This window comes from Schistocerca nitens, chromosome 2 (assembly GCF_023898315.1).
Source record: "Schistocerca nitens isolate TAMUIC-IGC-003100 chromosome 2, iqSchNite1.1, whole genome shotgun sequence".
Taxonomy (NCBI): Eukaryota; Metazoa; Arthropoda; class Insecta; order Orthoptera; family Acrididae; genus Schistocerca; species Schistocerca nitens.
Genome location: NC_064615.1, coordinates 261,511,141 through 261,786,088, shown reverse-complemented (window position 1 = coordinate 261,786,088; position 274,948 = coordinate 261,511,141). Strand labels below are relative to the sequence as shown.

The 274,948-nt window shown below is 40.9% G+C and overlaps 1 protein-coding gene across 1 annotated transcript; it reads left to right on the top strand.

Moving 5' to 3' along the window:
* Window positions 1-107,995: 107,995 nt before the first annotated feature.
* LOC126235996 (esterase E4-like) lies at window positions 107,996-258,410 on the top strand. The gene is made up of 10 exons (XM_049944993.1): window positions 107,996-108,262; window positions 155,374-155,502; window positions 162,246-162,405; window positions 162,963-163,148; window positions 176,769-176,953; window positions 179,331-179,505; window positions 206,199-206,374; window positions 218,728-218,875; window positions 219,316-219,448; window positions 256,951-258,410. Exons 1-10 carry the CDS (start codon window positions 108,038-108,040, stop codon window positions 257,198-257,200), a joined length of 1,767 nt encoding a protein of 588 aa, XP_049800950.1. The 5' UTR covers window positions 107,996-108,037; the 3' UTR covers window positions 257,201-258,410.
* Window positions 258,411-274,948: the final 16,538 nt, after the last annotated feature.

Below are 274,948 nucleotides of genomic sequence, written 5' to 3'. Positions count from 1 at the left end.
CAGGATAAGCCATGTTCAAACACAAGACACTGTCTGTCTCGGCTTAGTGACGCCTATAGTTGCAGCTAGCTCCAAAGCACTTTCCAGTTCACCTTCTTCGAAATGCACTCTAGCTTACATGTCCGAAGACTGGCTTTTGAGAGGGACTCTTATGCTAGGTTGATATGGACAAAAAAATAAAGAAAAGAACCCTTGACTTTGACTCAAGAATACTAATGAACCACAGAAGCACGGAAACAAAAAGCAATAAGTGTTGCCACAAGTTCTATAACAGTCATAGAACATACCAGGAACAAGAAGTTACAGACATACAGATAAAACCTACAAAGAAAATGGAAGCCAAGAAGTCATTACGTGGGGAAGGTATATAATGTGAAAGTACACAATCTACAGAAAATTTTCCTTCACAGATTGAACGAATTTTGTGTACACACATTAATACTTGGAAGATTAAAGTAATTACAGCTATTGGTTGAGGCAATACGTCAAATCACTCCCATTAGCTGATCAAATTAATTTTCCGATTCAGAAGTGGTGGACTGAATTCAGTTGACCGTGAATAAATTACAAACAGACACAGGTCAGTTACAAATGTTGCTCCACAAAGTGTTAGAGAGAAGAGAGGAAATATATGGTGCTGACGTGCTGTGCAGACATCTGGTAATGATGTATCGCCATAAAACATTTGGTCCCAGGCTTCCCTGACTGCAATTCTATGTTCACACACAGCACTTGTGATATATTGCGAACATTTGGACTTCAAGCGCAAATAGTAAGTTTGTTCAGTAATGCAACTGTCCAAAGTACCAAGAATGAGAACGATGTCATGATAACGTTGAAGAAATATAGCTTAAAACACTATGCAATGAAGTGCCACACAGTAAATAACGTAGATTTCATTGGTGCCAGTTACAGCTCAAGTAATAACAAAGTGGAATAAGCCAATGGCTGCTATTATCTATTTAGATAAGAGGGTGATAGTGACAAAGATTGGTCAGGTTTTTGATGAATTTTAACTACACACAAAACAGGCAGATATTAGGCTACTACCATAACATTTTAGTACAGTCACGATATACAACCATGCGTTAAAAATCTTTAGAAGATAACAATTATGGAACATAGGGGCAAACTTATGTTCACTCTGGATCCTTACACTAAATCTACACTGTGGTATAATGAAAGACAAAATGAAAGGTAGTGGCTCTCTGCGATGCAGTACAAGAACTAGTGTCATACGTAATTAATAAACCATTCAATTAATCTACAAATCATAACTGAGAACATGCTTCAACAAAACACCATAACTTCGCAGTCTCGTGAGGAGCATGTGGCGGCATATTATATCGTAATGAAGTGTAGCTACAATCTACAGGGTGGAAACTTGGAATTGCAAAACAAGTTCATGATAAGGTCGATTGACAAAGTAGGGCTTGATGTGACAGAAAAGAGGAAGAATCGTTATATCCGATTAAACTGACAATGAGAGGCAAAAATTGGAACCTCAGAACATGTTCTTCAGCACCGTGTGCACTTCAGGGATATCATCGAATATGAAGGAGTTGAAATAGGGGAATACACAAAATTGAACAGAGCGAAACGCGGTGTCACAGGTAAAATAATTTAACAAAGTACCCAGAAGGCAGCTGAAGATTTCCCTTCAAGAAAAAGTGACGACAATGCCTGTGTCGCGATGGAGAACTAACTGTATAAATGACTATAACAGATCATAGTGGAGACCTGTGTTGACCTGCGTGTGATGCGGCGACGGACTCTGGGGACTGCCAGGAGCTGCCGCTTCTGTGAAACCTGAGGCTGTCCTCCCCGGATCAAGGGATACGACAAGAAGATTGATGGGACGTTCGCTATGATGCACAGGGCCTCCTTCCTGGAGGCAACATTCGCGCCAGAGAATCTGCGGCGCAGATGGCGGCTTGAATTGAGATTGTTAAAAAGTAAAACAAGCGTAAAACCATTGCAGGTCACAGAAAACTTTTAAGAAAAGGTTGAAATCAAGAGATTTGGCCTCTCTAGTGTGGTCGATGTGTTTCCTTTTCAAAAACACTGTGCTGTTAGCAACAAACCTGATCGCATCTATTTTGAAGAACATGGGGATACGGAATCGCCTATTCCTGTAATGTTAAATTATGCCTACTATAGCGAAAATTTTCTCAGAAACTACTGGAGCCAGAGAGAGAAAGTTTTTACGGACATGTAACAATACTGAAACAAGTTTTTTTGTAAAAGTAATTACTTACAGAGATATTTTTTATTTATCTTACTTTAAATTTTTTTGAATCACTTTTCTACATCTACATCTACATACATACTCCGCAATCCACCATACGGTGCGTGGCGGAGGGTACCTCGTACCACAACTAGCATCTTCTCTCCCTGTTCCGCTCCCAAACAGAACGAGGGAAAAGTGACTGCCTATATGCCTCTGTACGAGCCCTAATCTCTCTTATCTTATCTTTGTGGTCTTTCCGCGAAATATAAGTTGGCGGCAATAAAATTGTACTGCAGTCAGCCTCAAATGCTGGTTCTCTAAATTTCCTCAGTAGCGATTCACGAAAAGAACGCCTCCTTTCCTCTAGAGACTCCGACCCAAGTTCCTGAAGCATTTCCGTAACACTCGCGTGATGATCAAACCTACCAGTAACAAATCTAGCAGCCCGCCTCTGAATTGCTTCTATGTCCTCCCTCAATCCGACCTGATACGGATCCCGACGCTCGAGCAGTACTCAAGAATAGGTCGTATTAGTGATTTATAAGCGGTCTCCTTTACAGATAAACCACATCTTCCCAAAATTCTACCAATGAACCGAAGACGACTATCCGCCTTCCCCACAACTGCCATTACATGCTTGTCCCGCTTCATATCGCTCTGCAATGTTACGCCCAAATATTTAATCGACGTGACTGTGTCAAGCGATACACTACTAATGGAGTATTAAAAAATTACGGGATTATTTTTCCTATTCATCTGCATTAATTTACATTTATCTATATTTAGAGTTAGCTGCCATTCTTTACACCAATCACAAATCCTGTCTAAGTCATCTTGTATCCTCCTACAGTCACTCAACGACGACACCTTCCCGTACACCACAGCATCATCAGCAAACAGCAGCACAGTGCTATCCACCCTATCCAAAAGATCATTTATATAGAGAGAAAACAACAGCGGACCTACCACACTTCCCTGAGGCACTCCAGATGATACCCTTACCTCCGATGAACACTCACCATCGAGGACAACGTACTGGGTTCTACTACATAGTCACTTCTAAATCTTTTGTAAATCAGATAATTCAAAAAACATTGTTTCAGTATGTACAAGAAACCAAAGTGTCTATGTCATAAAAGTTTCAGACTTCTAGGTTCAACAGTACCTGAGATAATATTCCTAGAAGAAGTAAAAAGTAAACTTACGGCGAACGCAGAAATAAGATTAAAAACATTCCAGATCCATAGTTAACACCCCCATTACGGTCTTCATAATCAACTTCAAGCCTTCTTTTGGTGCTCCTTCGAACCTGCCCTGATTTTTTCACTAATGTCTTGATTATATTGTGTGCATGGCTTAGTCTGTGCCGATCTAAAGTCAACATAGCACGTACTGTGGAGGAACCAACACGCAAACCCAACTTTTCTAGAACCTCGCATTTAGTAACATTTCCAAGACTGGGGGTTGCCACAGCATCGTACACTCCAAAACGCAGTGTATTAATTCCAACAAATATTGTTTTTAGGAGGCATGCCATATTATGCTATTCAAGCGCTCCTGGGGGTTCTGCGTTCTTTCATAAAGACATTTCACCAGGAGACTTCTGTCAGCCAGATCTCTGAAGAAGTGCTTCACTTCTTCCATGATAGTTGCTGGTAGACTATGGTGATGACTGCATTTCTCCCCAGTTATCAGTCCACTATTGTATTTACACCAGCTCTTTTCAACTTTGGAGCAGAAACTATGCTCCATATGCTCAAAATGCCGACGCAGTGTGGAAATACAAAGCCCATATAGCTTTCCTCATTTCTTCAAGATTGTCTGTATTTTTCCTGATTGTTAGGCCACAGCGATTCTGAATGTCGTCAATCGTCGAATCAGTCAACCTTTCTTTCCCATCAAAGGTTTTCTCATCATCTAGTTTTTTCCTTTCATAATTGATTTCAACCTTTTCAGTCCGGCACCCATTCTCCTCTCCACGTGTCCTATGCATTCAAGTTTGCTTAGTTTTACACTGTTCCCACATGGTTAGCTTTCCAAAACTTCTTTGAATGCTTTAGAGTCACCATCTCCCAGATACTGGACATAACGAACATCACACCACTATAAGAGCGATGAAAAATTTTTTTCACCTCAGCAATCTCCATGTCACCAATACCACCATAATAAGTAGCAACAAGGGATCACGATGTTCATTTTTCAGCCTATCTATGCATCTACAGTATTTGGACATTATTGCAAAATCAAGCAACTAGTTGCTACGACAACACCATTTTGTAGGTGTGACCCCTTTTTGCTATGTGCCATCAAAAGCTACTGTGAGGTGACATGCCAACATTTTCTTTATTGCTTCTTCTACAGCTTCCTGCATTGACTTCTATGCTACATCTGTAACTGCAGATCCCAGTACATAGTTGTAAGCATCGAACTTTGAAGGTACATTGGGAAGATTAAAGATAGCATATCACCTGCTGCTCTGCTCTTACCAATCGCCCGCCACCCATAGACAAACCTAATATTTGCACTATAAAATTTAGTTTTGTTGTATCCACTATTTATAGTTACTGAAGCAGAGCATGGAAACTTACAGGTTGTATTTACAAACACTGCATATTAAATTAAACTGGGCAACCAGGCCAACATGGGACTCTACAGAAACGTTTCCTTGGCATTTTTTGCAGCACACGATGTTTTCACGAGCTTCACGCAATGTACTGGTATCAATGAGTTCAAAAACTTCCTTCCCTTTATCAGATAAATCATATTTCTCTTTCAAATCTCTGAGGTTTTTTTATGAGAAGCACTGTTTTCATTTGGAATAAGTCCGTTCTGCAAATCAGAAGTGAGTGGACCCACATTTTAAACACTTGGATCCTAGCTCTAGGCATTTTTACTGAACAAAATGGAGTAATAAATACGAAAAAATTCGACACAACAACAAACAATCCAAACTCAAAAAATCGAAGAGTAACTTCATGAAAGCAGAGATAAATAATTTCGGACAAATAGTGTACAAAGGGTCGCTGGAATGAGGAGTGTTTGAATTCATGTCACAAGAATATACTGCCGAAACGTTTATGGTCAGCTACGACGGAAGTGTATCACAAAAGCACAACACTCGATCTCACAAATCTGTGAAAATAAAATATTTTAAATTCTGGTAGAGCCACGTAAGAGGGAACTTGGAGGAATCTAATAGACCAATAAAACGAAAATTGATTTTTTTTCACCCACAATCCGATTTCGCATATCCTCAAAATAATTATGCAGAAGACAACAGGTGTTATCATAATTGACACATGTCGTTTATAACCTGGGATGTGAAAACAACGGAAGGATGGAGATTTTAGTGAGTAGTTGAGGCATTATATACTTTTACACGTGGTTTTGCCATAGGGGGTCCAGTAATTAGGAAGTTAGGAAACGTTATTCCCCTAAAAAGTATTACTAAATAAATTACAGAACAGTCCGAGTGTGTGCTGAAAAGTAATGTCTCGAAATTTTTCATGTGAAAAATCTTAAAGCTTTTTAAAAAAACAAACGTTATTAACATTCTACATCTTTATTCTTGTCTGCATATTTGCAATCCTCTGCCGCTAGAGGACTCAGAATTGTAGTGTGTAACTTGGCGATGTGTGACGTAACTATGCCGATGCCTGAGAAAAGAGTGTACTGTAGTCGAGTTTCGAATTCTAATCTACAATCCGACGCCTTGGGTTCACTGTCATCGATCATCCTTCGCACAGTCCCAGTTTGACTACATCCGATTTTAATCTGTTTCCAAACGTTAAAGAACACTGTCGAGGACTTCACTTTGATACTGAATAAGGGTCATTCCATGTCAAGTCACCCAGGCCTTAACACCAACCATGTCAGATTTTGATGAAACTTGGTACAATTACTTCTTTTATCATCCTGAAAGCACTTGTTAAATTTTTTGCTGCATCTCTTATAGTTTTTTAAATAAATTTTTAAAGTTTTTAGATTTGGCGTTGTTTCAGCAGTCGGAAATCGTAACTTAAACGTGTCCTCACAACTAAAAAAAATTGTATATTAAAGAATACTCAAGATAACAGTATGAAATTTTGGAATAAGTTTGTGTATTATATCTAAATGTTAAAAAAACTACCATAAAGATGTATTAAAATCTTCCAAACGAAAAAACATTTACAAGTTTTTTATTTTTATTTTTTTAGCTAACGGATGCGTTGTTTTACAAAAACTGCAATATCTAGAGTCTCACACCGGATAGAAAGCTCAAATTTGTTTTAAAATACTCTTAATTGTATAGGCTATTAGATAAAAGTAAAATTATGTTGGCTTTTTAACCTGTTTAATAGTTATCTAATTTTTAAAATAATATTAATTATATTTAAAAAGTAAAAAGTACCAAGTGACTTAGACACCGAAAATAAGTTTTTGTCTTCTGGGAGTAACAATGTACGCTTGGATTTTGTTTTGTTACTCCTGTGTTTTGAAGTAAAAAATTATTACAGTGTTAGATAGTGCTTGGATAGTATTTTATTAAGTTTATTCGAACTTTCAGTAAGTACTGTTACTTCGTTTACAGAGATTCTTTTCCAATATCCTACAAAAGTAACCAGAACAGTAATCAGACCAAAAGTGAAATCAGTATGTCAGATATTCAAACCTGTAGTGTAGGGTTATTTAAAAAATCTGACTGTTTTCAAACAACCTACACACCTTCAAAAAAGTTACAACCGGTATCTGAATTGAGTGAGGAAGAAAAAGATTTGATCCACTTACGATCTGGAATTAATCTGTGTGAATTTAAGAATATATGTTCACACTACAACTACTACTTTTTAAATGTTTTTTAAAAGTATCAAACAACATGTGTAGATCCACTAAAAAAACACAAAAAGCCCATCAAAAAATCGTTGAGAAGTGTAGGCTTGGATCTTTCTAAACAATTACTGACAGAAAATATTAGCATAAAACCTGGACAAAAGCTTTGCTCAACACGCCGTAACTTTTGTGAGGAAAAATTAAGAGTTGAAGTCAATGAAAGCGAAACAGATGATGAAGTCATGGTTGAATTAGAATCATTGGAATCCAGAAATGAATTCCTCGTACAAACAAACATTGCTCTTGATAATTTAGGTTTAACACCGATAAAGCTTCATGGCTTGTCAGAAAAAAGTAAAGGGTCTTATTTTAAAAGGAAGGTTAGCAGTATTGAAAAGACTGCAAAAAAGGCGGTTTCAAAAGCATTAAAATATGATGCACCAAGTTCTGATGATGACGAAGAAGATACAAGTGTGGTTGAGAAAGCAAAGGATTTTGATGTAATGATTTCTCTTATGAAAGAGAAGATTTCATCTGTTGGGAGGTCTAGAAAAATCCAGATTCTGACCTTGGCTCCAGATTCTTGGAGTCGAAATAAAGTGATGAAAGAATTTAATGTAAGTGAGTACATGGTGCGACAAGCTAGAAAGCTAAAATCTGAAAAGGGTATTTTGGAAACTCCTGGTCCAAAAAAAGGTAAAACTCTTTCTGAAAATACAGTAAGACTTGTAACAGATTTTTATGAAAAGGATGAAAGTTCCAGAGTGCTACCTGGAACAAAAGACAAAGTAAGTGTTCAAAAAAATGTGTACATGCAAAAAAGACTCATTTTGTGTAACTTGAGAGAACTCTATTATTCTTTCAAATGGGAGAATCCAGAGGTAGAAGTAGGATTTTCAAAATTTTGTTTCTTGAGACTTAAATGGTGTATCCTTGCTGGTGCTGCAGGCACACACACTGTATGTGTATGCAGTATCCACCAGAATGTTAAACTATTACAGGATGCTGTGAAAATTGAAGAATCTTATAAAGACCTAATTAAGATGCTTGTGTGCAACACGGAAAACCAAAACTGCATGCTACATCACTGTGACAGCTGTCCTGCAAATACTGCAATAACTGAGTACTTAACTGAAAAACTAAGTGAAGATTATGATTTAGAAGAAGAAATTGTAATCAGTCAGTGGGTTAACACAGACAGGGCAGAAATGATCAAACAGTCTATCAGTGTTGAAGACTACATTTCTTTATTGGTTAGGTCATTGGAAAAGCTCACCCCGCACTCGTTTATAGCAAAATCCCAATCAGCAGCCTTTAAAAGATTGAAAGAAGACCCACCACCCAAAACAGCAATTATTGTGATGGATTTCAGTGAAAATTATTCCTTTGTTATACAAAATGAGATCCAAAGTTACCACTGGAATAGAGGTGGTTGTACTGTACACACAGTTGGAGTTTTTCTAAGAAATGAGGAAAACAATGTTTTTGTTTCCAACCACTGTTTTATTAGTGATGACCAAGAACATGACACTGGTTTTGTTAACTTTGTACAAAAAGAAATTACAAAGTGGCTGTCATTACATCATACTGACATTGACTCAGTTCACTACTTTACAGATGGTTGTGCTGGGCAGTACAAAAATAGAAACAGTTTTAAAAATTTGACTGAACACTTGAGAGACTTTAATCTGAAGGCCCAAAACACTTTTTTTTTTTTGCAACAAGTCATGGGAAGTCAATTTGTGATGGCCTAGGAGGAACTATTAAAAGAATTTTAAGGAAAGCCAGTCTACAACTTTCAGACGAAGAACAAATAATGACAGCAATCGATGTGTACAAGTTTTGTGAAAAAAATATTGAAAACATTCATTTTCACTTTATTGACAAAAAAGAAGCTGATTTGCTATGGTTAAAACTAGAAAAACGTTTCTCAGCAACCCGAACCATTCCTGGAACAAGAAGTTTTCATAACTTCAAACCACTTCCAACAAACAACCTTGAAATTAGAAGGACTACAGATAGTGTAAAACCCTCCTTAGTCTTTTCTTTCCATTCTTCTTCTGATTGGGTTCGTGTTGAACCATCCATAAATAGCTATGTGGCTGCAAATTATGATGGTAACTGGTAAAAACAATATTCAATGATGAAGAAGATGCAGAAATTCTATTTCTACATCCCTCAGGACCAGCTGCATCATTTTATTGGCCTGAAAGAGAAGATTCTTGCATAGTGCCTTTGGAGCACATAGTCTGTGTAGTAGACGCACCTCAATCAAGCGGCACTGGAAGAATGTATTACTTCAAAAAAGACTGTATCAAAAGAACTGAAAGCTCTTGGGTGAAGTGGAAAAACAGTTTGAATCAGCATTAATGCTTATTAAAAAGACAAAATTACTCAAAAAATTCAATGTTTCAAGCAATCAGTTGGGTTATACATAAGTGTCGTAAGTACACTATCTTTGTACATAATTCTAATGTAATCTACTATAATTAATAAACATGTTAAAAAGCCATCATTATTTTTGTTTTATCAAGTAGCCTATATGTTTAAGAGTAAATTAAAACAAATTTGAGCATTCTATCAGGTCTGAGACTCTAGATATTGCAATTCTTATAAAACAAAACATCCGTTAAAAAATGCATATATATTTCTTTTCATAGAAAATATTAATATATTTTAATAGTATCATTTTTATCTTCAAATATGTATAATAAATAAACTTGCTGCAAAAATTCATGATGTTATCTAAAAGAGTTTTTAAGACAAGCAATTTTAAAGTTTTGAATACAAATTAAATTTACCATTTCCGAAGGTTCGGAAAATGTAAAACATAAAAACTTTAAAAATTTATTTAAAAAAAACTATAAGAGATACAGCAAAAAAATGCAGGTGTTGTCAGAATGGTATTAGAACCATTTGAGCCAAATTTCATGAAAATCTAAGGAGGTGGGTGTAAAATTTATTTTTTATTGGGTGACTTGATATGGAATGACCCATAAGCGATGGCAGCAGAGGTAAGGTTGTGGTTCTGTCAACAAAGTCAAACATTCTACTGCGAAAACATCAGCAAAGTGGTCTGTCGCTCGGAGAAATGTGTTCGTCAGCACGGTGACTATGCATAGAAATAAATTTGTAGACGTGGAAATGAAGATGAAGAACTTTAATAACGTTTCTTCTATTTAAAAAGTTCTAAGAGTTTTCACATAAAAATTCCGGAGGCATACTGTTCAGCACGCCCTATTACCTATAATATTTAATGAGAAGTCACAGTATGTCATAGTTCCTAGGTAGCAGGCCGATATGTATACCAGCAACAAATAAATGTGTTTTACAATTGTATGAATTTCATTTACGATGAAAAAATCTTAAAATATCACTGGTTGACTGGACTAAATCAGTCCCCAACAACTAACAGTTCAGTATGAGTGTGCCTGTTTCAGAGGATGCTTAATTTATTGACATCACATCGTGAGGTTGGCATCGAGCAATCAAATTAAATTGTTGAAACTAAGTTCGATTATAAAATGAATCGACCATTAACTGAAGAGATCAAATAACTATCAACCATGGCCTTCCTCCAGATCAGTACTACTCAGGTCTGCACAGCCTCGGCCGAATTGTTGGCACCATTTCGCTGCGGCTGAACGCGACATTTCATATGAGCCATACACCGCCAGAATTTTACGGTGAATCCGTGTGCAGTTTCGATGTCTTACCCACAAGAACTGTACTTCAGCTTTGCATTACGTTTCCAGTTGCTGCGCCATTTCACTCGCACACAGCAATGCATCTCTTATCCGTACCGTAGCAGAACTGTATCTCAGGAAACCCGAAACGTGTACTCTTTTCTGACAATGCGACACTGTTATTGTGAAATGGTCTGGGCGTGGGACGACATGTGGAACTTACTTTCTAAAGTCCCTATGTATATACTGATGATGATGATGAGGTCCCATAATCCGAGGAGCGTAGGGGACGATGCGGGAGACCCGCACCTCCATACTAGGCAAGGTCCTAATGGTGGTGGTTTGCCATTGCCTTTAAAATCAACAATTCATCAAGCTTTATTGAAAGAAGCAAACAAGGGCATGGTACAGGTATTAGGCACACGCCCACTGCTCTTAATCTTTCCTCATTTACCTATATATGTGATCTCCACCGACAGTTAAATCATTTGCGATTCCCTGTGATTAAATTGGCGTCAGTTAATAGCCATCATTCATAAGCGACGGGAGGCAGAAGCTTACACACTTTGAGTTGCGTATAAATCAAATGGCAGCCTTTGATTTATATATAGGATACAGCAGTCTGCCTGCAAAAGAGTTTGTTTATAAAAGACTTGTAATTTTCACAGTGGAATACTGCTAATGTGTGTGGGATCTGTATCAACTCGAAAATGTAGAGACGTTGAGAATACGTAAAAAAGTGATGTGCGAATGGTGACAGGCTTGTTAACCAAGGAGGAGAGAAAACAACAATTTCTGGAAAATATCGGATAGCACACACTCTAGAAGAAGAGGAATATAGCGTAAGCTAAAAAGTTTTTCAGGCGCTCGTTATCACTATGGTACAGAAAGCAGAGATAAATAGAACAACAGCACACGTTTAAAAGCTTATTCAACCATTCTCATTATGCTCCAACTGCGAATGGAGGTTACAATTACAGAAGACTACTTTTAGAGATTAATATGGACGCGTGTCTGCACAGATTACCGAAAAACACAGATAATCCAAAAAACCTTTTTTCTTTTTGCCGGAATCTGCTGTTTACAGTTTTAAAAAACATGTTACATGTCACATTTTAAAGTCTATTGCATTACTTAAACATGCTATTATGCGGAGTTGGCATATTTTCGTGGAATGGGGTGGGGCGGGGGTTTGAACTATAATTTCTTAAAATACTGCCAGAGCTCGGCCCTCAACTACCACGTTGACGACACTGTATAATGTTACGGAATAATATGAATAGCCTTGTACACGTTAATCTGTTCCAAGACATCTCCTGACAATGTTAACATATAAGAACGACCGTACTTCTGTTATGAATTACTGCAGCTGTCAAAATACTGTATATTGCCCCACAAAGTAATAGTTTAAAAAAGTAATAGCTCGCAGAATACACCAACACATTATGAACCACGGCTAAAGCAAATTCGGACTGCGACCAACATTTCATCTACTGTATACCTCCTGCATATATCATTATCTGGAATACTTCTACAAGTAATCAACGATTACGTGAGTAAATGTGAGTACAAACTCTGCAAATGTCGAACCTGTGTTACTCGTTTCCAATACACGTTTCGATTATGTACGTAAATGCAACCTTACACAATTTCGCACCTGACTGTCACATACCTAGCACAAAGATCCATATAACGTTGAGATGCTGCGTGTACATATTTGATTTTCTAATAGTAACTCGAGAATTTCCTTCAATATAGACTCAAGTAGTAACTGCCAATACAACTTTTTTTATACGTGTTGTAACTCCTATAGAGCATACACTTACATAAAGTTACTCAAATAACCGCAGTCTTTCGGTAAAATAATTGTGAGAAATTATTTGTAAATTGGTATTTTCTTTTAATACGTATAATAAGCTAGCGGTGTTGTAATTTATTAACTCGTAATTTACGATTACGGGAGCTTAGTAAAACACTATGTCATTAAAGTGTAGATCCTTTTTTTAACTAACAATTAACGATAAAAGGTAAAAAGCGAAGTGCCACACTAACTGATATGTGGTTCTTTACAGTTTAGCTGTAGGCTACACCACGTGGCTGTGTACAGTTGGAGCGCAACTACACCGTTGAGTTGCAGTAATAAAATAATCTAATTATATTATCTATCTCTCCTGACTCTATGGCAAAAATGTTATATATCTGGGAAAATATAACGATTACGTAGTTTACTTTACTTACAGTTGGCGTAATAATTGGTGTAATAACTGCAGACCTTCCTTCTTTTGTCGCTTGATTATGCTAACTTCAAGCAAAGATCTAATTTACCACAGAGTCAGCGATATAATTTTAGTCTCCCCTTCGTTATTTATCAATTTCAAACAGATGGTTTTCTTTGTTTCTTTTTGTATTATAAAATAGACTATCAAGTATTTCTTTTATCTCTATCATCTACACATATTTCTTAGTTTTCACGTACATTTCTTCTCCTCAAATAGAGTTTAATAGATTTTGTCATCTAGACATACATAATACAATATTAGAACAAAACGTTAAAGATAATTATTGTATTCTATTGTATCGTATGTTAACCGAAGGCCTAGAAACGACGGAGAGGCCCCATCCCCGCCACAGCCGCAGTGGTCCACAACCCCATGACGACTACCGCAGTGCACTTCACCCCTCCGCCGCCCCACACCGAATCACTCTTTCAGGGTTGTAGTGCGGTTCGGACCCAGGTGGACCCCCCCCCCCCCTCCCCCCTCAGGGAACATCTCACACCAGACGAGTGTAACCCCTATGTTTGCGTGTTAGAGTAATGATGGTGTACGCGTACGAGGAGAACTTGTTTGCGCAGCAATCGGCGACATAGTGTGGCTGAGGCGCAATAAGGGGACCCAGCCCGCTTTCGCCGAGGCAGATGGATAACCGCCTAAAAACCATCCACAGACTGGCTGGCTCACCGGACCTCGACACAAGTTCGCCGGGCGGATTCGTGCCGGGGATCAGGCGCTCCTTCCCAGTCCGGAAAGCCGGGAAAGCCGTGCGTTAGACCGCACGGCTAACCGGGCGGACAAGATAATTATTAGTTGGTTTTATTAAACTGAACAATAACTGAAGACAACTTATCTCATAATAACAACAGCAAACATGTTTTTTATCTTCGAAGATATTTTAAGTAAATCACAGATATAATCATTGAAATTGCACTCCCAACACTCCTCCTCAGTTCAATGATTTTATATTTAACACTACAGAAATTAAGATAGACCCAACAAGTCTCTCAAAGCGATGAATTTAGGAGCTTGTAAGCTTTTGGTAAAGACGTCCGCAATCTGATCCTCCAAATGTACATGCTCAACGGTGATTATTTAGCGGTGGTGAAGCTGGCGCACAAAGTTATATTTAACGCTAACGTGCCTCAACCGACTAAGTTCCCATTTCATCAGTAACCGTATGTTGTTGTGGTCTTCAGTCCTGAGACTGGTTTGATGCAATTCTCCATGCTACTCTATCCTGTGCAAGTTTCTTCATCTCCCAGTACCTACTGCAACCCACCTCCTTCTGAATCTGTTTAGTGTATTCATCTCTTGGTCTCCCTCTACGGTTTTTACCCTCCACGCTGTCCTCCAATACTAAATTGGCGATCCCGTGATGCCTCAGAAGATGTCCTACCAACCGATCCCTTATTCTAGTCGTCCTTTACTACTTTAAGTGTCTTATTTCCTAATCTAATTCCCTCAGTATCACCCGACTTAATTCGACTACATTCCATTATCCTCGTTTTGCTTTTGTTGATGTTCATCTTATATCGTCCTTTCAAGACACCGTCCATTCCAACCAACTGCTCTTCCAAGTCCTTTTCTGTCTCTGACAGAATTAGAATGTCATCGGCGAACCTCAAAGTTTTTATTTCTTCTCCGTGGATTTTAATACCTACTCCGAATTTTTCTTTTGTTTCCTTTACTGCTGGGTCAGTATATAGATTGAATAACATCGGGGAGAGGCTACAACCCTGTCTCACTCCCTTCCCAACCACTGCTTCCCTTTCATGTCCTTCGACTCTTATAACTGCCATCTAGTTTCTGTACAAATTGTAAATAGCCTTTCGCTCCCTGTAGTTTACCCCTCACACCTTCAGAATTTGAAAGAGAGTATTCCAGTCAACATTGTCAAAAGCTTTCTCTAAGTCTACAAATGCTAGAAATGTAGGTTTGCCTTTCCTTAATCTAGCTTCTAAGATAAGTCATAGGATCAGTATTGCTCAGTTGTTCCAATACTTCTACGAAATCAAAACTGATCTTCCCCGAGGTCGGCTTCTACTAGTTTTTCTATTCTCCTGTACATGTAAACATGACTGATTATCCTCGCGTATATGAACTGACAGTTGGAGTGGAACCTGAATGTTGTCCAGCAAGTACTTCAGCCAGAGCAACTCAGCAGCAGCTGTTGCCCAGAGCTACTTATTCTGCCTCTGCAGAAGACAAAGCAGCACTAGTCTGTCTCTTCGTTGCTCAACAGGCAGTAGTTTGGAAAAGTTGTAACAGATAACCAGAGGTAGATCTTGCGTCTTTCTTTTTGTTCCAGTTTTCATCAACATAGGCCAGAAGAGCTTCTTGATACCCTTTTCGATAATGTACACTGGTACTCAAAATAAAATCATGTAAGAGGTATGCGCTACCTGCAATAGGCAAGACATAGGAGAGTCTCTGACCAGAGAGCAGTATGTTGTTAGTTGTTGCTTGTCGCTAGTCTGCGCGTGTCTGCAGTAGTCTACGCGTGTCTGCGCTTGTCTGCAGTCTGCTCTGGTCGGGACTCTGGAGGATGAGTATTATTGTATAAGGTAAAGAAGCAGCCTTGCGCATATCTAGTAATGCATGTGAACTGTCATCCAATTTTTTTAAAAAATGCCCTAATAATAATTTTTATAATATAAAGTAATTTTTTAAAAAAAAAGCATTCATTTCAATTTAAAGAATTTATCGAATGCATGATCATTCCTTTCACGAATCACAAATGTATAGGCCAGCATTGCACGGAGCTGTGCCGAAAATTTTTTTGGGTAAGAGCAGATATATTCGCCGTTTTTATTGAAGTAAGAATTTTTTACTTTTTTATTCAGAATACAGGGCCGTGGCGCGGCGCTGCTGTCGTCCTAAAATTTACCAGGTTACTGAATTTTTTTTATTTCGGGCTTTAGGAATTTTTCTGTTTCTAACTTAACATTAAATGAGAAAAAGAATTTTGTGGGTACATCAAATGTGAATGCATTTCTGCACGGAGATTATAAATGGAAACCAATTTTGTTCAGAGGTTACATTCAATTATTAATATTTAAAATTCATTTTATTATTTTTGTGGGGAGGTTACACTTGGCGACATCCGGCCAGTATCGTATTTCTTTGTGAATCTCTGTGAAGTAGTCATATATCTGCTCTTATTTACTTAAACGTAGTTTGCATCTGGCGCAACGCATTTACTAATTTGTCACTCTTGCTTTCACAGATCATCGCCAATTTATTGCTCTTTGTTGTAATTGTTTGTTCTATTTCGCTTTATCTTTGTTTCATTTGTGCTTAATTTTGATTTGTGGAAAATGCCGCGAAAAACTGTTAACAGTACATCGCGATGTGTAATGAATGAAATAGCCGATTCGAATATTTTGACTGATAATACTAGCGACACTCAGTGTCTTAATGATAATCCTCCATTTATAGACAATCAGTGCCTACTAGTAATGATTTTGATCCTAATGATGAACAAATAAATTCAATTGTGTCGTCTGTCAATTTAACGACAATTGATGACGCGGCACGTTCTGTTACAATGAACGCTGCCCAGATTAACACACCCGATTTGCAAAATTTGAATTGTGAACAGATAAATTTTTCTAACGAAAATGAAAAGTGTACTCAAAGTACGACAGATTTATTTGATTCCGAGGTAGTGACTAACAGTGCACATCCGATTGGTAAACCTTTTCGAGAATCACAGAATGACCAAATGGTTACACAAAACGTGACAATTGCAGGTACGCCATCAAACAGCACAGAGAATAGAGTAGGTAATATTGGGATGGATCAAGTTATGGCATTATTGCTACAACTTAATGAAAATTCCAAACAACAGAATGAAAGACAAGACAACAATCACAAACAACTTAGTGAAAATCTCAAACAACAAGTTAATGAAATTAATGAAAAACAAGACAACCTTAATGAAAATTTCAAACAATTTAATGAAAAGCAAGACAACCTTAATGAAAATTTCAAACAACTTAGTGAACAGAACAAACAACTTAATGAAAAACTATATAACAATTCCAGACAGCTTAGTGAACAGATTATAGCCGTTGCCGTGCAGTGTCATGATACTAAAGAACAATTACGTGAGAAAATTAAGGCTTGTGCTAGGAACAATAGTGAAGAATTTAGATATGTGGCACAAGACTTAAATAATACACATGCAGCTACAACTAAATTACTTAGAGACGAAATTAGTGCAGTCGCTAAACAGTGCTCTGAAAAAGCAACACAGTTACGCGACGAGTTTAAATTAATGTCAGGAGAACTTTCGCGCACACTGGATGCAAAAGTAGACGCGAAATTCGAACAACAGAACAGCCAAATTGACGAACGTTTTAATCACTACCTACAAAACAATGAAACGCGTTACCGTAAATTTATACAGGAACAGAATAAAGTAAAGCGACAAGTCATGGAAACAATTACCGCACAGAGACAGGAAGATAAGCGTAAATTGTTTACGAAAGCAAAAACATACGTAGACCATAATATTGCTACAGTATCAGACGAAATTAATACTATCAAACAGTTGAACACCGAATTGCGTGATGAAATTTCCGATCTTAAATCAAAAACAGATACACACACATTAGACTTTCAGACAATGACCAACAGATTTGAAAAGTTGTAGCTAATACAGGATCCCGATGCCATCAAAGCAGACTTTAAAAAAGTGAACGAAACCACACGTAAAATACAAAAACAAATTAATGCTTGTGACACTAAAAACGATGATCAGGTAAAAATACTGACTGAAAAAAAAAATGGTTCAAATGGCTCTGAGCACTATGGGACTCAACATCTATGGTCATCAGTCCCCTAGAACTTAGAACTACCTAAACCTAACTAACCTAAGGACATCACACACATCCATGCCCGAGGCAGGATTCGAACCTGCGACCGTAGCAGTCGCGCGGCTCCGGACGGAGCGCCTAGAACCGCTAGACCACCACGGCCGGCTGACTGAAAAATATGATGAATTGACCAGTCGTATTGACTTTATTGAAAGTAATAATGACAGCAAATAAGACAATACTTCACCGATTTCGTTTAATCAAACACCCGAATTCCAAAATTTACAGCAGACAATCAGTGAGATAAGTTCGTCCAATAATACATTACGTAGAAAATTGTCAACTTTACAGGAAGAGGTAACAGAGATGAAAAATGTTTCAGCCTTTAACACATCACAGCAGACGCCACTTTGCGAACTTTTGTCAGACTCACACAGCCAGAATAATTTAGGTAATTTACAGAGAGTACGTGAGTTAGATTCCGAACAGTCACAGACGAACAGATTCTCATACAATCCTGAACCTGTTCAGATGTACAGAGACGATAGTTTTGATTACAAGCATTTTCTATCCGTGAGAAAATTTAAAGTATTTAAAAATGACAGAACACAGATTGACCCATTGGATTGGATACAACAATTTAGCTTTGCTTTTCCACCGACTTGGCCCGTAACACGTAAACTTGAATTTATTTGCAGTTTTTTGGAAGGCGAACCGGCAACTCGTATGAGACCGATCGCGAGACAATGCTATTCGGTAGAAGAATTTCAGAATGCTTTTCTGTCAGCGTATTAGTCGAAGACGACACAGCGCGGAATCAAGGATCAACTAATTAGTTTACCGAATTATGAGAACTCAAATTTTCCCACTGTCACGTAATTTTTTGAACACATGGTCCAACAAAACCAATACTTAAGTGAGCCATACAGTGAATCTGCACATATCCAATTATGTATTTCTAAATTACCACGATCATTAGGAGTATCACTTTTAACGGGTCAGCAGAAAGAAAATACACTCCTTGAAATGGAAAAAAGAACACATTGACACCGGTGTGTCAGACCCACCATACTTGCTCCGGACACTGCGAGAGGGCTGTACAAGCAATGATCACACGCACGGCACAGCGGACACACCAGGAACCGCGGTGTTGGCCGTCGAATGGCGCTAGCTGCGCAGCATTTGTGCACCGCCGCCGTCAGTGTCAGCCAGTTTGCCGTGGCATACGGAGCTCCATCGCAGTCTTTAACACTGGTAGCATGCCGCGACAGCGTGGACGTGAACCGTATGTGCAGTTGACGGACTTGGAGCGAGGGCGTATAGTGGACATGCGGGAGGCCGGGTGGACGTACCGCCGAATTGCTCAACACGTGGGGCGTGAGGTCTCCACAGTACATCGATGTTGTCGCCAGTGGTCGGCGGAAGGTGCACGTGCCCGTCGACCTGGGACCGGACCGCAGCGACGCACGGATGCACGCCAAGACCGTAGGATCCTACGCAGTGCCGTAGGGGACCGCACCGCCACTTCCCAGCAAATTAGGGACACTGTTGCTCCTGGGGTATCGGCGAGGACCATTCGCAACCGTCTCCATGAAGCTGGGCTACGGTCCCGCACACCGTTAGGCCGTCTTCCGCTCACGCCCCAACATCGTGCAGCCCGCCTCCAGTGGTGTCGCGACAGGCGTGAATGGAGGGACGAATGGAGACGTGTCGTCTTCAGCGATGAGAGTCGCTTCTGCCTTGGTGCCAATGATGGTCGTATGCGTGTTTGGCGCCGTGCAGGTGAGCGCCACAATCAGGACTGCATACGACCGAGGCACACAGGGCCAACACCCGGCATCACGGTGTGGGGAGCGATCTCCTACACTGGCCGTACACCACTGGTGATCGTCGAGGGGACACTGAATAGTGCACGGTACATCCAAACCGTCATCGAACCCATCGTTCTACCATTCCTAGACCGGCAAGGGAACTTGCTGTTCCAACAGGACAGTGCACGTCCGCATGTATCCCGTGCCACCCAACGTGCTCTAGAAGGTGTAAGTCAACTACCCTGGCCAGCAAGATCTCCGGATCTGTCCCCCATTGAGCATGTTTGGGACTGGATGAAGCGTCGTCTCACGCGGTCTGCACGTCCAGCACGAACGCTGGTCCAACTGAGGCGCCAGGTGGAAATGGCATGGCAAGCCGTTCCACAGGACTACATCCAGCATCTCTACGATCGTCTCCATGGGAGAATAGCAGCCTGCATTGCTGCGAAAGGTGGATATACGCTGTACTAGTGCCGACATTGTGCATGCTCTGTTGCCTGTGTCTATGTGCCTGTGGTTCTGTCAGTGTGATCATGTGATGTATCTGACCCCAGGAATGTGTCAATAAAGTTTCCCCTTCCTGGGACAATGAATTCACGGTGTTCTTATTTCAATTTCCAGGAGTGTATTTCGGCGTTCAGAGATCTGTTACAGCTTTTGGAAGTTCAGCAATCAGATTATTCCTTCATAAACAAAAACTTTTCATATAATAACCAAGGTCAACAAGCATACAGCAATTACGATCAGCCACGTAATTTCAATAGCAAATGTAATAGACGCTTCAGGAACGACAACCACCAGAACTTTAATAACAGACAAAATTTTAATCATCAGTATCGTCAAAATTATCAGCAACAGGAACCACATTTTGGTAACAATAGAGGTTTTTCACAACAACAGCAACAAAACCAACCGGTTAGCATACCTAACCAACAATGTAATGTACAAGGTCAACCAAGCTTTAATGTTTCGCCGCCTACACGTATGGCGTCAGCTCCAACAAATAATAACGCACAGCAACAAGGGAATCAGTACGTACAGAAAACACACTATTTCAATTCCTATCGCAATGCACCGTTCGCCTGGTGCAAGTCTTTCGAGTTGAAATGATGATGAAAGACACACAACACCCAGTCATCACGATGCAGAGAAAATCCCTGACCCCGCCGGGAATCGAACCCGGGACCCCGTGCGCAGGAAGCGAGAACGCTACCGCAATACCACGAGCTGCGGACAACGCAAGCAATACTTTTGACACGCAGAATCTTGTTCACGAAAATGTTATTACTTTTGACGACATCCGAGACACTCTTTTGCAGGAAAGACCAGTTATTCAAAAAACCATTTCACACCCTGTCATCGAAGTAAAGATTGGATCATCCAAATTTTCAGCAGTAATCGATTCTGGATCACCTATGTCAGTTATAAATGAGGAAACTTTCAACGAATGTAACAAAGAGAATAACTATCCTACGTTACCACTAGGCAAAACTAAAGTAAAAGGAGCAGTGTCCAGTAAAGGAGTAGATGTAAAATTACAGACACATTTATCATTTTGTATTGCAGGTCATACGTTTCACTCAAATTTTTGGATTGTTCCCTTATTGACGACAGACGTTATTTTAGGTTCGAATTTTCTGGTACAACACGACGCAATTATTGACTTTCAAAACTCCTATTTAATGTTAAAGGATGAAAATGTACAACTGGCTTTAGAATTTCAGCACTCTTTATCTGTAGAAGAACAAACAATTAATCGTACAGAGGTCATTTCCGCATCACGTAACATAGACTGTCATTCCACATTGTTCACAGATACGTACGTACACAACTATAATACTCCAGACGAAGCCGACTATGACGTTATACAGATGATTTCTGATAAAGTTAAACAGAGCAGTGCAAATACAGACGACGAACGCACGCAACTACGCAAAATTCTTTTACAGCAAGCTCCAGTTTTTGATAACGTTCCTGGTACTATGTCCGGTTTTATGTATGAATTTCAAGTTAAACAGCACGACACATTTAAAGTCAAACATTATCCCATTCCATTTATTCACAGAGAGCAAGTTAAGAAAGAATTGCAAGCTATACTTGACCAAGGAATTACTGAACCGGCAGTTAGTCCGTACATAAACCCGCTCCATATTGTTAAGAAAAAGGATGGTTCACTTCGCCTCGTACTTGATTCGCGTCACATCAATGACATTATTATTAATGAAACGGATCGCCCTCAAACACTAGAAGAACTTCTACAGAAATTTCATGGTACTGCTATTTATTCCACATTAGATTTGAAATCGGGATTTTGGCAAATTCAACTCCATCCGGACTGCAGAAAGTACACGGCTTTTCTCTGTTTTGGTGACTGTTATCAATTTTGTAAATTACCGTTCGGTTTAACTATTTCTTCAGCAGCATTTATTCGCGGTTTGAATACAATACTTCCGACAGAACTTAAAGACAGAATCACAACGTATATAGACGACATTCTTATTGCAGAAGCTAACTGGTCTGAACACAATCTGATTCTTGAACAACTGTTACGAACTTTTCGTGCACAAGGACTCACAGTTAATCTCAGTAAATCGCACTTTGGCAAAACTTCTATAAAATTTCTTGGACATGTAATTTCAGCAGAGGGCATTGCGCCTGACCCGGAAAAACTTCAAGCTTTACGTGACATTACTGTTCCTACGACGAAGAAACAACTACGCAGCTTTTTGGGTTTAATTAACTTTTTTCGTAAATTTATTCATTACTCTGCTTTAGACACCCCTAGATTATGTCAATTGACAGGTTAAATCACTATTTGGTCCTTGGATAGCCAAGCACATTCTGAATTTGTGAACCTGAAAGAAGCTTTGTTGAATGCAGCACTTTTATCACATCCAGATCTTACTAGAAATTTTTCCATTGCCATCGACACTTCTAACACCGCTTTAGGCGTACACATTTTTCAGGAAATTGAAGGAGATGGTTGTACAGTAATTTAAAACAGCCTTTGCGAGTCGCATTCTGTCACCTGCTGAACGCAATTATTCTGTTACAGAACTTGAAACATTATGTGTTGTATGGGCATTTACGAGATTTCGGCATTTTCTTTATGGAAGACATACGACCGTTTAGACAGATCATAGAGCTAAACAGTTTTTACTTTCCGCTAAATTTACACACGACAGATTAAGCAGATGGAAACTTTATTTGCAGGAATTTAATTTTACAATTGTTCACATTCCCGGTACACAAAATGTTGTAGCAGACGCACTATCCCGTTCTCTCAGCAACAATCAGCAAGACATCGCAACCAACTTCTGCAAAGCAAATTTCAGCGTCATGTACATTCAACAAGTTGCATTTGAGAATTTCATTTTGTCGTCATTACGAGACATAGCACAAGAGCAGAGTAAAGACAACGTATGGAAATAAATTAAACACCTTTGGCAAGATAGGAATAATGTTACCATTAGAAACCATTACACTGTACGCAATAACATTCTGTTTCGCCGCTCTCACCCTGACAGCAACAATTGGTTGTTATGCATTCCTGACGAACTTGTTAAAAAATTAATTTGGTATACTCATTTATGTTACGCACATTACGGAGCCAGAAAATGTTTTCTTATACTGAGACAGAACTGTTATTTTACCAACATGGAGAAACGTATACGACGAGTTTTAGCGTCATGTAAAATCTGCCAGAAAGCTAAGTCAGATGCGACTTCACATATTCCTCCATTACATCCCATTGTACCTGTTAAATTGAGACACATGGCCGCTGTAGACATTTTTGGTCCGATTCCCAGAACTAATAGGGGTTTTTGCTAGATCTTTGTCGCTGTTGAACTCACTTCGAAATTTGTTACCTTCACTCGGTTACGCAAAGCTACTGCTAAAACTGTTTCGAAAGCATTTGTAAAACATTTTCTATTTCATGTAGGGCATGTATTGAAAGTAATTTCCGACAATGGATCACAGTTTCGATCTGCTATATGGACACGTATGTTACGAACTAGAAACATTTCTCCGATCTATATATCCAGGTACCATGCTTCTTCGAACCCTTGTGAACGATTAATGAAAGAAATTGGTAAACTGTGTAGAATGTACTGCCATAAAAAACATATTGATTGGTACACACACATACTCTCATTCCAGGATGTAATTAATTCCATACCAAACGAATCTACTATGCTATCTCCGTCTGTTATACTGAAAAATGTTGAACCACCTAACAAAATTAAAGAATTAGTAACCTTTCCTACATCTCGTCGACTGCGACACCATAAAATAATTGACATTGCGCTGAACAACATCAAACGTGCCGCAGAGCGCCGGAGAAGACAGCAAAAACAGGTTTGTACACGCCGTGACTTTCACATTGGACAGAAGATACTAGTACGTACGCACTATCTATCCAACAGAGGCTTTTCTTGACGTTACACCTCAGACCGTGCACATTTTTCCAGATAAACTTACACATTTTATGACCACTTACGGAATTATATTTATGTGACTACTTACTGATGATTATCGTATTTTTTCTTGGCAAGTGCCCGGCAAGGTAAGGTTAGCAGGTCGCTTTTCTTGTCGTTACACATCAGACCGTTCACATTTTCCATTCTTCATGTATGTATGATTGTTTTACTGTTTTGTTTGTAAGCACTATGAAATATTTAAGATATAACAAACACCAGTTGACTTTGACATTTTTCCTTATGATATCTCAACATCGTGACTATTTTACATTTTTTTTTTTTTTTTTTTGCTGGCTACACTGATTAATACTTCAGGGAAAGGAACTTCAGATTGTCTCACTTGGTGATGTGCTTCTGTAGAAAGAAATGGACTTTCAGTGCAGGTGCGTGCAACCTAATGTGCTACAACCATGATGCAATCCTTCCCTTTCCTATCCTAGTTTTTGTAAAATAGTAAAAAAACTACAGTGCGTGTGCACTTTATGTCATTTGTTAATATGATTTGTATTCATTGCGTATACATTTAGTGATTTCCTGATAAGTTCTGTACTACAGTGCGTGTGCACTTTTGTCATTTGTTAATATGATTTGTACTCATTGCGTATACATTTTGTGATTTCCTGATATGTTCTGTACTATAGGGCATGTGCACTTTTGTCATTTGTTAATATGTTTTGTACTCATTGCGTATACATTTTGTCATTGCTTGATATTTGTGTACTCAGTGCATGTGCACTATATTTTATTTCATGTTCTGCACTTATATATATATATATATATATATATATATATATATATATATATATATATATATTTTCTGTGATTGTAAACTTAGTTAAGTAAGAAAAATTTGTGGCTCATGGCAAGTCAAATTGACTCACCATCGCTGCCAAATTTTTGCCCCCCCCCAGTGGAGGGTTATGTAAGAGGTATGCGCGGCCTGCAATAGGCAAGACATGGGAGAGTCTCTGACCAGAGAGCAGTATGTTGTTAGTTGTTGCTTGTCGCTAGTCTGCGCGTGTCTGCAGTAGTCTGCGCGTGTCTGGGCTTGACTGCAGTCTGCTCTGGTCGGGACTCTGGAGGATGAGTATTATTGTATAAGGTAAAGAAGCAGCCTTGCGCATATATAGTAGTGTATGTGAACTGTCATACATTTTTTTTAAAAAAATGCCCTAATAATAATTTTTATAATATAAAGTAATTTTTTTTAAAAAAAGCATTCATTTCAATTTAAAGAATTTATCGAATGCATGATCATTCCTTTCACGAATCACAAATGTATAGGCCAGCATTGCACGGAGCTGTGCCGAAAATTTTTTTGGGTAAGAGCAGATATATTCGCCGTTTTTATTGAAGTAAGAATTTTTTACTTTTTTATTCAGAATACAGGGCCGTGGCGCAGCGCTGCTGTCGTCCTAAAATTTTCCAGGTTACTGATTTTTTTTTATTTCGGGCTTTAGGAATTTTTCTGTTTCTAACTTAACATTAAATGAGAAAAAGAATTTTGTGGGTACATCAAATGCGAATGCATTTCTGCACGGAGATTATAAATGGGAACCAATTTTGTTCAGAGGTTACATTCAATTATTAATATTTAAAATTCATTTTATTATTTTTGTGGGGAGGTTACAAGCAACAAACCATTATTTCCCCGTCCTGTGTCTAACCCACCATATAATCATCAAAATTGTCAACAGATGTCCATACAATCGTGTTCTGCACGGAAGATGACGTTCCGGTCAATGGACAAGCGCATCAACGATGCCGTTACGGCACTATCAAACGGGATAGTGTTTGTCAGGTAGTCTCACATCCACAACCGCCTTGCATACAATCAGAGACGGTGCAGAATGTCTGCGGTGGAGGGTCATAGGAAGAATTGAAACAGGACAGATGTGGCCCGAGGGCTTAATGTGAATCGTTCTAATGTTTCTCGGATGTGGCAACTTTTTATAGAGACTGAAGCTGTATCCTCAAGACCAGGGCAGGGCCGACCATGTGTGACTTCAGAAAGAGAGGACCGTTATTTGGTTGTAAGGGCGCGAAGATACCGCCTTAGTACTACACGGCAACTCGTATCTGATCTCGCAGCATCCAGTGGACCTATTGTATCGAGGCAAACAGTGTACAGAAGGATTCAGCAATGTGTCCTTTATTGTCAGAGACATGCTTTATGTGTACCACTAACGCCTCTACAAAGAAGGGAACCTCTATAGAGTGGAGTCGTCAACATGCCACCTAGACGGTCGTACAGTGGGCAAATGTTCTTTTCACAGGTGAGTCCCGATTTGGTATGATGAGTGATAATCGACGGATTCGCATCTGAAGGGAATGTGGAAAGAGACCGATATCGAGGAGGACCACTAACGGTGTGGGCAGGGATTATGTTGGCCACTCTAACACTTCTTCATGAAATTGTACGGTTGAATCGGAAAGGTTTAACTGCTTTCAGGTACTGTGACAGGGTCTTAGGACCTCATGTACGGTTGTTGCGAGGTGCTATGTGCCCAGACTTCGTACTGATGGACGATAATGCTTGACCTAATAGAGCACGGTTGGTTGATGTTTTCTTGGAAACGGAAGGTACTGCACGCATGGCATGACTTGCTCGCTCTATCGATTTGAATCCCGTAGAAAACGTCTGGGATGCACTAGAGAGACGTGTTGTATCACGTCAGCATCCACTAACTACTCTCCAAGACTTTCGAACGGCTCTGCAGGAAGAATGGACATTAATGCCTCAATATGAGACTGAAGACCTCATACACAGTATGCCCCGTCGTCGTTACGCCCATATTTGCTACCAGAGGTGATCACACTCCATACTGAGCACATTAACCAGTTGTCGCAATGTGTGCGAAAATCCGTTAAATTGGAAAAAACTAAGAACATTTTTGTCTACTGCATGTTGCAGTTGTTTATATTCTTTACAATGTTTGTAGTTTATTGTCACCTGTCTATACTGCCTGTGGCGAGATAAAGGCACCCGTGCTGAATTTTCGTTTGTTGCTTTAAGTTTGGCCACCAGTGTAGTTTCATATCCATTTTTCCTATGATGTATCTCGAAGCTCTTTTCAAGCATCACCAGAGTTCTTCCGATCGATTGTTTTGGTATCTGCTTCAAAAGGTCTTCTTCCTGTCATTGCATAATCAAGCATCCAATCAACTCTCTGCGTGGCTTATCGATCCTTTCTCCTTCCTTGATTTCCATTTTAACTTCCATAAGTGTTTCGACCGGGTTACGATCTTGCATCTTATATTGCGGTAGCAAACTCTTCAAAGATGACGTTTGGCTCGGATACATTTCTTCTTTTTTCCTTGAAATCGATTCCCAAGTATGATTGTGGTCTCCTATTTCCTTTATTTTAAATTTCTTCTTTAACTTAAATTTCACTCTGTCCATTTCCTCTCTATTATTTCGTGCCATCGAAATGCCACAATATAAATGACAACTTCCTTAAAAATCATGTAGTAAAGACAATTATCTGCTTCTGACTGCGTGAATCGTATAGGGATAAGAAATGTATGAACAGAATGATTCCATGCTAGTTGTGTTTTCTTTAAGCCGTATGAAAACTTCTGTAACCTGCAAACCAAACCAGTTGTGCCTTTCAGTTCTTCAGGAATAGCCACACCTTCAGGAATTACCATGTATATTTCCTCCTTGAGTAATTCATGAAGAAAAGCACTGCCAACGTCAAATTGTTCTAGAACCAGCCCTTGTTGTATTGTAACAATTAGCATCATTCTAACAGTTGCCAGTCGAGACACTGGTGCATATGTTTCCTCCTAGTCAAATCCTTTTGTCTTGTGAACATCCTTTAGCCACAAGTCTTATGATATGTCCACCTTTGTCCTTCTTCAATTTAAACACCCACTTACTGCGAATGGCTTTCCTTCGAGGGGGTAATTTAACAAAGATGCAAGTCTTGTTTTCCTTTATAGATTCAGTTTCGTCCAGTATAGCTTTGTACTAGTATTCCTTACCTTCACGAGTTGCAATTTCCTTGTAGCTTTTCGGTACATGATTCAGCATTCAGTGCAAGAACAGCATAATCATCTAGGATATAGGAGGGTTCCTTTTCCTGGGAGAGCGTCAAATAGCTTCATTTTCAGTTTACTCTTCGTCACTGGTCAGTTCTGGTACGGGAATTCTTTCATGACCTCCACTAGATGATTTAACATCGTCTTCGGTGAGTTCTCCTTCATTATCGTCTTTGTGTTTCTTCTCTGATGATTCCTGGACAGATTCCGGAATCCAGTCGTCGGTGAAAGTAAAATCTTACTTTACAGAATACAATGTTACTGCCTGTGACTGTTTTTCCTTCCTCTGGACACCAAAGTCTGTTGCCATTAGAACAACAGCAGGGAAGTAGCACTTCAAAGATTTGCTGTCAAACTTCCCTGTTTTCAATTCCTTTGGTACCAGTAGATAAGCAATATATCCAAATACTCTCAGCTTACTCAAGGTAGGTTTCTCGTTGTACCACAAAGCTGCAGGAACCTTTCCTTTCAAAGCCGCAATAGCCTTCTGTTTAGCAGGTAAACATCAATACGAATAGCTTATGACCAGAACGTCGTATTTAATTTACATCAAAGCATCAAATAGCGAGCCTTCTGTGTACGAGTTCTGTTCATTTTTGCAAGACACCATTTTGCTGAGGAATATATCTGATTCTAAGCTCATACTGTATTCGTTGTTCTTCAAAAAATTGCTTCAACTCGTTCGACATGTATTCACGACCATTGTCACACCGAAATCTGATGATCTTCAAGTTGAAATGAGCTGTAGCCATGGAGTGAAACATCTTCAGATAGCGAGTTACCTCTGACTTTGATTCTATTGCGTAGGCCACTGTGAAAAGTGTAAAGTCGTCGACGAACGTGAATGCAAACTTCTTACCATCGAATGATTCTCGTGAGATTGGCCAACGTAGATCAGTGTGAATCAACGAAAGGGGTCTGGTGACACGTTCCCTAGTGTGACTGTATGACAGCTGTGATTGTTTTCCTTACACACAATCAGAGCACCGTTCTGTGAGGTTGTTGAAGTGTCCAATTCCATACCATCAACTTGTGACTGAAGGCGTTTAATGGTATCATAGGATTGTATTGGATTGTTAGGGGAAAGAGACCAAACAGCGAGGTCATCGTTCTCATCGGATTAGGGAAGGACGGGGAAGGAAGTCGGCCTTGCCCTTTCAAAGGAACCATCCCGGCATTTGCCTGGAGCGATTTAGGGAAATCATGGAAAACATAAATCAGGTAATGGTATCATAAATCGAATGGCCTAATCTGCGGTGCCACAGTTTCACATTAGTTTCAGTTGAAGCAGCTGACAATGTTTTGTGTTGCAAAAAATTTAAAACATGTACCTGAGATTCAGTCCTATTCGCAGCGGCAATGAATTCTTTTCCCTTTTTAATTGAACCTTGAGTTTTTCAAACTTGATACTAAAACCACTGCGCCGGCCGTTTGGACCAAGCGGTTCTAGGCGCTTCAGTCTGGAACCGCGCGACCGCTACGGTCGCAGGTTCGAATCCTGCCTAGGGCATGGATGTGTGTGATGTCCTTAGGTTAGTTAGGTTTAACTAGTTCTAAGTTCTAGGGGACTGATGACCTGAGATGTTAAGTCCCATAGTGGTCAGAGCCATTTCAACCATTTTTTTGAACTAAAACCACTCATTTCCAATTTTCTAACTGACAGCAAGTTATAAATAAGATCACGCATAGATACAACATCTTTGATAGTTATCTGAATTTCCTTTCCTTGTACAACGCTAGTGGCTTTAATTTCTCCTTTTACTTTAGCCTCAGGAAGTATGCCTGACTTAGCTACTTTACCTTTAATTGGTTGCTCCAGTGTCATTAAATTAGTGAGAGGTATCTTACGGCTAATCAATTGTTCCGTTGCTCCAGTGTCCAAGAACCAATTTATGTTGTTCACTGATTGATCTCCACTTGATGCTGCAAAACAAAAACCACCTTCCTCCTTGACGTTAGCCACGACCACTGAATTGTTCGTTCCTGATTTCTTGTTTGGTAACAGCTCTGAAGTTAATCCTTTTGTGACCAGGCTTTCCACAACGATGACAAGTGAAGCTGAATGGGTTCGCTAAAGTTCCTTGCTGTTTTGTTGTTTCACTGGCATTTGACGAACCTTTTTTCTGAAACCATTGAATCTGAAAAGTTGTAGGAGTCGGCGTATCTTCATTTTTGTTTTTCCCGACGACTCCCTTCCGCTTCGACTCTTCCTCCAGAAGTCTATTTTTCACGAAACTCAGCGTCAAGTCTTTCATTGAGAGCGTTTTGATTGCAGTGACCACTACACTGTATTCTGCAGTCATCGTTAAAAGTAGATAGCATACGATGTCGGTTACTTCGACAGTAACTCCAGTCGAACATAAATCTCTAATCAGCTTACCAAACTTAAGAAAGTGATTAACTAGCATATCATTTTTCGCATTTAATTTCGTAGTTATCAGTTAACAACTGTTTTCTCAACAGAAGTTGACTAGTAATTCCTTTTCTCTCAAACTTAGTGCACAGAGATGTCCATAAATTGAAAGAGGTTACCTTATCTTTCGCATATTCCAAGTGATTGTCGGCGATGCGTTCAATAAGATGATTCATTTCCGATCCTGTTCAGCCAATTCAGCCAGTCGTGTTTCCTTTGCGACACACTGCGTGTCCGCGTCTCCGTCCACAGATTCCATCGTTGTGAGATAATTACCTTGCACAAACGGTAAAAGTTCCAGTTTCTCGAGAAGACCTCCCATCTTTAATTTCCAGTTGTTGAAATTCGTTACATCAAATAAAGGAATATGATGTTCAAATAACTTACGGGTTTGCTGCCGGTCGACGTCGTCGAACACCGCCGATATTTCGACAGGAGCGCACCATGCCACTCTCAAGGCACAAATGCAAGGTAGAAGAAATGTGCAAGGAAATTTAATACCTCGGTTCACAGAGGAGAAACAAGGAAGATACCACACACAGAACAAGTGTCAACACGAACAAAGATAACCAACATCAGAAATATCGATAGTTAATATTAATCAACAGGTGAGGTAGCACTAATTCTGTCCCTCTGTTTTTTGATGAGAGACAGAGCCGGATTCCAAGCACCATTTAAACAAAATCCACCATCTCTGTTTATAAAGTTTCTTGATAGGTTGATTTCAACGGCTTCCTTAATAACACTATCCCAATAGCTGGACGTGCAAGCAAGAATCTCCGTGTTGTTGTATTCCATAGGATGACCGGTGTCAAGGCAATATTCTGCAACAGCGGATTTATTTGCTCGGCTGTTGTAAGCGTTTGTGACGCTTATGTTCAATACAACTGTCTTCCACAGTCCTGATTGTCTGACCAATATATGACATGCCACAACTGCAAGGAATACGATAGACCCCAGCCTTACACAAACCAAGATCATCTTTTACGGACGCCAACAGGGCCTTAATCTTAGAAGGTGGTCGAAAAACGCATTTCACATCATATTTCCGCAATATACGGCCAATCCTGTTGGAAATGCTTCCTGCGTAAGGCAAAAAGGCCGTAGACTTAGGTGCCACTTCGTTGCTATCGTCACTCACCCGATGCAGAGAAGGCTGATAGCGCAATGCAAGTTTGATTTGCCTCTCACTATAACCATTCTGACGAAAGGTGACTTCGAGATTTGATAGCTCACCTGCCAAACTTTCAGGGTCTGAGATAACGTGGGCCCTGTGAACAAAGGTACGAAGTACTCCTTCACGCTGAGGTGGATGGTGACATTTATCAGCTCGCAGATACAAGTCAGTGCGGGTAGGCTTCCTATAAACATAATGTCCCAACGTACCATCAGTCTTCCTTTTGACCAACACATCAAGGAAGGGAAGGCTCCCATTCTTTTCCACCTCCATAGTGAACTGAATATTCGGGTGCATTGAATTCAGGTGTTACAAAAACCGGTTTAAATTCTCACTACCATGAGGCCAAACAACAAAAGTATCGTCTACTTACCTGAAAAAACACGCAGGTTTCAAGGTCGCTGACTCCAATGCACGTTCCTCAAAGTCCTCCATAAACAAATTGGCCACAATAGGTGACAACGGGCTTCCTATTGCAACTCCATCAGTCTGTACGTAGTACTGACCATTGAATAAAAAGTAAGTGGAAGTCAGCATATGTCGAAACAAATTTGTTAACTCGACACCAAACTTAATCTCAATTAGCTGCAACGAATCAGAGAGAGGAACGCGAGTGAAAAGAGAAACCCCATCAAAACTGAATAAAATATCAGTCATTCAAACGCAATCCCTGCAATCGATGTAAGAAATCTGCAGAGTTCTTAATGTTGTGTTCACACCTACCTGCTAGTGGGCTCCACAAACTAGCAAGATGTTTAGCTATACGATATGTCGGAGCACCAATAGGCCTCAAAAGGACAGCCTCTTTATGGACCTTAGGGAGGACATATAGTCTTGGTGGTACAGCAGAGTGAGAATTAAGACTCTTGATAGTCTCCTGTGACAAAGAACTTTTCTTCAGGAGGTTATTTGTCTTTTCCTCAACACTTTTAGTAGGGTCAGCACCGATTTTGCGATACGCCAGATCAGAAAGTAGACACTGCATCTTTTGAATGTAATCGTGCTTGTTCGACAAAACGGTGGCGTTTCCCTTGTCCGCAGGTAAAATAACAATATCAGGATCCATTCTAAGTGTACGTAAAGCAGCCGCCTCAGCTGCTTTAATGTTACACTTGGGTGGACGGGCCCCAGTCAGCACACGACAAGCTTCCCTCCTAACCTCTTCCGCAGCCTCGGAAGGTAGTTTATAAACAGCCTGTTCGATAGAACTAATAAAATCAACGACTGGCAAACTCTTAGGCGTCGGTGCGAAGTTAAAACCTTTCCCCAGCACAGACAAAGCTGCGTCGTCAAACGTTTTCTCCGTGAGATTGATCACAGAACGTCGAGAATTAAAATTAGAACTGAGCCAAGGAAACGTTCAAACTTCGCCGAATGACGAGCAGTTAGAGATTGAAATTCCCAGTCAGACTGCGACCAAGAGGCACCGTCCACCCAATCCCAAGAAAATTCAGAAACATTAGACGCCATCATTAAATGAAGCTGAAATAATTCCTTAGAAACAAAATCTAATTGACGGCGAGTATAGTGGATCCTTTCACGAACAAAAGCTAAACCAGCACGTTGCTTGATGCGATTGGCGGCAGGAGAATTAATATGATGCACAACCTTAGCAAACGTTGGAACCACACTATGATTTCGACACTTCAATAAAAACGATAATGCACATTCCAACATTACTCTACTGCTGCGAAGTTTATCCATCCTCCGCAAGCAACGATACATTTCCTCCCCGTAGAGGTAAACAATGTAAGATCTTAACTTTTCCCGGCGAATTGAATGTTCAAATAACTTACGGGTTTGCTGCCGGGTGACGTCGTCGAACACCGCCGACATTTCGACAGGAGCACACCCTGCCATTCTCGAGGCACAAATGCAAGGAAGAAGAAACGTGCAAGGAAATTTAATACCTCGGTTCACAGAGGAGAAACAAGGAAGATACCACACACAGAACAAGTGTCAACACAAACAAAGATAACAAACATCAGATATATCGATAGTTACTATTAATCAACAGGTGAGGTAACACTAATTGCTAAAAATATGATGTGAAATGTGTTTTTCGACCACCTTCTAAGATTAAGGCCCTGTTGGCGTCCGTAAAAGATGATCTTGGTTTGCATAAGGCTGGGGTCTATCGTATTCCTTGCAGTTGTGGCATGTCATATATTGGTCAGACAATCAGGACTGTGGAAGACCGGTGTATTGAACATAAGCGTCACAAACGCTTACAACAGCCGAAGAAATAAATCCGCTGTTGCAGAATATTGCCTTGACACCGGTCATCCTATGGAATACAACAACACGGAGATTCTTGCTTGCACGTCCAGCTATTGGGATAGTGTTATTAAGGAAGCTGTTGAAATCAAACTATCAAGCAACCTTATTAACAGACGTGGTGGATTTTGTTTAAATGGTGCTTGGAATCCGGCTCTGTCTCTCATCAAAAAAACAGAGGGACGGAATTAGTGCTACCTCACCTGTTGATTAATATTAACTATCGATATTTCTGATGTTGGTTATCTTTGTTTGTGTTGACACTTGTTCTGTGTGTGGTATCTTCCTTGTTTCTCCTCTGTGAACCGAGGTATTAAATTTCTTTGCACATTTCTTCTCCCTTGCATTTGTGCCTTGAGAATGGCAGGGTGTGCTCCTGTCGAAATATCGGCGGTGTTCGACGACGTCACCCGGCAGCAAATCCGTAAGTTATTTGAACATTCAATTCGCCGGGAAAAGTTAAGGTCTCACAAGGAATATGATGTTTTTCCGCTTCAGTTGCCATCTCGAAAAAGCTATACATGAGCGTCCACTCGTGGCCACGTATTTTATTACAGATTCCGTTTTAAAATGGGCCCATATACTCATGATTTTTCAATTTCTCGCCCGTAAATAACACTCACAAAATGTTAAAGATTATTATTAGTTAATTTTACTAAATTTAAATAACTGAAGACAATTGAGGTCAAAATAACGACGGCAACAAACATGCTTTTTATTTTTAAATTTATTTCATGTAAATCACAGATATATTCATTGAAACTGCACTATCAACAAAAAGGAAACACTTTCTTGTGTTCTACGAAAATATATTTATTTGGTCACAAACCGGCCTTTGGCTTCTCACAATCAGGCCATTTTGAGGTGATAACTGCATATTGTAAACACAGATAAAATGACATCCGACTTACACAGATATTATTTGCACTGAATGTACAAAAGATACAAAAATGATGACATGAAAGTTTTTTACATATGGAAGTATTACATTTCTTGTCACACAGAAACAATTACATTCACTAAAAAGGAAAATAATGAACAATAATTTTGAATTTACAATTTCATTTTATTATTTGTAACTAAAGTTTAACTTAAAACAGAATAAAAGGAAACTGAGTTTGATCAAGTAACACTTAGCGGCATTCAGTTTCACATGTTTGTTGTTTTCCGGTATTTTCATACTTTTTTCACAGAATGTAATGCTTCACGTTCTACATCACATGAAGGATTAGATGGTCGTCGAAGCTTGAATCTTTCTTTCTCAATCTCAAGCTTCTCTGATGTTCAGATAACCTAATTGCCATTGCTGTGCCTGACTTATCAATAAATATTTTCCCACAATGCTTGCAACTCTGTGCCAAGGGTTGCATTTGCGTTTACTATAGGATAAAAATTTAGATATGCCGTTAGTATTATAAAGTGCAGGCCTGTAGTTGCCCCATGATCATCTACTTGTGGCTATTACTGCAATAACCTGACACGTTCTACATCCTAGCGATACATTCGCGTCAAGGATCCTCGGAACTCGAAAATAAATAAATAAATTATTGAGGTTATCTGAAATTTTCCTAGCATGTGGGATGATGTAACAATTTCTGTACCTAGCGACTGTTCCTATTGGCCAGCATACGGATGTGGTGTAGTTTTACGCATTTTCTTTTTCTGTAGTATATTGTAACTCAGGGCACAGCTGTAGTCATTACTTGATACCATATGTTTGATGGTGTGTAGTTCTCTTGAAAGGCGTATTCATATAATGGTATGGATATGAAGCAATCTTAAATGTACCACTACATAAGAAACTTTTCACTCTTTACTTAATGTAATTATTACTGTGTGATAGAAAATGTAATATTTTCGTATGTAAACATCCTACAGATCCTCATTTTATATCTTGAGAATCTTCTGTGTTTGCGACATTCATTTGTTACCTGAGGATGATCTGAGAAGCTGAAAGCTGGTTCGTGATCGAATAAATACAATTTTGCAGAACATTAGTAAGTGTTTTCTTCCGAATATTATATTTATGTTCTGCCAAGTGCAGCTGGGAAATTCAGTTAATTTTAAGTATAAGACAAGTAAATTGCATCTCGGAACCTTTCGTCTGTAATGTAAGTAACAGAAAAATACCAATATCTTTGCTCTCTCCTTTCTTTGTACGTTTATATGATATTTTCTCTTTTGCTTTCTTTCTTTGGGACTCCAGATCACTTAAGAGCAAAAAAAAAATTGATTTAAATAAGCTTCCGTGAAAGATCCGTGAATTCTGGCGTGAAGCACATTTATCTTTGATCTGAAGTCTCATACCTACCTGTTAGGTACTTTGTGAACCATTCTCCTAAACCTGAAGCACAGTTCTTCTACACGCACGTTTCCATAGCTAAAGGTTTCAACAGTTCTAGGCGCTTCAGTCTGGAACCACGCGACCGCTACGGTCGCAGGTTCGAAGCCTGCCTCGGACATGGATGTGTGTGATGTCCTTAGGTTAGTTAGGTTTAAGTAGTTCTAAGTTCTAGAGGACTGATGACCTCAGAAGTTAAGTGCTCAGAGCCATTTGAGACATAAAGGTTTCAAGTTCTTCATTGAGATATGACAATACTGCCGCTTTATCTAGTTTTCTGCACATGTAAATCTCTCTACTAGTTTTAGTTGTTTTTTGTACGCTGGTAATCATTTTTGCTACAATTGCTACATGCTCGCTGATACCAGTTCCAGTATGAACATCCTCAAATAGGTCTGATGTTTTTGTTGCCATTAGATCCAATATACTTCCATCATGAGTGGACTTCCGAACACTTTGTTCTAGGTTGTTTTGAGAGATGGCATTTTGTCATGTTTTACATTGTATCTTGTCATGCGCAACACTTATCCCAGTCAATTGTTGGATGATTAAGGCTTCCGTCTCTTACGACAATACGAATGGGGAACTATCGTATTAGGAAATTCAGATTTTCTATAAGGATTTTTCTATCGGTCAGTAGCAAGATGCAATTGTAATATTATGCCCACGATTGACACTAAGGTTTGCCCAACAATTATGCATGCAGTCTCGATATATCCGAGCGTATTGTTTACTGCGACAAATACAATAGTTTCCCATTTGCATATACTTTCGATACACACTTAAATTTTCCCCAAAAATCCAATTGTTATCCATTTTGGATTTTAACCAACTTTCTGCGCTGAGTGCACCGTCTGGAACTGCATCGACAACTAACAGCCGCATTCATTTAAGAATAAACTTGCAACCTGCGATTAGGATTCTGCATCAACTGTAGAATATTTCAAAACAAATGAAAATTTGTGCCGGACTGGGACTCGAGTCCAAATTTCCCGCTTCTTGCAAGCAGTCGCCTTAACAGCTTCAGCTAACCGAGCACACTTCCAGGAGCGGCCCAAATCTCCATTTGCGCTGGCGTCTGCTCCCTCGTGCTCGCACTGTATTATTGCCGTGATTCCTATGTAGGGTGCGAGAATCTTTCCTCACCTCAGTAGAGACCAGGACAAATCGACCGCTCCTGGAAGTGCACTTGGAGAGCCGAACTGGTTACTGTGACCGTTCGTGACAAATCTGGATTTGAGTCCTGCTCTGGCACAAATTTTCATTTTAACTGAAATATTCTAGAGCTTATGCAGAATAATAATCGCTATTTGCGAGTTAATTCTCAATTTTCTGTGCCTATTATTGCGTGAGCTCACTATTTTCAGGGGTGCTTCGAACTCCGGCACTTTGCTGCAAATGTTTACAGTTAGGACTATTTTTCAAAGCCACTTCACAGGCAACTTTACATCTAATAGCAAACAAATAAAATAAATAATTAAATAAATTGTCTCATATAGGGAATGGCATGACACTGATGTGACGGAGGTGGCATTTAAACAACCACGTTCATCATGATGGTTATAGTGGAAAAAGGTTCCTGTGCACAGCTGAATCCACAACATCAAGGTCTGGTTGAAATCACCAGCGAACAACGCACCAGACACTGGCAGAGTTACAGTCAGTTTTCGTATTGGATTGGTTGTAGATTAGCTCCTTTTGTATCTCATACTGATCGAGAATCTCTTGCTTAGCAAACAGTCCCATACGACTGGAATAGAGCCCAAAGCACCCTTGTTTACAAAAAGATTAAAACATAGGATGCACACAATTATGCGAGTAGACAAACAGCGCTGACTTACACATGTTGCAGAATTCCGCAGCATGTTCTAAGCTCAAACTTTACGACGATCCTGGAGAACTACAAGCTTCTCTAAGTATCATCACGCATTCAGGAACAACCGCATGTGTGAAACACAGTTTGCTTTATACATACACGGCATGTTGCAAGTAATAGCTGCAGGTGAGCCGGTAGATTCTGTCTTCTTAGATTTCAGAGAAACGTCCGCAACTGTACTAAATCGTTGACACGATTATGAGAAGAATCTCTGTAATAACGTAATTTGGTATATGAGTATTTGACTAGTATTTTCTGTATGCCAGACAGCGAATTTTCCACAAAAGATATAATACCACAACAGTGCGCACAGTCTAACTAATAATAATAGTATAAACAATTAGGAATAATAATTCAGAAACATTTCTAGTAGGAAGATCCGTGATATGGTGCTGGCTGTTATTGCAATAATAATCGTAAAACATGCTTCACGATTAGAGTATGTGGAGTGGAGATATTTCCATTTAAATTAACAGAGCTTATCATAGTTGACTAAGAGGTGGCTGCAGTGCAGGTGGGCTAGATAGCGTGTCTATGGACAGGCGCGGACGGCAGCCCCCAATGCAGCCAGTCATCATGGTGTGTGCAGAGGCCGGAAAAGGTAGGGGCAAGCGCAAGGCTACAGAGAAGGGACCAACTGTAAAAGATACTACGCAATTCTCAGGGCCAGACATCCTTCGCTTCGGTCCCTGTGGATGAGTCCCTCAGCGGACTCAAATGGAACGAAAAATAGTCCACTGTACATTTTATTGCGGCGGACAGGAGAGACATCACCGTATTTGCACTGAGTATGCGTATTGAAATACAGAGATATGTAAACAGGCAGAATACGGCACTGCGATCAAAAAAAAAAAAAAAATTGCTCCGAGCACTATGGGACTTAACATCTATGGTCATCAGTCCCCTAGAACTTAGAGCTACTTAAACCTAACTAACCTAAGGACATCACACAACACCCAGCCATCACGAGGCAGGCACTGCGATCGGCAGCGCCTAATGTTGTGGTCTTCAGTCCTGAGACTGGTTTGATGCAGCTCTCCATGCTACTCTATCCTGTGCAAGCTTCTTCATCTCCCAGTAACTACTGCAACCTACATCCTTCTGAATCTGCTTAGTGTATTCATCTCTTGGTCTCCCTCTACGATTTTTACCCTACACGCTGCCCTCCAATGCTAAATTTGTGATCCCTTGATGCCTCAAAACATGTCCTACCAACCGATCCCTTCTTCTAGTCAAGTTGTGCCACAAACTTCTCTTCTCCCCAATCCTATTCAATACCTCCTCATTAGTTACGTGATCTACCCACCTTATCTTCAGCATTCTTCTGTAGCACCACATTTCGAAAGCTTCTATTCTCTTCTTGCCCAAACTGGTTATCGTCCATGTTTCACTTCCATACATGCCTACACTCCATACAAATACTTTCAGAAACGACTTCCTGACACTTAAATCTATACTAGATGTTAACGAATTTCTCTTCTTCAGAAACGATTTCCTTGCCATTGCCAGTCTACATTTTATATCCTCTCTACTTCGACCATCATCAGTTATTTTACTCCCTAAATAGCAAAACTCCTTTACTACTTTAAGTGTCTCATTTCCTAATCTAATCCCCTCAGCATCACCCGATTTAATTTGACTACATTCCATTATCCTCGTTTTGCTCTTGTTGATGTTCATCTTATATCCTCCTTTCAAGACACTGTCCATTCCGTTCAACTGCTCTTCCAAGTCCTTTGCTGTCTCTGACAGAATTATAATGTCATCGGCGAACCTCAAAGTTTTTACTTCTTCTCCATGAATTTTAATACCTACTCCGAATTTTTCTTTTGTTTCCTTTACTGCTTGCTCAATATACAGATTGAATAACATCGGGGAGAGGCTACAACCCTGTCTCACTCCTTTCCCAACCACTGCTTCACTTTCATGCCCCTCGACTCTTATAACTGCCATCTGGTTTCTGTACAAATTGTAAATAGCCTTTCGCTCCTTGTATTTTACCCCTGCCACCTTCAGAATTTGAAAGAGGGTATTCCAGTTAATGTTGTCAAAAGCTTTCTCTAAGTCTACAAATGCTAGAAATGTAGGTTTGCCTTTTCTTAATCTTTCTTCTAAGATAAGTCGTAAGGTTAGTATTGCCTCACGTGTTCCAACATTTCTACGGAATCCAAACTGATCTTCCCCGAGGTCCGCTTCTACCAGTTTTTCCATTCGTCTGTAAAGAATTCGTGTTAGTATTTTGCAGCTGTGACTTATTAAACTGATAGTTCGGTAATTTTCACGTCTTTCAACACCTGCTTTCTTGGGATTGGAATTATTATATTCTTCTTGAAGTCTGTGGGTATTTCGCCTGTCTCATACATCTTGCTCACCAGATGGTAGAGTTTTGTCATGACTGGCTCTCCCAAGGCCATCAGTAGTTCTAATGGAATGTTGTCTACTCCCTGGGCCTTGTTTCGACTCAGGTCTTTCAGTGCTCTGTCAAACTCTTCACGCAGTATCGTATCTCCCATTTCGTCTTCATCTACATCCTCTTCCATTTCCATAATATTGTCCTCTAGTACATCGCCCTTGTATAAACCCTCTATATACTCCTTCCACCTTTCTGCCTTCCCTTCTTTGCTTAGAACTGGGTTGCCATCTGAGCTCTTGATATTCATACAAGTGGTTCTCTTTTCTCCAAAGGTCTCTTTAATTTTCCTGTAGGCAGTATCTATCTTACCCCTAGTGAGACAAGCCTCTACATCCTTACATTTGTCCTCTAGCCATCCCTGCTTAGCCATTTTGCACTTCCTGTCGATCTCATTTTTGAGACGTTTGTATTCCTTTTTGCCTGCTTCATTTACTGCATTTTTATATTTTCTCCTTTCATCAATTAAATTCAATATTTCTTCTGTTACCCAAGGATTTTTACTAGCCCTCGTCTTTTTACCTGCTTGATCCTCTGCTGCCTTCACTACTTCATCCCTCAGAGCTACCCATTCTTCTTCTACTGTATTTCTTTCCCCCATTCCTGTCAATTGTTCCCTTATGCTCTCCCTGAAACTCTGTACAACCTCTGGTTCTTTCAGTTTATCCAGGTCCCATATCCTTAAATTCCCACCTTTTTGCAGTTTCTTCAGTTCTTCAGTTTCTTCAGTTTCAATCTAACCTAAGGACATCACACAACACCCAGTCATCACGAGGCAGGCACTGCGATCGGCAGCGCCTATATAAGACAACAAGTGTCTGGCGCAGTTGCTAGATCGGTGCCACAGTGGCAGATTATCAAGTCTGAACGTGGTGTTATAGTCGGCGCACGAGCGAGGGATCAGCATCACCAAGGTAGCGATGAAATGGAGATTTTCCCGTGCGACCCTTTCACGTGTGTACCGTGAATATCAGGAATCCGGTAAAGCATCAAATCTCCGGCATCGCTACGGCCGGCAAAATATCCTGCAACGACTGAAGAGAATCTTTCCACGTGACAGAAGTGCAACCCTTCCGTAAATTGCGACAAATTTAAATGCTGGACCATCAACAAGTGTCAGCGTGCGAGCCATTCAGCGAAACATCATCGATATGGACTTTCGGAGCCGAAGGCCCACTCTTGTACCCTTGATGACTGCACGACACAAAGCTTTACGCCTCGCCTGGGACCGTCAACACTGACAGTGGACTGCTGATGACAGGAAATATGTTGCCTGATCGGACGAGTCTCATTTCAAAATGTATCGAGCGGATGGACGTGTACGGGTATGGAGACAACCTCATGAATCCAAGGACCCTGCATATCAGTAGGGGACTGTTGTGTGGGGCGTGTGCAGTTGGAGTGATATGGGACCCTTGATACGTCTTGATACGACTCTGACAGGTGACAGGTACGTAAGCATCCTATCTGATCACCTGCATCCATTCATGTCTTATGTGCATTCCGACGAATTTGGGCAATTCCAGCAGGACAATGCGACACCCTACATGTCCAGAATTTCTACAGAGCGGTCCCATGAACACCCTTCTGAGTTTAAACACTTCTGCTGGCCACCATATTCCCCAGACATGAACATCATTGAGCGTATCTGGGTCACCTAGCAACGTGCTGTTGAGAAGAGATCTACACCCCCTCGTACTTTTACGGATTTATGGACAGTCCTACATGATTCATACTGTCAGTTCCGTCCAGCACTGCTTCAGACATTACTCGAGCCCATGCCATGTAGTGTTGTGGCAGTTTTGTTTGATCGCGGGAGCCCTACATGATATTATGCAGGTGTAGCAGTTTCTTTGGCTCTTCAATGTATAAAAGCATTGTTTAGAATTTGTCTCCATTGATGTAAATCAGAGAGAATGATGTAATCTGCAGACAGAGATAATATTTAACAATCTGTTGAGTCTGATGATACTGCCACCACGAGTCATGAGCAGTGGTGAATCACGCTATTTTTAAAGGAGACATGGCTTAGGAATTGAACGGGACGGGCGTGCAGCGAGTGTCTGTCCATCTTGATGGCACATCAAGCTTCAGATACAGTGCTGCTAACTTCATCTAAGTAAAGTCGCACAGGCAGTGAACTTTAATGTTTCTGAAGTGTATTTCTGCTGGTGAGAAACTGCTGAGACTTAAACGTTAATGGTTCATGTAAAAAGCATATGGCGTGTGCGACGCATTAGCCCCGTATGTGAAGGTAGGTCAGTGTGACGTACTGGCTTATTACGCTCTAGACCGAAATCATAATTACAGAAATTAGAATGAAACTCATTGGTCTGTACTAGGCACTTACACTCCAGTCACTGCAGTGACAGTCGGCAACATCGTGTCTTCAAAGGACGAGGTTATCCGGTGCCACTCAGCTCAAGAAGCACAGCAGCTGAGGAAAGATAGTCTGCTTGTCGTTGGTCTAATGGAGAACTGGCAACATTGTAGAATATGTGTGGCAACTATGTGATCGTCGGTATACTGCAGGTTTGGTTCAGAATTATCCTGGTACATTCACTCAATATTATCTTCTCATTTTAATTATATATTGTGAATTATGTCCACTTAAGGGATGACACGGAGGTAGCAAATTTATGTTCCAACAGAAACTGCAAATTATTTTGCTATTTACGTTGCGAATCCTTTGCCACAGCCATAACTAGGACAACAAGGGAGGGATATTTGACGCAGTTGTATGCTGGCTTGACGGTAAAATAATAAAATTATCACAAAACATGTAAATGTACAATACACTGAGGTGCACATGTCACTTCTTAGACTATTGTAGCCGTGCATCACCAAAGAGAAAATCAGTTTACAACATTTATTTACAATGATCACATTAATGCACTAAAGATGCGCATATGTCAAATTCCCACAATAATCATATTATTTGATATTATTAATAAGATATAGGGTACAAACCAAAGGGGCGAGTAGAGGGCAATGAGACAAACACCTCATGCTAGTAAACGTAGGTCCGGAAACAAATGGTTTTTCCGATACGACGTATGAACAAGTGCTGTCATGCCAATGTTACAACGAGTCTAATTGGTCCCACACATATTTTAAAGTGAAGAAATGGGTGAAATTCACTTCAAGTATATGGACCGGAAGTAACACGATTGTATGACGAAGTGTATCCTCAGAGAAAACTTGGTCCATCAGTGTCTGCGTGAGCCGGGTTCATTTAAAGCCAACATGCAACATGCAGGTAGAACAAGGACAGTGTTGACACCATGAATGGGTTACAGCAACTGGACACAATTCCGAGAACAAGTACCACAAAGATTCCTGCAGCAGAACGCATTTCCCTATCCGCCACATGGTGAAACACGTATGTATTCATTACCAGCGATGGCGAGGCACGACAGAATCTCTGACCAGAGAGTTATTTATCGTTGCTAGTCTGCGCTTGACCGCGCGAGTCGACAGTTGGGTAGTAGTAGCAGTCTGGTGCAGTTGCGTGTAGCGAGTCGGCAGGAACAGTTGCACTCTGTCTGCAGTAGTGAGTTGTACTCTGTCTGTAGTAGTAGTAGTCATTCGACAGTAGTAGCGAGTGGACGGTTGTACTGAGCGGGCGTCGGCATGCGTCGACGGCGTGCTCTTCTTGTGACTCTGGTCAGGACTGTGGTGGACGATGAGTATTGTTGTAGAAGGTAATGAAGCAGCATTGCGCACATCTAGTAATGTATGTTAATTGTAATTAATTTGTTCAAAAAATGCCCCAATAATAATTTTTTTATAAAGTAACTCTTATAAACAAAAACATTCATTTCAATTTAAAGAATATTTCCTATGCATTTCCTCCAAGAATCAAAATTAAATATACGCCAGCATTGTACGAAGCTGTGTCGATAAATAAGAGCAGATATAGATACAGTTTTTATTGAGGTAAGAGTTTTTGCTTTTTTTATTCAGAATACAGGGCCGAAGGTCAGAGCTGCTGTCCTTATAAAATTTATCAGGTTTAATTGTTTCACAGGGCCGAAGGTCAGCGCTGCTGTCCTTATAAAATTTACCAGATATTATTATTTCTGTTAGGAGGTTACATTTCGTTCATGGTTCATTATTTAATTAATATTATTGTGTGGGTTTATGGTCAATAATCATTCCTTAATTTTGTGGGGAGTTTAAGCTTGGTTCCATTTTTGCATTTTTATTCTTTAATTTCTGCGGGGAGGTTACAATGGCAGATATTAGATGAGGGGCTGTTGGACTCATATTCTGTATGGTGTGTCCAATCCCTGGCCCTTCCATGCTCTGTTACCTTCTGCCAATGAACCTTACAAACCAACGGCCTTGCCGCAGTGGTAACAACGGGTTCCGTCAGATCACCGAAGTTAAGCGCTGTCAGGCTGGACTATCATTTCGATGGGTGACTGTCCTGTCTGCCGAGCGCTGTTGGCAAGCAGGCTGCACTCAGCCCTTGTGAGGAAAATTGAGGAGCTGCTTGATTGAGAAGTAGCAGCTCCAGTCTCGTAAACTGACATACTACTGGGAGAGGGGTGTGCTAACCACATGCACCCTCATATCCACATCCAGTGACGCCTGTGGGCTGAGGATAACACGGTAGCCGGTGAGTACCGTTCGGACAGTGTCTGTTTTTGTTTTTTTTTTGTTTTTTTATTTTGGAAATTATCATAGTTCTCTTCCATATGATATTTTCAGACGAAGTATGCCTACCCGAGATGTTATTACCAACATCCACAACACACGTTTGGGCTAACAAGAACTCAGAATCCACCATTTAGATGGCACATCGGGACAGATTTTCCGTTAACGTGCGGGTAGGTGTCGTCGGCGATCGATTGGTAGGGCGACATGTCTACCTAGCCGACTCACTGGTTATGTGTACCTTAAGTACATGGAACACAAGATAATCGACTATTTGGGTGTTGTCCGTTAGGGTGAAAGGATGCATATCTAGTAATGCATGATAGTGAACCGGCAAATTTTCATGTGGCTGTTTGGTAGTACCTTGTATGAATCTTTGACAAAAAGTATATCGGTAGGTACGCCTATACCTTCCAGGACCCTCAACTTGAACTCGTATTTTTTGCGATGTTTAACAGCTTTCGTATGTTCTAGCCCTGTTGACACCATCGATGAACTCTGGGAACGCGTTGTGGATGGTCGACACTGCATTTGGAACGCCTGAGAATTTTTTTTAACTTGCGTGGGCCCCAGTCACGAAATGTGCTGTAGTCCGCCTTCACATAAATGATGCTCTTGTGAAACACTAGTGATAATGTGTTTGTCGTCAATTGCATATCTGTTGTAAGGTACTTATATACTCAGTCGCAACACGTCATATCGGGAAAACAAATGGTGTCCCCACCTATGTTTATTATGATGATTTGCTCCTTCTCACCCCCTTCGTTTATATGTATCGTGGTCAAAAACCTTGTACACTCATCAGTCGGTTGTACTAAAAAATCCGTCAGTGGTGTAGAAGGAGACGGCCACCAATAAATTCTTTATGTTCCTTTAAAACAATTTTGTTAGTAGTTATACTTTTCATGGTTCCTGATAAGTTACTGAACATGTCTGTTCTTGAATAATATACATCTTTTTGGACCAAATTAATTAACTCTAAAACTTCGTGAACATTAGTCTCATTTTTAGCATTCATTCCATGAGTTGAGATCTTGGTTTGAAAGCGATTTATTGTTTACAGAATATTTCATTAAAAACTCGCTGTATTGCAAATGAGTAGTTAATGTCTCCAATTCCTTGAACAGGCTGGCGCAGGATGTTCTCCAGTTCGCACCACAAGTAATTCGTACTACATGCTTTTGGACTCGGTAAACTTTAGCCTTGCTTGATGAAAAAAATGGTTCAAATGGCTCTTAGCACTAAGGCACTTAACATCTGAGGTCATCAGTCCCCTAGAACTTAGAACTACTTAAACCTAACTAACCTAAGGACATCACACACATCCATGCCCGGCGCAGGATTCGAACATGCGACCTTAGCGATCGCGCGGTTCCAGACTGAAGCGCCTAGAACCGCTCGGCCACAGCGGCCGGCTTGCTCAATGAGTTACCTCAAAAACTGATCCCGTTTATGTTATGGAATGGGAGTAAGTGAAGTATGCTAGCATTTTTATTTTTTTATCATCCATGTCTGGCAACATCCGCATTGCAAATTAAGATTTATTTAGTCGCTTCGGCAGTTCTGTAGTGAGCTGGTCCCAGATGAATTTATTATTAAGTTATAATACTAAAAATTTGACACTGTCTATCTCTTCCATCTGATTCTCGTCATATTTTAGGAATACTAAGAGGGGATCTCCTAAAAACTCTGAACTGCATGTGTTTTACCAAGGTTCGGTAACAAAGAATTGGCTAAAAACGATTTATTAATGGCAATGAAAGTTTGATTAACTGATCTTTCTAAAGCTTTACTTCCTGTGCTACTCATTACAATGTATGTATCATCTGCAAACAACACAAACAAGGGATTTGATAATGATATTGATGAAAAGTTATTGATATACACAATGAAAGTAAATATCTTATGATGGAACCTTATTTGACACCATACATAATTATTTCCCAGTTAGATGATGCCTCGTACCTTAATGCATGTCTTTTCCTATTGTCACTCTTTTTCTGTCAAAGAGATATGATTTGAACCATTTTACACTGTAATATTCTAATTTACATAAAATGATATGGTGATTTGTAGCGAAAAATGTCTCTGACAGATCACAGAATAAACCGGTAGGCTGTTATTTTGTTGTCCTCGAATTAAGTACCTTCTCGCAGCACATGCAAATAGCCTTCTCAGTATCGTAATCTTTTACAAATCCAAACTGTGGTTTTGATATTGTATTATTTATAGTCAGATGGGTCGGAAATTTGACGGTAAATCTTCATTTCCTTTCTAAAGCAAAGACTTCACTTTAGTGTAAGTCATCCAATCGGGAAATGGTCCGCTAATAAACGACCAGTTGCACAAATAACTTAATGTGTTACAAAATTCTAGAGAGAAATGTTTAATATTTGATCATAATAAGTAGAACGTTTTTTGTTTTTTTTTATTTTAATGGTTTTGTGGTGACCCTGCTAGAAAGTATGGAAAGGTTCTGAGAAAATCAATATATCAGTAAAGGAAACCGCACACAAGATGCCAATGCGATCAATTATAGAGTAGTTGTAGCGAAACAAGCGCCGTGTCATTTAAGAGATACAGAGGTGAGCGAGTGTGCCAGGACTTACCCCAGTTCACTGCTAGTAGCGACACGTCACCACAACGCATCTGTGCGTAGCACACAAGTATTGCACCATAATTTAAGACTGAAATTAAAAGTTAAAGTTGCTTTTTTCAGATTTTGTCAGCATGTGCTTTCGTATATTAATGTTGATCTGATGAATATTTTTCCCTAAATACGAATCGTTTTATGAAAAAATAAGTGGCGCAAAATAATGAAGCTCGGAACCCAAAAATTGGTCGTAATGTGCAGATGTATGTCAAAATTAACTGGTACAAGTCTCAACGTGGTTAAAGAAATATTCTGGTCACGTTTTTAAGAAAAATTGAAGGAGCTAAATATTAGACTTAGATATATGAAACTTTGTATGAAGCTTCAGTTTAGTATAAAAGGATTAGTTATGTTACCCCATTGAGCTGCCTCTAATAGCTTTCGAGTAATTTACTGAAAACTACATTTGGAACAAAAAGGTCCTTAATTGTAGTAGGTTAAGTATCTGTTATATAAATGCTAGAAAGTTTTGGTTACAGCACGTGATGAAACCTATTAAATAACAGAGCTACAAGAAGTTTCAAGGCCTGGATGTAAATAATAACAAATACAATGTTTCTTAAAGTTGTAGTTCAAAGGTCATGTTCTACTGTCAGTTCTGTTCTAAAAATTCTAGACGGCTAAGTTCAAACGCCGGCGAGGTAAAACTTTTTCTGTGATTTTATCCAACTTAACTTCATTCATACAAAAATTTAAAAAATTCAAAATTAATACATAACAATGTTATAAAATATTATGGGTCTGAGAAAGCGGCCGTTTAGAGGCTGCTGCCGTGGGCATAGAGCGGATAACAGCAGATGTTCTCTTGGCCGTCCGCTGCGCCCGTATATAAACACAGACCGAGAGGCAAGACTGTTCTTCACTTCACACCCAGCCATGGTACGATCCGTGTCAGTCAAACGCCACAGTACGCGATGCCTCGGATAACGTCACAGCCAGACCGCAACTAAACTCATGTTTTCGATACAAATAAGAAGTGAAATCGTGAGGACTGTACACCGTGCCTGATCGCTTAGATTTCACGGAAGTAACTTTTAGTGTGCTGCCTGTAATGTTAACAAATCTACGTAGTAAGTGGTGACACTTATTTCCCACTGTTGTGGCGAATAATTATTTTTATTATCGGAAGTCAGGGCGAAAGACAATTTAATAGGAACTTACCCGAGGCGTCGCCTCTGAACTACTCATAGGGCTGTTTAGGGTAAATAGACTTATTATTAGTATGAACACAATGAATATTAAATATGTTGTGAATGCGAAACTTCATGAAATATACTATCAATTAGAACTAAAAATCTTCATTTATAATTATAGTCCTGATCCCGCTGAGAAATTGGAGAATAGAAACATTTCTTTCAATGGGCTGGACAAGAATGTGGAGTTGCTGACTGGGATCTATGGTCAGGACGTTCTCCATCGCTTTCTAGCTGACCACAGAAATAGCCGGTCGAGCGGCTCTAGGCGCCACAGCCTGGAACCGCGCGACCGCTACGGTCGCAGGTTCGAATCCTGCCTCGGGCATGGATGTGTGTGATGTCCTAAGTTCGAGGGGACTGATGACCTTAGAAGTTAAGTCCCATAGTGCTCAGAGCCGTTTGAACCATTTTTTGACCACAGAAATTGTTCCCAGGCTCAAGTAAAAGTTGGCGTACACTATTCTACTATGTCCTCCAATTACTTAGGACTGATTATCATTATTATTATTAACGCGCCGCCCCACACAGCCTTCCAGCAGTTAGAGACCTTATCGAGCAGGCACGACAACAGTTACCGAAAAACTTCGGAGACACTAGGATCACAGAAGGTCGGTCAGAGACCACACGAAAGTGAAACAAAAATGCTCAGGGAACTTAAAAACGCAGTTATTGGGAGGGAGATGACGTTGTCCTCGCGAAACGTTTTTGTGTCAAATTAGACAAGATTATTATATGTTGCTACCATAATATGTCTCATATAGGAGTCGTGAGAATAAGAAAAGAGAGATTAGGCCACGTACAGAGGCGTACGGACAATCATTTCTCCCTTGCTCCATGCACGAATAAAAAAGGGCAGAGAATTGATAAATTTTGTATGATGTACTCTCCACCACGCACCGTACAGTGGCCTTTTGAGTATATAATATGTAGATATAGACTGGTGTTACCATGGTACTGTGAGTAGTAGTATAAGGGCGTTTGTAGCACACTTTTGATATCAAATGTATATGCAAGTTAATTAAATTGATCAATTAATCACCCCACCCACTCCCACCCCCGACCACGCCCACGCCCACCCGCGCCCCCAGATGACGTCACTTGTTTTTCTCAGCCTGCACGTGTGCCCCAGCCCCCTCCTTCTCCTCCCCCTCACCCATCCCCCTTCCCCCAACCTACCCTATTGGAGGGAATTTCGAATTTTGGGGGGAATTCCGAATCTTGGCGGGAATTTCGAATTTTGGTGGGAATTCCTTTGTCCCAGGGCTGTAATGACACCCTATCCCAACCCACAACCGGGAATCGGCAGAAAATTAAAATTGGCGGTGGCCTTTCCGGGACTCAGACCCTGATCCTCCTGGGTGGAAAGCCCAATTCCACCCCCCTAACAGTATTAAACCACCAGAGGCGCTTGGAATTGATGGGAAATTAAAAATGGCTGTGCTCTTTCTGGGACTCGGACCCTGATTCTACTGGATGGAAAGCCCGAGTGCACCCCCTAACACAGGGAAACTGTCCAGATGCAGGAGAGGATGGTTGGGTTAGTGTACTTTATTTATAATTGGGCGGGAAACTGACGCAAAGATCCATCCTAATTACGTAATTAATCACAAAGATTGGTCGTAATTACACAACCATATGCATAGCGCTACAGAAGGACGTCATAAAAGCGAAATACTATTCAAAAAATGACGATAACTTACAAGTGTTGTTGTCGAATGTAAAATGATAGTGTTTTTCTTTTTTAATAGTTGCTTTATTATAGAAGTCGAGTTGATGCTAAATAGTCCAGAGCAGAACGACGGGCGAGATCCCTACGAGGCCATGGCTCTCCCTCAGTTGGAACAGCAGTCATTTTTCATGGTTCTGAGGATGCTGGCGTACGTTTGCATTCTCTTTATGTGGGAGGGGCTTCTGTTTCGCAGACAGCCGACTTTTGAAATAGCCATCTGGAGCGTCCTCCAGATTGGTGGGGTTATGCTACTTAATTTCTCTTTTTTGTTGTCTAGGACCGTCGTCTGAAGGCATGCCGCATATCGCGAATGGTGCAAAGGGAGCTGCAGTGGAGGCATATCTGCTGCGAGCGGTCACTGAACACAGCCACTCTCTGTCTAGGGGAGTCAGTGCATGGGAGCTCTATCGATATATTTTGGACAGACAAGTTGCACTTGAGGTGATCGTCCTTTTATCTCTTATTGTTAAGTTGGCTGTACACTCTATTGTGCAGGTGTAGCAGTGTCAGGTAGCAACTTGCCTGCCTGATGTCACTCTGGCCCGGCCCCCGACACATGTGCCACTCTGCCACATGTCTGGCGGTCTACTGGTGACCACGTGTCTGTCTCTGTCAGGGGGGCGGCAGACAGCAGCTGGAATCTGTAAACAATTCTGCTCTCAAGGTACACTTTGTTGGTCATTACCGGTTTCGAAGGTTAGTGTCTTCCGCCACAGCTCTGTCCCAAGGAAAATATTTTTCGAGGGATGCAGCTGGCACTGAGCATGTCAGATTTTCCATCTGTCTCAGACTGAACAAAGAAAGTTTTTCTAAAGCTAGCAGCTGCATCCAATTTGCGTTACACTTGCCGGCACACACAGGATGGGTGTGTCAGACTATCTATCTGCCTTGCCTCAGAATGAACAAAGAGTGTTTTTCTAAAGCTAGCAGCTTCATCCAATATTCCATCCACTTTCAGGTAAACACAGGATACTTGCCTCAGATCTTTCTTCGCCCCCCCCCCCCCTCCCAGATGTAATACTTTCTTCAAAGAGCTGCACAAGCTCGCTTGAAGAAAAAAAGAATACAAGTTATAACTTGCTGGTATGGCACTCTGTGTTCCTATTGATCGTCTACAAAATAGAGGGTGGAGTCAACCCCCACCATAATGATCATCAATCTTTGACAGTGTGATTGCTACACCATGAAACTCTCAGCCAGCAGTGGTGGTGTGAAACGAAAAGACTTGGGTCAAAAATCAAATGGTTCAAATGGCTCTGAGCACTATGGGACTTAACATCTCAGATAATCAGTCCCCAAGAACTTAGAACTACTTAAACCTAACTAACCTAAGGACATCACACACAACCATGCCCGAGGCAGGATTCGAACCTGCGACCGTGGCGGTCGCGCGGTTCCAGACTGAAGCGCCTAGAACTGCTCGTCCACCAGAGGGCAGCAAGACTTGGGTCAATCGCCATGCTATTACAGCATTCATTCCCGAAATGCTGTTGGAATTAGAACTCCAGCTGGAGGCTGAAAGTCTCCAGCAGGCGGAATAAATTGTGCCAGCATCATGTAAGTACATCTCAAAATTCTGTGTGTGATATTTATATGTTCAGAAAGCGTCTCTTAAAGTGTTCAAATTGTAACAAGTGCTTATAACATTTCTACTGTTGTTCTAGCATTAGAGCAGCAGCAACTGAACACTGAAAGTCCCTATCAAGTGGAAGAGCTTGTGCTAGCATCATGTAAACACATCTCCAAATTCTCTGTGATAATTTACATGTTCAGAACACAGCTCTTGATGTATTCAGACCATAACACGTGCTCATAAAACAATTGATCTCGCTGTTGCAGCGTCAGAGCAGCAGCTGATGGACATTGAGCTGCTGCTGCCAGAGTCTGAAATGCAGCAAGAAAGGGAGTACAGTTGTAATATATTGCCATTAGACTTTTTTTATCAAATACATTTGTATTATATTGCCATTAGACTTTTTTTATCAAATACAGTTGTGTGAGGTATATATTGTAACCTCCCCGGAGAATTTTTATAAATGACAATACTTAAATGCTAATGGGAATAGAGCCAAGTGTAACCTTCCCACAAAAATGAAAGAAAATTATTTAAATGTGAATACTCATCGTGCTAAGTGTAACCTCCCCGGAGAATTTTTGTTAGTGACAATAATTAAATGTTGATGGGAATAAAGCCAAGTGTAACCTTCCCACAAAAATATGAAAATGAAAAGAATTGAATATGAATTGCAAATAGTGCCAAATGTTAGCTTCCCACAGTAATAAAACTCAATGATAACAACAATGTGCAAAAATGTTAAGTCCCCACAAAATTTATTCTGGGAGGAAAAGCAAAGGAAATATTGTTTCAATTGTAATGATTATTTTCTTAAAAAGATTGCTTTGAGAACAAAAATTATTATTGGGGCAATTCTTCAACAAATTAATTACAGTTAATATACATTACATTATCAGATGTGCGCAATGCTGCTTCATTACCTTATTTAAAAATATACCTCGTCCTGAACCTTGACCAGAGGCCCATGTCGACGGCCGCCGACTCCTCACACACAACTCCGACTGTCTCTCGCGCGCTACTAGCACAGACGAACTACATGCTCTCGCGACTCGCTGCGTACAACAACTGCCTCGCAACTGAACTACATGCTCTCGCGACTCGCTACGTACAACTACTCTCTCGCAACTGAACTACATGCTCTCGCGACTCGCTACGTACAACTACTCTCTCGCAACTGAACTGAACTCTCGCACGGTCAAGCGCAGACTAGCAACGATAAATAACTCTCTGGTCAGAGATACTGATATGCCTCGCCATCGCTGCTACTGAATACAGACGTGTTTTATCATCATACTTGCATTCCAGACCAAGAGGGAATTTAGCAAATGATTCCACCATATTTGACCACTGTAATTAATACCCGAATTCTATCCGTATGACAATTTACTGCCACAGTGGTGGTGGTGGTGGGGGGGGGGGAGGGGGGGTTGTTTTGAGAGAGGAGACCAGACCAGTGAGGTCATCGGTCTCATCGGCTTAGGGAAGGAAGTCGGCCATGCCCTTTCAGAGGAACGATCCCAGTATTTGCCTGGAGCGATTTAGGGAAATCACGGTAAACCTAAATCAGGATGGGACTGAACCATCATCCTCCCGAAAGCGAGTCCAGTCTGCTAACCACTGCGCCACCTAGCTCAGTAGGCTACAGTGGGATCGGAATGTATACAGTCTTGCATTTGACATGTATACAAGATTCCGTGCTTCTTACTCTGAAGGTGTTGAAGAGGAAGGATGCCTTCTCAGTCCCATGCGGCTCCCCCCGTCAGAGGTTTGAGTCCTCCCTTGGGCATGGGTGTGTGTGTTGCCCATAGCGTAAGTTAGTTTAAGTTAGATTAAGTAGTGCGTAGGCTTAGGGACTGATGACCTCAGAGATTGGTCCCATAATACCTTACCACAAATCTACCTACTCAGTCCACGGAAATTCAAGGAGCTGGCACCAATCATTGTGATAGACTGTTCTCAGCAGAATGAGACAATTAAATCAGGACCGATAGATGTATAAATCGAATTTTAATATTCATAAAATTTCCCAGAACACACTACAGCGTATGCTCTAGTTCTACATGGCCCTGTGATTAACTATTGCCCACTTAATGGTGTTGTGCAGCGTGCTATATAAATGACGAAATGCTGTGGCATGGCCAGAGCATGTCACAATGACAACTTGCAGTGTGAACGTTATTGTCGACATTCAAGGTTTCTATGATAATGAGTGTAGACAATTTGTATTTAAAAATGTTGCATGTCCGAAAGAACAGACACCATATCCATATAAGTATATAGTTCTGGCAACACCGGCCATGACCTTCTTCTTCTGTGTGAATGCACACATATTCCCCGAACTCTTACGGGACTTGGTAAGAACGTCTTCCACGAGTAATGAGTGTGTTGGGGTGGGACACTACGAAGGTAGTGTGTGGACATACGAGGTGAGAATCTGGGTCTCGCGGGAGGTGTGTGCGAGATAGTCACTGCAGTCGCGCTGTCCTCTGTGCCCTCAGTGGCTCGGATGGATAGAGCGTCTGCCATGTAAGCAGGAGATCCCAGTTTCGAGTCCCGGTCGGGGCACACATTTTCACCTGTCCCCGTTGATATATATCAACGCCCGTTACCAGTTGAGGGTATTAATATAATTCTAATTTCGTTCTAAACGGCTGCAGGTCATCAATGGTGTCTGTTCTTTCGGACACCACTGGTACGATCCTGGTATACCTTATAAAGAAATGATGATGTCACTTCGAATATTCGATCATTCTGAGACCATCATCTACATCAAAGGCGATGAGAAGATCGCATGGATGCAGCGAATCTTCAAGTTTGCATCTATTCAAGACTTAGATTTCTATGCGTGCCCTGCTATCCATAAGTTCAAGAAGAAGAAGATGTGTGAAAAAAGTGTTGTGTCTGCTTATGGAAATGTAAAATTACTTTTAAGTTGGATTAATGAAAGTAAATGAACTCTTCACCTCACAATCTGTGTTTTTCTTTCTTTCTACCTAGCTCCTACCTAGATAACATGTAGCTTTGCCCATATCCTATGTCTGTGGCTTTGTTCAAGCACAGGAATATAATTTCAGACATGTTTGCTATAAGTCTTTGGAAGCGGACACGATCACGCGCCACCTGCTTCTAAATTCCTACACGTGCTGCATGATAGGCGAAATTCCATGCAATCATTACATTTTTTTTTCCTCCATCTTAAACGTCACCTCCCTCATGCTTTAAACTAATATCTTGTGCATCTTGCACAGCCTTTATATTCATTTGTAAGGGTAGGGCTAGTGAAATAACAACAAAGACGTATTGTAACGAATAACAATTTTTTATTCAGACATAAATACTCACAGTAGTAATACAGCCACAAGTCTTGTTTCTGAAGTACACGAAGTAATACTGCTTTTAAATTCACTGTTCTTATAATTGTTTGAATTTCTCTTATTTAAAGTTCATAATTTAAAAAATAATATTACTGATTGAAATTTTTTTTTGTGCTTTACATTGCAGTACTGGTTCAGCTATTGAAGAGCTGTAGTTTCTCTTACACTATTATTAGTGAAATTCCACCCAAACAGAAGACTTAATTTATACTTTGAAGTGGGTGACTCTAAACATTTTCCACCTGGAGCTGAAATAATTTAATAATACAGTGAGACGGGATGGCCCTAAAATGTTCATCCGAAACAGCTGCACTAAAATGAACTGGGTGGAACTCACGCTTAAAACTAGTATGACTTGGATAGCTAGCCGTAGGTTAAACTAAAAAACTAATCTTTTTACACATGCACTCATCCACTCACACATGCACAAAAGCGAGAGATAATATGGTAAACTTTTTTTCCCCTTCATTTACAGTTTTTAAACTTTTTTGATGATTTTGGTTCAGTTTCTTAAATCTTTTATACATATTGCACATTGCACATTGCACATTTCTAATTTTTTTATAATTTTTTCCCAGCACATACTGCATATATAGTCCTGCCTAGATATCATGGCACTTATTTACACACACAGATATATATATATATATATATATATATATATATATATATATATATATATATATATATATATTTATACATATTTACACAGACATCCGCATTCAAATGCACTCACAAGCATACAAAGAGACACACATAAGCTCTCACACATTCACGCACGCTATACATCACATACACAATATGTAAACTATGATAAAAGAGCCATACTATTAGGTACAAGCTCTCACTCAGTCACTCATTCACTCACTCTGTCTCATTCACATCGTTGGAGCCCCCACCCTCTCTCCCGCTTCGAGTACGGGAGGGTTTCGATCCCGTCATCACAAATGGCTCTTTTATCGTCATTAAGTGACAATCCGACTTTAGATTGCAGCACAGTGTACACCTGGTGACCTCTGGATCGAATACTAGTTTGCTGTACCAAATGCGATGGTTATGGCGGAGCAGCGCAAATGCCACCGTACAGGCACTGCAAATAGTCTTCTACCATGAGGGCACGTAATGCCGCACGCCGCACACACTTAGCCCGCCTCTTGGTGGCTCCATTTATTGTATGATATGCATACATATTGGATCTTAGACCTACAAACTCCACAATCAGCAATCCATTCGTCTCATCTTTCATTAAGCCGATAACCTTTTTGTTCTGAGGAACAATACCATAAAGATTATCGGTTGTGTATCCCGATGTGTCGAATTCATTACTGTGACACTTATTTACTTCATATGGGTCACAGTTCTTCACACAGTAGATGAACCTATCTGTATCCATATAAAGTAAGTTTAGTTCCACAGAAAGAGTTTTAACAAACTCATAGTGGAAGCGGTACATGTGGAGATTGGAGTTGTCCAGTACACTCATACCCAAATAGATTGGTTTCGTAAACTCTACTGAAACCTTCGACATATCCACAGCAACAAAGTTCTCATTGAAAATAGTGCCTCACTGAAAATTTGGTCTGGCGATGCAGTTTCTTACCCATCCCACTTGGTCCTAATCAAAATATCTCATTCATTCCTTCATTTCTGCAATCACTAGTCATGACTGCTCTCTTTTCGGTATTTAATTCAATATACCCCTTCAACCAGGGGGACTGATTGACGGAAATAGCCCAGATGCTTCTACCTAGCTCCATCCGTAAGCTGAGACTCTGCAGGAGATTACGATAATGAATTACAAACGTCTGCTTGTGCGCAACAGTGGTCATCAGTTTAGGGATAGTGCTTCCTCATGGAACTTGTTTCTCTGGACATAACAGCAAATCGCTTGTCATTTCTTGCAAACTAATAGGGTATATGAGGTCTCTCTCCACCACATGCCGTATATCAGAATCAGCAGCCAGACCCAATATTTTTCCACCTTATCCCTCTAATTCGTTTTCGCGCACCCATTAAAACCCACCTCCTGGTAGTGGCTGCATCAGGTCATGCCCGAATAAGTTATTCACATCCAAATATCGAATATAACTTAAATCGAGAGATGCGTTAAACTCCACACCCATACTTTATGGGAACTATAACTTGGTATGCGGGCCCCCTAGTTCCAGATCGGAAACTATCGGCAGCAGTCGGGAGATTTCATGGCGTGGCGTGATGTGCAATTTGTACCTGTTGCCAACTGTGCGGCGTAGACTGCATTTGTCGTCTGCATTGTTGCCTGCTATGTCGGTCGCTTAGCTGTGCTGTTACTGTCAGTGTATAGTAGCTGCATTTTCACTGCTTCGAAAATGAGTGATGATCCGGTTGCTGTCCCATCGCGGGAATTACCATCGACTCCAGTTCGGAAAAAGAATCCGGTTATAACGAGCGCTTGTCGTAAAATGAAGATGAATGTAGTGAAGTGCTGCAATGATGAAAAAATCGAAAATCACTGTTACACCCAATTTGACAGTCTTACCTCAGAGCTGTGACGTACACTGGGAAGAGCCTGCATAGTATTGCGGGAGTTAGAGAATTTGCAAGAAATCACCCAAACGTATCCCCAGGAACGCCTGGCAAAAAGAGATTAGTTTCTGTTATAATCCTATTAAAGAATATTTCTAAATAGCTCCACATTTGGTTGTAATTAATCTAAAATGTGTACTCTTTTACTGATAGAGCCAGTAGAACGACAGATGCTTACAGTAATGACTAATCGTACACTTTAAACAACTTCTGAAAATATTCAAATGAAATTCGACTCTTTCGGGAATGCAACATTACAGGTGAAATGTCGTCTGAAAATCTGTTGACTCTTGCAAGCGCATGCTTTCAGGCTGTTACTGAGGAAGACTGTAAAGGTTACTGCAAAACGGTACAACAGCTTGAGCAGGAGTACTGGAGGCATGATGGTGTGATGTAAATAGCCATTGACAACCTCATTGTCGACGTCGGCACTTCATATACCAGTGACAAATCAGAGAAAAAGATTATGTGCGAAAGTGAAACTGTTAGTGCATCGGAATTATCAGAAGTTTCAGCAAAATTGCCCTGTTTCATTCTTGTTTTATTATACATTTGTGTTGAATGTTATTATAGCTTTGCTGAAATCTGTGGCATCCAGTAAATTAAAAAATAAACAGTAAGTTAGTATCTTCTAGTCCTACTGTCGTCAATTGTTCTTTTACCTACTTCTAATTCTGCAATTATTTTCATACGGCAGCTGATTGCGTAGGACGTTAATGTCTTTATTTAATATGTCAGTACAAACCGTGATCTCAATTTTGATAGCACGAAGTATTTAACTGACGATTAACTCTGTCCTACTCATAGCTGCTTTCGTGGAAGTTTAAGAGACACGTTTGTACTGCCTGCACTGCGCACTTACAGTACACGGAGGCGGAGCTTGATCCTCTCCTCACCCCACCTCTCCCCTCAGCAGCCACAGTGCTCGCTCCCCGCTCCCCTGCTGGGTGATGCCAAGTAATACTTCACGTTTAGTACGTGGATTATTTGCCTTGGCTTGTTTGTGGACACACTGGCAAAGTCCTCCATGGATCCCGCACTCAAAGAAAAGAAGCATATCAGCACCAGTCAAATGTTCGATGCTGCACTTCGTTTTCTTGAGCACTGCGTCCCAGGACAACCCAGGTATGGGGTAATAAAAGTCGGGGTCCAGAGAGTATGTGGCCAAACATACACTCCAGAAGTTTTCAATAACATCCGCAAGCAAGCGCACGTCGGTGTCCATGTATAGTCTTGCGTATTCACCTAAATTTGGAATGTTGAGTCAGCCGGAGTGGCCGTGCGGTTCTAGGCGCTACAGTTTGGAACCGGGTGACCGCTACGGTCGCAGGTTCGAATCCTGCCTCAGGCATGGATGTGTGTGATGTCCTTAGGTTAGTTAGATTTAAGTAGTTCTAAGTACTAGGTGACTGATGACCTCAGAAGTTAAGTCGCATAGTGCTCAGAGCCATTTGAACCATTTTTTTGGAATGTTGAATTCCCGCCAGATATTCACGGCATGCCCATAATCTGCACTAGTATGGCATTGCCTGAGAGAGTACTGGTAAATGCAGAAATGTCGCCGGCCGTCGTGGCCGTGCGGTTCTAGGCACTTCAGTCTGGAACCGCGTGACCGCTACGGTCGCAGGTTCGAATCCTGCCTCGGGCACGGATGTGTGCGATGTCCTTAGGTTAGTTAGATTTATGTAGTTCTAAGTTTTAGGGGACTGATGACCACAGATGTTAAGTCCCATAGTGCTCAGAGCCATTTGAACCATTTTGCAGAAATGTCAGGTAGCCTGGTTTCGTCGAGTTTCGCCTTACTATCCAGATACTCATAACGGAAAACTCCTTTCCTTGTCACAAGCTGAAACTTTTCCTCGTCAGGGTAAGCAGATGGGGTGATATGCATATCCTCTCGAGGGAGAGTTTCAACGAGTTTCTGGAGTGGCGCCGGCATAAAACGTAGCGTGTCAAGGAAGCGGAGCGTAATTTTTGGCGTCATTCGTTTGGAGAATGAAATGTACTTCTCAACACTCTCAGGAAGGACACTGACCTGATTTTTTTCCCAGCCGAAATTAACCAATTGCTCAACTATAAAGTGAGCGTCATGCCCACTTTAGTTATGGAAGAAAACGGGTATGTGTCGTGGTAACTTGTACTTCAAATTGCATGCGTCATGAGCTGCACCGCGTAACTTCCCCATAAGATAACAATGATCTCTACGCGGAGTTTCAGCTTTCCTATCTAACGGCAGCCCACAAGTATGACAGTTAACCGCATCATTGTATAATTTTTTATCCTCCTCCGATTCTGTCATGGGGATGTTGGTGCTGTAAAGCCTATCAACATCTCATGAGAGTTTTTCAAGCTCAGTGAGCAACCAAACCGCTGGATTATCCCCAACATAGGACTCATAGTGGTTAAGACTTGAATCATATGAACATTCAATTTGGTATGCTGCCACATATGGTATGTGTTTTTGTGTGAAGGTGGTATGTCAGGCTAAGGGTTTCCCTTCACAGCGGGTAATAGGGGGGAAGGAGATATTCGAAGTCTGTGTATACAACGAACGGATATCGTTCCTAATCGTTCCTGGTGGTGAGCATTCTTGAGTTTAATGAACTTGTTTTCTTCTGCAGGCATAACAACACGTACCAGTTCCTTGGATTCACTGTCCTCCAGATGCCTTTTTAAATACTTTTCTTGTGAGAAGTTATTTAGACATCTAAAGCAAATGTGTTTTTTATGTTCATGTTTCGACAGTTGGCTGCAAAGGAGGCGGGACACGTCTTTGATCCACACATAATGCTGATTATCACCTTCAGAGAAGAGCAGCTGAAACGTCCCCTTTGAACAATTATAGCGTTGTGCTACGGAAAAGGCTGTCTCATTGTAGCTATACCACAAAAGTTACTACTAAAACATGTTTTACTTTCCAGAAGAATTCAGAAAAACTGTGCAGATATAAAACAGATACACCCCAAAAGCAACATTGTAAATTGTCACTCATTAGTAGCGTCGTGATGAAATCATGTAGTTGTCACATAAACTAACCACTGTGTCATCTGGTATCTCACAGAAAGTACTTTAAATCCAGAATGTATCTTCAAGTAAACCAAAATGTTGCATTAAAATCTCATTAGCAGTACTGGTAAATGTTCTAAGTATGTAAGCCTGATAGTCGTTACGTAATCGTGCAACAAACAAGCAAGAATGTACAAATAACAACACTGGGTCGTCTGCTCACTATAACAATGCATTCGTAATTTCTGTTTAAAAATATTCCCTAGGTTCTTGATTGGATATTTAACTTCAAACATTGTTGCATGGTAACAGTTTCTAAGTCTGACAATGCACACTAGAAATGTGAAGTGAAAAGTTTTATGGCAAAGACAAAGTGAAAAAAGCAGATTATCTTTCAATAAACGGTTTTACATGTGAAATGTGGTGTAAACCTTTACTCTTCCTAGTACGCAGAGTTTCAACTTCAACGCAATTATCATGTGGTATACGTCGGAAAGGAATCTTTTCTCAAGGTTAGCGTCTGTGTTATTTTTCTCTGAGCCAGCCGGCGCAGGTGGCTGCCTGCGGTGCGAGTCATTGTCTCCCTCTTTGTTGGCGCGCGTCGTTATTGTGATTAGGAGACCTAACTTCTACAAATTCACCTTGTCGAGAGTGCCCTGCTCTGATTGAATCCCGCCAGTTCTGATGGAATTCAGGTCTGTCGTTTTGTCGGTAGTTTACATAGTTTCTTGTTTGTCGGTCATGTGGTGGAGAATTTCTCCCGGAATCGTAACTGCGCGCTGAACTGTTGCGTCTGAAGTTATTCTGTCTCCCTTGATAATAATTGTTTTTGTTCCCATATTGTCTGTTTCTATGGTAATCTCTGTCATATTCATTACTACGGAAATGCGATCTTTCTCTGTAACTATTATTACTCTGCCAGTGGTTGTCATATGGGTGGTGTCTGTTTTGGTCACGATTTGCGTTGTAAGAATAGATTTGTCGTGTCCAGTTATTGTTTCTGTCGTCACGGAATTGTGACGGATGTGACCTGTAGTGATTGTTTTCATGTTTTCGCATCCCGCGACTGTCTGTGTCAATTTCTAATTCTTGTAAGAGTCCCTGAAAAGCTTCAATGTCGTCTTTGCAACGTCCTGCCAAAATAATATTTCTTAAATGTTCAGGCAATTTCATTAAGCAAATGCGGATGAGTTTTGAAGGGCTGTATGGGTTTGAAAGATATTGATTCTTATGCAACATGTCTTCAAAATATTTGACAAGACTGGAAAATTCAGATTGTTCAAAGTGTTTCATCATCATGATGCTATGTTTTACTCAGTCTTGTATAGCTTGAGACCAATACGCTGAGAGGAAGCCATGATAAAATTCTCCTTCACTGTGACAATCATGAATGACCGATCGTATTCTTACAGCTGGTTCATTCTCCAAGTAGCCACACATAAATTCTAACCTGTGCTCCAATGACCAGTTGGGAGGAAAACAATGAGAGAATTGATGAAGCCATGCTTGTGGATGAATGTCGTTGTCAGAATTCTTTAATGTTTTGAATCTACGTGTAGTAATGAACAGCTTATAGTCAAAATCATCGTGTCGGCGAGTCGCACATCGCTCATTGTTACTTCGTTTCGGCGGTTCCATCTCAAAATCCAATGCGCCTTGCCAATTTCTTTCATAATTTCCGAAGTGTCCTGTGTTATTATTTTGTGGTTGTTCCGTATTTCTATGTCCCTCTTCCCGTACTGGAGCGCCAGTGTCCTCTGAAATATGTAATTCTTGTATTACTTGTGCCAACTGATCTTGTACTTCCCGGATTTCTCTTTTGTACTGCGTATTGATTTGATTCTGATTTTGTTTGAATTTCCTAATTTGTTCATGCTCTTCAGTGTCTGTGAAGGCTACAGGTCTTGTGTCGCTCAGATCATCATCTACCTTTGTAGGTAAGTTAGTGAACTGATATGAAAGTTCGGCTACTTTATCCGTTAGTGAAATTATTTCCTCTGTGTGTTTTTCTGAACCAAGTTTCAGAGTGTCCATTTGTGTTGAAATCGTATCTACTGTGTCCTTTAAGTTTTCCTGAGTTTTTGCAAGTTGTGTAACCAAATCGGTGGATGAAACTGAGTCAATTTTAGCTTGCAAGGTGTCGTGATTTTCATGAACAATAGTTTGCAGTTCTTTTATGGCTGCTTCGTGATTCTGTAATGCATTTTCATGACGCGAAAAAATAGGTTGGAAATGCTCACAAATTTGTGTTTTTACGTCGTTACAGACTTTTTCACATTTCGATTCGATGTTATGTAACTCAGTAGTTAAATCTTCACGTGTTTTTTCAAGCGTGGTGTGAAGATTTTGTTCCATTGTGTCTAACTTTTGAAGATTTTGTCCCATTTGTTTCTGATTTTGTTCAAGCGTTGTGTCTAACTTTTGTAGCCTTTGTCCCACTTGTTGCATTAACTGTAATAACAGTGCACTGGTGTCTGAAACATGTTCCTCAGTGCTATTCGGCAGTGCATTTGAACTGGCAATATTCGCATTTTGAAAAGCAGAAAATGTGTTTGATTTATTTGAGAAAACGGTGAGGACGTAAAACCTGAACTACAGTATTTGCAAGATTGTGTCCTGTCATTTCGGAATCCTGAGGCGAGCTGTTGCCGACCGATCGATCGATAACGCTTCCCTGTTCACTAATTGTTTCACTGCCTACACCATTATTTGCAGCTCGCTCCATTTCCCTATGCACAGTTACCAAATTACTACTTTGAACATTAGTTAATTCATTACATGATGGCGCTAACACACTGCTTTCGTCTTCACTGTCATTTCTCAGTTTACTTTGGAGCCTAGTATTACGTTTTTCACACGCCATTATTGTCACAATATTTCACACGATAACACAGAAAAGCACAATTTGAAGAGCAAAAATAAGAGAACACATTAACATAGCACTGAAAAAAATATATAGTTAATTGCAAGCGCATCTGCGAAATACTTGGTGCAAATTTACATGCATGCCACAAGTGTTTTACTGTACAACAATGAAAGCCTGCAACTACAAAGGAGATTCTATCTACAATTACGCGCAAGCAATAAACCAAATCTACACTAATTACACAAACTACAAGAAAAAATCAGAAGAATCCAGTGAGGTATCCTCGGCTAAGGGTCGACATATGAAACGTCCCCTTAGAAAAATTAATTAAGACTGTGCTTAAACTGACACACAATATTTTTAGCGCAACGCAATCTGACTTTCAAAAATCCCTACAAAAGAATGGCCCTGACTAACATTAACCTATACGTTTCACAAATCACTTACCTCACAAAAATCTTGGTTACTCGAACTACTGCAAAACAGCGAGCGCCACTACTGCCAGCTAAATAAAAGATTCAAACTACGGAAGGCACTAACTATTGATAGGCATAGTTAGCAAATGAAAGATTTTAATAGAGAAAAAAAAATGTATTTACCTTATTAGTCATCAAAGGTCATAATATATGTAGCAGTTCATGACATCCAGTCTTACAAATTTCAAGATTCCGCCATTTCTCTCCCCACATCCACCACTGCTGGCGGCTCACCTCCAACTGCGCAACGCTACGCGCTGTTAACAGCCAACTGCCCAACACTACAATGGCAGACAACAATGCAAACTAGCCACAGACTGCAGACAGCACAGCCAGTGATTTTCATACAGAGCGCTACGTAACGTTGCCAATAAGAAAACATAAACAGCCTACTTACACAGCATGTTTTCATGAAGATCATGCTCACCTGCATATTTCGAAAAATGGAGTGGTCCAACTATAGTATGCTTGTCCTGCTCATCTGGCTTGCTTTTCTACTACTTCTTCAGGCCATAAATGTGAACCGATGTTCTGGGATTTTGCGCCTTAAATTTTGGTATGTCCTGAATCTTTACGGGGAACTTGATACTGTCAAAGTTATAACATCCACGAATGTTAAGACCTATTTCGTATCGAGATGTGCGCTGAGGATTTCTTGTGTAATTTCTCTCACAAACCAGGACTGACCATGCAAAGCAAGCATTATCTTTTTCATTTTCAATGTTAACGGAAGCGTGCTTCTTCTTAATATCCTGAGGGAGTCTGATACAGCTGGACCTTCCATTTAACGGATCATAGACATGAATATGGATGTCGAGGTGTGGTATTTGGCTGAGTGCTTTAGCTGACCCTCTTACTTCCATCTCGGAAAACCAAGCCAGTATGGCACCCAAGGTGGATTCAGAATACCACTCGGCGATTGATGTATTCTGAGATATAACGCAATTATCACCCCAGATGTAGTGTAAGGTTTTCTCCTCAGCAGCACCCTGCTGTTTGGGCGGGAGGGTCAACTCGCAGCACCACATTACATTTAATGGCAATATCTCTCGGATCGTCTAGGGCTTTCAGGAGCTTTGCCTCTAACACCGGGAAGCACACTTCTAGAAACCTGGCTGGGTCACGATATCCCCCAGCCAGATTCTCTATTCTATTAAATGAGATATGCCCCTCAAAGACCCTAGCAGCCGCCAAGTATTCTAGAGGGGTCATGACGCCACTAATCTGATGTCCTTCACTATCAGGACAGAATAGAGCACTACCGCTAGCCACAGGTTAATTATCATTAACACTACAGCTGTCCGCCCCCGGTAGCTGAGTGGTCAGCGTGACAGAATGTCAATCCTAAGGGCCCGGGTTCGATTCCCGGCTGGGTCGGAGATTTTCTCCGCTCAGGGACTGGGTGTTGTGTTGTCCTAATCATCATCATTTCATCCCCATCGACGCGCAAGTCGCCGAAGTGGCGTCAAATCGAAAGAATTGTACCAGGCGAACGGTCTACCCGACGGGGGGCCCTAGTCACACGACATAATAACAAATAATAAAACACTACAGCTAGGTGACGACTGCATCCAGCTGGTGGATGATGGCGCTGGGGATGAGCCGCCTTCAGGGTGAAGGCGTAGGCGCCAAGGCATGCATACCTTGCACTGCCGACGAGGGCGAGAAGTCGGAGCATGAGTAGTAGGAGGCGGTGGTGGTGACCTCCTGTGGAGCACCCAGGCTGTGGCGAGGGCGATCCTTGATACTCCGCGCATAGTGGAGCATTCACCATCGGCAGCCTGAGGGGTGGGAGATCGTTGCTCCAACTGAACCACTGCATCAGCCGCGGCTGCCTCCCGCATGGCAACGAGTGGCACTTTGCACGGTGGTGCGAGCCATTTGGGTGTGTGTTTGACACCCGCCCCTACCACAACCGCTCTAGGTGCATGTGCCACAGCCATCCCCTGTCGTGGCAGTGTTGGTGTGACCTCTGTAACATACAAATAATGGGAAAAATTAAGCACAGTGCTCAAGATGTTTTTCATATATATGCTGTAAACAAACAATGACAATTAAGTAAATCACTATTCCTGAATAATAATTACATGCTTATACGATGATGGTCACATTATAAACACCTTTTACATTCTGGGTCCCAGATCTGAGCAGTGCAGTCGATCCTCCTGGCAGTTCTCCCAGCCAGTCAAATATCTCCATCCCCTGCTCTCACGTTCCCACTCAAACATCTCCCCCTCGTCGGAATTGTCGTTGTTGTTGTTGTGGAGCCATCGATCCATCTCACGGAAGTCGCCTGCAACAAGATATTGATTAGATTGATTGATTGATTAGAAACAACAACAAAAACTTTGCACTCAATTTGACTACAGCGAGATATTGATTATAACTATGAAAAAATTTAATAAATACCGTAAGTAAAAAGATCATACCACATGGAAGTGATGACTCCATACCCCTACAGGAATCCCATTTTCCTCTTGAGCAGTAGCAACATCTGCAACAATTAATTTATATTGAAACACGTCTGTATTCAGTAGCAGCGATGGCGAGGCGTGACAGAATCTCTGACCAGAGAGTTATTTATCTTTGCTAGTCTGCACTTAACCGCGCGAGAGTTCAGTGCAGTTGCGAGGCAGTTGTACGTAGCGAGTCGCGAGAGCATGTAGTTCGTCTGTGCTAGTAGCGTGCGAGAGACAGTCGGAGTTGTGTGTGAGGAGTCGGCGGCCGTCGACATGGGCCTCTGGTCAAGGTTCAGGACGAGGTATATTTTTAAATAAGGTAATGAAGCAGCATTGCGCACATCTGATAATGTAATGTATATTAACTGTAATTAATTTGTTGAAGAATTGCCTCAATAATAATTTTTGTTCTCAAAGCAATCTTTTTAGAAAATAATAATTACAATTGAAACAATATTTCCTTTTCTTTTCCTCCCAGAATCAACTTATCAGGTTGATCTTAACGTTAATTTTGTGGGGACTTAACATTTTTGCACATTGTTGTTATCATTGAGTTTTATTACTGTGGGAAGCTAACATTTGGCACTATTTGCAATTCATATTCAATTCTTTTCATTTTCATATTTTTGTGGGAAGGTTACACTTGGCTTTATTCCCATCAACATTTAATTATTGTCATTAACAAAAATTCTCCTGGGAGGTTACACTTAGCATGATGAGTATTCACATTTAAATAATTTTCTTTCATTTTTGTGGGAAGGTTACACTTGGCTCTATTCCCATTAGCATTTAAGTATTGTCATTTATAAAAATTCTCCGGGGAGGTTACAATGAAACTTGGTGTTTCCAGCTGCACTGAGGTTTTAATAGCCCATGTTTGTCTGCCCGCTGTCGGTAGCACCGGGTACACAAAAACCTCCCATGAGCGGAAAGTTAATGACAGATATGTATCGGTATTCAGAACCTTTAAAAGCTTCAAACGCTCCTTGTCTGCCACAGAGATGTGCGGCATTTTCCATATAATTTTATTGATGGTGATCTGATTCTCCTATTGAGCTCTTTCAATGTATGAGTTACTATCCGTTGCGCTCTGTACTAAAATAAGCTCCTGTTTAGCATTCATAATAATTCGCTGCATGCCCTCAAAGTACCCCATAGGCATTTTGAGTGGTATGAATGCAGTAAATCGACGGTACTCTTCTGCTGTTCTGCCCACAGGCTCGTCTATGTACCATCCTGCATTTGCTAAGCCATTCAAATCCGAGGGTGATGATGAGACGTAAGTTTTAAGGGTTGATGCTATGCCGACATTACATGTACAATCAGTCTCTACCTCATTAAGTTCGTAACGTATTTCCTGGAACAGGAATGCCAAAGCATTACGTGTAAGCCTTGATCCCACTGTATGATTACCATCCTTTTTCTTAAAGGATCCATCCAAATATATGAAACTCTTACATGGAGGAGTTAAAGCGTCTTGATGCTGAATAACAATCCTAATTTCATAATTTTTGTTAAATGTCGTTGAAGCATAAGGTTTATGCGAGAAGTATTCCTGGTGTATGATTCGCTCATCATATTCCACTGGGTGAGATATATTGAGCGATGACCTCATTGCGAGGTTTCAAGCCTACTGATTTAAGAAACTTGTAGTTCGCACGTGTTCTTACCGTGCGGCCCTGCTGCGCAGTGCTATGCTGTGCGCTGCGTGTGCTGGTTTTATACCTTACAACCATCTTGTCGTAGATGTAGTCATACAATGATTTCCTCATCACGAAAGTCGACAAGCTGGTTATTCTGATCCACAATACGCAGCTCCAGATTGTCCAATGACTGAACTGTCACTGGAAGGTATATAGCGGTGGTAGGAGTCTCAACAATCTTATACACTGTCCCAACAGATGGGAAGAATCCGTAAACTGAATGAACCAGTCTATCGTTGAGATACGAGTTCGTAGCAATGTTATAGTCAACACGGATTGTAATGACAGGGAGAATATCCACTGTATGATCAGATTTGTAAAACTTATTGGGACCTGTCTTCAAAACCTGCCCCTTTGTGAAACCCAGTAGTGAGCCTATTGAACATTTCTGCTTAAAGTCAATCGAAGCATTCACCATCCTTACTTCAGATTTAAGTGTACTGATGTTCGCACGGAGCTCAATCCCTTTTCCAGACTGTTTTGATACTTCGTTTAAATCGTCAATATCGTATGCACCAGGTTCAATTTCCACGATTTCTTCTTTACCAGTAATTTCCAGATGCAATTTATTGTTTGTCTGTGTGATATTTGGGATGGTGTTGTATGTCTCCAGTCCAATCTTCGCGATGCTCCAATCACCAACGCCTAAATTAATTGGTGGGAAGTAATTCGCACGTAGTACAGACGATCGTTCTTTTAATATCAGAGTGTACAACACTGCATCTAAACGTCGACTGGTGAATGGGTGTTTACTACCCGGCCTTATATAGCATTCGTAAAAGTCAGAAGAAACATGATGCATAGATGACCACAAAGGAATGTATCAACATCTTGGTAGCGTCGGAAATTGTAGAACACGTGTCTTCTGCCTGTGAAATATTGTTGTAATTCTTCTGGGGGCTGCAAGTCGCCGAATGAGTCGAAATAGTAAACGTTATTTGTATTTCTTTTTTTAATATACCTCGTGAGTTCCAGGTCCTCCTGCTACATCCAGATTCACAATTCCTCTTTCTCCTGATTTCCACATAGTCTTCGGTAATATATTGCGCATAAACACACATCGGAATGTTGAATTTCTTCGTAACAAACTTAAGCAGATCAGTATTTCTAAGCGTCCTGTCTGGTAGGACTGCTAGGGGGCTTTTTTTTTTTTGTTTATAAAGAGACCTAATCCTTTCTTGTATGGTTTCAAGTATAGCTCTTTACCGACGGCTGCTGCCTCCATCATGCGGTTATGTCTTCGTGCCTGCTGCAGTTGTTCCTGAGAGCTTTGTGGATTCTTGACTGTCCTGGCTATAGCCACAGCACCCACAGCCAGTGAACCCACCGCTGAGAGGGAATAATTCCACCCGACGTCCTGGGTATTGGTAGAACCCTGGGTGGTTTAATCGATCTTTTTTTCACTCCTTTCTGCTTCAGGGCGCTTTTAGCTGCATACAACGCTGTCAGAATACAGTTTTTCATGCACCCTTTGGTTCTCATCTTCTTCCTTAGCGCCCTAAGTGCAGCGCTCTTGACTTAGCTGAACTTCTTCACACCCAAACCCAACTTAACTTTACCACCCATAGTTTTCTCAACTGCAAAAGCTGCAATGCGTTGACCTATACCAATATCCTTTCTCGCACTCATTGCTTTAGCTTTATCAGCTAAAATTCGATCGGCGGCGTGACGATCTTTATTTGCTGCGTGAGCGATGTCGTGTTCCATGCATGCTTCGTCGAGTAGATTGATTCTCTTATCACCGTGTGCCAATCGATTTAGAAGTTTTGTTCCAGGTCCACAGTAGTTATATCTAGTAATGTGTAATTCGACTGGTAGTTTGTCGAGAATACCGCCTCCTCCTCTAATGTGTCACCTATCACGTATGTTATGCTACTGAGGTGCTTGTGGTCTGCCCTCCCTGTTGTATAACAAATCGTCAGCGTCAATCCAGCTGTTCTGTGATGCGGAAAAACCAAGCCATTTAACCAACGCTCTATTCCCTCGACGCCATATGACCCTCTCTACGAGATACACATCCGGTCCCGAGCTCTTCTTTAACTCTTGTGTGTAAAAGCATCCTGCAATTTCAGTACCACTGCTGTCCTTCAAGAGGTAGGTTCTAGGATTCGTTCCCTGCACTTTGGAAACTGTGAATATCTCGGTTGGCCAGTTTGGCATATAGATTTCTTAAACGTTGTCTTGTGTTTTGAGATACTTACCGAATCACCTACATTAAATTGCTGTTTGCTCGGATCTACCATTTTAATACGATTGTATACTGTGTCTAGAAGTTTATTATCGCGAACATCGATTGGTCTCATTTTTATTGTCCGATGTTTAGTTCGATTATACTGTGCAATTATTTGCGGGAGGATATCGATCCATCTGTGTGAGTCACGTAGGTTGAACTGCATCCCTCATCTGAGTTTTCACTGTTCTGTTCAGACGTTCCACGATACTCGCCTTCAGATGGGTGAACGTCGAGTAGTGATGTATTCCATACCGCTCCATCACAGCCTTGAATATTTACTGTAAAACTCAGCGCCGTGATATGTTTGAAGGGTGTCTGGGCTTCGATTCGTCCCCGTCTGCAGCAATCCATCAAACACATGCACAACTTCCTTCCCTGTTTTCGCTTTCACAGGTGATGCCCAGGCATATTTAGAATAAGTATCAATGACCATTAAAATATATTTGAATCCGTTATTCACATATGAATATTCCCTCATTTCGACAAGATCCGCCTGCCAAAGGTCGTCCAAACCTTTAATCATAACATATCTTCGAGGGTATGTTTTCCGTGCTGGTTTGTGCAGTTCTCGAACTACAGTCTCCATACTTATTCGATCATGCCTCTCTCTCTAAGCTCAGAAATTATTGAAACAGCTTCAATCGAATGAGCTGTATTACCATCGGCAGCTGATGCCATGAGCAGTCGTAGCCGATATATTAGCTCACTGGGGTCGTCCATTGCTCACTCTTTTATGCTGAATGTCGATACCATCATCATTGCTTTTTTCAACATCCAAAATAGGTCTTATAATGGATTTGTATTTCACATTGCTTCGACTTTTTGCATTCTTTGCAAATCAGTTAAGAGCAATATTTTACGATACATTTCCAGATCTTTAGGCGAATAATTTGCAGTTTTTGTGGGCCTTAGGGAAATAAGGTTCAGTAGACCGGGTGTTCTTTGAAATTGTTTATCGCCATCTGTATCGTTTTTTTCATTTAAAGTTATAGGCTTCTTAGGTTACTTATGTTTGAGTAGTTCTAAGTTCTAAGGGACTGATGACCTCAGATGTTAAGTCCCATAGTTCTCAGAGCCATTTGAACCATTTGAACCTTCTCGGTAACAGCTATTTTCCCTTCAGTTAAGTTGCCTATTTTCTTTTCAATTACGTTAACCCGTTCGTACAATGTCCTGTTCTCAAAGACAGCTATTCCCCCTTCATTTAAACCGTTTACTTTCTTCTCTCCCCCCCCATGAACCATGGACCTTGCCGTTGGTGGGGAGGCTTGCGTGCCTCAGCGATACAGATAGCCGTACCGTAGGTGCAACTACAACGGAGGGGTATCTGTTGAGAGGCCAGACAAACGTGTGGTTCCTGAATAGGGGCAGCAGCCTTTTCAGTAGTTGCAAGGGCAACAGTCTGGATGATTGACTGATGTGGCCTTGTAACAATAACCAAAACGGCCTTGCTGTGCTGGTACTGCGAACTGCTGAAAGCAAGGGGAAACTACAGCCGTAATTTTTCCCGAGGGCATGCAGCTTTACTGTACAATTAAATGATGATGGCGTCCTCTTGGGTAAAATATTCCGGAGGTAAAATAGTCCCCCATTTGGATCTCCGGGCGGGGACTACTCAAGAGGATGTCGTTATCAGGAGAAAGAAAACTGGCGTTCTACGGATCGGAGCGTGGAATGTCAGATCCCTTAATCGAGCAGGTAGGTTAGAAAATTTAAAAAGGCAAATGGATAGGTTGAAGTTAGATATAGTGGGAATTAGTGAAGTTCGGTGGCAGGAGGAACAAGACTTCTGGTCAGGTGACTACAGGGTTATAAACACAAAATCAAATAGGGGTAATGCAGGAGTAGGTTTAATAATGAATAGGAAAATAGGAATGCGGGTAAGCTACTACAAACAGCATAGTGAACGCACTATTGTGGCCAAGATAGATACGAAGCCCACACCTACTACAGTATTACAAATTTATATGCCAACTAGCTCTGCAGATGACGAAGAAATTGAAGAAATGTATGATGAAATAAAAGAAATTATTCAGATTGTGAAGGGAGACGAAAATTTAATAGTCATGGGTGACTGCAATTCGAGTGTAGGAAATGGGAGAGAAGGAAACATAGTAGGTGAATATGGATTGGGGCTAAGAAATGAAAGAGGAAGCCGCCTGGTAGAATTTTGCACAGAGCACAACATAATCATAGCTAACACTTGGTTTAAGAATCATGAAAGAAGGTTGTATACATGGAAGAACCCTGGAGATACTAAAAGGTATCAGATAGATTATATAATGGTAAGACAGAGATTTAGGAACTAGGTTTTAAATTGTAAGACATTTCCAGGGGCAGATGTGGACTCTGCCAACAATCTATTGGTTATGACCTGTAGATTAAAACTGAAGAAACTGCAAAAACGTAGGAATTTAAGGTGATGGGACCTGGATAAACTGAAAGAACCAGAGGTTGTACAGAGTTTCAGGGAGAGCATAAGGGAACAATTGAGAGGAATGGGGGAAAGAACTACAGTAGAAGAAGAATGGGTAGCTTTGAGGGATGAAGTAGCGAAGGCAGCAGAGGATCAAGTAGTTAAAAAGACGAGGGCTAGTAGAAATCCTTGGGTAACAGAAGAAATATTGAATTTAATTGATGAAAGGAGAAAATATAAAAATGCAGTAAATGAAGCAGGCAAAAAGGAATACTAACGTCTCAAAAATGAGATCGACAGGAAGTGCAAAATGGCTAAGCAGGGATGGCTAGAGGACAAATGTAAGGATGTAGAGGCCTATCTCACTAGGGGTAAGATAGATACTGCCTACAGGAAAATTAAAGAGACTTTGGAGATAAGAGAACGACTTGTATGAATATCAAGAGCTCAGATGGAAACCCAGTTCTAAGCAAAGAAGGGAAAGCAGAAAGGTGGAAGGAGTATATAGAGGGTCTATACAAGGGCGATGTACTTGAGGACAATTTTATGGAAATGGAAGAGGATGCAGATGAAGATGAAATGGGAGATATAATACTGCGTGTAGAGTTTGACAGAGCACTGAAAGACCTGAGTCGGAACAAGGCCCCGGGAGTAGACAACATTCCATTGGAACTACTGACGGCCTTGGGAGAGCCAGTCATGACAAAACTCTACCATCTGGTGAGCAAGATGTATGAAACAGGCGAAATACCCCCAGACTTCAAGAAGAATATAATAATTCCAATCCCAAAGAAAGCAGGTGTTGACAGATGTGAAAATTACCGAACTATCAGTTTAATAAGTCACAGCTGCAAAATACTAACACGAATTCTTTACAGACGAATGGAAAAACTAGTAGAAGCCAACCTCGGGGAAGATCAGTTTGGATTCCGTAGAAACACTGGAACACGTAAGGCAATACTGACCTTACGACTTATCTTAGAAGAAAGATTAAGGAAAGGCAAACCTACGTTTCTAGCATTTGTAGACTTAGAGAAAGCTTTTGACAATGTTGACTGGAATACTCTCTTTCAAATTCTAAAAGTGGCAGGGGTAAAATACAGGGAGCGAAAGGCTATTTACAATTTGTACAGAAACCAGATGGCAGTTATAAGAGTCGAGGGACATGAAAGGGAAGCAGTGGTTGGGAAGGGAGTAAGACAGGGTTGTAGCCTCTCCCCGATGTTGTTCAATCTGTATATTGAGCAAGCAGTAAAGGAAACAAAAGAAAAATTCGGACTAGGTATTAAAATTCATGGAGAAGAAATAAAAACTTTGAGGTTCGCCGATGACATTCTAATTCTGTCAGAGACAGAAAAGGACTTGGAAGAGCAGTTGAATGAAATGGACAGTGTCTTGAAAGGAGGATATAAGATGAACATCAACAAAAGCAAAACAAGGATAATGGAATGTAGTCTAATTAAGTCGGGTGATGCTGAGGGAATTAGATTAGGAAATGAGACACTTAAAGTAGTAAAGGAGTTTTGCTATTTGGGGAGTAAAATAACTGATGTTGGTCGAAGTAGAGAGGATATAATATGTAGACTGGCAATGGAAAGGAAATCGTTTCTGAAGAAGAGAAATTTGTTAACATCGAGTATAGATTTAAGTGTCAGGAAGTCATTTCTGAAAGTATTTGTATGGAGTGTAGCCATGTATGGAGGTGAAACATGGACGATAAATAGTTTGGACAAGAAGAGAATAGAAGCTTTCGAAATGTGGTGCTACAGAAGAATGCTGAAGATTAGATGGGTAGATCACATAACTAATGAGGAAGTATTGAATAGGATTGGGGAGAAGAGAAGTTTGTGGCACAACTTGACCAGAAGAAGGGATCGGTTGGTAGGACATGTTCTGAGGCATCAAGGGATCACCAATTTAGTATTGGAGGGCAGCGTGGAGGGTAAAAATCGTAGAGGGAGACCAAGAGATGAGTACACTAAGCATATTCAGAAGGATGTAGGTTGCAGTAGGTACTGGGAGATGAAAAAGCTTGCACAGGATAGAGTAGCATGGAGAGCTGCATCAAACCAGTCTCAGGACTGAAGACCACAACAACAACAACTTTCTTCTCGATTGCATTAACCCGATCATTCAGTGTATTGTTCAGTCTCAGAAGGATATAACACTACGTCTCTTGTTCCTTGTGTATACCTCCAACTTTGTGTTCGAGAGTTTGAATTTTCGCGTCCACGTAGAAGCGAATGTTTTGTCTATGTACACCAATCCTATCACACTGAGCTCCCGGCATGCGTGCGAATTTATCCATGGTGATTCGTATACTGATGTACTCACCTCATTGCATTGCTATATATATAGAAACTCCTGGAAGTTCCTTCCGTAACTGCCGCCATTCAGTTTTCTTATTTTATCAATAATGAGAATTACATACTGTGATTGATTCTAGCAATCTGTACATATCTTTACAAAATCATTGAACGACATGTCGCTTCCTACTTGAGCCTGGTAAATGTGTTTTAAATTCAGATTGTCCTGTTTGAATGCTATAATTAAGTTTGCATTATCCCTTACCAGCTGTTTTGGAATTCTGGAATATGTCTGACTAAGATAAAATACATCAACAGCAATTTGGCGATCGAAACAGAAATATCGCCTAATTTGATCTTGGTTTTCCACAGCAACATCGTCAAATATGAACAGTGTGTTCGGCTTCACTTTTTCCGGTGGAGCGATATCACTGCTCTCACTGAATGTCGTGTATGTCGCACCATCTACACCCTGCAATACCTCCCGTGAGAGTTGGTATTTGGGCTGAAACAGTGTTTTTGAAAATACACATACATGGTCAAAGCGGACTCCATCAGGATGTGTCAGCAGCGACATGAGAATATTTGTGCTGCCGCAGTTTGATGGACCTACAATTATTGCGCTGTGTTGTCGGGAAGGAGTGCACCATTCTTCTTCTTCCGGTCTTCTTGCGCACCGTCACAGCTCCAGTCGCTTACAACAAAGTCTTGAAGCTTCATCCACCCTGCCATGATACCTAATACGACAGGCACCGGAGTGCAATGGGTTTTTCTAGAAAATAATGAACACTGTGCCCTTTCCTTGATACTGACCATTTCAGGTGAATTTTGTTAAATGACATAATTTTCTGCTGTTGCATGTTTCCAATGAAAGTACTGGGGCAATAGCTTTAGTACTTGCAATACAATAAGAGGTAGGAAATAAAAAAACACGTACATGGTTACATACTTTTTTTATTCCGTAGTAATACACAAGATGCACTACATCAACTGGTTCTTTCTTTATCTTAGCGCCAGTACAGAATATAAAAAATATAGCCTTCTTGTAAGTACAGAATTCAGCATGTATTTCTCTGAAACTTATTGGCAGTACATTAGTTTTCGCCGGTACCATACTGGCACACTGTTAGAAGTCGTCTACATGCACACTGTTCAAGCTGAGATACCCTGAAATGTCTCTATAATAACTTTAACACAAGGCAACCATCTGTTCAGTCTTTCCAACACAGTGGATAGGGCCATCTGTAGATCGAAAAAGTTCTGAACGGTGGAGTGCTGTAGATAAATGAATGTGTTACCTGATTTCACGCGGAGTGCAGAGTCATTGTACACTGTTGTAATGGATAGAATTAGAGCAGCACAATAAATGTCCGGAGTAGAACGGCTCGGGTGATACTCGGCGGTCAACTGCTGCATGATATACGCTTCTGCACGACTGAGTTCATACCATTCTACCCCCGTAAACCGCACTTTAAGGGGCTCCGGAACGCCCTATACTGGCAATGTAAAAATAACGCTTATAAATTACATCTTTCCTCACAAAGTGTTTGAGGTAGGAAGTTGAACTTTTTACAGATTATTTATTGTAATATGGGCTACAACTTAACACAGGGATTTTACAAAATTTTAGTTCAGTTATTAAAGATGATTTTTTTTTCAATTGTAATGAAAATTCACAACATTTTTTTGCAATTTTTTATTTATATATTCAAAAATATACAGTTTTTTGGAAAAAGGCTGTGTTAAATTATGCAGAAGGTAATGTGTAACATTTACTGAAAGTTTGAAACAAATATGTTTGGAAGATCCTTAGAAAACATGTAATTAGTATGAGAAAATAAAAGTTTTGGGAATCGAGCGACAAAGATTGGATTAACTTTTTAGTGCATTCCAGGTCCATAGGATGGATTATCTTCATCCTCAGCAAACTCCTCCTCCAGCTTCCTCTTGTTCCTCCTCCTGTTTACTCTTGCTTGTATTTCTAGACTCTTTACAGCCCTGTCTGCAGCCCGAAGGCGTTCCTTGTCTAAAGCAAGCATCGCTCGTACCATGTTAGAACCTATCTTCATTCCCATATTTCTAAATACCTTTGGCTTTCCAACATTTCTCCTTTTCTTAAAAGCCTTCAGAGGATTTCTAATAACTTTACTTTTACTCATTATTATACTTCAACAAAACAGAGACTCAAGAAACAGAATTAATTACGAATATTTTCGAGATAACGACAGAGTAAATAAACATGAAACAATCGACAATCACACCAGCGATATATATTGTACCATCACAGGTTAGCCACAACACATACTTTATCTCACATCACTAAAATGTACCTGATGAACACGGACGTTAATAATAACACCATTTGACAGCAGTTTAACAGCGCCACAGTGGGTCACGCCCATGTAGAACACATTTCAAAAAAAAAAAAAATTTAAAAATAGTTGTAGTCTTCGGAATTGAATAAATTATATATCTATTAAAAGGTAATAGTCTGCAGATTCAGAAAACGCAAAAAAGTAAAAATTGAACTTTTCATGATTTTGAGCCTTTCCGGAGCCCCTTAATACTTTTAGCTGCATACTCGATCTCTATCACAGTACGCTACTCTCTGTCTGTGGTTGCTTCTACGTCAATGTGTAAACGTTTCGAACCACTAGCAGTTAAATTATACACTGAAGAGCTGAGTAGTGGTGCACAGGGCTTAATTGGCGTCTTCTCATTCACTACACCCTCACTCTGTCCGTGCAGTATCACTGGAATATTCTGCGATGGCGCGTATGTTGGAGGCCAGTTCCGACCTGCGTCATGCTGATTAGGACCCACAGTGCACTTCAGCGAGTCAGGGGCTGGCTGTGTGTCTTCAACCGACAATAATAGCTGATTGTCCTGCTCCATCGAGGTGAGCAGGTGCGCGGCAGGTGTCCAGGATGCTGCCGCTGCTGCGGGTCCTGGCAGGCTGGGACACGTCGCTGTTGCAGACCCCGACAGGCTGGAGGACGTCGCATCCGCTGGTGAGCAAAGAAGAAAAACCGTTACAAGCGATGATAGATGCACAAAGACCCTCACACGGCAGTAAACACAGACAGTGAGCAAGCGGTACTTACTCTTCGCGGCTTCTTCGTATTCTGTTGCTGCTGTGGCTGGACGGTGGACGATCTCGACTGGCGCCTCTTTCTGGGTGACTGACCGCAACTGAGGCTGCACAGCTGCTGGGCCTGCCTTATATCCTCATTGTGATCAAATGCTGCGTTCCTACTGGATACTACCAGTTTCAAGCACCTCTGGTGATTTAATTGCGTTAGGGGGGGAGCAATATGGCTTGCCGCCTAGGAGGACCAGGGTTCGAGTCCCGGAAGCTATTTTTAATTTCCCGTCAATTCCCGGGTGGGAGGATGGGATAGGGTGGGATGTCAGCACAGCCCTAGGACAAAGAAATTCCCACCAAAATTCGAAATTCCCGCCAATAGGGTAGGTTGGGGATAGGGGGGTGAGAAAGGGGAAGGAGGGGGCTGGGGCACACATGCAGGCTGAGAAAAACACGTGACGTAATCCGGGGGCAGAGGTGGTCGAGGCCGGGGACGGGGGTGGGCGGGGGTGATTAATTGATCAATTTAATTAATTTGTATATCAATTTGATATCAAAAGTGTGCTGCAAACGCCCTTAAACTGTTACTACTACTACTGTGTCTTTACCTTGCCGTCTGCGGGCCTCACAATTCTTTGTACACTTGTTTCTAAGGAGGTGCTTCGTCTTGTGGATAAAGATTACGGACGGTACTAAGTTGTGCTGTTCTCTCTCATCGCAAATGGCTTTCTTCTCAAGACAGTCACGTATTTCATTGCCTGATGTATTATATGTACTTTAACTCTATAGACTACGATGTGATAATCTCTTTTAGTCAACAGACACGCATTGGACTCTACAAGGCAGGCTATCGTCTGGTATCAATGCACGTTAGGCAGGGCTTTAAAAAGATCATAGCAGATTTAGAGCACAATAAAACGATGACATGTGTGTGTCTTAATAAGTGGACATCCTTTGTTGCTTTCAAGATGGTAATAAGTTCTGCAGTCTTGGTAGCGGGGTTCAGTATTCAATTTGTATTTGGCTTCTTACAGTCGCATTTGGTCCCAGAATGCACATGCACTACCACCTGCGTTCCTTGACTCATCCATGTATATTGTTGTAGCTTACAGACGTTTTGTTAGTAATATGTTTGTGTAACATGTAGCAGTATACTGACATAGGAACCAATAACAATTGGTTTTATTAGTAGTTCACAGAGCTCAACTGTGTTTGCTGTTTTTGTAGTAAAAATGACGGTGTCGCAGAATGCTTGCCTCAAATAACAAAATTCGTCGGGCAGATAGAAACCAGTAAGCCCTAGATTCTTTAAAGAATGTAACTTCCATATATAAAACATCTTCAAACGTCTGATTACTTTACAACAAGTAAATGTCTACATCTACATCTAAGTGATTGCTCTGCTATTCACAATAAAGTGCCTGACAGAGGGTTCAGTGAACCACCTTCATGCTGTCTCTCTAACGTTCCACTCCCGAACGGCACGCGGGAAAAACGAGCACTTAATTTTTTCCGTGCGAGCCCTGATTTCTCTTATTTTATCCTGATGATCATTTCTCCCTATGTAGGTGGGTGCCAACAGAATGTTTTCGTAATCGGAGGAGAAAAGTGGTGATTGAAATTTCATGAGAAGATCCCGTCGCAACGAAAAACGCCTTTGTTTTAATGATTGCCACTCCAATTCACGTATCATATCTGTGACACTCTCTCCCCTATTTCGCGATAATACGAGCTGCCCTTCTTTGTACTTTTTTGATGTCATCCGTCAGTCCCACCTGATGCGGATCCCACACCGCACAGGAGTACTTCAGAACAGGGCGGCCAAGCGTAGTGTAAGCAGTCTCTTTGGTAGACCTGTTCCACCTTCTAAGTGTTCTGCCAATAATAGCGGTCTTTGGTTTGCTCTATCCACAATATTATCTATGTGATCGTTCCAATTTAGGTTATTTGTAATTGTAATCCCTAAGTATTTAGTTGGATTTACAGCCCTCAGATTTGTGTGACTTATCGCGTAGTCGAAATTTAGCTGATTTCTTTTAGTACTCATGTGAATAACTTCGCACTTTTCTTTATTCAGGGTCAATTGCCACTTTTGCACCATACAGATATCTTATCTAAATCATTTTGCAAGTCGTTTTGATCATCTGATGACTTTACAAGACGGTAAATGACAGCATCACCTGAAAACCATCTAAGACGGCTACTCAGATTGTCTCCTATGTCGTTAGATCAGGAACAACAGAGGGCCTATAACACTTCCTTGGGGGACGCCGGATATTACTTCTGTTTTACTCAACGACTTTCCGTCTATTACTACGAACTGTGACCTTTCTGACAAGAAATCACGAATCCAGTCGCACAACTGAGGCGATAGTCCGTAGGCACGCAGTTTGATTAGAAGACACTTGTGAGGAGCGGTGTCGAAAGCCTTCTGGAAATCGAAAAATATGGAAGCAATTTCACATCCCCTGTCGATAGCACTTATTACTTCATGAGTATAAAGAGCTAGTTGTGTTTCACAAGAAAGATATTTTCTGAATCCGTGTTGACTATATGTCAATAAATCGTTTTCTTCGAGGTACTTCATAATGTGTTAAATACTTGACTTTAAGCATGTAAGTAAGAAAATGTTGTGGAAAAAAACGGAAATTATGCTTTAATTTTGTTGCAGGTCGCTAAGAGCTCTTGTTATGAAACACTTCCTGAATATAAACAAGGTAATTTGCCCTCCAATGTACACAAAGGCTTGTTTTCCACGCATCTCAATGTTTATGAAGTCATATCTCCTGAACTGTGTGCCATACAATAATATAATATTGCAAACACATTCAGTGGTATACGTGAACTCGGTGGAAGGCAATGGCAAACCACCTCCACTAGGACCTTGCCCAGTCCAGCGGTGCGGGTCTCCCGCATCGTCCCCTACGCTCCACGGAGTATGGGACCTCATCATTGTCATCGGTATATGTGAATGCTGCCAGAATACTATGTTCCGAATAGGATCCGTGGTAAAGAAGTAATAAGTTAAAGAGTCATAGCAGATGCTAAAGTTTAGCTGCATGAACAGGGAAAAAGTGGTAAACGATAAACTTTATTCCTTTCATCATTTTGTGGGGGATTTCAGCTAGAAAAAGTTTCGTAGAGGTATTTGAAATTACCTTTAAAGTCTGCTGTAAGTCTCTGTGCTCTCATTCTCAAATACTGGATGAGCGTAGTACGGGCATTCGCGCCGTGAGTTAAGCTGTCTCCAGACAGGTACATAGTCTCTAACTGTAACATACTGTCTTACTATGTTAAAATTTTAGTCCGCAGCTCGTGGTCGTGCGGTAGCGTTCTCGCTTCCCGCGCCCGGATTCCCGGGTTCGATTCCCGGCGGGGTAAGGGATATTCTCTGCCTCGTGATGACTGGGTGTTGTGTGATGTCCTTAGGTTAGTTAGGTTTAAGTAGTTCAAAGTTCTAGGGGACTGATGACCAAAGTCCCATAGTGCTCAACGCCATTTGGACCATTTTGTTAAAATTTTAAAACAGGATTATACCTGTTAATGAGTAGATTGTGCCAGCTTTTTTTAATTTGTAATTTCGGCCAATAACTATATGAAATACTGAAAACCAATTTTTTTTTTTGCCCCTGCAAGCCGTTAGCAAGGCAACTTGCAAATGGTGTCGGGTTGTGGGGAAGCGGTCTAGTAAAACTGAGGAACGACATATGCCAGGAGCAACGTCCCATTAGTCCCTCCCAACAGACGGTAAGTGTTTCTTAAACCAACACCGACTGCGGCACAAAACACGCACACCCGGTCGGCGCCTCCTTTGCGTTGTTGCCACAGGATGGCTTCATAACTGGTTCTCCTGTACATGACGACATTCCTCGACCTCCAGGAAATACGATGCAGGCGTGTCGTCCAAGCGTAGCTCTTGCGCGCTGCTCCGCAACAGCGTGCATCGACCTTACAGAAAACACAAGAAAAGGAAGTTATTCAGTCAGGCCAAGCGAAGGGGAGGTAGGTGAAGAATCTATATTCAGCGGAAATAAAATCCCCACTGAGGTACGTGGTCCTTTACGAGTACATCATTTCAGGACAGTAATGGATGACTGTTCGTAAAGTAGACACAACCATCTATGTCCAACTTTTCTTGGGCTGTGATCCAAATACTGTGCCTCGCATTAACGGTGCTCTGTAACACACTAAAAAAACAGGGTAGATTTTTTCTTTGTTATAATCAAAATATCTGGCTGTATGTACCAAGAAATACTTTTACATATGTTCGAACATAACGTGACTAGGGAGAAAGCTCGACAATGTCTCGCTTCGTATCTGGAAATAGGAAGCAGCAGGTTGCTGTCTCCAGTGTCAACAAAAGGGAAAAGGTTTGAATCTGACTGCGGTCACGTAAAGTGGCGGCTACCACAGAGTTCTATCCTGAATCTGTTATTTTTCTTGTTACACTTGCAGATGACATGAAGAATTTTCTCCTTGCAGATGACGCTAGTGTGATTGTGAAAGACATGGGATGTACAGTAAATGATGTAGCTAATAGGGCAGGCGGTGGCATTAGCACATGGCTTCCAGGCAACAGAGTATTGCTTAACATCAAAAACACGCAATGCTTACTGTTTCTGACACTGAACTTTTATGTAAGGGAAATTTTACTTTCCCAAGATGGTAATACAGTGCGTGAAGTCGATCATTTTAAATTGTTAGGACAGAAGGTAGATGAAAAGCTTTTTCTGAAGTATCACCACATTCAAGATCTTGTGCAAATACTGAATACTGCTAATTTCACTATTACAACAATGTTCACTGTCCCCGTCACTAACTACTTTGCTTACTTTCATACACTCCTGGAAATGGAAAAAAGAACACATTGACACCGGTGTGTCAGACCCACCATACTTGCTCCGGACACTGCGAGAGGGCTGTACAAGCAATGATCACACGCACGGCACAGCGGACACACCAGGAACCGCGGTGTTGGCCGTCGAATGGCGCTAGCTGCGCAGCATTTGTGCACCGCCGCCGTCAGTGTCAGTCAGTTTGCCGTGGCATACGGAGCTCCATCGCAGTCTTTAACACTGGTAGCATGCCGCGACAGCGTGGACGTGAACCGTATGTGCAGTTGACGGACTTCGAGCGAGGGCGTATAGTGGGCATGCGGGAGGCCGGGTGGACGTACCGCCGAATTGCTCAACACGTGGGGCGGGAGGTCTCCACAGTACATCGATGTTGTCGCCAGTGGTCGGCAGAAGGTGCACGTGCCCGTCGACCTGGGACCGCACCGCAGCGACGCACGGATGCACGCCAAGACCGTAGGATCGTACGCAGTGCCGTAGGGGACCGCACCGCCACTTCCCAGCAAATTAGGGACACTGTTGCTCCTGGGGTATCGGCGAGGAGCATTCGCCACCGTCTCCATGAAGCTGGGCTACGGTCCCGCACACCGTTAGGCCGTCTTCCGCTCACGCCCCAACATCGTGCAGCCCGCCTCCAGTGGTGTCGCGACAGGCGTGAATGGAGGGACGAATGGAGACGTGTCGTCTTCAGCGATGAGAGTCGCTTCTGCCTTGGTGCCAATGATGGTCGTATGCGTGTTTGGCGCCGTGCAGGTGAGCGCCACAATCAGGACTGCATACGACCGAGGCACACAGGGTCAACACCCGGCATCATGGTGTGGGGAGCGATCTCCTACACTGGCCGTACACCACTGGTGATCGTCGAGGGGACACTGAATAGTGCACGGTACATCCAAACCGTCATCGAACCCATCGTTCTACCATTCCTAGACCGGCAAGGGAACTTGCTGTTCCAACAGGACAATGCACGTCCGCATGTATCCCGTGCCACCCAACGTGCTCTAGAAGGTGTAAGTCAACTACCCTGGCCAGCAAGATCTCCGGATCTGTCCCCCATTGAGCATGTTTGGGACTGGATGAAGCGTCGTCTCACGCGGTCTGCACGTCCAGCACGAACGCTGGTCCAACTGAGGCGCCAGGTGGAAATGGCATGGCAAGCCGTTCCACAGGACTACATCCAGCATCTCTACGATCGTCTCCATGGGAGAATAGCAGCCTGCATTGCTGCGAAAGGTGGATATACACTGTACTAGTGCCGACATTGTGCATGCTCTGTTGCCTGTGTCTATGTGCCTGTGGTTCTGTCAGTGTGATCATGTGATGTATCTGACCCCAGGAATGTGTCAATAAAGTTTCCCCTTTCCTGGGACAATGAATTCACGGTGTTCTTATTTCAATTTCCAGGAGTGTATTTTATCTCGTATGGTTTTGTATTTTGAAGGAATTCTGTGTTGTAACTAACGTAAGATTTTCTCAGCCAATATAATGCGTTAAACAAATTCGCAGTTGCGAATGAGACAACCATCAGCTGTAGAATGGAATGACGACAATGAAAATCTGTGCCGGACCGGGACTCGAACCCGAATTTCTCGCTTATTGCGAGCGGTGGCCTTACCATTTGGCTATCCATGCACGACTCAGAGCCAGACCCAAATTTTCATATGTCGTCAACCATGTGTCTACGACCTGTACTAAATGGTGCAAATGGCTCTGAGCACTATGGGACTCAACTGCTGAGGTCATTAGTCCCCTAGAACTTAGAACTAGTTAAACCTAACTAACCTAAGGACATCACAAACATCCATGCCCGAGGCAGGATTCGAACCTACGACCTGTACTCGTACATCCATTGTGTACGAGGGTGAGTCAAATGAAAACCTTAAACTTGTAATAACAAATCGAAATTTTACGCCCTTATTCTGTAAGTTGGTAAGCGTGCTACCAACAGCGTTCAGAATGGCCTGTAGGTGGCAGCATAGTGCAGATGCACACATACCGTCGCAGTATCAGTATAAAGATGGCCGCCCCACTTGCGACTTGCACCAGGGAAGAACAGCGTTCTGTTATTCGGTTTTTGCGTAGTGAAGGTGTGAAATCTATTGATATTCATAGACGAATGAAGGTTCAGTACGGTGATGCATATTTGTCACAGCAGCAAGTCTACGAATGGAGTAGTAAGTTCGCAAATGGTGTGACTTCAGTGGAAGATGCTCCTCGTCCAGGTCAGGCACAACGAGGTGTGACTCCACAGAATATTGCAGCAGTTGAAGCCATAGTGAAGGAAAACTGCCGAGTGACACTGAATGACATTGCAGCATGTTTACAGATTATTCATGGGTCCGCACACCTCATTGTGCATGATGTGCTCCAGTTTCACAAAGTATCTGCAAGATGGGTGCCACGGCAGCTGACTTCTGAAATGAGAGAACGGCGTGTTGATGCTTGTGAAGAACTTCTTCGGCGTTTTGAACGAGAACGTGATGGCTTCCTTGCAAGAATCGTTACTGGGGACGAAACCTGGGTTCACTTCCACCAACCGGAAACGAAGAGAGCGAGCAAGGAATGGCGCCATTCCTCATCACCAAAACCTTAGAAGTTTAGAACAGAACCATCAGCAGGGACGGTTATGGTGACTCTCTTTTGGGACGAAAAAGGCGTCATTTTGGAGCATTACATGCCTAGAGAGACCACTGTCACCAGTGCATCATACACAGATCTTCTAAAAGTCAGCTGCGGCCTGCAATCAAATCAAAGCGACGGTGACTGCTGTCAGCAGGTGTCCTTATGCAACATGACAATGCAAGGCCCCACACTGCCCGTACAACAGTTGCAACAATAACAGACCTGCATTTTGAGTGTCTTCCTCATCCACCATACTCACCAGACCTTGCCCCAAGTGAGTTGCATATGTTTGGACCACTCAAAGACGCAATGGGAGGAAAGAAGTTCCGTTCTGATGAAGAGGTATGCCACGCGGTGCATGAGTGGTTGCGCGGACTACCAAAAGAATTTTTTTCTAAAGGAATTTATGCTCTTTGTAAGCGCTGGAGGACTTGCATTGAGCGTGGGGAGATTATGTTGAAAAGTTATACAGCTTTGTACCATTTCTGCACAATAAATAATATTTTTAGAAATATTTGAGATTTTAGTTTGACTCACTCTTGTATATTCCCGTACAGGTCAGACGTTTAACTTGAAAGTCGCTTGCCCGGTATTTCAGTGCCTGTGTTATTCTGACTACGATGCAAAGTTCCTTTGAACGCGTGATTGATGACGTATGGAAGTTTGGGTCTGACCGTGAGTCTAGCATTTCATAACGGCTGTAGTCGCCGAAGTGCCTGTTCCTTTGGACATGGATGCATGCCCACAGAAACTTTGCATCGTAGTCAGAATAACACAGACACTACAATACTGTATCGAATATAATGCATGGTGAGGTGGATCTGCGTCGTCAGTTCACGAACTTGGTGTAGATCGCTGTTCAGATGTCTCGGTATTCTAAGTCTGCTGTCCCTGTACATATACTCAGTCATGGGATTTGCTGTTGACTGTCTGACTTATTCGAAAGAAACTAAAACGTTCATTCAGTGAACACGGAAAAATGGTTTGCACCTGGATGACGCTTCGTTAAGCATTGTAGAGTAAGGCGTGCACTATACAGCACTCTTCATTTTCTGCAAAAGTCTTCCAGAATAACTGGAAAAGTTGAGTGATAAAACCCCCAGTGATCAGATCCAAACTCAAAAGTTTTCTTATGTCGCTCTCCTGTTCTGTACAAGAGGTCATGGCAGTTGTCGGGAACTTTTCTCTGTAACACGTTATTTATTCGTACACCCTTTGACTCGTTTGATGTATTTTCTTAATTTCTTTGTTTCTTTTGTCTGGGTTTCGTAATCAGCATTTTGTAATCTACTGACACTTTCCAAGTCAAAACAGCTATGGCTTACATATTCTGACTAAACATGTTAAATAAATGAATAAATAAAAATGGGAATTTACAGAATGGTAGTAGAAAATATGATGAGCACCCTGTGAATTCTTTGATTGCACTGCTACGAGAAATTCGATAATCAATCTCAATGTTTATGTTTTTCATTAATGACTTAGTCCATAGCATTAATGAGTATGTAGTTGACAACCGAAAATTTTGTTTCAGGTCAGTAATCGAACCTGAATTTTTCTGTTTATCGTGAAGTCAGCTTACATATGTGTTCTTTCTTAATATAATCATTACGCCCTCTCAGCACGCCTCTCGGCCTTGCTCCTTATTATTTCCGAACCATAGATTTCCCCAAAAGGTATGTGGGAATAGCACAAGGGTTATGTACGAAATCAGTAAAATGCACTAAAATGACATAGGTCGATGAAAATGAAATCACAGTAACACGTTACCGCTTGATAATATATATTATACATACACAGATAACTAGAAAATAAAGTTGTGCTCTTTATAAAATAAAAATCGCGGGAACTTCTGACTGCTCGAGAGAGTCTCAGCTTCAGTCAGTTAAGTCGTACAAACAGCTGGGATCAATAATGTACGGGTGTAAAAAAAAAAAAAAAAAAAAAAAAAAAAAATAGTTCACCTAGAACGGTTCTTAACGCTGTGCCGTGCGCGAAGTAGCGGTCAACGGCCGGCGACACCACAGTGGCTTCGTGAGCATAGTATCTCGCAGAAGCCGGCGGCAGCACTTTTGTATCGTTTGCATTCTGTTGGTGTTTTGTTTAGGTAACAAAAAGCTACATATGTCGACAGGATTTTTTGTTTTTATAAGTACTTGTGCCCTTTCAGCATGGCAGACAAAAGAGACGATACGATTATTTACGATGAATATAGGACGTCTTGTCTGACGTTCCGGACGACTTGGCCGATTGGGAAAAAGACATTGGGTATCAAAAAAATGAATGTGAAGCAGAATCGTCGGAAGATAGTGAAATACGTCCAAGAAGAATTCGGCGAATGCTACAGTTGCCAACTGGTTCGGATGAATAAGACGAAGACAGTGCACAGTGGTCAGACTTTGATTTACCGAGGACCAATAATAAATTTGAAGGACCTCTGGGTCCAAACATATTTCCCAAAGATACAAAGAGCGTATGGATATTGTAGAATTATACACTGGGAACGATGCAACGAAACCAACATGTACTACAGTCAAAATTGCAATAGAACGAAACCGGATAAAAAAATTCCAAATTTGTCGACGTTACAGGACCCGAATTTAGAAAAAGGTTTGGGCTTCCTATCTTTATGAGAACTGTAAAAAAAGCAAGGAGCGATGATTATTGGTCAACGAATCCGTTGGTAGACACACCGATATTTCGCAAAACGATGTCCAGCAACCGATTCGGACAAATATTAGCCGCGCGGGATTAGCCGAGGGTTCTTGGGCGCTGCTGTCGTGGACTGTGCGACTGGTCCCGGCGACGGTTCGAGTCCTCCCTCGGCATGGGTGTGTGTTTTGTCCTTAGGATAATTTAGGTTAAGTAGTGTGTAAGTTTAGGGACTGATGACCTTAGCAGTTAAGTCCCATAAGGTTTTACACACATTTGAACAAATATTATCATTTTTACATTTTTCCGACAACAAAAACAAACCGGATAATGCCGATCGGTTTTTCAAACTGCAATTCGTAATTGATTATTTTTCCAAAAAGTTTAAAGAAATTTTCAATCTACGTCAAAACATCTCAGTTGATGAAGGAATGATACCGTGGCGTGGACTGTTAAATTTTAAAGTTCACAAACCGTTGAAAATTACGAAATATGGCATACTCATTCGGATGTTGTGTGATTCGATTACGGGATACATTTCCTCATTCAAGATATAATCCGGCGCTGGACAGCCTTTAGCAAAAATAGTGATGGAACTATTGACACCTTCTTGTGGAAAGTGGCAATAGCTCTACATGGATAATTATTATAACAGTGTAGAACTAGCACAGAAGTTATTTGAAAATAAAAATTCGAGTTTGTGGAACGATACGGCAAAATAGAAGATTTCCGGAAAAATTAAAGCGCGCAAAAGTCAATGTGTTTGAAGCTTGTCATCAACGGAAAGGTGAAGTACTCGCACAGGTATGGAGAGCTTCGAAAACTAAAACGATATAAATGATCTCTACAATACATAATGCCACTTTGACTGACACTTAAAGAAAAGTAGAAAAACCAAATGCACAGTAAAAAAACCTTAAAGTATATCAGACTACAACAAATACATGAAAGGAGTGGAACTGGCAGACCAATATTTGAGTTATTACCCTATACACAGAAAAACTACAAAATGGTCAAAAAAAAAAGGTTTGCATGTGCCTCTGTAATTGCACATTATTTAATGCATTCGTACATGTCAATATTTCAGTACAGAACACAAAAGTCTCCGATTTCACGGCTTTTTATTGAAAGTGCCTGATTCGTGAATGAAAGACCATATACCTGCTTCTGAGCAAAACTTGGAGGTTGCCACTACGTCGCGTACGTCTCATCATGATCCGGTTGACAGACTCACATAAAGCAACAGCAACTAATACTTATTTCCGAAACGAATAAACGAAAACGAAGAACCTGCCATGTATGTTCCAAAAATAAAAAAGAAGAACAACAAACTTAATGTGCAAGTCTTGTGGAGTCGTGTTACATCTTGGAGACTGTTTTGCTGCATATCATACGAAAGAGAAATACTAAGTACCAAAACAATGTAAATAAACAAATGTATGAAACAAACTAATTTTGTATTTATTTACATATGTATATCTTCGAAATTTCATGAAAGTAGGGGGACAGGGTTGAAAACTTATGAGAACTAACGATGAGATTACTAAAACTTAACAATTTATAATCTCCCGATAATGTCAAGAACGGCCGACGACAACCCAAGTAATCCGAATTAGCGATGCCGGCGCCAAGCGAGTAGATTTGTATGAGACGTGCGGGCGGCAAAGTGTTAATACATTATATAATAAAAATACTCTTTGCTACGCTCTGTGCAGTATTTAGCATACTACAGATGCAACTGTGGACATTTTGAGTTAACTTGTAGGGCGCTTGTCGAAGAGTACTGTAAGCAAAAGGCAAGCACCCAGATTCAGACTCCGCCCTAAGATTCCGTTTTAACTCGCCACAAATCAACGGTCTGCCCTGTTCTGGACGCTGCAACTCACCGTCACATGTGGCTCACAGACTCGCGTTTGAAGTCAGCCTGCTCTATTGCTTGCGGCCAGAACCGCTAGCTCTGCAGTCAAGGACACGCATCAAGCTCGGCTCTAGCAGCTGCGGCATGCGTGACGCGTTAAAGAGAAACAAGTGTAACACAACCTACGCCCAGCTTTCTCCACTGCGGCGATTTTATACACCATATTGTCATTTAGTAACAGCCCTGTGCTTCAGTGCAAATGGGATGGGCTGCTACAGCCTCCCGGAACTACTAACGACCGAGTAGGTAAAGTACACTACTAATAAAATGATGAACTCTCTAAACTAGTGGTCGCACATCAGCGGAGCTTCATCCACATGCAAGGGTCATTCAGTAAAAACCCGGGAATTTTTTGAAGAATGCATTACTAGAATGAAATACAAGACATACTTATCTTTCAACTACACTACTGGTCATTAAAATTGCTACCCCACGAAGATGACGCGCTACAGATGCGAAATTTAAGCGACATGAAGAAGATGCTGTGATATGCAAATGATTAGCTTTTCAGAGCATTCACACAAGGTTGGCGCCGGTGGCGACACCTACAACGTGCTGACATGAGGAAAGTTTCCAACCGATTTCTCATACACAAACAGCAGTTGACCGGCGTTGCCTGGTGAAACGTTGTTGTGATGCCTCGTGTAAGGAGGTGAAACGAATACCACCACGTTTCTGACTTTGATGAAGGTCGGATTGTAGCCTGTCGCGATTGCGGTTTATCAAATGGTTCAAATGGCTCTGAGCACTATGGGACTTAACAGCTGTGGTCATCAGTCCCCTAGAACTTAGAACTACTTAAACCTAACTAACCTAAGGACACCACACACATCCATGCCCGAGGCAGGATTCGAACCTGCGACCGGAGCAGTCGCGCGGTTCCGGACTGCGCGCCTAGAACCGCGAGACCACCGCGGCCGGCTGCGGTTAATCGTATCGCGACACTGCTGCTCGCGTTGGTCGAGATCCAACGACTGTTAGCAGAATATGGAATCGGTGGGTTCGGTGGGTAATACGGAACGCCGTGCTGGATCCCAACGGCCTCGTATCACTAGCAGTCGAGATGAAATGGTTCAAATCAAAGTGGTTCAAATGGCTCTGAGCACTATGGGACTTAACATCTGTGGTCATTAGTCCCCGAGAACTTAGAACTACTTAAACCTAACTAACCTAAGGACATCACACACATCCATGCCCGAGGCAGGATTCGAACCTGCGACCGGAGCGGTCACGCGGTTCCAGACTGAAGCGCCTAGACCGCACGGCCACACCGGTCGGCTGAAATGGTTCAAATGGCTCTGAGCACTATGGGACTTAACATCTTAGGTCATCAGTCCCCCCAAGAACTTAGAACTACTTAAACCTAACTAACCTAAGGACATCACACACATCCATGCCCGAGGCAGGATTCGAACCTGCGACCGTAGCAGTCCCGCGGTTCCGGACTGCAGCGCCTAGAACCGCATGACCACCGCGGCCGGCGTAGTCGAGATGACAGCCGTCTTATCCGCATGGCTGTAACGGATCATGCAGCCACGTCTCGATCCCTGAGTCAACAGATGGGGACGTTTGCAAGACAACAACCATATGCACGAACAGTTCGATGACGTTTGCTGCAGCATGAACTATCAGCTCGGAGACCGTGGCTGCGGTTACCCTTGACGCTGCATCATACACAGGAGCGCCTGCGATGGTGTACTCAACGACGAACGTGGGTGCACGAATGGCAAAACGTCATTATTTCTGATGAATCCAGGTTCTGTTTACAGCAGCATGACGGTCTCATCCGTGTTTGGCGACATCGCGGTGAACGCACATTGGAAGCGTGTATTCGTCATCGCCATACTGGCGTATCACCCGGCGTGATGGTATGGGGTGCATGTGGTTACACGTCTCGGTCACCTCTTGTTCGCATTGACGGCACTTTAACAGTGGACGATACATTTCAGATGTGTTACGACCCGTGGCTCTACCATTCATTCGATCCCTGCGAAACCCTACATTTCAGCAGGATAATACACGACCGCATGTTACAGGTCCTGTACGGGCTTTTCTGGATACAGAAAATGTTCGACTGCTGCCCTGGTCAGCACATTCTCCAGATCTCTCACCAATTGAAAACGTGTGGTCAATGGTGGCCGAGCAACTGGCTCGTCACAATACGCCAGCCACTACTCTTGATGAAATGTGGTATCATGTTGAAGCTGCATGATCAGCTGTACCTGTACACGCCATCCAAGCTATGTTTGACTCAATGCCCAGGCGGATCAAGGCCGTTATTACGGCCAGAGGTGGTTGTTCTGGGTACTGATTTCTCAGGATCTATGCACTCAAATTGCATGAAAATTTAACCACATGTCAGTTCTAGTATAATATATTTCTCCAATGAATACCCGTTTATCATCTGCATTTCTTCTCGGTGTAGCAATTTTAATGGCCAGTAGTGTAAATCTCCCTCAAGTTCTATGCCCTTATTCCAGCACTGGACAGGTTTCTCAATTCCATGTGCAAGGAATTCTTGGGGGCGTGTGCGTAACCAGTTATGCACTGCTGCCTGCACTTCCTCATCATCATCGAATCTTGAGTCACCAAGACATTCGTTCAGCGGATGTGGGCTGACCTGGCACAAATGTTCGTCGCTGCTGCAATATCACTCACTGTAATACGCCCATTTTCCCGTACCATGTCATCAGCTCTCGACATATTGTTCTCCGCGACTCCACAGACAGGGCGTCCATGCTGTGGCGACGTCTTTCGTTCAGGTTCGTAAGAATGCACCCGACATTCATTTCCCGTTTCATTAGGGCGAAGAAACGCGTTCCCGTCAGCCTCGTACTGTGGCAAAAGCTCCCTGAAAAATTCGTGTACATTTCTTCCATTTCTCACGTCACATGTTTTGGAACCCACCTCGCACACACTTTCTTGAACACCAGTACATCACGAACAATGTAGTGGGCTGACCCGGCACAAATGTTCGTCGCTGCTGCAATATCACTCACTGTAATACGCCCATTTTCCCTTACCATGTCATCAGCTCTCGACATATTGCTCTCCGCGACTCCACAGACAGGGCGTCCATGCTGTGGCGAATCTCCAGCACCTTCTGCGCTCCATTTGAGTTTACCTACTGACTCGTACACTTGTGTTCGATTCAAATAACTTCCACCACATTGCACTGCCATCTGACGGTGAACTTCGATTAGTTTCAACCCTTCAGCTAACAGAAATCTAATGACACTTGGCTGTTCCACGTTGGTGTAAACCTGAAATGTACCGCTGTCTTGCTTCACTGATCCCCAGAATCCTATTCGTGATGCAGGTGCGACAACCCCATTTCATAACAGGTCTAGGACACCACCAAAAATAACAAAAAAAGCAAAAACTTTCTCGAAGTTCTGTATTTTTATACAACGTTTCCGGTTGTTTATTAAATGGAGCTTGTATTACACGGTGTATATGGTATCTTAAAACTTTTAGAGTAAAAATTATACAGACTCCAGTATTACATAGGCGGGAATGTTTTCTGATCAGGAACAAACGCCCAGAAATGAATATTGCAGGTGATGAGTAATGCGTATGAAGACCGAGTTTGCAATACTACTTGAGTTTCATGGCGAACAGCTTTGGTTTCGCTACCTCGAAAATCAGTCACTATGGTCTGCTATACGCTGTCTGAAATGGAGGAGGAAACGCAACGAAAGTTCATGGGTTGAGAAGGTATGTGACGTTTTTTTGGTGATTACAACATCGAATCAAATTTACAAAGAACTTAGCTGTAGAAACTCACTTATCAGTATGAGATTGAGCCCCACCTGACCTAGATGCATGCGCTGACACGTTTAGAAAGAGTGTTGGTTGAACGGGCCAAGCAGAGAGGTTATCGGTCCCATCGGATTATGGGAGGATGGAAATCGGCCATGCCCTTTCAAAGGAACCATCCCGACATTTGCCTGAAGCGATTTAGGGAAATAACGGAAAATCTAAATCAGGATGGCCAGACGCTGGTTTGAACCGTCGTCCTCCGGAAAGCGAGTCCACTGAGCTAACCACTGCGCCACCTCACTCGGTAGGAAAGGGTGTCATAAGGCTGTTTCATCGTCACCTGACTGTTGCAGAAAGCTGACCCAGATCTGCTGTAACTAGTCCTTGTTACTGGTACTGGGACGGAGTTGATGTCCGAAATGGTCCCACACATGTTCTATCAGAGGCAGATCTGGAGATCTTGCTGGTCATATAAGTATCCGAACATCACGGAGAAAGCTCATTCAGACACCTACGATGTGTGGAAGAGCATTCCCCTGTAGAAAAACTGCATTACGACACTGCCGTATCATAGGTAACACATGAAAGCGTAGGACGTCCGTGGCACACCGTAGTGAGATCAGAGTTCCCCAATCACTACCAGCCGTGACCTGATGTCTTAGCACACGCCATGATGTCAAAGGTAGCACCACTGTGCCTATCCAACGAAACACTGGAGGAATGGGACGTCGCCACAAAACTGGAAGAATGTGACCTATCCCCACGTCGCCGATGTACTCGCCGACAACTGTCACATCGGAAATATCCAACAAATCTGGGTATTTCACGATTCAACCATCCAGTCAAATGGGGAACTACAATGAGGCCCCTTTCAAACTCTGAAAAGGCTGTCTCACATGAGCATGTGGCGTCTCTGTGAGCTCCACAGTGATCACTCAACATCTGATGCTGTTTACGTCCTTTAAAGCCCTAGCAGGCCTGGTAACAGCTCTAAATACGAACAACACTAAAGCACTGGTGGCCGTTCTACCTGTCACAGAGAGTTACTACTCTAATCATTTACGAACTCGCTAACGGTGTGCACGTGCACGAAGTTACATAGGCACCTGACAATCTCTCATGCGTGCTTGACTCTTTTTGTCAGCCAGTGTATGTCCACGGTGTACTTTTTCCTATGACCTTAAATGAAATTGTTGACCTGTTAATCTGAATTCATATTTGTAATCAGTAGGCTACTGTACACTGTGCAGTGAAGAGTATCTAGATGAAACCCTCATATTGGTTATGGCAAGTTGATGATACTTTTAGTATATGGCCTCATGGAGTCAAATAACGCTCAGAATTTCTAAATTTTCTGATTTATATAAATTCTAATATAAAGTATATACTACTTCAGTCAACATCCAAAGCAGAAAAGAAAATTGATTAAACCGTTGGTGGACCAAACTAAAAGACTCTGTGAACCACAGTAGTTGGAGGAAGAGCTTCGTCATTAAAGAGCTACATTCAGAAGTAACCGTTACTCTGGCAAAGAGATAAACAGGGTACCTCACCCCAAAGGATCTAGAGCTTTCGGTGAAAAAGAACCACCTAAAGCGAAAGTTTTCTTTCCATTTCTGAAAACAGCCACAGATTGCATCCTCAGAGTACTAAGAAGAATGGCAATGAAACAGTGTTTACACTAACAAGAAAGGATGTGAATCTTTGAATGGCTCTGAGCACTATGGGACTTAACTTATGAGGTCATCAGTCCCCTAGAACATAGAACTACTTAAACTTAACTAACCTAAGGACATCCTGCCCGAGGCAGGATTCGAACCTGCGACCGTAGCGGTCGCGCGGTTCCAGACTGTAGCGCCTAGAACCGCTCGGCCACCTCGGCCGGCGAACCTTTGAAAATTACAAAGGATCTATAACCGCCGCTTGCCATAGCAGATCCATGTCCCTTGACAAAATCCCTTGCACATGCGATCAAATCTGTGGAGGAACTACAACAAAAAATATTAAGAAACACAACAGTTTTAGCCTACGAAACGTGAAGAAGTCGACAGTAGTATATCATGTCCTGGGTCTGTGAAGTGCCAAATTCGTTTCTCCGATACTGTGGTTTTATCAAGAATTAATAATTACTATGCTAAGATGTACCCGCCGCTTGCCACACAGTAAGTGTATACAAAATCCCTTACACATGCGGTCAAGTCTACATAGGAACTACAAAAAGAAAAGAAATTCAAAAGCACAAAATTAAATTTCACAGCAGAGAAGAAGGTTTCAGTTTAGATAAATTGCGGACCTTAGTGCTACATAAAGCAAACAACGCAAAATCTTCTCCAGTACAGGCTCCATAAGACGTTTGAGTGCGGCTCTGCGATCTTAGGCAGTGGTCCGATGCTGAAGCCGTCGGCACACGGACCGTGCTGTCGAACGTCAGTGTTGAGCGTGCCGAGTTCAACGTGCTGATGAACGTTCAGAAACGATGCGACTTGTGCATACGGTACGTGGGCCCCAACGTGGTATACGCGATCACAGCGCACTCCAGCGACAGTTTCTGGATGTTTCTAGTTCGTAAATCATACTGTTTACTAAACGGCGCACGTAAAGTCCCACGTTAGCTCTATTAAAACGCACATTTCCTCCACAGTCCATATGCTAGTCACATTGTTCTATATGTAATATACACAAATAAAAACGTCAATATCCATGTACATATTTTAAGACGAAAAGGAAAGTACCATGTCCAATCAATAAGGGCACGGCCTTATAAACGTTCCATTACAAACAGTGCGATACAAATTTGCAGTAGTTCTCCACATAAGACAAACATTATTTCATCATTTCCACATTTTAGTGAAACCCCAAGATCATTGTTGCTTGATCACTGTTCCTACCTAGCAGCAGAATCTCTGCAGCATGTGAATTACGAAACGTCAAAGAAAAAGGAGCAAAATATCTTTATACAAGTAGCACAAGCTGTCCTGAAGATTAAGCCAATTGAACAAACTCACTCCTCAAAAAAATGTCAACTTATATTTACATAATATCAAATATTACAGTATATACTTATGTTAAACTAATAATAAAGCATCAGAACCTATTAAAACGTGAATGTTAGGGGAAAAAACAATTAAACGAGGGTAGACGCGAACCACGGCCCATCTCTTTCAGGAATCAGTAACGCTATCACTACGTGGAACCGCCGACGCATATATGGTAGCCAATCTTAGCATGTTGCCACTTGCTAAAAGCTTTAATCGTAGCTATGTTACTCATTGAAATTTAATTACAACAAACTGTACCAAGAAAAATGCGTTTTAGGTGGATCCTCAGTGTGTCGTTGTCTTCAAATGGCCTAGTCTCATAATAAGCAAGTTACAATAATTCTTTTGCCACGAATATGATGTTACTCATTATTTTATTGCAACGAATCACACAGTTAACGTGTTTTCGAGTGATTCTCAATTTGCTGGTGCTCAGAAACGGCATATATACGTATTGGATTGAAATTAATATCAGTATGGTGCCTCACAACTCTGTGCTGAAGGGAGATGGCGTGCGTGTGACGTATGTGGCGTTGTGCCCTCTCATTGGTCAACGCTCCGACGCATGCTCAGAAAATCTGACATGCTAGATATTACAAAATTGTTAAGGCTTTCGTGGCCACTTGTTGACAAACTGCCTATTGGCTTCTGTCTCGGGTTCTTCGGCCGACGTTCATCTAATGATTTTTCTGACGTTTCGCCAGCACGAGTGGCTGGCATTGTCAAAGCTTCACCCTCCATTGCCGGTGGTGAACTGGAGGCGAGCTCGCGGCCGCAGACTATATGTACCTGGCGCGCCAACGTCCGAGGGCCTCTCCGCGGGCATTTCCGGTGCGGTTCTCCTCTTGCTACCTGCGACGGTCGTTCACTGCAGTACGGGAAGCCAGGATCCGTTTACCTTAAGGCTTTCCTCTTTCTTGTTGAAACTGTTCGCGTGTTTTTGGATTTCTACAGCTTCTCTGAACAAGCGCGTGTGATAGTGCTTCTCTACAGCCAGAACTTCCGTGTCGGTGAATTTTATTGCGTGGTTGGTCTCATTCAGTGCGTGCTCTGCCACGGCCGATTTCTCCACCTGCCCCAACCTGCAATGTCGCTTATGCTCTTTGATCCTGGTGTTAATGGATCGTCCAGTCATTCCGACATAAACTTTTCCGCATGTGCAAGGTATACGGTATATTCCCGACATTGCAAGTGGGTCTCTTTTCTCCTTCGCCGATCTAAGACACTCTTTGATCTTCCTTGTCGGTTTGAAAATCGTCTTTACGCCGTGTTTGCGCAATATACGGCCGATTCTATCCGTCACTCTGGGAATGTATGGCAGAAAGGCCGTACCCGACATTTCTTTTTCTGGTTCCTTACTTCGCCGAGTGTTTGGCTCTGTTACACTTCTAATGTAATTTGTGGAGTACCCATTGCTCCTCAGAACAGTTTCCAGGTGTTGCATTTCTCGTTTGAGGTGCTGAGGCTCACATATTCGTCCTGCTCTCGTTACGAGCGTACTAATCATGCCTCTTTTCTGGCTCGGGTGGTGGTTTGACAGTTTGTGCAGGTATCGGTCCGTGTGTGTCGGTTTTCGATACACGCTGTGTCCCAGGTTTTCGCCGTCCCTTGTGACCAGCACATCTAGAAATGGCAGTTTCTTGTCCTTTTCTACTTCCATGGTAAATGTTATGTTGGCATGGAGGCTGTTCAAGTGTCTCAGGAATTCACCGAGCTGTTCTTCACCATGGCTCCACACCACGAAAGTATCATCGACGTACCTGTACCACACCTTAGGTTTGCAAGTCGCCGAGTCCAGTGCCTGTGCTTCGAATTGTTCCATGAAGAAGTTGGCCACCATTGGACTGAGAGGACTACCCATGGCGACGCCTTCCAGCTGTTCGTAGAAATCGCCATTCCACGTGGATGGTGCTGGTCACAAGGGACGGCGAAAACCTGGGACACAGCGTGTATCGAAAACCGACACACACGGACCGATACCTGCACAAACTGTCAAACCACCACCCGAGCCAGAAAAGAGGCATGATTAGTACGCTCGTAACGAGAGCAGGACGAATATGTGAGCCTCAGCACCTCAAACGAGAAATGCAACACCTGGAAACTGTTCTGAGGAGCAATGGGTACTCCACAAATTACATTAGAAGTGTAACAGAGCCAAACACTCGGCGAAGTAAGGAACCAGAAAAAGAAATGTCGGGTACGGCCTTTCTGCCATACATTCCCAGAGTGACGGATAGAATCGGCCGTATATTGCGCAAACACGGCGTAAAGACGATTTTCAAACCGACAAGGAAGATCAAAGAGTGTCTTAGATCGGCGAAGGAGAAAAGAGACCCACTTGCAATGTCGGGAATATACCGTATACCTTGCACATGCGGAAAAGTTTATGTCGGAATGACTGGACGATCCATTAACACCAGGATCAAAGAGCATAAGCGACATTGCAGGTTGGGGCAGGTGGAGAAATCGGCCGTGGCAGAGCACGCACTGAATGAGACCGACCACGCAATAAAATTCACCGACACGGAAGTTCTGGCTGTAGAGAAGCACTATCACACGCGCTTGTTCAGAGAAGCTGTAGAAATCCAAAAACACGCGAACAGTTTCAACAAGAAAGAGGAAAGCCTTAAGGTAAACGGATCCTGGCTTCCCGTACTGCAGCGAACGACCGTCGCAGGTAGCAAGAGGAGAACCGCACCGGAAATGCCCGCGGAGAGGCCCTCGGACGTTGGCGCGCCAGGTACATATAGTCTGCGGCCGCGAGCTCGCCTCCAGTTCACCACCGGCAATGGAGGGTGAAGCTTTGACAATGCCAGCCACTCGTGCTGGCGAAACGTCAGAAAAATCATTAGATGAACGTCGGCCGAAGAACCCAAGACAGAAGCCAATAGGCAGTTTGTCATGCTAGATATTGCTGTGCACGTTCGGAAAGACTCCTCAACGTGCTATTCCACGCTATGACGTCACAAACTCGGCACGCTCAACGCTCAACGTTCGGATGCACGGTCCGTGTGCCGACGGTTTAAGACTGGACTGATGGGTGGATACATACAAACAGTTTGGCTTACTGAACTTGTTTAAGTGTGAAACTGCTATCTGAGACTTTATACCCTGTGATGACGCCTACAGTACTATGAGATGAATCGTTAGGCACAAAAATATCCCTTGGACCACAGCCTAATGACTATAAAACAAAATTCGCTTAGGACGTATTATGTCGGGGTATTTGAATCCCACACCTATAGAGAAAACTTATTCCATTATAGGAATTATTCTATCTGATACAAGGAGAGTCGTCACAGCAGAAATCGAGTGGAAGAAACAAACTACTGATCTAACACCCGCTGCACGACCCATCAGATCTCACTGTCCGGACTTAAACCAAGGAAGAGATTTTTAAGAACAACTGGTAACGTAGAAACTCACAGAATGGAACTGGGGCCACAGCAAGTACAAAACGGCCCTCTGCAGGCTTCCTCGTCCCAGAATTCACTTGGAATCCATTACAGGACAGAAGACGGAAGTTTCCAGGTATGACACCAGTCTCGTTAGACAGGATACTTGAATGGGGATGAAACATGTGACCACAAACTGAAGAAGACCCTCTGGTCTGACAGAATCAGAACACAGCCGGCACCAGTCCAAAACTCTATAACATGCGGTGAGAAAAGCATCTTTGTCGCTTAGTACGCGCAAAACCAAATTTGAAATTTGTTTCTCCTACAAATATTGATGTATTATTATAATATTATTTCTGGGATATTATTATCCATATCTTGATGAATTATCTAGTCAGATACAGAAAATAAAAATAATTCCACTAGGATGCAAATAACTGTGATAACTCAATCGAACTTGTCTGCTAATACCGCATTCAGTCACAAAATAATTTTCTTTGTATCATGCACTATAGCATTTCGGAAACGCTAGATTTATCGTCAGGAGTTTCTTTTCTTAGAATGATAACACATACCTTTTTATACAAGTATTTATACATTTATTTGACATGATCAGTTAGGGCTATGGAGCAGGATTTGGGTGGAATGGGGTTCGGGCTGGGGGGTTGTGCAGATATGGGGCTTAATTTAACAATTAATTTACTAAACATAAAATACTTCTGAATAACACAATAATAATGCAATAACAACGAAACAGAATATAATTATGTACACCATACAATTCCTTAAACAGGGCTCAAAAAATAAAGTACAGCTAAAATAATTTCCATTCGCTGAACAGAATTAAAATCTAACGTTTCCCCTGGGTACAAAAATGGCTCTGAGCACTATGCGACTTAACTTCTGAGGTCATCAGTCCCCTAGAACTTAGAACTACTTAAACCTAACTAACCTAAGGACATCACACACATCCATGCCCGAGGCGGGATTCGAACCTGCGACCGTAGCGGTCACGCGGTTCCAAACTGAAGCGCCTAGAACCGCACGGCCACCACGGCCGGTCCCTGGGTACATAACCGGCCAACTACGGCAACAATTACAACGTAAGACCCTCGAACATAGAGAGGAGTCATATCAGATACAGCTTCTGCAATTAAGCGTAAGATACCAAAACACCTCTCAGACTTAATTAAGATCTAAATAGCATGCACTTACATATTGGTCTACTACCACTGTCATCACCAAGTAGCTACTACAGCAGGCTACCGTGGACGCTCTAGAAACTGCATACGTAAATATGTCCATGAAAGTGTATAGAATAACATGTAGAAACAAATGACTCAATTAGAACGAATGACAAGGTGACTTTCTTAATACAAATTGCATCAAAAAATCAGATAGACTCACAGTGTAGTTCTAAAAACACACTTTCTGTGTAATACAATTAATCATGTTCACAGCGAGTAATGTAACAAATAAAATGGATCTCATGCACAGAGAATACATGTGCATATCCAGTGTGCAATCAATCAATAACCACGAGTTATTACACGATAGCTACAGAATTCCGTGTGTACTGTTGTTTACTAACCCGCACATCCACTGTACTGCTCGTACACAACGCAGTTCACTGTATCGAAGCACTAAAGCATTAGAGTGCAACGATCAGCAGTTTTAAATCACTACAGTAGCGATCCTCTTGACATACAGAAGCCCCTTTCTCCGCCTCCACTGGAATCGCTGTCTTCCCAGCTGAGTAAAAAGACACCAACCGCTCGAAAACGCTCCACGTCCTGCATTGAACGCTAGTGACGTCCGCACGACAGCACCATATTACAAGAGCTTGTCGAGGATCCTGTTATCGGTTCTGCCAAAATAGGCTCCTTCCTCTCCATTGAACCGCTGACCCCACCGTCTATCACTGCTCCTTCTGGCTCGTGATGACTGGTCTAACACTGTCCGCCTCCAAGCGCAAACTGAGCTGCTAACAATGGCCACTGCTCCAGCTCCGCGCACTTTACACAGACTGTTGATGATGCGCCACAGGCTGTACGACCACAGTAATGGTGCAGGCTTCCGGGAGGTGTAACACGTTTGAAGAGAAGGTGGATCTACTCTCGTCCTGCACTGTTCCACGGTACCAGCAGCGCCGTAAACTCTGTCGACCACACCCCTAATAGGGTGCTAACGCTATAGCAATTCCAGAGCTGCCCTTGGTGTGTGTGTGTGTGTGTGTGTGTGTGTGTGTGTGTGTGTGTGTGGGAAGTAGGGGGGGGGGCAGGAAACTGGACGTGCCGTGAATTATAAATGAGGACTCAAAATGGTTCAAATGGCTCTGAGCACTATGGGACTTAACATCTGAGGTCATCAGTCCCCTAGAACTTATAACTACTTCAACCTAACTAATCTAAGGACATAACACACATCCATGCCCGAGGCAGGATTCGAACCTGCGACCGAAGCAGTCGCGCGGTTCCAGACTGAAGCGCCTAGAACCTCTCGGCCACTACGGCCCGCAAATGAGAACTGTAATATGCTCTGTCCACTTAACTGTCCGCTTTGACTACGTTTAACTAGGAAGATTCGAGATGGCGATGACGTATAGGGGGAGTTGGGTGTGAGGCGGCGGGGTTGTGCTGACTTGCATTCCAAGGCAGCAAGGGGGCGCTGATCTGAAAAACGCTGAGGAATACCGCAGTGCGCGATGTTAGGGTGCGGTCACAATGGCCCCGATATTCGTGGATTCCAACGACGACTGACATCGGCCGGAAACAGCCGATCGTTTCAGGTCAGTACGCCACTACGTGTGCGGTCCCCCTGTAGCCGATCACACCTCGGACAACAACCAGTCGAATTCAGATCGGTTTGCTTTCGTTGGCCAAATCGACAGACGTTGTCACATACTAAATGTGGACTGTGAGAAACTGATAAGTTTAGTCCAAGAGAGAATGAGATTGTGGCATCCTAAGGATGGAAAGTATCCTAATCGGCATACAGTCCGGAATCCATGGGCGGAAATCGCTGATTTACGGGAAACAACAAATAGGCAAATTCTTTATAGGGAATTTTAGCTGTAAATTACAATCTCAAAAAACAATGTGTTCAAGTGAGAGAGGTATCGAATCTTATGCTTATACTTAATATAGCGGGTCTTAGTTTTGGGTTGTGGTATGCGGGCATTAGCCGTCTATAAATTATTATTACTGGTTACTGGTTTATTTCTTATATGAAGTGGTTTGCAAATGTGATTTGAGTATTTCCATTTTTCAGTGCGTTTGCTGTGCAGAGCATCTTATTTTAAACTTTATGCTTGACTTTCAAACGTATGATGAATGACGGTAATTGAAGGTTAATTGACGTATGTCTGCACAACATCAAATAAATACACGAAAATAGAGTTTTTGTAACCTAGCTTTTCAAGGTCACCACGAATCATCTCGAGTATGTAAGCGAACGTTTCTCTCTTCATTTTGTACATTCGTAGAACTTGCCTGGCTACTCTGATAAATGAGGACAGAGTAGAGAATACTCGCCATGTTCTTCTCGAGACTGATGTAGCTCATTCACATGCTGAAGATACTGTAAAACCGCTTCAACAACTGTAAGTACTTCATTTGTAAGTACCATCGATTTCGCAGCATTACAGCTGCATCATCACGCACAATAAAATCAAGTCATATTCTGATCAAAAAAGAGAATTGGATGATCTAGCGTTCATAGTCAAAAATTTTTTTCTATGTAGCGGACGTCAATTATAAGGTACCGTACACCGAAGAGCCAAAGAAATTGGCACACCCGCCTAATATCGTACCGCGAGCACGAAGAAGCGCCTTAACACGATGTGGCATGGACTTCACTAATGTCTGAAGTAGTGCTGGAGGAAACTGACTGCATGAATCCTGCTGGGCTGTCCATAAATCCGTAAGAGTACGAATGGGTGGAGATCTCTTCCGGACAGCACGTTGCAAGGCGTCTCAGATATGCTCAATAAAGCTCATGTCTGGGGAGTTTGGTGGCCGGCGGAAGTGTTTACACTCAGAAGAGTGTTCCAGGAGCCACTCTATAGCAAATCTGGGCGTGTGGGGTGTTGCATTGTCCTGCTGGAATCGCCTAAGTCCGTCGGAATGTACAATGGACATGAATATATGCAGGGGATCACACAGGATGCGTATGTACGTGTTACACGTCAGAGTCGTATCTAGACGTATCAGGGGTCCCATATTACTCCAACTACACACACCCCACACAACTGCAGCGCCTACACCGGCTTGAACAGCTCCCTGTTGACATGCAGGGTCTATGGATTCATGAGGTTGCCTCCATACCCGTACACGTCCATCCGCTCGATATAATTTGCAACACGTGAAGGGTAGTAAAAAGGTTCAAATGTGGTATTTCGGCCGGTTTTTGACCACTTTTTCGCTATATGGGGAATCGTTAGCTCACCAGATACTGGTATCACGGGAGCGTATCACGGGAGCGTATCACGGGAGCGTTCTATGTTGGTTTATGCTATGTTATAACTGAAGTCCGTTACACAGCGAAAAATTGCTGACTCTGAACGCTGGTTTGTCCCATTCTGTTTTTTGGCCAGAACATGATTTTATTGCTTCTGACAATGCAGCTATAATGCTGCAAAACCGGCCGTGCTTATAAATAGGCACTAGCATCTGAAGCGGTATTATCTTCAAAATGATAGATCCACGCTGTGGCTGCCCTGAATATAAAGTCTTATTCGCATGCATTTGGCGTCTTTGTAAGAGCAAAATCCACAATGCATCACGCGTCTCCAGGCACAGAGACGTCATGGTATCCGTCCCACCCTAGGAGGATAAAATCTAACCTACTTCATACCTAGAACAGATTCTAACATAGTCCAACATAACTCAACCTCCTTGACCCCTCCAAAAACCGGCAGAGCAGATCGGACGCAGTGTGACTAAGCTGTCGGCTCTCATCGGCCGACGCAGCCGATGATATGGGGCGACCTCTGGCAACAGTATCTGTCGACCGTCGTCAGTGCAACTACCAACGCAGCCTAAGACTGCTTTCACAGTGGCACCGACAACGGTCGTCAGACTGCGCCGCCAGACGTCGCCCGGTAACATCAGCCGACAGCGTGGTCATGGTGTGTCCGATCTCCTTCGTCAGTTTTTGGCATTGTCAATGATGTTAGGTTAGAATCTGTTGTATGTATGAAGTAGGTTAGATTTTAACCTCTTAGGGTGGGGTGAATACCACGAGGCCTGTGTGCTTGGATACGATTGCTGCGTAGCGGCTCCTGCTGTTAAAGAGAAGCCTGATGCATGTGAATGAGCTTTTCTGTCCCGCAAAGAACGTGGCGAATACTATACTCTCTGTCCTCAGTTATCGGAATAAGCAGACAAGTTTTACAAATATATGAGATGACGGGAGAAACGCTCCGTCACATATTTTAGATAATGCGTGGTGGCCTTGAACAGCAAGTTATAAACACTCTATTTCGGTGTACCTATGTACTTGTGCTGTCGTATATCAATTGACCTTCAGTGATCGTCAGCACACGAGTGAAAGACAAGCGTAAAGTGTAGCATAAGGTACTCTGAAAACCTAAAGCACTTAAAAGTGAAAATATGTACTGTACACCACATTTGCAAACCACTTCATCTTAACAGTGTCACTACCCTACTGCCATAAAACGCCAGTAAGCAGTAATAATAATTTGTAGACAACTAATTGTAGTGGACTGTTAAGGCAGCCAGTCCACAGTGACGGGTAGCCGAAAGGGCACGCGTCAACTCACGCCGTCTGGCGTTAAGTCTGGAACAGGATACGTGATGAATGTGATAAAGAAAAGAACGTAGCTACTAGAACACTTAACTTTTATATCGTCCTTTGGTCTTGATGATACAAATGAGACTCTTTAGATTCATGAAGTAACTAATGGCGCCTTGCTAGTAGTAGCCATTAACTTAGCTGAAGGCTATTCTATCTGCTCGGCAAATGAGCGAAAGGCTTCGTCAGTGTAGTCGCTAGCAACGTCGTCGTACAACTGGGGCGAGTGCTAGTACGTATCTCGAGACCTGCCTTGTGGTGGCGCTCGGTCTGCGATCCTGACAGTGGCGACACGCGGGTCCGACATGTACTAATGGACCGCGGCCGATTTAAGCTACCACCTAGCAAGTGTGGTGTCTAGCGGTGACACACACTAATCACAACCTACCATAAAGAGGATCCAGTACAGTAGCTATAAGCATATAAGAACGTCAACCTCTTCACTTCAAGAAATTAATTTTTGATGTAATAATCTATGTCTAAAATTTCCATTGATGATTTTGCCTTTTTGAGGTTTCGAATAAACCTGCGATTTCAGTCAACAGATTCCGAACTATATCCCGATTATGAAAATTTCATACTCAGGATGCCACAAACTCACTCTTTCTCGGACTAAACTTATCAGTCTCTCGCGCTCCATATTTCGTGTGAGAGAACGCCGGTCGATTTGACCGAAGAAAAAAAAACAAATTTTAATTTCACCTATAGTCGTCCGTAGTCTGTACGTTCGAGCGACAGGATCGGGTATAGTGTGACCGCGCACGTAGTGGCGAACTGACTTGGAAGATCGGCCGGAGACGATCGGTCGTCGGCGGAATCCACCGATATCGGAGCCACTGTGACTGCAGCCCAACAAGAAGACGAGAAGCGCTTGATTGGAGCGGATTCGGTACAAGTGGTTGCGGAAGGCACCGCACCGCGCAGCACTGTCTAGGAAGAACCGGCTGGACACGAAGCAGCGTGGTCTCGCCAGATTACGTAGCAGCAGCGGCGGAGGCGGACGAGCGGCAGTGTCTCAGCAAACATGCTTGGGGTCGGACGAGCGGTGGCGGCCGCCGTGTTGCTGTGTATTGTCGGCTTGGCAGAGGAAGACGCCGATGACGCCACCTCGACGCCAGCGTTCCCGGAGGTGCAGACGCCCTTAGGCCAAGTGCGGGGCAGCATCCTATGGTCCTTGGACGGACGGCAGATATTCTCCTTCCGAGGAGTGCCTTACGCACGGCCACCTGTTGGCGAGCGACGTTTCAAGGTACGCAGCTTCTGCGCTACGTGCATCACATAAGCGAGCTATTCTGCCTACCGAGGTTTCCTCGGCGTGGTTGATCGGTGGCGTACTTTCAAGAGGCGTTCCACCATGCGTCACCTCATTTCATGGATTCTGCGGAAGTACGTTTTGACGTCGAGGGGAAGGTGGCGTCACGTAACCTGTTCTAGTATAGTCTGTTTGTTGGCTGTCAAGAACTCTTCTCGCTCCGCTTTCTTACGCTGGTGGATTGTGCGCTTTTGCTACTTGTAAATCGTTGCTCCATTGCTCACCTCTCCTGACGGTATTCCCCCGTAAAAGCGACGCAACGTCTGAAAAATAAATAGTGTTAAGATTTCATGCATGGACAACGAGTCTGCACTTTGCGTAGTTAGAAATATAAGAAAAAAACTCTGTAAAGTTCTGTTGTACGGAAATGGTCTCGACACTGATGTTGTAACCATCAGTATTTGGATGGAAGGGAGGGGCGAACATTTTTCCTTTATTTCTCAATTAATGTCTAGTGTGAACTGCCTTCTAAAATCAGTTTTTCTCTCTTTTTGTAAACTCTGGTTAGAGCAAATGAACGCCATAAATTGTTTGTACAGTGCTATTCTATTTCTCTTCCGTGTGTATAATTTATAGTCTTCATCGCCGGCCGCTGTGGCCGAGCGGTTCTACGCGCTTCAGTCCGGACCGCGTGACTGCTACGGTCGCAGGTTCGAATCCTGCCTCGGGCATGGATGTGTGTGATGTCCGTAGGTTAGTTAGGGTTAAGTAGTTCTAAGTTCTAGGGACTGATGACCTCAGAAGTTAAGTCCCATAGTGCTCAGAGCTATTTGAACCATTTTGAACCTCATCTACTTTTTCATTGCTTCCCATTTCTCCTATTCCTTTTCCTACTCTTTCTTTTCCTCTTTATTCTATCATTCTGTCTCCTCATTTCTTTCATCCTCACTTTCATCCTCATTCTCCTCCTCATCCATCGTTCCACTTTCTCTCTATCCTCCTATTCCTGCACCTCCTTCCTTTTCTTCCTGTAGAACGTCTCCTTTTCCTCCTCACACTTAACCTTAACATCCTCTCCATTGTCCTCTTCTTTTTTGTCTTTCTCATACCTGTTCATAAACTTCTTTATTATGCCATTTACCGCTTGTCATAGTACTCTGTTTTCTTGATTAACCAACATATTTTTACTCTTTTAGTACGATTTTTTAAAATTGCATTGGCAGTCTGTCAGGCTGCATTCTCAGTAGATGCTCATTCCATATTCTTCTGTCTTATTTTCTTTTTATAGACTGCCTGGCTGGCACTGCCTTGTAGTAGGTAGCTACAGTACTCTGAAGAAGCTGTGAGCTATAGCAGCAGTAGTATGGTAACTGTCATGGTTTTAACGAGTGGACAAGCTGTAGCAGAGAATGTGGAAACATGAGTCAACCAACTTAAGGAAGGGGTTAGAGGGAGCCTCTAATTGCAAAGTGATGCTAGCTATCACAGATAAACAAACACTGATGACAAACCCAGGACATCCTGATTAGGAATTAAGAAAATGACAAATAATCATCTGCTGGAACAATAATAATTGTTCTCAGTCCACAAATTTGCACTGTAAAACACATAAAGAAAAAGAAATAAATGCAGAAACTCAAGCAAGAATACAAAACAAGTTTTAATGGATTTCTGGCAAAAATTAGATTCCCAACACGAAATTTCAGAAGTATTGCTGACAGATAGCAAGAAATCCCAAACAAATTAATTCGTCAAAGAACACATTTTGCAGAAATTATTGAAACTAGGAAAAAATTAATGCTACTAAATATGTATGTGATCTATCATGCTATATAGTGAGGTAGAACGAAATATGAATGCAGATAAAGCAGTAACGTCCTTTAGAATTAAGAAAGCGAGAACGTCTATAAAACAATGTACACATCAATTAAATATGTGTGGCAGCACACAAGGGTTAGAATGATAGATTCATAATCTGTTACAAATGCCTTCCACAAACAATAATACATAATCCCTAAGGGATCTGTAACTCTAAATTACATAAAAACGATAAATTCAAGATAAAGAAAGCTGTATGCAAATATAATTGCCCGATGTGTGAGTATTAATCAATAATACATTTTGTTTTAGTAAGTTCGAAATTACACGGACAATTAAGTGACTTGAACGTATACAGAAGCTACGACACAGCATCAGACCATTTCCTCAACATCTTACAGGTACATACCGACACTGAACTTTACAGGGCAAAACTACCATAACCATAGAATGGCCAAGAAGTTTGTAAAGAGTATTGATTATAAGAAGTAGCGAGATGTTATAGCAAAAAAGGTTACTAAAAGACTGATAGAATGATAGTATTCAAGACAATACTGAAGATGAATCGTGAAATACGTCAAATGCAGTAGCAAAGCAGCTAATGGAGCATTAAGATAGAAAAATAAATATCATACGAAACCGGATTTAAATATTTGGTTGCCATAACTTGAAGACACGATGACAGAGAAGCAAAGGGCATACTAGAAGTACAATACAAACATTGGTGCAACAACCACGGTCTTTCATCAAAGGAAAAAATATGCAAAAGGACTGCTTAGAACTGCTACCAACAAGATCGGGAGCACAGCATCAGAAGGATACAAGACAAGACTATGGAAAATGATAGCGTATAAATTCCCAAAAGCCCACAACAAAACTGAACGCGACGTAGTCCATTTAAATAACATCAGAGAACCACAGTGGATTACTGATTGTAAAAACAAAACAAAAAATATTTCCACAGGGGCTAGTTAGGATAAATGTTTTTATTTCATTCTGCAGAATAGATATCGTCTCTAATGATCTCACTGTCGATGGGACATTAAACACTAATCGTCCTTTATTTATTTGATTGTTTTTTGAAGAAGCAATCGGATTCTGTTTTCAGAAGTTTGATGATAACTAGGTCCACACAGCCTTTGTGAAATTTGTAAATGAAATGATTTCCGCTTTTGAATGTTGAAACATTACCTATTGCGACTGTAATTTCGACATGTTGTCGTTTTAGAACTGCAATCGCAATAAATAATGTTTTCACAGCCAGAAGTGGAAATCATTTCATTTAAGTATTCGGTATTGTTTTTTGTCGTTATTATGGCCTGACATGCAGAAATGATTTTGTCTTTCTTGGAATTTATTGAAGCAGTAGTGTCCGACTGAAAGAAATAAATCATTATAAAGACCTCTGGTACGAAGTGAGTATTAAGCAGAATGAAAAATAAGTTACTCCTTTCTTGTAAATGGATAAATAATGGCAGTGGGAAATTCGTACACCGGTAGGATTCGAACTGCATAAAACCACATGACACCACACCTCAGTTGCGGAAGCAGGTAGTCAATCATCGAAAACAACCCAAATTATTGAAAAACTAGCTGAGAAAACAGCAGTATTTTATTAGATCCCAAAAGAACGCATGAGGTCTGTTCAGAAAAGTCAACAACATTCGGGATTTCACGTCAGTGGTGTGTTGGAGCGAAATGTGGTTGGCATCCCTGCTCACGCCTATGTTTGATGTGTAACTGCGAGAAGTTTCACTCTTTTTTGTCTGTTAGTTATTGTTGTGTGCTGTATTGAGTAGAACGTTGTCGCAGAGTTTGCGAATTTCGAGATGGCAGAGTTAGAGGACCAATGCGTTTGTATTATATGTTTCGTGAAACTCAAGAACACCTTTACAGAGACGCATAAAATGAAGCAGGAAGCCTACAGTGATGAGTGCTTAAACCGTACCGGGTGTTACGAACGATTCATGAGGTTTGAAAATGGCCAGACGAAAGTTAAAGATGACCATCGTTCAGGAAGCCTCTCGACGTCTACCGACGATACTCATGTCAGGAACGTCAACGAAATTGTGCGTGCCAATCGAAGACTGACTGTCCGAGAGATTGCAAAAGAACGTAACATTTCAGTTGGATCATTTCATGAAATCCTGACACAGCATCTTGGAACGCGGAGATGTTCCCTAAGAGAATCATAACTGGTGATGAGGCGTGGGCTACGATTGTGATGTAGAGACCATGGTTGAATCTTCAGAATGGGTCGGGTAAGGTTCTCCAAGACCAAAAAACGCTCATCAGGTCATGTCAAAGCCATGCTGATAGTTTTCTTTCACTTTGAAGGATAAGTTCGCCATGAATTGGTGTCACATGGAACACTGTTAAGCGATGGTGCTATTGGGTCGTGTTGCAACGCGTGGGAGAAAATATGAGAAGGAAACGGCCTGAAATGTGGCGAGACTCTTGATGAGTTTTACATCACGATAACGCACCGGCACATTCATCCCTGTTAGTGCGTGACTATTGCACAAAAAGCGAAACCACTGTGCTGCCACGTCCACCGTACTCTCCAGACCTGGCCCCTGCGGACTTTTCTTTTATTTACGCAGCTGAAAAGCCCATTGAAAGGACAAAGATTTGCAACGGGAGACGAGGTACAAGGAAGTTCGTAGACAGCGCTTAGCACTATCCAGCGAGAGGTGTACCAAGACTGCTTCCTGAAGTGGAAACGGTGTTGGCAGTGGCGTATCAATTGTGGAGGAGAGTATTCCGAAGGAAACCATGCACAATAAGTAGAAGGTAAAAGTAGAAAAATTCTGTGGACAAGCTTCCGGAGCCGGCCGGGGTGGCCGAGCGGTTCTAGGCGCTACCGTCTGGAACCGCGCGACCGCTACGGTCGCAGGTTCGAATCCCGCCTCGGGCATGGATGTGTGTGACGTCCTTAGATTAGTTAGGTTTAAGTAGCTCTAAGTTCTAGGGGACTGATGACCTCAGCAGTTAAGTCCCATAGCGCTCAGAGCCACTTCAAAGTTCCGGAATTTTTTGAACAGACCACGTAAAAGCAGCTGTATTTGTATTAATGACTAGGAATGACTTTTTAGTTGCGTCACACGGTTTTTCTATTAATTCCAGATTGACACCTTTTATTCCTCATCTCTGTCACGAGTTGAAGGTTGAAGATATGTTCTTCTCCTGTCTGCATGCGCATCGTTTACAGAGGCGACGGACAGAACGTGAACAGATGAGTATGTTTTCTGCGTAATGACTGCGTGCTGCGTTCTGAGTATCAGCCAGAAAGTAGTAAACCTTGTAGCATTTCACTTGAGGAAGGGTAAAACTGTACTTGTCCTCGTCCCTAAGGTCGAGTTGAACACCACCTTGCCACACTAGGCCCGGTGACTATGCCCGCGTCATTCTCTTAAAATGCTCCGGCCATGCGTCGGGGCTTCCCTAGCACCGCGGGAAGTCACACTCGCCAATTCCACTGTCAGAATCCACACGAATACTGGCAGTGCGCGGCGCGAGAGGCGCACTACGCCATGTACTGTTCGACCGGTTTAATCGGAAACGCTTATTAATTCTCTGCTCTGCTACACTATGAAATCGGTCTGTATAAGGATCGCCATCTATCTCTGATCCGCGAGACAAGGTTAAACTGCTCACAATTTCTGAGTCAGTGATTAAAAGCTCTGTAGCTAGCTAGCTATCGTGTTGGTGTACAAGTTCGTAGTGCTTTTCCATGCGTTTAATCAACACAACAGATGCAGATAACAGGGATTTCAGCCATGAATAATATATTCTCCTTCACAATTTACAACAATCTGCCAACGCTGGTGTAATTTTTCGATTCACCATTGTAGAAATCACGTGGTGTTGGTGCGAAGAACTCGTCGCGCCATGTTCGGACCACACTTTTAACAGGGAAGGAAGTTGCTTGAAGGTTGTTCGATACAAAACGGAAAATGTGGAAGTCTAACGGCACAAGGTCAGGTGATTAATGTGGGTGCGGAATGACTTCCCAACCCAACTCCTGTATGGCGTTGTTTGCTAGTCTAGCAGAAAGCGGGCGGGCGCAAAGGTGGAGTAGCATCACTTCACTCAGTCTTCCTGCTCGTTGTTCTTGGGCTGCGTCTGTAAAACGCCTCAGTTGTACACCACACAAAGACTGTTTCAGCAGATGGGTAACATTATCTTTTGTGAATGCGCGCTGGTCTTTGTACGAGGAACTGCTGGTTTGTTTGGGCTCAACCATTCCTTTCTCTTCCTTATGTTAGCACATTTCTCGACGCCAGTAACGAAACAGTATAGGAATGGTCGGTGTTGTTTACGAGCCGGTTGATGACGAGCAAGCAGAAATGCACATATGACCAACCACCGATTTATATGATTTTAGCACAGAACATGCGGTACCAATACATCCGATTTTTTAACCTTCCCCATTGTATACAAATGTCACACAATGGTAGAATGATCACACTTCGTGACATTTGTCATTTCTCGAGTACACTGACGCCGACCATTGAGGATTAACGTATTTAAATGATCTTCATCGAACCCCGACGCACTTCATGGACATGGCGAGTCGCTAGTATTCAGACCGATTCTCCTTAAAACGAGAAAATCATTTTCTTGCCGGGCTCTGCCCAAAGGCGTTATCCCCGTATATGGCGCAAATGTTTCTGGCTGTTTTCGCTGATGTCACTTCTCTATTGAATTCAAACAGAAGAATGCGTTGAAAATGATTCGATTTGTCCACTTGGCATTCCAATTTCTAGCGTCCACAGCTCCACTCACTATCCCCAACAAAGTGATAACATATAAAGTCAAATAGCGACAGTGACTACAAATAAAAATTGACAATACTTCTGCAGGGGACTTTCAACGACTTGTTGAGCCCATGGACCGTCTAAGTGCTGCACTGGACCGGGCAAAATGTGGTTCGACATGATTTTAGGAGGTATTCCATGACTTGGGTCGCCTCAGTGTAATGTCCTCATGCTCTTCTCTGAGACCTCCGATCAACTCCACACTCATTAATCCACAACATTTGCAGAAAAGAACAGGAAAATACTTAAGTAGAAGTCGATGCCCGCGTATGGGACTGCACTTTCCAATGATTCGTAGGCTTTCCATACCATTCGTTCATCACGAAAAGATGAAAAATTCCAGACTTTCGAAATGATAACCACTTTAAAACGCTAACAGCGCTCAGGGGGCTCACGACTTGTCACCTCAACAGCACGAGGGCTGATGGCCGATTGGTCGATTTAAACAGCTACAAAAGTTAATCATTAAGTTATTCAACATATAGGTCATTCAGCCAATTAGTAGCAGGTGCAGAACGCAGAAATTCTCGTTGCACTTTTCATGCTTATGCTTACAGCGCTTACGTAAGGCGCTACCTTCTGAAAAGACTTAACGTATTTTTCTGCCGCAGGTGTTGGAAACACTGGCCGTCATGGGGGAAATTACTCCTCCTGAAAGCCAGCCAAGTAGTCTCCATCCACAACTCATTTAGGAGGATTAGAGGAAGACTGGCGCATGTGCTGCAGCCCGAAAAAAGCCTACTTCGCCAGTACCCGACCCCGAAGTAGACAATAGCCAAGGGAATAGCACATAGGCTCTGCCAGGAATTAGATGTTAGTCTCTTCCCCTTGACCAAACACACGTAGCCAGTTATAGATGGATCTACAGCTTGCCGTGGACTGCGAACGACGGTATAAATTGGCATTTTTACTTTAAGCAATCATTACCAGAGGTGAAGGTCGCGGTAAACGACCGAAAATATGCTAGGACGGCTGCGGATCGACTCCCAGACTCTTCGTTTCACAGTCTGGTACTCAGCCACTGGCCATCAAGCGACATCCGACATTATAGACTGAGAAAGCAAGAGACAGTGTGTCGTAGCTTTCTTTAAGTTTTAAAAGAAGCCGTGAAAGTACTAGGGTCATCCCAAAAGAAATGCCCAACATTTTTCTGTTATTTATTTAATTTTTTTTTCAAAGCCCCAATATTTGTTCTAAATCTCTGCCATTCACGGACGTCATAGAAACATTATTGCTGCTTGAATTCAAATGTAATGCAATTTGTTTCCTCCAGCCATGCTGTAGCGGTACTCCGTCAAGATAACAGATGCCCTTAATGTTCGTTTGAAGCAGCATGCTGTTATATAGTTTCTGTGTTGTGGTAACGAGACAGCGACATATATTCCCCAAGGGATTGAAGAAGACGTATAAGGACGACGCTCGATCGCAGTACAGTTAGTCGTTGTGCCAGCAGGTTATCTGGCGAAAGAGACAGTTTCAATGTGGTGTCTGAATGTCTGTGGAGGAATAGTAGAACATTCTGCCTCAAGGGCCGGAGCCAGAAAAGATAGTGATATTGGACGAACGATCTGAAGCAAACTCGACGTTCTATCTTGTCGCAAAGGTGTTCCATGGGCTCTAGGCGGGACTCTAGGCAGTCCAGTCTATTTCAGGAATGTTGTTCTCCAGGAACCATAGCCTCAGAGATGCTGCTATGTGAGAGGGATGATACAATCAGTCTTCCTATCCGAAGTGTAGCCAGTACAGAATGCTATAAAATGTGTACAATTCCTTCTGCTTTTAGCGTTTTCTTAAGCATCATAAGGAAACCACACCCTAATTACGAAAAACACCCCCAGAATGCAATACCACCTCCTCTGTACTTTATTGTTGGTACCGCACATGATGGCAGGTAACGTTCTCCGCGCATTTACCAAACCCAAACCCTAGCGTAGGGTTTCCACAGGGTACAGCGCCATTCAACACTCTAACTCACTCGTTTGAGTCATCCACGTCGTTCTTCCCACCCCCTCAAGCATCATTTAGTACTGATTACAGAAATGTGTCGCTTATGAGAAGCTGCTCGCCCATTGTACCCTATTCTTTTTAACTCCCTGCGCATAGTCACTGTGCTAGCTAGACTACTGCTACCGCTTCGGAATCGACTGATTCCTTTCGCTCGTGTCATGCGATTTTTTACGACAACTCTCCGCAGTGCACGACTATACTGTTACTCTCCGTCAGTACATGAGGCCCGTCTGATCTTGGTGTACCTGTGGTTATTCCTTCTCATTTCCACTCCGCAGTCACCTCACCAACAGTCGATTTGAGCAGCTTTAGGGTGGTTGAAATGTCCCTGCTGGATATGTGCTCAGGTGTCAACCAGTGAACAGTCCACGGTCGAAATCACTGGGCTCTCCTGATCTACTCATTCGGCCGTTACTGCTCCTCTACTGACAACAAAATGACTCTGAGAACTATGGGACTTAACATCTGAGGTCATCAGTCCCCTAGAACTTAGAACTACCTAAACCTAACAAACCTAAGAACATCACACACATCCATGCCCCAGGCAGGATTCGAACCTGCGACCGTAGCTGTCGCGCGGTTCCGGACTGAAGCGCCTAGAACCGCTCGGCCACAGCGGCCAGCCTACTGACAACACAGCATTTGCCACCTCCTGTTGTGTGGGGGGTCCGCTTCACGTAACATCCGGTGGTCACTTATGTAGGGCCCCTTGGATACTTTTGATCAGATAGCGTATTGTCCTGGACTTAAATTACACGTAAATCGTTTCTATCCGCAGTTCTGACCTACGTTTTCGGGAGGTTTCCCTTGGTTTTGAGGCAAACGCCGTAACTGGTACTCCTCTTCCAATATTCCCAATTGGGCCTCCCTCTGCAGCACTACCAAGTCGAATGGTATCTGGCTGCGAAATCACTAACTCTCCAGGGGCTCTTTACTCGAAGACACCGCTCTAACTATCGGGAGAAAAAATGAAAAGTAGCCAAAAAGCTCAGTTACAAATAACATACAACGCTCGTTAACTCACCTTGTCACCTGCGCTTTTGTAGACGTAGATGGACTAAAAATAGTGCTATGAAGGACAAAAAAGTTCTCGGTTCACCTGCCGCATCATATTCTGATAAAATTCCAAGCTTTCGATGATAGACTTATTCCTCGAACATATCCGCATACTCTACACTTCCCACCACCTTGAAACCCTTCATCCCTGGATGCTCCTCTCCTCTCCAACCCCCGCCCTCTGCCGCACCTTCTCCTTTGTGTCCCCCCTACCCTCCACCTCTACACCCTTCATCTCCTTTCCCAAGGTGGCTTACGTCAACTCCCCCTCCCAGATGATGCCCTCTCTCCCTCCATTTATCCCTCCTATCAACTCTGATCCTCACCTCCCTCTCCCTTCCTCTGTCCTTTTCCCGGGCTCCCTCCCCCGCTTTTCCATCCTGTATTTTCCCTGACTAGCCTCTCTCTGCCTCCCTTCTCTCCCCTGAGTCCTTTTGCATTTCCCTCCTCTGCCTTTCCCCATTCCCTCCCGCGTCTGCCCTGCCCCCCCGCCCCCCCTTATGAGTCCTCTCCCTCCATCGCCCCCCCCCCCCTCCTTTCGTTTTTCTTCTCGCCCCCCCTTTTTTTCCCCCTCATCTGTCCAGGTCCCCCGCCCCTCATCTGCCCTTGGCTGTGGTGTGTCATCTTCGTGCCGACTTTTTAGTGCAGTGTTTCCAGTGATTGTTAAGTGTTGAGCGTCTTTTCCGAAGTGTTGCGAACGGGCATCATACTGTCGCTGGGTGAGATTTTTACATCTCTTGTGAACAGAAAACAGACTGTCGCCGTGTTTTTTAATTGTCTGTCTACTATTTTACTTGTCTGCTTCCTGTGTATTTTATTAGCATCGACCGAGCGAGGTGGCGCAGTGGTAAGACACTGGACTCGCATTCGGGAGGACGACGGTTCAATCCCGCGTCCGGCCATCCTGATTTAGGTTTTCCGTGATTTCCCTAAATCACTCCAGGCAAATGCCGGGATGGTTCCTCTGAAAGGGCACGGCCAACTTCCTTCCCCATCCTTCCCTAATCCGATGAGACCGATGACCACGCTGTCTGGTCTCCTTCCCCAAAACCAACCAACCTATTAGCATCGACCACCTTTTCTTTTTCAACTTTCCACAATTTTCCGCCGTTTTAAACTTTAAGTCACCGTTTTATCGCCTGCTTTTATTGTTTCTTATCTTCTAATGTTTTAAAAATTCTGTAGGCTGAAGAGCAGCATAGGCCTACTAAGCTGCTGCCAGCCCAGCCCGCCCCCTTCGGGGGAATCGAAATTAAATAAAGGAAAAAAAAATGATAGACTTCATCATCGTCGTCAGGGTCTAAAACTGACTGTCGTGAACTGGCAAGGTTCCCTCTTTTACTCCCACAGGACGGCATCCGACTGGCTGGACTACGTGGCGCCCTCTATGTCCATAGATTTACTTCCGCTCTCTGTCTAGATTTACGGAAGGGGTGGAGATGGACGGGAAGATACCTTTCTTAGATGTGCTGATCGAACGGAAGTCAGATGGACGATTCGGCCATTCTGTCTACAGAAAACTGACTTATACAGATCTGTATCTCAAGGGGCGTAGCTTTCGATTAGATTAGATTAGTTTTTCGTTCCATAGATCTAAGCTGGGGAGATCCTCGTGGATGTGAAACATGTCTTTTTTTTTAGCTGAAATAACAATGCTAATAGTATGAATATATACAATACATCATTTGTTTCTATTAAAAAATTCGTCAATGGAGTAGAAGGAGTTGGCCACTAGTAAGTCTTTCAGGCTCCTTTTAAATTGATCTTTATTTGTAACTAAAATTTTTGTGTTTGCTGGCAGATTATTGAAGATGAGTGTTCCTGAGTAGTGGACCCCTTTTTGAACTCAAGTAAGTGCTTTTAAGTCTTTGTGCAGATCATTTTTGTTCCTGGTATTATATGTATGAACTGAGCTGTTTGTTGGAAAAAGAGATATATTATTTAGGACAAATTTCATTAAGGAGTAAATATACTGAGAGGCAGTGGTTAGTATACCCAGTTCTTTGAAGAGGTTTCTACATGACGTCCGTGAATTTACTCCACAAATAATACATATTACACGCTTTTGGACTCTGAAAACTTTTGTTTGACTTGAAGAGTTACCCCAAAAAATTATACCATATGACATTATGGAATGAAAGTAGGCAAAGTATGCAAGCTTTTTCATTTTTATGTCGCCTGTGTCTGCTAATACTCAAATTGCAAATACAGATTTGTTAAGGCGTTTCTGTGGTGTGCTCCTCCCAACTGAATTTATTATCAAGTTGTAATCCCAGGAATTTAAGACTGTCAACCTCTTCTATTTGCTCTTCTTCATACTTTATGCATATGCTGGGTGGAAACCTCTTACAGGTTCTGAATTGCATGTAGTGAGTCTTTTTAAAGTATAATGTCAATGAGTTGGCTTTAAACCCTTTATTGATATCCATGAAAAACACTGCGCAACACTGCGCCGACGCGGACTCTTCGAGTATTTGCTGCATTAAATAATTATAAAAAACGTTGTTATTAAGCTGTTTTTAAACGTTTACAGTTGTTATAAATATAATCTAAGTGTTGTTAAATTAGTAGGAGTGTTAGTGAAGTATAAAATAAGATTAAACTGGGTAAGAAGCGTATTTTTCTTCTCGCGCCTGTAGCACGAATCCTAGGCCTAATTTCACGCGTGCGAATCGTAAGTAAGCAGTGAATTAAACTTATAGGTAAACGTTTCCTGAGGGTATAAATATAGTATAAGTTTGTTACATTAGTGGAAGTGTTAGTGAAGTGTTCAAGAAGATTAAACGGGGTAAGAAGTTTATTTTCCTTCTCGCGCCTATAGCACGGATTTTAGGCTTAATTTCAAGCGCGCTATCGTAAGTAAACAGTGACTTAAACTTATATGTAATCACCAGTTTTTTTATTCAGTAATCTTTCAATTTATTTTTATCTGCTTGAATAGTTTCTTGGGTCCTTTGTATACGTTTTAGTCAGTACTTAAATCAGTTTATACGATTTCTGTTTTTACCATGAGTGAGAAGTGTGTGACATGCCGTAGGATCATTAGTTCCGGGGTGTGGTGTGATCGGTGCTGTAGTTTCTTTCATTGGGGCGAATGTAGTGGCGTGGGAAATGGGGACATAAATGAGGCTCACCAGTGGTATTGAAGGATCTGCAGTAGAGACAGGAAAATACTGGAACAGGAAGGGAAAATTGCAACTCTTCAAGCTGACTTAGACAAGGCAAGGGAGGAACTGGACAGGTTAAAGAGGGAGAAGGGTGAACAGAGGTGGGAAGTGGCAACAGGTAAAAGGGGGAACAGGGAAAGGAGAGCATCAGACAGCTTTGTCATAAATCTTGAAAATAGATTTGACCTGTTGCCTCAGTCAGAATCGGATGAGCCTCATGTAGCTGAAGCTGTAGAAAGGGCACAACAAGCTTTCAAGGACTTGAAAAAGGTTGGGAAATTTGTAAATAAAAAGAAAGTTCTGTTGTTAGGTAGCTCCCATAGTAGAGGTGTTGGTCAACTACTGCCGGAAAATCTAGGTCCAGAGAACCAGGTCACAAACTTTTTCAAGCCTAGTGCAGATCTGGATAAGGTAACGGAGGATGTAGGTTCTTTATGCAAAGATTTCACGAAGGAGGATGCCGTGGTTATAGTGGGTGGCCCGGGAAATAGCATTGACAGAGACTCTGAATATTCCATAGAGAGTGACCTGGTGAAGATAGCATCAGCAACGAATCATACGAGTGTGGGATTTGTGTCTGTGTTGAGACGACATGATCGGCCTCATTTCAACTCTTCCGTCAGGAGGGTGAACTTGGAGTTGGAGTGGCTGCTTAGGACGGATATAGGGTCCCATATTGGTTTGATTCCTGTGGATGCTGTCGATAGGTGGGACTACACTAGGCATGGCCTTCACCTCTATAGGAAAGGGCAGGGAAAACTATCTGGGTTGATTGCAGAAAACGTAAGGGAGGGGGGGGGGGGGGGGGGGGCACTGTCACAAGTGGTAAAATACCAGCGGTCACAGGTGTCAGAGGAATGCCTTTTTTAGGATAGGGCAGGGGGAAAGAAAACGAGTTTTAAGAGAGATTGGCAGACACACTCAGTTTGAGAAAACAGATGAACAGGAGTCAGATTTTAGAATACAGATTCCATTTAAACAATGTTTAACAGAAAGTAATCAGAAACTGCCAGTTCATCTTCGCCAAAGCAGTTATAATCCCATTAGTGCGCAGTATCAATTATCTTTATTACACCAGAACATTCCGGGACTCAGAAATAAAATTGATGAACTATTCATTTGTATTGATGAAATGAATTCATCTAACCAAATTGACATAATCTGCCTCTCTGAACATCAAGTGACCACTGGCATAGATATGTTAGACATTTCAGGATTTAAGCTAGCTTACTACTTCTGCAGAGTAGATATGGATGGAGGATGAGTTGCCACATTTATTAAAAACTGCCATAAATTCAAGAACATTGACATTAATAAATTCTGTTTAGACCAGCATCTAGAAGCATGTGCAACAGAAGTAGAGTTCCATAACAGATCCTACATAATAGTAACTATTTACTGAGCACCTGCAGGAAATTATAATCTATTCATAAATCATCTAGAAGCTCTTTTGGGTTATCTAACAGGAAGAGACAAAGAAATTTTGATTGCTGGTGACTTTAATACAGATTTTCTAATGCAATCTTCCAGTAAACATTTACTGCATTTAGTAATGTTGTCTTTCAATCTAACTCACACTGTAAACTTTCCAACTAGGATCACTAAATCCTCAAGGACAGCCATTGATAACATTTTTATAGACAAATCAAAGGAACAAAATCATATCATAAAACCTGTAATAAATGGACTATCAGATCATGACATGCAGCTCCTTGTTTTAGATGTAAATTCTGAGCAGATTATCAAGACTGCTACGTCTGAGTACAGGAGAGTAGTCAGTCAACCAAAAATTGAGTGTTTTAGAAAACTGCTCAAAGATATGAACTGGAAAGATGTTTATAGTGCGCATGACATGAATGAAAAATATAATACATTCATGAACAATGTCAGTACCATGTTTGAAAACTGTTTTCCTCTAAAAGTTACTCAAATTAAACAGAAGTCTATAATAAAACCATGGATTACACAAGGAATAAAGATTTCCTGTAAGACGAAAAGGAAAATGTATCTGTCGACCAATAATAGCTCCAATACTGATGATTTAGCTAAATACAAGGAATACTGTAAAATATTAAAAAAAGTAATTCAGACATCTAAGCAAATGCACTACGAGAAGAAGATAGCAATGTCAGGGAACAAAATAAAAACAATATGGGATATAGTGAAAGAGGAGACTGGTAGAACCAGAAAGGAACAGGAGCAAATAGCATTAAGGGTAGATGACACATTAGTAACCGATGGGCATAGTGTGGCAAATCTATTTAACAAGTACTTTATATCCGTTACTGATAGAATGGGATTGTCAAGATCAGTAAATAATGCCCTTGAATATCTGAAACTAGCCTTTACACATAGCTTCAGCTACATGAATATGTCACTCACTTTACCAAAAGAAATAACTTCCATAATAAAATCTTTGAAAACAAAGCATTCTAGTGGTTACGATAAAATAACAACAAAGTTAATTAAGGCATGTTCTTGTGAGTTTAGTACAATTCTAAGTTACTTGTGTAACCAGTCAATTATAACTGGGACATTTCCTGACTGGCTAAAATATGCAGATGTTAAGCCTCTATTCAAGAAAGGGGATAAAGAGATACCATCAAACTACAGACCGATTTCACTTTTGCCAGCATTCTCAAAAAGTAATGTACAGGCAGCTTCTCAACCATCTGACCACAAATAACATATTATCAAGAACACAGTTTGGATTTCTGAAGGGTTCTGATATCGAGCCTACAGTGAAAATGTACTTAATTCATTAAATAACAAATTACAAGCAGCAGGTATTTTCTGTGATTTGTGAAAGGCATTTGATTGTGTGAACCACAACATCCTTTTAAATAAATTAGAATTCTATGGTGTCACGGGCAGTGTTGCAAAATGGTTCAAGTCATACCTAGCTAACAGGAAACAAAGGGTATCAGTACAAGGGACTAGTGAAATAAGTCATCAGTCATCATCAGAATGGGAAGAAATTACGTGTGGTGTCCTACAAGGCTCCATCTTAGGGCCATTGCTTTTTCTTGTGTACATTAATGATCTCTCATCAGTTACACTGCCAGAAGCAGAGTTCGTTTTGTTTACAGATGACACAAGCATTGCAATAAATAGTATGTCGAGTGTAGTTCTAGAAAGATCTGCTAATGCTATTTTCATGGATATTAATAAATTTCGCAACCCAGTTCAGAAGACAGCTGTGCAGAACACATTAGCACACGGAGCCAGAACTATTTCGGACACGGACCACCTCGGTTCCGGTTCTGAATACGGTGTTCAGAAGGAAATGGTATTCTGCCCATGACATTATATCAACGCTATTGAGAAAACCAAGACGCGACGCCATTCAAACAAGTCGAGAGGACCAAAACACAGCGCACGTTCTATTCTGCGATGCAACAACTAGCAAGACAGGTAGAGTCCTAAACAGGCAAGGAGTCGGCCAAGAGATTCTAGGCACTTCAGTCCGGAACCGCGCTGCTGCTACGGTCGCACGTTCGAATCCTGCCTCGGGCATGGATGTGTGTGATGTCCTTAGGTTAGTTAGGTTTAAGTAGTTCTAAGTCCAGGGGACTGATGACCTCAGATGTTAAGTCCCATAGTGCTTAGAGCCATTTGAACCAGGCAAGGAATCAGACCACTCTCCCGGCCACCCAGAAAAATTAAAGAGATGTTGCAATCGGTTAAAGATAATATCGAACTAGGAGTGCCGGGATTTTTAACACTCCATGGCAGTGTGGCAAGAGTTACGTGGGCCAGTCTACACGGACGCCTACCGATCGTTGCGTCGAGCATCAGCGTCACCTAACATACAGACTTTTGGCTAAATCGGTGGTGGCAGCGTAAAGCCTGTTAAATGAGCACTTGATTTTGTTTGAACAAACGAGAATACATGCTCACGCATCGACCTATTGAAATAAGGTTTCGTGTAAACAAATTCAATAGAGACACCGGCCATGCACTTAGCAACGCATGAAAGCGTGCACTTGACAAGGAGAAAACTCAGAGGAATACTTCTCGCAGTTCACCCCTGCTGCGATGGGTGGCACTGCAAGCAACGCTAGATAAAGTACGCACGCAGCGTCTATGGAAGTAGAGCGCGCCACCTCTGTAGGCGTCATCATCATGTAATCCAGCCAATCAGATGCCGTTCTGTGGGTATAAAAGAGGGAACTTTGCCATTTTACGACAGTCACTTTTAGTCCCTGAGGATAACGATGGATTCTATCATCGAAAGCTTCGAGTTTTATCCGAATCTGACGTGGCAAGTGAACCGAAAAGTTTTTAGACAAATATAGTTGGTTGGTTGGTTGTTTAGGGAGAGGGAACCAAACAGCGAGGTCATCGGCCCCACCGGATTAGGGAGCGATGGGGAAGCAAGTCGGCCGTGCCATTTCTAAGGAGCCATCCAAGCATTTGCCTGAAGCGATTTAGGGAAATCACGGAAAACCTTGTTCAGAATGGCCGGACGCGGGTTTGAACCGTCGGTCTCCCGAATGCGAGTCCAGTGAGCTAACCACTGCGCCACCTCGCTCGGTGGCAAACATAGTACGATTTGGTAACTGATGTTGGCAGCAACCAGAAAACAATCAATAGCAATCGATGTCAGCCTGTTTCTATTGATTTACTTAAACCCACAAGCCAGATTGGCGAGTTTCTTCTTGGAGTGCTCCTATAGAACTGTGGCCGCGCAGAAGACTTCGCCGATGGCGCCACGATCAGGCTGACCACTGCAGGGGGCCACCTCCAGTTGCGCAGCTGGCGACCCGCACGCAGGAAACCATCTTCCCCTCTCCCTCTCACTCTGCTTCCTGTCGCACTTCCTACTTACGACACGGCGCTTGCACTGAATTCGGTCTGTCACCCGCCACTCTTCACCTGTTGTGTTAAGTCCAGGAACGTTTCCCCGTGTGAGTCTTTATGTGCATGCAAGCCACACTGAACACGGTCCAAGCAGACGATTATACTCAGCTGATGAGCGTAGATAAAACAATTAACAACACTGTCACAACTGGAATCAGTCAACTACAGTATTAGAGGAAGAACAAAATGGTTCAAATGGCTCTGAGCACTATGGGGCTTGACATCTATGGTCATCAGTCCTCTAGAACTTAGAACTACTTAAACCTAACTAACCTAAGGACATCACACAACACCCAGCCATCACGAGGCAGAGAAAATCCCTGACCCCGCCAGGAATCGAACCCGGGAACCCGGGCGTGGGAAGCGAGAACGCTACCGCACGACCACGAGATGCGGGCAGAGGAAGAACACTCTGCCATGCATTCCAGAGTGGTTTTCAGAGTGTAGATGCAGGCTTTTCAAGGTCACATTTAATGGAACGTATCCTCTACCATTTGACAGGTGCTTTTAAAACACACTAGCGTACACTCAATGTGGGTGACTTTCTGCGTTTATTGGGCTATGTTCGTCCACCTCCTTCTATAGTTCCAATCTCTGCAAAATGACTATGTATGTATAAAAGCCGGCCATGGTGGCCGAGCGGTTCTAGGCGCTTCATTATGGAACCGCACGACCGCTACGGTCGCAGGTTCAAATCCTGCCTCGGGCAGGGATGTGTGTGATGTCCTTAGGTTAGTTAGGTTTAAGTAATTCTAAGTTCTAGGGGACTGATGACCTCAAATGTTAAGTCCCATAGTGCTCAGAACCATTTTTTGTATAAAAACATAACAATATCATTTCATAGAAAAAAATGTTCAAATGTGTGTGAAATCTTATGGGACTTAACTGCTAAGGTCATCAGTCCCTAAGCTTACACACTACTTAACCTAAATTACCCTAAGGCAAACACACACACATGCCCGAGGGAGGACTCGAACCTCCGCCGGGACCAGTCGCACAGTCCATGACTGCCGCGACTTAGACCGCTCAGCTAATCCCACGCGGCTTATTTCATAGAATAATTTTCACTTTGTACTGTGAATACAAAGTCTTTTGCATTCAAAATAGCCACATAATGACTTCCCACCGAGGGATGTGGCGCAGTGGTTAGCTCACTGGACTCGCATTCGGGAGGACGACGGTTCAAACCCGCGTCCGGCCATTCTGAACAAGGTTTTTCGTGATTTCCCTAAATCTCTTCAGGCAAATGCCAGGATGGTTCCTCTGAATGGGCACGGCCGACTTCCTTCCTCATCCTTCCCTAATCCGATGGGGCCGTTTGGTCCCAACTCCCAACCAATGACTTCCCGAAACATAACTCGTAGTAGTGTGGCTTGGCAACACAAGGAACTCCGTATAACGTGCCACAGCCTCTATATGTATTCTCTGCCTCTCCGTCACAAACAAATACATGTGTCTGGAACACTCACTGTGCAGGCTGTCTCCCTACCGACGTTTACTGCTCGTTTCTTATTACTTGCGTTTTTCTCCGTACTTACACTTTTGACCGTCATGCTGTTGTCGCTTATTGCACTTACAGCTATCTCCTATACCAGCAATTCCGTTCATAGTGTTTTGACCTGAACTCACTGTCCCAATCCGTCCGATTGACACCCCTGTTCACACCAACAATTCCCTCCATCCAACTCCCAGTGCTGAAGACATTATCAAAGTCATGACGATTGTCCTCCAAAACAACCATCCATTCCAACATCCACACACCCTCCAACAAATCTCACTTGCTGCCCACTCCATCTTCCATCTCAACACTCAACCTACCTGCTTCCGCAACCAAGTCCATTTCATCTCTACACACCTTGAAAATCTTGTCTAAACCTCCTCCAGTCCTCATCTGCACGAACCACTCTTATCCCTTATAACAGATCGACAGCACTACCAAATCCTTTTACAGCAATATCCGATCCCTACCTACCAATAAACACCTTTTAAGGCATACCCTGCCCCAACACAATGTCCCACCTTTATCCTTAATGAAACATTTCTCCAAACCTATCACACCATCTGAATCTGTCTTTGTATCCTACATTGTACACATAAACCCTCTCCCCTGGAGAGATGCGGAGCTAAAATGCACCACTGCAAGAACATCCCTGTTCAGTCACAACCATTATACAAAACTCCCAGTGAACACCTTATCCTTACCCTCATATTCTAAACCCTAACCACTACCTGCACCACCATCTACATCTGATCTAATCATCCCACTCACTATGCCTTCCTCACACAAAAAGACCATACCTTTTCCAGCTATATTATTGCCGCTGACCTCAGCATCCATAGTAGATCCCTCACAGAACTTCAGGGCGTCAGTTTACCGATTCCCTGCAAGGTGACATTGTTTCCATCCCACTCTACACCCATCCTGAAAGCAACACCGCCCCAACTTCCTTGGACACCTCACTGCAGAAGTCCTCGATCTGAATGGAAGTGACCACCCACCTGTACATCTCCTACAAATAACCTCGCTCCCTTGCACGCCATCCCAGTCTCTATCGAAGAATTATGCAATATTACTCCCACACCAACTAAAATGCCTACTGGGAATCGATAGAAACCTAGATAGGAAGGCGCCCCTTGACCTTTTAGAAGCTTATGATGTCCCTCATACCACACCCTTCCTACAGTGGACCTTCTCAGACGCTATATCTACCCTCATTCCTACCAAGACAATACATGCTCACCATTGCACCCTCTCCCCAAAAGCACTACTCCTCCTCTGATAATCCCATGGCATGTACTGCTCCTTTCTGCAAACTCGTCACTGGGATACACTCACAGGCCACTAACACATGCAGACTAACAGCAATTTATTAAATGCACAAAAACGCAGCATCCGGCGCCTGACTGGCAGTAACCCCATAGCTCACTACCCACTCCTCCACAACAGTCCCTTAACTGAGAATCTGAGCAAAGGTGACCACTTTGCATCCTATCTCTCCAACATCTCCATCCCTGATGACCCTCGTTTTCATTACCCTCTGTTCCTTACCATCCACAAATCTACAAACACTGCTATCTAACGCCTGGCTCCTAGCTTCCAGTGCTTGGACAACATACCACAAACGGAATTAAATACACCAATTATAAAATAAGTACTTCACAGAAAATGCAACAAATCCCCTGGTCACGACAGCATAATTTATTGACAGCTTAAAGAATGGCCCCTCTCTTTTCTAGTCTCCCTTGTAATCCCTTATACCATTGTCCCTCTCCACAGTTTATTCTCCTGAGTTGTGGAAAATCTCCAAAATACTACTATTCCTCAAACTGCCCAAACCCCCTATTGATACCTCCTCCTATCACCCCATCTGCCTCACCTCAGTGTTCAGCAGGGTCTTCAAATCCCTCTTCTCCTGACACATCCATCAACAACTGAACCAACACCACCGCCTTCCCATAACCAGTCTGGCTTCCATTCCAATTTATCCTCTGATGACCAGCTTCTGCACCTCACCCATCATGTGTCCCAACAAATCAACTCCTGTAAATTTGCTGTTTTTGTCTCTCTCGACCTAGACAATTCCTACAGCCTTGATGGCAATCCAGACTCCTTTTCAAACTCCATACCTATGCACTTCCAATTAACTAAGTCTATCTAATTGCATCCTTCGCCGGCCGCTGTAGCCGAGCACTTCTAGGTGTGTCCGTTCGGAACTGCGCTGCTGCTATGGTCGCAGTTTCGAATCCTGCGTCGGGCATAGATGTGTGTGATGTCCTTAGGTTGGTTAGGTTTAAGTAGTTCTAGGGGACTGATGACCTCAGATGTTAAGTCCCATAGTGCTTAGAGCCATTTGAATCATTTTTTCTTTTTTTTCCATCCTTACTATGTAATCGCCAATTCTTTGCTATTACTAACAGCACCAGTACGTTTACATTCCATCCCATTGCCCGAGTGCCCCAAGACTGTGTCCTCTCTCCTCTCCTTTATCTTCTATCAATGGTGATACGTCCAAACCACCCTCACCAGTCCACCTCCTTCAGTATGCTGACGACACCGTTTTCCTCACCCTCTACCCTACACTTCAGACATCCAAATGATCCATCCAAATCTACATCTTCCATCTCTATGACTTTTACCCTACCATTTACGACCGTCCTATCCAGTCAAGTAACACATTAAAATATCTTGGACTAGCCTTCGACTGTAACTAATGTGGAATCCTCACCTACTAACCATCCAACAGAAAGTGTACAATAGACTAAAATTACTAACAGGCAGGACTTGAGGATTACATTCCTCCACTATTCTCCACACTTACAAAACCTTGATCTGACCCATCCTCTGTTATGTAAATGTTGCAATGATCCCCATCCCACCAAATGTTGCTCAGATCTCTGCCCCATCAAAGTCCCTCCAAATCCTCGAAAACCATGTACTCGATCTCGCTTTTTGCGTCCCTTGACCTTCCCGCTCATGACTTCCCTACCATAGTAGATAGTTTCCCCACCTATTTCCACTTCACATTAGGGCTCCCCGTCTCTCCTCCCTACATCTAGATCTACATAGTTACCCCGCAATAGATCTGAGCAGTCGGTGGAAGATGGTTGAAGTGATCGCTATAGCAAGCAGAAATCTACAGATGACCTCAAATGTTAAGTCCCATGGTCCTCAGAGCCATTTGAACCATTTGGTATATGCTTCGATGTCTTCCTTTAATCCCATGTGATGGGGATCCCACTCACTCAAGCAGTACTCAAGCTTGGGGTGCACTCATGTTCTACACGCGGTCTCCTTTATAAATGACCTACACTTTCCAACATTCTCCCAATGAACTGAAGTTGGTCACTCTCGTTCCAAACTGACATGCTCGTTCTATTTCATGCCTTCCCTACTACTGTCCTTACATGTTCGTTCCATTTCAAATCTCCCCGCAACGTTAAGGCCAGGTACTTAACCGATGTGACTGTGTCAAGCAGCACACTGCTAATACCATATTCGAACGCTACGGGATTGTTTTTCATACCAGTCTGCACTAACTTACTTTTTCTACATATAGAGCAAGCTCCTATTCATCACACTAATTAGAAATTCTGTCCAAGTCCTCTTGTATTCTCCAACAATCACTCAACGACGACACTTTCCCGTATGCCACAGCGTCATCAGTTAACAGCCGCAAATTGTGTTCATTTATGTAGATAAAGAGTAATAGCGGTTCTATTGTGGTTCCTCTGTGGCACTTCTTGCTATACCCTTGCCTCCGATGAACACTTGCCGCACGTAAGAAGTCTTCGAGCCACTTACATATCCGGAAACCTATTCTGTAAGCTCTGACCTTCGTTAACAGTGTCACACGCTGTCCACAAATACACGAATATGGAATCTACCTGTTGCCCTCTTTCCTTGGTTTGCGGTATATCGTGTTAGAAAAGAGCAATTTGAGTTTCGAATGATCAACGATTTCTAAACCCGTGCTGATTTATGGACATAAACTTTTCTGTCTTAAGGAAGTTAATTATACTCAAACGCAGAATATGTCCAAAAATTCTGTAGGAAACCGATGTTAGGAAGATTAGTCTGTATTTGTGCCAGTATTTTCTTTTGGCCTTCTTACGAGGTGTGGCTAGAAAAAAACCGTACTAGTACTGGTGAAACAATAAAACGAATGCAGTAAGGCTGAAAGTCGCGTGGCCTGTCACGTGACTCTCGCTCCGCCTACTGCTCGAGTTTCATCTGCCTCCTGCACTCAGTCTGCCCGTGGCGTCTGTTTTAAGTAGTTGACGTTTTGTCTGTGCGTCGGAAAATGTTGAGTGTACAGAAAGAACAGCGTGTTAACATCAAATTTTGTTTCAAACTAGGAAAAGCTGCAAGTGAAATTTTTGTAATGTTACAACAAGTGTACGGCGATGATTGTTTATCGCGAACACAAGTGTTTGAGTGGTTTAAACGATTTAAAGATGGCCGCGAAGACACCAGTGATGACACTCGCACTGGCAGACCATTGTCAGCAAAAACTGATGCAAACATTGAAAAAATCGGTAAACTTGTTCGACAAGATCGCCGTTTAACAATCGGAGCAGTGCCTGAGTTAACAAGAGTTGACAAGGAAAGTGTTAGGCAGATTCTTCATGAAAGTTTCAACATGAACAAAGTGTGTTCAAAAATGGTTCCAAAGTGTCTCACAATTGAACAGAAGGAACGCCGAAGAATGATTTGTTCTGACATCCTGGAAACTCCTGTTAACTCAGACACTGCTCTGATTGTTAAACGGCGATCTTGTCGAACAAGTTTACCGATTTTTTCAATGTTTGCATCAGTTTTTGCTGACAATGGTCTGCCAGTGCGAGTGTCATCACTGGTGTCTTCGCGGCCATCTTTAAATCGTTTAAAACACTCAAACACTTGTGTTCGCGATAAACAATCATCGCCGTACACTTGTTGTAACATTACAAACGTTTCATTTGCAGATTTTCCTAGTTTGAAACAAAATTTGATGTTAACACGCTGTTCTTTCTGTACACTCAACATTTTCCGACGCACAGACAAAACGTCAACTACTTAAAACAGACGCCACGGGCAGACTGAGTGCAGGAGGCAGATGAAACTCGAGCAGTAGGCGGAGCGAGAGTCACGTGACAGGCCACGCGACTTTCAGCCTTATTGCATTCGTTTTATTGTTTCACCAGTACTAGTCCGGTTTTTTTCTAGTCACACCTCGTATACACGGCAACCAACTGTGCTTTTCTCCAGTCGCTTGGGACTTTGTGCTCGGCGAGAGATTAGCGATAAATACAAGCCAAGCATTGTGCTAATGTCGTTCCTTGTAGTTTCCACTCACTAGGCTTACATAGTAGTCTTATCAGAACTTTTACCACCTACACGTAGCGGAACAGCAGGTTTTGCTGTATACAAGTAACCTGCTGCTGCTAGAGCTGGTATGCGGATCCGATTAACTGGTGAGTAAACAGGGGTGTTCGAGTACTGTTCGAGAGGATGAACAAACGAATGGGGTGGTCATTTCACGAAAGACACCGCACATACATTGACACTGTGTGTTCTAATACACTGGGTGTTTATAAATGAATATCGGGGTATTAACGCTTTATAATATTTATTACATTAAACTTATAGTTATAGCCGGCCGGTGTGGCCATGCGGTTCTAGGCGCTTCAGTCTGGAACCGCGTGACCGGTACAGTCGCAGGTTCGAATCCTGCCTCGGGCATGGATGTGTGTGATGTCTTTAGGTTAGTTGGGTTTAAGTAGTTCTAAGTTCTAGGGGACTGATGACCACAGATGTTAAGTCCCATAGTGCTCAGAGCCATTTGAACCATCTTACAGTTATAAACGATATGGCAAATGAAAGAGCAACTCAAACATTTGTGTTTGGCACCAACGCGCATGCGCAGCGCGCAATGTTTCCGCCGCAATCCGCTAGACACTGGTAGTAGCGTACATGGCGACTAGTGGACAGAAAGCGTTTTGCAGTTTGCAAAGACCGAATCTGTAGTTACTGTGCAACGTGCGTTCCGGCTGAAGTTCGGTTGTGATCCTCCAAGTGATAATAACATTCGTAGATGGTATCATCAATTTGAAGATACTGGCTGCCTTTGTAAAGGGAAGAACACAGGACGACCAAGAGTTAGTGAAGAGACTGTTGAGCAAGAGAGAGAGTCGTTCACTCATAGCCCAAAGAACTGGCACTTCTTACCTTGATACACTAGAGCAATGGCTCTTCCCTCAGTTGGAAGAAGACGGACCAGAAAACTTCATTTTCCAGCAAGATGGTGCGCCACCTCACTGGCATAGCAGGATAGGCCGCAAGGGGCCCAATTACAGGGCTTGATTTGCATGGCCTCCACAGTCACCCGACGTAACGCCATGCGATTTTTTTCCTTTGGGGCTTCATCAAGGATCGTGTGGACGTGCCTCCACTACCAGCAGCCCTCCCTGAATTAAGAAACTGGATTGAAGCAGCTGTTGCAACAATCACTGAAGACACATTTATCAACATTTGGGAAGAACTTGGCTATAGACTTGATGTCTGCCATGTGACAGATGGTGCTCACATTGAACGTTTATAAGGTTCCTGGTAAAACTGTTTGAGTTGCTCTTTCATTTGACATATCATTTATAACTGTAAGTTTAATATAATAAATATTGTAAAGAGTTAAAACCCCAATATTCATTTATAAACACCCTGTACATTACATGTCATATGAGGAAGAATGTGGACTGAGGTTTATACATGGGGTCGTGCTGAAAAGTAATGCCTAAGAATATTTTATGTGAAAACTCTTAAAGCTTTTTAAATGAAACAAACTTTACTAACATTCTACATCTTTATGCTTCATGTCTACACATTTTTTCTCCACATTCACCCTGGCGATGAACACGTTTCTTCCAACGAGAGACCAGTTTGGTGATGCCGTCACTGTAGAATGTCTGAATTTGTCGATGAAGCCACAGATTCACCTCTGGTTGCACCGCTTCATCATTGCTAACGTGAATTTCTCGATGGTGTTCTTTAAGTTTTGGAAACAAATTAATATCGGGTGGGGCCAAGTCGGGACTGCGTGGACCCAAGCCGTCGGATTGTTGTAGAAGTTGCAGCGCTCATTTGTGATCTGACATTGTCATGGTGGAGGACAGGTTTGTCTTGGAAGTCGTGCTTTCAGTTTTCTGAAGGGCTCTCGTGCAGTCACGTAGTTACGTCACATACCGCCACGTCACAACTACAGTTTGGTGCCCTCTAGCGGCAGAGGCTTGCAACTTGGGTCAGCGAAGCGGGAAAGTCGACCGAGTACTGTGTATGACATGTAATACCTCATGCGATGGTTGAGAACAGAATAAAAAATCCGGAGGCATTATTTTTCAGCACAAACTCGTAGATTCGCGAATTCTTTTGGTAAAAGTGCTACATATGAGAGTACTGTTACAATTATTATTCAAAAACAAATATATACTGATGTGATAAAAGTCATGGTTCAAAATGGTTCAAATGGCTCTGAGCACTATGCGACTTAACTTCTGAGGTCATCAGTCGCCTAGAACTTAGAAGTAATTAAACCTAACTAACCTAAGGACATCACACACATCCATGCCCGAGGCAGGATTCGAACCTGCGACTGTAGCGGTCGCTCGGTTCCAGACTGTAGCGCCTAGAACCGTAAGGCCACTTCGGCCGGCTAAAAGTCATGGTATAGAGATATACATATATATAAAAGACAGTAGTATCGCGTACACAAGGTATAAAATGGCAGTGCATTGGCAGAGCCATCATTTGCACTCAGGTGATTGATATAAAAAAGTTTTCGACGGGAATTAACATGCTTTGAACGTGGAATGGTAATTGGAGCTAGACGCTTGGGACAATCCATTTCGGGAGTCTTTACGGAATTCAAAATTCCGAAATCCACAGTGTCAAGAATGTGTCGAGAATGCCAAATTTCAGGTATTACCTCTCACAACGGACAACTCAGTGGTTGACAACCTCAATTTAACTACCGAAAGCATCGGCGTTTGCATAGAGTTGTCAGTGCTAACAGACAAGCGACACTGCGTGAAATAACAGCAGAAATCAATGTGGGACGCACGACGAACGAATCCGTTATTACAGTGCGACGGAATCTGGCTTTAGTGGGCTATGGCAGGAGACGACCGACGTGAGTGCCTTTGCCAACAGCACGACGTCGTCTGCAGCGCCTCTCCTAGGCTCCTGACCAAATCGACTGGGCCCTAGACAACTGGAAAACTGTATCCTGGTCAGATCCAGATTTCAGATGATAATACAGTTCGAATGTGATGCAGACCCACGAAGCCATGGTCTCAAGTTGTCAAGAAGGCACTGTACTGATGGTGGTGGCTCCATAGTGGTGTGTTCTGTGTTCAAGTACAACGGAATAGGTCATTGACTGGAAATGTTTTGTTCGGCTACTTGGAGATCATTTGCAGCCATTTGACTGACGACCACAGATGTTAAGTCCCATAGTGCTCAGAGCAGCCATTTATAGATGTCATTTTCCCAAGAACGATGGAATTTTTGTGGATGACAATGCGCCATTTCACTGGGCTACAGCTGTTCGCGACTAGTTTGAAGAACATTCTGGACAGTTAGAGCGAATCGTTTAGACATCTAGGCCGCCTGACATGAATTCATCGAACATTTCCGGGACATAATCGTGCACAAAATCCTGCACTGGCAATACTTCTGCAATTACGGACGGTGATAGGGGCAGCATGGCTAAAAATTTCTGCAGGGAACTTCCAACGGCTTGTTCAGTCCATTCCACGTCGAGATGCTGCATTACACCGGGCAAAAGGAGGTCCGAGACGATATTAGGAGGTATCCTGTAACTTACCAGACCAGTGTATTTTAGATATATCAAATAGGTGATCGCATGCGGCAATTTTTTAAAACACAGGAGTAACAAAGACAAGCTGTAGTGACGTATGTCAGTGGTTCTCTGTAACATCTAGCCTCGACAATCATTTAAAATGATGTTACGACGATTACTGTAATGATGAAGGCAAAGAATTAAGAAGGTTTCAAGTACGAAAACGAAAAGATATACATGTATATTTCTCAAGATAATTGCTTGTAAATTTATAGAAAACTTGTAATAGGACTAGAGCATATACAGAATGTTCCAGCTAAGCCGTTTATCTCAAATATTTCTTATATATTCCTGACAACGAGGATAATGGAATGTAGTCGAATTAAATCGGGTGATGCTGAGGGAATTAGATTAGGACATGAGACGCTTAAAGTAGTAAATGAGTTTTGCTAGTTGGGGAGCAAAATAATTGATGATGGTCGAAGTAGAGAGGATATGAAATGGCAAGGAAAGCGTTTCTTAAGGAGGGAAATTTGCTAACATCGAGTATAGATTTAAGTGTCAGGAAGTGGTTTCTGAAAGTATTTGCATGGAGTGTAGCCATGTATGGAAGTGAAACGTGGACGATAAATCGTTTAGACAAGAAGGGAATAGAAGCTTTCGAAATGTGGTGCTACAGAAAATGCTGAAGATTAGATGGGTAGATCACATAACTAATGACGAGATATTGAATAGAATTGGGGAGAAGAGAAATTTGTGGCACAACTTGACTAGAAGGAGGGATTGGTTGGTAGGACATGTTCTGAGGCATCAAGCGATCACCAATTTAGTACAGGAGGGCAGCGCGGAGGGTAAAAATCGTAGAGGGAGACCAAGAGATGAATACACTAAACAGATTCAGATGGATGTAGATTGCAGTAGGTACTGGGAGATGAAGAAGCTTGCACAGGATAGAGTAGCATGGAGAGCTGCATCGAACTAGTCTCTGGACTGAAGACCACAACATCAACAACAATATACCTGACACTGTATCAGCGTGGGGGCGATCTGCAGTAGTATGGACTCTGAAGAAGTTTCCAAATGCCAAGATCGCTAATAAATCATAAATGCTTTACTAGCGGTTTTGGCGGTTTAAAGTTTCTTCAGACTTCATTAAATATTTCTGGTATCATTTAAGTTAATTCCATTTTCACCCAAATTAATTGTGAGAACGTTTAACCGAACGATATATAATCTCTTTTCATAGCTATATTAATTGCCGATACACCGGTATCAAGTTCGCTTTTTCAGATGTGATGTAATAATTCGCCGCTGGGCACTGAGGTCAAGAGGAATGCTTATGTAGCAACTGGTGCACGATACTTGCTCAAAAGTCGTTCAGGGATGGTTTAACTCAAGTATTTGCCTTGCTCAGGAATTTGTTGCCCACGGAAAGTGTGACGGACAGCAAGAGAAATTCTGCAAAGTCATAAGCACCTGGGGATACATGAGCGAAGCACAAGCATTCACATTACGAAGAAGCGGTGTTGTTGTAGTGTGTTTGCTTTCTTGACAACTCAGGAATATAGACAAACACTTGAAGCAATGCCTAGCGTGCACTGGGGAGATTGTAGCCAGGACTGGCAACTGCCATAAGAAGAAACAACATGGGAATGAGACGGGAGTTCTCGGGTCACAAGCTAACCGCTGCAAAATCGGAAATTTTCGCCATGTATGAATGCTGGGAGGCGTGGTTACACAATGTTGATCATTAGTTGAGTGGGATTACAAACTGGGCCCACCAATGACAAAGACGCTGCAGTGGAAAACTGTGCACCGTGGAAGACCTTGTGGAAGAGAGGTAACAAAAACTGCCAAGCAGAAGTGCCAGGGATCAGATAATCAGACATTCATGAGAGAATGAAGAGACAGTGGGTAAGTAATCAGCAAGTGGTCGCAGGTGGTGACCAGACCGCCAGAGGAATCACAAAAGTCAGTGAGCTTGCCTGCCAGAAGCGTACCAATCCATTGGTGTCTCTGTTTTCCTAATGCCTACTCCCAGATAATTCACGGAATTAACTGCTTCCATTTGCTGACCTGCTATATTGTAGCTAAATGATAAAGGATCTTTCTTTCTATGCATTCGCAGTACATTACACTTGTCTACATTGAGATTCAATTGCCATTCCCTGCACCATGCGTCAATTCGTTGCAGAGTCTCCTGCATTTCAGTACAATTTTCCATCGTTACAACCTCTCGATATACCACAGCATCATCCGCAAAAGCCTCAGTGAACTTCCGATGTTATCCACAAGGTCATTTATGTATATTCTGAGTAGCAACGGTCCTACGACACTCCCCTGCGGCACACCTGAAATCACTCGTACTTCGGAAGACTTCTCTCCATTGAGAATGACATGCTGCGTTCTGTTATCTAGGAACTCTTCAATCCAATCACACAATTGGTCTGATAGTCCATATGCTCTTACTTTGTTCATTAAACGACTGTGGGGAACTGTATCAAACGCCTTGCGGAAGTCAAGAAACACAGCATCTACCTGTGAACCCGTGTCAATGGCCCTCTGAGTCTCGTGGACGAATAGCGCGAGCTGGGTTTCACATGATCGTCTTTTTCGAAACCTATGCTGTTTCCTGCAGAGTAGATTTCTAGTCTCCAGAAAAGTCATTATACTCGAACATAATACGTGTTCCAAAATTCTACAACTGATCGACGTTGCACATCTGTTCGACGTCCCTTTTGAAAACGGGGATGACCTGTGCCCTTTTCCAATCCTTTGGAACGCTACGCTCTTCTAGAGACCTGCGGTACACCGCTGCAAGAAGGTGAGCAAGTTCCTTCGCGTACTCTGTACATAATCGAACTGGTATCCCATCAGGTCCAGCGGCCTCTCCTCTTTTTAGCGATTTTAGTTGTTCCTCTATCCCTCCATCGTCTATTTCGATATCTACCATTTTGTAATCTGTGCGGCAATCTAGAAAGGGAACTACAGTGCAGTCTTCCCCTGTGAAACAGCTTTGGAAAATGACGTTTAATATTTCGGCCTTTAGTCTGTCATCCTCTGTTTCAGTAACACAACATTATTGCGTCAAATTTTGTTTTAAACTGGGCGATTCTCAAGTTGAAACATACCGCAAGATTCGACAAGTGTTTAGGGAAGAAGCAATGAGTACTACACAGATGAAGAAGTGGTACAACCGCTTCAAAAGATGGCAGCTCATCCGTGAAGAGTGAAGCACGTTCAGGCGGGCCCTCAACATTCGCAACTGAGGTTCTTATTGATCACGTAAGGATCTAGGTGGCACAGGATAGACGAATCATGATCATAGAACTTGCAGACGAAGTTAAAATTAGTAGTGGATTCTTTCATTCCATTTTAACTAATCATATGGACCACAGGAGTATCTCAGAAAAATTTGTGTCTAAGATGCTAACGGCTGAGTGGAAGCAACTTCGTTCAGATATCGCACAGGGCATGTTGGAAACCCAAATTTCCTTAACGCAGTGATCGCTGGTGATGAGTCCCGGGTGATGGGTTCAACCAGAAACAAAGTTCCAATCATCGCAGTGGAAGCATCCATCATCCTCGAGAGCCAGAAAAGCGAGGTGGATCCGCAACAACTTGAAAGCCATGCTGACCGTCTTTTTTTACTCCAGTGGCGTGGTCCATCATGAGTGCACCCCTCAAGGTAATAATGTCAATAGGGATTACTACCAAGAGGTTCCGCTTCGCCTTCGTGGAGCAGTGAGACACAAACGGGTCAACTTGTGGGCAGAGGCAAGTGGCACCTTCAGCACAATAAGGCACATGCTCATCGTTCTGAATAAACTCATAGTTTTTTGGCCAAACACAACACGGCCTCGGTTTGCCAACCTCCCTATTCCTCTGACCAAGCACCGAGTGACTTCAGGCTTTTCCCTAAACTGAAAAAGACTCTGAGAGGGGCCAGATTTCAGGACAAGGAAGACATTATACAGAATTCGATGGAGCAGCTGCACGCCGTATCAAAAGAGGCTTTCCAGCGGTGCTTCCAGCAGTGGCAACAGCGCTGGGAGGGGTATGTAGAAGCCAAAGGGGAGAGCTTTGTATGGGACTTGAGTCAAGAAATTGAACCTGAGTAAAGATTGATTTTATAAGTAAAAGTCAGAAACTTTTTGGTAAGCCCTCAAGTGATAACAGTCATTGAAGCCTGAAGTTCCAAGCTTGAGAAGGGAAAGTACAACTGACAGAAGAGTAACCAAATGGTATGGTGAAGACGTACAGGTCCGAGAATAGCCCAGTTGAATGAAATACATAGTAAATAGTATGCAATTTCTGAAGAAGGCAGCAATCTAAAAAACAGTAACATGCATTCTGGATATCATTCATGTAGTCTTGAATCACTTATATACAGCGTAGTGGCAGTCTGTTTATTTAATTAAAGAGTAAAATTTAAAACATATACACTTCCATTCTACCACTATTCACGTTACCCAGATAGCAATAGGGGAATATAAGACATTCACAAGAGACAGTTTTGGCGCTAACATGAACGTAAACAGCTGACTAGCAGAGAAAGAGGAATAATCATCAAGAAGAATAAAACTTTGTAGGAGCTTTAGCCGGTGTCGTAACACTGGCAGGAGCAAATTCGACCACAACAAAGGAAAAACGGTAGTCGCAGAGGAAATAAATCATCGCTGCACCTCGAAACAGGGCTCTTCCTGTCGATACGCTGGGACATACAGCATTCATAAACTCACTATCGGTTACAACACTGAAAACAACTTTTGAAAAGTTCCAAGGACAAAAGAAGTAAATAAATGATCTATTATTGCTCGCACTCTTTGCAATTAATTACAACAAGATGGCTATCCACTACCAAATTCCACAAAAATTGGAAAACGAAAGGTTATTATTGTACCACTTTGTCAACAAGAGGATGAAGTGCAACCTGTGCACATACTGCCTTTGAACAAGAAATACGGTGTGTTGCATGTAATTCACATAAATGATGCGTCAGTGGAAAAGCGCTTAAGGTGCAGCAGGGTTACCTGAGCCGACGCACGTCTTATCACGGCTCGGAGTGTGATAACCAGCGAGAAACCAGTTGTGTGCCAGGCACTGAGCCTTAACACAGCCTTCTACCGACCGACTTTTATGCAGTAAAACAACTCTCTCAACTGTTTTGAAAATATGTACATTGCGAAACACAAAGGGTTACTTTTTTAAAATCCCGTCATTACCTCCCATCGCTACGAAGAAATTTGAAATTTGGCTTGAAGGTGCCTACAACCTTCCTCTGTAATGATGTGAAAGCATGGCGCCCTGCGACGACACCCTCGGACTCAGCGACACTTCAAACAGCAAGGTGTCGGTTACGTGAGGAAAAAAATTAAGAAGAAGAAAAAAGGCCAGAACTCAGAAGTTCATGTGAGGTGTGAGGTGGGTTAATGGTGTCACATTCTCACTAAATATCAGCACAATTCTGCCCAAGGCCACCATGGACATGTCAGACTATGGGAAAATCTTCACATCCCCCTTTGACTCAAATGTCACCCCTTCTTTGTTGCCTCTCCGTTGGGGGTCAGGACGGCGGTTCAATTGGTTCAAATGGCTCTAAGCACTATGGGACTTAACACCTGAGGTCATCAGTCCTCTAGAACTTAGACCTACTTAAACCCAACTAACCTAAGGACATCACACACTTTCATGCCCGAGGCAGGATTCGAACCTGGAACCGTAGCGGTCTCGCGGCTCCAAACTGAAGCGCCTAGAACTGCTCGGCCACGCTGGCCGGCCAGGACCGCGGTGCCCAACGTTGAAACCACACGTATTTCTTAATAGGTGGCTGAGGAAAACATTTCAGACACACTGACGCTCATAATCGGCAAGAAAAGGCCTCAGGAGATGGCGTAAAGGGCGCCAATGAAACCACCACTTCCCTTGGGGCGTTGATTCACACACATTTCGCGGTCTGAAATTGGCAGTTCTCAGTGTGATGAGCAACAGATTAAATTATTGACAATGTTCGACAGTGCTGACACCCCCCGGACGATTCAGTCCTTCTGTATGGACGTTGGGCTGCAACCCCATTGGATGGACGCCTTTGGAGTGTAGAACGACAGAAATTGTTGTTCTGGTATATACAGCGGAACCACTAGGGACTGTTCAAAACCATTCGACCAAATTTGAAAGTCATCTGAAACAGCAATGGATGTTTTAGCTTTTTCAGCTCTCCTCTTTCGCACCCTTGGTGCTTGGCCTTCATGGGATCAGTGGATTGCGTGGAGTATGACACGGCATTGGCAGTAGTCGAAGACAGGTTGCTAAGGTCTGAGTGGCGTGAATTTACTGTTGCTGTGCCCAGTTTAGCTGTGTGAGGGTGCTGCCTTTAGTCACATAGGTGATCAGGGCAGTGCAGGGTTGTACCAAGGCCTGTGGAAATTTATTAATGTAAACAACATTGTCCGTGGAGTGCAGCGATCTCGTGCTAACTTTAATTTAAAAACAGTTGAGAGCGCAATAGCAAGTTAGCGTAAGGAGGGCTATGCGTGAAGCGTTCAGTCAATTCGAAAGTAAAATTCTATGTACCGACTTGACAGAAAATCCTAGGAAGTTCTGGTCTTACGTTAAATCAGTAAGTGGATAGAAACAGCATATCCAGACACTCTGGGATGATAAAATGGCATTGAAACAGAGGATGACACGCGTAAAGTTGAAATACTAAACACTTTTCTCCAAAGCTGTTTCACAGAGGAAGACCGCACTGCAGTTCCTTCTCTAAATCCTCGCACGAACGAAAAAATGGCTGACATCGAAACAAATGTCCAATGAATAGAAAAGCAACTGAAATCACTCAACAGAGGAAAGTCCACTGGACCTGACGGGATACGGGTCGTCGCGCAGATGCACAAAACTATAGGCCTATATCTCTAACATCGATCTGTTGTAGAATTTTAGAACATGATTTTTGCTCGCGTATCATGTCATTTCTAAAAACCCAGAATGTACTCTGTAGGAATCAAAATGGATTCCGGAAACAGCGATCGTGTGAGACCCAACTCGCGTTATTTGTTCATGAGACCCAGAAAATACTAATACAGGCTCCCATGTAGATGCCATTTTCCTTGACTTCCGGAAGGCGTTCGATACAGTTCCGCACTCTCGCCTGGTAAACAAAGTAAGAGCCTAAGGAATATCAGCTGTGTGGCTGGATTGAAGAGTTTTTAGCAAGCAGAACACATCATGTTGTTCTCAATGGACAGACGTCTACAGACGTTAAAGTAACCTCTGGCGTGCCACAGGGGAGTGTTGTGGGACCATTGCTTTTCACAATATATACAAATGACCTAGTAGATAGTGAAGAGCGGCGCGTTTCGTCGCAGGGCTATTTGGTAAGCGTGATAGCGTTACGGAGATGTTTAGCAAACTCAAGTGGCAGACTCTGCAAGAGAGGCGCTCTGCATCCCGGTGTAGCTTGCTGTCCAGGTTTCGAGAGGGTGCGTTCTGGTTGAGGTATCAAATATATTGCTTCCCCTACTTATACCTCCCGAGGAGACCACGAATGTAAAATTAGAGAGATTCGAGCGCGCACGGAGGCTTTCTGGCGGTCGTTCTTCCCGCGAACCATACGCGACTGGAACAGGAAAGGGAGGTAATGACAGTGGCACGTAAAGTGCCCTCCGCCACACACCATTGGGTGGCTTGCGGATTATAAATGTAAATGTAGATTTGTTTATTATGACCAGTTTCGGCTTATGTTAAAGCCATCCTCAGATTTTTTGGAGCTCCCTCTGGCTGGTGCCGGCGGCTCCTCGGCTTTTCGTGATACCACACTGCACGATCTGTGTGGCAAGGCCAAAGTGCCTGTTCGTCAAAGTGAAAATAAATTATTAATATCTTCAGCATAACAAAAGTATCAGAAGTGAAATTTACTCCTCGCTCGTTACGCAGGAATCGAGGAAGCGACGTTACCCCGCCACCACCGACTCTCTGGATTTCCTTCGATGCCTGTTCAACTGAGGCAACTCTGAGGCTCCGACTGGAATAATACGACAGTTTCGTCTCCGGAGAAGACCGCTCCATGGCTACCTCTGACAGCGAGTGTAAACAGCACCGTACCTAGCTGGCACGTGTTCCAGCGCTGGAGCCTAGCCAACAAGATGGCTGCCTTTCACTTGGCGTGAGGTCAGAACCCTGCCCGGGGTCGCCTGCTCGTTTCTGTCAGGTGCGTCGCTATTATCACCGTAATCAGATAGTAGGCTGCACTAAAAGGCGACACCCTGCACCAAACACACCAGAGTAAAGAAGAGTCGCTGGGCCGTCAGGTTACTATACGCTTTGCAAAACGGTACTTCATTCGGACGAAGTGATTTTGTGCGGAGTGAATGAAAAGAAGCATTCGACTGAACAGGTTACTCGCGTCCCTTATTTAGTTGAAGAGAAACGTATTTTATCTCTTCCTCTCCTGCATCTGGACAGATTCCATGTGTCTCTGACGTGTTTTCACAAAAGGAAACGTCTAGAATGGAGTCATCAACATGCCATATGCACAGTCGAACAGTGGGCCAATTTTCTTTTCACAGATGAGTCCCGATCTGGTCTGGAGAGGAGTTTTCGACGGATTTGCATCTGGAGGGAATGAGGCACACGATTTCGAGACCCGAATATTGCGGAATTAAACTGATATCGAGGAGGATCGCTAATGGTGTGGGCAGGGATTATGTTGATCATTCGAACATCTATTCATGGAATTGTATGGTTGAATGGAAAAGGTTTAACTAAAATGGTTCAAATGGCTCTAAGCGCTATGGGACTTAACATCTGAGGTCATCAGTCCGCTAGACTTAGAACTACTTAAACCTAACTAACATAAGGACATCACACACGTCCATGCCCGAGGCAGGATTCGAACCTGCGACCGTAGCAGCAGCGCGGTTCCGGACTGAAGCGCCTAGAACCGCTCGGCCACAACGGCCGGCAAAGGTTTAACTGCTATCAGGTATGGTAACGACATCTTCGCACCTCACGTGCGGTTGTTTCCAAGGTGCTGTGCGCCCAGACTTCGTACTGATGGACAACAATGCTCGACGTCATAGAGAACGAGTGGTTGATGTTTTCTTGGAAACGGAAGATACTGCACGTATGGCGTGACCTGCTCGCTCTCCCGATTTGATTCCCATAGAGCAAGTCTGGATGCACTAGGGAGTCGGATTGCATCACGTCAGCATCCACCAGCCATCCACCAAACCTTATGATCAGCTCCGCAAGTGAATGGACGTTATTGCCTCAACATGACATTGATGACGTTATTCACAGTATGCTCCGTCGTTGTCAGGCCTGAATTGCTGCCAGAGGTGGTCACACCCCACACTGAGCACATTAACCAGTTGTCGGAATGTGTGTGCAAATCTGTTAAGTTGGAAAAAACGAAAAACATTTTCGTCTACTGTTATGCATGTTGCATCTGTTTACGTTCTTTGTTCTTTACATTGTTTTTCGTTTACTATCACCTGTTTGCACTGTTTTATGGCAAAATAGACGCAACCTTGCAAAATTTCCGTTTGTTGCTTTAATTTTGGACCCCAGTGTATATGAATCTGTACGGCGAATATGTAAAGAAGTCAACATGTAAATACAGACTGCATGTAAAATAATCTATTTTTTTTTCTTTTTGGTAATAGATTCCAGAAGGTTAATTTGTCAGTAGCCCTCGTACACGATATCGAAAATCAGTTCTCGAAACTCGGTTTTCATCTTCCACAAGTTCTGTCGCAAGTGTGTGTTGGCCGTTTTCAAACAGTGCTCGAGATGTCGATGAGGCAGAATGTGCTCGACGACGAAATGAAGGATGTGCGCAGAGCAGGGGGAGCTCCCATGGGCCACTCCTCCCCGTCCCCCGCCATGCGGTGAGGCCACCAAAAGAAACCGAACTAATTTCTGGTGGGCAGAGGGTGTGTAGTATTCCATTTTTCCACTAGGGGTGCACAGAGAGAACATTCCAGAGTATGTAAGCCGAGTGCCGTCGCTGAAGAAGGTCAGGAATAGCTTCGACAGGGTTTATAGTGACAGCTGTTTATTGTGATTCTCGTTTTAGCAACGGCTGATTATCGTGAACAGCGTGCGGTCGTGGTATTCTGCTTTTCGCTCGGAAAACGTGGAACTGAATCTCTGAAAATGTCTAAAATGGCGTACAAGGAAGTTGCTACGGAGAAAACTCAAATGTCTGAACGGTTTACGCGTTTAAAAAATGATGAAACGTCAGTTGATGACAAACCTCGTTCTGGTAGTCCTTCCACGAATCGAAAACACGAAAGTGTTGAAAACATTCGTGCAATCATCTACGAAGATCGACGACGGACTATTGAAGAAATTATGGAGCTGTCGGGTATGACTTGTAGTTTAGCACAACGAATTGTGACAGAAAAATTAGGAATGAAAAGAGTGGCTGCCAAATTCGTGCCACGACTGCTGACTGACGAACAAAAACAAGATCGCTTGGAAGCATGCTGTGCTTTGAAAGAAGGGTCTCGGAATGATTGAAACCTTTTTTCAGAACTTATCGCAGGTGACGCAACTTGGTACTATGCTTGCGATCTAAGACTTCAAGCTCGTCTCGCCCCAGGAAAGCCCATCAGGTGAAATCAAACACTAAGTCAATACTGATTTGTTTTTTCGATGTGAGAGGAGTCATCCATTCAGAGTTCATTCCGCAGGGTCAGACAGGTAACTAGGCTTACTACTTGGAAGTTTTGAAAAGGCGCAACAGTTTGCGGTGGAAGCGACTTGATTTGTGGTAGTCGGGTGACTTTTCCATCATAACAATGCCCCTGCTCACACAGCCCTGTCTATATGACAAATCTTGACGAAAAATGGTATGGCCCATGTTCCTAACCTTCTATACTCACCCAACCTTGCCCAGTGCAATTTTTTTTTTCCTAGAATGAAAACAGATGCGAAAGGAAAGCATTTGGCTGGTGCTGCTGAGGTGAACAAAAAGAAACGATGAATTTAAACAATGTTTTGAGAAATGGAGTAAAAGAGTAGGCAAGTGTTTTAGTCCAAGTGGAGAGTACTTTGAAGGGGGCTGAAGGTTTGTGCTTAAAGTGTGAATAAATAAGTTACTTCGAGATAATAAAAGCATTCACTGAAATTTGTTACAAGAGCTGCAAGTAGAGAACTTCAGGGCTGATATATAAAAAGCTAAACTCCGTCCGAATAGACCATGAAGGCACTACGGTACCGACCGGCCGTCGTGTCATCCTCAGCCCACAGGCGTCACTGGATGCGAATATGGAGAGGCATGTGATCAGCAGACAGCTCTCATGCCCATATGCCAGTTTACGAGACCGGAAAGTCTTATACAAATTACTTACGAATGGATGAGAGTGTATTTCAGTATTTGCTCAGTAAAGTGGCTTCTCAAATTACAAACCAGAATACTCACTTGAGAAATGCTATATGTGCAGAAGAGAAGCTCTAGTAGCACTCGAATACCACAGTGTGAAGCGATTTATAAAGCACTGAAGGTGGAATATCTGAAGGCAAATAAATGCTTAGTACGCTATATGGGCAATAAGAACTATTTTTATTTTTGAATAATTTAATTAATAGAATTAATGTTCCAAAAACCACAAAATTAAAAAAAAAGTACGAAGCAGCCGAACTTGTTGCAGCCAGAGTTAAAAAATAGCAAAGTAAAATGGAGATCTAAGATTTTTTTATTTTAGAGAGTGACAACCTCCATTATTCCGGCTTACTAAAAGCTGCCTGGATGTTTCCAAATGCAGAGGTGACTGGCTGTAGCTATGGTTGTAGATAGGAAGATGCCTGTAGCATATTCTACCTGCCCATCAGCACACGATTGGTGGCATGCATTGTGCCCCCACTCCCATCGAATTAAGGTCACTGAAAAGAGTTCCACCCATCGCTGGTCCCAACTTTGAAGCCATGTTTACAAACACGCTTATAGAGGTCAAATAGCTGGCACGATGCCAGCGCTCCAAGCGGTTAAATTTCACATTGCAGTGAACACAAGAGGAACGACTTTTATGATCAGATCTACGATGAGGTTCTAGATTTGAATATATCTCTTTGACAAAAGGCGATATTTGACAAAGTTCCCTATTACACTGTTAAATCTCTTTGACATCAATATTTGACATTTCAGCTTTGACAAAGAAATATGATAGTGTTCTACCGGCCTAATCGTGTGACAGGACAATCACTAGAAGTGTAACGCCCTGCAGCCCATTTTCCCTACCGCTGTCATTACGAGAGCGGACAACATAGTGTGTGATCATCAAGGACAGCGCTTGACGACCTGATTTCTGTGGAAGGAGGAGTGTGAACACTGCGGTTATTCACAGGCGACTGGTGGCAGTGTGTGGAGAGTGTGCCCAGTCACGGAAGTGTTTTCGCAACACCACAACGCCCGTCCCCACACACGTCGGAAAACCACGGCTGCCATCGCTGAAATGGAGTTCCAGGTACTGCCACGCCCACCTAATTCTCCTCACTCGGCCCTCTCGGATTACCACCATTCTCGGGCTATGAAGAAACCGTTGTGCGGGCATCATTTCGCAGCCTTCCCGGAAATGCGAGCAGCTGTCCTGCGGCTGACGCGGGAAACTCCAAAAACGTGATTTGAGGAGGGCCTACAGAAGTCAAAGGAGAGAGAGTGGACAATACTCATGCGACCGCCACATTTTCCCCGAACAGTGCTCCGAATCTACAAATAGGTAGTTTCGCAGCATGAAATGCAGTCACCTGTCGGCTGTAACAAGATATCGATGTAACAAATAAAGCCAAAGCAGCACTTCTAGCTCTTCATTTGGCATGTGCCTAAAGTGAATACCAGTTCTCCATGGTTATTCTTTAACCATAGAATACTATAACAATTTTGAACCCTTCTATACCTATACCTTCGTCTATTCGACTACCACACCTAGGTTTGGCCAGCAAAATTACTAAAAGAGACGCAACAGTAGACTTATGAACCATCGCGCCCTTCCCGTTCACAAAAATAGGGGGGTGGGGGGTATTGAAGAGAAATGTGTTCGTTGAGTCGATTACCAACAATATTCTATTTGGAATATGCTGACCAGTCTGGTGTGAAGTACTGCATACATCGGACGAACGACAAAAATAGTGAAATATTAGCGATATATTACAGCTGGCTTGACGTTCTGGAGCCGGCCGAAGTGGCCGTGCGGTTAAAGGCGCTGCAGTCTGGAACCGCAAGACCGCTACGGTCGCAGGTTCGAATCCTGCCTCGGGCATGGATGTTTGTGATGTCCTTAGGTTAGGTAGGTTTAACTAGTTCTAAGTTCTAGGGGACTAATGACCTCAGCAGTTGAGTCCCATAGTGCTCAGAGCCATTTTTTTTTTTTTTTTTTTGACGTTCTGGAAATAGCAGGAATCTACCAGTTAAGGTTTCATTAGTTTTGAGTCATATGTACTGAAGCCATTTCTGTTTTACCTGCTGGGATATTCATCATTGAAGATAGTAGGCTCTAAGCTTTGAATGTCGTTTCTTTCGTGCCCGCACAATAAATTTTCAATGAGTCACTGAGGGTCCAAAAGCTTGCATTACTCTGGCGAAGGCCATTAAACTTATTTCTACATTGACATTTACAAAAGCTATTACACAGCTCATGTGAATCAAATCAGCATTCACTTCTCAAACCCCGCACTTCCTCGCGTCAGATTCCCAGTGGCGCCCAGTCAGAAGCGTGATGTTTCAGTTAGTAAAACTGCTAAGACCGCTAAAGGACGTTTAACAGAACGTTAGGAGTTCGAAGTGAGTTTTAATTCTTCCATATCTCATTACACACAAACTAAGACACTTTTTTTATTTCCTGTTTCAAGACACGGATTCCTGAGCTCTTAAATCTGGGAAAAGCCATATTCGGATAACTATATTCGTTAACGAAATACTGCGAGAAACGTAGATTAAGAAGAAAGAGGTGTTGTTCTGGAAAGGAGGGGAAGTAGCCCTACAGCGCCCCACACATCTCCCCCTTGGATTCGCTTCTGTTTGTTCATTGATGTTGATTGCTGATTATTATGTTACTATTATGTACAAGAAATGTTATTATTATTCGATTATGCAAAAGATCTATTTGCTTGCTAAGCAAACTTAGTCACATTTTCACAAGTAATTTCAAACAAAAGTAAAAACACTACGGTACGGTACATAAATCTGTACAATTTTAAATTACGCCGCAACTGTTAACAATTAAAATAACGCAAGTGTAACCCATAACTATTCGCATGTAATTGTTTGAAAAATTTGTTTTACTAATATTCAAGTTGAAAATACTCTTCCGAAAATTGTAATTACATCAAACATATTTGCGAAATTTGGGCAGTATGATAACGTATCAGAACTATTTTTGAGTTCGTAAATTTTAACTGTTAGTTCATTCACGTACGGTAATCAGTTTAATAATGCCACGTAAAACTTCCATTGTTACACTTTCATCTACCGGTATAGACCTACTATGCTGCTGTGTTCGCAAAATCAGTCAGATTGTGATTGTTTGGACTGAAAGTTGAAAGTTAATCTCAGTTATCTGAATGTAAACGTTTTGTGATAAAGTATTTGGATCTCATAAAACTGTAATCAGGGTTGGAAATGCTGCTCACGTCATTTTTATTAGAACGCCGAATTTATGTTCCACTGATTTACACAAAGGACGATGGAAGATGCAGCAAACAGACTGCACACACACTAACGAATATAGGGCTACGAGCTCAGCAAAATGCCACTACTATGTAACATTGTCCACCGCTTTCACTAAATTTTGTCGTACGCTTCGTTTTTCTATAAATAAGCAGTACACAAATAAGAATGAAAACTGTGATTTATACAGTTCTGTTGGTAGGGTGGTCAGTGTGTGCAGTACCCTCTGTATCCTAAGTCTATAACGTATGTAGCCTATCCGCTGTGGCTGCCACGGCTTGAGATGTATCAGCTAGGACGTAGTAGTTTTCAGCTGCAGAGTATGTCCCTGTATGGCTAATTTACCTATTTTCTTCCTTCGACATCTGCTTTTATGCTCCTGAATTATTTTTTCTCCAATGTTCTCATTGTAGTTTCTCTATGTCATTTCTTTCAGAAACATCTAAGGTCAGTTGTGGATCATCACCAAATATTAGAAGAAACATAGGAATATACACACATCAAAAAAAGTTTTGGATCACTCCGGTTCCAAGAACTCCTGAAGATCGACGTTGACTGTAGATATTGTATCACAGACACAGTCTTTTGACTGTTCAGAGATGACGCTAAACCCGCCCAAAGGTGCAAACAACCTTGCATGAGCAGCGCCTATTAGACGGAGGGGGTCCGACAGCCGATCAGTTGCAGTCATTCCACCAGGAAAGAGGTACACGGCTCGTGTTGTCTGTAGTTCAACCATGCCTAGACGGTCAATACCGCGCTTCGATCGCGTCCGCATTGTTACTTGTGCCAGGAAGGGCTCTCAACAAGGGAAGTGTCCAGGCGTCTCGCAGTGAACCAAAGCGATGTTATTCGAACATGGAGGAGATACAGAGAGACAGGAACTATCGATGACATGCTTTGCACAGGCCACCCAAGGACTACTACTACAGTGGATGACTGCTACGTACGGATTATGGCTCGGAGAAACCCTGACAGCAACGCCACCATGTTGAATAATGCTTTTCGTGCAGCCACAGGACGTCATGTTATGACTCAAACTGTGCGCAATAGGCTGCATGATGCGCAACTTCACTCCTGACATCCATGGCGAGGTCCATCTTTGCAACGATGACACCATGCACTGTGATACAGATGGGCCCAACAACATGCCGAATGGACCGCTCAGGATTGGCATCACATTCTCGTCACCGATGAGTGTCGCATATGCCTTGAACCAGACAATTGTCGGAGACGTGGTTGGAGGCTCAACGCCTTAGACACACTGTCCAGCGAGTGCAGCAAGGTGGAGGTTCCTGCTGTTTTGGGGTGGCATTATGTGGGGCCGTCGTATGCCGCTGGTGGTCAAGGAAGGCGCCGTAACGGCTGTACGATATGTGAATGTCATCCTCCGACCGATAATACAACCATATCGGCAGCATATCGGCAAGGCATTCGCCTTCATGGGCGACAATTTGCGCCCCCATCGTCCACATCTTGTGAATGACTTCCTTCAGGATAACGCCATCGCTCGAGTAAAGTGGCCAGCGTGTTCTCCAGACATGAACCTTATCGAACATGCATGGGATGGATTGAAAAGGGCAGACGACGTGATCCACCAACCACTCTGAGGGATCTACGCCGAATCGCGGTTGAGAAGTGGGACAATCTGGACCATCAATGACTTGATGAACTTGTGGATAGTATTCCACGACGAATACAGGCAAGCTTCAGTGCAAGAGGACGTGCTACTGGGTATTAGAGGTACCGGCGTGTACAGTAATCTGGACCACCACCTCTGACGGTCTCGCTGTATGGTGGTACAACATGCAATGTGTGGTTTTCATGAGCAATAAAAAGGGTGGAAATGATGTTTATGTTGATCTCTATTCCAATTTTCTGTACAGGTTCCGTAACTCTCGGAACCGAGGTGATGCAAAACTTTTTTTAATATGTATAAAATACTTAAAAGTTTGTAGGCTACTATGAAGAGAAAAAGTGAAAAACTAATCTTACTTTTTCCTCATTTCTTCCGTTACTTTCCTTTGTGTGCCAATGGGCTCCTTGTCCGCAGGGACCCGCCTAGTTGCACCCTTGTTTATGCAACCACCCTGAGCGTTTTCGTGGGCAATTAAAAAGTCAAATGAGCAAAATGTAATGAATTTTGTAAAGAAAGAAATTCATGATTGTATACTTACGCTATATATTTTATATCTTAGTAATTATATTACTAGCATTTGGAGACAACTCAAAAAATTTGTCAGCATCCATGTAACAGCGTTATGATGGGAGCAGCAATTACAAGCATTGCAGCTTCATTAATATGAAGAATGGTTCCAAACCAATTAGACGACAAGATTATCTGGAACTTCCATTTAGTTCTGCGTAGGGAATGTGTTGAACTGAATTAAATATAAGTAAAATTTTACCTGAGTGTTCCTTGTCGCACGCTTCTATTTGACCCCTATATGATCGGTCGCAGTCGGGTGACTTCGTGCCACTCCGGAAAGCATACGCTCATTGCCAGCCTTAGCTATGTAACAGTATTGTGCTCCGTAACAGTAAGTAGTAAGTACTAAGTAGCCGTTGTGTATATAATGTTGATCCGTGTGCGCTGTTACGCCTAGTGATTGTTAGTATTTTCAAAATTAAAAAAAGGGGAAGAGGGTGTCCTTCTAGCGGCATGCTATCAACTTTTGCGTCACTTCTGCGATGCATGAATCCATTACATGATCGTTTCTTTTATAAGCTATAATCTGCCTGCTCCGGGAGCGGGGCTTGTCTCAACAGTCAATGTGTTGCGAACCGATCGCAAGTTTTCGCTCCCATCATCCTCCCCTCAGAGGCCAAGTAAAAGTGTGCCTTTAGTACATTCCATTTGTTATCTTGTATGTGCATAACGTTTATTTATAGTTGATAATATGTTATTTTGAAACTGAAATACTAAATATTGCTTGGACATGAATCTTATTTTTCTTAATGTACGTAATTGTCCATAGCATGTTAGTAAATTGTGTTGCATAACTTAATAATTTCAGTTCTTTTCTTCGTTTCATCAGTTCGTCAAATCAGAAATCTTGTGAAGTTAAAAAATAAAATTTAAATACCACATTTAAGGCTTTTAATTACTAAGTTGCTATAAATGCTGTTTTTGATGGTTACCTATGATATCATAAAATTTCTCCTGTTGGGGCCCAAATCATAGGTTCAGCCTTTGGGTCGACAGAGCCTAAATACAACCGGTCCAGGCGTGAAAGACACAAAAAGTGAAAAAAAATTGTCACGTAAACCAGTAACTCTGTAACTAATTAGCTAAACATTCAGCTGACATTATACAGATAGTCTCTCCTATGGGTCGTCACGAGCTTTTTCTGTGATGTTTCGGCAGATATTTACAGTTTAGTTTTGCACTGTGTAACTAGAGTCAGCCCAAACAAATACTGCTCATCAAGTCTTTCACGCGACACCCAGTGCCGACAGAAGCAGAATAATTTTCAAAGCGGAATTTTATGTTGCCATTCGATTGAGCGGTCCAAAATTAGCCTAGTGCAACATTCGTTTTATCGATCTGTGTTAACAGGGACAAAAAATGGTTCAAATGGCTCTGAGCACTATGGGACTCAACTGCTGAGGTCATTAGTCCCCTAGAACTTAGAACTAGTTAAACCTAACTAACCTAAGGACATCACAAACATCCATGCCCGAGGCAGGATTCGAACGTGCGACCGTAGCGGTCTTGCGGTTCCAGACTGCAGCGCCTTTAACCGCACGGCCACTTCGGCCGGCTAACAGGGACAGAATAACACGAACAACAACCAGTAGTCCAAGCAGACTGCAGAGGCAGCTCTACCCTGGTCCATGCTGCTACCGCCACACAGTCACTGCCGGAGAACTTGTTATTCTTCGCATTTTATTCCTCTTATCAATAAAGATCGATAAAACGAATATCGCACTAGATTACTTTGGGGCCATTCAATCGAATGGTCACACAAAATTCCGCTTTGAGAGTCATTTTTCTCGTAATTGGAAACTAACCGATTCTTTCTCACGGCAATAGGCGTCGCCTGAAAGATCAGATGAGCAGCTTTCGTTTGGGTTGGCGCATAAACCTTGTACTGATATTGTGCAGTATATGCCACAACTTACAAGTTATTATGTTCAAATTGTGTGATCCATTCTTTATTTTCCATTGACAACTGTGCAGTTGTGTCTACCTGGACTAAATAGATTAAACGAGAGTAAACATTTTATGACCAGATAAAACATCTTTCAAAGATCAAGTTCAGTGTGTTGAACGTGACGACGTAAACCAGAACTATCAAATGTTGGTCTCTATGTTATTACATATGCACGTAAATACATAATTCTTTGTTCTCACCAGAGACCAATTTTACAGCCACCAGAACCAGTAGATCCATGGGAAGGCGTTATGGATGCCACAGAGGATGGAGCAAGGTGTCCAGAGGTAGAAAACACTGACAAAACGTCTGAAGACTGTTTGCTACTTAATGTGTATACAACCAACGTAAGTAAAGTTTATTCAATAATAATAGAATCCCTCTAAATGCATAAAAAGTCGCTAAATTTAAGAAGTCAGTGGAAACATTTCTTTCATATAATAATCTGTTATTTCCAGTATGTCCCCTGACATTTCAGCTATTGTTCAATGGGTGCTTAAGAAAGTGTGGTACCTGGAAATATTAGCTCAAATACCGGAGCAGATATTAAAAGGTTTGAAAAACATGGAGTAACTTTGGCAAATGTGGTTTGATCAGGAAACAGTTAAACTCTGGAACAAATCCATTAAACCCCTGAACTGAAAACTTGCATGTAGTATACTGTAACTGCTACAACAGAGGATCCAGGAATAATATTCACCTGATGCTAGAGTACAGTTTCTCAAATGGATCTCATAAATGATAGAAATATTTTCAGGTATAAGAAAATCGTCCTTAGCTTTGTAAACACCCTTTCTGCGTGGCAATTTGCTGGCGAATAAAGCAACATGACTGCCTGGACAGCATTAGTGTGTACATATATCTAAACATACATTCCTTCTTTGCAAGCCACCGTAAAGCGTAAAGAGAAGTGTACATCGTGAATCAAAATCGTTTTACCACCTTCCTATTCCATTCATGGATAAAATCCAGGCATAACTCCCTTATAGGACGAAATTTCATTTACAGTTTTGGACATTATTCCAGAGATTAGAGGAAGTGAATGCCTCTGTTACAGTTATAGACTCTAGGAAAACTTGTCTGGATGGATACACCCTATTGCTTGTTACTTTTGACTGGAGACCAAGAATGTACTCTAATTGTATTTGATCATGAATTATATACTTAATGTTCAAAAAAGCCTGTTCAGTTGCATAAGCCACTAGCACATCCTTAATTTTTTAAGCAACAGCTTGGAAATATTTTGAAGGGTTTCTTGAAATGATTCCACTCTCTACAAGCAGCCTATTGGATCTCATGAATCATTGATTCTCACAGAGAAGTTGTTAGGTTCCCAAAAGAGTCATCTTACTGCAGTATAAAATTATCTTGGTACTCATGTAAGCAGGTTTCCAAATGATTCTTTGTACTGTTCTGAGTTGTGATGCTGCATTATGTGGTAATAGCAGGGTATGTGGGAAAATGTATGCACTAACATCTGTAAAATAATGAATGAGAATGGTCCAGCATTACTGAGAAACTTTAGTTAAAATATTTTGTATTTTGACAGACTGGCTGAAAGCTGTGCAGACCAGATTTAGCAAAGATTACTGAGAGAATAATGCAGTTTGTGAGTCACAAATGGTTTTGCTCTTGGGATTGATATTGTTTACAGCAAATAAGTGTGAAAGGTACATTTCAGTCATGGCAGACACTGAGTATACATTAACATGGTTTGTTTGTATGAAATATCATTTAATACATAAAATATAGTCAATCTTCAGCAGACAAAATGGCTGCTTACCTCTCTTATTCTCATTTATTTCATGGAGTCAAGAAATTTAATTATGAAGTACTATTCCATCGTTTCCACAATACCATTTTCTCATCCATATCCCACCTTCGACACAAGGTCTGGTTTTTGTCTCTACAATACTCATGAGATTTCGGTTTTCCAAAACTTTACTTTTTCCTCAATAAACATCTATATACTGCATTTTATGATCCAATATTACTTGAAACTCTCATTAGGTATAATGTTTTGTGAATATTTCTTTAATATAAAAGAATTTGACCTGCAAAGTCCTACTGTCACTCATAAATGTCACTGCTAAATGATTGTGTTCTATTAAAAACCTAAGTCCGAGATGTTGTAGATATGTAAAAAAAAAAAAAAATAAATAAATAAATAAATAAATAAATAATTCTGGTTTATTATTTCATTCTGCTTGTTTTATGAGAAATATGCATATGAAAACATGGTAGTTGTTTAATGCAGTACTTCTGGTATGCTTCCATGGTGTTTTCATTTTTGAACAATATGTCAACAACAGACCCAGCCATCTTCTTGTGCTGCTGCAAAATTTGTTGGTGTGTATACTTGCTACCTGAACTCCAATCAGACTGTGAATTATTGTTGGTCTCTCCTCCCTATTTACAGGCTGGTTTGATTTCTGATGCCAAGCATGTTCTTTTGTTTTTTAGGGCTCGCTCTGACATTCCGTGAAATGCAAATTCTGTCAGTGTTTTCTAACTGTGGTGGATGTGACGGCTGATGACTTTTTAATGAATTGAGTGCCACACTGTCATTATTATTTAAACTGAAACATCCATCCCTGTTTATTATTTTTTCTGACATCTTTATTTCAATAGGATCCTTAATTATGCTGTCTCAGAACCTTGGCATCTGCACCATGATACTGGTTGCAACATATTTCATTTCATGATTCTATTCAAGGCAGTCCTCAATGACAGCTGGGTGTGTTTGGAATTCCATGGGAATGAGGCATGTGTTACGTGCGGCAGACTGTCAGAACAGTTGAGGATAAATGCAAGGAATATCAGTGACCAATCCAACAAAAATTACCAAGTAAGTCAGCTGTCCCCAAGCGCTGTCTCATATGAAAAACGAAATGAAATACAATGAGACCAGTATTGTGGTGCAAAAGCCAAGTTTCAGGGATGCATAATTAAGGAGTAAATAGAAATAAAGGTCAGAAAACCTAAATAAAAACAGGGGTGGAGATGTCAATTTAAATAAACCTTTGGATCCAGCACTCTATTTATTAAGATCTCACTGGCCACCACACCATCCAGATTTGGAAGACACTGACAGAATTTGCATTTCATGGAATATTAGTGCAAGCTCTGGAAAACAAAAGAGCATCATAGTTGGCATTGGGAATCAAGCACGGTTATAAGCAACAAGATGAGACCAACAATAGTCCTCACTCTGATTGGAGTCCAGACTACAGTGTACATAACAACAGAACTCGCAGCACCTGAAGAAGTCTGTTGGGCCAGTTGTTGAAAATTTTGCATAAAATGGAAACAAGAACTCTGCAAAGCACCCGGGAATAGATACAACACTAGTCAGTCAAGCTGAGATAACGTGAGGGATTACAAAGTAGTTCGACCTGAGTTTCTCCTCATATATACAATGGTACAGGTAACTTACAAGAATGCAGTCAGGTTACATTGTCGAAAACTGCCACTTCAGTTGTCGATGACATCTCCCAGCTGCATTCCCACAGATTATTTGTACATGGTAGTTGTTTGGTTTTAGAAACTATTTTATAAAGCATATAAATGTTCTGACAAGATGCTCTGATCCAACATAAAGAAAAAAAGTGGAATCTTTACCAGTTCAGAGAAAATTAAAAACATGCCTCATTAGGCACCCTTCATATGAATTAACTGAATATCTAGATTAAGAGGATGGAAATTTCTGTTGACTACGTGACAATGTTCATTGTAAAAACACAGGACAATTAGTAATGAACTCTAAGTAGGACTCAGTATTTATCATACTTATGCAGATACATATTTACAAAAATAAAAAAAATTAAAAAACATTCTTATCATGTAAATATTAAGGTACTAATAGTAGATAACCAGCAGCTCTACAGTACAGCTCAGGGGCAAGCAGCCTTTTACAGAGGTTCAGTTTTCTTTACTTGATTAAATTTAAATTGTGTTAGTGTTAGTAACATTAAGTAGCATAATGATAGTTTATTGTTGGTACAGAGTACAGAGTTCCTACAATTTCGTTGTCTTTTGTTAATGTGTGCCTTGACTTTTTCCACCTTTCTGAAGGTTTTCCTTCTTGATGGGGCCTGTGAAACATGATACATGAATGAATGAAAGAACGAATGTTGAATTTTTTTTTTTTTTTTTTTCAAGTGGCAGGCCACTGCACAGTGCCTCGTCTGAATGATGAGTTAGTGATGTTTTTATATGCATAATTAACACAGTAATATACTGATTAAATATGCAAAATGTTTATAATATTTTTACTTCTCCAAATGTGATTGAGCAGCACAGTCAATTTCTTAATGAAACCCACTTCACTTTGGATATATAGGATTTGATGGTACTTTTGATCAGGTGGAAAGAAATAGCCAGTGACAAAGGAATATCTCATCATTCGATATAGAACATCTAAACCCTATACAGTTATACAAATATAACACTACAAATAGAAAAAGAAACAACTACAGGCAAAACAGATGTACTGGTATAAATTTTTGATGATGACAGTCTATTTTCTCTCTATTAAATTTATTGATCACTTAATATGTGAGACAGGAAGCGAAAAGGGATCTCTTGTCAAACACTTTGGATTTAAGTTACTATAATTTTTTACATTCAGCATTAAATTCTGTACAGTATGTAAAAAAAAGAAATAAATTTCTGCCTCTAAATCTGAGTGAGTAATGAGAGGTTGAATATTTATGATGGGAAAGAGGTGTTTTGAGATAATGTGTTTTAAAATTTAACTTTATTACCATTGTTTATTTTGAAGTATTTTAGAAACCAGTTCTGCGTATATATTACCCTTATGATGTCATTTGTCAAATGGTGTAGCATTTTTTAAAGTTAACATTACACATCATGTTGTTAATTCCTTTAGACCTATAGCATATTGCAGTGTACATAAATTTAAAACCAAGTAAACTGGCCCCTAATTGAGAGCGGTTGCTGAACCGAGTGCTGCTGTTTTGTCAGAATGTTGGCATTTTTATTCTTTGTTATGGTCAACTGCAAATTGGCAATGTTAGTAGGAATTTATAACTATTGTACAAAAAGGGACCACTTATCTAGTTTGGCATTACTGGAATCACAAAATGTTCTTCTTTTGTACAAAGCTACTCTGAGCACCTCAAAATGCCTCTAAAATTTAGGAGATATATTATTTTGTGAAGCATTACATACACAGCTGCGAGATTTTGAAAAGTGGGCTCTTGTCAGGCCAATGTTATTTCCCCATAACAACAAGATGTCCATTTTCAGAAGACTGACATCAATTGCTTTCAATAGCATTATTGACTTCATTGGATTCAAACAACTTTGAAACGTATATAAGCATGCACAGTATGAAGTAAATTATTATAATACATACAAAAAATAAAAATGGATATATTAGATGTTATCAAACGTTTTTTCTTATACTGAAAATTTTACTTCTCTAACAAGAGGATCCTTTTTGCTTCCTGTCTTACAGATATTATTGACAGTTAAACAAACAAAGAAGAAATCTGTGTCACAAGAGATTGCAACAGTAGCCTGTTTTGCACAGAAAATAATTTTTGTTCCATGCTGATGCAAAATATCTTGCCAATATTTTTGTCTGATTTTGAAACTCTGCATAAAGCCATGTCTACATATACACTGAAGAACCAAAGAAACTGGCCCACCTGCCTTATATTATGTAGGATCTCCGTGAGCATGCAGAAGTGTCACAACACAATGTGCCATGGATGCAGCTAATGTCTGAATTAGTGCTGGGAGGAATTGACACCATGAATCCTGCAGGGCTGTTCACAAATCTGTAAGATCACATTTAAAGGCACCCCAGATATGCTCAATAATGTTCATGTCTAGGGAGTTTGGTGGCCAGTGGAAGTTTTAAACTCAGAAGAGTGTTACTGGAGCCACTCCGTAGCAATTCTGGATGTGTAGGGTGTTGCATTGTCCTGTTGGAATTGCCCAAGTCTGTTGGAATGCGCAATGGACATGAATGGATGCAAGTGATCAGACAGGATGCTTATGTACATATCACCAGTCAAGAGTTGTATCTAGACATATCAGGGGTCCCATATAACGCCAATTGCACGTGCCCCACACCTTTACAGAGCCTCCACCAGCTTGAACAGTCTCTTGCTGACAGGCAGGGTCCATGGATTCATGAGGTTGTCTCCATCCACTTGATGCAATTTGAAATGAGACTTGTCTGACCAAGCAACATGTTTCCATCCATCAACAGTGCAATGTTGATGTTGACAGGTCCAGGTGAGGTATAGAGCTTTGTGTCATGCAGTTATCAGGGGTACACAAGTGGGCCTTCAGCTCCAAAAACCCATTATTGATAAGGTTTCGTTGAGTGGTTCGCATGCTGACACTTTTTGATGGCCCATCATTGAAATCTGCAGCAATTTGTGAAAGGGTTGTGCTTCTGTCATGTTGGATGATTCTCTTCAGTCATCATCAGTCCTGTTCTTGCAGGATCTTTTTCCAGCCACAGCGATGTCGGATATTTGATGTTTTACCGGATTTCTAATATTTGTGGTTCACCCTTGAAATGTTCATACAGGAAAATCCCCACTTCATCGCTGGCTCGGAGATATTGTGTCCTGTCGCTTGCGTGCTGATTATAACACCATGTTCAAACTCACTTAAATCTTGATAAGTTGTCATTGTAGCAGCTGTAACCATTCTAACGACTGCACCAGACACTTGTTGTTTTATTTAGGTGTTGCTGACCACAGTGCCGTATTCTGCCTGTTTGCATATCTCTGTATTTGAATACGCATGCCTACACCAGTTTCTTTGGTGCTTCAGTGTATAACTTATTTCATATTTTTGTTGTATAAGTATATTGTGTGTTGTAAACTGTCATCATTGTTACAATCAGAAATTATGTACGTAATGCTGCAAACCAACAGTTCTTAAAATATTTGTTCAAATATTTGCAGAATCTAGTAACCAAATACATAAACCAAATAAGTTATCACATTTCTCTATCTTGTGATAATTACATTACACTGTTATTCATTAAAAAGAATTTCCATTTAGCTCTTTGTCAAATTTCATGTATGAATCATTATACCAGTTGTCAGATAGAACAGGCAATCCTAAGAGACCAGTGATGATTTTCCTTCACCCTGGTGGTTTTTACGTCTACAGAGGCACCAGTGACTTGTTTGGTCCACAGTACCTAATGGATGAAGACATAGTTCTGGTGACACTCAACTACAGGCTTGGAGCTTTGGGTATGTAAATGAAATGAATGCATTAACTCCTAACACTGTAGAAAAATGTGCTAGGCAATGCTTCAAACTATATACCTGTTCTTTATAGATTGAAATACCTAATTTTCGGAAACCAGTGATTTAATAGGGAAACATGTGCATAAAATAAAGATTATTGAAATAAGTATAAGTCAGATCTTGACTGGCTGGAAGGATTAAGGAGGTGATGAATTTGATGTCCCATGACAGCAAAACCATTATAGTGCTGGATGTTGGTCCGTATGCATGCGCAACATCAACAGTAGCAAACCAGGAGTCTGGTGGGAATGGAACAGATGTTGTCTAAAGGCAATGGAGAAAATTAGTAGTGTTTTGGTTACAGGAACAGAGGCTATGGGATGTTTTGGAATTATGTTGAAGAGACTACTGTTTATTTCATTCATACTTGTAAGATCAGATAGTATTATGAAAAATAATTTTACTATTCCTTAGTTCAGATTGTATCCCATAAGACAATAATGTAGACTCTACAAAATACACTTCTTAAATGATTTCATAAATTAATGATTATGCTGCAGGATTCCTGAGCACCGGAGACTCAGTTCTTCCTGGAAATAATGGATTTAAGGATCAAGTGATGGCTCTCAGATGGGTGCAGCAGAACATTGCTGCATTTGGTGGGGATCCAGATAGCGTGACACTTGCTGGTTATAGTGCTGGTGCTGTCAGTGTATGTTTGCACATGTTGTCCCCAATGTCTAAAGGTATGCGCTACATATTCTCAAAAAAAGTGTGTGTGTGTGTGTGTGTGTGTGTGTGTGTGTGTGTGTGTGTGTGTGTGTGTGTGTGTGTGCATAACAGTACACGCATCCACTCAAGTAGATTATACACATATATTTTTCTGGCTCAAACAAAGCAGAAATAAAGTGGTTGACAGACCGAAAAAGAAACTTGAGTAGCTGATTCTGTAAGCTGAATCTGACCAAGAATCTGCTGAATGGCAAATGCAGTGCAGAGTAATTATTTCACTTTCTATGATCTGAGGATACCTCAGGCTCTCAAATACTGTTTGCTGCTGGTCTTACATTTTTAGTTTCTCTGCTATCACACCTAGCAGTGTCTCCTTGAATCTGAAGACTTTACTAGTTATCATAATTACAAGGCCATAGTATTGTATTACTAAAATTTGCAAAGACTTTCAATTTTTTATAAACACTTGTCTTTTATTAATGCCTATCAGAAGTTGGAGGAAAAAAGAAAAATCAGTCCTTGTATTTTGTAAATAGCCTCATTTTCCTAGCCTTTTCCTCTGTTTTATCAAATGAAGAAATCTGTAACCTGAAAACTTCCAATTATGTGTAGCTGTTGTTTCATAATGCTTTTCCTGTAGGTTGCTAGTAGAAATGCGTTTTGAATTTTTGAGATGTAATAGGTACCAATAAGATCAAGTGAAACAAAATTTCAATGCAAACACACTAGTTATCTATAACTCATAATTAAAGAGAACTTCAGAAATGTAGAACAACTCAAGACAAGTGTTAATGGAGAGCAGCAGCCATAAGAAAATAATTCTGCTGACTGTGTTAATAATTGATTATTATGATTCTTCTATTTTTTTGTGTAACTGAGACCAATAAAATTAGTAATTAATCTTTAATAAAAATGACAATAAAAATAATCTTTATTTGCCCATAATGCTGTACAGTCTTGAACATCATAATTTTTTGTACTTTTACAACAGTGATATATTTCCATAAATATAACAATTAGCACTTTAGGAACTGTTACATAAACATTTGCCACCGAGCCTAGAAGAATTTGAGTGAATATAAACATCGATGATAATCACATCTGGTACATGTTCAGGTACTTTGTTGTATTTCTGGGAGGCGCAAGCGATGTCTACAGAAATGAAATGGAGAGTGTCATGCGCGATCTTAAACAGTGCCTGAGAAACCTCACTCACGCGAACATAGTAATGGTCAATGTTCCACATCGCTATGATCTTGTAAGATGGTCATGTGTTAATATGGAAATAAAAAGTGCCAACAATCAGTTTGAAAAAATTTGCAGACATTTTAAAAAAGTTAAATGTGTTGATAGAAGCAATTTTGGATGTAGATTCCACATACAACACAGGCTTCACCTGAATGGCTTGGGGAAAGAATATTTGGCAAACCTGGTAACCCAGGAAATATAAAACCTCCAAAAGAAATTCAAAACCAGAATGATAATTGCATAAACATCACCAGACTCCATAACAGAAGCACTGAAAAAAGAAGTAAAAGTATTAAAACCATCAACAGCACCAGCAAAGCATTTAAAAAAAGATAAAGTGCTGACAGAAAGAACAGTGGACAGCAATTTGAACGACAAGAGAACTACAGTTCCTCACCATCCAAATATTATTTTAGATGAAAACAAGAAAAACGAGAAGACTCCAAGTTCACAAGAAAGCACAGCAATAGTGGCAAAACCAGCATTGGAAGTGTCAGAAACAGCATCACCATCTGGCAGTATTAAGTGCGTTAGCAGCAGCACCAATAGCAGCGACAAGCAACTCTCCGCAGTCCAGTGTACAGGTACGTCCCAAGAGGTGCAGGAAACCTGTCATTCTCAAGGAGTTTTGGTATCTCACCAGGACACAGGAACAAATATGACAGCACAAAACATAAATAAAACTGTAACCAGTTTTCACCCTAGTCACCTGCAGATTTTAAGCCTAACATTCAGTGCCTTAGAAATAAGTCACTGGAACTTCAGGTAGCAAGGAATGGTGCAAACATTGACTGAATGTGCATCATGGAACATTGGTGCAGAAGTTTTGAACTAAGTATCATTAATATTCATCCATATAAGTTGGCAAGTCAGTACTGTACAAAAAACGCCAAAAACAGAGATGTATGTATCTTTACTAAACCAAGTATAAGGTGCAAAAGAAGGTGTGAAGCTGAATCATTGAGTGTGAAAGTCATCCATACAGTTGTATGAAATACAGGGAAAAGTCATAGTCATAGCAATATACAGACCACCTACTGGGATGCAGACATATTCATTAACCAATTAGAAACACTGCTTAACATTCTTTTTACTGAAGGGGCCATTGTAGTTGTGTATGGGAATTTCAACATAAATCTTATGAATGAAAGTAGGCTAAATAATTTATTCCTAAATCTATTATGTAGTTTCAATCTGTATCCACACATACACGAACCCACAAGAATAACATTTAATACAAAAAGCCTTGTAGATAATATATTTTCAAATATACAATCCACGGGAGGACAACGGTTCAATCCCATGTCCGGCCATCCTGTTTTAGGTTTTCTGTGATTTCCCTAAATCTCTCCAGGCAAATGCCGGGATGGGTCCTTTGAAAGGGCACGGCCGATTTCCTTCCCCGTCTTTCCCTACTCCGATGAGACCAATGACCTCGCTGTTTGGTCTCTTCCCCCACACAATCCAATCCAATCCAAATATGCAATCCACAGAAGTAGAAGTAACAAATACTGATTTGGGATTATCAGACCATAATGCTCTTATCCTCAAATTTCCTTCAATGTCACTGCAAGGAAAAAAAGTGTACTTCAGGTATAACAGAAAATTTTCCACTGAAAACTGTGTAGAATTTACAAATATCCTAACTAGTGAGTCCTTGGCAGACGTACTGTCCCTAACAAATACAAATGATGCATAAAACACTTTTTCTTCAATTTTCATGGGATATTTCAAAATGTGCTTTCCAAAGAAGCTGTCAAGAATCACATCAGTTCACAATACAAAGCCAAGTTCTTGGATCACAGCTGGCATCAAAACTTCTTGTGGAACTCTAAAGAGATTAAATTCAAAATTGAATACATCTACAGATCCACAGTTCATAGAATATGTTAAGAATTACAAGAGGGTACATCGAAAAGTTATTGCCAAGGCAAAATTTATGAGTAATGACAAGTTAATAAGACAGCCTGGTAACAAATCAAAAGCCATATGGTGTATTGCGAAGACTGAAAAAGGAAAGAGATGCCAAGATCAGGACATCATTCTCAAAAACACAGAAAGTATCAATATTAAAAAACAAGATTTGCCAAATACATCAACAATTATTTCATAAATGCAACAACTTCATTAAGCTCAAAATTTACAAACCAAGAAAAACCTGAATTTCCAAAATCTGCTTTTAGCATGAGGATAGAACCAACAAATGAACATGAAAACATGAAGTGTTCAAAGTAATAAAGTGCTTGAAACCTAAAATGTCAACAGGATTAGATGAGGTGCCTGTTTATATTATAACAATGACAGCTGCACAAATCGCAAGGCCCCTGGCATACATAGTCAAAGTATCATTTAGTGAAGGAGTGTTTCCAGAAAGGATGAAAATGTCAAAAGTGAAGCCCCATTATTCAAAAATGGCAACAAGCATAAGGTAGAAAACTATTGGCCAATATCGCTCCTTCCAGTATTTTCCAAAATAAAAGAAAAATTAAGGAAGCACAGAATCAACAAATATTTAAATGACCATAAGTTACTAAATAGAAATCAGCATGGCTTCCAGGCAGGTAAAAATACAGAAACAGCACTAATGTGCTACACTGAACAAATAATCAAAAATCTAGAAAAAGGCAACAGCATAGTAGGAATAAATTTAGATCTCTCCAAAGCATTTGACACTGTCAATCATGGCATTCTTTTAGAAAAACTGGAAGCATTAGGTATTCATGGGACAGGGAAAAAGTGGTTTGAATCATACCTACAGAACAGAACACAGATTGTAGGACTGATGTCAGATTATTCCAACCACAAAATATATTTAGTGTCAGATGCAAAAAAAGTAGAAATAGGAGTGCCGCAAGGCAGTATTCTAGGTCCCTTATTGTTCCTTGTCTACATAAATGACTTTCAGACCTCAGATGGAGCAGCAGAGGCCATACAGATGACACTAGTGTGATAATAGGTGCACAAAAGCAAATGCTGCAAACAACTACTGATCAAGTAATAAAGAATGTTCACACTTGGCTCAATGCAAACCTGTTGACATTAAATGCAAATAACAAATTATATGCAGTTTGGGAAAATATGTTAAAATGTAAAACTTGATCTGTTGTTGGGTAACAAGGCCATAGACAGAGTGGCATCAACAAAATTGCTGGGGATTCATGTAGATGATAATCTTAATTTTAATGACCATGTAATGAAACTTGTGCACAAATTTAACTCAGCCTGTTTTGCTCTTAGAATTATTACAGATGTCTGTACTGCAGAGGGTGCCAGGATGGCATACATTGGCTATGGCATATTTTGGCTATTTTCAGTCTCTAGCAACATACGGAATAATATTTTGGGGTTCCACCACTTGCCGTCTAAAACAAATATTTCTGTCAGAGAAGAGGGTTATCCAAATAATAACACACAACCATCCACAGACACAATGCAAACCCTTATTCAACAGGCTTAAAGTTCTAACAATACCTCCCTTATATATATACAAATGTGTTTTATAAGTTAGGGCCCGCCTTGCAGATTTTCAAACAAATGCCGACTTGGGTAACTACAATGCTTGAAACAGCACAGCATTCCATACTCAGTGAACAAAAAGAACACAAACACAAAGGCATGTGAGCCTTATTGGTACAAAACTCTTAGAACATACTGCCAGATAACATCAAAAAGTTAGAAGATGCAAACAGATTTAAAGTAGAATTTAATCAGTTTCTACTTGAACAATGTTTTTACGCAGTAAATGACTATTTAGGCCAATAAACAATTCTGATAATGTTTATATTAAGGCAAAACTGAAAACACTTGGCTTTCATCCCCTAAAGTTTCTGTTAATTTTGTATATCTGATGGACAGCTGCTGAGTGTGGTAAAATCTTTACTGAATTATTGTAGTGAATATAAGGTCTTCCTGTTTAGGGAAGACAAAAGTGAAGCCTTAGGGCAGACAGACTATGCAGTTACAATACTAATCATAGCGTCTAAGCTTTCACGGCCGGTGTCTTCATTAATTGAAACTTCCAGGCTGAATTACCGTGGTCCATATATAAAACTTCTTCTCCTTCCTGACATTTTGTTGCCGGCTGTGGGCAACATCTTCTGAAGTGATCTTCTGAGAAGATGTTGCCCGCAGCCGGCAACGAAATGTCAGGAAGGAGAAGAAGCTTTATATATGAACCACGGCAATTCAGCCCAGAAGTTTTAATTAATGAATTACAATACTGTTAGTATACAAGTATAAAAAGTTGTATTACTGTGTTTAGTATGACCAAGTATTATTCTTTGTACATTTTTTTGTACATTTTTGTATGTATTATTCTTTGTACTACTTAATGTAAAAATTTTTATGTTCCTTTGGCACAAATTGTTTCCCATAAACTTACATGTACATTGGACAACATCCGTACAATATTTATTGTCCATGGATGGATAAATAAAAATAAATACAATTCATTATGCTCAATGTTTCATTCTTTTTTACAAACGTAATTGTCTTAAGCACATATGATGCATACACAATCAGTATGCGAGGTCTGTTCAAAAAATTCCGGAACTTTGTCCACAAAATTTTTCTTCACTTACCTATTATTTATTGTGCATCATCTCCTTCAAAATACTCTCCTCCACAATTGGTACACCACTCCCAATGTCATTTCCACTTCAAGAAGCAGTCTTGGTACACCATTTGTTGGTTCATGCGAAGCGCCATCTGCGATTTTCTTTTAGCTTGTGTATCGTTGCGAATCTTCATCCTTGCAAGGGGCTTTTCAGCTTTGGAAATGAAAAAAAGTCTGCAGGGGGCATGTCCGGAGAGTACAGAGGATGAGGCAGCATAGTGATTTCGTTTTTTGTGCTCTAGTCCCACACCAACAGGGATGAAGATCTGGGTGCATTATTGTGATGCAAGAGCCGTGAATTGTCTCACCACATTTAGGCCATTTCCTTCTCACATTTTCTTGCAGGCATCACAACATGTCCTGATAGAATCATTGATTAACAGTTGTCCCTGTGGAATGAATTCATTATGAACTAATCCTTCAAAGCCAAAGAAAACTATCAGTATGGCTTTTACATTTGACCTGACCTGACATTTTAGAGAGCCTTTCCTCACCCTTTGTGAAGATTGAACCTTGGTCTCAACATCATAACTGTAGACCACAGCTCATTACCAGTTATGATTCTCTTAAGTAATATCTTGTTCTCATTTACACAATCCAAAATGTCTTCACAGATAGCGAGGTGATGGTCTTTCTGGTCTTGACTCATGAGCTGTGGGGCAAAAGTGGTGGCAACTTGATGCACTCCATGCTGCTGTGTCAGGATTTCATGACACGATCCAACTGCAATCTGCAATCTCTTGGACGGTCAGTGATCGACTGGCCACATGATTCTGTTGACAACCCTGACATGAACATCGTCAGTAGACATCAAAGGGTGTCCTGAAAGAGGTTCATCTTTAACTTCCATCCAGCAATTTGTAAACTGTTTGAGCCATTTGTAACACTGAGTATGGCTTAAGCACTCATTACTGTATGCTTGGTGCATCATTTTTCTGTGTCTCTGTAAAGATTTTCTTGAATTCCACACAAGATTTAATGCAGACATGTTGCTCCCTAATTCTGCCATCTTGAAATTCACAAAGTGTGTGACACAGTGTTTTACTCAATACAGTACTGAACAGAAACTAACAGACATGTAGCAATGAAGCGTCTGGCAGTTACACATTAAACACAGGTGTGTGCAGGGATGCCAACCTCATTTTGCTCCAACACATCGCTGGCATGAAATTACGAATCTTCTGAAATTTTTTGAGTGAACCTCATATTATAGCTGACAAAGTGGTCCCTACAGGACTGATTTTATTTATATTAGGAATTATCCTAATTTCTCTTGCCTGAAGCCTGGATATTCTATCCATTTATGAGGGTATCTCAAAAAGTAAGTTACATATGTCATCCCATGCTAAGACCAATGTGCAGCAAGAATGATGCATTGTCAGAAGAGAGTGCATGTTCAGGGTTTCCTGCAGACTCAGTTATACTGTGGTATAGACAACAGGTGTATCACAGTGTGGGAGTGAATAATGCAGCAACTTGAAACATACTCCAAAGTTGAAATATGCAGAACAGTGTCATCCTTGTGGGCAAAACATCTGAATTGTACACAGATTCACCATGAAATTCTTGGCGATACATGGATCAAACGCAATGTCACACCCATCCATAGTGAAATGTGCCAGCAGTTTGACCTAGGCCACACAAATGTGGGTGATACCAAGTGAGAAGAAGACCATCAACATCAACCATAGATGACAATGCCCATAAAACAGAGGAACCAGTTACCATGAACTGCAGGTTTTATGATAATGAGGGTATTCACACATTGGTTATCGAATGGCTTTGTGACCAGTGGCAGATTTCTATCATTGATTAACTGAATATTGGTAGAACATTCCAACTATTGTTTACTGAGACTTGGAGACTATGTTGAAAAATAGTGTCAGATATCTCTATCACCCCCAGTAACTGAGTGGTCAGCACAACAGACTGTCAATCCTAAGGGCCCGGGTTCGGTTCCCAGTTGGGTCAGAGATTTTCTCCGCTCAGGGACTGGGTGTTGTGTTGTCCTCATCATCATCATTTCATCCCCATTGATGCGCAAGTCACCGAAGTGGCGTCAAATCGAAAGACTTGCACCAGGCGAGTGGTCTACCCAACGGGAGGCCCTCGTCACATGCCATTATTATTATTATTATCACTATGAAGTATAGTGAAGCATTCAATAAAAGTTACGTGGCCTGCATTATAATGTGTAACTTACTTTTTGCAGTCCCCTTGTAGACAGTGTGTGCTTCACCACAAATTTTAGCCCCAGATTACAAATGAAAGTGGATTAATCCATATTATATTTATTTAAGAACAGCATAAGTTATTATGTTTGTGACACTTTTAGTAAATAAATATTGTAGCTAATATTTTTACATGTATAGCAATATGCACTTTCCATGTAAGATATTCATCCATCAAAATGCCTAAAAATTTATGTTTATCATATTTTTCAGCTGTAGACAGTGATTCATTATTTATGTCTGCTTGAGATTGCTTATAATTTAGTAAAAACTTCATGACAACAGTCTAGTCCTTACTCTATGTTGGTTTATTGTTGATCAGACATTCTACTATCAGTTCAAAGTTATCTTCATTGTTTTGGAATGCTAGCCATTCGGTACAGCCCCAGCTACTAAATGATTTATCATAGAATATTTGTAGAGCACTTTAATAATTTTCATAGAATGAGATCTATCCACAAACTGCAAGACTAGAGATCTGTTTGCGTTTGCAAGATCTCTGACCTAAAATGCAGTGCCTGACCCATAACCTACAGAAGTAGCCAAAGTATAAATTTGACCACAACGTCACACTAACTTTTGGGCTTTTGTTTTTTTCTACTAAAAGATCACACATTCACGCACATACAACCACACAGATTCACAAATGCACACTCCTGTGACCATGACAAGACTGATTATCATTATTGAAAGCAGTTGCCTGCACTGATGGAAGTGGGGAGGAGGTAAGGAAGGAAGCAAGTGGGGAGGAGGGAACGACATAAAGTAGTTAGAAAAAGGCAGGTCTTTTGGTAGATGACTCAGTGGCTGTACAACAAGACAAAAGGATTACAGACAGTAGAGAATTAAAGAGATATAGAAAGGGGGAGAGGTGAGAAGGGAGGTGGAGAAGGAGAGGAAGTTGAAAATGAAGGACAGGCAAAAGGGGAGAGGGGAGAGAGAGAAAATATTCACTTAGGAGGAAGAAGTGTGGTGGGGCAGGCAGTACATGATTTGGATGGGGAAGAAGTGGTGTGGGCAGAAAAGAAAAGGGAAAGGGTAAGTTGAGGTAGTGGGAAACAGGTTAGTGGAGGTTTAGGCCAAGGGGATTGCAAGAATGCAGGATTTGCTGGAGAGACAAATCCCACCTTTGTATTTCAGAAAATATGTGCTGTATGAAAGTATCCAAATGGCATGCACAGTGAAGCACCTGTAAAAGTCAGTTTTGTTGTAATGACCAGGACATTTGGCAACTGGATGGTCTAATTTTTGGTTTGTCAGAGTTTAGCAGTTCCATTCATGTGAGTAAACAGTCAGTTACCTGTTGGGCCCACATAGAGTGCTACACAGTACTTGAGGAAACTGACTGATCAATGTGTCTGACTGCTGTGCAGAGGACCCATCTTCAATTCCCTATACTGCCAAGAATGTTTCCTTGGTGAGAGGATTGGAATGGGGTGCACTCAGCCTCATGATGCCAACTGAGGAGCTACTTGGCCAAGTGGTAGCAGTCATGGAGGATGGCATGGCAGTCAGTTGGTACCAGGATACATTTATGGATGTGCTGGATATGATTTTCTCTATCAGTAAAAGTTCTGGCAGGATTATTGGCAATTTTGACAACTTCTGCTTCTCACTGCAGTTGTGACATCAACAGCTGGTGTGGCATGTAAAGAAAGAGACTTATAGGTATAGAATGGGTGGCAGCTGCTAAAGTGAAATTACTGATGCTGTTTGGCATGCTAGATATATAAGGACATATTTATGGAGTGATCCGAGAGGTGGAGGTCAACATCTAGGAAGGTGGCTCATTGTGTTGAAAATGACCAGGTGAATTGGTTTTGGGGGCAGGTGTTGAAGTTACTGAGGCAAGAGTGAAGGTTGTCCTTGCCATGAGCCTGAATCATGAAAATATCATCAGTAAATGTGAATCAGACAAGCAGTTAAGGTGTTGGCTGGAGAGAAAAGATTCCTTCAGATGGCCCATAGATAAGTTAGCATAGATGGTGCCTTGGAATGCCACCTACCCCATGTCCTCGTGATACCACACTCACCATCTCTTTTCTAATACTCCTGGTCAACCACGTTGTGACCTACAGTTATTTCACTTTTGAAGGCCATATGTATGAACAAATCCATGGTACTGCCATAGGTAAACTTATGGCACCATCATATGCTAACTATTTATGGGCCAGCTGGAGGATTCCTTCATCTCTAGTCAATGCCTAAAACCCCTCATCTGGTTTAGATTCATTGATGGCATTCTCATGATCTGCACTCATGGCAAGGACAATCTTCACTCTTTCCTCAGGAACCTTATACTGCCAACTCCTAAAAACCATTTCATCTTGTCCTTCTCAACTCAATGAGCCACCTTCCTAGATGTCAATCTCCAACTCTCAGGTGATCCCATAAATATATCTGTTCATATCAAGGCCAGAAACCACCAGCGATTCATCTACTTTAACAGCTGTCACCAATTACATGCTAAAAAATCTCTTCCTTACAGCCTCACCACCCATGGATGCTGCATCTGCATTGGAAAACAGGAGTTGTCAAAATATGTCAATAATGCTGCCAGAGCCTTTATTGATAGACAATGTCCTATCCAGTTCATCCATAAACAGAGCTGCCATGCCTTGTCCTCCTCTGACAGCAATAAATTTGTTAGCAAGCAGCCAATCCACACACCACTAATCACCAAATATTATGCTGAACTTGAGAAGCTCAACTGCATGCAACGCCAGGTCTTCAACTGTCTATTGTTGTCCTGGGATGAGGGTAATCATACCAAAAATCTTAACCATAACACCCAAAGTAATGTTCTGCTGCCCAGCCAACCTATATAATCCTGTCCATTCCTTTTCCAATCTTCTCTGTTCCAATCCTAGATCCAGTGAGTCACTTCCTTGTGAATGACCCAGGTGCAAGACTTGTACTACACACTTGCCCACCACCACCATCCAGTAACAGGTATTCTGTACCCAATAAAAAGCAGTTCCATGTGCAGAAGCAGCCCTATCATAAATCAGTTATACTACAGTTGCTGTGCAGCATTCTGAGTCAGTATGACAGTATGAATGTCTGCTCGCATGAGTGGTGATTGCTGAACTGAGGTAATTCGCAAACTTTACCATCCATTTGCCGAATGTACTGTGCACTACAACACAAAAGATGTTAACAACTATTTCACTGCACATACGACTTGGAGACTTCCATCAAGAACAAGTTTATCTGAACTAATTGGAATTGTCTCTCCAGCTTATCTTGTGCTCTCTCAATCCTCCTGGCCTAAACCTCTACTAAAGTGTTTCCCACTGTCTCACCTTGCCATTTTGCTTTTCTCTTCTGTCATTGTCTGCACAACTCCTTTCCTGCCCAGGCCATGTACTACCTTCTCCCACCACTCCTCCCTCTCCTCCCCCCACACCCCACACCCCTGCAAAAAAATCATGTGGTCATTTCCTCTCTCTCTGTCTCTCTCTTTCTCTCTTCCCTTCCTTCCCCCCCCCCCCCTTTTCCACCCCTCACCCCTTCTCTCTCCCTTCCATAACTCCATCTCCAAATTACTCTCTTCCTACCCACTCTCCCCCTCTCCATCTACATATATCTCTTATCCCTCCTTCCCTCCCCCCCCCCCCCCACCTCCCCAAACTGTTTCTTCCATCATATATTGTGCATCCGCTCAGTCATCAGTGTTCCTCGCTACTGCCTTGTGCTATTCCGCAACCTCTCCTTACCATTTGCATCCTTCGCTACCTTCTCCCCACATCTATCAACCCCGTCAACTGCTCTGTTATAATAATTGTTACCACAGCTTCTACTTCAGATTAAATATTTATGTAACTTAAACAATGGAAAGTCCTGGATGGAATAACAACAATATGGCAAGGATAGATTACTATTCGCCATATAGAGAAGGAACTAATCCACAATGGAACAGAATTCTAGAAATATTTCAGCTTTTGGTCAAAATCCTTTTTCAGAAGTTGAAAACTCACACACATTCACACAAGCACAACTGACACAAAAAGTAGCTGCCTCCTGGCACTAAGGCCTGACTTAGCTCCTGGAAACAATAGCCGTATGTGTGTATGAATTTTCTATTTCTAAAGAAGGATTTTGACCAAAATCTGAAATATTTTTAGAATTATTTTCTAAGTGATAAGTAGCAATCTGTCCTTGCCATATTGTTATTTGTGTAACTTCATTTATTTCACCTGTATGGTGAGTAGGAATGGAAATACGAGAAATAATCTTTCAGTTCTGTCTGTGATGATGGCTCCATTTAAGATAGTTATCTAGCTAGATACCAAGAAATTTTGTTGAAAGAAATTCGGTTATTGAATTATGTTAATGTAAATTTATGGACTAGCATGATTTTTTCATTTTTTATTTTTTTGAAATAGTTAAACAAGAATTTGTGTTTGCTTGAATTCAGATCCCTGAAAGTTGTCCTTCATGATGATATGTTTATAACATACTGACTTAGTGGATGTGTGTATTTTTTTTGCTGTAATTAGTTTATCAATTCTAGTTACATATCACAAAAACTTAAAGCAATACAAGGTAACTGGATAGATAAAAAATCTACTCATCAAGTGGCAGCAGGAGAAAACATATAAAAAGGTATTGAAATTTGCATGCTTTCAGATCCAGTGGATTGTTCTTTTGGCAGAAGTGTTAAAGGGGATGCAAGAGAGGTGAATCAAAAGGATTAGTAAGGTTTAGGAAATGGAGAGAGTTTGGAAAAGGCACACAGAACCCCAGATCAGAGGATGCTTACCAGACAGGATAAGAAGGAAAGACTGATAGTTTGGGACTGCATCGGACAAGATTTGAAAACCTGAGAGCTTAAGGATGGAAGATGGGATAATACACAATACAGATATTACTGACAAAACACTGTGCACAAGTTAATAACAGCAGGTAGAGGTGGTGGTGGGGAGGAGGCCAAGGGAGTTAGACAGGTCAGAAAATAAAAGAAAAAGAAAAAGAAAATTTATCTTCTGATCTGTCTGTCCCCTGACCTCCATCCCCCACCTCACCCATCTCTACCACATAGGATGCATTTAACTTCCTGCTCTTTTAATTCATGTGCGACGTTTTATCACTAATCTCTGTCTTGCATCTTACCCTATCTTCCCCCTTTAAACTCTAAGGTTTTTAAATCTTATCTGGTGCAGTCCCAACAGGCATCTTTCCTTCTCATCCTGTCCTGTAAGTCACCACTGATCCAGGGTTCTGGGTGACTTTCCCAAACTCTCCTCATTTCCTAAACCTCAGCAGTCCTTTTCCTACACCCCTCTTCCTTCCCCTTCAACCATTCTGCCAGAACAAGGAGCCACTGGCTCTGAAAGGGTGTAAATTTCAATAAAAGCAATACAAAGTTCTACATCAGTAAAGAACACAAACAAAAATCGAAGAATTATTATGCTATAGAAATCTTAGTCCCGATTTTGAAGCCCTATTGAAAATTGTACAAATATCACACCATAAATCAACAAGATTATAATAGACATTTGTTATCAATTGTAATAAGAAATAATTTGTTTCTTCAGGTTTGTTTCATAAGGGCATTGTAATGAGTGGAGCTGACCTGACAAGTACTGATCCTGATCCAATGCAGAAAGCCAGAAAGCAAGCAAGACTACTGAACTGCCCAGATACATCATCGGAAGAGATAATTAGTTGCTTGAGAGAAAAGGATGCTTTGGAAATTGCAAAATCAGTAACACAGTTTTATGTAAGCATCATATTTTTAGTTGTAATATGTTACATGTGTCCTGTAATTACTTCTCTGCTGTGTAAATTAATTCACCTCCCAGTATCTGTTGCCTTCTCATTAATCTGTAATACTTGTTCTAGTTGTTCTCATCTCCTACTATGTTTTCCCCCAATTTACTACTCCATTAACGACCTGATGCATTTGTCCTGATGCTTCATTATATGTCCCACCATAGTGTTTTTTCCCTTGGTCTGAGAGCTTCGTACTAGTTGTGTAGTAACAGTTGTATTGTGGAAGTCACAATTGAAGTATGTAACACTGATGGTTCTGAGTCTTTGTTTTATTTCAGAAGCTTCTCTAAAAGTTTTTAAAGCAGGAGTAGATGGAGCATGAGTCATGCCTGTATAGCTCTACTGGTAAGAGCAAAAGGCAAGGTTCTGGGTTCCAGTGGTAATCAGACGGGGCATGATAACAACCAGTGCACCTGGCTCTATAGGAAATAGTTATCCTGTCAGACTATTTCAAAAGCACATGTACAGAGTCATGGACACTCAGTCTTTTAATGATGTCATTAATATTTGTGATTTATTTAGGAACTGGATTCAAACAGAATTGAAATCCATCACAAATGCAAACATGTTAGTGACCACAACAGAAACATTCAGATGCCTATATTCTGATTTGTGTACCAAAATTGTTGATAAAAGCATAACTGCAGACAAAATTAAATCAACTGTACAATGAATTGTACCTGTTGTTAATATCAGATGATTTACAAAGACATTGGTGCAAGAGAAACAAAGCTGTTTGATTGATCTTCAGAATACGCATACTGATTTTCAGTTTTCAAGAATTACCAACATATTTTGTTATTTATGGAAGAAGATGCCAGTTTTTCCCATATATCCTGCTCTAAGGCAGCACTTAAATTACCTACAATTTGGTCAAATCACTCCTTTTATGCCCCTTGTGATAAATATGCTACCTGCTTTGGTGAGCATTTTGACACACAGGTGATGCATACAGTTTTATAAATAAATGGATGGCTCATTTTTCACAAAATAACTTTACAAAGAGGTCTATCTATGGCAGATTCTTATTTATATGCTAAGGCATTTATTAATGATAGCAGTACTTACCTGCTCTAAGTGCCATGATCAGCTGTCAGATCCCAGCTGTTGCATCAGACATACAATGTCAACAACAGTTGTTGGCAGTACAAGAATGCTTACAAACTATGCTACAGGCTAACCATATCCTTCAAGTTAGGTCATATAATAGAAAGAAGAGTAGGAAGAAATACTAAGGAAGTCAGTACTATAACTGCAACCTGACCCTTCTAAATCAACAAAATTTATGGACTGGACTTGCAGTACAGCATGTAACACTCATCACAAGGATGCGCTTCTATCATGGAAACTTCCCAAGTCATCAACACTGTGTTGGATATCAGACACCTCCCAGCCTACTCATGTGACTCAATATCAGAAAGTGATTTCAATTCAATAATTATTGGTTTTTCCTTCTTCAGAATACTGCTGTTAAAATTACCTATTCTCTTCAAGTTGGAACACCAATTTTCCACTATTATAACCACTATCCTCACATCAAGAAACATAAAAACTTGCAAATCATCAAGGACTTCTTAAGAGATTGTAACCTACAGACATAACTGAGCGGATTCCCTCATGCAGTTCTGTAGTATCTTGTGGACTATCAGGCACCAGAGTTATAACTATATGTTGCTTACTTGGTACCTTTTAGAAACCACAGTGCATCCAAAAGATAATGCCACGACATCATTTGAGAATAAATTAGTCTCTTTACTTTTTTCCATTATATCATAGACAGATTTTACCTAAAATACTGTATGTCTACAGATGTCTACAGCTCCCATGCCCTTCAATTCATTGTTTTTTTTTTTTCATTTTTTTTTCCTTTCATGGACAAATACCTATTCTTTTGTTTGTTAATGTGATCTACTTTTGCCTTTAACACTCTGTAACCTTCTGTGATTGGGACACAGCAGTTATTATGGTGTGTACTAGTAACTAAAATTTGCATAATATTTATTGGTGTGCAATTATGATGCAGTTCTCTTCATTTTCAGTGTTTTAAATGTTGTCTTCTGTCTGATTTTATTTCACTTAATGTGGATCATGTATACATAAAAGCATTCACATAATCATCAGTGTGATAATCATTAGCTATCTCCTATGAGCCAGTACCTAAAGAAATAACAATAAAAAATAACAAAAATAAACTGCGTCTTTCACTTATTCTTCTTTGGACAGAGATTCATGTATTTGTCATGGAAGCTGATGAATATAGTGCTGAATAGATTTGAAAGATTAATCACTGTTTCACAATTGTGTCTGATGCATTATTTTTACAGGAATGGGGCTTTGATCCAATGGTTGCATTTGGATCTGTCACTGAGAAAGATTTTGGAGATGGAGCTGAAAGATTCTTGACAGCTGATGTCACAGAACTGTTTCTTTCAGGGAATTTCACTCATATTCCATTGATAATAGGAACAACTAAAGATGAAATCTCTTGGAAAGGCTTGGGTTTGTCATTTGTTTTGGACACAAATTATTATTATTATTTTCAGTGATATACAAACTTAAGGTTGAAAGTCAGAGTAATATTAATACAGGAAGATCTGTTCAATTAATAATGTATTTTAAATGGTAGAATTCTCAGTAAAAGTTGAGCTCTTAAAACCATATTTTATACTTTTGTAAGTTTACATTGGCATCAATATCTGTACTGAGAAGACTACTGCAAAGTGCATGCCAAAGAGTAGTTGTATTATGTATTTTATGCGAAACGTCATTCTTACCTATTCATGGCTGGAGTTGAGAAGAATGATAACTCATTTACCACTGGATACATTTTTGTTTTCATCTTAATGCTCATTTAGTTACTTATTAGTGTTCGTGTGTGATGTTATTGAGCAAATTTTACTTAAATGATTCATACAATAATAATAACAACTTAGGGCTGAAGAATATTTATAGCTTTTGCATTGGATGCACATCTTGGAATTTTTTAAGCACATTATCAAGAGGTACTGGGCAATTGTCTTCCAATTTAGGCCACTTATGGTTATTCAGTATTGAAGTTATACTGGTTTGGCAACCAAACACTATGTGAAAATTTGTACCACCATCTGTGAACAAGAATGTGTCCTGAAAAGGACAACCCTCTTCAACAGTTTTTAAGTATAGGGCATACAGTACAAGTGGTTTATAAGCAATTTCTTTTGTAGATCATCTGTAATTTCTACGAACAAACTGAAAACCTGCTACTTGTTTTACTTAAAATTTGATTTACCTGACCATCCTGTTTCATTTTCACACACATATTGTTGTTTTCATTATTCATATGATGTGACTGACTCCAATTTTTACTGAAAAATATTTTAGTCTGAAGTTACTACGTTTGTACAAGAGCATAACTTTACATTTCACTCTATTATGAGTGTTACACAATTTTGATATTTTGTACACTTTCAATTGGATATTGCTATAATATTTGTCAGACATTCCTTCTTCACAGATAGCCACATCATCTGCACCTTGTCTGGTACTACCACTCCTCCTTGTGGTATGTCTGAAATTATTTCTATCTGTGAAGGACACTATGTATAATGGTAAATGTACTGTATTGTGTCTGTTGTAATGTTATCACTCTGTTCATAAGCATGGATTAATATTCTAAATGAATGCATTTTCTTTGATATACTGTGTAATCAAAAGTATCCGGATACCTGGCTGAAAATGACTTACAACTTCATGGTGTCATCCATCGGTGATGCTGGAAGTCAATACGGTGTTGGCCCTGCCTTAGCCATAATGGCAGGTTCCACTTTTACAGGCATATGTTCAGTCAGGTGCTGGAGGGTTTCTTGGGGAATGGCAGCCCATTCCTCACGGAGTGCTGCACTGAGGAGAGGCATCAATGTCAGTCGGTGAGGCCTGGCATAAAATCAGCTTTCCATAACAAGCCAAAGGTGTTCTATAGGATTCAGGTCGGGACCCTATGCAGGCTAGTCCATTACAGGGATGTTATTGTCATGTAACCACTCTGCCACAGGCCGTGCATTATGAACAGGTGCTCGATTGTGTTGAAAGATGCAATCGCCATCCCCGAATTGCTCTTCAACAGTGGGAAGCAAGGAGGTGCTTAAAACATCAATGTAGACCTGTGCTGTGATAGTGCTATGCAAAACAACAAAGGGTGCAAGCCCCCTCCATGAAAAACACAACCACAGCATAACACAACCGCCTCCGAATTTTATTGTTGGCACTACACAAGCTGGCAGACGACATTAACTGGGCATTCGCCACACCCACACCCTGCCATCAGATCGACACATTGTGTACAGTGATTCGTCACTCCACACAAAATTTTTCCACTCATCAATCCTCCAATGTTTATGCTTCTTACACCAAGAGAGGCGTCGTTTGGCATTTTCTGGTATGATGTGTGGCCGATGAGCAGCCGCTTGACCATGAAATTTAAGTTCTCTCACCTCCCACCTAACTGTCATAGTACTTGCAGTGGATCCTGATACAGTTTGGAATTCCTGTGCGATGGTCTGGATAGATGTCTGGCTATTACACATTATGACCCTTTTCAACTGTCAGTGGTCTCTGTCAGTCAACAGACAAGGACGGCCTGTACGCTTCTGTGTTGTATGTGTCCCTTCATATTTCCACTTCACTATCACATTGGAAACATTGGACCCAGGGATGTTTAGTAGTGTGGAAATCTTGTGTAAAGACATATTACACAAGTGACACCCAATCACCTGACCACGTTCGTAGTCTGTGAGTTCTGCAGAGCACCCATTCTGCTCTCTTACGATGTCTAATGACTACTGAGGTTGCTGGTATGGAGTACCTGGCATTAGGTGGCAGCACAATGCATCTAGTATGAAACACGTATGTTTTTGGGGGTGTCTGGATACTTTTTATCACATAGTGTAGATGATTATGTGGTAATTGGCTCTGAGCACTATGGGACTTAACATCTGTGGTCATCAGTCCCCTAGAACTTAGAACTACTTAAACCTAACTAACCTAAGGACATCACACACATCCATGCCCGAGACAGGGTTCGAACCTGCGACCGTAGCAGTCGCGCGGTTCCGGACTGAGCGCCTGAACCGCTAGACCACTGCGGCCGGCGATTATGTGGTAATGATCTGGTAGTATGTCAGAGGTCTAAGAACACTAAAACTTTTTGGTAACCTCTATTCATGCCACTTAGGGTATCGTATGTGGAGAGTGGAAGTTGTGTTTTTCATGATCAGTATTTTTGCACACCGTGTTAGTTGCCAAATAATAGTTCATTTTGTCTATGTAGTTCATTATACTGAATTCAGAGCATGTATTAGAATTCTTTGACAAATGGAGGAAAATCATTTATAATCATAGTTGTGTAGACTATTTTACTATTATTTTTGTAGATGAATGTAACCTGTGTGCTCTAATGCAATCATCAGGAATAATTTTCTGCCACTGTAGTCTATCATAAATTATGGAACTAATTCACTTGCATATTCTACGTAGAATCTAACAAGTACACATTGGGTCTTGGGTCCTTTATATTTTCCAATTTCAATCCTGGTTTGCTTCAGGCAATTGTAGTGATGTGTTGACATAGTGGTAAAGATGGCAGATGGTGGTGGTCAAGATAGATACCACTTAACCTTACCTCATTCCCATTTGCACCTGTTCCCATCCTCTTCCTCTTTATCTCATTTTAGCCTGCTCACTTAAATTAGTCATCTGGCATCCACTGTGGTCATTTAAAATCAGCTGCCCTCCTGCTCATGCATTGTATTTATAATGGAATGGATTTGTTTTTAGAGGCTTGGCTTACATAAGTAAGAAGTACAATTTAAAATTTTTTTTTATGTTTAAAAAACTGCAACATAATAATTATTTTTTCTGTCATTTTCAAAAATTTTCAAAACTTAATTTAAAGTAAAATGTGATCTAATCAGCTCATTATGAAATTTTCAAATCATTTGATTTGATGTGCAGAATACATGTCAAGTTTTACAATAAGAACATTTAAGAAGAAATACAAATGTGATACAGTATTTTACACACATTCCTGAAATATAGATACACAAATATTTGTTATAGTTTTCAGTACACAGAAGTAAGATAACATACATGTAACTCCCTTGTTCAAACTTCCAAGGGAACATATAAAACTATATCACTATCCTAGTTTTTGGACTTAATAGGCCTTCCTCAGGTCCTCACCACCCTTAGGAGGCAACTGTTGTTGTTGTTATGGTCTTCAGTCCTGAGACTGGTTTGATGCAGCTCTCCATGCTACCCTATCCTGTACAAGTTTCTTCATCTCCCAGTACCTACTGCAACCTACATCCTTCTGAATCTGCTTAGTGTATTCATATCTTGGTCTCCCTCTATGATTTTTACCCTTTACGCCGCCCTCCAATGCTAAATTTGTGATCCCTTGATGCCTCAGAACATGTCCTACCAACCAGTCCCTTCTTCTCGTCAAGTTGTGCCACAAACTCCTCTTCTCCCCAATTCTATTCAATACCTCCTCATTAGTTATGTGATCTACCCATCTAATCTATTAGGTCCAAAAGTTTTGATAGTGTATGTAGTTCTCTATGAACCTATTGGCACTCAGGTACTCTTCTTCTTCTTCCATTGGCACTACATCCCGGGATGGGACTTGTCATTCTCAATTATTTTCTGCCATTCCTCTCTGGTCTTTGCCGTTGACCTCCAGTTATGGCAACCGACTCTAGCAGTGTCCTCCCCAACCTGATCGCTCCATCTCAACCTAGGTCGTCCTCTTGCACTTCTTCCTCCAGGTTCACTGCAGCAGGCTTTCCTTGCAGGATCTGACTCATCAAGTCACATCACATGTCCAGCCCATCCAAGTCTACACAGCTTTATGAATTTGACCACATATCCTCCTTATAGCAATCACAAAGTTCATCATTTCTTTGTCTTCTTCAGGTCCCATTTTCATATACAGGTCCAAAAATCCTTTTCAATATACTTCTTTCATGTGATCTCAGTTTGTTTTCTCCCTGATTCATAATTGCCCATGTTTCCGAGGGATAAGTAAGTACTGGGCATTATCAGTGTTTTGTAAAGTCAGCACTTATCCCTCATGATATAAGCTTGGATTTAAAATGTCGCAAAATTCCAAAGTAGCATAGGTTAGAAGCGCTTATGCGAGCCATAATTTCAGTAAAGGTGGTGCCATTTGCTTGTATCTTTGAGCTCAGATAGGTAAAACATTCCACTCGCTCAAATGTCATTCCATCAAGGGTTATTGTGGGCTGTAAGGGTTGATTAGTGTCATTATATGGGGTGTTCAGAAAGTCTCTCCGCAGTGGCGTATGATTGTTAGCTGCTCGTGCTGTATGATTAGATGAATTGAATTGTGTATTCAACAACAGGGGGGACACTTTCAATATTTAATGTGAAAATTTGTAAGTAAAAATGAATATTCAATAAATTAATAACTTGTATTTCAATAAGTTTCATTTCGGTATATTCACTGCAGCATACGGCACACATGCCTAACAATCATGCAGCACTGTGGAGAGACTTTTTGAACACCCTGTTCATATACTTCATCTTTCCTTAATTAATTCTCAGGCCCATCTTCTCTGCACTCAGTTTTGGAGCTGAAAATGCACTTTGTAGATCTCTAAGTGTTCTGCTCATTAAATCCAAGTCATCTGCATACCCCAGCATTTATACAGACTTATAGTAGATAGTTCCTCTTGTCTGAATACCCGATTCATGTACCACTTTTTGAAGTGACAGGTTTAAAAGTAGGCAGGAAAGCCCATCTCCTTGCCTTAGCCCAGTTTGAATGGGAAACTGAGGCGATAGCCTTGACTGTACTTGACTGTACTCACACAGTACACTAGGGATACTTTATGGTGATCTCTATTAAACGCACCAATTTTCCATGCACTCAAAATTTCCGCATTGCCTCATAAAGTTTGGCCTGGTTTATTGTGTCATATGCAGATTTAAAGTCAATGAAAAGATGGTGCACACCAACATTGAATTCATTGGTCTTTTCTACTATTTGTTGGAGAGTAAATATCCGGTTTAAGTTGACTTTCCTGGTCTGAACCTGCATTGATAGCTTCCAGTAATATCTTCTGCTATAGGTGAAAGTCTACTAAACAGGATATTTGATAGTACTTTATATGTAATATTTAAAAATGTTATGCCTCTGTAGTAGCTGCATTCAAATAGATCTCCTTTCTGATGCACCAGACACATTATCCCTACATTCCATTCTTCTGGTAACTCTTCCTTTTCCCAGATGAGGCACGCAGTCTTGTAGAGCCTATGATTTAGCTCAACTCCTCCAGTTTTCAATAGTTCAGATGTTATATTGTCTGTCCATGGTGCTTTATTGTTCTTCAATTGAACAATTGCTTTGTTCACTTCTCCTTGGGAAGGGGGAGGTACCATGGCATCATCTTCTGAAGCGACTGGGATATCTTCAATAGAGGACTCTGAAGCATCCCATAGTTCACTGACATACTCTACCCAATGCTCCAATACCTCTTGATCACTGGTTATTAGCGTCCCTTTTTTACTTTTACAGCTTAAATGCTCTTCTTCCACCATTAATTTTCTGATAAAATTTGCTAGCATCATTTGTCTCCAGTTCTTCAATCTGCTTTCTTTCCCATTCCCTTTTCTTTCTCTGACACAGTTTCTTCTCTTCTTTCCTTTTATCTTAATAATTTCTTACTGTAAACGAGTATATTATTTCTCAAGCATTTTTCTGTATGCCAGATTTTTCTCCTGGCTTATTCTCTAACATTCTTCATCAAGCCAGGAATTCCTCAGTTGTTTTTCTTCTTTCCCTAGCACTTCTTCTTCTGCCTTAATGACTGCATCCCTGAAAGCATTCCATTGCTGATCCAGGTTATCACTTATACTAGGGGTGTGTAATGCAAGATTCTCAGCAAGCTTCTCAGAGTACGTTTTAGAGATGTCTTCATTTTTTTAACTTCGATACCATATACTTACTTTGAGGTGTTCCTTTGACTTTTCTTGTGTCGGATATTCAAGCTCTTAGTTTCGCAATCACAAGGTAGTGTTCTGAATCTACATTAACTCCTCAGTAAGTTCGTATATCTAGTAAGTGTGAAGAATGCCTGTCATCAATAATTACAAGATCAATTTGGTTGAAGGTATGCTAATCAGGGCTACACCATCTTGCTTTATGAACCCTTTTGTGTGGAAATGTAGTGCTACCTACAGCCATATTATGTGACAGTGCAAACTGAATGACTCTGTAGCCATTGTCATTTGTGTATTTATGGAGTCTGTGCTTCCCTATTGCTGGGAGATAATGTTCGTTACCAATCTATGCATTTAGGTCTCCAATAATTATTTTAGTGTCATACACAGGGCATCTGTCATGAGTTCTCTCGAGGTTCTCAAAGAAGGTGTCTTTATCCTGGTCATCGGATACTTCTGTGGGTTCATGTACATTGATCAGTGAGTGGTTTGAGAATTGGGTCTTCAGTCTCATATGTGAGATCCTAGATGTTATTCCAGTGAATAAATTTTTGTCTTACCACAAACCCTGTAACGAATTGATGGTGGCTCTCTGGATCATGGTAGAAAATTATCCACCTTCCCATATCAAGCACTCCACGTCCAGTCCATCATATTTCCTTTAGGGCAATTATGCCTTCCTTGGTTTTATCAAGTTGATCTAGCAGTGACCTCAGGGGCCCCACCCTGTACAGTGATTGTACGTTCCAGGTTCCAATAAACACATCATTTTTTGAAACTTCCTGGCAGATTAAAACTGTGTGCCCAACTGAGACTCGAACTCGGGACCTTTGCCTTTCGCGGGCAAGTGCTCTACCATCTGAGCTACCGAAGCACGACTCACGCCTCAGTGCACACTCCGCTGCAGAGTGAAAATCTCATTCTGGAAACATCCACCAGGCTGTGGCTAAGCCATGTCTCCGCAATATCCTTTCTTTCAGGAGTGCGAGTTCTGCAAGGTTCGCAGGAGAGCTTCTGTAAAGTTTGGAAGTTAGGAGACGAGGTACTGGTGGAATTAAAGATGCGAGGACGGGTCGTGAGTCGTGCTTGGGTAGCTCAGATCGTAGAGCACTTGCCCGCGAAAGGCAAAGGTCCCGAGTTCGAGTCTCGGTCCGGCACACAGTTTTAATCTGCCAGGAAGTTTCATATCTGCGCACACTCCGCTGCAGGGTGAAAATTTCATTCTGGAAACATCTCTCAGGCTGTGGCAAAGCCATGCCTTCTTCCAGAAGTGCTAGTTCTGCAAGGTTCGCAGGAGAGCCTCTGTGAAGTTTGAAAGGTAGGAGACGAGGTACTGGCGGAATTAAAGATGCGAGGACGGGTCGTGAGTCGTGCTTCGGTAGCTCAGATGGTAGAGCACTTGCCCGCGAAAGGCAAAGGTCCCGATTTCGAGTCTCGGTCCGGCACACAGTTTTAATCTGCCAGGAAGTTTCATATCTGCGCACACTCCGCTGCAGGGTGAAAATTTCATTCTGGAAACATCTCTCAGGCTGTGGCAAAGCCATGCCTTCTTCCAGAAGTGCTAGTTCTGCAAGGTTCGCAGGAGAGCCTCTGTGAAGTTTGAAAGGTAGGAGACGAGGTACTGGCGGAATTAAAGATGCGAGGACGGGTCGTGAGTCGTGCTAGGGTAGCTCAGATGGTAGAGCACTTGCCCGCGAAAGGCAAAGGTCCTGAGTTCGAGTCTCGGTCGGGCACACAGTTTTAATCTGCCAGGAAGTTTCATATCAGCGCACACTCCGCTGCAGAGTGAAAATCTCATTCTGGAAACATCATTTTTTCATTTTCGTTTGCCTTTAACAGTGCCATGTCATCGTCCATAAATCCGTCCAGCTTCTTTACTCTGAGATTTCTAAACAAGATTTTTTTTACAAGAAAGGGTTGTTAGCCACTTGTCCAACCCCCAACTTGGAGGACCAGGATTTGTATGAGGTTTACTCCTATAGGGCAGCTGGCTTCACTATGCCTATAGAGCCCTCCCTGCCCTATGTTGTGGGACACACTTTGTCTGGTTCCTTTGTCAAGACCACTCCAGCTTGGGTGACCCTGCCAGTAGCTACACTACTGCTGATACAGCTCTTGACTTCATTGGAGCACGCAAACCCTCCTGACCAGCACTGAAGGTACCTTCGATAAGGCAATGTCCCCTGGGAAGGACTCAAGTACTCTACTGACATGAAAACCTGCAGGAACCCCTATTGGTAGTACTGTCATTTCTACTACATGCAATTTCTGGCCAGCAATTCTGTCTCCTAATTTTATGGCATTTAAACAAAATTAGATAATTGAAGACCACTCATCTAACAAAATGAAACATATGTGTCTGTTCACTACTTTATTTAGGGAGCATATAAAATTATAAAAAGCAAAGAAATCATCCGTAAGTAAAAGTATCATTGATATAGGCAAACAATTTTGTCAGAAAAGGACCATAAAATGAAAAAGTAGAATTGATTGACAGTTGTTCAATGTAGCCACTGTGGTTCATAACCTGCAAGTGAGCTGTTGTTTTATTGTTATTGCTTTCTGCTGGAATTGTATGACAACAGCTTATAAATGAGTAAGAAGCAACAGCTCCACTACGTTCTGCATGCCTGTGGAACATTTGGACAAGTGGTCCACTAAGATGTCAGGTCCTGTGCACCATTGAAAGCACACAACAATGACTATCTTGTTAAGAGGCACTACATCAGATTATCCATTGAAAAAACCAGGTGCAAAATATCATCAGGAAATCAACTTTTTGAAAATATTAAAACAAAACTTTTGGTTAAATTCACTTTGTTCATTTAATATCTGGTCAATATGTTGTTTGTTAGTATAAAAACCTCTAGTTCCTCTAACATGCTGGGAGACATACCACACAGAATGGAAGGAAAGATTGATTATTGGGGACTGCATTGGATGAGATTTGAAAACGCGAGAGCTTAAAGGTGGAAGATAGGGTAATATGCAAACAAGAGATTGCTGCTTTAACATCATGCTAAAGTTAATAAGAGTGAAAAGTGAAATGCATTGTATGTAACAGAGGTGGGAGGGGGGTGGTGAAAAATAGATGGGTAAGACAATGAAAGATGTAGAAAACTAAAACAGAGTGAAGAAAAGAGTAGTTACTGTGAAGGAATGCTGAAAACGAAGAAATTAACATAAAATATGGCCAGGTGGGTGACGAGAACCAAGGACATGTAGTGCTAGTTCCCACCTGTAGAGTTCTGAGAAACTGGTGTCAGGGGGAAGAATCCAGATGGCAGGTGTGGTCAAACAGGCACCGAGGTCACAATTGTCATGTTGTAGAGCATGCCCTGCAGCAGGATATTGTGTGTTGTCTGCATACACCCTCTGACTATGCCCATTCATCCTAACTGATAATTTGGTGGTAGTCATGCCAATGTAAAAGGCTAACAGTGTTTACATAACAGTTGGTATATGTAAATGCTTGCATGTGAACACTGTTTGGCCTTTTGCATTGGCATGACTACTCCCCCTCCCCATGAACCATGGACCTTGCCATTGGTGGGGAGGCTTCAGGGCCTCAGTGATACAGATAGCCGTACCGTAGGTGCAACCACAACGGAAGGGTATCCGTTGAGAGGCCAGACAAACGTGTGGTTCCTGAAGAGGGGCAGCAGCATTTTCAGTAGTTGCAGGGGCAACAGTCTGGATGATTGACTGATCTGGCCTTGTAACACTAACCAAAATGGCCTTGCTGTGCTGGTACTGCGAACGGCTGAAAGCAAGGGGAAACTACAGCTGTAATTTTTCCTGAGGGCATGCAGCTTTACTATATGGTTAAATGATGATGGCGTCCTCTTGGGTAAAATATTCTGGAGGTAAAATAGTCCCCCATTTGGATCTCCGGGCGGGGACTACTCAGGAGGACGTTGTTATCAGGAGAAAGAAAACTGGCGTTCTACGAATCGGAGCATGGAATGTCAGATACCTTAATCGGGCAGGTAGGTTAGAAAATTTCAAAAAGGAAATGGATAGGTTAAAGTTAGATATAGTAGGAATTAGTGAAGTTCAGTGGCAGGAGGAACAAGGCTTCTGGTCAGGTGAATACAGGGTTATAAATACAAAATCAAATAGGGGTAATGCAGGAGTGGGTTTAATAATGAATAGGAAAATAGGAATGCGGGTAAGCTACTACAAACAGCATAGTGAATGCATTATTGTGGCCAAGATAGATACGAAGCCCACACCTACCACAGTGGTACAAGTTTATATGTCAACTAGCTCCGCAGATGACGAAGAGATTGATGAAATGTATGATGAGATAAAAGAAATTATTCAGATAGTGAAGCAAGACGAAAATTTAATAGTCATGGGTGACTGGAATTTGATAGTAGGAAAAGGGAGAGAAGGAAATGTAGTAGGTGAATATGGATTGGGGGTAAGAGATGAAAGAGGAAGCCACCTGGAAGAATTTTGCACAGAGCATAACTTAATCATAGCTAACACTTGGTTTAAGAATCATAAAAGACGGTTGTATATATGGAAGAAGCCTGGAGGTAAAAAGACGAGGACTAATAGAAATCTTTGGGTAACAGAAGAGATATTGAATTTAATTGATAAAAGGAGAAAATATAAAAATGCAGTAAATAAAGCAGGCAAAAAGGAATACAAACGTCTCAAAAATGAGATCGACAGGAAGTGCTAAATGGCTAAGCAGGGATGGGTAGAGGACAAATTAAAGGATTTAGAGGCACATATCACTAGGGGTAAGATAGAAACTGCCTACATGAAAATTAAAGAGACCATTGGAGAAAAGAGAACCACTTGCATGAATATCAAGAGCTCAGATGTAAACCCAATTCTAAGCAAAGAAGGGAAAGCAGAAAGATGGAAGGAGTATATAGAGGGTCTATACAAGGACTATGTCTTGAGGACAATATTATAGAAATGGAAGAGAATGTAGATGAAGATGAAATAGGAGATATGATACTACATGAAGAGTTTGACAGAGCACTGAAAGACCTAAATCGAAACAAGGCCCCTGGGAGTAGACAACATTCCATTAGAACTACTGACAGCCTTGGGGGAGCCAGGCCTAACAAAACTCTACCATCTGGTGAGCAAGATGTATGAGACAGGCGAAATACCATCAGACTTCAAGAAGAATAATTCCAATCCCAAAGAAAGCAGGTGTTGACAGATGTGAAAATTACTGAACTATTAGTTTAATAAGCCACTGCTGCAAAACACTAACACGAATTCTTTACAGACGAATGGTAAAACAGGTCGGATCTGACCTCAGGGAAGATCAGTTTGGATTCCATAGAAATGTTGGAACACGTGAGGCAATACTGACCCTACGACTTATCTTAGAAAATAGATTAAGGAAAGGCAAACCTATGTTTTTAGCATTTGTCAACTTAGAGAAAGCTTTTGACAATGTTGACTGGAATACTCTCTTTCAAATTCTGAAGGTGGCAGGGGTAAAATACAGGGAGCGAAAGGCTCTTTACAATTTGTACAGAACCAGGTCGCAGTTATAAGAGTCGAGGGGCATGAAAGGGAAGTAGTGGTTGGGAAGGGAGTGAGACAGGGTTGTAGCCTCTCCCTGATGTTATTCAATCTGTATATTGAGCAAGCAGTAAAGGAAACAAAAGAAAAATTTGGAGTAGATGGTTGAAGTAGAGAGGATATAAAATGTAGACTGGCAATGGCGTGAAAGCATTTCTGAAGAAGAGAAATTTGTTAACATCAAGTGTAGATTTAAGTGTCAGGAAGTCGTTTCTGAAAGTATTTGTGTGGAGTGTAGCCATGTATGGAAGTGAAACCTGGGTGATAAATAGTTTAGACAAGAAGAGAATAGAAGCTTTTGAAATGTGGTGCTACAGAAGAATGCTGAAGATTATATGGGTAGATCACATAACTAATGAGGAGATACTGAATAGAATTGGAGAGAAGAGAAATTTGTGGCACAACTTGACTAGAAGGAGGGATTGGTTGGTAGGGCATATTCTGAGGCATCAAGGGATCACAAATTTAGTACTGGAGGGCAGTGTGGAGGGTAAAAATCATGGAGGGAGACCAAGAGATGAATACACTAAACAGGTTCAGAAGGATGTAGCTTGCAGTAGGTACTTGGAGATGAAGAATCTTGCACAGGATAGAGTATCATGGAGAGCTGCATCAAAACAGTCTCTGGACTGAAGACCACAACAACAACAACAACAACAACACCAAATTATCAGTCAGGATGAATGGACGTAGGCAGATGGTGTATACTGGCAACAGACAATATCCTGTTGCTGGGCATGCTCTACAACATTAGAATTGTGACCTCGGTGCCTGTTTCACCACACCCACCATCTGGATTCTTCCCCCAGACACCAGTTTCTCTGAACCCTACAGGTGGGAACTAGAGCTACAAAACATCCTTTGTTCTTGCCACCTTAATTTACACTAATTTCTTCTGTTTCAGCATTTCTTCACAGTAACTACTCTTTTCTTCACTCTATTTTACTTTTCTACATCTTTCATCGTCTTACCCGTCTATATTTCATGGCCCCCTCCAACCTCGGTTACATACAATCCACTCACTTTTCACTCTTATTAACTCATGCATGATGTTTAAGCAGTAATCTCTGTCTTGTGTATTAACCTCTCTTCCACCATTAAGCTCTCAGGTTTTCAAATCTGGACCACTGCATTCCCCAACAATCAATCTTTCCATCTCATCCCATGCAAATTGCCTCCCCCTGACCCACAGTTGTGGGTGACATTCCCAAAATCTACCCCTTTCCCTAGACCTCTCCAGTCCTTTTCCTTCACCTGTCTTCTTTCCCCTTTAGCTCTTCTGCCTGAAGAAGGAGCCACTGGCTCTGAAAGCACGCCTAATTACAGCCACCTTTTATGTGTGTGTTCTGCTGCTGCTTGGTGAGTAGATTTTTTATCTAAACAATTTAAGAAAAGGTAGATTGCTTCTTACTGTAAAGAATGCATGTTAAGTTGCAGACAGGCACAATTAAAAGAAACTTACATAAAGCTTTAGGCTGCAGCCTGCATCAGCAAAAGAGAAACACACACTGTGCATCCATACAAGCAAGCATATCTCATGCACATATGACCACCAACTCCAGCATCTCGGGCCAGGATGTAACTACCACATGGGATGCAAGCAACAATCTGGAGCGGGTGTAGTAGGAGAAAGGATAGTTGTGTACAGGTGGTGAGAGAGACAAATGTTGTCTGGTGGAATGTGCAGGGACTAGAGTGCCAACAGGCACAATATCAGGAGGTTGTGGGGCAGGGAGGCGGGGAAAAAGATGGGCAGGTGAGCTGGCAGAGAGTGGCAAATAAACAGAGTGGGAGAAAAGAAAGGAGAGGAGGTGATAGGACAGGGGGGGTGGAAACTGTTGGGTGGAGGGTGTGGTGACAGTATGTTACCACAGGTTACCACAGGTTACCACACTGGAGCGGAGAATGTACTGTAAGGATAACTCCCATACGCGCAGTTCAGAAAATCTGGTGTTGGAGGGAAGGCTCCAGATGGCTCGGGTAGTGAAGCAGCCATTGAAATTGAGTACGTTGTGTTCAGCTGCAGTCTACTTTGCTCTTGGCCACAGTGTGGTGGCGACCATTCATCCTGGTGGACAGCTGGTTGGTAGTCATGCCAATATAAAAAGCTGTGTAATGATTTCCGCAGAGCTGGTAAATGACGTGGCTGCTTTCACTGGTGGCATAATCCCTGATGTGGTAGGATAAACCTGTGACAGGACTGGAATAGGAAGTGTTGGGTGCATGTGTTGGGCAGGTCTTGCACCTGGGTCTTCCACATGGATATGATCCTTGTGGCAAGGGGTTGGCACTGGGAGTGGCATAGGGATGAACTAGGTTGTTATGGAGATTGGTTAGGGAAAGGAACATCCCTTTAGGAGGGGTGGGAAGGATCTCACATAGGATGTCCCTCATTTCAGGGCATGATGATAGGTAATCAAAGCCCTAGTGAAGAATGTGGTTCAGTTGCTCCAGTCCTGTGTGGCACTGGGTGACAAAGGGGATACTCCTTTGGGCTGGTTCTTGGGGGCTGGTGGGGGGATTGGGGGCATGAGGGGAAATGGCATAGAAAACCTGTTTGCGGACTAGGTTCGGGGAATATTGCCTCTCTGTGAAGTCCTTCATGAGGCTCTCAGCATACTGAACAAGGGACTTCTTGTCGTTGCAGATATGCCATCCCCACGTGGCCAGTCTGTATGGGAAAGATTTTTTGCCATGAAATGGATGAGAGCTGTCAAAATGTAGGTACTGTTGGTGGTTGGTGGGTTGATAGAGCCATAATAGAGAAGGAGGTCAACATCTAGGAAGGTGGTACACTTGTTTTAGGACGACAATGCGAAGTGGATGAGAGAGAAGGTGTTGAGGTTGTGAAGGAACAAAGATAGGGTGTCTTGGCCCAGAGTGCAGATCATGAAGATATTATCAATGAACCAGAGTGCAAGTGTGTCTGAACACACAGTGCACCAAACACTCCTAACAATGGGCCTCTGCAGCCGACAACCCATGCATGCCAACATTAACACGATGACTTTGGCAACTATGACTAAAATTGGCATGTGACCATTGGCACTGGATGTTGGCACAGTTGTAGAGCTTTGCGTTGTCTGATGAATGTCAATACCTTCTTCATCATGCTGATGGGAGGGCAAGAATCCGTTGTCTTCCAGGATAACAGCTCCTTGACACCTGTACTGCTGGACAGAGACAATCTGGCAGTGGCTCCATATGCTATGGGGAATATTCACATGGGCATCGATGGCTCCAATAGAGCTCAAGTAAGGCACTGTGATGGCCAATGAGTATCATACACTGGTTGCAGACCATGTACACCCTTCATGATGGACATGTTTCCTGATGGAGGTAGTATTTTTCAGCAAGATAATGCCCCATTTCACAAGGCCAGGAGTGTGATGGAATTGTTCAAGGAACACAGCGGCAAGTTCCAATCTTGCCAGATCTGACGCCGATCGAAGACATCTGGAATGTAATTGAACATGGCATCAGTGCTCATTGCCTCCTTCCCAGAATTTATGGGAATTAGGTGACTTGTGTGTGCAGATATGGCGCCAGCAACCTATAAAGTCCTCATTGCTTCCATGCCATGGGGTGTTGCTGCTGTTATCTATGCCAGAGGTGGACATACTGCTATTAGGTTTGGTCATAATGTTCTGGATGATCAGTGTACAACAGCTGTCACAATCAGTACAGTTTCTCAACCCTCTGATCTATTTTATTATATAATCATATTTTAAGTGTTTGAGTTGGAAAGCCAATTTTGACATTATATTTCTAACCCACCTTTTAATTTTCTGTGAAATTTTACCACTTAAAATCATAGAGACACGTCTAGTTTTTTTTTTTTTTTCTTTTCTTTCTTTATTGTGGTTACGGAGTGGTTTATTTTCATTTAGAGGCTTCAATACTTTTGTTTTATAATCTTATTATATGAGCATTCTAATGAAGGATACAAACTCAGCCCTAGCAGACATGGCTCAGATGACAAGTGAACAGGCCTACACGTGGGTCACATGTAACAGCTGAAGTCTTAACCTCACAAAGACTAACATTGCACCATTTCAAACAAGCAATAAATAATGCTGTCTTAACACCAGAAGTAGACATTAACAGTCATACACTGAATGAACTTCCTTGAGGCCCAGCTGGTCGGGAATCTCAGTTCAGTGTGTTATGCCCATAGAAACATCTCTCATTGTGTCAGTCTAAAGTAAGTGTTGGTTTATTTTGCATATTTTGAGGAGGTAATTTCTTGTGGAATTATCTTCTAGTGCAGTGTACCTAAAGCAAGTAAAGAATTTGTTCGACAGAAACAAGCAATAAGAATATTTTGTAAAGTAGATAACTGTACATCTTGCAAAAGACATTTTTAAGGGATCTAAGTACTCATACACTGATTTTGCAATATATTTATTCCTTCAAGTTTTTTGTCATAGATAGTAGAAATTAGTTTCAGATGACCATACAGAATAAATGTGGTAGCATATTCAATAAGAAACAAGTTGGGGAACACTACCAGTTCAAAATAAGGTTAAAAACGAATCTCATCAACCACTCTTTTTACAAATTATCAGAATATCTAGATTAAGGGTTTGAAAGGTTCTGTTAGCTGCATAGGAAGTTTCAATCTTTGTCATAAAGCTGTGTGAGAAGTAATAATGTACTACAAATAGGACTCAGTATTCACAGGTGTAAAAAACATTTTCTTTGAAAAATGCCATTGTAATCAAGTAAACAGTAAGCTGCTAATAGCAGATGAACAGCAACTATACAGTAAAACTGGTGAAGTGGTAACTTTTTTTCAAAGTTTCAACTTCCTTAATAATTTACTCGATTAAATTTAGTGGCGTAAACATGAAGAGCACTAAATCATAATTTATTGCTTATACAGTATACAGATTAAATTTCTGTGACATCTTGTGTTAACCTATACCTTAACTCATTCCACATCCCTGAAAGTTCTTCTTCTTGATGAAACCTATAGAAAACAAAGAATGAAAGCATTAAAAGTTTGGACTTCTGTGCTCTTATGGCTGTTAGCAACCACCATCTGTTGTAAGAGCTAAGGCTTTTTCTTTATTTTCTCTAGTTGTAAGGTATATCTTATTAAGTGTTGTATCATAGAGTAAAAGAAAACTTTTTTGTTGCATTGTGGATGAAATGACTGCATATGTATTATAGTTTTTGCATTAGTCAGCTTCTGACCATGCACCATAGATGACATTGCAGTTTGTAGTTGCCTCCAAATTCTGTAGGCATGCAGGACATGGCAGAGCCATCCTTCATGGCCCATCTATAAGGTGTCTTCACACAACTCCAACTGTATGTTTTCATTTTATTGTCTCTTTCTGGTAAAATTCTTTGTCTTTAAGAATTACATTTTACATATCCTTGGTTTCCTTGCTTTTGATAATTTTGTGTGCTCATAATTATAGTAGAGAAAAAACATATTTATTTCATTTTATTGGATGAATGGTACCCAATTTGTTTAAGTTTCTTTAATATTCTAAATTGCGATTAATGTAAAAATTAATGATTATGGTAAAGTTTTTTAAATGTAATTATTATTTTTTAAATTGTACTTCCTGCACATGTAAGTCAAGCATACTCATTCATCCTCTAAAAACAAAACTGTTTCATTTGTGTAAGTAAAATGTGTGAGCAGGCACAACTGTCAATTTCAAGTGACCACAATGGGCCTAGATGACTATTTGAATGTTACTTAAATATGGAGATACTGGGTATATTTTTATTTTTGCTCTTTACCTTGCACTTTTTAATATTTTTGTAACTTTTCATATTTAACAGCAGTTTTGCTGTTTGGTGTTTTGTGGAGCTTCAGTTATGATTATGAATGGTAACAGCTGAAACCAGTACACTGTCACAAATGAATCAAATACTATCAAGACAATTATAAATGAAAAAGTATCTTTCAAAATAGATCATCTACTCCAATTTGACAATGTCAGATTTCATTTCTGTAGAAGATTTCCCTTAGGGAAATGGCACCAAGAGACAGGAAAGGACATCATCTGTACTCAGAGTGTATGTCTGGGGGCCTCATTCAACATGTTGAAGAGGCTATTCCAGCAGCCATTGAGGGAACAGGGTGCAACCAATTGCAGACTGTGTGCATGCTGAAACAAATGATGTTGGTCATCTGGGCTCTGAGTTCATACTTGGGTCATTTCAGTGACAGCCAGAGAAGGATGAGATGACCAGCCTGGTGCATGTTGCTTCAATGAAGCTCACAATTTGCACCATTGTGCACAGAACTGATCATGGGCCTTTGGTTCTGAGTAGAGTGGAAGGACTGAACCAGAGACTTTGAAGGTTCTTGTGTCAAGCTAGACTGTGACTTCCTGGATTTTTACCATAGGGTTGAGAACTGTAGGGTCCCCTAATTGGGTCAGATATGCACTGCACATCAGAGGCTGCTTTGCAGGTAGCTGTTGTGTGTGGGATGCACACAAGAGCTTTCTAGATTAGGCAACTCTCCATCCAATACAGATGATGATAGCTGTAAGAAACACAGAAGTATCAATGTGAGATCAAAATAAATGACTCCCACAGACGAGAGTATTAAAATCCTAATGATTAACTGCTGAAGCATTCACAACAAAGTGCCAGAGTTTGAAGTGCTCCTGAAAAGCAGTGAAGCTCATATAATACTAGGTACAGAAGGCTGGTAGAAACCTGAAATTGATAGCAATGAGATTTTTGGGGAAAACTGGGTCTATATCAAAAGGGTAGGCAAACAGGAAATGTAGATGGTATATTTGTTGCAGAAGACAAGAAACTCAGATCCACCGAGATAGAAACTGAATTGGATCCTTCTATCACCCATCAGATTCATCTCCTGATGCAATTGAAAACTTTAGAGAAAACCTCAGTTCACTTGTACGGAAGTTCCATAGTCATATCGTAATTACTGGCAAACACTTTAATCATCCAACAAACAATTGGGAAAATTACAATTTTGTTAGTCTTGGACTTGATAAGACATCCTGTGAAACATTACTAAATGCCTGCTCTAAAACAATGATTACCAGAGTACAAAGGATGATTAAAACAAGCAGAAAAACATATATGATCAGTAAACTAGATAAAGATTCAGTAGTGCCATAGAGACTGAAGAAATGTATGATGCACCATGGGGGACTGGAATTTGATAGTAGGAAAAGGAAGAGAAGGAAAAGTAGTAGCTGAATATGGACATGGGGTTAAGGAATGAAAGAGGAAGCTGCCTGGTAGAATTTTGCAAAGAGCACAGTTTAATCATAGCTAACACTTGGTTTAAGAATCATGAAAGAAGGTTGATATGTGGAAGAGGCCTGGAGACACAGGAAGGTTTCAGATAGATTACATAATGGTAAGACAGAGATTTAGGAAACAGGTTTTAAATTGTAAGACATTTCCAGGAGCAGATGTGTACTCTGACCATAATTTATTGGCTATAAATTGAAGGGCTTATTTCAATAGTGGTACAAGTCCATTTTTGCTCATTCTGAGATACAGAGCCCTAAAGTAAATTGAGCACTGCAAAATCTGCAGTTGAGATACCAAAAATACTCAAGTATATGAACAAAAATGGACTTGTACCACTATTGAAATAAGCCCTTCAATTGTAGATTAAAACTCAAGAAAGTGCAAAAAGGTAGGAATTTAAGAAGATGCGACCTGGATAAACTGACTAAACCAGAGGTTTTACAGAGTTTCAGTGAGGGCATTAGGGAATGATTGACAAGAATGGGAGAAAGAAATACAATAGAAAAAGAATGGGTAGCTTTGAGAAATGAAATAGCGAAGGCAGCAGAGGATCAAGCAGGTAAAAAGACAAGGGCCAGTAGCAACTCTTGGGTAACAGAAGAGATATTGAATTTAATTGATGAAAAGAGAAAATATAAAATGCAGTAAATGAAGTAGGTGAAAAGGAATAGAAACGTCTCAAAAATGAAATCGACAAGAAGTGCAAAATGGCTCAGCAGGGATGGCTAGAGGACAAATGAAAGGATGTAGAAGCATGTATCAGTAGGGGAAAGACATACTGCCTATGGGAAATTCAAAGAGATCTTTGGAGAAAAGAGAACCACCTGTATGAATATCAAGAGCTCAGATGAAAACCAGTCCTAAGCAAAGAAGAGAAAGCAAAAAGGTGGAAGGAGTATATAGAGGGCTATAAAAGGGCGGTGTACTTGAGGGCAATATTATGGAAATGAAAGAGGATGTAGATGAAGATGAAATAGGAAATATGTACTGCATGAAGAATTTGACAGAGCACTGAAAGACCTAAGCTGAAACAAGGCCCAGAATTAGACAATATTCCATTAGAACAACTGATAGCCTTGGGTGAGCCAGCCATGACAAAACTCTTCCATTTAGTGAGCAAGATGTATGAGACAGGGAAAATACCCTCAGACTTCAAGACGAATATAATAATTCCAATCCCAAAGAAAGCAGGTGTCAACAGGTGTGAAAATCACTGAACTATCAGTCTAATAATTCACAGTTGCAAAATACTAATACGAATTCTTTACAGATAAATGGAAAAATTGGTAGAAGCCAACCTCATGCAAGATCAGTTCGGATCCCATAAAAATGTTGGAACATGTGAGGCAATACTCACACTATGACTTATCTTAGAAGATAAATTAAGGAAAGGCAAACCTGCATTTCTAGCATTTGTAGACTTAGAGAAAGCTTTTGACAATCTTTACTGGAACACTCTCTTTCAAATTTTGAAGGTGGCAGGGGTAAAATATGGGGAGTGAAAGGCTATTTACAATTTGTACAGAAACCAAATGATGGCTGTAAGAGTTGAGGGGCATGAAAAAGTAGCAGTGGTTGAGAAGGGAGTGACACAGGGTTGTAGCCTAGCCCCAATGTTATTGAATCTATATATTAAGCAAGCAGGAAAAGAAACAAAAGAAAAATTTAGAGTAGAAATTAAAATCCATGGAGCAGAAATGAAAATGAGGTTTGCTGCTGACATTGTAATTCTGTCAGAGGAGACAGCAAAGGACTTCGAAGAGCAGTTGAGTGGAATGGACAGTGTCTTGAGTAAAATGGGGATAATGGAATGTAGTCTAATTAAATCAGGTGATTCTGAGGGAATTAGACTAGGAAATGAGACACTTAAAGTAGTAGATGAGTTTTGCTACCTGGGAAGCAAAATAACTGGTGACAGTCAAAGTAGAGAGGATATAAAATGTAGACTGGTTATGGCAAGGAAAGTGTTTCTGAAGAAGAGAAATTACTTAACATTGAGTATAGATTTAAATTTCAGTCCTTTCTGAGAATATTTGTATGGAGTGTAGCTATGTATGGAAGTGAAATATGGACAATAAATAGTTTAGATAAGAAGATGTGGTGCTACAGAAGAATGCTGAAGATTAGATTGATAGATCACATATCTATTGAGGAGGTACTGAATAGAATTGGGGAGGGGAGGAATTTGTGGCACAACTTGACTAGAAGAAAGGATCAGTTGGTGAGACATATACTGAGGTGTCAAGGGAATACCAATTTAGTACTGGAGGGAAGTGTGGAGGGTAAAAACCACAGAGGGAGACCAAGACACTAGGCAGATTCAGAAGGATGTAGGTTGCAATAGCTACTCAGAGATGAAGAGGCTTGCACAGGATAGAGTAGAATAGAGAGCTGCATCAAACCAGTCTCTGGACTGAAGACCACATTAGCAACAGTGCCATATGTCAGTGAGGAAACTGAAACTTTCAGCACAGGGAAGGAGCTTGTAGAGGAACTATGGCTTGAGTTTAAGAGAATAATTGACCATCCACTGGATATATCTTCCCAGTAAAATAGTTTTTAAAGAGAGGGAACCTTCATGGTTTAAAGCCCCTCGAAAGAAACTTCTACAGGAACAGAGATTACTGCAATATAAGTATAAAACCATGCATAGGCATATAGATAGAGAAATTCTCAGTGAAACACATTTGACTGTCAAGAGAGCAATGTGTGAAACCTTCTGTTACTACTGTAGCAGAATATTGTCAACTCATCTTTCACAAAACCCAGAGAAATTCTGGTCATATGTAAATTCTAGTGGCACAAAAGTTAGTGTCCAGTCCCCAGCAAATGAGACAGGAACTGAAATTAAGTGTAGCAAAGCAAAAGCTGAAATGCTTGACTCCCTTTTCAAACGTCTATTTCCCTAATTTAATCTTCATACCATTGAAAAGATGAATGAAATAAGTTTTAGTGTCAGTAGTGTTGAGAAACAGCTGAAATCATTCAAATTGAACAAAGCTCCAGGGCTCAGTTGAGTCCCTGTCAGATTCTGTAATGAATTTGCAGCTGAGCTATAATTCATCATAGATCCCTCAAATAAATAATTGTGCCCATTTCTTGGAAAAAACACAGATCACACCTGTCTACAAGAAGTGTAGTAGAAGTGATCCACAAAACTACCATACAATATCCTTGACAACAATTTGCTGTAGAATCTTAGAATGTATTCTGTACTAAAAAACAATGAGGTATCTCAAAGGAAATGACCTCCTCCATGCTAACCAGTATGGATTCTGAAAACATCAATCTTGTGAAACTCAACTTGGATTTTTTCTCAAATGACATAATGAAAGCTCTGGATCAAAGCAGTCAGGTACATGCAGTATTTATTGATTTCCAAAAAGCATTTGACTCAATACCACACCTACACTTATTGACAACAGTATGATCATATGGGTATAAAGTGAAATTTGTGACTTAATTGAGGACTTTTTGGTAGGGAGGATGCAGCATGTTGTCTTGGCTGGAGAGTCTCCTTCAGATGTGGAAGTAACTTTGGGTGTGCCCCAGAGAAGTGTGTTGGGACCCTTGCTGTTCATGTTGTATATTAATGATCTTGCACACAATATTAATATTAGCCTCAGACTTTTTGCAGATGATGAAGTTCTGTCTAAAAGAACCTGCATAAATATTCATTCAGATCTTGATAAGATTGCAGAGTGGTGCAACTTGCTTCAAATGCTCAAAAACATAAAATTATGCACTTCACAAAATGAAAAAAATGTAGTATCGTGTGACTATAACTTCATGAGTCGTTGTTGGAATTGGCCAACTCATACAAATACCTGTGTGTAACACTTTATAGGGATATGAAATGGAATTATTTGATAAGCTCAGTCATTTGTAAAGCAGGTGGCAGACTAAGTTTATTGGTAGAATTCTGGGGAAGTGCAATCAGTCTACATATGATATTGCGTACAAAGCAATCATGTGACCAGTTCTAGAATATTGCTCAAGTGTGTGGGACCCGTACCAAATAGGACTAACAGGGGATATTGACCGTATACACAGAAGGGCAGTGAAAGTGATCACAAATTTGTTTGGTCCATGTGAGAGTGTCACAGAGATACTGAGAAACTGAACTAGCAGACATTTGAAGATAGATGTAAACTATCCAAAGAAAGCCTACTAATAAAGTTTCAAGAACCGGAATTAACTGATGACTCTAAGAATATCATATAACCCCCTTCGTATTGCTCATATAGTGAGGATAAGGTTAGAATCATTACGGCATGCACAGAGGCATTCAAACAATAATTATTTCCGCACTCCATAAGTGAATGGAATGAGAAGAAACCCTAGTAACTGGTACAGTGGGACATATCCTCAGCCATGTGCTTCACGATGATATGCAGAGTATAGACATAGATATACGTGTAGATGGTGTGACACTCACCTTTTACAATACTGATGAACAGTCCTTGCCAGTTTTCAAATTTGTGGAGGGTGCAGCCATAGATTCATAATTTTGTTCCAGCATTCCTGCAAATTTCAACTTCCACATGTGCCACTCAACATAATTACTTTACTGTGTCAATTAATTGTGTAAGATACACAAATGTCATTGAGACTGAAACTTCCTGGCAGATTAAAACTGTGTGCCCGACCGAGACTCGAACTCGGGACCTTTGCCTTTCGCAGGCAAGTGCTCTACCAACTGAGCTACCGAAGCACGACTCACACCCGGTACTCACAGCTTTACTTCTGCCAGTACCTCGTCTCCTACCTTCCAAACTTTACAGAAGCTCTCCTGCGAAACTTGCAGTTTCGCAGGAGAGCTTCTGTAAAGTTTGGAAGGTAGGAGATGAGGTACTGGCAGAAGTAAAGCTGTGAGTACCGGGTGTGAGTCGTGCTTCGGTAGCTCAGTTGGTAGAGCACTTGCCCGCGAAAGGCAAAGGTCCTGAGTTCGAGTCTCGGTCGGGCACACAGTTTTAATCTGCCAGAAAGTTTCATATCAGCGCACACTCCGCTGCAGAGTGAAAATCTCATTCTGTCATTGAGACTGTTTGGATTTGACACACCAAAACTAATCTTTTTTTTTATAATTTTTTAAGTGATTTGCAATAATAGTGCTGTAAGGAGGAACCAAAACTACAATGAAGGGAATATACATCCTGCCAGAAAAATGCTTTATGTCACTTAATTCTTCAGTGTACTGGACCGTGACCTAGAAGTAGAAATAATGCCAGTTATTCTCATGTTTATCCATCACACTGTGAGGGTCCCTTTACAAAGGAGAATCTCCAGAGATTTAAAGTCAGTCAAGATGTTCATTAACAAAGTGAAGCTGCTGTTAAAAGTTGTGCCAATAATTGACTGCCATTAAATTTCAGTAAACAATTCTTACTTCTTCACTTTAAATTTAGTGTAGCAAAGCTAACAGGCCTCCCTCCACTTATAAAAAGCTGCTGCTTTCTCTACTTTATGAAATAAAAACAAAGGTTCTTTCTGTGGCACTCAGCTGGAGCATCTCGTATAGAGTGCTGCAGTTTGCTTGGATATCTGTCACTAGGGCTGTAAGTGTTTCAATAGAACCCTCTATCTTCATACACTCAGTGTCACCTGTGATGGCATAAATTTCCAAAAATTCATTCACCCATTCATTCAACATGTTTTATGAAGAAGAAGACCTTCAGGTATGTGGAATGACTCAAGGTATAAGACAAAGAAATCATAGAAACTTAATTTGTGTATTGTGTTAACAATAAACTGTCACAATATGTACCCCTTCCAGCACAAGTTTCTCTGAACAATGCAGGTGAGCATTGCTTCTCAAACATTCTTGCAGTCCTCCTGGCCTAACCCTCCACTAATCTGTTCCCACTACTTCACCTTGCCTTTTTCCTTCTGTCTTCTGCCCACATCACTCCTTTCCCATGCAGATCATGTTCTGCCTTCTCCTGCTAATCTTCCCCCCCCCCCCCCCCCTTCTTTGCTCATGCAGGCACACTCTACGAAAACTAGGCTGCGGGCAGTGTATGAAGACCATGCACCTCTTGATGTACTTTATCTAAAATCATTCAGTGATGTTTCCTTTGTATTTCTCTCCATTTTTCTTCCTTTAAGCACCCACTTTTCTTAGGTTATTTTGTGGCTAACTGATGTAACATCCCTATTTTCATTTTGACTAACCCAACCGTATCAATCTCATATTTATAATTGGAGAGTGGATCCCACTATTATTATACCTAAAAAGTATTGTCTTACATAGTCTCTTATTATAGCTTTTTCACTTTCCCTTTTGCAGACTTTTGTACCTGATGATGGGCTTCTAATTGTCCCAAATCTGTAATGATTTTGAACCAATAAAACTATTTGCAACTGAAACAGTTAATTACCTGACACCTCTGTTTTCTGTTGTGAATGTGAGCTTTCATCCACTGGATAGGAATGCCATAATGCCGTACTGCTTTAGTATGCTAAGGTATATTTTATGATCTACACAATCAAAGGCTCTCAACGAGCGAGGTGGCGCAGTGGTTAGACACTGGACTCGCATTCGGAAGGACGACGGTTCAATCCCGCGTCCGGCCATCCTGATTTAGGTTTTCCGTGATTTCCCTAAAATCGCTCCAGGCAAATGCCGGGATGGTTCCTTTCAAAGGGCACGGCCGACTTCCTTCCCCGTCCTTCCCTAATCCGATGAGACCGATGACCTCGCTGTCTGGTCTCCTTCCCCAAAAACAACCAACAATCAAAGGCTCTGCCAAGGTCACAAACTTATCAACAAGATAAATTTTCTTGTGCTGCTCACTTCATTTGTGAGGTATTGCATTGCTTTCTGCATAGTGAACCCTTTACAAAATTCAAATTCAGACTTGCTTAGCAAGTTCTGCTCAGTTAATAGAATCAGTTTTCTTTCATAGACCATTTTTAAACACTTTTGATCAGACTGAGAGGAGTGGCATAGGTCTGAAATTAGAGGTGGTTTGCTTAGCTCCAGTTTTGTAGAGTGATGTTACTATAGCATATTGAAGTCTGTCAGAATATCTCTCAAGTACTATGGCTATAGTGGTAGCAACAGTGCATAACACCTATAGCACTGCATTTCCACATAAGCAGTTTTGTTCAAGTATCTGACTATTTTGTGCATCAAGCAGATGAGCTCTTGCAAGAAACTCCTAACTTTTTATTTGACTATTTGGCATTATTTTCCAATGTTAATGGTTTTGAACAAATGTATGGATGTAAAAACAGTGCTATGATAACAAATGATGGTTTATGGAGATTAAAGGAGAGTGGGGAACAGTATTGTAAGATAATAAATAAGATCTGACACATATAATATATCAAACTATCAGTTGTAATTAATTTCTTTTATTTTTCAGATGTCATTCATGATAATTTGGCAGAAAATATGTCAAAAAATTATGAGACTGTATTCCCAATAGCCTTTTTCTATGAACGTAATACTCCACGTTCACGAGAAATTAGTAGAGAGATCCGGAAATTTTATTTTCATGATAAACCAATAACAAATGATTCCATGATTAGTCTTGGACAAGTAAGTAAATTTTTCTTCTTTAAATGACACTGAATAAAGTTTGTGGTGAAATGTGTTTTCCACATTTTATTTTTAAGATGTTCAGTAATAAAGGTCAATTAATTTTATGAATAAATTGGGCAGTTATAAATCTGTTAATAGTTTACACTCATTTGCAAAGTTAAATCAATAATTTGTCCATTTGTAGCGAACTGTTTATCGGGAAGGAAAATGCCTCTAGTTCTAGAGTATTTTATTTTAAAAAATTAATGAAGAAAGTAAAATATGAAGTCCAGAACAACAATACCGTCATAAGGCTTTTCAGCTAGCATTACTAGAGTTGGATCTGATGTCCTCTGTCAACAGTTTCTTAAATGAAAGGAAAACAGGAGACACATTTTAGAAAATTGAAAAAGAAGTAAGTGAATGCTTATGTCTGTCAGAGTCATCTCTAAGATGCATACCTGAAATGGAAGACAGAAATAAGGAATAATAACAAACTGTGATGGCTCAAGTTCCAGTCTTCAGTTCAAGTCATGGAGCAGCTGAGCCATTCGAGTAGCAAACACTGATTCATTCATCCATAGTGTTTCATAGGTTACATTGTAATGTATTACTCCTCCAAGATGTAAAATGAGTAACAGAAGAAAATCAGCTGATAAAAACTTATTATAACCTGCATTGCAGTAAGCAGTGCTTGTAATCTCAGTCCATCCAAAGCCACAGAGCCCAGCACACATGCCAGCAGCAGTTCCTGTTTGCACATTAGGTTTAGTGTATTTTTTGTTCTCATGCGCTTCTGTAAAAAAATGAGCTGCATCTGTGCATGTTACCACATTGACTAGTGTAACCTACATATTCTAAAATTTTGCATTGAGTGAGCTCGTTTTCTTGTGAAATGTGAAATGTGTTTTCTTCATCTCATAATGTACACAACTTCAGTACAAATGTCTGATGTACAGGAGACATGTCAAGGTTACAATTTGCTCATTTAAAATTTTGTCACACTTACAATAATACTTTGTGGAGAATGTACTTACTTGAAATTTGTCAAACTTACAATATTTACATCTACTGTGACTATCATAAATTTTTATTCAATTTCATGAGATCTTCCACAGAGTAATTGTTCAATTAGAAAATCATGCAACTTGTTTTTTAAAACATTGATCTTCATATTCATTATGTCACACCCTTTTATTGTGTTGTCAATTTTCATGGCTACATACTGAGGAGTCTGAGCATGCAGTTTTAAGCAATGAGAGGTAAGCATAAAGTTTTTTTTATGTCTTATGTCGTATGAGTGTTCAAAATTATTATTATTATTATTTTAATAGATCAGTTCTGCTGCATAGGAAAAGAACCACCTCAAAGATGCATAAAGAGGGGACAGTAATATTTTTAGGTCTTTAAATAATGGTCGACATGCAGAGCACATATTGCGAATGATTCTTTTTTGCAACTTTAAAATTTGTGTAACTTTGTGCCACCATAAGTGCTGCTGTTGCCTGATTCAATCTGAATCTCATGACCAATGAATACATCTCTCGCATAGTCAATGTGTCTCATAACTAAACCTACCTGTTGTATTATAAGTCTTCAGTAGCTGCATAGTTTTTCTGGATCACCACCTGAAATTGCTTTTGTAATACTTATCCTTAAAATGAGTAGCCAGAAGCTTCTTTTTCAAGCTCAAAATTGGAAGTTCACCAATCTTTAGTCATGTCCTTTGAACCTACCAGTGGTGACTAGGTCCCTTAAAAGTCTCTGATAATGCTTACAGACAGGTAGTTAGTGTGGACATATGTGGAGACTAATAGTTTGTATCTCTTCAGAAAGTAAAGTGCATGCAGTATGGATGAAGTGATTATTAGTTGCTTCACATTCATTTAAGTAAAAAAGTCACTTAACTGTTACTGAACTCACAAATATCATTCAACTGAAGAAAAACACACACATTTTGATGTCTACTGCTCATAACTATAAAATGTGTTCTCTCAGCCTGATTTAACTGAATTGAGAGGCAATGCAAATGGGTCCCGAGGCTGGGCTAAACTGCAGACTAGCTGGAATGAAGCTATAATAAATGAAGGCTAAGTGCAGAATGACGGAAATGGTGCAAGAGTCAACTTTAAGTTTATAAATTTTACAGATCTAAAAGTTTGTCCTTTATTGGATATCGAGTCAATCATTATATTCTGATTGTATATTATTTATCTGTTAAAATTACTGTAATAATTTATGCCTGTGCATTGGGAATCCCAGCTTTATGCCTATGGGATCTATCTTTTGTGTTTAACATCAGTTATTGAAAATTCAGTAATTTTTAATTTTGACTCCTGCTCATTAATGTGGGTGTCAACAAATGTATAAATATCAAGCACTCAAATGTATGTCAACAGCTCCTGTAAATTCATAGTGGTTAGGCTATAATTGGCACTGAAAGTTTGAATCAAGTGAAATTTGTAATTATCATTATTTTTTAAATGAATTAATTTTGGGCTAATGCAAATACATCACTGAAAAGAGAAAAACTAGCTCTTTAATCTGAAAGTGGTCTTTCCTGACAAATCTATCTATTAGCTCATAACACTTTCCTGATATGTGAAATTTTGTTGTTGTACTAACTCTTGATTGCCATCATTTGTGAAGAAATTAATTAGCACATTGCAGCCAGAACAAAGAATTGAATGATCTGAAATAAATTTTTGTGGGGGGGGGGATTTGTTTCTATGATTTTAATAATTTGCATGACAAGTGCTTAATGTGCTCATTGTAGGAACTTTAACATCAGAATCTTGAAAAGAAAATTAGCAAAATTTTTATGGACTTAAAACATCATTTAGGAGTCTAGTCAAATTAGAATGTTTGGAGGTAACCTGCTTTATCACAAATGTATCCACAGCTCTGGAGCCCAGCAGACATGCCAGCAGCAAAATCAGTTTTTGTTTTCTGTTTGTATATAGAATTAAGCTTAGTTTTTGTTCTCATGTCCTTCTGCGAGAAGTATCCATTATCATACTGTGTTGACTACTGTATACTAACTTTGTCCAAATTTTTGCACAAATTTCAATTTACATTGTGTGAGCTGACTTTGGAGTGTAGTTAAACTGGAAGTAGGGTACCAGCAGAATTTAGATAGCACTCAGTGACTTCTTAGGTTAGTATTAATGTTACTAGTGGTGTAAAAAAAATTGATTAAAGATCAATGGGCACTGCACCTGCTCTTTACAGGAGCAGGGAAATTTGCTATTGTCCATAAACTGTGGAAGCTTGCCAAGGTTGGCAGGCTTCTGGCTGCTACCCTGGGCCGTGATGTCACTGAGGCATGTGAGACAAATGATTTGGCACCTTTGAAGCTTACAATGTCACATGGGATCCCTGATATCATAGAGTCCACCTATTTGCTTGTAGTAGTTGGTCAACTCTTATCTGATGGTGATGGGATCATGAATGTGGCCACACAACTGTCCTCCTACATCTCAAAAACAGTTTTGAGGTATTGCCCTCTCCTGAAAATATGTCTGAGCCAGCACAGGACATGTCTGTTGGAACTTGGGTTGACTTTCCTGAAAGGTCCAAACAAGTGCACAAGGTAGGATTTCTTGTCATTGGGAGATGCAAAAGTAGGCAGGTGATGGAGTCCCTTGGGAAAATAGAGCAAGACTGAGAAAGAAGACCTTTGTCTGCTCTGCTTGCTTTCCAAGGATTCTCTTTTCACATGTGGAGTAGACTCTGCCATCAGCAATTACATGCAACATGTGCAAATCATTGCTCATAACAGTGTTATATATAAAACAGTGGAAAATCTGGGATGGAATGTAATAATATAATGAAAATAATAAATGAAAAGCACCAGTTTGCTTTTGTTCTACAATATTATTTTTATTGCTAACTGGTTTTCGGCTTACAAGGCCATCTTCAGACATTTACTGAGTATTATCACCAAAGAAGTTACATGTTAGCAGACAACATTGGAAGAGAAGTAACACATCTAGAGTGAAGTAGAAACATACAGTGAGTAACATCTTTGCAATGAAATAGTAAAAACTGAACAGTACATAAATAACAATGGAGTTGACAGGAAAACCTTTAGCACAAAATAGGAATAGCATGCCTACATAACAGTTTCTATTAATAAACAAAACTAATGAAATAAGATAAAATTAGTACTAGACAAGGCTGCATCTAGAGGTATGAAACATGGAGAGTGATACACAACCAATTAAAAAAGAAGAGACAGTTGTCAATGTAAATACAGAGTACACGAGGAACTTAAACAATATCAATAAGATAAACAGAAATTAGTAAATGCAGGAAAATTGAGGTGTTTGAGGGAACCTACAGTTTGAGAGTGTGGTGGTACTGCATTTTAACATTAACACTATAATCAAAGCAGTGGCTGTATACCAGTTTACATTAAATAAATGAGCAAAGTAAAATATGAACAGTATTTGATGAGACAACTACAAGGGGAGTTAAACATGGACAGTAATACAAGTACAAGTTAAAAGCAAACCCTTAAATATTGAAACTACAGCATATGTGGAATACAAAGACAACTGCAGCAAATAAAACAACTTAATGACTACAGGAAAATGGGAATATGTAGGAAGAGGGAGTGTGGGAAGTAATGAACAACAAAGATGATTATATGAAGTTTAGGAGAGGGGAAGTGTTGAGTTGTGTCTGGTCATTTAGGATGAGATCTGGACTGTGAGCAAGATGTTTGTTAATTTCCAGGGCTTCCAGCAGGTTGAGTTTATGGCCTTTGTTTGTTAAGTGAAGTACATGGGACACTGGCTGATAGTTGTGACCCTCACTCAGTACATGCTCAGCAAATGCAGAGTCTGAATTCTGCAACCTCCAGCTGTGTTCATGTTCAGCCAGCCTAGTTGATATGTCTCTGCCTGACTGACCAATGTAAAATTTGTCACGCGGTCTATTGACTTTCACACCCTCAAGTCCTTAAAACAGAAATTACAACAACAAGGTATCGTTGCCACAAAATCTGATAAAGGCAACAGTATTGTGCTTTTGAACAAATGTGATTATGTGGATAAAGTTAATGATTTTCTGAATACCACAGGCTTCCAAGTCCTTCTGAAAGACCCTACTAAATTGTTCAAAGAGGATGTTAAATATGCAATCATTTCATGCAAAAGCATATTCTCTGAATTTGAAGTAAAACTGTTAACTAATATGAACCCAGTGCCTCGTAGAATGTACGGGCTTCCTAAACTGCATAAACAAGATGTGCCTATTCGTCCAGTTGTATCATCATTCACTGCTCCATCTTACAAACTAGCCAGTAAACTTGATGTCCTAATTAAGAGCAAGACTAAATTCAAACCAAAGCATGGTATTTCAAACTCTGTGGACCTGGTAAACAAGTTAAAAGGTATATCTGTCTCACACAGTGATAAATTAGTATCCTTTGATGTCAGCAGTTTGTTTTCTAACATACCAGTAGTAGAATGTATTGACATTCTGACAGAGCTGATGCACAAGTCTAATGTCAATCCTGTGGAATTGAATGACTTGAGACTGGCCACACAGACCTGCCTTGTACAGAACTATTTCCAGTTCCAAGGCACTCTTTATAAACAATTAGATGGCTTAACTATGGGTTCCCCTCTTAGTCCACTGTTGGCTGAAATATTTATGGACCATTTTGAACAAAATTTTCTTAAAACAGAACCTTTGAGTGCAAACATCAAATACTGGTTTAGATATGTAGATGATGTCCTGTGTATGTGGACTGGTACTACAAGACAACTCAACACATTCTTGAAAAACCTAAACAGTCAACATAAAAATATCCAGTTCACTATGGAAATTGGCAACAAATGCATAAACCTCTTAGATCTCACCATTGACATCAGTACACACATAAATTGTTTCAAAATTTACATAAAAACAACAACTACAGACACAGTAATACCTTCTTGCTGACAACACCCCATAGCTCACAAACATGCAGCTTTCCACTCAATGGTACACCATCTCATATCTATCCCCATGTCCAGAGATGATTTTAAAGCAGAGTTAGATACAATAAAATTTATTGCCTCAGCCAATGGCTACAATCCAGTTCTTATTGACCACATCTTGCACAGGAAACAAAAACAGAAAATTATACCCCTCCTCTATGCCCCACCTGCTTCCCCATCCACTGTCTGCAAAAAATGGTGTACTCTACCATTTCTAGGTCAGGTATCACAGACTGTAGCCAAAGCACTGAAATCCTGCAAGTATAGGGTTTCCTACTATGTCAGGAACACTATAGCCCAGTGTGTTTTTAATAGCAAAGACAAGATCCAGTTATTAGCCAACAGTGGGGTATACAAAATCACCTGTTCTGATTGTGACAAATTTGACATTGGTCAGTCAGGCAGAGACATATCAACTAGGCTGGCTGAACATGAATGCAGCTGGAGGTTGCAGAATTCAGACTCTGCATTTGCTGAGCATGTACTGAGTGAGGGTCACAACTATCAGCCAGTGTCCCATGTACTTCACTTAACAAACAAAGGCCATAAACTCAACCTGCTGGAAGCCCTGGAAATTAACAAACATCTTGCTCACAGTCCAGATCTCATCCTAAATGACCAGACACAACTCAACACTTCCCCTCTCCTAAACTTCATATAATCATCTTTGTTGTTCATTACTTCCCACACTCCCTCTTCCTACATATTCCCATTTTCCTGTAGTCATTAAGTTGTTTTATTTGTTGCAGTTGTCTTTGTATTCCACATATGCTGTAGTTTCAATATTTAAGGGTTTGCTTTTAACTTGTACTTGTATTACTGTCCATGTTTAACTCCCCTTGTAGTTGTCTCATCAAATACTGTTCATATTTTACTTTGCTCATTTATTTAATGTAAACTGGTATACAGCCACTGCTTTGATTATAGTGTTAATGTTAAAATGCAGTACCACCACACTCTCAAACTGTAGGTTCCCTCAAACACCTCAATTTTCCTGCATTTACTAATTTCTGTTTATCTTATTGATATTGTTTAAGTTCCTCGTGTACTCTGTATTTACATTGACAACTGTCTCTTCTTTTTTAATTGGTTGTGTATCACTCTCCATGTTTCATACCTCTAAATGCAGCCTTGTCTAGTACTAATTTTATCTTATTTCATTAGTTTTGTTTATTAATAGAAACTGTTATGTAGGCATGCTATTCCTATTTTGTGCTAAAGGTTTTCCTGTCAACTCCATTGTTATTTATGTACTGTTCAGTTTTTACTATTTCATTGCAAAGATGTTACTCACTGTATGTTTCTACTTCACTCTAGATGTGTTACTTCTCTTCCAATGTTGTCTGCTAACATGTAACTTCTTTGGTGATAATACTCAGTAAATGTCTGAAGATGGCCTTGTAAGCCAAAAACCAGTTAGCAATAAAAATAATATTGTAGAACAAAAGCAAACTGGTGCTTTTCATTTATTATTATAATGTTGTTCTACCAAGAACCGACGGAAGATTCTGTTAATATAATATAATGAAAAGGATGGTTGCTACTCACCATGTAGCAGAGATGCTGAGTCACAGAAAGGTACAACAAAAAGACTGTTGGAAAGTTAGCTTTCGGCCAACAAGGCCTTTGTCAAAAACAGAAGCATTCATACGTGCACACACTCATGCAAATGCAGCTCACACACACATGACCACAGTCTCTGGCAGCTGGAGCCAGACCAAGTGTTATATATGCTTGACATTATCAAGTTAGTTCTACTATAAACAGCCTAGATCACTGCTGTACACCATAAATGATGTTTGAACGTGTATTTCTGTTTCTTAATAACAATATCTACATAGTGCTAGTGACAGAAACCTGGCTGAAATCAGATGTTAATAGCAATGAAATTCTAAATTTCAGCTGAAATATATATTACAAAGATATGTTGAATGCTAGTGGAGGATGCATGTTTATAGCTGCAAAAAAATATGATAATATCTAATGAGGTTAGTACAGAATGTGAATGCGAAGTAATTTGGCTGAATATAAGTGCTAAAAATTGATCAGACATTGTCATCAGATGCTTTTATAGACCCCCTGCCACAGAATCAGTAGTGGCAGAACATTTGAAGGGAATCCTGGAGAAAATTTTGCAAAAATTTGCTGATCATGTTATAGTATTAGGTGGCGATTTCAACTTACGAACCATGGACTGAGAGTTGCAAGTTATTAAGACAGGAAGTATGAATCATGTAAAATTGTTATAAATGGCTTATCTGAAAATTACCTTGAGCATGTTATCAGAAAATCCACTCATGAAAACAACATATAAGCTCTTGTGGTCACCAACTGGCCTGAACTTCTTGACTTAGTATAGAACAGGGAATTGGTGATCTTGAGCCATTACAGCATCAGTGAATATGGCTGTAAATAAGAAATAAAGAAAGATAGTAAGATATTTATGCTTAGAAAGAGTGACAAGAAACAAATTTGAGATTACTTGAGTGGCCAACATGAAAATTTCATCTCTATCACTGAAAAAGTTGAGCACAGATGGACGGTTTTCAGAAATATTGTACAAAATGCCTTAGACAGGCATGTTTTGAGCAAACTTGTTAGGGATGGGAGAGACCCACCCTGGTTGGAAAGTAGTGTTAGAAAGCTACTACAAAAGCAAAGAGTGCTGCAGTGCAAATTTAAACATAGCCAAAGCCTCACCGACAAACAAAAATTGAACAAAGCCAAACCTATAATAAAGGGTCGTGCGGTAGCGTTCTCGCTTCCCACGCCCGGGTTCCCGGGTTCGATTCCCGGCGGGGTCAGGGATTTTCTCTGCCTCGTGATGGCTGGGTGTTGTGTGCTGTCCTTAGGTTAGTTAGGTTTAAGTAGTTCTAAGTTCTAGGGGACTTATGACCACAGCAGTTGAGTCCCATAGTGCTCAGAGCCATTTGAACCATTTTTGAACCTATAATAAAGAGAGCCATAAGGGACGCAGTCAATAAATTCAAAAGTAAAAATCTAACAAAAAATCCTAATAAGTTTTGGTTTTATGATCAATCAGTAAATGACTCAAAGCCATCTGTTCAGACACTCCATAGTCATTATAGCATAAAAACATAGGATGACAGAGAGGAGTTCTAAATGTCTTTTTTCAAAATTGTGTCACTGAGGAATAGTACAGTGTAGTTCCTCCTTTAAATCATCAGATGAACATCAAAATGACAAATATCAAAGTAAGTGACCGTGGGATAGAAGATTAACAGAAATCACCCAACAGAGGAAAGGTCACTGGGCCTGATGGGATACCACTGCAACTGTATGTAGAGTGTGCGAAAGAAATAGCTCCTCTTCTAGCAACAGTGTACCATAGGTCTCTGCAGGAGGGAAGCATTCCTAATGACTGGAGAAATACTAAGTCATATCAGTTTTCAGCAAGGGTCATAGAACAGATGCACATAACTATAGGCCTATACCTCTGATGTCGATCTGTGAACTATTTTGGAACATAATTTGTGCTTTCATATTATGAAATATCTGGAGACTGATAATCTGCTCTATGGGGATCATGGGTTCCAAAAGCAAAATCATGTGAAACCTAACTTGCTCTCTTTTCATCTTTGAGACCCGGAAAGTAGTAGATACTGGCTCCCAGATTGATGCCGTGTTCCTTGACTTCTTTAAGGCATTCAATATGGTTCTACATTGCTACCTAATGAACAGAATATGGATGTATCATACAATGGAAAATCCGAGATGGAATGTAACAATATTATGAAAGGAAAGTTGCTACTCACCATATAGCAGAGATGCTGATCACAAATAGGCACAACCAAAAGACTGTCACAGAATAAGCTTTCGGCCAACAAGGCCTTTGTCAAAAACAGATCACACACACACACACACACACACACACATATGACAAATGCCTTGTTGGCCAGAAGCATGTTCTGTGACAGTCTTTTTGTTGTGCCTATCTGTGAGTCAGCATCTCCCCTATATGGTGAATATGAATGTACAGAATATTGGACCATCTGTGTGACTGGAGTGAAGAGTTTGTAGCAAACAAAACATAGCATGTCATTTGCATGGAGAAAAATCCTCTACATAAAAGTAATGTTGGGTGTATCCCCAAGCGAGTGTTATAGCAACATACATATGTAAATGACCTAGTGGATAATGTTGGAAGTCCCATGAGGCTTTTCAAGGATGATGCTGTTGCATACAAAGTCACAACGCTTTATTGTAGCAAAATGCAAGAAGACCTGCAGACGACTGACAGTTGATCTGGGGACCGGCATTAACCCTTAACATACAGAAATGTAATGTATTCTGTATAAATAGACAGAAATACCCATTATTGCATGAATATACAACTGCAGAATAACCACTGGAAGCAGCCACATCCATATAGTAGCCCTGAAAGCATCATGGAAATGTGCTCAGTCAACTCCAGTGGCAGATGCATAAGAGAGCCAGTCTGCATCATGGTGTAAAATCCTGAGAGCATGTGTTCCTGGAAGAGTCAAATTATGTATTGCTTCTTTCTACATGTTTCTTGCAACAAGACTGCGGAACTAAAATCAGAAAGATTTGAGATTACAGAGGCTTATCAACAACTGTAACCCCATGAACTATTCATGATGGAAACAGGAAAAGGGGAGAAACAGCAGTGATACACAAAGATGCTCCACCAAGCACCATCAAGTGGCTTGCAGAGTATAGATGTAGATGTAAATTCTCACAATATGGTTGTCCTCTGTTTGTACTTACAAAGGTAAATGTATCATAGTGGATTCAAGAGGAATGATGCAGATTTGAACAAGATATTCCTGTCATTAAATAGCTGCTGCTTATCTATTGCTGCAACAAGACCATGTTGAAATTTGCTTAACAGTGACAATTACCTAAATTTACAACAACAGACACTCCCTCATACGTGCCATATGAGTAAAAAGAGACTTCAGTCCTTAAATTTAGCAGATAATTTGCAGGAGGAATAGATATTATGAAATATTATGTAAACTTATTCATTTTTAGGGATTCCCATTTCTTGGTTTATGACTAATGGGAACTTATTGCAGAATTTTGCTTCAAAATGCAGATCCTTACTCTGAACCCTAGGAGAGGAAGTTAAGTCTACCAGAATGAACTTTCACCCAGCAGCAAAGTGTGCACTGAAATGAAATCTCCTGGCAGACCATGACTTGAAACTTGGACATTTCCCTTTTGTGGATAAGTTGGTAAAGCACTTTCCCACAAAAGGCTTAGGTCCAAGATTCGAGTCCTGGTCTGGCATACAGTTTTAATCTGCCAGGGAGTTTCATGTCAGTGCACACACAGCAGCATAATGAAAATTCAGTCTGGGCACAATTCCCCAGGTGCTGGCTATGTCATATCTCTGAAATATCCTTTCTTCCAGTAATGCTAGTCCTACAACTTATATAGAAGAACGTCTGTGAAGTAAAGCTGAGAGGGCAGATCAGGAGTCATGTTTGGGTATGGTAAAGCACTTGTCCGCAAAATGCAAAGGTCCCAAATTCGAGTCCTGGACTGGTGCACACTTCTAATCTGCAGGAAGTTTCAAGCTAAGTCTGCATGAAACTTATACATCCTTCTTGCATTGTAGTTGTTACACTATTATTTAGCTGAATATTTTTCATTGATGTGCAGTTGTCTACTTTGTGAAGTATTCTTTTTGCTCATTTCTGCCTAGTGAATGGTTTCATTACATTATAATAATTGTACTCTATGAATGCCACATTGTGGGTATGTATACATTAAGGTTCCACTGGAGAAAAATGGCAGCAGTGTCACAACTAAGGGAAAGCAGTATTTTTAAAATTTGCAATATTTAATTTAACTTAACTAGTAACAAATAGTGTTTCAACAGTTTCTAACAGTGGCTTCATTTTCTTGAAACATTTCCTCATTCACTCCCTTTTCTCATGATTTCACTTTTGTGTTGAGATGTACAGAACATGATTAAAGAATCAATGAAAAGAAGAGGCCTGATATTGAATCAATTTGACCCTTATCACAGACATTATTCTCAGTTTCTTCTCATATTAACAGAATTTAATTATTGCAACAAAAATGCTATATTCAGGGCCAGTTTACAGTCCAAGCAACATAAGCAAGCTGCTATTTGCTATTTCACTTGTGTGAGAAGATGGTTCTTGAACCGTCTGTAGTCTATTAACACATAAAATCAGGTGCATGTTTCTATGAATATTTTAAATTACTATAAACAAGTCTTATGATTGGTAACAATACTACTAATTTATCTTTTTCCAGTCTTTGTGCTACAGGAGCTGCAATTACAAAAGATTAATCTTTATTTGATTGTATTAAAATTAGTGTGTTCTTTGAATTTCATGTACTTTCAGCTTCTCTTTATAGGTCTATTCCGACATTGCTGTAATATTCCCAGTGGAGCGTGTAGCCAAGCTAGTATCTCAGCAGAACACTGAGCCTGTTTATTATTACCAGTTCACTTACCAAGGCAGGTACAGCTGGGCATACAAACCAGGAACCTTGACACCTCTTGGTAAGTCCACACTCATTGTTTCTAACTTTACTTTCTTTCAGTACATGGCAATTCATATAAAGAGCAGTTTTAAAAAGGATGTTAAAATTAAAAGAAAGAAGTTGCAAGGATAGACGCATGATGACAGATGTCTGCAATGACCAAGCAGAAATTTAATAGTAAGAAATAGCTACTATGAGGAAAATTGAACCTACAGTTGAGAAGTGCAATGGTCTGATGTCTGTGTCAGATATGGTTTTGGTGAGCAGAGGCATGGTCTACAAGGGAATGTTACTAAATTTCCATGTCAATGGAGACAACCATTTTCAAGATATAGTTATTATTTGCATAAATTTCTGTGTAATATCTTGACATCTTAATTGTTTAATTATATTCTCAGCTTACATAATATTCATGTGTTATTTATAGCTGGTTATATTAATTTTTATTCATTTTCACAGGTGTTTTGCACCAGGATGACCTGATTTATTTATTCTTCATCTCAGCAATGTTTCCAAATTTTTTAAAGACTGATCCTGAATATCAAACAGTCAAAAAATTGACAAAAATGTGGGCAAATTTTGTTAAAAATGGGTAAGTTCATGTGGATTCATCTGCAGTGTATATTAAATACTACTAATAATTACTAATTTCAAATAATGGTTACCTGCCGTAGGTGTATAGAACCTAACAGAAACAACACACACACACACACACACACACACACACACACACACATACATACAAAGAGAGAGAGAGACAGAGAGAGAGAGAGAGAGAGAGAGAGAGAGAGAGAGAGAGAGAGAGGGAGACAGGAGACAGAGAGAGAGAAGTTTAGCACCTGGAAGGAATGGTCCAATAAAGTCCTAATTTCATACACATAGATATCATCAAATATGTGTGTATCATGAGAGTTGCAACAGTTCGCGATCTTCAGAATGCTTACCAGATGGTATTACTGTTGTCATAACATGGACATGTTATCAGACGTTACAAAGTATGTGATGGGTGTGCTCTATGGCAAACAGTTGGTGAACATTGTGAGGGACCATGGAGAAATCTGTGCTTGTGTGACAACATTACTCACATTTGATAGCATTTGAAAGGGCATCATTGTAGCTCTGCATATCGCCAGCTGGTGTATGTGTGGTGTCCGGATGTGACAGTGGCACGATGTTGGGCTGAATGGGAAAACTTGAACGAAACCACATGTGACATCAAGGTTTCGGTTGATCAAATTTGAACACATTAATGGAGGATCAGTGCATGGTGCACAAAGTACTTCATGCTGCCATAACCTCTGTGCCTATTATTTAAGTCCAAGTAATGCACTCACTGCAGTACTCCATGATGTGCCACACCTTTGATCAGACACTAGCTAAAGCCAGGTTACCAGATCACCATCCCATGCATGGGCTATTCCTTTACAGCACAGACAGCTGCATTTTAAGTGGTGCCATACCCCATGAAACACAGACTGCTGACAAATGGCAATGCATCATTTTCAGTGATAGATCATGGTCTGTCTTCTAAATTTTTGGAGTGACATACCAGTGTTAACTCTTCAGGCATGGTGTGGAGACATCATGCATGAGAAAAAAAATTTATCTTGCTGTACAAGTTGATGATGGGATTCTGTTTAGAGAAGGCATCTGTCAATTGAAAAATCTTCTGCACAAACTGAAGAACAATTTGAGACTACAGCTGATGAAGAACCAACAACGTGTCTTGGACTTGAAATCAAAAGAATAGAAGATGATGTCTTTATTCATCAAGAAAAATATGCTAAAAAGTGGTGAAAAGATGCAGAATGGAAAAATCAAAAAGTGTAACAACTCTAGTTTCATCACAAGGAGAAGTTGAAGCAATCAATAGAGAGATGTCGGACTTTTTGTATCATTAATTGATAGGCAGTTTATTGTATTTGACATGCAAAAGAAATTGGACTTGGCATGTGCAGTGAACTATGAAAGAAGATCACTGGGTGATTCAAATCATTCAGACATCCAAAATCCTAGCAGAACTTTAGATACCTGCAATCAGTGACATGGAGTAGCACATTCTACTCATCATAAAAACAAGAACAAGAAATAGTGACTCACTATGATGCACATTTTTTAGGCGATGGGAAATATATGAGAAGGAATGGTGGAGGTAGAGGTGGACAAAAATATAGAAAAATAATGCAACACAGCACAACATCAGCCATCTGGAGTATGGGAACCGAGTAAACACATCTCCAGAACAACACACATGGACTGACGACATTGGAAATCACCAGGGAGGGTGTTTCATCAATAAAAGAAGCAAAATATGTATGAAAAAAAAGATGCCTTTCATTTAACTGCAAAGATAGAACACAGCTCCATGAATCAGCAACCAGTTGCAAAAAAGAAAAATTATTTCTTTACTAGTTTCAGGCATCTAGTGCCCTTCTTCAGAAGACTGTACAGAAAAATGTACCACAAATAAATACAAATTAGAGAAGAATATTAATATTCGAGAAAGAAAAGTTTAAAATTTAAAGATAAAAATATGGTACATACAATTATTGCATTATTAGTAAGCATCAAAAGTAGACAGGTGTATGCAACATGCTACTGTAGTCCTAAAAATACAAGAACTGTACGTAATACAATAAAAAAGGCATTAATGCAAAAAGAGCTCATAAATGCTTGCAAGTGGCTCATAGTGCCTGTACAAATATAGTATAAGGAAATTAAACAGCAAGTCCAGACATCATGCCAGAACTGGAGCTTGTTAGCTAGGGACATGCATACCCTGAGTTAGATCTCAGGATGGGGTAAAAGTATAACAAAATAATACAACCAAAACGTATGCAACTAAGGAATAAATTAAAATGTAAGTGCACATAACCACAAGATTAAGTAGCATATAAGAACCTAATGATAAATGAAATAAATTGCTTTATTTAGATGAATCTAATATGCATAGTGCCTTTATGCTGTATCCAAAACTGGAATGTGCATAAGACTCTGTGGTGCATTACATTCACATATAAACTTGAATTATTTGTTTACTGGGAACATAATTTAATTTAGATGTTGGCCCTTACTTCCCAATGAAATCTCAAGTGTTTTTAGAATATTTTGATCATGCAGATTTTATTGTATTATTATTACTTTTTCTTTTTTTGCAAAAACACATTTTTACATTTGAATGAATATTTTGGACAGTTTGTTACTTTTTCAGTATTTTTCATGGCATTCCTGATTATGAAGACAATATTCAATTCATCTGCCAAAACTCTATGCGAGCACTGCTGTCTCCTCAAGAGTGACTGAGTTCCATTTCTCCAGAACACATGAAATAATTTGGCCCCTGCTATGTGGATGAGGTTCTTTGAAGGCTGCATCCTGTAGTCTGACCCATAGGTGCTATATAGAGTTTAGGTCTGGACTGTTTCCAGACCAATCATCCCACACAATAGGAAACATTCTCTTAAGAAACACTACTGCTTATTTAGCTGTGTGAACTGTTACTCCCTCTAGCATAAGAACAGTATTGTGTGGATTTGGGAAAAGACCATTCTGGACTGCTTGACCACTGACAGGAACAATACTTTCCCAATAATAATCACCACTGGTGGTGCAGTTCAGTTTTTCCACAACTACAAATGTCACCATTATCTTCAGTCGCTTGTTTTGTTGGTTTTCCAACCCTGTTGCTGTCACTAACGTTACAGTCACCTCTATTAACCCAAACTCTAACAATTTTTCAATCAACACCCAATGTCTGAATAATTTTGGTGTTAGACATCCCATTGGCATGGAAGCCTTGTATCTCAGCATGAGCTTGTATGTGATTAATGTCAGTTTTTTAAAGATGGCCTTAAAAAAGATGAAAAGATAAATAAGCACAGATCTATGTATAAACAAAGGTAAAAATTAATATACTGTATGAATCCATTAAATTGAAAAAAAAAATCATTGCATCACTGTCTTTTTTATGTCCCTGATTAAAATTTGGAGATTACATTATTTTCTTTTTGTTCTTTCATTAGGTGAGAACATAAGAAAACATAAAAAAATATTTAATGACAAATTTTCATCAACTTACATATTACAGGAATGTTAAATTTGTGAGAATGATCTGCTTAGAAGTGCACCACCACAACAAAAGTTACCACCAGCTGACAAATGGCTGTAGTGATATGTTCACTATGATTCATTAAGTAATTTAGACTAACATGAAGTTCATACAGCCAGCACCATCTGTTGGTGTAAAGTGGTACTGTATCCACAGAGCATCTCTTCATAAGAAATGGAGAATCTTCCCATCCACTTTGTACATTACAATACACTAAATGTCCACTCCAGTGAAGGGGATAGAAATTGTTTCATACTAGCTTGTACATTTGCTCAAAGCACATATTAACTTTATGAATCAAAGTCAAATGTCAGTAAAATGTTCAAAGTATGATGTAGTATTTCCCAAAATTACTATCTTACTAATGTTAAATTCTGTCAGAATATTCATGACACTATTCACTTATTGCAAGATCATCAGCATCAAAACTATAAATATCAAATTTGCACTGCATGAAAAACTAGGTATGCTACTATGTATATTCAATAATTTATTGATGTATTAATATTTCAGTTCATGCTTTCTTGGAAGTGTCATACACAAAACTAGATGTTACTTCAGTCAATATACACTCCTGGAAATTGAAATAAGAACACCATGAATTCATTGTCCCAGGAAGGGGAAACTTTATTGACACATTCCTGGGGACAGATACATCACATGATCACACTGACAGAACCACAGGCACATAGACACAGGCAACAGAGCATGCACAATGTCGGCACTAGTACAGTGTATATCCACCTTTCGCAGCAATGCAGGCTGCTATTCTCCCATGGAGACGATCGTAAAGATGCTGGATGTAGTCCTGTGGAACGGCTTGCCATGCCATTTCCACCTGGCGCCTCAGTTGGACCAGCGTTCGTGCTGGACGTGCAGACCGCGTGAGACGACGCTTCATCCAGTCCCAAACATGCTCAATGGGGGACAGATCCGGAGATCTTGCTGGCCAGGGTAGTTGACTTACACCTTCTAGAGCACGTTGGGTGGCACGGGATACATGCGGACGTGCATTGTCCTGTTGGAACAGCAAGTTCCCTTGCCGGTCTAGGAATGGTAGAACGATGGGTTCGATGACGGTTTGGATGTACCGTGCACTATTCAGTGTCCCCTCGATGATCACCAGTGGTGTACGGCCAGTGTAGGAGATCACTCCCCACACCATGATGCCGGGTGTTGGCCCTGTGTGCCTCGGTCGTATGCAGTCCTGATTGTGGCGCTCACCTGCACGGCGCCAAACACGCATACGACCATCATTGGCACCAAGGCAGAAGCGACTCTCATCGCTGAAGACGACACGTCTCCATTCGTCCCTCCATTCACGCCTGTCGCGACACCACTCCACTGGAGGCGGGCTGCACGATGTTGGGGCGTGAGCGGAAGACGGCCTAACGGTGCGCGGGACCGTAGCCCAGCTTCATGGAGATGGTTGCGAATGGTCCTCGCCGATACCCCAGGAGCAACAGTGTCCCTAATTTGCTGGGAAGTAGCGGTGCGGCCCCCTACGGCACTGCGTAGGATCCTACGGTCTTGGCGTGCATCCGTGCGTCGCTGCGGTCCGGTCCCAGGTCGACGGGCACGTGCACCTTCCGCCGACCACTGGCGACAACATCGATGTACTGTGGAGACCTCACGCCCCACGTGTTGAGCAATTCGGCAGTACGTCCACCCGGCCTCCCGCATGCCCACTATACGCCCTCGCTCAAAGTCCGTCAACTGCACATACGGTTCACTTCCACGCTGTCGCGGCATGCTACCAGTGTTAAAGACTGCGATGGAGCTCCGTATGCCATGGCAAACTGGCTGACACTGACGGCGGCAGTGCACAAATGCTGCGCAGCTAGCGCCATTCGACGGCCAACACCGCGGTTCCTGGTGTGTCCGCTGTGCCATGCGTGTGATCATTGCTTGTACAGCCCTCTCGCAGTGTCCGGAGCAAGTATGGTGGGTCTGACACACCGGTGTCAATGTGTTCTTTTTTCCATTTCCAGGAGTGTAGATGTTTCAACAGAACAAAAACTGTATTTGTTGGTCGATTGGTTGATTTGGGGGAGGGGACCAAACGGCAAGGCTATTGGTCCCAACGGATAAGGAAGGGATGAGAATGAAGTCAGCCATGCCCTTTCAAAGGAACCATCTCAGCATTTGCCTGAAGTGATTTAGGAAAATCACAGAAAACCTAAATCAGGATGGCCGGACATGGGTTTGAACCGTCATCCTCCTGAATGTGAGTCCAATGTGCTAACCACTGTGCCACCTCACTCAGTCTGTATTTGTCTGTACACAGTTAATTTTATATAATTTACTCAAGCCTGTTACTCCCATGAAATTCTTTCTTTACCAAACTTTTTAACTAGAGGAGTGCATTTGGAAAAAATTAAGCTACAGCAAAGTCAGGTGACTACTACATATAATAATTTTCATTAATACTTCCTCATTATCTGTACTTCACATAGTCCATTATACTTCATTATATCATCACCTCACTTTTACGTCATTACTTCATTAAACAACAAATGAACACTTGCACTGCTTAATGTACTAAAAATGATTCTAGAGCACTACACCCCACAGTAACCAAACATAATATTATAGATAAAATGTCTGCCCCTGGTAGCTGAGTGGTCAGTGCGACGGAATGTCATACCTAATGGCCCAGGTTCAATTCCCAGCTGGGTTGGAGGTTTTCTCCGCTCAGGGACTGAGTGTTGTGTTGTCCTTATCATCATCATTTCATCCCCATTGACACGTAAGTTGCCGAAGTGGCGTCAACTCGAAAGACTTGTACCAGGTGAATGGTCTACCCGACGGGAGGCCCTAGCCATACGGCATTTCCATTTATAGATAAAATTCCACTTTTCAAAACACAAAAAACATCAATTAGTGAAATGAATACTTCGCTTTATGTCAAAGCAATATTCTGCATTTAGGCAACACAGACACAAATGTTTTCTTTATTCTACAGACTTTACTATATGCAACAATATTCACTTTTTCCTTACTAATGCCTGAAGGACTCAAATATGCCACATTTCAACTAAAGATGAACTTTTTCCATAAGCAGTCGCATTCAGTTTCACTTTAGACTAAACGAAAGACTTTAATATGTTTACAGAAACAGTACTGGCACATGTATATAAAATGTTCTGTCTTTCAGCTGCTATATAAACATTTATTGACTCACATATTTGCTGGTTACATTGGATTTTCAGTATTATCTCCAGATGTTAAACTGAGCAAGGTAATGCAGTGGTTAGCGCATGGGACTCATGTTCGGGAGTATGACGGTTCAATCCAATGCGTGGCCATCCTGATTTAGGTTTTCCATGATTTTCCTAGATCACTTAAGGCAAATGCTGGGATGGTTCCTTCGAAAGGGCACAGTCACTTTCCTTCTCTATCTTTCTCCGATCCGAGCCTGTACTCCATCTATAATGACCTAATTGTTGATGGGGTGTTAAAATCTCCTCCTCATCCTCACCCAATGCTTAAACATTCTCTTACATTCTTACACATTTTATATTTTACATTTGTAAGTTACCTTTTGGCTAAAAGAAAGTGATTATTACAAAAACAATAAACTCATCATTATTATATTTTTAAAAATCAAAACAATACATCATAAAGTGTATCACAGTTTTATATATTGTACAGGCTTCCATCCTGTTGTGTTGCTGCAGTTCATCACTACACAAATTTTATGCCCAACACCCTGCAGATTTTAATCATTCAACACATTATATCCCCTTATACCTAAAACTGTGCAAAGTACATGGTGATTACTATCCACTTACAAGCTACTGACGGGATAGTAAAAGAGTTTCAGGGATACAGGAAAGAGGAACAATGAAATCATCTAGCTCTGAGAAAGGGCACAGCCACTAGTATTTACTAAAGGGCAGTGAACCGCATCCCACAGGTGGATTCACATTTAAACTTACCCCATGACCTTCCATCTAGTTTTACATTACTGATTGCAGAACAACTTCTATCTTTCAGAACATTTGATACAGTAACACTGCACATTACTTTTTGGCAACTGCTGACTTTACTGTCAGTTCCAAAAAATTATTTCTTCCACCAGTAAAATTTTTACTTTATCATTAGCTTCTAATAACTTAAGGGTGGCTACCATTGGCAATTTAACATATTTCTTCCTTTTGGCAATATTTCTCTTTGCAGCAGGACTACACTGCATCACAATAACATTTACATTAATGCTTACTAATTGTCCTTCATTTACTTCATTATCTATCAGTATCTTCATACATTCTTCCAACAAGACCAACACTGTCATCATCACATTGCTTAACATCTCACTAAAAAATTCATTAACTTTGACAATAATTTCTGTCACTGCTTGTACACAGTCTTTTTTTTCAATATCACTTACATTTAAAGATACAACCTTTTGTACAAATTCCAGACCCCAATTATGAACAATATTTAGACACATCAAAAAAAGTTTTGCATCACCTCGGTTCCGAGAGTTCTGGAACCTGTACAGAAAATTGGAATAGAGATCAACATAAACATCATTTCTGCCCATTTATTGCTCATGAAAGTCACACATTGCATGTTTTACCACCATACAGTGAGACCTTCAGAGGTGGTGGTCCAAATTGCTGTACACACTGGTACATTTAATATCCAGTAGCACATCCTCTTGCCTTGATGCATGCCTGTATTCATCATGGCATACTATCCATGAGTTCATCAAGGCACTGTTGTTCCAGATTGTCCCACTGCTCAATGGCGATTCGGCGTAGATCCCTCAGAGTGTTGGTGGGTCACGTCGTCCATAAACAGCCCTTAAATCTATCTGAGGCATGTTCAATAGGGTTCATGTTTGGAGAACATGCTGGCGACTCTAGTCGAGCAATGTTATTATTCTGAAGGAAGTCATTCACAAGATATGCATGATGGGAGCGCAAATTGTCATCCATGAAGACAAATGCCTTGCCAATATGCTGACAATATGGGCAGCTTTGAGGGATGAATAGTGAAGGCAGCAGAGGATCAAGTAGGTAAAAAGAGAAGGGCTAAAAGAAATCCTTGGGGAAAAGAAGATATATTGAATTTAATTGATGAAACGAGAAAATATAAAAGTGCAGTAAATGAAGCAGGCAAAAAGGAATACAAATGTCTCAGAATGAGATCGACAGGAAGTTCAAAATGGCTAAGCAGGGATGGCTAGAGGACAAATGTAAGGATGTAGGGGCATATATCACTAGGGGTAAGATAGATACTGCCTACAGGAAAATTAATGAGGCCTTTGGAGAAAAGAGAACCACTTGTATGAATATCAAGAGCTCAGATGGAAACCCAGTTCTAAGCAAAGAAGGAAAAGCAGAAAGGTTGAAGGAGTATATGGAGGGACTATACAAGGGCGATGTACTTAAGGACAATATTATGGAAATGGAAGAGGATGTAGATGAAAATGAAATGGGAGATATGATACTGCGTGAAGAGTTTGACAGAGCACTGAAAGACTTAAGCCGAAACAAGGCCTCGGGAGTAGACAATGTTCCATTAGAATTACTGACAGCCTTGGTAGAGCCAGCCCTGACAATAGTCTTCTATTTGGTGAGCAAGACATATGAGACAGACGAAATACCCTCAGACTTCAAGAAGAATATAATAATTCCAATCTCAAAGAAAGCAGGTGATGACACATGTGAAAATTACTGAACTATTAGTTTAATAAGTCATGGCTGCAAAACACTAACGCAAATTCTTTATAGACAAATGGAAATACTGGTAGAAACTGACCTTGGAAAAGATCGGTTTGGATTCCATAGAAATGTTGGAACATGTGAGGCAATACTGACCCTACAACTTATCTTAGAAGATAGATTATGGAAAGGCAAACCTGCATTTGTAGCATTTGTAGACTTAGAGAAAGCTTTTGACAATTTTGACTGGAATACTCTTTCAAATTCTGAAGGTGGCAGGGGTACAACACAGGGACAAAAAGGCTATTTACAATTTGTACAGAAACCAGATGGCAGTTATAAGAGTTGAGGGGCATGAAAGGGAAGCAGTAGTTTGGAAGGGAGTGAGACAGGGTTGTAGCCTATCCCCAATGTTGTTTAATCCATATAGTGAGCAAGCAGTAAAGGAAACAAAATAAAAATTTGGAGTAGGTATTAAAATCCATGGATAAGAAATAAAAACTTTGAGGTTCACCGATGACATTGTAATTCTGTCAGAGACAGCAAAGGACCTGGAATGGCAGTTGAACAGAATGGACAGTGTCTTGAAAGGAGGATGTAAGATGAACATCAACAAAAGTAAAACAAGGATAATGGAATGTAGTTGAATTAAGCTGGGTGATGCTGAGGGAACTAGATTAGGAAAGGAAACACTTAAAGTAGTAAAGGAGTTTTGCTATTTGTGGAGCAAAATAACTGCTGATGGTGAAAGTAGAGAGGATACAAAATGTAGACTGGTGATGGCAAGGAAAGTGTTTCTGAAGAAAAGAAATTTGTTAACATCAAATATAGATTTAAGTGTCAGGAAGTCGTTTCTGAAAGTATTTTTATGGAGTGTAGCCATGTATGGAAGTGAAACACGGGCGATAATCAGCTTGGACAAGAAGAGAATAGAAGCTTTTGAAATGTGGTGCTACAGAAGAATGCTGAAGATTAGATGGGTATATCATCTAACTAATGAAGAGGTACTAAATAGAATTAGTGAGAAAAGGAGTTTGTGGCACAACTTGACTAGAAGGAGGGATCGGTTGGTAGGACATATTCTGAGGCATCAAGGGAACACAAGTTTAGTATTGGAGGGCAGTGTGGAGGGTAAAAATTGTAGAGGGAGACCAAGAGATGAATATACTAAGCAGATACAGAAGGATGTAGGTTGCAGTAGGTACTGGGAGATGAAGAAGTTTGCACAGGATAGAGTAGCGTGAGACCTGCATCAAACCAGTCTCTGGACTGAAGACCACAGCAACAAAAACATGGTTGTACTATTGCTCAGAGGATGGCATTCACATATCATACAGCTGTTATGGCACCTTCCATGACCACCAGCAGTGTATGTTGGTGGCCCCACATAATTCTACCCCAAAACAGCAGGGAACCTCCAGCTTGCTGCACTCACTGGACAGTGTGTCTAAGGTTTTCGGCCTGATGGGGTTGCCTCCAAATACGTCTCCAATGATTGTCTGGTTGAAGGCATATGCGACACACATCGGTGAAGAGAACGTGATGCCAACCCTGAGCAGTCCATTCGGCATCTTGTTGGCCTCATGTGTACTGTGCTGCATGTTTTGAGAGTGAAGTTTCACATCATGCAGCCGAGTGCGCACAGTCTGAGTCATAACATGACGTCCTGTGTCTCCACAAAAAGCATTACTGAACATGGTGGCATTGCTATCAGGGTTTCTCCAAGCCATAATCTGTAGGTAGCAGTCTTCCATAGCCACAGTAGCCCTTGGGCGGCCTGAGCGAGGCATGTTGTCAACAGTTCCCATCTCTCTCTACCTCCTCCATGTCTGAACAACATTGCTTTGGGTCACTCCGAGATGCCTGGACACTTCCCTTGTTGAGAGCCCTTCCTGGCACAAAGTAACAATGCAGACATGAATGAACTGCAGTATTGACTGTCTAGACATGGTTGAACTGCAGACAGCACAAGCCGTGTACCTCCTTCCTGGTGGAATGACTGGAACTGATTGGCTGATGGACCCTCTCCGTCTAATACGCGCTGCTCATGCATGGTTGTTTACATCTTTGCGTGGGTTTAATGACATCTCTGAACTGTCAAATGGACTGTGTCTGTGATACAATATCCATAGTCAATGTCTAACTTCAGGAGTTCTGGGAACTGGGGTGGTGCAAAACTTTTTTTGATGTATGTACTTATTTTTTACCAAGAAAAATTCCATCATCTTCCCTATCAACCCATTTCTTCTCTGGTTTTGTTCATTCATCCTGACAAGGATTGACAACAGCAACTTCCATACCCTCATTGCACCTGTTTTCAATTACATTTTCACTGGGTCACATTTTCTGAATTCAGGTATCTTATTTATTTTCAGAACAAACTTTTATAGATTATAATTTGAAATCAAATTGTCAGTATCATTTTGTAGTTTCAATTTGAAGCTATCAAAGTCTTCTTTAATGTCACTACTATTTTATCATTTTTGAATCTAAAATACCAATGTCTTTTTTAAATTTCTTTTAGAAGTCGCTAGTATTGTTGTTCATTTTTATCATTATCTTGTCTGCAAACTGCCGCAGTATTGACCTAATACCATCACCTCCGTACTTTTCCTATTCACTTTGTTTTTCTTCACAAAATTTGTATTTAACAACAACTTGTCCCATCAACTCTGAATTACACTCTCTTCCTCCTTCACATTTCAGCAATCAGTGGGTCAAGCCCTTGACGTGTCATTTATTATCTGATTTCATTGCTTTCATCATAATGATAACATTCCTCTGATTTTACCCCACTGTCATCTTCAGGTCCACTCTTACTGTTTACTACTTGTCCCTCACTGTCAAATGTACTGTCTCCTTCTCCCTTATTCACTCTTACTGTTTACTACTTATCCCTCACTGTCAAACACCCTGTCTCCCCCCTTGTCACTAATTTTGGCAAACAGTTACTCAGACTTAAACGACAAAAATACTTTAAGTCCAAACTTTTCAATGTCAGGTGCTGCTGCTATTGAAATCTTTTGCTGTTGCAGTTCGTAACTGCCATCTGCTTACTGCTTCCACTCATAACTTCCATGCCAGTTACATCTACTTTCACACCAAACTGATTTGTTGATAATTGGGTTCTGCACAGATTGCCTGCTGTTCAAAATGGTGTTGATGACAATGTTGACGTCACCAAAGTCTTCTCCATAATGGCATCAAATGTGACAATGAAGTCTTCAGTTCACATATAACAGGTGTAGGTGGATTTTTTACCAGCCACGCGATTCTGATGTGACAGTTCTACATTCATTTGAAGAAAGTCTACAGTCAATAGTGCATCAATACCCAGATCATGCAATACTGGTTGGAGGCAATTTTAACCTGCTGAGTATAGACTGGGATATCTATGGATTCAAGCAGCTAACTCGGTAGATCACATGCAATTGACATATCTTGGACCGTATAGCTACAAATAAGCCAGACCTTACCAACAATGTCAGTAAATAGAAATAGGGATTAGTGATCATAATGTCATTATAGCAAATATGATTATGAAACTTAATAAATCACTCAAGAATGGTAGGAGACAGTTTCTGATAGGTAGGACAGATAAGCAATTATTAACATCTCACTTAGACAGTGAATTGGCATCACTTAGTTTCAGTAAGGTGGATGTAGCGGATTATGGGCAAAGTTTAAGCAGATGGTAACTCATGCTCTGGAGAGTTACATGCCTAATAACTGGATAAAGAATGGAAAAGACCTACCATGGTTTAATAATGAAATTCAGTGGATGCTGAGGAAGCAGAGACTGTTGCACTCAGTTCAAAAATGAATGCATAAATAATGACAAGTGAAGGTTAGTAGAGATTTGTGCATCTGTGAGAAGATCTATGCATGAAGCATACAACAACTACTACTGTCACACCTTAGCAACAGATCTGACAGAGAACCAAAGAAAATTCTGGTCATACATTAAACCACTAAGTGGGTCTAAGGTTTTCATTCAGTCCGTTGTTGACCTGGCTGGTGTGTCAGTTGAAAATAGGAAAACGAAAGCTGAAGTTTTAAATTTCACCATCAAGAAATTGTTTACACTAAAGAATCATACAAACATACCATCATTTGACCATTGGACACACTCCCATATGAATGACATAGTAATAAACATACCTGGCATAGAGAAACAACTGAAGAATTTGAAAGCAAATAAATCACCAGGTCTCTCAACCAGTGCAAAGTCCCAAGCAAATGGAAAAAATTGCAAGTAACTTCAGTATAAAGAAAGGTAAAAGGATAGACCTGCAAAGTTACAAAGTTGGAGCATATGGAATAAGTTCACAGATATGTGAGTGACTCAAAGACTTCTTGAATAATAGACCCCAGTATGTTGTCCTCGACAGCAGTGTGTTCATCAGAGAGAAGGGTACCATCAGGAGTGCCCCAGGGAAGAGTGACAGGACCACTGTTGTTATCTATATACAAAAATGATTTGGCTGACAGGCCAGGCAGCAATCCATGGTTGTTTGCTGATGATGCTATGGTTTACAGTAAGGTGTTGAAGTTGAGTGACTGTACGAAGATACAAGACGACTTAGACAAAATTTCCAGTTGGTTTGATAAATAGCAGCTAGCCTTAAATGTGGAAAAATGTAAGTTAATGGAGATGAGTAGGAAGATGAAACCTGTAAGATTTAGATACAGTATTACTAGTGTCCTGCTTGACACAGTCAAGTTGTATCAATATTTGGGCATAACGTTGCAAAGTGATATGAGATGGAACAAGCATGTGAGAACTGTGGTAGGGAAGACAAACAGTTGGCTTTGGTTAATTGGGAGAATTTAAGGAAAGAGTCGTTCATCTGTAAAGGAGACTGCATATAGGATGCTGGTGTAACCTATTCTTGAGTACTTTTTGAGTATTTGGGATCCATACCAGGTCAGATTGGTGAAAGACGTCGAAGCAATTCAGAGACAGGCTACTAGATTTGTTACCAGTAGGATCAAACAACATGTAAGTGTTATGGAGTTGCTTTGGGAACTCAAATGGGAATCCCTGAAGGGAAGGCAACAGTCTTTTCAAGAAATGCTATTGAGAAAATTTAGAGAACCAGCATTTGAAGCTGACTGCTGAGCGATTGTACTGCCACCAACATACATTGCGTGTAAGAACCATGAAGATATGAGAAATTGGGGCTCACATGGAGGCATACAGACAGTTGTTTTCCCCTTGCTCAATTTGTGAGTGAGACAGGAAAGGAAATGAGAAGTAGTGGTAAAGGATAGGCTCCGCCACGCACCGTACGATGGCTTGCAGAGCGTCTATGTAGATGTGGGTGTAGATATGCTTGATGTTGTGTTTCACATAACATAATTTGCAGTGTCCAACTACTTTTCATGCACTGGCCTATTTGCTGTCTAAACATAGTCTTAGCTTGTTTATACCCCACAAAAATATAGTTCACTGTCCAATAGCTTTTTACCACTGTACATAAACCTGGATTCTCCATTGTTTCACTGTCCTTTTTAATTGTTTAGGGCGGAACAAGCCTCAACACATCCAAGTTGTAATTATACCATGGTGGGGCAGTTCCTCACCTGGTACAGCACCATATGTAGCTATACTGATGTAATTCTTATAATCTTTCCTCCATAGCATAGTTTTGCCTTGGTAGCAACAATCTCAAGCACTGCAAAGCTGAAAGTCTAAATGAGTGTCGGATGATGTTTGCTCAAATATGTACATGACATCTTAATTTAGTTTGCCCTGACACACACATTTAATCTTCACTAAGATTGATTACTGTTGTGACTCGCCGATCATTCAAAGCGCCGCCGTGCAGTTACACGCGTCCTCTACGTGCGGCACTGTCTGCCAGCCATGCAGCAGCTGCGCCACCTAAGCGGCCAGCCGAGCAGCGGCCGCTAGACTGGGACTCAGTGTTCATTCGAATGCTAACGTGTACACATGTCTTGCGATATCGTCGCGGCGTCAAATGCGGGGCGTTTCTCGTCGTTGGCTGTACCTTCTTTTCCTCCCTACGACGAGATGGCAGAAGACTGGTCTGATTATGAAAAACATCTTCGACAGCACTTCTTGGCATTTCATGTCATGGACGAACAACCATGTAAGTCTCTGTTCCTTTCCTGAATTTCACCTCAAATGTATCGGTTGTTGTCGCAATTGGCTCCTTTGAAGGATCCTGCATCTTTGTACTTTGCTGAAATGTGCTCACTTCTGTCTGTCTATTTTCAAAAGCAAACACATGTGGTAGCCTCTCGTGTTGCCTTTTATCGTTGTCAAAAACAGCCACATCAATCCTATCACGCTTGGGCTGCTGAACTTCACGGCCTCAGTCGAAAGTGTCAATTTGTTACTGATGTTCACAAAGAATCCTATGCCGATTCCATGGTATGGGATGCTATTATCCGGTCAGCGCCCAACAAAGAAGTTTGGCAACATGCCCTTCAGTTGGCGAATCCGACTCTAGATGAAGTTCTCTCCATTGCGCAGTCTTTTGAAATTTCTCGCGCCGCTCTGGCGCAAATACAGGCGTGGGGTGATGTCGGGGAAATACAACCTCTGTGCGCTGTTGACGACGCGTGCGGCATGTCCCTGCCAGCCGACGTGGCCACAGTGCGCTCCCAAGCACAGCCTCGGCCTAGCCGTAAACAACCCGCTAAGAAACTGCAGCAAAACCCCCGGCAACTTCCTTCATGTCCGCGGTGTTTTACGAAACATTCACGCGAGGATTGTCCCCAACGTTGGGCTGTGTGTCACAATTGCAAAAAGAAAGGTCATGTGTCTTCCGTTTCCAAATCTGACCACATACATGATGTTCATGAACATCACGCTGATTCTGATTCTGTGTTGTCTGTCAATTGCACTTCTTCCCTTTCAGGGAAGTTATTCCTCACTGTCCAAATCCTTGGTCGAGATGTTCGCATGCAAGTGGATACCGGTTCTGCTGCCACCATAATTAATTCTCAGACGTATCTTCAGTTGGGTTCTCCACTTCTGTCACCTGTCACTCGGCAATTACGGACATACAATAAACAGAAGATTTCTCTCTTGGGACAGTTTAATGCTGAGGTATCTTACAAATCCGTCATTCGCACTGTTCCCATATTTGTGGTTGACCAGAGCAACGCAGAAAATCTTTTTGGTTTCAATGCCTTTCGCGTTTTTGGATTCTCCATAGATGACTCTGTCAATATTGTCTCTGATGCTATTCCTTATGCTCAACTGGATTCCTTGTCAACGACATTTTCGTCCCTTTATTCTCCTGGGTTAGGACGTGCAAACGACTCTGAAGCTCATATCACGCTCAAACCCACTGCTCGGCCTAAGTTTTTTCGGGCTCGGCGCATTCCTGTGGCCCTTCGTGATCGGGTAAAATGGGAGTTGGATCGTCTCACTACTTCAGGGGTCTTGCTTCCTGTCACTTCCAGTGAGTGGTCCTCTCCTGTCATTGTCGTTGCTAAGCCAAATGGTGATATTCGTCTCTGTGGCGATTTCAAAGCCACTGTAAATGCTCAATGCCTCATCGACACTTACCCAATGCCCCGTCCTGAAGAACTGTTCACTAAACTTGCTGGAGGCCAGTATTTTTCTAAAATTGACCTGTCAGAAGCTTATCATCAACGTCCTCTCGATGCTGCTTCCCGGCAGTTTCTGGTCCTTAACACACCTTTCGGCCTCTATCAATACCAACACTTGCCATTCGGGGTTGCTAGCACCTCTGCTCTCTTTCAGCGATTCTTGGAACAATTATTGCACCCTGTCCCTGGGTGTATCAATTACATGGATGACATTGTTGTCACTGGCTCCACCACTGAAGAACATCTTCAAAATCTCCGCACACTTTTTCATGTCTTACAGACTGCCGGTCTTAAGTGTAATCTTCAGAAATCACAATTTTTTTCAGGCATCTATCACGTACTTGGGGTTTCAACTCTCTCGGGATGGTATTCGTCTGCTTCAGGAAACTGTCGCTGCGATCGATGCCCTTCCTCGCCCTACATCTGTTAAGGAACTGCAGGCCTTCTTGGGGAAAATAGCATACTATCACAAGTTTTTACTGTCTGCGGCTTCGGTGGCTCAGCTGTTGCATCGCCTGTTGCATAAAAACGTGCCTTTTCACTGGTCTGCATCATGCGATGCGGCTTTCCAGAAATTGAAGACTATGCTGAAACAGGCCCCATGCCTGGCTACTTATTGACCTGGCCAACATCTTGTTCTTGCCACAGATGCCTCTCAATATGGGGTCGGTGCAGTCCTTGCGCACCGTTTTTCTGACGGTTCGGAACAACCCATTGCTTATGCCTCCAAAACGCTCACGGATGCCCAACAAAAGTATTCTCAAATTGAAAAAGAAGCTTTGGCCATTATTTATGCTCTTCATAAGTTTTGTGTTTTTCTCTATGGCTCAAAATTTCATCTTGTTACGGATCACAAACCACTTGTTTCCTTGTTTCATCCATCAACGTCACTTGCCGACAAGGCTGCACACCGCCTCCAGCGTTGGGCTCTTTACTTGTCTCGTTTCAATTATGAGATCATTTCTGGCCAACGGCTCAACATACAAATGCTGATGCTCTGTCTCGCCTTCCCATGGGTCCTGATCAGTCATTCGATAGGGACGAACTTTTGTGTTTCCACCTGGATGTTGCCGAGCAGCGGGTTGTGGACGGATTCCCCATCACTGGGGACAGGCTGGCGGCTGCTACGAGTTCTGACTCTACCTTCTCCCAGGTTTTACGCTGTATTCAGAAGGGTTGGCCAGATCACCCGTCCGCTAAGACTTCTGATCCATTGCGGAACTACTACGCTTTGCGCTACCGCCTCACGGCTAGGGATGGTGTTATCCTCCTCTCCACTGACAATGCTTCGCCGCGTGTCGTGGTACCTGCATCTTTGCGTGCTTCAGTCTTGCGCCTCCTTCACCAAGTGCACTGGGGTGTGTCTCGCACAAAATCTCTGGCGTGCCGTCATGTGTACTTGCCTGGCATCGACTCTGAAATAGCACACATGGTCGCTGCCTGCGGCCCTTGTGCGTCACAGGCCGCTGCCCCGAAGTCATCTTTGTCACTGTGGCCTTCGCCTGAGAAGCCCTGGGAGCACATTCGTGCTGACTTTGTGGTACCCTTTTTAGGTACTTATTGGCTCCTTGTAATTGACGCCTACTCTAACTTTCCTTTCATTGTCCATTGCACGTCGCCTACCACCGCGGCAACCACCAGTGCTCTCGCCCGCATTTTTTCTTTGGAAGGCCTCCCCTCTACTCTTGTTACTGATAATGGTCCGCAATTTGCCTCTTCCGAATTTGCGGATTTTTGTGCTCGTCACTGTGTTATGCATGTCACGGCCCTGCCGTTCCATCCACAATCCAACGGTGAGGCTGAATGACTGGTCCGCACATTTAAGGATCAGACGCGGAAACTTCTGACTTCTTCTGCTGCTGATGATGCACTTCTCCAGTTTCTGGCGTCTTAACGTTTCACCCCCATGGGCGACCACAGCCCGGCTGAGCTCTTACATGGCCGACAGCCCCGCATGCTACTTCATCTTCTGCGGCCTCCCACCTCACGGCCGCGGGTGCCTTCCCTTGGCCGGTTCACCGCCGACGACCTCATCTGGGTACGGGGATATGGCAGGCGGCCAAAATGGAGCCAGGGCTGCATCTTAAGACACCGTGGCAGATGCCTGTATGAAATCCAGACGGACACGGGTGTTGCAGTGCATCATTCGGACCAGCTTCGGCCTCGTGTGCCAGCAACGCCTGTTCTGAATGCCGCTACACCACTTTTGGCCCTATCTGACGCTCAGGATCTTGGCATCTCTCAATACTCACAACGCAGCCCTCTCACCGTCATCACGATGCAAGCACAAGAACGGACGCCACCAGGAGACGTGCCCATGCAGGAACCGGATGACCATCCTCTGTCAGAGCAAATCTACTCGCCTCCTCCTCCAATGGACACCGACACATCTCCCATGTCTCCTGTCATATCAACTGGACTTGCCGCAACGGGCAGATTGGTGCAGGGGGCCCCAGCAGATTCGACCCCTACGTCTCCTGTCATCTCGACCCGTTATCATCGGGGACACTTCCGTCTGTACGGAAAGCCTCCTCCTCGAGACTTTACGGCGAGTCAAACAATGCCTATGGACGTTAGCCATCTCCAGGACACCTCCATCAAGACCAGTGCAACAATTTCAAAGGGGGGAAAAATATTGTGACTCGCTGATCATTCAAAGTGCCGCCACGCAATTACGCACGTCCTCTATGTGCGGCACTGTCTGTTAGCCATGCAGCAGCTGCGCCACAAGCGGCCAGCCGAGCAGTGGCCACTAGACTGGGACTCAGTGCTCATTTGAATGCTAATGTGTACACATGTCTTGCTTGTCAACTTACTCTGTGACTTATATGTGTTGTGTCGTTCTGAAATATATTTGTTAAACTTGACGTTATAACAATTACCCTACATTACACACCAAGCATGGTAGCGCAGTGTTTAGCACACTGGACTTGCATTTGGGAGGATGATGATTCAAACCGGTGTCCAGTCATCCTGATTTAGGTTTTCCGTGATTTCAAATCACTTCAGGCAAATGCCAGGCTGGTTCCTATGAGAGGGCATGGCCTATTTCCTTCCTCATCCTTCCCTAATTTGATAGGACTGATGACCTTGCTGTTTGGTCCCCTCCCAAAACCTACCAACCAACCTACATAGCAAAAAATAGTTTATGTTTGTTTCTCTGTGTTTACTGTATAAAGCCAATGTGCTGAGCACAAATATTCCATTAGTTTATTCTTCTTCTTCCCCCTCCCTGACATAAATACTTTCTGGTATTATAACTCTGTGTCCTGTTTGTATGTAATTTATATTCTTACACTCATGCTGTGGGTGTTCAAAGCCCTTGGGTCTCTGTAGACTTCCAGTAAGATGTTGCACTTCAGGTGGAGCATTTGTATTCCAGATTTCATGCCATTTGCTGTCAATAGTGAAACTGCTATCAGTAAGCTGCTGGGCCAGTCACAGGGTTGGATTTCTGGAATAAAGTCAGTTTGTTGTCAACCCTGGAATATCTTCATGGATGGGAATTTGAATATTATTCATTATTATGAAATATTCTTCCAACGGGACTTCTTGTCTTTAAGACAGGAGGGACTAAGTGGCTGAGTGTTGGAAGCCAGTGTAGTGGAGTAGTTTTTACATGTCCAGAAATGTTTGTATTGGGCCGAGTGTCTGTCTTATGTATGTGAGGTCTGTTGAGCCACACCAGAGCCCAATATCCAGCCATATAAAAAACTAAGCTGTGCACAGAGGTTTGAATTGTATCTGCTGATGCTCCCCAGTTAGTAATGTAGAGTTTCGGCTTAAGGTTGTTTGGTCTACTTAATTTCTGAGAAGCCTTTTTGGGATGCTTCTAGAAAAATAGTGTACTATCAAGAGTCATTCCTATATAATGTGAGTGATTCTGATTGGAAAGCACTGTGTCTTTCACGGACCTCCAGTTTGTAGTCTGCTGCTCTGTTATTAAGTAGAAACTGCTGACTTCAGTTTTATAAAGTCTGTGTCTGAGTCTCCACATGATGAAACTGGTTTGTTGAAATCATAAGTTGGAATGTTTGAAAAACTTTTTAACTCCCTTTGCTGAAACACAAGTGTTAGATTTTAGTACCATATATCCAAAATTTCTTTCCACTTGTTTCAGGTATGTCAGAAGGTTGAAAAGTTGGAGGGATAATACTGACCCCAAGATGTAGTCCACTATGTAATTTCCTTTCTTTGATTGTGATATTACCCTGAACTACACTCAAGTGCCAGTTTGAGAGCACATTATTAATTAATCTCAATGTGTTTTGGCAGAGGGTGACTCTGATTGGCTTACGAACAAGCCCTTCCTTCCACAATGTATAATAAGCACCAGGTCAAGTTGACAAAGACTACAGATATCTTCAGTTGTTTCTGAAATCCATCTTTGATGTGGGTATGCATTTAGTTAGGCTTAGAACCTAGTCCGTGCAGCTGTTTTTTGGTCTGAAATCTGCTTGCTGTACAGGGGTGTTTTCCCGGATTCCTGTGCTTATCCTGTTTAATAGAAGTCAATAAAAGTTTGTATCAACAGCTGAGAAATGCTGTTGGATGACACCTTTTTACTTTATCTAAAGGTTTTCTTGGATTGAGTACAATAATAAGTTTAGCAGTTTTGAAAGCTTTTGGTATACATCCTGATTTTATTATTGATGTAAAAAATTTGATCAGCCATACCTCAGTCCTCTTCTTCCCACAGAGAGTTTGAAATTCAGAATGTATCCCAGCAAAATCTGTCCTATCCTTACATCCTGGAGAGCTGTTTTTAGTTCTTCTAGTGTGAAGTCCTGAGATAATTGTGTTTTGACAAGTGTTTCTGCCAAATGTTACTAAGCTACTTTTTTTTATTTTTTGAGTACACTTTTTATTTCGTGGGAGTTTTGAGATTTAAGTAGTTATGGTGTGATTGAGTAATGTATTTGAGATGGTGATCTCCTTCCACTGAACTTCTTCAACAAGTTTCAGAGTGGTGGCTTGACTTTTTAAAATCCAACTCAGTTGTTGTCTTGATCCATTTCTCTCTTCTTGATTCATTCAGTCTTTGCATCTCCTCATGGTAACCCCTTGGTACACATTATTTTTGCAGTCGAGATATAACACCATCAAATCTGTCATAATTTGCATGTGAAACTCATATCCTTCTGATTATTATATCAAGTTCTTAAGATAATGTTCCCTAGTTTGCCCTTTGAAAGTTCTATCATGGTCTACAAATGGTTTGAATAACTGGAATCTGGCACCCTATTTTGTACCTGCCTGGTCAGTGTGAGCTGTTTGAAAAATCAACTAGAAATATTCTGGATACATTTAGGGGCTGGTTTTGATAGTTTTGTGTTAAGAAGCAGAGGTGTGGGTTGTAGTCTCTGTTACAGCCACAGATCTGAATGGACCCTGTCACATAACTAAACCTACCCATTGTGGAACAAGTCTAGTAGCTGCACAGTTTTGCCAGATCACCACCAGAAAACATTGATGTAGGATCTGTCCTTAAAATGGATAGCCATAAGTTTATATTTAAGTACACAGTTGAAAGTTTACCAATTTTTAATCATGTCTTTAATATTCTACCATTGATGACCAAGTCTCTTACAGCCTCTAATGTTTATAGGTAGTTAGTATAGACATATGTGGAGCATAATAGTTCTTACCTCATCAGAAAGTAAAAGAGCACAAAGTAAAGATGAAGTGATCAAAGGTCGCTTCACATACAGTTTAGTAAATATGGTACACATCTACATCTACATCTACATCTACATGGATACTCTGCAAATCATATTTATGTGCCTGGCAGAGGGTTCATTGAACCATCTTCACAATTCTCTATTATCCCAATCTTGTATAGCGTGCAGAAATAACAAACACCTAAATCTTTCCGTACGAGTTCTGATTTCCCTTATTTTATCATGGTGATCATTTCTCCCTAAGTAGGTTGGTGTCAACAAAATATTTTCGCATTCAGAGGAGAAAACTGGTTTATGGAATTTCATGAGAAGCTTCCGTCGCAGCGAAAAACACCTTTTTTTAATGGCGTCAAATCCAAATCCTGTATCATTTCAGTGACACTCTCTCCCATATTTTTCAGTAGTACAAAACGTGCTTCCCTTCTTTGAACTTTTTTGATATCCTATCTGGTAAGGATCCCACTCCGCACAGCAGTATTCTAAAAGAGGACGGACAAGCGTAGTGTAGGCAGCCTCATTAGTAGATCTGTTACATTTTTGAAGTGTCCTACCAATAAAACGCAGTCTTTGATTAGCCTTCCCTGCAACATTTTCTATGTGTTCCTTCAAATTTAAGTTGTTCATAATTGTATTTCCTAGGTACGTGTTTAGTTGAATTTACAGCCTTTATATTTGACTTATTTATTGTGTAACTGAAGTTTAACGGATTCCTTTCTCACATGGATGACCTCACACTTTTCATTATTTAGGGTCAACTGCCAATTTTTGCACCATTCAGGTATCTTTCCTAAATCATTCTGCAGTTTGTTTTGATTTTCTGATGACTTTATTAGTCGATAAACGACAGCGTCATCTGCAAACAACATAAGACAGCTGCTCAGATTGTCTCCCAAATTGTTTATATAGACAAGGAACAGGAAAGGGCATATAACACTACCTTGGGGAACACCTGAAATCACTTCTGTTTTACTTGATGACTTCCATCAATTACTATGAACAGTAACCTCTCTGACAGGAAGTCACAAATACAGTCACACAACTGAGACATTATCCCATAAGCACGCAATGTCAGTATAAGCCGCTTGTGTGATACAGTGTCAAAAGCCTTCTGGAAATCCATAAATATGGAATCAATCTGAAATCCCTTGTCAATAGCATGCAAATAAAGAGCTAATTGTCTTTCACTAGAACAATGTTTTTTAAACCCATGTTGACTGTGTGTCAATAGACCATTTTCTTTGAGGTAATTCATAATGTTCAAACATAATATATGTTCCAGAATCCTGCTGGATATTGACGTTAATGATATGGGCTTGTCATTAAGTGGATTACTCCTACTACCTTTCTTGAATATTGGTGTGACCTGTGCAGCTTTCCAGTCTTTGGGTAAGGATCTTTCGTTGAGCAAATGATTGTATATGATTTCAAGTATGGAGCTAATGCATCAGCATACTCTGAAAGGAACCTAATTGGTATACAGTCTGGACCAGAAGATGTGCTTTTATTAAGTGATTTAAGTTGCTTCACTACTCCAAGGATATTTACTTCTACATTACTCATGTTGGCAGTTGTTCTTGATTCGAATTCTGGAATACTTACTTTGTCTTCTTTTGTGAAGGCATTTTGGAAGGCTGTGTTTAGTAATTCTGCTTTGGTAGCACTGTCTTCAATAGTATCTCCATTGCTATTGCACAGAGAAGGCATTGATTATTTCTTGCCGCTAACATACTTCACATAAAACCAGAATCTATTTGAATTTTCTGCCAGGCTTCAAGAAAAAGTTTCATTGTGGAAACTGTTATAAGTATCTCGCATTGAAATCCACGCTAAATTTCAAGCTCCTGTAAAAAATTGCCAATCTTGGGGATTTTGCATTTGTTTAAATTTGGCATTTTTGTTTCGTTGTTTCTGCAACAGTGTTCTGACTGGTTTTGTGTACCAAGGAGGATCAGCTCCAGCGTTTGTTAATTTATTTGGTATAAATCTCTCAATTGCTGCCAATACTATTTCTCTGAATTCAAGCCACATCTGGTCTACACTTATATCATTAATTTGGAAGGAGTGGAGATTGTCTGTCAGGAAGGTGTCAAGTGAATTTTTATTTGCTTTTTTGAAGAGGTATATTTTTTATTTATTTTTGGAGGATTTGAGGATTACAATATTGTCTCACTAGAACAACCCTGTGTTCACTAATCCCTGTATCCGTTTTGATGCTCATTATTAACTCAGGATTATTTGTTGCTAAGAGGTCATGTGTGTTTTCAAAACTGTTTACTATCCACGTAGGATCATGAACTAACTGCTCGAAATACTTTTCAGAGAATGCGTTTAGCACAATTGCAGATGATGTTTTATGCGTACCTCTGGAATTGAACATGTATTTTTGCCAACATATTGAGGGTAAATTAAAGTCAAGGCCAACTATAATTGTATGAGTCGGGTACATGTTTGAAATCAAACTCAAGTTTTCTTTGAACCTTTCAGCAACCGTATCACCTGAATTGGGAGGTTGGTAAAAGGATCCAATTATTATTTTATTCCGGTTGCCAACAATGACCTCTGCCCATACTAACTCACAGGAACTATCTACTTCAATTTCACGACAAGATAAATTACTTCTAACAGCAACAAACATGCCACCACCAACTATGTTTAGCCTGTCCTTTGTCAATGGCATTAGGTTCTTTGCAAAAATTTCGGCTGAGCTTATCTCCAGCTTTACACGATACCATTTCTCAGCTAAATCAAAACCATGCATTTTAATGGATACAGATTTTGTCTATAAAGTATACCCGCTCAGTCTTGATTAAGTAAATCTGAATTTTTTAGAACTACATCCTGAAGCTAAACTGAGGCGAGATTGGCACTGTATGCATCTGGTAACAAGCCTGAGCAAAAACTAAAGTAATACTGATTGAAATGGTGCAAGCCTTAGCCTTATAAAGGCTCACTCTAATATTGTTCAACTTCTTTAATTTGTAATGATTTATAAATTTTATAGGTAGGAAAGTTCATCTTCCATTGGCATTGACTATGTCATGTTTCATTTGTATATTATTTCTCTTGAGCAGCATCAATGCAGTATTAATTTATGCTCATGTTGTTGGGGATCCCAGGTTTCTGACCATGGAATCCATCTTGCACATTAAAATTTAGTTACTTAAAATATAGTAATTTTTAATCAAGGTCACTTGCTCATTAATATTAACATCAATTGACCCAGAAAAATTAGGTATACCAACAGACATCAGAACTTTGCAGTAGTTTGGCTATAACTGGCACAGAAATTTTGGATCAGGTGAAATCTGTAACTAACAAAAGCTTTTAAGCTAATTAAGTTTGTGGTAATGTAAAAACATTTTTGAAAAGGGGAAGATTAGTTCTTTAATTTTAAAGTAGCATAAAGGTGGTTTGATGAACCCTCTGCCATACACTTAATTGAGAACTGAAGAGTAATCATGTAATGTAAATGGATAGAAAAAAGATCTGCTCACCAAGCAGTGGTGTGCACACACACACACACACACACACACACAAAAGGATTTGACTTTTACAAGCTTTTGGAGCCAGTGACTCCTTCTTCTGGCTGAAGAGTTGAAGGGGAAGGAAAAGGGGTGAATGAAAAGAACTGGAGAGGTTTAGGATAAGGGGCTCAGTTTAGAAAAGTCACCCAGGTCAGGGGAGACTTACCGGACAGGATGAGAAGGAAAGACTGATTGTTGGGGAATGCACAAGACGAGATTTGAAAACCTGAGAGCTTAAACGTGGAAGACAGGCTAATATGCAAGACAGAGATTACCACTATAATATTGTGCATGAGAGAATAAGAATGAAAAACTAGGTGCAGTGTATGTAGCAGATGTGGGAGGGGGAACAGCGAAAAATAGACAAGTCAGAAAATGAAAGATGTAGAAGACTAAAATATAGTGAAGAAAGGAGTATTTACTGAGAATAAATGCTGAGACAGAAGGATTAATGTAAATTAAGGCCAGGAGAGTGGCGAGAACCAAGGGCATGTTGTAGTAATCATGTAGATGTAAATGTAAAGTGGTCTTTCCTTCTGAATATACCTATTATCTCACAAGATGTCTGCCTCCATAGCGCAGCAGTAGCGTTACTGCCTACCATGCAAGGGGGCCCAGGTTTGATTCCCAAGAGACTGGGTGTTGTGTGTCCTTCATCGCCATTTTCGTCATCAGCTAAAGAGACTTGCAATACGGCGGCCAAACCCAGAAAGGGATATCCTGACCAATAAATGCCATATGATCATTTCATTTTTCACCTCACAAGATTTTTCCTATGGTAGTAAAAATGAATTTTTATAATTGCAATAACTTTTAATTGCCATCATTTTGGACAAAACCAATTATCTCACAGCAGTCAGAATATCTAACTGAATGATTTGAATAATAGAGTTTTGTGGGGGGATCTGTTACTATCAGTTTGATAATATGCATACTATGTATACTATGTACTTAATGTAGCAACTTTTACATCAGAATCTTTTTTAGAAAGAAAGTTAAGGAAAATTTTATGTAGACCTCAATACATGAAATAAGAGTGCATACACATTAAGATAGTGGGTGTCAACCTGCTTTGTTACAAGCCTTATCTTTTGCATAAAAAATGAGCCTTAGACTATTTTCTTCAGCCCATTCTGCAAGTGCAATACCATTCTGATCAATGGTATTCTATTTCCACTTTGCAAGCTGTTATAATTGCTTATATAGATAGCTGGGTGAGGGAGTGAAGGTAAACTTCAGGTGGTTGCTGGACTTGTGGTGGCAGGTATACCTTTGCTACTGTTATCTCATTAACTTTTATAGTTATATGCTGGATGTCATTTTCAATATTTACACTCAATAAACAGATTTTTATATATTACTGTGAATATAAGTAGCACAGCCATAGGTATGATGGTATGTTGCACCGCGTGTGCCATGATCAGCTATTCTGCCTCTCTATAGAAGAATATTTACACTGTTTATATGATTTTCTTGTCTAACGGCAATGTCCAAAGTCTTTTCTCTCAAGATCTCAGAGAGAATCTCACCTTATGATCTGCTGGATCTTTTTGAATTGAGCTGTCATATTCAGAGACTAGGCCCAATATTCCTTGTCTTGTGTCTCTGAGAAAAGCTGTTTAGATGTAAATTTGATTTCATATGTATTACTGTCAAGATATCTTACTGTCACGGTAGTTCTGATTGCCAGATCACTGTTGCTTATGTAGCTACAACCAAAGGTCATGTGAAGAGTATTTTAAGCTTCACGTATGCAAGCAAAGTTTGACCCTCACTTTCATAGACGTATTGCTGAATAAAAATATGAAAATGACACTGTGTGGATAACCAAAGTGCAATAGCAATGATAAAATCATGTCAAACATCAAGAAGAAGCAGGCATATTGATATGAAGTATCATTTCATCAGTGATGAATTGAATCATGGTTCGTTCAACATACAGTACTGTCCAACTCAAGAGCAACTTGCTGACATTATAACTAAATCTCTTCAAAGTGTTGCTTTTAAAAGACTGGAAGAAAAGCTGATGTTTAATTGAAATCTAAGCCTTTTGCTTGTTTAATAGGTATATTTTCAGAGACTGTGATTTTAAATCTTAAACAACACAATATGTTATTATCTCACTAAATAGCGAGATAATAACATATTATTTTCTTTAAGATATAAAAAGATCATAAGGCGGCTGGAGTGGCCGTGCGGTTCTAGGCACTACAGTTTGGAACCGAGCGACAGCTACGGTCGCAGGTTCGAATCCTGCCTCGAGCATGGATGTGTGTGATGTCCTTAGGTTAGTTAGGTTTAATTAGTTCTAAGTTCTAGGCGACTGATGACCTCAGAAGTTAAGTCGCATAGTGCTCAGAGCCATTTGAACCAAAAAGGTCATAGTAAACAGAAACAATATGTAACTGATAATGTAAGAGCACAGTTGGTATCCATGCATTGTTTCTCTAATAAGTTGGCAATGTGGGTTGGTTGTTTTGTGAATAAGTAAAAGAAGACAGAGCTCATATGGAAAAATATAGGCGTTCATTCTTTCCGCACGCTATATGAGATTGGAATAGTAGAGAATCGTGAAGGTGGTTCGATGAACCCTCTGCCAGGCACTTAAATGTGATTTGCAGAGTATCCATGTAGATGTAGATGTAGATGTATGTTCTTCAGTGTATTCCATGAACAAAGAGGTCCCATGTAGTGTCTCCAAAACTAAAACTTTGGTAAATATCCCAATTCAGATCCCAACACCCATACACCACCAAAACACTCAAGTAGAGCTCTAGTCAAAGGTACAGAAGCTTCTAATCAAGCCACAAACTGCTAGCTCCATCCAGCAGTTCCTTTTAAATTAGTCTCTTCTGTTCCCTGGGATCAGATCAGGCAGTATGAGTGCTGTATTGTGTGGTAATTCCATAGCAGCTCAATTTCTTCTTAGTATCAATAACTGATCCCCCTGGCTCAATTCCTCCTGCCAGAAGTATTGTTAACTTATGTCATTTTGGAGTCAGTGTCTGAAGAACTATCTCCTTGGGATACAAGAGGTATAGTCCTCCAGAATGTGTAGTGGTAAGAAAAATGAAAGTGACTGGTTGTGTTAGATTAGATTAGATTAGATTAGATTAGATTAGATTAATACTAGTTCCATGGATCATGAATACGATATTTCGTAATGATGTGGAACGAGTCAAATTTTCCAATAGATGACATAATTAAGTTAATTTAACAACATACTTAAGTTAATATAACAACTTTTTTTATTTTTTTAAATTTTTTATTTAATAATTTTTTCCCCTTAATTTATATCTAAAAATTCCTCTGTGGAGTAGAAGGAGTTGTCATTCAGAAATTCTTTTAATTTCTTCTTAAATACTTGTTGGTTATCTGCCAGACTTTTGATACTATTTGGTAAGTGACCAAAGACTTTAGTGGCAGTATAATTCACCCCTTTCTGTGCCAAAGTTAGATTTAATCTTGAATAGTGAAGATCATCCTTTCTCCTAGTATTGTAGTTATGCACACTGCTATTACTTTTGAATTGGGTTTGGTTGTTAATAACAAATTTCATAAGAGAGTATATATACTGAGAAGCTACTGTGAATATCCCTAGATCCTTAAATAAATGTCTGCAGGATGATCTTGGGTGGACTCCAGCTATTATTCTGATTACACGCTTTTGTGCAATAAATACTTTATTCCTCGGTGATGAATTACCCCAAAATATGATACCATATGAAAGCAATGAGTGAAAATAGGAGTAGTAAGCTAATTTACTAAGATGTTTATCACCAAAATTTGCAATGACCCTTATTGCATAAGTAGCTGAACTCAAACGTTTCAGCAGATCATCAACGTGTTTCTTCTAATTTAATCTCTCATCAATGGACACACCTAAAAATTTGGAATATTCTACCTTAGCTATATGCTTCTGATTAAGGTCTATATTTATTAATGGCATCATACCATTCACTGTACGGAACTGTATGTACTGTGTCTTATCAAAATTCAGTGAGAGTCCGTTTACAAGGAACCACTTAGTAATTTTCTGAAAGACAGTATTGATAATTGCATCAGTTAATTCTTGTTTGTCAGGTGTGATTACTATACTTGTATCATCAGCAAAGAGAACTAACTTTGCCTCTTCATGAATATAGAATGGCAAGTCATTAATATATATTAAGAACAACAAAGGACCCACGACTGACCCTTGTGGAACCCCATTCTTGATAGTTCCCCAGTTTGAGGAATGTGCTGATCTTTGCATGTTATGAGACCTGCTTATTTCAACTTTCTGCACTCGTCCAGTTAGGTACGAATTAAACCATTTGTGCACTGTCCCACTCATGCCACAATACTTGAGCTTGTCTAGCAGAATTTCATGATTTACACAATCAAAAGCCTTTGAGAGATCACAAAAAATCCCAATGGGTGGTGTTTGGTTAATCAGATGATTCAAAATTTGATTGGTGAAAGCATATATGGCATTTTCTGTTGAAAAACCTTTCTGGAAACCAAACTGACATTTTGTTAGTACTTCATTTTTACAGATATGTGAAGCTACTCTTGAATACATTACTTTCTCAAAAATTTTGGATAAAGCTGTTAGAAGGGAGATTGGACAGTAATTGTTGACATCAGATCTATCCCCCTTTTTATGCAAAGGTATAACAATAGCATATTTCAGTCTATCAGGGAAAATGCCCTGTTCCAGAGAGCTATTACACAGGTGGCTAAGAATCTTACTTATCTGTTGAGAACAAGCTTTTAGTATTTTGCTGGAAATGCCATCAATTCCATGTGAGTTTTTGCTTTTAAGGAAGTTTATTATTTTCCTAATTTCAGAGGGAGAAGTGGGTGAGATTTCAATTGTACCAAATTGCATAGGTATGGCCTCTTCCATTAACAGCCTAGCATCTTCTAATGAACACCTGGATCCTACTATATCCACAACATTTAGAAAATGATTATTAAAAATATTTTCAACTTCTGACTTTTTGTTCGTAAAGTTTTCATTCAATTTGATGGTAATACTGTCTTCCTGTGCTCTTGGTTGACCTGTTTCTCTTTTAATAATATTCCAAATTGTTTTAATTTTATTATCAGAGTTGCTGATTTCAGACATGATACACATACTTCTGGATTTTTTAATAACTTTTCTTAATATAACACAGTAGTTTTTATAATGTTTGATAGTTTCTGGGTCACTACTCTTTCTTGCTGTCAGATATGTTTCCCTTTTCCAGTTATAAGATATTTTTATACCCTTAGTAAGCCATGGTTTGTTACAAGGTTTCTTATGAGTATATTTAACTATTTTCTTGGGGAAGCAGTTTTCAAATGCATTTACAAAAATGTCATTAAATAAATTATATTTTAAATTGGCATCAGGTTAACGGCACACCTCATCCCAGTCTAACTGCTGTAGGCTTTCCCTGAAATTTGCAATTGTTAAATCATTGACTGAACATACTCCTTTGAGGACTGTTTAGTATTGCTGAATGGAGCTATGTCATATATTGTAACTAGCTGTGCACCATGATCAGAAAGACCATTCTCAACAGGCTGAGCATTTATCTGGTTAAACTTACCTTGGTCTATAAAGTAGTTATCTGTCAGTGAGCTGCTATCCTTTACCACCCGAGTAGGAAAATCAATAACGGGTGTCAAATTGAAAGAACCGAGTAATACTTCAAGGTCATTTTTCCTTTTACCCTCTTTCAGAGAATCTACATTGAAGTCGCCATAAATAATAATTTGCTTCCCCCTGTCTGACAGATAGCACAACAAGGAGTCCAAATTTTTCAGAAATAGATGAAAATTTCCTGATGGGGACCTATATACAGTTACAATTATAAATGTGCCTTTATTTAATTTAAGCTCACAGGCACATGCATCTATATGTTTCTCTACACAAAACTTTTTTGTTTCTATTCTTTTTGCACAATGATAACTTTTGTCATATATGGCAAAGAAGCTCATCTATTTTATTCTTTAAACTCCCAATATTTTGATGAAATATACTTACATTATTTTTAATTATTTTTAATTATACTTTTGTGAGAACCTTTCCTTATTCTAAAATTTGCAGTACTCTCCTGTCTGAGTTTCTCATTGTGCTTAGGCCTAGTTCTTATACCAGTGGTCACATGGTGTTGAGAGAGGCAGATTATGTCAACTGGGTTGGGTGAGTTTAATTCATCAATGCAATTACCTAGGACTGAGATACAACTTGGTGGAGATAAAATTTCTGGTGATTGGTGAAAATTTATAACTGACAGCTGTGATTGGTGATCCAATGTGCTAGAATTGTGCTGTTTAATTCCTTTCCTAAACTGAAGATTTATTTCAATCCTGACCTCTCGTAGAACTTGACATCTTTCTGTCTTACCTATCCTAAAAATGGTGCTGCTCCAACACCTGCAACCACTGGTATTTTACCATTCATTGCAGTGCCTCCCCCCCTTAAATTGCCTGCTATTACCCCAGCCAGTTTCCCCTTCCCTTTCCTGTTGAGATGTAGGCCGTGCCTGGTATGGTCCCACCTACTGAGAGAATCAACAGGAACCGCACCAATATGAGCCCCCGCACCCGACCCAAGCAGCCATTCCAACTCCAAATTAAATCTCCCAACAGAAGAGTTCAAATGAGGCCGGTCATGGCGTCTCAGGACAGATACAAATTCAACATTGGTGTGTCTCGATGCCGACGCAATCTTTACCAGGTCACACTCTATACTGTACCCAGGATCTCTGTCGATGCTGTTCCCTGGCCCTCCCACAATAACCACAGTGTCTTCCCTGGTAAATCCTTTACAGAGTGAACCTAAATCCTCTGTCACCTGATCCAGACTAGCACTTGGTTTGAAAAAATTTGTGACCTGGTATTCTGGTCCTAATTCCTCCTGCAGAAGTTGGCCTACACCTCTGGCATGAGAACTGCCTAACAACAAAACTTTCTTCCTTTTCGATGACTTTCCTACATTCTTTTTCAATTTCCTATTGAAAGTTTGTTGTGTCCTGTCTACACCTACCAATGCTTGAGGCTCATCAGTTTCTAACTGAAGCAACAGGTCAAACTTATTTTTGACATTCACCACAAAACTGTCAGACTTAGTTCTAGGCCTGTTCCTTCTGTCACCTGTTGCCACTTCCCACCTCTCTTTCCCCTTCTCCCTCCTTAACCTGTCCAGATCTTCCCTACCCTGATCTAGCTCAGCCTGAAGGGCAGCAATTTTCCCCTCCTGTTCCACTATCTTCCTATCTCTGCTGCAAATCCTACATAACCACTGATGAGCCTGATCCACTTCGCCGACACCCACGCAACTGCAGTCCCCCCAGTGAAAAAAACTACTGCATCCATCACACCAAACCCCGGAACTAACAATTCTACGGCAAGTCAGGCACTTCTCACTCATGGCAAAAATAATACTTTAGCTAGAATTAATCAATTAAATTATCGAAAATAAAAAAAGACGTTACAAGAATTAAGCCTATTCACAAATGTATATAAGGAAGTTTCTGATTTAAAATTCCGCTGTTTTTCTGCGATCTGTATTAAAACAATGAAGGTATACGTTATTTATTATATATTTCACTCGATGGAATGAAAAAAGGACAATTAAACGAGATACTTTAAGTTTGAGTCTCCAAAAACGTTACGAGAATTAAGCCTATAAACAAATGTATATAAGCAAGTTTCTGATATAAAGTTACGCTGTTTTTCTGAAATCTGTTTCAAAACAATGAAGTTATACGCTATTTACGGTAGTTTACTTATTTGTTACCGAGAAACTAGTTAAATTACCGTGAAACAATAAACAAACACGTTTACAAAATTTAAGCCTAAGCGCGACTTCGCGAAGTTACGATCTTTTCATGTTTTCCGAAAAAATACGCAAAGAAAAGTCAAACCTTCAACGGCAAGACTAAACGATACACTAATGCACGTATTTCATTTGTTATCGGCGTTAAACTAAATTATATTCCTGTCTAAATCACTTAACTTTCTGGAAATAGTTTCTGACGTCACTTACTCGGCGGCCATCTTTGTGTATTTCAGTTGATTATTATCCCCCACCACTAAACACTTTGTATGTGTTAGTGGCATCAATATATGAAAAATTTGGGTGATAAAACAAATAAACTTACCCATGCAGTAAGTCTCCCCTGACCCACAGTTCTGGGTGACTTTCCTGAAATCTACCCCTTTTCCTAGACCTCTATAGTTCTTCTCCTTCACCCTTCTTCCTTTCCCTTCAAACCTTTTGCCTGAGGAAGGAGCCACTGGCTCCGAAAGCTTGCCATTTACAAACGTCTTTTACGTGTGTGTTGTGCCACTGCCTGGTGAGTAGATTTTTTATCCATCCAGGTAAATTATTTTGTAAATAAATTACGAGACAGAAGTGCTGGAAAGTGTTTTCCGATGCTTTATGTCTTTTAATGTCATCACAACACATGGAAAATTCAAATAATGGAAAATCCACAATGGAATATGACAATACTACTACTACTAGTCCAGAGACAATGTACATTGCATGGATTTCGTCCAAAAATACATAGTATATATATACACACATATAGGGTTAACAATACTATACAAAATACAGATGTGCATAACATCAGACCACATTGAAATAGCATGTACAACTTTGATTATTTACATTGATGTATGAGAAAGACTTTTTACATGGAATACACAGTTGATATTTAGATATAACACATACAATTCTAGCACTTTTGTACATATTATTTATTTAGATCATAGCAACAGTCAGATAGAAATTACTATTGGTACAGAGTACATAAATATAATTGTTTAGTATGAAGCTATTCCAGGTATTGTTTTACAAATAGCAGTTGGTCATTAAAAATTTGAATACTGCTTCTTTAAATGAAGACAAATTTTTTATTTCTTTTATCTTTACTGGTAGTTTGTTATACAATCTGCTTCCTTGTATGTTTGTTTGTTTCTGCGCCAAAGCCTTGTTAACTCTTTTTATATGAATGTCGTTGCACTTTCTTGTATTGTAAGTATGTAGATCCGAGTTGGATTGGAAATTGTTAATATTTCTTTTTACATTAATTACGCTTTTCTGCCTATAGAGGCACGGTAGGGGTAGAATATTCAGCTGTTTAAATAATTGCTTTGAAGGAGTTAGCCTTGAACTGTTGGTAATTATTCTAACAGCTCGTTTTTGTAGAGTGAAGATGGTTTTGAGATTTTTCTTACTATGACCCCAGAAGGTGAGGCCATAGGTAATAACAGAATGTATATAAGCAAAGTAAACAGCTCTGATACATTCCCTACTACATACAAAGCTAATAACACGTAAGGCAAAGCAAGCAGAGCTTAACTTATGCGAGAGATACAGAATATGGGATTTCCAGTCTAAATTTTCGTCTATATGTACACCTAAGAATTTTGTGGTAGCAACTCTCACGATTTCTTTATTTTGTATTCTGAGATCTAGATCAGAGTGTGACTTTGCTTTCCTGTAATGGATATAATTAGTTTTAGATATATTTATGGTTAATTTGTTCACTTCAAACCAATTTTGCAAATATTCTATAACTCTGGTTGCAGATGTTGGCAATACCCGGTTTATGTCAGTTACTACAATGTTTGTGTCATCCGCAAACAGGGTTATATGAGTACCATTTATTGGAATCTTGATATCATTTATGTAAAGAAGAAATAGGAGAGGTCCTAGAACACTCCCCTGCGGTACCCCAATTGGCACAGTCTGAATATCCGATCTGTAAACAATACTTTGGTTTTTACTGTTTGTTGTTGCAATTTCTACTACCTGTTTCCTATTATGGAGATATGACTGAAACCACTTTTTAGCTACTCCTCATATACCGACATATTCTAATTTGTCTAGCAGGATATTATGTTGGACAGTATCAAATGCCTTTGAGATGTCCAAATTTATTCCTATTCTACTGTTGTTCTTATCTAGCCCCGTTACAATATTTTCAATGAATTGGGTGATGGCTGACTGTGTACTCATTCCTTTGCGAAAGCCGTGTTGGTTTACAGACAATAGATTGAATTTCTCGAGGTAATTTGTAATTCTATTTTTCATGACTGTCTCTATTACTTTTCAAAATACCGATAATAAAGCTATTGGTCTATAGTTTCCCACTTCATGTATATTGCCCTTTTTATACAATGGTTTTACTTTTGCAACTTTTAATCATTGTGGAAAGACACCTTTTGTAAATGATATGTTTATGATGTGTGAGAGTGGGTCTGATATGACACTAGCACATCTCATCATGACTGAGGAAGGTATCTCGTCAATCCCTGAGGACATTTTATTCTTCATTGTTTTTATTATTCGATTAACTTCCAATTTGTTTGTGGGAGGTAGCAATAATGAATTAACACTTTGTTCTTCTGGGATTGATGTTCTACTAATCTTAGAACAATTTTTACTCAGATTGATTGGACTATTTATGAAGTAGTCATTAATGTAATTTGCTAAAGTAAGATTTCTGACTAGCACACCTTGATCATCCTTTAAAACAAAGTCATCTGGATTTCTAACATTTTTTCTTGGGCCTATTTCTTTTTTTACTACATTCCATATAGCTTTCGATTTGTTTGCTGACCCAGCAATTACACTGTCATTGTGCATTGTCTTGGCTTTTTTGATCACCTTCCTGTAAATTTTCTTGTATGTCTTAACATAATCTGTAATGTGTACATCTTTGTTATCTTTTTTGAGCTGACTGATATGTTTTAGTGTTTGACTAGATACTCTAATAGCAGGTGTTATCCATTGGCTTGTGTTACTAGGCATGACATTGATCTTTGTGAGCTTTTTTAGGAAACACATCTCAAATAGGGACTATGAAAAGCATAGTTGCTAGTGCAGATGCTGTGTCACAGACAGGCACAACAAAAAGACTATCAGAAAGTAAGCTTTAGACCAACAGGCCATCTTCAGAAATAGACAACATACACACATACACTCAAGCAAATGCAACTCACACACACATGACCACAGTCTCTGGGTGATGAGCAGAGTGTAAAAAGTGTAATACTACCAATAAATGCATAGAAAAGTAAAAATGGTACAGTCTCTAGCTTTCAGAACATACAGTTCCTTCCAAAATTAGATCAGAGGGAGAGGTCAGGGAAGCATAAAAATGAAGCAGTATTACCCACACACCAGGATGAGAGGCACCCACCACTAATGATGACAAATAAGGTGAAGATGAAAATTTTGGGGAGAGTACTGCAGGTCCAATTCTCTCCTGTGCCTCGCTTTCCCTTGTATTTCCCTATGTGCCTGTTAGCAGTACTGCATGTTTCACCTACAGAAGGTAAGTAGTGGCCAGCAGTTTTGTCTCATAATTCATTAGTCACTAATAAGATGTGATACTTATTGCTCGTAAATGTTCATACCTGATATTTTTGTGCTAATCTGAGATTTCATTGTAGTTTCATTTGTGAGTATACACGAAACAAAGAATAGATTTCATATTACAAAGGGTCATCTGTTTAATTTGTTGCAGAAATCCAACATCAGAGAAGAATGACCTGATTAACATTGAGTGGCAGCCACTAAACCTTTCAAGCCCAGCATACCTGGAGATAGGCTCAGACCTGATGATGAAACAAGGCTTTTACTACAAAGACAGGATGCAGCTGTGGGACAGATTGTTCCCACTCTATCAAAATACCACCTCTGGCACCACAAAAGAAACAGGACTAACAGTGCAACATGTTCTTTTAGTTTTAGTTCTTTGCTGTTTCATTAAATAGCTCACTTCCTTAAATTTGCAGCAAGTCGTACAATACAGTTCTATTGAAAGTGGATTGTTAATGAGATGTTTTACATTTTTAAATGATGTTTGAGAAAGTTCATGCTGTCTTCTCTGTCAGACTGTAACAATAACTGTAGAAAATCTCAGATAATTTGTGAAGTTTTATAAGTACTGATACTAAATGGAAGGAAGTCCAGTTTGAAAGCATGTCATACTAATTTTGGTAATGGGAAATTGTGATGTTTGTTGCTGCATTAAGAGAGCACTTACTGTGTGGTGACACAAGGGGAAGCAGAATCGAATGTATTGACTTGAAATGACCATAAAAACTGAAATTGTGTGCCAACTGCAAGGTGACACTGTACATGTGTGTATGGTCTGCAGTAATAAAATGGTGATTATACTGTTAAAAATGTGTCTCTCATTAGAAATTATTTCAGCACACATCTCTTTCAGAATTCAGTGTAGTTTTCTATTAAATTTAGAAAGTAAATAATAGCTAAGAGCTAAACTGTGAAGATGGCCTGCAACTTTTATATGATACTTATAATGAGCAAAAAATATGTCAGGATGAGGTTTATACTTTTTTTAATTGGATTCATTTACCTAATGTCTTTACATTGTCAGTTCCTATATACCTAGTGTAATCACTGACTTACTATCAGTTACACTCTTAATTTGTTTTATCATTTTTTGTTAAGTTAACTTAATTGCCACCTATTTCTGGACACTGACTCTGGGTAGAAGTGTGCAGAAGTCACAGGGAGTTCAGAGCATCTGACATTTCTTTAATTTCTGTTTTCATTGCCCTGCGGCAAGATAGTTGACTTGTTATGATAACATTCAAGTATTAATATGTATGTGGAACAGGACAAATTTAAATATTCTGTATTTTTCTTGCTGAATCTAGTCTCTCAATATTGAGAGATCTATTATACAATGCTTGAAATTAAATATTTGTGACTAATTTTTTCAGTAAAATCAATTTCTTCACAATTTTTCTACATTCAATGCTCATAATTTTTAAGAAGAATATCAGAGGACTCCAGGAGAGTGTCTGTGATGGTGAAGCCAAAGAAAAAGAATCAATGCCCACTGCTTATATTAAAGAAAAAAGAAAATGTTGTGAAACAGGCTTGCTGATTTTGTGAACATTATATGCAAAAGTAACAGGCAGTATAAACAGTAAGCTATCATAAATGAGTTTACTGTTACCATTTAGTTATAGCTAAATGTAATAAATTTACTGAATATAAAATTCTGAAAATTAATGTGTCATTCTGCAGGTTTTCTTTTTTCTCTCTGTGTATATTACAATGTTCCCTACACATTACCTTGATCTTCAGGTAAAAGATTGTAGTTCCATTGAGGCTCTTAGGACATCAGAGCACCTGATTTTTCACATTACCTGTATTTGCACTCATTCTAGGAAGATTTTTATTCTGTCACTGTCTCAGACTGTTGCACTAACTAGACTGTGGTTTGTAAGAACCCTTTTGTTTTTATACATCTTAGGCCTGTTCCCAAAACCTTTGCCACTTTCCATTATCTCACTTGTATGAGTGGGAAGTGTAATGTCAGATACTGCAGCAACAGTTACAATTTCCCAAGGTTGTTGTGTTATTGGTGTCTTGAAAAGAAAGTAGTACAGTTGCCTAGCAAGTTGTGTCCAATATGTTTTCATTTTCGCATGTTTGCGAAGTGTTATCTGAATTTTGCACTATGAAAATTCATGTAGTGACAGCTACATTAGAATTCAACCAGCATAAGATGAGACCTGATCAACCATATCAATAATTTATTATCAGTCTTCAAAACTATAGTTGTCATTGCAAATTTCAATCTGAAAATCCTCAGTGTCAGCAGTCCTATCCATAGGCCCTTGTCTGAGATATTGTGATTAGATTAGCCTCCAATAATAGGATAAGATCACAAATGCTAAGGCAACAGGACCTGTCATTAGCAGATGTGTTAAGGATAGCACAGAGGAACTGGTAATGTTCACATTGCATGCAGTGTCCCACTAGGTAGGTACACAGGCAGGAGGAAGGAAAAGTCTCCACATATTATGAGGCACCTCTAGTCAAGGGACCTATGAAATGATCAGCAAGCAAAAATATTGTTTACATGCCACCAGCATTTGGTGAGAAGAAAGTCATCTGTTACTTGCCCCCTCAATTCAAGAAGTATTAAGACTCCCTTTGTGTACTCGGTGTTATATCAAGCATTCATGTTTTATAGTGCATTTAAAGATGCAGTTTGCTTTTGATGTGGAGTACAGGTACACATCAAAAGCATTTGCAAAGCTAAAAAATGCAAAGGCATAGATGGTTCAGAACGTACATGAGATTAGAAATTAGTGGAATATAATTACAGGTTCCCAACAAAGGCCAATAACAGAACTACTATGGGATCAAAACAAGATGAATTGTCAAGTGCACATAAGCCACTCAGTCTCAGTGCTGAACTGGAACATGTGTCTGTTATTATGATTTTTATTTATTTAATTTTTATTTATTTATTCATTCATGTTCCATTTATCCATTATGCAAGAGAACTGCATGGATACGGAATGAGTCATAATTATACATGGGGACAGTACTTACAGAGGCTCACAGATATAAATTTTAGCATTGTGTAGGTACAAAATATGCTAAAAATGCTTAGGAATTTCCTACAGTGAGAAGAGGTATAAAACAATCAAATAATAAATTACAATTTCTACACTGTCCAGAAACAATCCTTGAAAGATATTAGAAGAGTGAAAAGGACACATGACAAAAATAGACTAAATGAAATTGAGGAAGACTTCAACATAAATAACAAGAGAAATTTCTACAGAATTTTCAGGGAAAATATAAAGGGTTATCAGCCTCCAAATATCTGCTTCAAAAGAACAGATGGATATCTGGAAACAAATATTACAGAAGACTGCAAAATAATTAAGAATTGTTTTGATAAATTTTTCAATTGCAAGAATCCTAAAGAAAAATTACTCTACATGAAAATAGTACCAAACCCAGATACAAAGCCACCTTCAGTAAAAGAGGTAGAAGAGATTATAAAACATCTAAAAACACAACAGAGCCCCAGGGCATTATTTCCAAGTTCTGTAAACTCAAATACCAAATCACACAAAGAAAATCCATGAAATCCTTATAGAAATATGGAATACAGAGAAAATTCCACAGGAATGGCACTGTGCACTGATTCACCCACTCATAAAAAAGGGTGATAAGACAGACCATCATGATTACATAGGTATCTCATTATTACCGGTCACCCACAAAATTCTCTCCATGGCATTACTCAACAGAATATAACCAAAAGCTGATAAAAGATAGGCAAATATCAAGCAAGCTTGAGGAAATGAAGGTCCTGTATTGAACAAATATGGAACCGGCAAATGCTCCTCAAGATCAGACAGACAAACAACACTGTAGTCATATTCATGGACTTTAAGAAGGCCTATGACTCCATAGACCTGGCAGATTCTCTTTGACATATTGAAAGGATATGGAACAGACAGAAAAACTAAGACACTCATACAACAGATATCACACCCAAAATAAAATCTGTGGGAGAAATCTCAGGCCCATTTGAGATACATACAGGGGTCAGACAAGAACATAGTCTCTCACTGCTTTTATTCAACAATGTCATGGACAAAATTATGAAACAATGGGAAGAAAAAGTAAAAGGAAATCAACTAGGAAGAATGTGTGCAAACAAGAAAATCATAAAATGCCTGGCATTTGCAGATCACCAACCTTTGTAGCAAATAACTGAACAATTTTCTCAAGAAGTTTGCACATCACACATAGCAGAGAGATAGGTCTGTAGCTCTTGGGATCTCTCTTGTCCTCTCCAGGCTTCAAGATAACTATTATCTTCGACTCCTTCCATTTGTTTGGAATATTTCCAGTCGTAAGTATGGAGGTGAAAAATTTGCAAAACCATGTGCATGCTCTTGGACCTATGTTCTTTAGAAACTCTGGTAGGATTCCATCAGGTCCGGCAACATTCCTTGATTTGATGTCATTTATTGCAGTTATCAACTCTTCTTCAGAGACAGAGCTCACAATGTCTGACTGTTCTGCACATTTCTTCAGTGCTTTGCATGGCGAGTCATTCAAACAATTGGAATCAGGCCTAAATTTGACTTGGTGCAGCTTCATAACTACTACATGACCTGGCATCTGTACCTTAATGCATCAAAAACAGTAAGCACAGTGATGCACCTGAATAACAAATAATCAGATAGGAAGTTGTGCTTGAATATTGTAGGCCAGAATATAATACATGAAAGAGCACCAAAATACCTGGGTGTTAAACTAGACCGCAACCTAAAATTCAAAGAATACCTGCAGGATTTCAGCCAAAAACTCAGAGGCAGAGTCAATATCATCCAGAAACTCATAGGCTCTACCTGGGGAAGTAATGCTACAACACTTCGCACTTCCTCCTTGGCTCTAGTCTACAGTGTTGCAGAATACTGTGCACCTATATGGGCCAACAGTTTGCATGTCTATAAAGTAGATGTTCACCTAAATGACACCTTGAGAACAATAACTGGAACAGTGAGACCTACCCCAACACTATGGCAAACATTGAACCTCCCTCACTCTGCAGACAACACACAATCCAAAGAGAAATGCAAACAATTGCTGCTGACACCACACTCCCAGTACATGTTGATCTGCATGGCTTGACATGGTTAAAGTCAAGAAATCCCTTATGACATCACTCCTCAAACAATCGGGACACCATAGCATAATGGAAACACCTATTACAACAAGCAAGTGTTAACACTGGTCACGTCATTAGAATCCGGCTGATCATGTTCCTGTCCTCAACATCCCGAAAAACCTGGGTGGCACTAAACAGAATGAGAACTGGTGTTGGACGGTGCAATGAGCTGATGGCCAAGTGGGGCTATGTGAACGATCCTCACTGTGACTGTGGCGAAATACAGACAATGCAACCGAGTGAGGTGGTGCAGTGGCTAGCACACTGGACTCGCATTCGGGAGGATGACGGTTCAATCCTGCATCTGGCCATCCTGACTTAGGTTTTCCATGATTTCCCTAAATCGCTTCAGGCCAATGCCGGGATGGTTCCTTTGAAAGGGCATGGCCGACTTCCTTCCCTGTCCTTCCCCAGTCTGATGAGACTGATGACCTTGCTGTCTGGTCTCCTTTCCCAAACAACCTAACCTAACAGACAATGCAGCACATAATTGAGTGTGAAACTCACGGTTTTCAGGATGGTTCACTAGAGGATCTGCATAGACTCACAGACTGTGCCATTTCTTGGCTTTGTAATGTAAGTGTTTCTGTTTAACTGTTAATTTTTTTGACAGATTACAACATGTATGCCCTATAGGTTTATAAGTACTATAATATGTATAACTAAATTTATAATGAATAATGTTTTGTTACATTTGCATGTAAGTTTCCAATGCTGAATGTGTATAGTACTATAAGGCATCTGGCATATCAAACAAAAAATAAAATAAAGTAACTGAACAATGATACCCAGTCAAAGAATGGGAAGTCCAGGTAGCAGCATGACAATATTATGAAAAAGATTGATTGCTACTCACCATAAAGATGACATGCTGAGTTGTAGACAAGCACAATAAAAGATCATTACACATTGAGCTTTCAGTGAAAGCCTGTATTGTATTTCAATGATTCACAGCACTGTATCATGTGCTTGCATTATTTATGTAATTGAATCAGTGTTAACTGTTGTGTAATATGTATTTAAAATTATGTACTAATGTACAAAGTCAGCTGTATCCCACATCAAATATTTAGTGAATGGATGCTTCACCAATAAAAAATACAAAGAAAGGCATTGACAGATGTAGAAGTGACTTCATGTGTGCCATAGTGACCATTGCTGTTGATGATATATATTAATGACATTGCAAACAATATTAATAGTGATGTCAAACTGTCTGCTGGTACTACAGTTATCTGTAATGAAGTAGTGTCTGAAAGAAGTTGCACAAATATTTAGGCAGATGTTGATAAGATTTCAAAATGGTGCAAAGATTGGCAACTCACTTTAAATCATCTTAAATGTAATATTGTGCAGCACATTAAACAAAAAAATGTAGTATCCTGTAATATTGTGCAGCACATTAAACAAAAAAATGTAGTATCCTATGTCTATAATATTAATGATTAACTGTAGGAATCAGTCAACTCGTACAAATACTTAGGTGTAACAGTTTGCAGGAGTGCAAAATGGAAGGATTACATAATCTCAGTTGTTGGTAGAGCAGGTAGCAGACTGGTGTTTATTGGTACAATGTTAGGGAAATGCAATCAGTCTACAAAAGACACCGCATACAAAACACACTGCGGCCCATCCTAGAAATTTGTAACATGTGTTGCACTCATACCAAATAGGACTGACAGGAGATACTGAACAGTCTGGTTTGTTTGACCAGTGGTAGTGTCACAAAGATGGTGAAAGACCTAAACTGGCAGATGCTTGAAAACAGACACAAACTACCTGTGAAAATCAACTTAGTAAGCTTATAGAGCGAAGATTAAGTGGTGTATCTAGGAATATATCACAACCACTTACGTGCAGCTGCCATAGAGGTCCTGAAGAGAAGGTTAGCCTACCTGTAGCACTCACAGAGGCATTTAAGCAATCATTCTTCCTGTATTCCATACTGAATGGAATAGGAAAAGCCTTAATAACTGTTACAATGGGATGTACCCTCTGCCATGCACTTCACAGTAGTATGAAGAGTATGGATGTAACTGTAGAGAATTTAATTATAAAAGATGACAATAGGAACCTTCAAAATGTGTGTAGCTCTAGGGAGCCTGTATAAATGTGCTGAAAGAAAAAAAAAATCACAACACCAAAAAATAATTAATGTACAGTAATGAAATTTCAGAAATGCATTTGTGTAGGTAACATATTTAAGTGATAAATATTAAAAGATCACATGTTAATGTAAATGTGAGATAAGCCTTTGCAAATGTGAAATGCTGGTACATTAATCACCAGTGTAACTGCCACAATGATGAATGCAAGCATGCAAACATGCATGCATTGTGTTGTACCGGTGCCGGATGTCACTTTGCTGGATGGAGTTCCATGCCTATTGCACCTGGTCGGTCAATATGGGGACAGTTAATGTTGGTTGTGGATGACACTGGAGTAGTCCACAAAGATGTCCCATCTGTGCTTGACTGGAGACAGAACTAGTGATTGAGCAAGCCAATGCAACTTGTCGACACTGTGTAGAGCATGCTGGGTTTTTTGGCAAAAAAACAAATATGTTGCCTCAGCCACCGCAGTTGTCTGGTCTCAGAGGTCATACTTGGTTCAATCCAGCAACTGGCAGAGAAAGTTGAGAAGACCAGTCTTGCGCATGGAATATCAATGAAGCTCACAGTTTGCAGCATTGTCCACAGAAGCGATCATGGCCCTTAGTTCTGAGTCAATCAGAAGTAGTGAACCAGAGATTTCAAAAGTTCTGTGATGAGCTAGGCTGAGGCTTCCTGGACTTGCGCCATAGAGTTAAGAACTTAAGGGTGTGCCTAAATAGTTTGTGTGAGCACTACACATCAGAGGCTGCTACCCGGGTAGCTGACTGTGTATGGGGTGCACACAGAGAGTTTTTTAGATTAGGCAACTCTCCATCCAATCCAGATAACTATAGCTGTACAAAACCCAGAAGCATCTGTGGAAGATTGAAACAAGTGCCACAGGTGACAATATTAAAATCCTAGTGGTTAACTACTGAGGAATTTGCAACAAAGTGCCAGAGTTCAAAGCACTCCTGAAAAGTAGTGAAGCTCACACAATATCGGGTACAGAAAGCTGGTTGAAGCCCGAAATTGATAGCAATGAGATGTTGGGGAAAATTTAAGTGTATATTGAAAGGATAGGCTAAAGGGAAATGGAGGTGGAGTATTTGTTGCATCTACATCTACATCTACATCTATACTCCGCGAGCCACCTTACGGTGTGTGGCGGAGGGTACTTATTGTACCACTATCTGATCCCCCCTTCCCTGTTCCATTCACGAATTGTGCGTGGGAAGAACGACTGCTTGTAAGTCTCCGTATTTGCTCTAATTTCTCGGATCTTTTCGTTGTGATCATTACGCGAGATATATGTGGGCGGTAGTAATATGTTGCCCATCTCTTCCCGGAATGTGCTCTCTCGTAATTTCGATAATAAACCTCTCCGTATTGCGTAACGCCTTTCTTGAAGTGTCCGCCACTGGAGCTTGTTCAGCATCTCCGTAACGCTCTCGCGCTGACTAAATGTCCCCATGACGAATCGCGCTGCTTTTCGCTGGATCATGTCTATCTCTTCTATTAATCCAACCTGGTAAGGGTCCCATACTGATGAGCAATACTCAAGAATCGGACGAACAAGCGTTTTGTAAGCTACTTCTTTCGTCGATGAGTCACATTTTCTTAGAATTCTTCCTATGAATCTCAACCTGGCGCCTGCTTTTCCCACTATTTGTTTTATGTGATCATTCCACTTCAGATCGCTCCGGATAGTAACTCCTAAGTATTTTACGGTCGTTACCGCTTCCAATGATTTACCACCTATGGCATAATCGTACTGGAATGGATTTCTGCCCCTATGTATGCGCATTATATTACATTTATCTACGTTTAGGGAAAGCTGCCAGCTGTCGCACCATTCATTAATTCTCTGCAGGTCTTCCTGGAGTACGTATGAGTCTTCTGATGTTGCTACTTTCTTGTAGACAACCGTGTCATCTGCAAATAGCCTCACGGAGCTACCGATGTTGTCAACTAAGTCATTTATGTATATTGTAAACAATAAAGGTCCTATCACGCTTCCTTGCGGTACTCCCGAAATTACCTCTACATCTGCAGATTTTGAACCGTTAAGAATGACATGTTGTGTTCTTTCTTCTAGGAAATCCTGAATCCAATCACAAACCTGGTCCGATATTCCGTAAGCTCGTATTTTTTTCACTAAACGTAAGTGCGGAACCGTATCAAATGCCTTCCTGAAGTCCAGGAATACGGCATCAATCTGCTCGCCAGTGTCTACGGCACTGTGAATTTCTTGGACAAATAGGGCGAGCTGAGTTTCACATGATCTCTGTTTGCGGAATCCATGTTGGTTATGATGAAGGAGATTTGTATTATCTAAGAACGTCATAATACGAGAACATAAAACATGTTCCATTATTCTACAACAGATTGACGTAAGCGAAATAGGCCTATAATTATTCGCATCTGATTTATGACCCTTCTTGAAAATGGGAACGACCTGCGCTTTCTTCCAGTCGCTAGGTACTTTACGTTCTTCCAGAGATCTACGATAAATTGCTGATAGAAAGGGGGCAAGTTCTTTAGCATAATCACTGTAGAATCTTACGGGTATCTCGTCTGGTCCGGATGCTTTTCCGCTACTAAGTGATAGCAGTTGTTTTTCAATTCCGATATCGTTTATTTCAATATTTTCCATTTTGGCGTCCGTGCGACGGCTGAAGTCAGGGACCGTGTTACGATTTTCCGCAGTGAAACAGTTTCGGAACACTGAATTCAGTATTTCTGCCTTTCTTCGGTCGTCCTCTGTTTCGGTGCCATCGTGGTCAACGAGTGACTGAATAGGGGATTTAGATCCGCTTACCGATTTTACATATGACCAAAACTTTTTAGGGTTCTTGTTTAGATTGTTTGCCAATGTTTTATGTTCGAATTCGTTGAATGCTTCTCTCATTGCTCTCTTTACGCTCTTTTTCGCTTCGTTCAGCTTTTCCTTATCAGCTATGATTCGACTACTCTTAAACCTATGATGAAGCTTTCTTTGTTTCCGTAGTACCTTTCGTACATGATTGTTATACCACGGTGGATCTTTCCCCTCGCTTTGGACCTTAGTCGGTACGAACTTATCTAAGGCGTACTGGACGATGTTTCTGAATTTTTTCCATTTTTGTTCCACATCCTCTTCCTCAGAAATGAACGTTTGATGGTGGTCACTCAGATATTCTGCGATTTGTGCCCTATCACTCTTGTTAAGCAAATATATTTTCCTTCCTTTCTTGGCATTTCTTATTACACTTGTAGTCATTGATGCAACCACTGACTTATGATCACTGATACCCTCTTCTACATTCACGGAGTCGAAAAGTTCCGGTCTATTTGTTGCTATGAGGTCTAAAACGTTAGCTTCACGAGTTGGTTCTCTAACTATCTGCTCGAAGTAATTCTCGGACAAGGCAGTCAGGATAATGTCACAAGAGTCTCTGTCCCTGGCTCCAGTTCTGATTGTGTGACTATCCCATTCTATACCTGGTAGATTGAAGTCTCCCCCTATTACAATAGTATGATCACGAAACTTCTTCACGACGTTCTGCAGGTTCTCTCTGAGGCGCTCAACTACTACGGTTGCTGATGCAGGTGGTCTATAGAAGCATCCGACTATCATATCTGACCCACCTTTGATACTTAACTTAACCCAGATTATTTCACATTCGCATTCGCTAATAACTTCACTGGATATTATTGAATTCTTTACTGCTATAAATACTCCTCCACCATTGGCGTTTATCCTATCCTTGCGGTATATATTCCATTCTGTGTCTAGGATTTCGTTACTGTTCACTTCCGGTTTTAACCAACTTTCCGTTCCTAATACTATATGCGCACTATTTCCTTCAATAAGCGATACTAATTCAGGAACCTTGCCCTGGATACTCCTGCAGTTTACCAATATTACGTTAACTTTTCCTGTTTTTGGTCTCTGAGGACGGACGTTCTTTATCAACGATGCTGATGTTCTCTCTGGTAAGCCGTCAGGTATTTTATCGTTTCGCCCAAGGGGGGGTCCCTCTAACCTAAAAAACCCCCGTGTGCACGCCATACGTACTCTGCTACCCTAGTAGCTGCTTCCGGTGTGTAGTGCACGCCTGACCTGTCTAGGGGGGCCCTACAGTTCTCCACCCAATAACGGAGGTCGATGAATTTGCAACCATTATAGTCGCAGAGTCGTCTGAGCCTCTGGTTTAGACCCTCCACACGGCTCCAAACCAGAGGACCGCGATCGACTCTGGGCACTATGCTGCAGATATTAAGCTCAGCTTGCACTCCGAGTGCGATGCTGGTTGTCTTCACCAAATCAGCCAGCCGCCGGAAGGAACCAAGGATGGCCTCAGAACCCAAGCGGCAGGCGTCATTCGTTCCGACATGTTGCAGTAGCCAAAAAACTCAACTCCACCAAGACAGAAATTGAAGCAGCTTGTGACATTGTTTGGGCATGACTCATTATCAAGGGTGGGCATAAAATGTTAATTAGATCCTTCTGTTGCCTGCCAGACTGTAAACTTTAAAGAAAACCTCAGTTCACTTATATGTACATTCCCCAGTCACTGTAATCATTGGAGGAGACTTTAATCATCCAACCAACTATTGGGAAAATGACAGTCTTGGTAGTGGTGGGTGTGATAAGACATTCTGTGAAACATTACTAAATGCCTTCTCTGAAGAAAGATATATATGCTCAGTAATCTGGATTTAAAAAATCAGTAATGTCATACATCAATGAGGAACTTGAAACTTACAGATCAGGGCAGAAGTTTGTACAGGAATTACAGCTCAAGTTTAAAAGAATAATTGACCATACACTGAACAGCCCCCCATGAACCATGGACCTTGCCGTTGGTGGGGAGGCTTGCGTGCCTCAGCGATACAGATGGCCGTACCGTAGGTGCAACCACAACGGAGGGGTATCTGTTGAGAGGCCAGACAAACATGTGGTTCCTGAAGAGGGGCAGCAGCCTTTTCAGTAGTTGCAGGGGCAACAGTCTGGATGATTGACTGATCTGGCCTTGTAACATTAACCAAAACGGCCTTGCTGTGCTGGTACTGCGAACGGCTGAAAGCAAGGGGAAACTACAGCCGTAATTTTTCCCGAGGACATGCAGCTCTACTGTATGATTAAATGATGATGGCGTCCTCTTGGGTAAAATATTCCGGAGGTAAAATAGTCCCCCATTCGGATCTCCGGGCGGGGACTACTCTAGAGGACGTCGTTATCAGGAGAAAGAAAACTGGCGTTCTACGGATCGGAGCGTGGAATGTCAGATCACTTAATCGGGCAGGTAGGTTAGAAAATTTGAAAAGGGAAATGGATAGGTTAAAGTTAGATATAGTGGGAATTAGTGAAGTTCGGTGGCAGGAGGAACAAGACTTTTGGTCAGGTGATTACAGGGTTATAAATACAAAATCAAATAGGGGTAATGCAGGAGTAGGTTTAATAATGAATAAAAAAATAGGAGTGCGGGTTAGCTACTACAAACAGCATAGTGAACGCATTATTGTGGCCAAGATAGACACAAAGCCCATGCCTACTACAGTAGTACAAGTTTATATGCCAACTAGCTCTGCAGATGATGAAGAAATAGATGAAATGTATGACGAGATAAAAGAAATTATTCAGGTAGTGAAGGGAGGCGAAAATTTAATAGTCATGGGTGACTGGAATTCGTCAGTAGGAAAAGGGAGAGAAGGAAACATAGTAGGTGAATATGGATTGGGGGGAAGGAATGAAAGAGGAAGCCGCCTTGTAGAATTTTGCACAGAGCATAACTTAATCATAGCTAACACTTGGTTCAAGAATCATGAAAGGAGGCTGTATACATGGAAGAAGCCAGGAGATACTGACAGGTTTCAGATAGATTATATAATGGTAAGACAGAGATTTAGGAACCAGGTTTTAAATTGTAAGACATTTCCTGGGGCAGATGTGGATTCTGACCACAATCTATTGGTTATGAACTGCAGATTGAAACTGAAGAAACTGCAAAAAGGTGGGAATTTAAGGAGATGGGACCTGGATAAACTGAAAGAACCAGAGGTTGTAGAGAGTTTCAGGGAGAGCATAAGGGGACAATTGACAGGAATGGGGGAAAGAAATACAGTAGAAGAAGAATGGGTAGCTCTGAGGGATGAAGTGGTGAAGGCAGCAGACGATCAAGTAGGTAAAAAGACGAGGGCTAATAGAAATCCTTGGGTAACAGAAGAAATATTGAATTTAATTGATGAAAGGAGAAAATATAAAAATGTAGTAAATGAAGCAGGCAAAAAGGAATACAAACGTCTCAAAAATGAGATCGACAGGAAGTGCAAAATGGCTAAGCAGGGATGGCTAGAGGACAAATGTAAGGATGTAGAGGCTTGTCTCACTAGGGGTAAGATAGATACTGCCTACAGGAAAATTAAAGAGACCTTTGGAGAGAAGAGAACCACTTGTATGAATATCAAGAGCTCAGATGGAAACCCAGTTCTAAGCAAAGAAGGGAAGGCAGAAAGGTGGAAGGAGTATATAGAGGGTTTATACAAGGGAGATGTACTCGAGGACAATATTATGGAAATGGAAGAGGATGTAGATGAAGACGAAATGGGAGATAAGATACTGCGTGAAGAGTTTGACAGAGCACTGAAAGACCTGAGTCGAAACAAGGCCCCGGGAGTAGACAACATTCCACTAGAACTACTGATGGCCTCGGGAGAGCCAGTCATGACAAAACTCTACCATCTAGTGAGCATGATGTATGAGACAGGTGAAATACCCTCAGACTTCAAGAAGAATATAATAATTCCAATCCCAAAGAAAGCAGGTGTTGACAGATGTGAAAATTACCGAACTATCAGTTTAATAAGTCACAGCTGCAAAATACTTACGCGAATTCTTTACAGACGAATGGAAAAACTGGTAGAAGCGGACCTCGGGGAAGATCAGTTTGGATTCCGTAGAAATGTTGGAACACGTGAGGCAATACTGACCTTACGACTTATCTTGGAAGAAAGATTAAGAAAAGGCAAACCTACGTTTCTAGCATTTGTAGACTTAGAGAAAGCTTTTGACAATGTTGACTGGAATACTCTCTTTCAAATTCTGAAGGTGGCAGGGGTAAAATACAGGGAGCGAAAGGCTATTTACAATTTGTACAGAAACCAGATGGCAGTTATAAGAGTCGAGGGGCATGAAAGGGAAGCAGTGGTTGGGAAAGGAGTGAGACAGGGTTGTAGCCTATCCCCGATGTTATTCAATCTGTATATTGAGCAAGCAGTAAAGGAAACAAAAGAAAAGTTCGGAGTAGGTATTAAAATTCATGGAGAAGAAGTAAAAACTTTGAGGTTCGCCGATGACATTGTAATTCTGTCAGAGACAGCAAAGGACTTGGAAGAGCAGTTGAACGGAATGGACAATGTCTTGAAAGGAGGATATAAGATGAACATCAACAAAAGCAAAACGAGGATAATGGAATGTAGTCAAATTAAGTCGGGTGATGCTGAGGGAATTAGATTAGGAAATGAGACACTTAAAGTAGTAAAGGAGTTTTGCTATTTAGGGAGTAAAGTAACCGATGATGGTCGAAGTAGAGAGGATATAAAATGTAGACTGGCAATGGCAAGGAAAGCGTTTCTCAAGAAGAGAAATTTGTTAACATCGAGTATAGATTTAGGTGTCAGGAAGTGGTTTCTGAAAGTATTTGTATGGAGTGTAGCCATGTATGGAAGTGAGACATGGACGATAACTAGTTTGGACAAGAAGAGAATAGAAGCTTTCGAAATGTGGTGCTACAGAAGAATGCTGAAGATAAGGTGGGTAGATCACGTAACTAATGAGGAGGTATTGAATAGGATTGGGGAGAAGAGAAGTTTGTGGCACAACTTGACTAAAAGAAGGGATCGGTTGGTAGGACATGTTTTGAGGCATCAAGGGATCACAAATTTAGCACTGGAGGGCAGCGTGGAGGGTAAAAATCGTAGAGGGAGACCAAGAGATCAATACACTAAGCAGATTCAGAAGGATGTAGGTTGCAGTAGGTACTGGGAGATGAAGAAGCTTGCACAGGATAGAGTAGCATGGAGAGCTGCATCAAACCAGTCTCAGGACTGAAGACCACAACAACAACACACTGAACAGATATGTACCCAGTGGAATAGTTCATAATGGAAGGGACCCTCCATGGTATACAGTCACTGTAAAGAAACTTCTAAGGAAACAGACTACCACATAACAGGTGTAAAACAATGCATAGGACTATAATAGATAAATGCTCAATGAAGCAGATTTGGCTGTCAAGAAGACAATGTGTGAAGCCTTCTGCGACTACCATAGTGGAGTATTATCAAATGATCTTTCACAAAACCCAAAGAAATTCTGGTAATATGTAAAGGCTATTAGTGACACCAAAGTTAGCATCTAGTCCCCAGTGAATGAGATTGAAACTGAAACTGAGGGTGGCAAAGCAAAAGCTGATAAGCTTAACTCCATTTTCAAATGTTCCTTTACAAAGGAAAACCTGGGAGAATGGCTACAATTTAATCCTCGTATGACTGAAAAGATGAGTGAAATCAGTATTAGTCTCAGTGGTGTTGAGAAACAACTGAAATCATTAAAGTTGAACAAAGCTCCAGGTTCCGGCAGAATTGCTATCATGTACTACATTGAATTTGCAGCTGAGTTAGCACCTCTTCTAAACTACTGTAGATTCCTCAAACAATAAACCATCACTAGTAGTTCGAAGAAAGTGCAGGTCATGAGCTTAAACATAATGAGGCATCTTAAACAGAACAACTTCCTCATTGTCATCCATCATGGATTCCAAAAACAGCGATCACATTAGACCCAGCTTGTACTTTTCTTACATGACACACTGGAAGCTTTGGATCAAGGTAGTTAGGTAGATGCAGCATTTCTTGATTTCCAAAAAGCATTTCACTCAGTACCACACCTATATTTACTGTGTAAAGTTCAACCATATTGGGTATCAAGTGCAATTTGTGATTGGATTAAGAATATTTTGGTAGAGAGGACACATGATATTATCTTGGATCAAAAATCATTATCGTATGTAGAAGTAAATTTGGGCATACTCCAGGGAAGTTTATTGTATATTAACAACCTTGAGAGAGTGTTAATAGTAACCTCAGACATTTTGCAGATGATGCAATTATTGATAATGAAGTACTGCCTGAAAGAAGCTCCATAAATATTCAGTCAGATCTTTGTAAGATTTCAAAGTTCTGAAAAGATGATCAACTTGCTTTAAACATTCATTAATGTAAAATTGTACACTTCCCAAAATGAAAAACTCATACAAATGCTTGGGTGTAACACTTCTCAAGTGTGTGGATCTGTACTAAATAGGGCTAACAGGGGTTATTGAACATACACAGAGAAGGGCAGCACGAGTGGTCACAGGTTTGTTTGACCCAGCGAGAGTGTTATAGTGATGCTGAAGAACCTGAACTGGCAGACCCTTGATGGTAAACATAAACCTTCCTGAGCAAGTCTACTAACAAAGTTTCAAGAACTAACTGTAGATGATGACTTTGGAAATATACTACAACCTCCTACACATTGCTCACATAGGGATTATGAGGAGAACATTTGAATAACTACAGCATGCACAGAAGCATTCAGTCATTCTTCCCATGTTCCATACATGAATGGAACACTAAGAAACCCTAATAACTGGACAATAGGATGTACCCTCTGCCATACACTCTGCAGTGGTTTGCAGAGTTATGATGTAGATGTAGATGTTGACAATTCTGATACACTGTTTACCAGACGCACTACGAATTACACGTAATGCAAAGTAAGAACAGTTTAACTTGTTAGTCACATAGTGAATGTGTTTTTTCTAGTCCAAAATTTTCATCTATATGGATATCTGAAAATTTTGTGACAGCTACTCTATTAACTACTTTACTTTTTATTCTGTGGCCCAGGTCATTTTGTGACTTTGTTTCCCTGTAATTGATATAATTAGTTTTGAAATATTTAACATTAACTTGTCCATTGCAAACCAGTTTAGTAAATATTGCAAAACTCTAGTTCCACATGTTGGCAATATCTGGTTTATATCAGTTACAAAAAGATTTGTATCATCAGCAAACAAGGTTATTTGAGTACCATTGATTGGAATATTGATGTCATTTACATAAATTAGAAATGAGTGAGGTCCTAGAATACTCTCTGTGGTACCACTATTGGTACAGTCTGAAAATCAGATCTGTAAGCGAGACTCTGGTATTTAATGTTGGCTCAGGTAATTTCTGCAATCTGTCTCCTATTATGGAAGTGAGATTGAAAATATTTTTTGCAACTCCTCATATACTAGTAACTTCTAATTTTGCTAGCAAGATATTATGTTGGACTGCATCAAATGTCTTTGATAAGTCCAAATTTATCCATATTGCACTGTTGTTTCTGTCTAGTCCCATTACACTATTTTCAATGAATTCTGCGTTCGGTCCTTTGCAAAAATTGTGTTGGTTTACAGACATGAGATTGAATCAAGGAAATTTATGATTCTGTATTGCATGACTGTCACTATTACTTTTGAAAATACAGATAACAAAGCTATTAGCCTATAATTTCCCACATCGTATGTATTGCCCTTTTTGTGCAGTGGTTTTATTTTTGAAATTTTTAATCTTTGGGGAACACTATTTCAGACAGTGATGTATTTATGATATGTGAGAGTGGTTCTGATATGACACTAGCATACTTTATTATGACTGGCCCAGGTACTTTGTCGGTGCCTGAAGACATTTGTTGATGAGTAAATAAAGATTCTTCAAGAAAAATGAAAATACCTGTTACTTCTTGATCACACCTCATATGTTTAGATATGAACAGTGCTAAGAAAATCTTTAATTACTGGTAATTATAATTATCTCTGTTTTAGGAAAAG

Coding starts and splice junctions, on each gene's coding strand:
- LOC126235996 (XM_049944993.1), top strand. CDS start 108,038: ATGCTTGGGGTCGGACGAGCGGTGGCGGCCGCCGTGTTGCTGTGTATT. Junction 108,263..155,373: donor TTGGCGAGCGACGTTTCAAG/GTACGCAGCTTC, acceptor CCAATTTTACAG/CCACCAGAACCAGTAGATCC. Junction 155,503..162,245: donor TTAATGTGTATACAACCAAC/GTAAGTAAAGTT, acceptor TCATTATACCAG/TTGTCAGATAGAACAGGCAA.